General features: G+C 49.4%; 1 protein-coding gene and 1 long non-coding RNA gene across 2 annotated transcripts; one reads left to right on the forward strand and one right to left on the reverse strand.

Annotated features, from left to right (window-relative positions):
* Positions 1-97,095: 97,095 nt before the first annotated feature.
* On the reverse strand, positions 97,096-188,380 carry LOC146829733 (uncharacterized). Its single transcript, XR_014962043.1, has 3 exons — positions 188,307-188,380; positions 107,395-107,501; positions 97,096-97,316 (listed from the first exon to the last, which is right to left on the reverse strand). It is a non-coding gene; the product is annotated as an uncharacterized LOC146829733 (long non-coding RNA).
* An 836-nt stretch (positions 188,381-189,216) lies between these two features.
* Positions 189,217-239,862, forward strand: LOC146829734 (coiled-coil domain-containing protein 127-like). Its single transcript, XM_085608455.1, has 3 exons — positions 189,217-189,378; positions 233,788-233,918; positions 239,414-239,862. Exons 1-3 carry the CDS (start codon positions 189,242-189,244, stop codon positions 239,851-239,853), a joined length of 708 nt encoding a protein of 235 aa, XP_085464581.1. The 5' UTR covers positions 189,217-189,241; the 3' UTR covers positions 239,854-239,862.
* Positions 239,863-243,793: the final 3,931 nt, after the last annotated feature.

Below are 243,793 nucleotides of genomic sequence, written 5' to 3' on the forward strand. Positions count from 1 at the left end.
CAGGTCTTATCAATCCTGAAGGCAGGGTGCTGGGTTTTATGTGAGAGGGTGCCCATGCATGAGCAGAGCCCCTCTGCAGCCTTCGGAACCTCTATTCTGGGTTTGTTTGTGATGCAGCCAACCATATATACTTAAGTGCATTATAACCTGGCGGTAAATGCTAACTTTAAAACGGCTGCATGGAAACATGTCGTGTTTGGTGTCAAACACCTTGGAATCATACCTCCACACCAGTAACTGGTGTGGGAGGTATGATGCCACCCTACTAGAGAGAGAAATATGACAACACCGGTACACCCGGTACCAGCTTTGCAAACCCTGGCATCACAAAATGGATGCTGCCAGCCAAAGACACGAGTCTGACCTCCTGCTGCTGGATGAAACTCTGGCAGGGGACGGCTGGACAATAGGTTTCCTGTCACAGGTAGGTGTGACCACTTCCCAGACAGGCTTCAGTGTATTGGGGCTGCGTGGGTGCACTCTGAGAGTGCCAGGAAATCTGCACTTGGGGAACATTTGGTGTCCCTGTGCATAGTCCAGCTCAGACAAGTTCTGGGAGCCATTGGCTCCTGCTCTGGCGGGAAACTGGACAAAGGACATGGGTGTAGCCACCCCTCTGTCCTGCCCCTCCCCTAGGAGGGTCCCTAGAATCTTTCCAACCCCTTCCCATGGGTATAAAGTGGGTTACCTGGCTATAGGACTTTAGATTTTACCTGAGAAGAAACCAAGTACTTCGACTACCTGCATGACGCTGGGCGACTGAAGAATCTCCCTTGGAGTAAAGGAGTTACTCCCCTGCAAAAGCAGGCACCTAAATGCATCCGACCAGGTTGCTTCTCCCGAGCTCCTGAGGACTCTGAAGATTTCAGCAAAACAGGAGGTGGGTTCCCGAAGGTCCCAGAGATAGATCTGACCTCTCAGCGATTCTGAGATCAGTATCCCTGCAACCTGAACCCCTGTGCACCGCGTACATATGCAATTGCATATGCTTGTTGATGATTCCCTAGCTTATGCATTGGACTCTGTGTAGTTCGGACCCCAAGCAGTAATTGCACAGAAGATAACCGGCCTCCACTCACCGAGTGTCCTGTGGGCTGGTACTTTGCAAACTAGCTTGAGGTCTCCTCGCGATCCCTGGTCCATTGGCCTGTGGGTCCTGGTGAGGGTCACCTTGTTTGTTCTTGGGCTTACCTGGTTGATCCAGACATGCCCTGACTCTCCATTGCTTGGGGAGTCCCCTGGACCTTGCTGGTCCACATCGTAACCTGTGTACTCTAACCGCGTGGGTTGCATTTGCCAATGCTTGTTGGTGCTCCAGCCGGACATCGACCCCTCAGCACTCGACATCCTTCGTGGGACAGCTCACCTTCGGATCCTGGTCATCCTCGACGTCTCCTGGTCCCCATGGCTGCAGAGTCAAACAACCCTTCTTCGCTCCTGAAGCATCCAACATCGGTGGACACTCTTCGCCTTCCTGGCAAAAGTACTTCTTTGCAACTCTCCATTGAAAACGACGAAGGTTTCTGATACCACTTGACCCCTATGCACCCGGCTCCTCTGGGATTGGTAACACAAATTCCTCCGTACTCACTGGTGGGTTAGCCTTAGAACCTCCTATGTTCCAAAGGGTTTCACTCGAAGTCCTCGTAGAAGTGTCCTTAACTTGTAACTTTGCAACAGCGACTTTCCCTTAGAGTTGTACGGAACACGCGGCCGTGTTTCCTCACTGCACCCATCCTCCGTGGGCTCCCTGTGTCACTCCACTAGGTGGTTCCTTTGGGTCCCAGCGATTCTACGTGCTCTAGGTACTGTGTCTAGTCAAGTCGTGATTGTTATACCACTTTTTAGTATATGGTTCGGTCTCCCCCTGGAGCCTGCTGTGTAATTTGCTACTTATGAATGTTCTATTGATTCAGTATTGTGTGCTTTGTGCCCTAGTCTCGTATAGAGACTAGTAGAGAGTGTTATATTAATAAATACATATTTTTATACAACTACTGTGTGGTTCTCCTTTCATTTAGTCATTTAGGAGGTGTTACTCTGGTAAAACAAGCTGCTTTACATTCCTTGAAGATTAAGCCTGAAGGCTGCTCTCCACAGCTACCACTAGGATAGCTTTCTAAAGGTTATCTTTGACCTCATACATCATAAGGGTCGTGTGGACTGGTACAGGGTGTCTACTTTAATTAGTGGACAGCATATACCAGGCCACCTTCTCACAGCATGCATTCACAATTCATCGCGAAACCTCTGCAAAATATCCACGACCAGAGATAGCACTATAATTTTAAACTTAAATTTCTCAACAACTACTGAACGGATTTACACAAATAAGCAAAAGGCACTTCCTTGAACCAACGTCTACCTCCCTGCCAAGCTTGGTGTAAGTCCATTCAGCAGTTCGGGCTGAGGGTGTGGCTAAAGGTTCCTATTGGAATTAACATTACAAACTCAACCTTATTTCGTGCCCCAAATTCTCTGTCCCTACTGCACATATCACCCTCAAACTTCCCATGACAATAGTACCAACTTAGATACTTTTTTGAGGGAAATTTCATGAAGATTGGTCAAACGACGCCAAAGTTATAGCCAAGTCAAAAGATGCTTTTCCTATGGAAACATGGTCCTAACTATAACTACCTACTGGCGACTGCCAGTAGAGAATATATATATATATATATAATATATGTATGCATTTATGTATATATGTGTGTGTGTATTTGGTCTTTTTCTTGACTGTATCAATAAGTCATGATCAGCCGCTGATAAAGCATTGGTTCCGAGGCCTGTTACCCCTGGATTTAGATTCCTTGAGCATTTCATTATAAGCAGGTGCCAGAGATAGTGCTTAACAAATGCAGAACTGTTAGGTGCTCTGATACTTTTATTTAATTGCTAAAAGAAAATATTTAAAGCTTCAAGATTCAGCCAGATGGTGGCTGAAGAGAATAATTGGGACAAGAGGTTGCTAGCAGGGATACCTGGGCAATGAATCTGTCAGTGCGCCTGATGACTGGAGCCTGCCAACGCAAACATTGCCCCACATCGGGCAGCCGGTGGCTCGGTGTGGGAAAGAAAGATGTGGGGCCTCATGTAGGTAAATAAATATTACCGTTTCTTAAATACCGAGCCGTACCGAATCGGTATTTAAGAATCGGTAAGTTACATGTAGGTAAAAATTCGGTAACAGTTACCGAATCGGTAACATTCGGTAATCAAGAATCGGAAATCACCGAATCGGTAAATACCGAGGTGGTATTTACCGAATCGGTAAATACCGAGGTGGTATTTACCGATTCGGTAAATACCGATTCGGTTTTTACGGAATCGGTAAATAAAATCACATGACTTGATGAAATAGCTAATCCTGTGCAACCACACCCCACCCAACCAGGAAGTGGCCACACCCAGGCAGGTGTACATAATTAGCCGACCCTGGAGAGGCTTGGAGTGCAGAGGAGAGGCAGGGAGCCAGTGCCTGTGCGAGCGGAAAAAGAACATCATGTCCAGCCAGAGGACACAGAGAGATGGAGGGGAAAGGAGGAGGAAGCTGAAATTCAGCCCCAAGGAACTCCAGGTGCTGGTGGAGGAGGTGGTGAAGCAGCACCAGAAGCTGTTTGGGAGGCAATCCCTGCAAGTGCCTGAGGCTGAGAAGCGCAACATTTGGCTGGCCATCCAGGCGCAGGTCAATGCTGTGGGAGTGACCCACAGGGACATAGAGGTCCTCAAAAAGCGCTGGTATGACCTGAGGATTGTAACCAAGAGGAAGATGGGTGACATCCAGAAGGAGGCCAGCCAGACTGGAGGTGGAACCAACAGGGCACCTGCCCTCACCGAACTGGAGGAGCTGGTGGAGGCCACAATCGAGCAAGAGAGCGTCGTGGGCCTTGGGGATGCCGACAGCTCTGCCAGAGCCGCCACACAACAAGGTAAGACGAAAGCACAGCAATGTAGCCCCCCCTACCCCTATCCCACATCCCCCATTGTGAAACGAGAATCTCACTCCAGTCCACATGTGTCAGTGCAGACAGGCAATGCATTCTGGGAGATGTAGTCAGGGAAACACCAACCATGAAGTAAATGGCACAGGGCAACAAGGCATGTCACACACATGAGGCACAAGGAGGCAGAGGACAAATTGGAATGTGAAATGATTTATTGTGACGCTTGCAATGCAGCCCTTCGGGGACACTGAGCCAATGTTGTATTTCTGTCCACAGATGTGACATCATGCAGGACAGGGCATGCTGCAGGAGAGAGGGCACACCGGCCACAAATATCACCTCTGGCCAGCACAAGTTCAGCCCAGGGAGCAGGGCCACTGGCAGCCGCACCACCAACACAGGCAGCCTCGCCTCACCCAGAGCCAGCATCACCTCACCCAGAGCCAGCATCACCTCACCCAGAGCCAGCATCGCCACTCATGTTTGAGTCACCGGCCACATCTCCGCTTGCAGGTGTGAGAATGAGGAGGCGTCCAGCAGCCAGGCTACGAGCCTTAGACACCTCGTCTGACGACAGCATGGGCCCTGAAGAACTCACCAGGCCCCAGGAAGGGAGCCATGCCACTGTGCCCTACACCTCACAGGCAGCACAGACGGGAGCAAGAGGGCGCCGCAGGTCGCGTGTCCAGAGTCCACCAGCACCCATTGACAGCCATGGTGTCTTCTCGGGGCTCGAGGGCCAAATGTTGAAGCAACAGCGCCTGCAAACAAAGGCAGTCATGTCAGTCCAGCAGGAGTAGCATCACACCCCCCGTCCCAGAAGCACGCAGGAGCAGCAGGCGGCTTGGGGTTGGCTCTAGTGAGGATGCACAAGCCGTGCCATCCACCACTGCAGCGCGTATGCGCAAACATTGATGCAGCCCTGCTTAGCCACTTCCCAATGGGTGACGTAACCCTGGACTTACTCCTTGTATATATGGTATATTGACAGATTGGCTTGTTCTTGTGTTCATGGCGTGGTGCCGCATTAAAACTACGTCATGACTTATCACAACTGGCTGTGTCCCCTTACTTACTCAGAAATAGTTGCATGTGATCTCTGCCCGTCTCTCTCTCCCATCGATTGCAGTTGGCACTCTAGCTGCGTTGCCCTCTGGCTGGCCTGACTCATCCTCGTTGTCCTCAAAATATGTTAGTTCCACATCTGTACCTTTTTTCGTGGCAAGGTTGTGCAGCATTGCACAAGTGGCAATGATCTTGCAGCAGTTGATGGGTGTGTACTGGCGTGCGCCTCCGCTCTTGTGGAGGCAGCGGAACCTGCTCTTCAGTAGTCCAAACGTGCGCTCCACCACATTGCGTGTTGTTTTATGTGCCACGTTGTATCGTCTCTCACTCTGGGTTGATGGGTGTAGGTAGGGAGTGAGGATGAATGACCGGCAGGCATATGCACTGTCGCCTAGGTGAGTAAAAGGGAAACATCAGTCACATGCCTCTATACACTATGATTTGCAGGTTTCAAGGGGCGTCACTGTTACTTACCTAGCAGGTATCCCTCTCCAAATTCTCCGGCACTCAGTCGTGTGTAGATCCCACTGTTCTGGAAGATGTAAGAGTCGTGGGTGCTCCCAGGAAACTTCGCAACAATATCAGTGATGATGTTCCCTGCATCACAGATCACCTGCACATTGATGGAGTGGGTGGACTTTCTATTCCTGTAGATGTGCTCAGTGTCAGCTGGTGGGCAGATTGGGATGTGTGTGCCATCAATACAGCCAATGACATGGGGGAACTGTGCCATGTGATAAAAGTCTGTTTTGGTTTTCTGCAGTGCAGCCTGTGTGTTTGGGAAGCTGATGTAGTGGTGCATTCTCTGCATCATGGCATCCAGGAACTTCCTGAAGAAACGGGACAGGCAACTCTGGGATACACCACCCACCGCAGCTATCACCACCTGATAACTGCCGGATGCCAGTAGATGTAGGCTGCAGAGCACCTGCACATGTGGTGGTATGGCGTGCGCCCTTCTTGTTGGCTGGTCCAGGAGTGGGTGCAGGTCCCTTATCAGGTCCATGATGGTTTCGGGGTGTAGCCTGTACCTCTCATGTATCTCTGCATCAGTCAGCTGGAAGAGTGTGATGCGCTGTCTGTAGATGCGTTCCTCCCGTCGCCAAATCCTCAGACCTGCTGCCTGTAGACGTAGGCGCCTTGCAATGACATACAGAGCGGCCATGTTGTCCACGCTGTTGCATTTTGGGATTGCTTATATGCACTGTTGATGGTTACCACCTGCTTTCAATCCGTGTTAATTACCGACTCTTATTTACCGATTTTCAAGGATTTCTTAATTACCGAGTGTTCCTACATGTCATTATAATTTTTACCACTTCATATTTACCACTTCATATTTACCGATTCGTTAAATATGTATTCGGTAAATATGAATCGGTATTTTAGGATTCGGTAAATATGATTCGGTATTTACCGCCTCATATTTACCGAAAAGTGGTTTTTGGACTCCTACATCTCACTTGTCTGACTACCGGTCGGTAATGGCATATTTACCGAAAATCGGCCGTTACCGACCGGTATTTGGCTACCTACATGAGGCCCGTGATGTGTATACACCCCCTCTTTAAGTCAAAGCCTACCAGACAGCGCAGCATTCCACTCATTGCTTGCCATTGGCTTTGTAGTTTGTAACTCACATGTGCTTGCTTTCTATTTGCTGGCTTTATTTTTTTTAGGCGGTCCAGTAGGTCATTGTCCCTTCCGTGTAGCATGGCCTTTAACAGATCTTTCACTTTCTCCTTGCATTCCTCCATGAGTGCTCACTTTCTGGGAACTTGTTTTCTTTTTTGTGAGGCACTCCACGAGAGTACATGTGTTTTCGGTGGTCTCCCTTTAGAGCTAGTTCAGGAAGCAGTAAGCGTGCTGTATTTCTTGAAACAAGTTGTTTCCCTTCTATCTTTCTGCTTATGAGATTCTTATCTCTGACTGTTAAAAGGTGGTTCTGACCATCCGAGCCGCCCAGAGTTTTCGCTTTTTGAAAACCTAATTGTTGAGCTTTTGGTGTGGGAGAGCCACATAAGTTGGGACTCACCCACAGTGAACTCATAATGAAAGAGACTGCATGTGGATTTTACCGGTGTCCCCCTAGTGAGAGTAGGCCGCTGCGCTGCAGCCGGAGTAAGGGGCACCAGGCTGGTTACATGCAGACACGTGTGTACATGCGAGTGCCCCCAAGTAGGGGCTGCACAGGGGAGATTCCTGGCGTGCGCAGCCCAGGAGCAGGTACAGATTGAATGGTGTGGCAGGAATTATGCAGAGCTGGGTGGTGTCATGAAATAGGCTTTATGCTATGGTTAGAAACATGTAATGGAAAGTCAGTGTGCTTTACTGTTTTCACTGAAGGACCGCTACTTTATCCTCTTATGAGGATGGGGATCACATGGGATAGTTTCACTTCCCTAGGGCCTACAAATTACAGACACGTACTAAAGTCCACTGTAATTTAAGTGAAAATAAGTATTCTGCTGAGTCCAAAACCATTTATGTACTGCTTGGGTCATCCAGAAATGTCATATTCCTCTGACTCAGCTCATAACCAGAGCCTGGCTTGGTCTGACCCTGCCAGGTTGGATTAATGACCTTCCTACCCACGCTGTAGCATCAGAGGCCTAGAAAGTAAAACCCTAAAGTCCCTAACTAAAAATGTGGATCATGTGTTGCTTTGTAATCTCAGTGGGGTTAAAACAAATAAGTAAATTCACAAAAATGCAGTAATTATAAAATATTAATCTGCCATATAGTGATTAAAGAAAGATCACAGTAACGTGGATGTAGTAGAGACATAAATGCAGAAAACAACGTTTTTCTTAGCAATATACAAATCAATTTTTATTCGTCATATTTAAAAATAAACATACATTTAAAAATATATTAAAAAATCAATCCATTATTGTAATACACTTGTGTTGATCATAAAAACAAGAAAACTACACAATCAGAGGCCTAGCCCTTCACCACAAGCATTCCAAGGACGAAGGTCTCCTCTTCAAAAGGGAGAGAAGATGGGTGGAGCTACACGGTTATCCATCAGCAGCTGTCACCTGGGCCAGGCACCAAGCTGCTTTGGATGGAATGCAGCAAGGGGGGGAAGGGGCTTTCAGAGACCATGTGGCATGAGAACCCTGGACGACGCCATTGTGAACTAACCCAGAGGCCTGGGCAGGAAGGAGGAAGCAGGGGCAGAGAGGTGAGGTGTCGCTGTTTGATAGGGCAAGCAGAGACTTCCTATTTCCAACACAGGGTACAGAGTTCCTCAAGTACAATAAGGAAGAGATAGGAACGAGGTGGAGTTAAGATTCAACCATCAAGTATTATCAGTGGAAGGCCAGGGAGATTCCCTTGGTGGAACTAGAGCTCTCACACACCCAGCAAGCTAGGTGTCATGCTTCATCATATGAGCACTGCCCCTCGTCAAGTAGGCGCTGCAATCCTTGACGGGCTCCCGAAACCGGGGCTCTTGACCAGGGATCTTTTGTTCCTGCCGATATATGCTTGGGGGTGAGGGGCCTAGCGTAAAGAATGTAGCAGAAAGTGGAAATCTAAAAAGGGTCCGTCAGTCCTAATAATGTTTTATTCATAAGGTAGACTACCCTGTTAAAAAATGATGTAGAGTGGCTAAGTCCTAGAAGTAAGGTGTCTGGACGTGAAGCTCTACTCTAAATGATCAACATGTTTCATGCCATATACGTCTGGAGGATCAGGGCAATTCATCAGGATCAAAAGCTGTCTACATAAGGTGGTAATGTGAATTCTACATACCACATCCTAGGTGTTCTGACCTGAAAAAATAAATAAAATAACAACATGATAACTAAAACCAATCTCATCTCTTCGTTATGTATAGACTATGTCAAGGAAGGTGTATATAAAAATCACCGTGTAGAACGTGCATCAAACCGAGTAGTAATTTGTACACTACTTCAAGGGATCGGTGGACGTGAGGGGGGGTGTGATTTAAAATCTAAAGCTAGAGATTAGCTGTACGTGCTCTAAAAAGAACAACAAGGGAGGGAATCACTCACCTAGTATGTTAACTAGTCAAGCTAGCAACGGGGCTGGCGGCTTTAAGGACACCGATTGGGTCCTAAAATAAAAAGGGGTACAGTGACTGTAAAGCATTACAACGACCCACAGAAGTTTGTAGTGATGCCGACAGAAATAATTAAAAGTTAGCGTCTCGCTAGACAGTTACACAATAGTACCATCAAAAACCAAAACAAATCATGACCCAATCTAGAAGAAATCGAGCAGGAGCCGAGGCTCGAGGGTCTAGCGTGGCTCGTAGTAACCAGCTGAACTGATATAGGGGGCACAATGTGAAGGTAGGGGTAACCTTCAAGCCAAAGTAGTATCCAGGTTCTGGATATCGTATGTACTCACCAGCGTTGTAGAACGCGTCTCTGTAAGACCTACCCAAACCGCCAGGGACCGGGGTGGTGAGTAGCGTCTATCGTCTCTGCCAGATATACTCTAAGCGGAAGTCAGCGTGACGTGCTGGTGATGCGCCGTCACGTACCGTCGTTACGTGACGAGGTTGCTAGGTAACGAGCAAGGACTTCGGGGCTTGAGAGGGAGTCCGCCTCCAGCGAAACGTCACAGGTTGCTAGGAAACGTGAACGGAAGCGTCACGTTATTGCATCGTAGTGTGGGGGACCTCATAAGGGATGTAGCTACAATTACGAGTAGTTGTGCACAATGTTATCAAGTGTGAGGTCATATGTGGGCTATACATTCTCTTAGACTGCGTAAGGGGACAAGCTGGATTACGCGGTCGGACCCGATGTGTGAGGAGCCATAGGACCCAATGCGTGTTGGTGGGGTCCTGTAATATGTCAAAGTGGAACCCTGGTGATGTAAAGGGCGGATGTGGTCCTGGTGGTGTAGAGGACTGGTGTGGTATAGTCATTTAAAAGCCAAGTGACTCTCTTGGTAACTGATGTCTAATCGCGGTGTAAACTAAATCCGCTTATTAGAAGACAGAATTACTATCATAGTAGAACTGCAAGGAGGTCTAAACTACTAATAGCCTGGCAATGCTAGTGAGGATAACTGGCCTAGGTGTCTCAGTAATGTGGGATGAACAAGTCAATTGATCACCCCGGGGGAGCATCCACACTAGGGAATGGTACTCCAAGGGATGTCATCATTCAAACCTGCAGTGTCGCATGATAGTCTGTGCACCCATCTTTGTTCAAGCCTAAACAGACAGGTTCTCGAAATCTGAGTGTGGGATTCTAGTATCACCCAATGAAGTGAGTCCTGCCAGCCCCCTCCAAATTCTTTTAAGAGAGCTTGCACAGGAAGAGGAGCTCTCTCTGGGGTGTGGTCGGCTGAGGAAGGCTGGTGCTGGAGCCTGGCGCCATGGGCAGCTGGAAGGAAGAACCCCCAGACTGTCCCAGGACCCTAACTTGCGCCAAAGGGTGAGTCCAGGACCAGAGAGCAGAAGCCTGGGCCTCTGCTCAAGGAGAAGAGAGGACCAGGAGGAGAGTCAGGCGAAAGGCTGGCGCAGGGAGCCAGCGAAGACTGCTCCCTGCTGAATTCACCCTCCTTGAGACCAGGAGGGCAAAGGAAAGTGCTCCCAGTGGCTGGGGTGCGCCACCAGGAGCAAGAAGAGGCCAAATGAGGAAGATCAGTCACCTGGGGGCTGAGATATGCCCCCCAGAAGGTTGGTGATCTTTGACCTCTGAGAAGACCGAAGAAGCATGTGGGGCTCTGCCGCCGGTCTCAAATATGCCCACGGGGTGGGTCAGGTCCAGGGGGCTGTCCCCACAAGAAGTTAAGTCGGGGAGCGCCGTCGCGCTTCCCATGAAGATACTTCAGTGGGGTACCAGGAGCCTACCCTGGCACCGGAAGAAGCGGATGCCGGGGAGCGCAGTCGCGCCCCCCCCCCGAAGTGAGCTCCAGGGGCCCGGGACCCCCAACTCTGGGCCCCGATGGCTGCATAATGGAGGGGGAAAGTGCCGTCGCACTCCCCCGAGGGGGCGAAGCTGAAGCCGGGGACACCGTTGCGCTCCCCGTGAGGACCTCAGAGGTGGACAGGACCCCCAACTCCGGGCCACAGTGATGCCACATGGAGGGGGGAGTGCCGCCGCTCTCCACTGCTGCAGGGGAGTGCCGTTGCACTCCTCCGAGGACCCACAGGTCCGAATGCAGCCGCAGTGTCTGCCCGCCGGAGCGGCAGACCAGAAAAGGAGCACTGGCTCCCGCAGCCGCACACGAGGGTGCGGGCCAGACCGGGAGGCAGCTGGAGCAGCTGGGGGTGGGCTCCCCGGGCTGCGATCACCTCCTATTGCACCAGAGATGCGGGGTGCCCGGGTGGGACCGGGCCCCCGCGAAGAGGAGCAAGAGGCGGTAGGAGCAGCCGGGGTGGGCTCCCCGAGCTGCCATAGCTCACCTGGGGGTCCGGGTGGGACTTGGTCCCCCAACGAGGACCTGAAGCAGCGTGAGGCTGCCCGCCGGGTAGCGTGGCTCTCTCCGGATCAGCGGGGGAACCGCTGCTCAGTTATTCAGGAAAGAGGAGAAAGCGCCCCATAATGCCCTGCAGTGCTCGTTTAGGCCTGCAGAGAAAAGCAGCTTATTCTCTGCTTGTGGTGGCCCCAGGAGGATGGGGTCACCGCCAAATGCCTGCAAAGGTGCAGGGGGAGCTGCAGGAGCAACGCAGACTCCCCCAGCCCAAAGAGGAAACTCCCCCCCTAAGTGTCTGGGGACTCCATAGAAGTAACCTCTCAAGGGCTCAGCTAGCAGTCATAAGCATCCCGGGGCTGGAACTTTTGCTTTACAGCTGGTGGTACATTAGGGACTTCCTCAAGGTATGGATGGCTGTGCTGGGGATGTCTGGAGAAGGGCATCCCCTGGAGGTGAAGAGGTGCAATGGCACGAGAAGTGTATTTACCAATGTTATTTCTATGGTGGGACTGTAAGTCCCATGTGTAATGTGAATTCATAAGCAAAGTGGGGTTATGTTGCTGGACATTCCTGCTAGGGTGTCTGGCTGTATATATTTAATCCTGCGATTATAGGTGTGATGCCTTTTAGGGGCTGTGATTGCAATGCATTATAATTGTTAGTATCTATGATATGTACCTCATGTAAATTGATGCCTCATGTATTCTTGCTGCTGCGTTAGGTGAAGAACAACCCAGACTGTTAGTTCCTAAGACGTAGAGGTGTCCACTGTATGGTCAGTATGAGATGCTCAGTCGGGGTTATCTGTCCCCAGGGCAGGATTACCCATTTTAAAAGCTTGTTGAGATAAAGGGGGTGGGTCCCCACTGGGATGGGGCCAGTGAGCCAGGCCCTCGCTCCTGGTTATGTTCAACCCACTGCATTAGGGGACAAGATGGTATGCATACATGGGAGTGGTGGTACTAGACCTCACCCGCCCTGCGGAAGGGGTGGAAATGTTATGCAGTGTTACAAAGTAATTCCAACAGCTTATGTTTATTTGTAAATTGGTGCATAGTATTGAGTAGTGTGTGTGTTTAATAAATGTACTCTTACTTTTATAAAGCAAAGTACAGTCTGGACAATCAATTATTGAGTGTTATTCCTGCGTACTGGTAAATGGTGATTACTAGCCAACACCACCTCCCTTGAGTAAGCCTCAGACTGCTCTGCAACGCTACCCTCTGAGAGTCAGGCGCTACAATGGGGTGTTTGGTTCCCAGTGAAGGACAAATGTAGTCATGTTATTTGTGCAGGCCTCACTGACACTACCACTTCATCCATCTCACGTACCTGTGAGGAACAGTGTTTTGTCTATAACCTTGTTTAATTGCCATAGGAGCTGGAAGTCGGGCTGTGGAGCCCCCAAAATACCCAGGCTGGAGTTCAGAAGCAACGAGCAATAAAATGGCCTGTAAATGTTGTTCGTATCTTGTCACGTTTGCTGTGGATTCAAAGACAGAGATTAAATGTCAGGCTCTGTGTTCCAAGGGAGCTTGGTGTTTACCTTTCTTTCTACGACTTCAAAGTGAGAGGATTTGTGAGACAATCTTGGTGGGATCTGGGTTTGGGAAAGGCTACAGAATTCTATTTTAAAGCACAAAACAATGTTTAAATGCCAGCAAATAAATTGTACAAATATTTCCGAATATATCACAACTAGGAAACCACAAATAAAGCACATATGTTGGTGATTTTGAAGCGTGGTGGAAACAAATATTTGAATAACAAAAAAAATCAATACACTTTGTGATGCCATTTCGACACATTATCATTTGTGCGCTGGATGGACTCTGAGACTGTTCCTTCTGCCTCACTCCTCCTGGGGATTAAAGCACCTCCTCTTGGTCCTGAGTCAGGCTCCTCAGCAGCACAGCGCTCAGTCTCTGCAGCACTCCAGACTATGGCAGTAATGCTCACAGCAGGTATCTCAGCAGCTAGTGATGGACTCTGAGACTTTTCCTTCTGTCTCACTCCTGCTGATGATTGACGCATCTCCTCTTGGTCCTGAGTCAGGCTCCTCAGCAGCACAGTGCTCAGTCTCTGCAGAACTCCAGACTTTGGCAGTAATGCTCACAGCAGGTATCTCAGCAGCTAAGGATGGACTCTGAGATTGTTTCTTCTGTCTCACTCCTGCTGGGGATTGAAGCACCTCCTCTTGGTCCCGAGTAATGGCAGTAATGCTCACAGCAGGTATCTCAGCAGCTAGGGATGGACTCTGAGACTGTTCCTTCCATCTCACTCCTGCTGATGATTCAAGCATCTCCTCTTGGTCCTGAGTCAGGCTCCTCAGCAGCACAGCGCTCCATCTCTGTAGCACTCCCAGGCTTTGGCAGTAATGCTCACAGCAGGTATCTCAGCGGCTAAGGATGAACTCTGAGACTGTTCCTTCTGTCTCACTCCTGCTCAGGATTGAAGCACCTCCTCGTGGTCCTGAGTCAGGCTACTCAGCAGCACAGGGCTCAGTCTCTGCAGCACTCTCTGCTGGGGATTGAAGCACTGTGGGATGGGTTAAGCCACGCCCTATTTACAACACTAAGTTAGCATAACCGAGGTAATTGTTAGCAAGCCAGCTTGTCGTTTCTGCTGTGCTGCACACGACACTGTTGTTATGTGTTATTCATTTTAGAAATGCTGACTCGACTTTGCCTTACAGGATAACAAACTGTTGTTTCACATTCTTAACAGTGAAATGTGCCCTTGGTCTGTACATCATGCAAAGAACGAGTCTGGGTCACTAGAAGGTACAGAGTGTTGTGATTAGATTGATCGTACCACTTTCTAGACATATCATGCATACAGCTGCCAATATCTGAAGGACAAGCGTCTTTAACCCCTTCGACGCTCATGACGGAGCGGTTCCGTCATGAGCGTCGGTTGCGCTGTGCTCATGACGGAACCGCTCCGTCATGGCCCCGCCCGCGCTCAGAACCTTCAGCACCGCGCGGAAATCCGCGCAGCGCTGAAGGGGTTAATATTGCAGAACAGTTTGGTTTTACATTCATTCGAACAGAAGAGCTGATGCATGAGAGAGCTGATCCTTTGATGTGATTCTACTAAGCTGATCTAAACGGTATGGGGTCCCCCCTGTTAACCTAAGAGACCTTCTACTAGTCTAATAATAATGTATTAGATTCTAGGGAAAGGAGTGTGGCTGTATACCACTGTCATTAATAGTATGATTGCTCCTTTCATTCTATATGGTATTATAACGATGCTTATGGTTCTGATCTGTACTGTTAGTCTGCTAGTGGTAGCCAAAGTACTGCATCTTAGGACGCGAGGTTTATAAAATAAACTCTTTAAACTTTACCGTGTCTGTATTATTCTGTGGTGGACTAACAAATAGATACGAACAGGTATTTCGGATTCCCACCACTCCTGAGAAATATCTAAGTCGCTTGTTCTGGTTTGTCTATACATTGGGACCACCTAGCTAGATCTAGGTTAACGAATGGGATACTAAGCTAGTCGGATAAGGGGTTCTTGGTTCTGAGGGGAGTTTTCTGGTACACCACAATTCTCTGAGGTCCTGTTCTCCTGCGCATAGTTCTCTGCATACGCAGAATCCCTGCAACATGGCACACCTAACGTTTGGTCTTATGATCTGAGGCGCTTTAGTAGTACTTGAGTTTTTAGTCCACAACCACCCTCACTCTCGTTTCCGGAAACAAGAGTGACGGTTTAACCTACCTAGGTTTTGACTAAAGGTTCTATCAAGCTTGAAAATTAAAAAGGTTACAACTTTTGAACCCAAGTGCTACTGTAAATATCGTTGTTACTCTTTAGTGTGTCCTTATGACGGTTAATATTCCCGCTCATAGTAGGGTGCCTCTACGCACTCATTTGAGGGATTATGGGGTCCCTGATGACGGGATGTCCGTGGTCTTTGTGGTCAGTGCTGATGCCACCTACCCTTATGAGTTGTTTTACTCTTGGGTGACCTTTGAGGAGGTGGATACGGACGATAATTTGTTCCACGAATATACAGCCACGCCTGTACCTGCGGTTTATGCCCCATATAGGACGCTAGAGATACCTATTTCTGCATGGCAGCATACAATTTGGTTTAATGGCGCCCTCCCCCATGAGGTCGTACCGGCGAGAATGAGCCCGTTGTCCATTGCAGGGGCCACTTGGCCGGTACTGGCTGGATATACGCCACACCCACGCTACCTGACGGTGGGAGTGGGTGAGTTACGAACACTACACACAGCCCTGATTACGGTCCATAGGGCTTTAGTGCAGTATGTGTCACGCACAGTTCAGGTGGGAGCACCTGCGGTTGCTGGGCACGGGACGGATCACCATCACGCGGTGGTGATTAGCCCTGTTATGGTTAATGCGGTTGTCGGCAAGCGCCCCCTCAGTAAGGATGAATTTCCTTACTGGCTTGCAGAAAAATTTGATCAATTAGAAGCCGTGTTTCCAAACACTACACCTGTGGATAAACACAGGATACTCACCATTACTTTGCCGAAGGACCTGGTCCCTTAACTTGTTGATTGTGACAATTGGGGCAAGGTCTTTGCTGCGACATATTCGAAGTGCTACGGCACTCCGTCTATGGCTGTACTACCCTCCGTCATCAAGAAAGTCCAAGAAAGTCATGGTGCGGAGGCAGCTATTGAGTTAGGATTAAGGCTTGTCGACAGTTTCGATGTGGTTTGTTCCATGGTAAAGGGCAACCTCAATTGAGATGCCATGCAGTTCCAAGTTGGTAATATGCTGGAACTTGTGGCTGATGCTGATAAACCCAGGGAGTTTGCAAAAATTATTGCGAAAGCCTATAGGATGGTTGGCCGTAGTGCCTTAGGCATGAAACCCACCATCAAAATTCCTGATGTAGTGCAGCAAACTAAGGTGAGTTCGTCTACAAAAGACGAAAAGCCCAACTTTCCTAAACAAAGTTGGCGAGCCAAAAAACAAGAGAAGCAGCAGCAGAAACAGGTTTCTCGTCCTGCCTCACCCATACAGTCGTATAGTGAACGCATTTATGATTTGCGCGATCGTACTCGTATTAAGTCACCTGATAGATTTCAGGTTTCTGAACAACGCTCTCCTCGTTCTTCACAGGAAACATCGACTTCACATACTGGTGGTGGAGAGCGTGGGAGAGGACGGGGAACTCAAGGTCGAGACCAGCCCCGCCAGACTGAGGGTAAAGGCAAGCAGGAAGACACCGCCAGACAACGTCCACCGTTTCAGAAAAAGAAAGTTGCTGCTATCTCAGTGAGATATGCCTCAGATGGTCAGGACACAGCTTCGGAACCTGACATGGGCACTAACGCTGCTAGACAGCGCGGCGGAAGTTACAGTAGTGCGGGAAGCTTTGCGTCCATTTCTGGAGGCGACAGCAACTGACATTTATGTGACAGTTGAAACTGCTGATACTCACGTAGCTCCCCCAGAAAGATTATTTGAAATAGTCCTTAATATCGAGGGTGACATACAACGCAAAATTAAAGTGGTTTTTTGGGATAATCTTACGACCACCTATGATATTCTTTTGGCGGAGAAAGATTGGCCTCCGGCTTTCATTTTGGAAGCTCCATGGGGAGAGGAAGTAATTCTTCCTTCCTTTGGGCACGCAGTGTCCACGGATGAGTCTAAAAGGTTAGCCGGGGAGTGGGCACAGGTGCTTGCACCTGCGTTGTATCGTAATCAGGTTGGCTGGGATAAATGTTCTCCCAATCACGAGATTCCATTGCGATCCGATCCCCAGCCTCAACCCCAATACCCCATGCGTCGCGAGGCAAGACCTCACGTCGCGTCCATCCTTGAACAATTGGAATATCAAGGAGTGATTGAGACATGTGTGTCACCCATGAATAATCCTTTATTCACTGTGACGAAGCCTGACGGGTTGTACCGCCTAGTTTTGGATTACCGGCATTTAAACTCGCATTGCCGGACGTGTGCGGTACAAAATACTCATAGTTCGGCTCTCGTCGAAAGTCTTGTGCGAAAACGTTTCAAAACCACGCTCGACTTATCCAATGGCTTTTATTGCCATAACCTGGCCCCTCATAGTTATGAGTGGACGGCATTTACTTCGGGTGGAAAACAAAAAAATTTTAAGAGGCTCCCGATGGGCTATAAGAACAGCCCTGGAGTTTTTTCCGCTCACGTGGTCTCTCTCTTGGAGATGGTAGACCGGAGGCATACTCGTATGTTGATGACATCTATCTGACTGACGACGAGTTGCTTCCACACCTTGCTCGTGTGGATAACATAGTGACTATGTTTGCAGACTTCGGTTACAAGTTTAACTTTAAGAAGTCCCACATTGCTGAGTTTACAGTGTTATTCTTGGGATACGAACTCAATAATGAGGGTCGGGGCTTGGCACCGCAATTCCTTGAGAAATGCGCACGCCTTCGTATCCCTACGACACTAAAAAGACTACAATCCCTACTGGGTTTTCTGAATTTCGGTCGATCCTACATTCCTGATTATGCCCAGCGTATCAAGACGCTTTATGCCTTGATACAACCAACTTTTACCAGATCTTGCTGGCTGCCAGAGCATTCATTAGCATTGTATTCTTTGCAAACTGATCTTCTTACTGCTAAATATTTAAAAACTCGTGACAACCACACCAACCTGGTCATTAGAATTGTTCCAGGCGCGGAGGGTTTCACGTACTTAACGTTCAATGAGGGCGACACAGTCCCCATTGCATATAAATCTCATCTGTACACTTCGGCTGAGCTGCGTTTTTCCACTGTTGAGAAAGTCTTAACGGCAGTTCAGATGGCGATCCTGAAAGAACGAGCGCTATCACAAGGAAAACGCATGCTAGTGGTAACACCGTTTCCTGCACTGGAAGCAGTCACTAAAGCTAGTGTACCGAATTCTAAGGCTTTGCATCCAAGGTGGATACAATGGGCAACCTCCTTAGCTTCGCCTGACGTCGAATACATCTTTGACGCGGCGTTGCAGACTCAGGAGAGTTTGGAGTATGAATTCGTTCATCCTGCTCCTCTGTCACTGCGCCCCATCGAGGAATACCATTGTGTCATATACACAGACGGGTCAGCGCAACCCGCAACTGGATCGAAGCACGCCTATTCAGCGGCTTGCGCAATTGTAGTCGGTACTTTCGTAAATGGAGAGTTCCAATCTGATGCAGTGCATACGCAGTCATTGGGTGATTGTACCGCGCAGTTGGCGGAGCTTCATGCTCTAGTGCTTGCACTTGAGTTTGCTGATCACAGGGTCACTACTCTTATAGTTAGTGATTCTTACTATTGTGTTCAATCTTACAACGACAATTTGCTTTTTTGGATTATGAATGGTTTTCGTGATTCCAAAGGTGGCACAGTGAAGCATAAAACGCTTTGGGCTCGAGTGGCAGAACTTAAAGGTAGTCTGCCACTTGTGAATGTAATTCACACTCTTGGTCACCAACGAGTTGGTGTCCATGCTGTCGGTAACAGTTTGGCTGACGAGGCAGCAAAAACCGCAGTGGCGACATATTTAGTAGCAGCAGTTACAAGATCAAAATCTAAGATTGATGCTGACATCTTGGCAGCTATTGCTGCTTCTGAGACTGGGACAAACTTCCCTAGAGGTTTCCCTTCTCGATACCATTATCACTTAAGTCCTGATAAAGTCCCGTTAGTGAGGATTAACGACGTTGGTGAAAGATTGATTCCCAATGCGGACAGCAGACCAGCTTTGATAACGGCTGCCCACGAAGGTGTTGCGTCTGCGCATGCTGGAGTGTCAGCAACTGTGTCTCTTTTGCAGCAGCGTTACTGGTGGTACGGTTTGTATAAACAAGCGCGGGCTTATGTGCTTCAGTGTGACATTTGCCAGCAGATTAAACCTTCTTCTGTTGCGCGTCCACCTCCAACGCAACTGCATATATCTAATCAACCACTTGCGTGTGTTTATTTAGATCACTGCGGTCCTTTTACCTCTGATACTGCGTACAAGTACATCTTGGTTGCAGTGGATTCGTGCACACGTTTTCTGTGGATGTGGCCACAAAGGAGTGTTGATGCCAGGACTGTCATCAAAGTATTGCGTGTCTTTATAGGGAGTTTTGCATGTGGTACCCTTCACTCTGATAAGGGCCCGGCGTTCGCCTCTAAGGCGTACAAAAAAGCTATGAGAAGTTTGGGGGTCCAAGTCAAATTTTCGTCTCCATACCGGCCTGAGGGCAATAGTGTTGTGGAACGAATGAACCGTGACCTAAAGCAATCGTTGACAGCCAAGGTATTAGGTACAGGCCGGAAATGGCTTGCCCACTTGTATGAAAACCAACGTCCACTTAATAACCTCCCTAGAAGGTCTCTGGGTGGGAGGACCCCGTACATGATGCTCTTTGGAGTGAGAATGTTTGTTCCAGACCTTGATGGTCTAGACATGGCGGCGGCTGCCGCGCCTTTTGACCTAGATGACCACTGTGCTGTATTGCAGAAGCTACAAGAAGCCAGTGACACTCTAGCAAAGGAACACGTGCCCTCTACATCCGAAGAAGCGCTCCTGATTCCGGTAGTTGGCTGGCTACCTCGAGTTGGTGACCTGGTCCGTGAGAAGGTGGAGAACAAGAAGGAGTTTGGCCCCTCTTATCGTGCACCAGTCCCGGTGCTTGGAGTACTGGGTACGCGTACAGTTGTTTTGCCTCCACTTCCTGGTCGCAAGGATAACAGGTACATTTCGATTGAGAATGTAAAGCTACACAGGGTGGCCGATTCTCCATAGTATGACACCTTCGGTTTCCGGCCCTTCGATGCTGAGAAACTCTGTTGTGGTGCCACCCTCTATCATCGTGCCTGAGGTTTCCATTGAGATGTTCACAGTTGCTGATCCGCCTGTGCCACCTACTGCTGGTGGTTTGCCTGATGATCCTGAGTATGCTTATCCTGCAGAGGTCCCTTTGCCCCTATTACAAACCACAGCACTTACCCAGTCCCATTCTTCCTTTGAAACTGAATCATTGACTTCCACTGTCCCTTCTAAAATTTCTATATTTTTTTCCTGGTTCAAGAGACATTTTTTGGTTGCACCTTGGACTTACATCTGGTTGGTGCTGATTTGTATTTTTCTATTCATGACAATTGGCTTTGTGGTAGTGTTTTTTAGACTTATCAATGGACACTACTTGAATGAACGTTCTACAATTCGATTAATTGATGGAACTTTGGCCCCCCATTCCTCATCACACATTATGAAAAGAGACCAGACTTTTGTGAACATCACCTCCTGGCCTGTACGTGATGGGAGTGCTTGGGATGCAGTGAACTTTCAAATTCATGGTCCCACCGAAGTTATTAATGTGCCAACTGTTTTTCGTGTTTCTATGGGTGATGTAGTTAAACAAAACATCCGATCAGATGATTGGGATGTACAAGCAATAGAAGCACTATTTTCTGATTTGAAATATTATGCTGCATTTGATGCTGAAGATCTGTATTTAAATACTGCAAACTACGATGAGCAATTTTGTTTTCAACATTATGGCACACATTTCCTACACAGAGCAAATACTTTTCGAAATTTTGTTAATTTCACTCAGTGGGAACATTGTCCTGTCCCTATGACTGGCAGCTCTGCCACTTTATTGAAAAAATTCACATACTTTTCGGATTTTAGTGTGTCAGACCCTGCTTCTTTTTCTGTGGCTGAGTTGAATTCAGCCGTGTGGCTTATACACGGACTGGTCACTTTACCTTTTAGTCTGTTCAAATTTAGTTCGTGCATGAAGCATTATGCCATTGGCAGATATGAACAACTTGGTGATGCGTTCCTGCACGAAGTTTGGTCACTTGCGTTCACTTACAGATGCGTAAGGGATGGCAAGGAGGTTTATTTGAAAGGTGAAGAATGCGCTTCCGCTCCTGATCATTCTGTGGTTTGTAGACATATACAATTACATGGCGCTTGCAATATACACGCTCCTAATTTAGCTTGTGTCCTAAAGGGGATTCCAATGCCAGTTATAACGTCTTCTTTTAAGCTGCTTGCCAACGGTAGTTATTTGCTTTTAAATAGTGAAGCTTGCTGTGGGATGCTAGTGGGTATTCCTTACATAGTCACTGTTTCGCAAAAAGTAGTTTGCTGTAATAACGTCCTTTTCCCACCCCCGCAAGGCCGACTCGATATATCCATCTGGCCAGCGATTCCAACCTTGAACGCAGAGTTCAATAGGATGAGCAGAATAAGGGCTCTTTTGTCTAAAAAAGAGGTTGCGTTGACTTCGTCCCGTGAAACATTTCTTCTTAATGTGGCGAACACACGCACTGAGATATAAGCTCTTTTAAATACTGACCTCCCCCTCCATTTTGGAACCTTGATTCAAACTATCTTTAATGCTTCGTCTACGACTGGCCTTGTTCATTTTTTTTAAATTGTGGGCTCGGGCCTCGTGACATCTTTCCAGACTGTTTTTGGTGTGATCCCCGCATTTTTACATTCTATTTTTACAAGTGTCTTCGGAGGGTTCCCCTTGCTCCTCGCTTTGGTGGCTGGGATCCTCTTGTTGATCTGCGCACTTCGATATGGCTGCACACCAGGAGTTGCAAGACAGCATGCTCCACCTGCTCCATCTTCATAGCCAGATGCTTGATTACTACGGCACCTTACCTCTGGCGGTCTTAAGCGTCGAGTATGGATTGTCTTTCCGGTTTCCCTTTTTCACGTGTGTGCAACCTGTCTTTCATTGCCTAGATTGTCCCTTCCAATGGGCTCTGGACTTGTGCCTGTCAAACTTGGCGTCACCTGACCCGGATTTTGATGAACTAATGTGTCCCTTAGTGGCTCATGAATTTGATTGTTCTGGTGTCGGGTTTATGGCTTTGGGTGCTGCACACGGAGTCCTTGGTAATTGGGATATCGGAGAGGCGGCTATTGAATTCCTTGAAAGGAGTTATATAGAGGATGCTGACAGTTGTCCTATCATGGGGCTGGATGCTCCGATAATTGATGCACACGTGTGTTCCTTTCCCTTGTTAAATTGGATGGCAGATACTTTTGCGGAACGCTCCAATGATTTTCTCTTGGAAGCTGTTGCAATTTACGGTGCATATACCTTTCTGGATTGACTGATTGACATTGTCGCTCCAGGATGCATCCAGGGCTGTAAATTTTTCATTGAATTTTTTTTTACTTTTTTAACGATTTTTTCCTTTTTTTTCATTCTCGGACTTTACACTTACCTTATATGGACTTATAGTTCATGCCCTTGGTTCCGTTCTATATCACTTGAACTCTGCGTTCTTGATAAGTGTATCCCTATTGGTTCGTGCTCCGATCATGGGGGGGTGTGGGATGGGTTAAGCCACGCCCTATTTACAACACTAAGTTAGCATAACCGAGGTAATTGTTAGCAAGCCAGCTTGTCGTTTCTGCTGCGCTGCACACAACACTGTTGTTATGTGTTATTCATTTTAGAAATGCTGACTCGACTTTGCCTTACAGGATAAAAAACTGTTGTTTCACATTCTTAACAGTGAAATGTGCCCTTGGTCTGTACATCATGCAAAGAACGAGTCTGGGTCACTAGAAGGTACAGAGTGTTGTGTTTAGATTGATCGTACCACTTTCTAGACATATCATGCATACAGCTGCCAATATCTGAAGGACAAGCGTCTTTAATATTGCAGAACAGTTTGGTTTTACATTCATTCGAACAGAAGAGCTGATGCATGAGAGAGCTGATCCTTTGATGTGATTCTACTAAGCTGATCTATACGGTATGGGGTCCCCCCTGTTAACCTAAGAGACCTTCTACTAGTCTAATAATAATGTATTAGATTCTAGGGAAAGGAGTGTGGCTGTATACCACTGTCATTAATAGTATGATTGCTCCTTTCATTTTGTATGGTATTGTAATAATGCTTATGGTTCTGATCTGTACCGTTAGTCTGCTAGTGTTAGCCAAAGTACTGCATCTTAGGACGCGAGGTTTATAAAATAAACTCTTTAAACTTTACCGTGTCTGTATTATTCTGTTGTGGACTAACAAATAGATACGAACAGGTATTTCGGATTCCCACCACACCTGAGAAATATCTAAGTCGCTTGTTTTGGTTTGTCTATACATTGGGACCACCTAGCTAGATCTAGGTTAACGAATGGGATACTAAGCTAGTCGGATAAGTGGTTCTTGGTTCTGAGGGGAGTTTTCTGGTACACCACAATTCTCTGAGGTCCTGTTCTCCTGCGCATAGTTCTGTGCATACGCAGAATCCCTGCAACAGCACCTCCTCTTGGTCCTGAGTTAGGCTCCTCAGCAACACAGTGCTCAGCCTCTGCAGCACTCCAGGTTTTGGCAGTAATGCTCACAGCAGGTATCTCAGCAGCTAGGGCTGGACTCTGAGACTGTTCCTTCTGTCTCACTCCTGCTGGGAATTGAAGCACCTCCTCGTGGGTGAGGGTCAGGCTCCTCAATAGCATAGGGCTCAGTCTCTGCAGCACTCTCTGCTGAGTATTAAAGCACCTCCTCTTGGTCCTGAGTCAGGCTCCTCAGCAGTACAGCGCTCCATCACTGCAGCACTCCGGGCTTTGGCAGTAATGCTCAAAGCAGGTATCTCAGCAGCTAGGGATGGACTTTGAGACTGTTCCTTCTGTCTCACTCCTGCTGGGCATTGAAACACCTCCTCCTGGTCCTGGTTCAGGCTCCTCAGCAACACAGCGCTCAGTCTCTGTAGCACTCCATCCTTTGGCAGTAATGCTCACAACAGGTATCTCAGCAGCTAGGGATGGACTCTGAGCCTGTTCTGTCTCACTCCTGCTGGAGATTGAAGGACTTCCTCCTGGTCCTGGGTCAGGCTCTTCAGCAGCACAGCGCTCAGTCTCTGTTGTACTCCAGGCTTTGGCAGTAATGCTCACAGCAGGTATCTCAGCAGCCAGGGATGGACTTGGATATTGTTCCTTCTGTCTCACTCCTGTTGGGGATTGAAGCACCTCCTCTCGGTCATGGGCCAGGCTCCTCAGCAGCACAGCACTCAGTCTCTGCAGCACTTCAGACTTTGGCAGTAATGCTCACAGCAGGTATCTCAGCAGCTAGGGATGGACCCTGAGTCTGTTCCTTCTGTCTCACTCCTGCTGATGATTCAAGCATCTCCTCTTGGTCTTGAGTCAGGCTTCTCAGCAGCACAGTGCTCAGTCTCTGTAGCACTCCCAGGCTTTGGCAGTAATGCTCACAGCAGGTATCTCAGCAGCTAGGGATGGACTCTGAGACTGCCATGTCCGGTGTTCAAGTATTGCTATGCAATCAAAATGGTTCCCCCCTTTTGGAAGGGGAGTATAATAGTCCCTCTGTTTAAGAAAGGAGACCGAGATGTTCCTCACAACTATCGTCAAATTGCGTTCCTTGACGCAGTGGGTAAAGTTTTTGCTAAATGCCTCTTGACCCAAATTAATGACTGGGTGGATGCGGTTAAAATGTTACTGTTGAAGCAAACCGGGTTTAGGACAAAGCATGGAACAATTGATAACCTAACTGCACTACAGGTAATAAATAAAAAAGATGTTAAAGTTAGAAGAGGAAGAGTGAATACAGCCTTTATAGACTTCTCCACAGCATTCGATAAAGTAGATCGTCTTATGCTGTGGAGAAAACTGTCAGACCTGGGTATGCCGGCCACCCTTTTGGAGTTAGTTTGTGCTCTCCATACAGACACTTGGTGCAGGGTCCTAATGGGAGGGGAAAGAGGTCTCTCCCAAACCACCCCTACTGCAAATGGCCTAAAACAAGGATGTTTACTGATTCCCCTACTTTTCTCCCTATATATATCTGATCTTCCTCACAATTTGGCTCAAAGTGAGGGCATTGCCCTGTCACTGGGGGGAAAACCGATTACATGTTTACTTTATGAGGACGACATAAAAATATTGGATCTAATGCCTAGGGGATTAAATAGTCGTCTGCAGGCACTACATAAATTTGCAGAGCCCACTATTTAGGGATGGACTCTGAGACTGTTCCTTCTGTCTCACTCCTGCTGATGATTCAAGCATCTCCTCTTGGTCTTGAGTCAGGCTTCTCAGCAGCACAGCGCTCAGTCTCTGTAGCACTCCCAGGCTTTGGCAGTAATGCTCACAGCAGGTATCTCAGCAGCTAGGGCTGGACTTGGATATTGTTCCTTCTCTCTCACTCCAGCTGGGGATTGAAGCACCTCCTCCCGGTCATGGGTCAGGCTCCTCAGCAGCACAGCGCTCAGTCTCTGCAGCACTCTCTGCTGGGGATTGAAGCACCTCCTCCCGGTCATGGGTCAGGCTCCTCAGCAGCACAGCGCTCAGTCTCTGCAGCATTCCAGACCTTGGCAGTAATGCTCACAGCAGGTATCTCAGCACCTAGGGATGGACCCTGAGACTGTTCCTTCTGTCTCACTCCTGCTGGGGATTGAAGCACCTGCTCTTGGTCCTGGGTCAAGCTCCTCAGCAGCACAGCGCTCAGTCTCTGCAGCACTCCAGACTTTGGCAGTAATGCTCACAGTAGGTATCTCAGCAGCTAGGGATGGACCCTGAGTCTGTTCCTTCTGTCTCACTCCTGCTGGGGATTGAAGCACCTGCTCTTGGTCCTGAGTCAAGCTCCTCAGCAGCACAGCACTCATTCTCTGCAGCACTCCATCCTTTGGCAGTAATGCTCACAGCAGATATCTCAGCAGCTAGGGATGGACTCTGAGACTGCCATGTCCGGTGTTCAAGTATTGCTATGCAATCAAAATGGTTCCCCCCTTTTGGAAGGGGAGTATAATAGTCCCTCTGTTTAAGAAAGGAGACCGAGATGCTCCGCACAACTATCGTCAAATTGCGTTCCTTGACGCAGTGGGTAAAGTTTTTGCTAAATGCCTCTTGACCCAAATTAATGACTGGGTGGATGCGGTTAAAATGTTACTGTTGAAGCAAACCGGGTTTAGGACAAAGCATGGAACAATTGATAACCTAACTGCACTACAGGTAATAAATGAAAAATATGTTAAAGTTAGAAGAGGAAGCGTGTATACAGCCTTTATAGACTTCTCCACAGCATTCGATAAAGTAGATCGTCTTATGCTGTGGAGAAAACTGTCAGACCTGGGTATGCCGGCCACCCTTTTGGAGTTAGTTTGTGCTCTCCATACAGACACTTGGTGCAGGGTCCTAATGGGAGGGGAAAGAGGTCTCTCCCAAACCACCCCTACTGCAAATGGCCTAAAACAAGGATGTTTACTGATTCCCCTACTTTTCTCCCTATATATATCTGATCTTCCTCACAATTTGGCTCAAAGTGAGGGCATTGCCCTGTCACTGGGGGGAAAACCGATTACATGTTTACTTTATGAGGACGACATAAAAATATTGGATCTAATGCCTAGGGGATTAAATAGTCGTCTGCAGGCACTACATAAATTTGCAGAGGCCCACTATTTAAAGATTAATATATCTAAAAGTAAACTCATGTGTATGCACGGAAGAAAAAAGTTGCAGTATGGGAATTTTGTATGGTCTGTGGGTGGCCAAAAATTGGAACTTGTAAAATCTTACGTTTTCTTGGGAAAAATAGTGTGTGGCAACCTAAGTGACAAAGCCCATATAGAAAATAACATCCGTAAAGCTACTACGCAGGGAAAAAGAATGGCTCCCTCTATAGATCTACTGGAAAAAGACACTTTGCACTTTTATTAGAGGTTTTTCGTGCAAAAATCCTTGCTTCGCTGTTGTATGGTATTCAATTGCTTGTTGTAGAGAAGTGTTTTACAACGGAAGGCCACATTTTAAGAAGCTTAACCTCAGTCAACTCTGCTTGCCCCGTGGCTGCTCTAAAGTTAGAATTTGGTTTAAGAAGTAGTTGGGTACAGAGTCTTGCGGGGATAGTGCGCAAGCCCGGACTGGCCGAAGCAGGCACCGGGCATTTCCCCGGTGGGCCGCCAGGGTAGGGGCCGGTTTTGGGCCCCTGGGGGGGGCGTTTTTGCTACAGGGCCGTTTTTGCAGCATAGCTGCAATATCTTCCCCTGTAACAGAATCGGCTGAAACCGGCCCTGGCAAACAGCTCAGCCACACCCCCAGACTCCCGGGGCGCCGGCCGAGCACTTTGCCAGGGCCGGTTTTGGTTCCTAGTCCGGCCCTGATAGTGCGATGGGTTGTAAGCCTGGTAAAGGTTGATCCTGGCACACTAAGATTTTTAATTCAGAAAGAAATATTAGAAAGTGTAAAGGAGCAGTCATTAATTCTTAAAAATGTTAGGATTGCGGTTGACTTGCTGCAACAGTCTCTGCTCTTCACCCTATCGCCATATCAATTAAGGGGCACGTTGAAACAGGCCACTTTGGAATTAAGTTTCACTAGGGACAGGGAAGCTCGCATTCTAAAGAGGGGTATCCACCGGGACATAGACTCCTGTGTGATAAATAAAGTACAGGCTTATATTTCCTACAACTTGCCCCATGGAGTGCGCCGCTTTTGCCTATTATTGAGGCAGGGTATGCTCCCTTTAAATAATGTACTGCCTAAATGGTATGGTTCTTCCCCGATTTGTAATTTGTGTAATAACTCCATCCAGGACATTAATCATGTGCTATTTATTTGCCCCACTTTATCATTGTGTCAGCGTAAATGGATAAGACCAATTTGTCTACAATTATCTATTCTCTCGGCCTCTTCACCAACTGATTCTATTTATGAGCCACGTAATGAAATGTTTTGTCATAAGTTCTTTAACTTTTTTAAGTGTGTTTTAAATTTATATTAACACTCATTAGATGAACGAAGTAATTATTAACTCTGGTTTTAACCTGATGTTTTCCAGTAATAAGGGCATAAAGGATATTTTGATTATTTCCTATTGTATAGAATATTCTAATGTTTTGTATTTGGAGACTTTTTACTGTCGGCTTTCGCTTATGATTGAAGAAACTATGTTACACAAAATGTTTTATATGCTGCTGGTCTCTCAGTTTATGTGGACCTCTTTGGAGTTCCAAGATCATAAATAAATAAACTTGAAACTTAAACTTGACTGTTCTGTCTCACTCCTGCTGGGGATTGAACCACCTCCTCCTGGTCCTGAGTCACGCTCCTCAGCAGCACAGCGCTCAGTCTCTGCAGCACTCCAGGCTTTGGCAGTAATGCTCACAGCAGGTATCCGAGTAGCCAGGGATGGAATTGGATATTGTTCCTTCTTTCTCACTCCTGCTGGGCATTGGAGCACCTGCTCTTGGTCCTGTGTCAGGCTCCTCAGCAGCACAGCTCTCAGTCTCTGTAGCACTCCATCCTTTGGCAGTTATGCTCACAGCAGGTATCTCAACAGCTAAGGATGAACTCTGAGACTGTTCTGTCTCACTCCTGCTGGGGATTGAAGCACTTCCTCCTGGTCCTGTGTCAGGCTCCTCAGCAGCACAGCTCTCAGTCTCTGTAGCACTCCATCCTTTGGCAGTTATGCTCACAGCAGGTATCTCAATAGCTAGAGATGAACTCTGAGACTGTTCTGTCTCACTCCTGCTGGGGATTGAAGCACTTCCTCCTGGTCCTGTGTCAGGCTCCTCAGCAGCACAGTGCTCAGTCTCTACAGCACTCTCTGCTGGGGATTGAAGCACCTCCTCCTGGTCCTGTTTCAGGCTCCTCAGCAGCACACAGCTCAGTCTCTGCAGCACTCTCTGCTGGGGATTGAAGCACCTCCACCTGGTCCTGTGTCAGGCTCCTCAGCAGCAAAACGCGCTCAGTCTCTGCAGTACACTCTGCTGGGGATTGAAGCACCTCCTCCTGGTCCTGTGTCAGGTTCCTCAGCAGCACAGGGCTCAGTCTCTACAGCACTCTCTGCTGGGGATTGGAGCTCGTCCTCTTGGTCCTGTGTCAGGCTCCTCAGCAGCACAGCGCACAGTCTCTGCAGCACTCTCTGCTGGGGATTGAAGCACCTCCTCCTGGTCTTATGTCAGGCTCCTCAGCAGCACAGCGCTCAGTCTCTGCAGCACTCTCTGCTGGGGAGTGAAGCACCTCCTCCTGATCCTGTGTCAGGTTCCTCAGCAGCACAGCACTCAGTCTCTGCAGCACTCTTTGCTGGGGATTGAAGGACCTCCTCCTGGTCCAGTGTCAGGCTCCTCAGCAGCACAGGGCTCAGTCTCTGCAGCACTCTCTGCTGGGGATTGGAGGTCGTCCTCTTGGTCCTGTGTCAGGCTTCTCAGCAGCACAGCGCTCAGTCTCTGCAGCACTCCAGGCTTTGGCAGTTATGCTCACAGCAGGTATCCGAGCAGCCATGGATGGACTTGGATATTGTTCCTTCTTTCTCACTCCTGCTGGGGATTGAAGCACTTCCTCCTGGTCCTGTGTCAGGCTCCTCAGCAGCACAGCGCTCGGTCTCTGAAGCGCTCTCTGCTGGGGATTGAAGCACCTCCTCCTGGACCTGTGTCAGGCTCCTCAGCAGCTCAGCTCTCAGTCTCTGTAGCACTCCATCCTTTGGCAGTTATGCTCACAGCAGGTATCTCAGCAGCTAGGGATGAACTCTGAGACTGTTCGGTCTCACTCCTGCTGGGTATTGAAGTACTTCCTCCTGGTCCTGTGTCAGGCTCCTCAGCAGCACAGCGCTCAGTCTCTGCAGCACTCTCTGCTGGGGATTGAAGCACCTCCTCCTGGTCCTGTGTCAAGCTCCTCAGCAGCACAGCGCTCAGTCTCTGCAGCACTCTCTGCTGGAGATTGAAGCACCTCCTCCTGATCCTGTGTCAAGCTCTTCAGCAGCACAGGGCTCAGTCTCTGCAGCACTCTCTGCTGGGGATTGGAGCTCGTCCTCTTGGTCCTGTGTCTGGCTCCTCAACAACACAGCGCTCAGTCTCTGCAGCACTCTCTGCTGGGGATTGAAGCACCTCCTCCTGAACCTGTGTCAGGCTCCTCAGCAGCACAGCGCTGAGTCTCTGCAGCACTCTCTGCTGGGGATTGAAGCACTTCCTTCTGATCCTGTGTCAGGCTCCTCAGCAGCACAGCGATCAGTCTCTGCAGTACTCTCTGCTAGGGATTGAAGGACCTCCTCCTGGTCCTGTGTCAGGCTCCTCAGCAGCACAGCTCTCAGTCTCTGCAGCACTCTCTGCTGGGGATTGGAGCTCGTCCTCTTGGTCCTGTGTCAGGCTCCTCAGCAGCACAGCGCTCAGTCTCTGCAGCACTCTCTGCTGGCGATTGGAGCTCGTCCTCTTGGTCCTGTGTCAGGCTCCTCAAAAGCACAACGCTCAGTCTCTGCAGCACTCTCTGCTGGCGATTGGAGCTCGTCCTCTAGGTCCAGTGTCAGGCTCCTCAGCACCACAGCGCTCAGTCTCTGCAGCACTCTCTGCTGGGGACTGGAGCTCGTCCTCTTGGTCCTGTGCCAGGCTCCTCAGCAGCACAGCGATCAGTCTCTGCAGCACTCTCTGCTGGGGATTGGAGCTCGTCCTCTTGGTCCTGTGCCAGGCTCCTCAGCAGCACAGTGCTCAGTCTCTGCAGCACTCTCTGCTGGCGATTGGAGCTCGTCCTCTAGGTCCTGTGTCAGGCTCCTCAGCAGCACAGTGCTCAGTCTCTGCAGCACTCTCTGCTGGGGATTGGAGCTCGTCCTCTTGGTCCTGTGTCAGGCTCCTCAGCAGCACAGCGCTCAGTCTCTGCAGCACTCTGCTGAGGATTGGAGCTGGTCCTCTTGGTCCTGTGTCAGGCTCCTCAGCAGCACAGCGCTCAGTCTCTGCAGCACCCTCTGCTGGGGATTGGAGCTCGTTCTCTTGGTCCTGTGTCAGGCTCCTCAGCAGCACAGCGCTCAGTCTCTGCAGCACTCTCTGCTGGCGATTGGAGCTCGTCCTCTAGGTCCTCTGTCAGGCTCCTCAGCAGCACAGCGCTCAGTCTCTGCAGCACTCTCTGCTGGTGATTGGAGCTCGTCCTCTAGATCCTGTGTCAGGCTCCTCAGCAGCACAGCGCTCAGTCTCTGCAGCACTCTCTGCTGAGGATTGGAGCTCGTCCTCTTGGTCCTGTGTCAGGCTCCTCAGCAGCACAGCGCTCAGTCTCTGCAGCACTCTCTGCTGGGGATTGAAGCACCTCCTCCTGGTCCTGTGTCAGGCTCCTCAGCAGAACAGGGCTCAGTCTCTGCAGCACTCTCTGCTGGGGATTGGAGCTCGTCCTCTTGGTCCTGTGTCAGGCTCCTCAGCAGCACAGCGCTCAGTCTCTGCAGCACTCTCTGCTGGCGATCGGAGCTCGTCCTCTAGGTCCTGTGTCAGGCTCCTCAGCAGCACAGCGCTCAGTCTCTGCAGCACTCTCTGCTGGGGATTGGAGCTCGTCCTCTTGGTCCTGTGTCAGGCTCCTCAGCAGCACAGTGCTCAGTCTCTGCAGCACTCTCTGCTGGCGATTGGAGCTCGTCCTCTAGGTCCTGTGTCAGGCTCCTCAGCAGCACAACGCTCAGTCTCTGCAGCACTCTCTGCTGGCGATTGGAGCTCGTCCTCTAGGTCCAGTGTCAGGCTCCTCAGCAGCACTGCGCTCAGTCTCTGCAGCACTCTCTGCTGGGGACTGGAGCTCGTCCTCTTGGTCCTGTGCCAGGCTCCTCAGCAGCACAGTGCTCAGTCTCTGCAGCACTCTCTGCTGGCGATTGGAGCTCGTCCTCTAGGTCCTGTGTCAGGCTCCTCAGCAGCACAGTGCTCAGTCTCTGCAGCACTCTCTGCTGGGGATTGGAGCTCGTCCTCTTGGTCCTGTGTCAGGCTCCTCAGCAGCACAGCGCTCAGTCTCTGCAGCACTCTGCTGAGGATTGGAGCTGGTCCTCTTGGTCCTGTGTCAGGCTCCTCAGCAGCACAGCGCTCAGTCTCTGCAGCACCCTCTGCTGGGGATTGGAGCTCGTTCTCTTGGTCCTGTGTCAGGCTCCTCAGCAGCACAGCGCTCAGTCTCTGCAGCACTCTCTGCTGGCGATTGGAGCTCGTCCTCTAGGTCCTCTGTCAGGCTCCTCAGCAGCACAGCGCTCAGTCTCTGCAGCACTCTCTGCTGGTGATTGGAGCTCGTCCTCTAGATCCTGTGTCAGGCTCCTCAGCAGCACAGCGCTCAGTCTCTGCAGCACTCTCTGCTGAGGATTGGAGCTCGTCCTCTTGGTCCTGTGTCAGGCTCCTCAGCAGCACAGCGCTCAGTCTCTGCAGCACTCTCTGCTGGGGATTGAAGCACCTCCTCCTGGTCCTGTGTCAGGCTCCTCAGCAGAACAGGGCTCAGTCTCTGCAGCACTCTCTGCTGGGGATTGGAGCTCGTCCTCTTGGTCCTGTGTCAGGCTCCTCAGCAGCACAGCGCTCAGTCTCTGCAGCACTCTCTGCTGGCGATCGGAGCTCGTCCTCTAGGTCCTGTGTCAGGCTCCTCAGCAGCACAGCGCTCAGTCTCTGCAGCACTCTCTGCTGGGGATTGGAGCTCGTCCTCTTGGTCCTGTGTCAGGCTCCTCAGCAGCACAGTGCTCAGTCTCTGCAGCACTCTCTGCTGGCGATTGGAGCTCGTCCTCTAGGTCCTGTGTCAGGCTCCTCAGCAGCACAACGCTCAGTCTCTGCAGCACTCTCTGCTGGCGATTGGAGCTCGTCCTCTAGGTCCAGTGTCAGGCTCCTCAGCAGCACTGCGCTCAGTCTCTGCAGCACTCTCTGCTGGGGACTGGAGCTCGTCCTCTTGGTCCTGTGCCAGGCTCCTCAGCAGCACAGCGATCAGTCTCTGCAGCACTCTCTGCTGGCGATTGGAGCTCGTCCTCTAGGTCCTGTGTCAGGCTCCTCAGCAGCACAGCGCTCAGTCTCTGCAGCACTCTCTGCTGGCGATTGGAGCTCGTCCTCTAGGTCCTCTGTCAGGCTCCTCAGCAGCACAGCGCTCAGTCTCTGCAGCACTCCAGCCTTTGGCACACAGGGTGGCATTTAGGGGGACCCAGCCAGGTGCCCAGGATGTGTGCAGCACTTTAATTTTTGGGGTGATCTAACCAGGGCCAAATGTATTGGATACACAGGATCAAACATCTGAGAATGCTACCATGGTCCAGGTTCCATGGTGATGCCAGACATCCAGTAATATCACCCTATTCACTTGAATTCACCTAGAGGGGCAGCCAGGCCCTTGTGGCCGGGCAATGTCATCTTCTGTGGGCACTCAGGCCATCTCCTTTGTCCAGGGGTCGCGGTGCCTTCGGCAGAGCTCCTTGTTAAGGCGATGCTGTATTCCAGCCCCCAGTTGACCTGTCTCAACTGGTCTGCCCCAGTAGAGCCAGCACCGTGATCTCGCTTCTGTTCCGTGGAGTGTTTTATGACTCCGGACCAGACGGCGGCCGGGAAGGGAGGGTGGTCAGATCAGGGCCGACAGACACCCCGCTTCCTATGTGCTGTATACTGGCAGCCTTCCTTTAAGGCGCTAAACCTGAGGGGGCCCCCAGCATGGGGTGTCTCAGTATTACATGCACACCTCAGCCAGGCTGCACCCTCATCTCTCACTCCAGGAATGTGAAAGGTCTGAGTGATACCTGCGCCCTGCGGGGACCCACTGTCCATCTGTCCTCTATACAGGATAACATACGGGTACATGACATCCGGAGCGGCCCGGGCGCCTGCCTCAGTAACGTTCGACCTAAGAGTGAGACGGGTCTGAGTGAGACAGGGACAGTGATGACAGAGTCTCATGTTTATGTGAAACAAGTTGCAAGAAAAAGACGTGAGGAAGAGAAGGCGGGAGGGGCCTTCCAAGGGACTCCCCCAGAGCCGCTAGTAGACTCCTTACATTGTAAGAACGAAGCCTCCGTCGGTCCCTTCGGGCCACCAGCCAAGACAACTGGACCCTAGCCCACCCCAGGGACAGGGTGCGGGCCCTGGTCGCCTTCCGCGATCCTGAGCCGTCAAAGAGTCCGTGTCAGTGGTTTATCGTCCGCCTGCCTCTGGTTATGAGACGCTTGGACAAGCCTCTCCTGTCCTCTCCTGATAGTGCCACGTCTGTGTTTGGGGACTTCGAAGAGCTCGTTCATTCGTCTGCAGCTCCTGGACTAGCTTAGCGCTGGCCACCTCCACCCTACCGGTGCCCAGAAGAGTCACATCTAAGTCACTCTGTATGATTGAATCAATCAATCAATCTACAAAGCGCGCAGAGCGTCCATGCGCATTCTAGTCACTGGCTGACCAGTAAAAGGACAGAACGCAAGACCCCGAGGCTCTGTCCTATTCTGCCCTCCTGCTGCCAGATCGAGCATCAACTGCCCTTTCATGAACTGTCGCTTCTTCTTTGTCATGATTGGGAGAGATGTAATGTCGTCACGCATCCTGACGCTGCACAGGAAGTGACGTCATGACAGTGGAACAGCAGCACACAGACAGGGGAGGCAGCAAGGGAATGAGAAGGATGTCTCTCCCTCTTGAGCACAACTGTCACTGGGAGTCTAGTCGGACGGGCCCTGCAGCAGGGCCCAAGAGGGGGTGGGGGTTCACTGGTGCAAGGCAGGGGTGCCCTCTTCTTCTTCAGCACCAGGGTGCCTGGGATTCTAGAGGCGTAGAGACGGGTACTGCACCAGGGCCCAAAGGAGGGGGGTACTGGTGCAAGGCAGGTGTGCCCTCTTCAGCACCAGGGTGCCTGGGAGTCTAGGAGTGTAGAGACGGGCACTGCACCAGGGCCCAAAGGAGGGGGACACTGGGGCAAGGCAGGTGCGCCCTCTTCAGCACCAGGGTGCCTGGGAGTCTAGGAGCGTAGAGACGGGCACTGCACCAGGGCCCAAAGGAGGGGGGCACTGGTGCAAGTCAAGTGTGCCCTCTTCAGCACCAGGGTGCCTGGGATTCTAGAGGCGTAGGAACGGGCACTGCACCAGGGCCCAAAGGAGGGGGGCACTGGGGCAAGGCAGGTGTGCCCTCTTCAGCACCAGGGTGCCTGGGAGTCTAGGAGCGTAGGAACGGGCACTGCACCAGGGCCCAAAGGAGGGGGGCACTGGTGCAAGGTGGGTGTGCCCTCTTCAGCACCAGGGTGCCTGGGATTCTAGAGGCGTAGGAACGGGCACTGCACCAGGGCCCAAAGGAGGGGGCACTGGTGCAAGGCAGGTGTGCCCTCTTCAGCACCAGGGTGCCTAGGAGTCTAGGAGCGTAGAGACGGGCACTGCACCAGGGCCCAAGGGGGGGCAAGTGCACGGCAGGCAGGTGTGCCCTCTTCACCTCAGGGTGCCTGGGATTCTAGAGGCGTAGGAACGGGCACTGCAGCAGGGCCCAAAGGAGGGGGAAACTGGTGCAAAGCAGGTGTGCCCTCTTCAGCACCAGGGTGCCTGGGATTCTAGGGGCGTAGGGACGGGCACTGCACCAGGGCTCAAGGGGGGGGGGCACTGGTGCAAGGTGGGTGTGCCCTCTTCAGCACCAGGGTGCCCGGGACTCTAGGGGTGTAGGGACGGGCACTGCACCACGGCCCAAGGGGGGGGGGGGCACTGGTGCAAGGCAGGTGTGCCCTCTTCAGCACCAGGGTGCCTGGGATTCTAGGGGTGTAGGGACGGGCACTGCACCAGGGCCCAAAGGAGAGGGGCACTGGTGCAAGGCAGATGTGCCCTCTTCAGCACCTGGGTACCTGGGAGTCTAGTGGCGTAGGAACGGGCACTGCACCAGGGCCCAAAGGAGGGGGGAGGGGGGCACTGGTGCAAGGCAGGTGTGCCCTCTTCAGCACCAGGGTGCCTGGGATTCTAGGGGCGTAGGGACGGGCCCTGCATCAGGGCCCAAAGAGGGGGGAGGGGGGCACTGGGGCAAGGCAGGTGTGCCCTCTTCTTCTTCAGCACCAGGGTGTCTGGGAGTCTAGGGGTACAGGGACGGGCACTGCACCAGGGCCCACAGGAGGGGGGTACTGGTGCAAGGCAGGTGCACCCTCTTCAGCACCAGGGTGCCAGGGAGTCTAGGGGCGTAGGGACGGGCACTGCACCAGGGCCCAAGGACGGGGGGGGGCACTGGTGCAAGGAAGGTGTGCCCTCTTCAGCACCCACTGTGCCTGGGACTCTGAGTGTGCACTGCACTAGGGCCAAGGAGGGGAGGGGCGCTGGTGTATGACAGGTGTGCCCCTTGGCACCGGAGCCAGGCGCTTCACTGTGGCACACCGTTTCTGCTGGCTCACTAGACTAACTCATCCCTGTCAGGATCCGTGCTTGACTCTATGGTCCCCGCAGGCCCACTCAGCCGTTCATTCTTCTGAGGTAGATACAGTGAGTGCCAATGGGCTGGTAACAATGAACATTTGGTACGTGTGGCGCCAAGTCACCTCCTTGGAGTGAACGTAAGGTCCACAAACCCCCTGCTGGATGCACTGTACAGTGAGCCGCCGGGGCACTAACTCTTCATTTACATCTCCGTCTTCCCCTCCCCCCCTCTCCCGCTGAGGGGGGGGGGCGAGGACTTCCAGAACATTCGCTGAGCCCGGATTCCCGCCCTCACTGCGGTCAGGGCGCGAGCCTTGCACACTATGTCCTGGCCGCCTTCCCTCTTCGTAATTTGCTCCCTTTGAACGTGTATTAAGTAATGCTCTGAAAGCAGCCTGTCTGAGGCCGACCTGCAGCAACACGTCCGGGTCAGCAGGGCTCAGACATGACATGATAACAACACGCCCTGCAGGAGACGGTTCGTGCCAGAGGAAGGGTGACTTCACAGGCCCCGCCCGTCAAATTATATAATCCCATAATTCCAAGATAATGTCGAGTTAGTGCGCTCCAGAGGAAGGGCATGTGGTGTATTGAGGTATAGACGGGATCCGTAAGGGCCTGACTAGGGCTGATTGGCCTAACCATTCCCCCGAGCCCAACCAGCTCTGAGAGGCCAAACCTGCGCTGTAAGGCCACAACCCCTGAGAGGGCGCAACTAGCACCACAGCCCCTGAGAGGGCCCAACCAGCACCAAGACGCTGAACGGCCCTCGCGAGAGCCCAAACACCGCCAAGACGCTGAACCGTCCTTCCGACAGCCCAACCAGCACCAAGACGCTGAACGGCCCTCGCGAGAGCCCAAACACCGCCAAGACGCTGAACCGTCCTTCCAACAGCCCAACCAGCACCAAGACGCTGAACGGCCCTCGCGAGAGCCCAAACACCGCCAAGACGCTGAACCGTCCTTCCGACAGCCCAACCAGCACTAGTATGCTGAACCGTCCTTCCGATAACCTAACCAGCACCAAGACGCTGAACCGTCCTTCCGAGAGCCCAACCAGCACTAAGACGCTCAACCAGCCCCCTGAGTGCCTAACCAGCCCCCTGAGTCCCCAACCAGCACCAAGACGCTCAATCAGCCTGACAAGAGCCGAGCCAGCACCAAGGTCCTCAACCATCCCCAGGAGAGCCCAACCATCACCAAGAGGATTAACCATCCCCACGAGTTCCCCAACTAGCACCAACTCTCTCAATCCTCCCCCTGAGAGCCCAACCAGCACCAAGACGCTCAACCATCCCTGCTAGAGCCTAACCATCACCAAGAGGATCACCCAGCCGAACGAGAGCCCAACCAGCACCAAGACGCTGAACCGTCCTTCCGAGAGCCCAACCAGCACGAAGACGCTCAACCAGGCTGACAAGAGCCCAGCCAGCACCAAGGTGCTCAACCATCCCCAGCAGAGCCCAACCATCAACAAGAGGATTAACCATCCCCACAAGTTCCCCAACCAGCACCAACACTCTCAATCATCCCCGTGAGAGCCCAACCAGCACCAACACGCACAACCATCCCTGCTAGAGCCTAACCATCACCAAGATTATCAAACAGCCGAACGAGAGCCCAACTAGCACCAAGACGCTGAACCACCCTCTCAAGAGCCCAAACACCACCAAGACGCTGAACTGTCCTTCCGACAGCCCAACAAGCACTAAGACGCTGAACAGTCCTTGCAAAAGCCCAACCAGCACCAACATGCTGTACCGTCCTTTCTATAACCCAACCAGCACCAAGACATTGAACCGTCCTTGCAAGAGCCCAACCAGCACCAAGACGCTGAACCACCATCGCTAAAGTCCAAACACCACCAAGACACTGAACTGTCCTTCCGAAAGCCCAACCAGCACCAAGACGCTGAACCGTCCTCGCGAAAGCCTAGCAAGCAGAAAGACGCTCAACCATCCCTGCGAGAGCTTAACCATCACAAAGAGGATGAACCATGCCATGAGACCCCAACCAGCACCAAGATGCTCACCATCCCCCTGAAAGTCCAACCATCATCAAGAGGATTAACAATCTCCTCGAGACCCCAACCAGCACCAACACGCTCAACCATCCCAACGAGAGCCTAACCAACAGCAAGACGATCAACCAGCCCCGCGAAATCCCAACCAGCACCAAGACTCTCAAACATCCCGTGAGAGCCCAACCAGCACCAAGACACTCAACCACCCCCCGAGAGCCCAACCAGCACCAAGACGCTGAACCATACCAGCGAGAGCCCAACCACAGCAAGGCACTCAACCATCCCGCGAGAGCCCAACCAGCAACAAAACACTCAACCATTACAATGAGAGCCCAACCAATAGCAAGACGCTCCACCATCCCTGCGAGAGCCCAACTAGCACCAAGACTCTCAACCTTCCCAGCGAGAGTCCATCCAACAGCAAGATGCTCATCCATCCCTGTGAGAGCCCAATCCGCACCAAGACGCTCAACTTTCCCTCCAAGAGCCCACCCAGCATTAAGACTCTCAACCATACCCGTGAGAGCCCAACTAGCAAAGACACTCAACCATTCCCCCGAGAGCCCGACCAGCACCAAGATGCTCAGCCATCTCAGCGAGAGCCGAACCAACAGCAAGACTCTCATCCATCCCCTGTGAACCCAGCCAGCACCAAGACACTCAACTATACCCCTGAAACCCCAACCAGCACCAAGATACTCAACCATCCTCATGAGGGCCCAACCAGCTCAACCATCCCTGAGAGAGCCCAGCCAGCACCAAGACTCATAGCCATCCCAGCAAGAGCCCAACCAGCACCAAGACTCTCAACCATTCCCCCAAGGGCCCAACCAGCACCAAGACGTTCAACCATCCCAGTGACAGCCCAACCAACATCAAGACACTCAACCATCCCCTCAAGATCCCAAACAGCACCAGGATGCTCAACTATTCCGCTGAAAGCCCAACCAGCACCAAGACTCTCAACCATCCCCGCAAGAGCCCAACTAGCACCAAGACGTTTAACCATACCCGCGACAACGCAACCAGCACCAAGACGCTCAGCCATCCTCATGAAGGCCCAACCACCACCAAGACACTCAACCATCCCAGCGAGAGCCCAACCAACATCAAGACACTCAACCATCCCCACAAGATCTCAAACAGCACCAGGATGCTCAACTATTCCCTTGGAAGCCCAACCAGCACCAAGACTCTCAACCATCCACGCAAGAGCCCATCTAGCACCAAGACGTTTAACCATACCCGCAACAACGCAACCAGCGCCAAGACGCTCAGACATCCTCATGAAGGCCCAAGGAGCAACAACTCCCTCAACCATCTCAGCAATTGCCCAACCAGCACCAAGAGGCACAACCATCCCTGTGAGATCCCGACCAGCAACATGACACTCAACCATCCTAATGAGGGCCCAACCAGCACCAAGACACTCAACCATCCCTGTGAAAGCCCAACAAGCACCAAGAGGCTTAACCATCCCCCTGAGAGCCCAACCAGCCCCAAGACACTCAAATATCCCCCTGAAAGCCCATCCAGCACAAAGACGCTCAACCATCCTCATCAGGGCACCAGGAAGCTCATCCATCCCCAAGAAAGCCCAACCAACAGCAAGACGCTCAACTATCCTCAAGAGGGCCCAACCAGCTCAACCATCCCTGAGAGAGCCCAGCCAGCACCAAGACTCATAGCCATCCTAGCAAGAGCCCAACCAGCACCAAGGCACTCAACCATTCCCCCAAGGGCCCAACCAGCACCAAGACACTCAACCATTCCCCCAAGGGCCCAACCAGCACCAAGACGTTCAACCATCCCAGCGAGAGTCCAACCAGCATCAAGACACTCAACCATTCCCCCAAGGGCCCAACCAGCACCAAGACGTTCAACCATCCCAGCGAGAGCCCAACCAGCATCAAGACACTCAACCATTCCCCCAAGGGCCCAACCTTTCTGTGGGAGGACAGGGTGGTGCGGAGCCTTGGGACAGGCTGTACAGGTCATAGTTAACTTGAGAGTCTGCACTGCAGCATTCCGGAGAGAGAGAGTGTTGGAGGGAGGACCACCGGGGAGTCGGGGGGACTACTCCGGGGCACCTTCCTACCGAAAAGTTATAGCCGAGCGCCACTGAGAAGCCTCCTAGGAGAGTTCCTTCTCCTATGATCGTACTAGGCCCAGTAACACCACCACACAGGACTCCGTATCAGTTGCTTATCTTGGTTCTTTATATAAAAAGGAGCACGGTTCAATATTTACAATGGGATCGAGTGATCCGGTAAGAGTCTCAATGTTCTTGGGGGGATTGGGTAGCGGGACAGTCTTAGTACCAGCCAGGTACGGGAAGGCTCTGCACCAGACCTTGGGTGCTGGTCTCGGAGCGGCTCGGACGTGGAGAGCCGCGACGGCGTCTGCAGGGCTCGGGTGGTAGTTCCGCTTGGGTCGAGCCGCGACACAGTCAGCAGGGCTCCGGTGGTAGGTCCGCTTCGGTCGAGCCGCAACGAGGTCAGCTGGGCTCTGATGGTACGTTTCAACAAGGTCGGGCCGCGACAGCGTCAGCAGGGCCCCAAAGGTTCGTGAAGGTCTTGTAAGCACGATGGAGCCGCGACGTCGTCAGCAGGGCTCAGAGTGTCGGTTCAGGAAGAGTCTTTCTCCGTAGGGTCAGCCGCGATCCGATCAGCAGGGCTCTGGCCTCCGGGATACAACTGTCGTCTTGTTGCCGGGTCGCCCCAGATATAGGTCTGGAGCCCTTTGATGTCCGGACCCTTGCGCCCAGGAGGGCGGAGAGGCCGGGTAGGGTGCGGCCAGACGCCCAGCAGGAGAGGCGCCAGGCCCCTGAGAGCTGTGGGGCGATCGCACCTAGGCGTGGAAGGACGGTTGGGGGTCCCATCGATACTGCCCTCTGCCGGGAGTGGGAAGGGCTCACATGGTATCCCCCGGGCCAGGGGTTGGCGCCTCGATGTCGGGCCTCGCTGGGACCGAGGCCGGGTAGAGCAGGGTCATGTAGGTGGTCACGTGGAGTGACGTGTAATCCAAAATGGAGGCGCACCGAGGTGCATGGGACCTCGTGCGGCTTAGCGAGGGGGAACAGGACCACGCCACGAGGCCGGCTCCAACAGAGAGAGAGTGAGAGAAAAGAGAAAGAGAGAAAGCGAAAGGAGAGAGAGAGAGAGAGAGAGCGGAGAGAGAGAGAGCAGAGAGAGAGAGAGGAGAGAGAGAGAGAGAGAGAGAGAGAGAAAGAGAAAGCAGAGAGAGAGAGAGGGGGAAGAGAGAGAGAAAGAGAGAAGAAAGAGTGAAGAGAGAGAGAAGAGAGAAGAAAAAAGAGAAAACACAAAAGAGAGAAGAGAGAGAGAGACAGAGACAAGAGAGAGAGAGAGAAGAAAGAGAGAGAGAGAGAGAGAGAAGAGAGAGAGAGAGCGGGAAGAGAGAGAGAGAGAGAGAAGAGAGAGAGAGTGAAGAGAGAGAAGAGAGAAGAGAAAAGAGAGAAAAGAGAAGAGAAAAGAGAGAAGAGAAAAGAAAAAAGAGAGAAGAGAAAAGAGAAGAGTGAGAGAGAATGAATATTCCCCTCTGTATTTTCAGTCTCAGTTTCTCTGAGGGTGCTCCTAGCCATATCCTCAATTACATCCTCGTCAATGTCATGACGAATTTGCCCTGGTTGACTTGAGTCCAATCCACACATCTCTGAACGGGGTGGAACCAGCTCAGGAAGTTCTACTGTTGACCACCAGCCTCATATGTCTTGAATCTGCACTGATGATGCAGGCAACATGCAGGATTTGATTTGAGGAGCCCCACAAAGTTTGCACTAAGCACCAGAGCTGGTGGTTCTGATGTAAAATGGAGTCAGTGTTAAGTGTAAGTGGCAGGTGTGAGGGAGAGGTGTCAGTGGTAAGTGTGAGTGGCAGGTATGAGTGAGAAGTGTCAGTGGTAATTGTGAGTGGCAGGTATGAGTGAGAGATGTCAGTATTAAATGTAAGTGGCAGGTATGAGTGAAAGGTGTGAGTGGTAAGTGTAAGTGCAAGGTATGAGTGAGAGGTGTCAGCAGTAAGTGTGAGTGGCAGGTGTGAGTGAGACATCAGTGGTAAGTGTGAGTAACAGGTGTAAATGAGAGGTGTCCGTGGTAAGTGCGAGTGGCAGATATGAGTGGGAGATGTCAGTGGTAAATGTGAGTGGCAAGTCTGAGAGAAAGGTGTCAGTGGTAAGTGTAAGTGCAAGGTATGAGTGAGAGGTGTCAGTGGTAAGTATGAGTGACAGGTATGAGTGAGAGATGTCAGTATTAAATGTGAGTGGCAGATATGAGTGAAAGGTGTATGTGGTAAGTGTAAGGGCAAGGTATGAGTGAGAGGTGTCAGTGGTAAGTGTGAGTGGCAGGTGTGAGTGAGACATAACAGTGTTAAGTGTGAGTGTTAGGCGTGAGTGAGATGTGTCAGTGGTAAGTGTGAGTGGCAGGTGTGAGTGAGACATGTCAGTGTTAAGTGTGAGTGTCAGGTGTGAATAACAGGTGTCAGTTGTAAGTGTGAGTGGCAGGTATGAGTGAAAGGTGTCAGCGGTAAGTGTGAGTGCAAGGTATGAGTGAGAAGTGTCAGTGGTAAGTGTGAGTGCCAGGTGTGAGTGAGACATGTCAGTGTTAAGTGTGAGTGTCAGGTGTGAGGGAGATGTGTCAGTGGTAAGTGTGAGTGTCAGGTATGAGTGAGAGATATCAGTGGTAAATGTGAGTGGCTGGTCTGAGATAAAGGTGTCAGTGGTAAGTGTAAATGCAAAGTATGAGTGAGAGGTGTCAGTGGGAAGTATGAGCGACAGGTATGAGTGAGAGATGTCAGTAATAAATATGAGAGGCAGGTATGAGTGAAAGGTGTCTGTCGTAAGTGTAAGTGCAAGGTATGAGTGAGAAGTGTCAGTGGTAAGTGTGAGTGGCAGGTGTGAGTGAGAGGTGTCAGTGGTAAGTGTGGGTGGCAGGTGTGAGTGAGGCATGTCAGTGTTAAGTGTGAATGTCAGGTGTGAATGAGAGGTGTCAGTGGTAAGTGTGAGTGGCATATATAAGTGAAAGGTGTCAGTGGTAAGTGTGAGTGCAAGGTATGAGTGAGAGGTGTCAGTGGTAAGTGTGAGTGCCAGGTGTGAGGGAGATGTGTCAGTGGTAAGTGTGAGTGGCAGGTATGAGTGAGAGATGTCAGTGCTAAATGTGAGTGGCAGATATGAGTGAAAGGTGTCTGTGGTAAGTGTAAGTGCAATGTATGAGTGAGAGGTGGCAGTTGTAAGTGTGAGTGGCAGGTGTGAGTAAGATGTATCAGTGTTAAGTGTGAGTGTTAGGTGTGAGTGAGGTGTTAGTGGTAAGTATGAGTGGCAGGTGTGAGTGAGAGGTGTCAATGGTAAATGTGAGTGGCAGGTACGACCAAAAGGTGTCAATGGTAAGTGTAAGTGCAAGGTATGAGTGAGAGGTGTCAGTATTACATTTGAGTGGCAGGTATGAGTGAAAGATGTCAATGATAAGTGTAAGTGCAAGGTATGAGTGAGAGTCCAGAACCCAGTCTAGACCCGTCTCTCCCATCCAGCTACAGGCCTATTGCATGCCTTCCTTTTCCGGCCAAAATCTTTGAAAAGATCATGAACCAGCAACTGGCAACATACATCCACAACAACAACTTACTGGATGACACCCAGTTCGGGTTCCGTCAGGGACATGGCACAGAGACAGCTCTCCTGAAGGCGGCGGACGAGATTCGATCCATTATGGACAATGGAGGAGCTGCAATCCTCATACTTTTAGATCTGTCCGCAGCCTTCGACACGGTCGATCATGCCACTCTGATCGACCGTGTCGCGGCCATAGGAGTAAGGGACAAGGCTAAGGAGCTTCTGGCCTCATTCTTGTCAAACCGCCCACAAACGGTGAAGCTGGGACAATACACTTCCCAGACCTTCTCCCTGCCTTGCGGTGTACCACAGGGATCCTCGCTAAGCCCGACACTCTTCAATATATATGTGTCTGACTTAGCGAGGGTCATCAAGTCCCACGGTATCTCTCTCACTACATACGCAGACAACACACAACTGGTGTTGTCCGTATTCGATGATGGCCAAACAGTAGCGTCAAACTTCCAATCTGGCATGGAAGCAATAAGCTCCTGGATGTCATCAAACTGCCTCAAGCTAAATTCTGATAAAACAGAAGTGATGACATTCGGGAGACTACAACCAACCTGGTCTCCTCAATGGTGGCCCCAACAAATGGGACAACCTCCAGTACCAGTGGTCAAGGTACTAAACTTGGGGGTCATCTTCGACAACAAACTGTCCTTCCAGCAGCACGCAAACTCAGTGGTCTCATCTGCCTTCCACACCTTAAAAAAAAATCAAAAAACTCATTCCGTACCTACCATCTTCCGCAGGCAAAACTTTAGTCAGCACGCTAGTCTTTTCCAAGACCGACTATTGTAATGCCTTACTCCTAAATGCACAACGAAAGGTCCTTAATAAATTACAGACTGTACAGAATGCAGCAGCTAGGACCCTGCTACGCATTCCTAAATTTGCATCTGTCTCCCCCTACATCCAACAGCTGCATTGGCTGCCGGTAAGGAGCCGCATCAAATTTAAAGCCTTGTGCATAGCGTACAAAGCCATTCATAACCATGGCCCCGTATTTCTAAAACAAGCCTTTCGCCCACCTGAACAGCAAAGAACATTGCGTTCATCTTCTGCCCATCTGCTAACAGTCCCCCGCACAAGAAGGGCTAACTGGGGAGACAAACGTTTCACCGTTGCCACAGCTAGACTGTGGAACACTCTCCCTCTCCACCTTAAGTGTGCACCTACCCTGCTTAAGTTCAGAAAAAATCTGAAAACATGGCTATTCCATGCCTAGTGTCCTTTCCTACGGAGAGCTCTGTGACACAGCGCCGAGACACCCTCGGGTATTTGCGCGCTTTAAAAATCGCCAAAAAAATAAATAAAATAAAATAAAGAGGTGTCAGTGGTAAGTGTGAGTGGCAGGTATGAATGAGAGGTGTCAGTGGTAAGTGTGAGTGGCAGGTATGAGTGACTGGTGTACATGATAAATGTGAGTCGCAGCTGTAAGTGAGAGGTTTTGATGCTAAGTGTGAGTGGCAGGTGTGAGTGAGAGGTGTCAGTCATAAGTGTGAGTGGCAGGTATAAGTAAGAGGTGTCAGTAGTAAGTGTGAGGGACAGGTATAAGCGAGAGGTGTCAGTGGTAAGTGTGAGGGGCAGGTATAAGTGAAAGGTTTAGGTGGTAAGTGTGAGTGGCATGTATGAGCGAGAGGTATCAATGGTAAGCGTCAGTGGCAGGTGTGAGTGAGAGGTGTCAGTTGTGAGAAGTTGGCCTGATGTATGATGTCACTAGTTATAGTGTACACCTTATATCAGTCCAAATACCCTTATGGTGATTGGTTGTAAAGTCAACCTTATAGACCAGCTATCCTAGTGGTAGCATGGACAAGAGCAGTCTTAGGCTAAACTCTGAATGGCATGTGAAGCCAGCTGTGATACCATATATAATCCCTTGAATACCAAATGAAAGGACACCACAACAGATATATATAAAATAAAGTGTATTTATTCTAAGCAAACCCTCAGCACTCTTTATGAGATTAGAGGTAAGTACAACACAGTCTTATTAATGCATACAGTAAGTCACACAGGTAAGTAATACAGTTAGGCCCTAGGGGCCACGCAAACCATATACTAAGTAAGTGGTATAAGAACCACTGTCACGGAAATAGAATAGGCCTAGGCCTAGGGAATCGCTGGGGCTACACTAGGCTACCAAAGGTTAGGAAGTGGGAGGCCCACGGGATTCGTGTGCAGAGTGGAAACACTCACGCGTAATGCGTAAAAGTCACTAGCAATAGTACAGTTTAGAAATAGATAGATTTAGGACACTTCCGGAGTAGCTAGGAAGTTGAGACTTGAAACTTAGACACTAGGATAGTCACTATCCTGATGAGCACCGGAGTACCCAAGTTACCTAGCCCACAGTCTGCGGGTGCATAGGGTTGAAGTTGCGTCGGGTTTCGTCGTCGACTCCTATGGATGCCTGAAGAAAGATGCTGACAGGCAGTCAGTGAAGAGTGTCCGGTGGATCCCAAGGCTGGGATCAAGAAGAGAAGAGACCTGCAAGCAGAGGGGACAGAGTCAAGGTCACTAGCCAGTGACCACGTGGAACCAGGAAGGAACCAGACGATGTCGTGAAGAGTTGCAGGTGAAGGTGAAGCTTGTCGCTGCAGCCAGGAGGACCAGGAAGCGTCGAGGACGACCAGGACCAGGAGGCGAGCTGTCCCACGAAGGCTCTTGCTGTCGGCGGCGTCAAAGCTGGGCTAGGACTCACCAGGCCTTGGCAAGCGGAACCCACGAAGGACGGAGGACTTGCTTCAGGATCAGACCAGGAAGGTCTGGGGTGCTTCTTCTTTGCAGGGAAGCAGGAGCCAGTCTGGAGGAGCCAAACCAGCACAGAGGATTTCAGGATGCGTCGTCACAAAGGCCACCAGCCAGCGGGCAAGCAACCGGACAGACGTGGCAAGCAGGAAAATGCTGAAGGGCCCCACGCAGGACTCGTGGAGTGTGGGGGGCTGATCTTCGGTGCAGATGGTGCTTGGGGTTGGGGCTTCTCAATCCCCGGTGCACAACTTCGAGGGTACCTCAGAAGCTGCGCTGTAAGTTACTAGCCACTTTTTCCAGGTAGCCGGTCCCACGTCGCTCATCGCCTCCACGGATCTCAGCTCTGCTGCAGATGTGGATGAGGGTCGGAGAAGTCTGAGAGTCAAGGCTCTGGTCGGGCTCTGCAGTCGGTTCCTCGTAGAACGTTCGCAAAGCAAAGGGTAGTCTCTTGATGGTGCCTGTTTGCACAGGGTAGCCACTCCTTGGCCACAAGGGAGATTCTTCAGTCTTCTTCTTTCGTCGAATGTCGAAGGTCCAGAGTTTCTGTTCAAGTTGCAGGTTCAGGATAATCTAAAGTCTTGAGGCCCAACTCCCACTCTTATACTAATCTGGGGGGCTGGGATACCTGCTAGGTCACGCCTTATGGGTGGGACCTGGGAGGGGGCGGTTACACCCACTTCCCTTTGTCCAGTTTCGCGCCAGAGCTGGGGCTGGAGTGCCCCAGCACCGGTTTGAACTGGACTATGCAAGGAACATCTTGTGTGCCCCAGGCATGTCTCATTCCTTTCAGCCCACCCTGCCCCAATACACTAAAGGCTGTCTGGGGAGGTGCTAGCACCTCCCCAAGCAGGAAACCTATTGTCCAGGCCTCCCTGGCTGGGATCACTCCCAGCTGCAGGAGGTCAGACTTGTGTCGTGGCAGCAGCATCCATTTTGTGATGCTGAGGCTTTGGTCAGAGGCTAACAGTGAAGTATGATTTTAACATGTCTTTCCCTCTAGAAGGGGGGAATAATATTCTCATGTCCAGAAAAGGCATGGGGGTATTATTCCACAGTGTTAGACACCTTACACAACATGTTTCGATAAAGCCAAACCATAGTTACCATAACCGTCTAAGATTATAAGGCACTTTAAGAGTATATGGTAGGCTATATCATAGAACAGCTATAAGGACATGGTTCCGAAAGCTGCAGACAGGCTCAGCTCATGCTAGAGCACCATCTCACATGTTACCAAGCACTCTGCCTCCAGGATTGTTAAGGCCTGCCATAGGAGTGACTGATAGGTACACATGTGTCTATATGTAAGTTAGGTATAGGAATACTACACCTAAGCAAGGGGTGATTACACGACCTTGCCCCAGCTGAGTGATCAGCCAGTTGTGTCAAAATGGAAGGCCAGGCCAGGGGTGGCATAATACATGCTGCAGCCCCTGGTAGGCCTAGGGTACACCTATTCCCTGGGTACCTAGGGTACACTGTACAGGGCCCAATAAGGTGATCCTATCCAAATGGGTTATGCACCTAAAGTACATAGTATTAATTTAGAGAGAGAACAGCAGGGCTGTGGGTCTGATCAGCAGGCCCACAGCCACATCTAAGTCGAAAACCAGTAGAGCAAAAGCAAAAAGTGGGGGTGAACATAGAAAGCAGACCCTACTGTCCTACACAACCCCCCCCCCCAAACTTAGGGACATTAAACTAACCTTGACCAGTTGAGTCTTCATGTTCTAAGTGGAAATATCTGGAGAGTCCATCTGCATTGGCATGGTCAGTCCCAGGTCTATGTTCCACTGTGAAGTCCATCCCCTGTAGGGAAATGGACCACCTAAGAAGTTTGGGATGTTCACCCTTCATCTGATTTAGCCACAAGAGGGGCTTATGGTCTGTCTGAATCTTGAAGTGAGTGCCAAACAAGTATGGCCTCAGCTTCTTCAGGGCCCAAACCACAGCAAAGGCCTCCCTCTCAATAGCTGACCAACGTTTCTCTCTAGGGGTCAGCCTTCTACTTATAAAAGCAATGGGCTGGTCTTGACCATCTACATTCAGTTGTGAAAGAACAGCTCCCACACCTAACTCAGAAGCATCTGTCTGGACAATGAACTCTTTGGAGTAGTCTGGACTTTTCAGAATAGGTGCACTGCACATGGCCTGCTTCAGGTCATCAAATGCTTTTTGACAGCTTACTGTCCACTGAACTTTCTTTGGCATCTTCTTGGAGGTCAAGTCATTAAGTGGTGTCACTATGGACCCATAGTTCTTAACAAACTTTCTGTAGTACCCAGTCAGGCCCAAGAAAGCTCTGACCTGAGTCTGGGTAGTTGGAGGAGCCCAGTCCTTTATGGTCTGGATCTTGCTCTCCAGTGGTTGAACCTGACCCCCACCAACTAGGTGGCCCAGGTATACAACCTTGCTCTGCCCTATCTGGCACTTAGTGGCCTTGATAGTGAGGCCTGCCTTTTGCAGGGCCTCTAAAACATTCCTCAGGTGGACCAGGTGATCCTCCCAGGTGGAGCTAAAGACAGCAATATCATCAAGATAAGCTGCACAATAATCATCCAACCCAGTAAGGACTTGATTCACCAACCTTTGGAAAGTGGCAGGTGCATTCTTCAAACCAAAGGGCATTACCACAAATTGATAATGTCCTCCTGGGGTCGAGAAAGCAGTTTTGGCCTTTGCACTCTCAGCTAGTCTGATTTGCCAGTAGCCTGCTGTTAGGTCAAATGTGCTCAAAAACTTAGCAGCTGCCAGTCTGTCAATGAGCTCATCTGCCCTAGGTATTGGGTGGGCATCTGTCCTAGTGACAGCATTGAGACCTCTGTAGTCTACGCAAAACCTCATCTCTCTCTTACCACCCTGGGTGTGAGGTTTTGGCACAAGAACTACAGGACTTGCCCAAGGGCTCTCTGAAGGTTCAATGACTCCCAGCTCCAACATCTTTTGTACCTCAACTTTTATGCAGTCCCTGACATGGTCAGGTTGCCTGTAGATTTTACTCTTCACAGGCAGACTGTCACCAGTGTCCACCTCATGGGTGCACCAGTTTGTCTGACTTGGGGTCAGAGAGAACATATGTCTGTAGGATTGCAGAACCTGTCTGCAGTCCTGTTGCTGATGGACAGTGAGGCTGTCAGAAAAGACCACACCATCAACTGAGCCATCATCAGGGTTCTGAGTCAACAGGTCTGGGAGAGGGTCACTCTCTTCCTCCTGCCCCTCATCTGTAGCCATGAGTAGCCCCATGTCTGCCCTGTCAACATATGCCTTCAATCTGTTGACATGAAGCACCCTGTGGGGGCTTCTGGGAGTCCCAAGGTCCACCAAGTAGGTGACTTCTCCCTTTTTCTCAACAATAGTGTGGGGTCCAGACCATTTGTCTTGGAGTGCTGCTGGGGCCACTGGCTCCACCACCCACACTTTCTGTCCTGGCTGGTAAACAGTCAGTACAGCCTTTTGGTCATGCCAAGCTTTTTGGAGTTCTTGGCTTGCCTCAAGGTTTTTAGAAGCCTTCTTCATATACTCTGCCATCCTGGAGCGGAGACCAAGTACATAATCCACTATGTCTAGTTTGGGTTGTCTGAGAGGTCTCTCCCATCCTTCCTTCACGAAACACAGGGGTCCTCTTACAGGATGCCCAAACAAAAGCTCAAAAGGGCTGTAGCCAACCCCCTTTTGTGGGACCTCTCTGTAAGCAAACAGAAGGCAGGGTAAAAGGATGCCCCATCTTCGCCTAAGCTTATCTGGTAATCCTTTTATCATTCCCTTTAGGGTCTTGTTGAATCTCTCAACAAGCCCATTGCACTGTGGGTGATAGGGTGTGGTGAACTTATAGTTAACACCACACTCCTTCCACATTGCAGTCAAGTATCCTGACATGAAGTTGGCACCTCTGTCAGAAATGACCTCCTTTGGAAAGCCCACTCTGGAGAATACTCCAAGCAGGGCCCTTGCCACAACAGGAGCTGTTGTGGTCCTTAGGGGAATTGCTTCTGGGTACCTGGTGGCATGGTCCACTATCACCAGTATGAATCTGTGCCCAGATGCTGTTTGTGGGTCCATTGGTCCTACAATATCTATGCCCACTCTTTCAAAGGGAACCCCCACCACAGGTAGTGGTATAAGGGGGGCCTTTGTGGTGCCACCTGATTTGCCACTGGCTTGGCAGGTGACACAGGAGCGACAAAACTCCTTGGTATCTTCTGACATATGGGGCCAGTGAAAGTGAGGGACAAGCCTGTCCCAAGTCTTGTTCTGGCCTAAATGTCCTGCAAGGGGAATATCATGGGCCAAGGTGAGAAGGAAGCCTCTGAACTTCAGTGGTATGACCAACCTCCTGGATGCACCAGGCTTGGGGTCTCTAGCCTCTGAGTACAGTAGCCCTTCATCCCAATAGACTCTATGGGTACCTTGAGAATTCCCTGCAGCCTCAGCAGCAGCCAGCTGTCTGAGGGGTTCAAGAGAGGGGCAGTCTAATTGAGCCTGCCTCAGATCTGCCCTTGAAGGTCCCCCTGTCCCAAGAAACTCAACCTGATCAGGTTCAAGTTCTTCTAGGACAGTTCCTTCAGGGCTCTCAGAATCATCCTCCTGGGAGGGCTGATCCACCACCCGAGGCAGGGGGGAAGGCACAGCCTTAACCCTACTGCTCTTTCTCTTGGGTTGTGACTGGTCCATAGTTTCAGGATCCAGCACTTGTTCAGTGTTGCACTTTTTGGCCTGTGACCTGGTCACAGCAAGGACATGTGCATCTATCCCCAGCATTTCTGCATGGGTCCTATACTCCACTTCAGACCAAACTGAAGTTTCAAGATCATTGCCCAGTAAACACTCTACAGGAAGGTCTGAACTAACAACAACTTTCTTGAGGCCAGTTACCCCTCCCCAGGAGAAGTTAACAATAGCCACTCTATGGGAGGTAGTGGCATTGCTAGCGTTGGTCACTAGGTAATTCTCACCTAGTATGATCTGTCCAGGGTCCACAAAAGCAGGTGTCACCATTGTGACACTAGCCCCAGTGTCCCTGTAGGCCTGAGCCATTCTTTGGTTGATAAAAGGAGTCTGTCTGTACTTGCCCAGGTTACTGGGGCCTACAGTAGAGGACAAAGCTAAGTCCCCATCACAGATCACAACAGCCTGAGTAGGTATTCTGACTAGGCCAGAATCCTCCTCAGTTCCCAGGGTTAACCCTACTACACCCTTTTGCTGGGAACCACCACTTACAGCTGAACTAGGGGGTACAGTTGCCTTAGGGGCAATGGTGGCTGGGGGCTTATCCTTTTTGGTGCACTCACTAAACCAATGTGAGTTGGACTTACAATAGTTGCACCATGGTTTCTTTTGGCCTTCTTTCTTTTTATCCTTTTTGGGACCACCCTCCCCCTGAGCCTTTTGGGGGCCTGGTGAAGACTTCTGGTCCTTTTGTTTCTGATCATTACCCTTCTGGTCTGCCTTTTTCTGATCACCGCCCTGGTTCTGGTTTTTCTGCTTAACTCTAGTCCTGACCCATCTATCTGCCTTCTTTCCCAATTCTTGGGGAGAAGTCAGATCAGAATCAATCAGGTGTTGATGCAATAGCTGGTTTTGACAGTTGTTAAGTATTTGTTCTCTCATGATCAAATTATACAATCCTGTATAGTCATTAACCTTACTTCCCATTAGCCAGCCTTCCAGAGCCTTAGTGGCACAATCTACAAAGTCAGTCCAGTCCTGAGTCTGTGTCTTCTGGGTATCCCTGAACAACAACCTGTATTGTTCAGTGGTTAGGCCAAACCCATCAATCAGAGCACTCTTCAGGACAGTGTAATTATCTGCATCCTCATCACTAACTGTGAGGAGCTTGTCTCTTCCTTTCTCAGAGAAGGAGAGCCACAAGATAGCTGCCCACTGACTTTGGGGTACCTGCTGTACTTTGCAAGCTCTCTCCAAAGCAGTTATCCATTTGTGGATGTCATCCCCACACTTGTAGGGAGGGACAATCTTGCTCAGGTTTCTATTATCATAGTGCCTGTCTCTATCTCTAGGAATGTTGCTGCCACCAGTGGGTTCTGACCCACTTAACTTTTGCTCTCTAGCCAGAGCAAGCTTCTCCTTGGCAAGGGCAAGTTCTTCCCTCTGAATCCTCAGATTAGCCTCCCTCATTCTGGCTTCATGCTCCTTTCTCTCAGGTGAAGTCATTCCCCTGTGAGAGGAAGCATTAGAGATGCTAGAGACATGGGAGTGGATGGATTCCCTTGAAGGGGATCTGTCCCTCCTGCTTCTCTGTGAAAGCCTACTTGGGGGTCTGTATGGGGGGACCCCATGCAAACTCCCATGTAAACTTAGGTTAGCCTGGCTAAGTCTCCTTACTTGGCCCTGGCTGCCTACCTCCCCATCTGAAGCCCCATCTGACTCCTCTGTGGTGGGTAGACCCTCCTCTGTACCTAGGGTATCTGCCTGAGAGGCCCTAAGGGTATCATACTCCTCTAGGAGCTGTCTTAACTGAAGGAGGGTAGGGTTTGCACCCTGTTTTATTCCTCTGGAGGTACACAAATGTCTCATCTCCTGGAATGTTAAGGTATCATACCTAGAGGGGGTCTTCTGCAGACCTGCCCCTCCTGAGAGAGCATCTACTTGATCTCCTCCCAGAGGCATGATCTAGTGAGGGTGTGGTGTGTGCACCTACCTACACTAGTTGTTTCTACTAAACCTCTCTAGCAGTTGTAGTCAGGGTGTGTTACTCCCTTCAACCTACAACTACTAAGTCCAGTAGGACTTAAGTATAATAAACTATGTTATATGTACCTAGACAATATCTGTGTGATCTTTCAATTTAGTATCTCAAGATTACAATGGTATTACAACAGCAAGCTCAGATCCCAACCGCTGCTCACCAATGTGAGAAGTTGGCCTGATGTATGATGTCACTAGTTATAGTGTACACCTTATATCAGTCCAAATACCCTTATGGTGATTGGTTGTAAAGTCAACCTTATAGACCAGCTATCCTAGTGGTAGCATGGACAAGAGCAGTCTTAGGCTAAACTCTGAATGGCATGTGAAGCCAGCTGTGATACCATATATAATCCCTTGAATACCAAATGAAAGGACACCACAACAGATATATATACAATAAAGTGTATTTATTCTAAGCAAACCCTCAGCACTCTTTATGAGATTAGAGGTAAGTACAACACAGTCTTATTAATGCATACAGTAAGTCACACAGGTAAGTAATACAGTTAGGCCCTAGGGGCCACGCAAACCATATACTAAGTAAGTGGTATAAGAACCACTGTCACGGAAATAGAATAGGCCTAGGCCTAGGGAATCGCTGGGGCTACACTAGGCTACCAAAGGTTAGGAAGTGGGAGGCCCACGGGATTCGTGTGCAGAGTGGAAACACTCACGCGTAATGCGTAAAAGTCACTAGCAATAGTACAGTTTAGAAATAGATAGATTTAGGACACTTCCGGAGTAGCTAGGAAGTTGAGACTTGAAACTTAGACACTAGGATAGTCACTATCCTGATGAGCACCGGAGTACCCAAGTTACCTAGCCCACAGTCTGCGGGTGCATAGGGTTGAAGTTGCGTCGGGTTTCGTCGTCGACTCCTATGGATGCCTGAAGAAAGATGCTGACAGGCAGTCAGTGAAGAGTGTCCGGTGGATCCCAAGGCTGGGATCAAGAAGAGAAGAGACCTGCAAGCAGAGGGGACAGAGTCAAGGTCACTAGCCAGTGACCACGTGGAACCAGGAAGGAACCAGACGATGTCGTGAAGAGTTGCAGGTGAAGGTGAAGCTTGTCGCTGCAGCCAGGAGGACCAGGAAGCGTCGAGGACGACCAGGACCAGGAGGCGAGCTGTCCCACGAAGGCTCTTGCTGTCGGCGGCGTCGAAGCTGGGCTAGGACTCACCAGGCCTTGGCAAGCGGAACCCACGAAGGACGGAGGACTTGCTTCAGGATCAGACCAGGAAGGTCTGGGGTGCTTCTTCTTTGCAGGGAAGCAGGAGCCAGTCTGGAGGAGCCAAACCAGCGCAGAGGATTTCAGGATGCGTCGTCACAAAGGCCACCAGCCAGCGGGCAAGCAACCGGACAGACGCGGCAAGCAGGAAAATGCTGAAGGGCCCCACGCAGGACTCGTGGAGTGTGGGGGGCTGATCTTCGGTGCAGATGGTGCTTGGGGTTGGGGCTTCTCAATCCCCGGTGCACAACTTCGAAGGTACCTCAGAAGCTGCGCTGTAAGTTACTAGCCACTTTTTCCAGGTAGCCGGTCCCACGTCGCTCGTCGCCTCCACGGATCTCAGCTCTGCTGCAGATGTGGATGAGGGTCGGAGAAGTCTGAGAGTCAAGGCTCTGGTCGGGCTCTGCAGTCGGTTCCTCGTAGAACGTTCGCAAAGCAAAGGGTAGTCTCTTGATGGTGCCTGTTTGCACAGGGTAGCCACTCCTTGGCCACAAGGGAGATTCTTCAGTCTTCTTCTTTCGTCGAATGTCGAAGGTCCAGAGTTTCTGTTCAAGTTGCAGGTTCAGGATAATCTAAAGTCTTGAGGCCCAACTCCCACTCTTATACTAATCTGGGGGGCTGGGATACCTGCTAGGTCACGCCTTATGGGTGGGACCTGGGAGGGGGCGGTTACACCCACTTCCCTTTGTCCAGTTTCGCGCCAGAGCTGGGGCTGGAGTGCCCCAGCACCGGTTTGAACTGGACTATGCAAGGAACACCTTGTGTGCCCCAGGCATGTCTCATTCCTTTCAGCCCACCCTGCCCCAATACACTAAAGGCTGTCTGGGGAGGTGCTAGCACCTCCCCAAGCAGGAAACCTATTGTCCAGGCCTCCCTGGCTGGGATCACTCCCAGCTGCAGGAGGTCAGACTTGTGTCGTGGCAGCAGCATCCATTTTGTGATGCTGAGGCTTTGGTCAGAGGCTAACAGTGAAGTATGATTTTAACATGTCTTTCCCTCTAGAAGGGGGGAATAATATTCTCATGTCCAGAAAAGGCATGGGGGTATTATTTCACAGTGTTAGACACCTTACACGACATGTTTCGATAAAGCCAAACCATAGTTACCATAACCGTCTAAGATTATAAGGCACTTTAAGAGTATATGGTAGGCTATATCATAGAACAGCTATAAGGACATGGTTCCGAAAGCTGCAGACAGGCTCAGCTCATGCTAGAGCACCATCTCACATGTTACCAAGCACTCTGCCTCCAGGATTGTTAAGGCCTGCCATAGGAGTGACTGATAGGTACACATGTGTCTATATGTAAGTTAGGTATAGGAATACTACACCTAAGCAAGGGGTGATTACACGACCTTGCCCCAGCTGAGTGATCAGCCAGTTGTGTCAAAATGGAAGGCCAGGCCAGGGGTGGCATAATACATGCTGCAGCCCCTGGTAGGCCTAGGGTACACCTATGCCCTGGGTACCTAGGGTACACTGTACAGGGCCCAATAAGGTGATCCTATCCAAATGGGTTATGCACCTAAAGTACATAGTATTAATTTAGAGAGAGAACAGCAGGGCTGTGGGTCTGATCAGCAGGCCCACAGCCACATCTAAGTCGAAAACCAGTAGAGCAAAAGCAAAAAGTGGGGGTGAACATAGAAAGCAGACCCTACTCTCCTACATCAGTGGTAAGTGTGAGTGGTAAGTGTGAGTGAAAGGTGTAAGTGGTAGGTGTGAGTGGCAGGTATAAGTAAGAGGTTTAGGTGGTAAGTGTGAGTGCCAGATATAAGTGAGAGGTTTTGATGGGAAGTGTGAGTGGTAGGTGTGTGGGAGAGGTGTCAGTGGCTGGTATGAGTGAGAGATCTCAGTGGTAAATGTGGGTGTAGGTTTGAGATAGAGCTCTCAGTGGTAAGTGTGAGTGGCAGGTATGAGTAAGAGGTGTCAGTTGTAAGCGTGAGTGGCAGGTGTGTGAGAGGTGTAAGAGTTAAGTGTGAGTGGCAGGTGTTGGAGGGAGGACCACCGGGGAGTCGGGGAGACTATTCCGGGGCACCTTCCTACCGCAAAAGTATAGCCGAGCGCCGCTGAGAAGCCCCCTTCGGGGAGGTCCTTCTCCTAGGATCGTACTAGGCCCAGTAACACCACCACACAGGACTCAATATCAGTTGCTTGACTGGTTCTTTATCAGAAGTAGTACGTTCAATATTTACAGTGGGATCGAGGGATCCAGTAAGAGTCTCAATGTCTGTTAGAGGGATAGGGTAGCGGGACAGTCTTAGTACCAACCAGGTACAGGAGGGCTCGGCGCCAGACCTTGAGTGCTGATCTCAGAGCAGCTCGGACGTGGGGAGCCGCGACGGCGTCTGCAGGGCTCGGGTGGTAGTTCCGCTTGGGTCGAGCCGCGACACAGTCAGCAGGGCTCCGGTGGTAGGTCCGCTTCGGTCGAGCCGCGATGAGGTCAGCTGGGCTCTGATGGTAAGGTTCAACAAGGTCGGGCCGCGACAGCGTCAGCAGGGCCCCAAAGGTTCGTGAAGGTCTTTAAGCACGGTGGAGCCGCGATGTCGTCAGCAGGGCTCAGAGTGTGGGTTCAGGATAAGTCTTCTTCCGTAGGGTCAGCCGCGATCCGATCAGCAGGGCTCTTGACTCCGGGATACAACTGTTGTCCTGTTGTCGGGTCGCCCCAGATATAGGACTGGAGCCCTTTGATGTCCGGACCCTTGCGCCCGGAGGGGGCGGAGAGGCCGGGTGGGGAGCGGCCAGACGCCCAGCAGGAGAGGCGCCAGGTCCCAGAAAGCTGTGGGGCGATCGCACCTAGGTGTGGAAGGACGGTTGGGGGTCCCATCGATACTGCCTTCCGCCGGGAGTGGGAAGGGTTCACGTGGTATCCCCCGGGCCAGGGGTTGGCGCCTTGATGTCGAGCCTCGCTGGGACAGAGGCCGGGTGAAGCGGGGTCACGCAGGTGGTCACGTGGAGTGACGTATAATCCAAAATGGAGGAGCCCCGAGGTGCATGGGACCTCGTGCGGCTTAGCGAGGGGGAATAGGACCACGCCACGAGGCCGGCTCCCACACGCGTCCCCCCCAGCTGAAGGCAGGGAGAGTCACCCATCTCCTTGGGGGGTCTCCTCACCGAGGCGGAAGAATCGGGACAGGCCGTCAGCATTGGCGTGGTCGCTGCCGGGCCGGTGTTCCACAGTGAAGTCCATCCCTTGCAGCGAGATGGACCATCGCAACAACTTGGAGTTCTCGCCCTGCATTTGCATGAGCCACCGCAAGGGCCGGTGGTCAGTTTGGACCCTGAAGTGGGTGCCGAAAAGGTAGGGCCGGAGCTTCTTGAGGGCCCACACCACGGCGAAGGCCTCCCGCTCGATGGTGCTCCACCTCTGTTCTTGCGGCAGCAGTCGGCGGCTGATAAAGGCCACAGGTCGGTCGAGGCCCTTGGCGTCCATCTGGGAGAGGACCGCTCCGACCCCGTACTCTGAGGCATCGGTCTGGACTACAAATTCCTTGCTGTAGTCAGGGGCCTGTAGCACAGGGGCCGCGCACATGGCCGCCTTGAGGGCCTCAAAAGCGGTCTGACAGCGGGGCGTCCAGTGCACCGCCTTGGGCTGTTTCTTGGAAGTGAGCTCCGTAAGGGGGCCCACAATGCTGCCATAATCCTTGATGAATCGTCGGTAGTAGCCTGTGAGGCCTAGGAAGGCCCGGACAGCGGTTTGGGTTGCGGGGGGCTCCCACGCCTGGATGGCGTCGACCTTTAACTGGAGGGGTGCCACCTGGCCACTCCCCACCTGGTGGCCCAGATAGGTCACAGATCCTTGACCGATCTGGCATTTACTGGCCTTAATGGTGAGCCCGGCTCTTTGGAGAGCGGCCAGGACTTCCCTGAGGTGTCCTAGGTGCGCGGCCCAGTGGTCGCTGAAGACTGCGATGTCGTCGAGGTAGGCCGCGCTGAAGGCTTCTAGTCCGGCCAGGACCTTGTTCACCAGACTCTGGAAGGTCGCTGGGGCGTTCTTCATACCGAAGGGCATTACCCGAAAGTGGTAGTGCCCATCGGGGGTGGAAAAGGCGGATCGTTCCTGGGTGCCGGGAGTGAGCTTGATCTGCCAGTACCCAGCGGTGAGATTAAAGGTGCTCAGGTAGCGGGCGGCCCCTAGGCGATCGATCAGCTCGTCTGCTCGTGGCAAGGGGTGGGCATCGGTCTTGGTGACTGCGTTCAGGCCCCGGTAGTCGACACAAAATCTGAGTTCCGGGGCAGTGCCGGGGGCGGCGGCCTTCGGCACCAAGACTACCGGGCTGGCCCACGGGCTGTCGGAAGGCTCGATGACTCCGAGGGCGAGCATCTTGGCGACCTCGGTCTGTATGCAGGCTCGGACTCGGTCAGGTACTCTGTAAGCGCGGTGTCGCACAGGGGGGCTGTCACCCGTGTCCACGTCGTGGACGCACCAGGGGGTCACCCCGGGCGTGAGAGAGAAGAGGGCAGCGAAGGGTTGCAGCAGCTTCTGGCAGTCATGGCGCTGTTCTGGTGTCAGGGTGGCGGAGAGGCGGACGCCCTCCAAGGAGCCGTCTTGGCCCGAGGACCCCAGGAGGTCTGGTAGGGGCTCGGAGTCACTTTCGCCCCCATCGTCGGTAGCCAGCAGTAGGCTTAGTTCAGTTCGGGCAAAGTGGGGCTTGAGCCGGTTGGCGTGCAGGACCCGGAGGGGGTTCCTCGGGGACTCCATGTCGACCAGGTATGTGACGGGGCTCTTCCTCTCAACTACCTTGAAGGGCCCGGTCCACTTGTCCTGCAGGGCGCAGGGGTCCACGGGTGACATGACCCAGACTTGCTGGCCCGGCTCGAACTCGATGGCTGAGGCATTTTCGTCATACCAGCGTTTCATGTCTTCTTGGCTGGCTTCGAGGTTGGCTTCTGCCAGGGCCCGGAACTTACGAGTCTGGTTCCGCAGGGTCAGGAGGTACCGGTAGACGTCAGGAGGGGCATCTTGGACTTGCGCCTCCCAGCCCTCCTTGACCAGGCTGAGGGGCCCTCGGACGGGGTGCCCATATAACAATTCGAAGGGGCTGAAGCCCAGGGATTTCTGTGGTACCTCCCGATAGGCGAACCGGAGGCTGGGCAGCAGGACATCCCATCTCCTCCTCAGGGGCTCTTCCAGGCCCTTGATCATCCCCTTCAGGGTTCTGTTGAACCGCTCGACCAGTCCGTTCCCCTGGGGGTGGTAAGGGGTGGTGAATTTGTAGGTGACCCCACATTGTTGCCAGAGGGATCTCATGTACTTCGAAATAAAGTTCGTACCCCTGTCGCTCACCACTTCTCGGGGGAACCCCACCCTGGAGAAGATGCCCATCAGGGCCCGGCCCACTACTGGAGCTGTCACGGTGCGGAGTGGGATGGCCTCGGGGTATCGGGTGGCGTGGTCGACCAGTACCAGGATGAAGCGGTGCCCCAGGGCGGTTCGGGGGTCGAGGGGCCCCACGATGTCGATTCCCACTCGTTCGAACGGGGTGTGTACGGCTGGAAATGGTTGGAGGGGGGCTTTCACTCGCCCCCCAGTCTTCCCGCTAGTTTAGCAGGTCGGGCAGGACCGGCAGTGATGGTCCACGTCTCTTCTCATTCGGGGCCAATAGAAATGGGTCACTAGGCGGCTGTAAGTTTTGTCCCGCCCGAGGTGTCCGGCGAGGGGCACGTCATGTGCCAGGTTCAGGAGGAACTCTCGAAATCGGAGGGGGACCACCAGCACCCGGCCGGCCCCTAGTTCGGCGACTTTCTGCTCGCTATACAATAAGTCATTGTCCCAATAGACCCAGTGGGTTCCCGTGGGGTCCCCCGCAGCCTGTGCGGCCGCTTGCTGTCGGGCCCCCTCGAGGGACGGGCAGGCCTTCTGCTCTTGCTGGAATTGTTCGCGGGTGGGGCCCCCGTCGTGGCGCCACTGGGCCAGCTCGGGGATCTCGCTGAGGGAGGCGGCCTCGTCGGGAGAAAGTTCGGATGGCCCGGCCTCCTCGTCAGGTTCCTCCGTGCCGGAGGAGGGTGATAGTTCGGGGACCGTCGGCTTGTCGGGGGCCGTGGTAGCGGCTGGTTGGGCGGTCATGGACCGGGTGGTGGCGCAGGCCCACTCGGGCAGTCCTAGCATCCCCAGATGCTCTCGGCGTTCCACCTGGGCCCAGGGTGAGCTCTCTAGGTCGTTCCCCAGGAGGCAGTCCACTGGGGCGTCGTCGCGGACAGTTACTTTTAGGGTGCCGGACACTCCTCCCCACTCGAAGGGGATCCTGGCCATCCGGCACATGCTCTCGGTGTTGTCCGCGGTCCGGACAGGGCATAGGACATGCGGCAGGATTTGTTCGGGGGTCACCAGGTGGCAGCGGACAGCGGTCACACTGGCCCCAGTGTCCCGGAGGGCCTCGGCCCGTCGTCCATTGATTGTGACCCACTGTTGGTACTTCTGGGTGTTGCTTGGGATGGCGGCTTGGGGCACCATTTCTCGGGAGCCCAGGCATACAAGCGACATGGCAGCTGGTTCCCACTCGGGGGACCCGTCGTCGTGGTTTTCCTCCTCGTCTTCTCCCTCCCCCAGGGCTGCGGCGGCTATTTGTCGGGGAGGGGGCCCACCGGTCCCGTTCCATCGGTTCACGGGGCAGGCCGGGTCGCTCGCATAGTGGCCGGTCTGCTGACAGCCGAAGCAGGTCACTGTCGGTCGTGGTCCAGGCCGTGCGATAGGGGTCCCTCTTCAGCCCTGGGTCGGGGAAGTGTGGTTGGTGGCTTGGCCTCGTGGTGGGCTTCTGGGCGGCCCGGCCGGGAACTCTCGACTGCGGTGGGACCCCCCTCCTCCGCCTCGCTGGCGGGGAGGTCTCCGTTGGTAGTCCCCCACTGGGTTCCGGGGGACCCGGGTGTTGACCCATCGGTCTGCTTCGGCGGCGAGCTTCCGGGGCTCGGTCAGTTTACTGTCCAGGAGGTGTTGCCTTAGTTCAACAAAGCAGTTGTTGGCGAGGTGCTCCCAGACAATGAGGTCGAACAGTTCATTGTATGAGGTGACCTTGCTTCCTTTTATCCACCCTTCCAACGCTCAGCTGAAGAAGTCCACGTATTCGACCCATGTGGTACCGGGGAGCTTCTTGCAGTCCCGGAAGCGCTGCCGGTACATCTCGGCTGATAGTCCGTAGCGTGTGAGTAGGGCTTCTTTCATGTGGTCGTATGAGGTCATCACCGCGTCGGGGAGTTGCAGCAGGGTATCCCGGCCCTCGCTGAGGAACCTCCCCCATAGGCCGGCACCCCAATCCTTCCGGGGTACCCGATGGGAGGTCATGGCGACTTCGTACGCTCGGAACCATTGCTGGATGTCGTCATTTTTATAGTACTCCTTGACGACATCCTTGGGGATGTGAACCTTTGGCTCGGTCAGGGGCAGAGCGTCCCGGGCTCCGGGGTTGCTGGTCTCCCCCGTTTTAGCTTTTAGTTCAAGTTCCTTAAGGCTCCTCTCGTGCTCGAGGGTTAGCCGTCCCTCCTCTAGTTCCCGATGCCGTTTCTTTTCCTCGATTTCCTCTTGCAGCCGTAGTTGCTCCAAGGCTATCTTCTTCTCCGCCAGTAGGAGCTCACCGTCCAGCTGGAGTCGGGCGAGGTCCATTTCGTGTGTCCGGACCCTCTCCCGTTCTCGCATTTCTTCGGGGGAAAGGCTGGTTTCTGGGACGGTTCGCCCCCCATCTGTCGGGGTTGGGGTCGGCAGGTTTCCGTCCCGGGCCGAGGTCCCTTCGGCTCGGGGTTGAGTGGTCTCGGGTTCTGTCCAGGCTTTCAGGGCTTTCTGCATCTCTTCCTTGGTGCCCAATCCTGTGGTTGGGATCCCTTTGTCCTTGCAGAATTGTTTCAGTTCTTTGTGGGTGTATTCTTCCAACCTTTCCGGCTGGAAGGTTGCGGCCACGGTTGCCTCCTGGCCTTCCATGGTTCCCTTTTCTTTTTCCGTCTGGTTAGGTAGTGGGTGCGTTACTTGCCTGTACGATTGCGTCTGGCTCGGATCCCGTCGCTGGCCACCAAATGTTGGAGGGAGGACCACCGGGGAGTCGGGGAGACTATTCCGGGGCACCTTCCTACCGCAAAAGTATAGCCGAGCGCCGCTGAGAAGCCCCCTTCGGGGAGGTCCTTCTCCTAGGATCGTACTAGGCCCAGTAACACCACCACACAAGACTCAATATCAGTTGCTTGACTGGTTCTTTATCAGAAGTAGTACGTTCAATATTTACAGGGGGATCGAGGGATCCAGTAAGAGTCTCAATGTCTGTTAGAGGGATAGGATAGCGGGACAGTCTTAGTACCAACCAGGTACGGGAGGGCTCGGCGCCAGACCTTGAGTGCTGATCTCAGAGCAGCTCGGACGTGGGGAGCCGCGACGGCGTCAGCAGGGCTCGGGTGGTAGTTCCGCTTGAGTCGAGCCGCGACACAGTCAGCAGGGCTCCGGTGGTAGGTCCGCTTCGGTCGAGCCGCGACGAGGTCAGCTGGGCTCTGATGGTAAGGTTCAACAAGGTCGGGCCGCGACAGCGTCAGCAGGGCCCCAATGGTTCGTGAAGGTCTTTAAGCACGGTGGAGCCGCGACGTCGTCAGCAGGGCTCAGAGTGTGGGTTCAGGATGAGTCTTCTTCCGTAGGGTCAGCCGCGATCCGATCAGCAGGGCTCTTGACTCCGGGATACAACTGTTGTCCTGTTGTCGGGTCGCCCCAGATATAGGACTGGAGCCCTTTGATGTCCGGACCCTTGCGCCCGGAGGGGGCGGAGAGGCCGGGTGGGGAGCAGCCAGACGCCCAGCAGGAGAGGCGCCAGGCCCCAGAGAGCTGTGGGGCGATCGCACCTAGGTGTGGAAGGACGGTTGGGGGTCCCATCGATACTGCCCTTCGCCAGGAGTGGGAAGGGTTCACGTGGTATCCCCCAGGCCAGGGGTTGGCGCCTTGATGTCGACCCTCGCTGGGACAGAGGTCGGGTGAAGCGGGGTCACGCAGGTGGTCACGTGGAGTGACGTATAATCCAAAATGGAGGCGCCCCGAGGTGCATGGGACCACGTGCGGCTTAGTGAGGGGGAATAGGACCACGCCACGAGGCCGGCTCCCACAGCAGGTATGAGTGAGAGGTGTCAGTGGCTGGTGTGCGAGAGGTATGAGTGGTAAATGTGAGTGACAGGTATGACTGAGAGGTGTTGGTGTTACGTGTGAGTAGCAGGTATCTGAGGCAGGTGTGAAATTGATGAGTCAGTGGTAAATGTGAGTGGCAGGTGTGAGTGAGAGGTAAGTGTTAGTGGCAGGCATGAGTGAAAAGTGTCAGTGGTAGGTGTGAGTGGCAGGTATGAGTGAAAGGTGTCAGTGGTAAGTGTGAGAGGCTGGTTTGAGTGACAAGTCTCAGTGGTAAATGTGAGTGGCAGATGTGAGTGAGAGGTTTCGATGGTAAGTGTGAGGGCAAGTGTAAGTGAGAGGTGTCAGTGGTACGTGTGAGTGGCATGTATAAGTTAGAGTTGTCAATGGTATGTGTGAGTGGCAGGTATAAATTAGAGGTTTTGATGGTAAGGAGTAGTGTCAGTTGTGTGTGATAGGTGTCAGTGACAAATGAGAGTGGCAGGTATGAGTGAGGAGATGTCAGTGGTACATGAGAGTTGACTAGGTCAGGTGTGAGGGACAGTAGACTAGTGCAGGTGTGAGTGAGGGTGGACATGGGCCAGTGTGAGTGTGAGGGGAGATGGGCAGGTGTGAGTAAGAGAGGACATGGGCATATGTGAGTGAAAGGACTAGGGCAGGTGTGAGTGAGTGAGAGTGGACATGGGCAGGTGGCAATGAGAGTAGATTAGGACAGGTATGTGTGTGAGTGGACATGGGCAGGTGTGAGTGAGAATACGAGGACATGTGTGAGTGAGGGGGGACTAGGGCTGATGTGAGTGAGAGTGGACATGGGCAGGTGTCAGTGAGAGTACTAGGACAGGTGTGAGTGAGGGAGGGTGGACTGATGTGAGTGAGAGTGGGCTACGGCAAGTGTGAGTGAGAGTGGGTTTGGGTGGGTGTGAGTGAGAGTGGACTTGGGTAGGTGTGAGTGAGAGTGGACTAGGCAGGTGTGAGTGACAGTAGGCTTGGGCAGGTGAGAGCGAAATGGGGCAGGTGTGAGTGAGGGCAGAGTGGGGCAGGTGTGAGTGAGGGTGGACTAGGGCTGATGTGAGTGAGAGTAGACCTGTGCACGTGTGAGTGAGAGTGGGCTTGGGCAGGTGTGAGTTAGAGTAGACTACAGCAAGTGTGAGTGAGAGTGGACTATGGCAGGTATGAGTTAGAGGTCTAGGGCAGGTGTGAGTGAGAGTGGACATGTGCAAAAACAACAGTTGATGGACAGAATGCAGAACAATGTCATACTTTAACCCCTGTACAGAGATCTGGGTCTAAATCCATTGTTTTTTTACTCACCATGCCATTCCAGTTTGAACCCAGCCATATGCAAATCAGTCTTGACCCTGTGCCTCATGGGAACAGTCCAGCCCGAATTGCCAAGCTAGGTCCTCCCTGGACTGGAAACAAGCAACCTAGGACCAGATTCAGGGTTTCACCCCTCTTCAGCCAGGATACCTTGATTCCAGTGGCATGGAGAGCAGGGGACCCACGTCTGGGCATACCCATCCCACTCGGGGTGACAAATGCAAAAACAACAGTTGATGGACAGAATCCAGAACAATGTCATACATTAACCCCAGTACAGAGATCTGGGCCTAGAATAGATCCATCGTTTTTTTGCTCACCATGCCATTCCAGTTTGAACCCAGCCATATGCAAATCAGACTTGACACTGTGCCTCATGGGAACGGTCCAGCCCAAACTGCCAAGCCAGGTCCTCCCTGGACTGGAAACAAGCATCCTAGGACCGGTTTCGGCGTTTCACCCCTCTTCAGCCACGATACCTTGATTCCAGTGGCATGGAGAGCAGGGGACCCACGTCTGGGCATACCCGTCCCACTCGGGGTGACAAATGCAGAAACAACAGTTGATGGCCAAAATTCAGACCAATGTCATACATTCACCCCAGTACAGAGATCTGGGCCTAAATCCATCGTTTTTTTGCTCACCATGCCATTCTAGTTTGAACCCAGCTATATGCAAATCAATCTTGACCCTGTGCCTCATGGGAACAGTCCAGCCCGAACTGCCATGCTAGGTCCTCCCTGGACTGGAAACAAGCATCCTAGGACCGGTTTCGGGGTTTCACCCCTCTTCAGCCAGGATACCTTGATTCCAGTGGCATGGAGAGGAGGGGACCCACGTCTGGGCATACCCGTCCCACTCGCAGTGACAAATGCAAATACAACAATTGATGGACAAAATGCAGAACAATGTCATACATTCACCCCAGTACAGAGATCTGGGCCTAAATCCATCGTTTCTTTGCTCACCATGCCATTCCAGTTTGAACCCAGCCATATGCAAATCGGTCTTGACCCTGTGCCTCATGGGAACAGTCCAGCCCGAGCTGCCAAGTCAGGTCCTCCCTAGACTGGAAACAAGCATCCTAGGACCGGTTTGAGGTTTCACCCCTCTTCAGCCAGGATAGCTTGATTCCAGTGGCATGGAGATCACGGGACCCACGTCTGGGCATACCCGTCCCACTTGGGGTGACAAATGCAAAAACAACAGTTAATGGACAGAATGCAGAACAATGTCATACATTCACCCCAGTACAGAGATCTTGGCCTAGAGCCATCGTTTTTTTGCGCACCATGCCATTCCAGTTTGAACCCAGCCATATGCAAATCAGTCTTGATCCTGTGCCTCATGGGAACAGTCCAGCCCAAACTGCCAAGCCAGGTCCTCCCTGGACTGGAAACAAGCATCCTAGGACTGGTTTCGGAGTTTCACCCCTCTTCTGCCAGGATAGCTTGATTCCAGTGGCATGGAGAGCACGGGACCCACGTCTGGGCATACTCGTCCCACTCGGGGGTGACAAATGCAAAAACAACAGTTAATGGACAGAATGCAGAACAATGTCATACATTCACCCCAGTACAGAGATCTGGGCCTAAATCCATCGTTTTCTGCTCACCATGCCATTCCAGTTTGAACCCAGCCATATGCAAATCAGTCTTGACCCTGTGCCTCATGGGAACAGTCCAGCCCGAACTGCCGAGCCAGGTTCTCTCTGGACTGGAAACAAGCATCCTAGGAACGGTTTCGGGGTTTCACCCCTCTTCAGCCAGGATAGCTTGATTCCAGTGGCATGGAGCGCACGGGACCAACGTCTGGGCATACCCGACTCACTCGGGGTTACAAATGCAGAGTGAGACATGGGCAGGTGTGAGTGAGAGTACTAGGGCAGGTGTGAGTGAGTAGACATGGGCAGGTGTGAGTGAGAGAGCTAGAGCAGGTGTGAATGAGAGTGGACAAGGGAAGGTTTGAGTGACAGTGGACTAGGGCAGTTGTTAGTGAGAGTAGACTGTTGCAGGTGTGAGTGAGAGTGGACTTGGGCAGGTGTGAGTAAGAGTAGACTATTGCAAGTGTTAGTTAGAGCAAACTAGGGCAGGTTTGAGTGAGAGTGGCTAGTGCAGGTATGAGTGAGAGTGGACTAAGGCACGTGTGAGTGAGATGACTAGGGCAGGTGTGAGTGAGAGTGAGAGTGGACATGGGCAGGTGTGAGTGAGAATACTAGGACATATGTGATTGAGTGTGGACTAGGGCAGTTGTGAGTGAAAGTGGACAGGGCAGGTGTGAGTGAGAGTGGCCATGGGCAGGTGTGAGTGAGAGTGGACATGAGCAGGTGTGAGTGAGAATACTAGGATAGGTGTGATTGAGGGTGGACTAGGGCAGGTGTGAGTGAGAGTGGACTAGGGCAGGTGTGAGTGAAAGTGGTCATGGGCAGGTGTGAGTGAGAGTGCTAGGGTAGGTGTGAGTGAGGGTGAATTAGGGCAGGTGTGAGTGAGAGGGAAGATAGGCAAGTGTGACTGACGATAGACTTAGTGAAGGAAGTGGCCAGGGGCACCCGGGTCACTCACCACCACCTCTCAGCCTTCCATACCAAAGGAAGAGTCAGTCAGACAGTAGAGAATACCAACCAATATATTTATTCAGATACACTCGAGCGAAGCCCGGTCTGCCCGTTCTCTTAGGAGTGCTGCAGAGGGACTGACATCAGCAAACATGGAGATACATTATGTACAATGCAGAACCAATAAAGGCACGCCCAGAATGGAATTTTCCAGGCAGATGCAGCTAAACAAAGAAGTACAGGAGATTAGGTTTAGGCTCTGAGGCCGGCCACACACTATCTACTACCCAAGGTCACTCTGTCCATGCCCGCCACTGGTGGGAGAAGGCCTCTATCTGGTGAGAAAGGTATGCGCGAATAAGAACAATGTATTCATTAGCAAAGCACGGCCTTGGAGAAATGAAACACGAGAAACTGTTTTTCAGAGAGACAGACATTAGTTTCAATCATGGTTCAAAATGGCGGCCAAACATAAAATGGTGCCGCGAATGCTAACTTACATAGAATAATGCACAAGCAAAGATAGCGAGAACATTTTCATTACAACAGACCCTGCTTTTAGCATGAGCTAACTATTTTCAGGAAATGATCAAAGAAAATATAAAATTTTCATGGACAAAGGAATATTAGTATTCGGAACAATCCATATACTCAGTGTCAGGAATAGAGGCTGCAAGGTAAGATGTAGTCTCAAAAATACCTTCATCAATCTGCATCAAATCATCAATATCCTTTTCTATCATAATTATGGCATTAGTATCATAAATTGACAATTTCTGTTTGGGGTGAGAATATTGACACAATAGGAGCAGCAAGCTGGGAGACATTGCAGAGGCAGCATGTAAAGAAGATACTAGCAACCACAGCCAAGAAGGTGAGAATCTTCCAACCCCAAGATTTGAGTGTGTTCCAAAACCACCCAGACAGTGTCCAAGTATCTGTTTCCTGGTGTATGTCAGATGAGAGTCGATGTAATGTTTGTATAGCTGCATACACATTGGGAGCGTTATCAGGTATATAAACACAACAGCTGCTGCCAATTACGCGACAGGCCCCTCCTCTATCTACAAGTATGACGCCTAGCACCATCCGGTTCTGCAAAGTGACTAATCTCGTAGCCTGGAGCTCAGTAGTGATATTTCTCATTATCCCAGCTTTTGCATTGCTAACCCCCTCAACAACTCTTGTTAACTGACAAATTTGAAGGCTATTAGCCATGGGGCCCCAAAAAGGTAGTAGGCCCTTTATAGCATCCCCAAACTGCTGTGCAGTAGTGTCTGTTTGATCTATATCCTTTGTGTCAACAACCCTTTTGACTTGAGTCTGTAAGGAACTTCTACGTTGCAGCTGATGATTTTTATGATAATTAGACGGGGCAGCATATAGATGGGGAAGAAGGAAAGAGAGAAAACATGTACCTGACCATTCCCTCAGGGGCCAGACGTGAGCTTGTGACCCACAAACAAAATAGACTTTATGGGGCAGGATCAAAGGCGGACTATTAGTCGTATTGAGCTTGTAGGTGAAATTACATTTATTCTCCCCCACCTTTATCTCCCCAGTCACCTGGACACATAAACTAGCTGTTCCATTGACCACTGACACAGGTATCGGTTTATCTTTGGTAATATTTCGAGCTCGGAAGGATTGAAAGTACTCATATGTGTTAAACCATTGGAAATCATTCATTTCCATTCAAAACCAGGCATTGTTCTTCACTTTACAGTACGTGTTCACACATGACTTTGAGGACAGAGTCCCCAAAGTCCCTTGTCCTGCCGGTCCTATGGGGTAAACCCTTGATAGAAGCATACATATTCATGCCCAGTATGAGAATCAGTGGATGCCATACCCAAAGTAGAAAGGTGAAATTAGAAGTACACTAGCCAAAACAATTGATACCAACCCTCACAGCTGCCCATATACGACAGTGGCATTGACAACAAGTTATCGCTTTTATGAGTGACCGAAGGGAGCAACCCACAAACCCAACAATTAGTTGTATTGGACACATTATGAGCATGATGCAACATTTGCATAAATACATTCTTGGTGTAGGGCAGTCTATGTGCTTCTTTGTGGGGGGCTATAGTAACAAAAATATGTTCAGGGGGAGTGGTAGTAGTACCTACCAAGGAATGTACAGGAGATTTCTCCTCTAGAAACCAATATATTCCAAATATTGTTGCTAGTACAATCATAACAACTAGTAAGCAAACTATTTTACTCTTTGTCGACCAACCCCTCTTTGAACGCAGTGGTGCAAATGGCTGTTCTTCCTTAGCAATAGGCAGACCAAAGGGATGCATGATTAAGCAAGGAGAGAAATGCAATAAAAATGATCGTGAAAGTAAGTGTTCCCAGTGTCCGTCAGAGCCTCACTGGTACAGGCTCCTATTGTTCATCAATACGTTGGTGCTCTTGAGCGCCGATGGTGGAGCTTGCCCTGTCCTAAGGTCTTGATGTATCCCATGTCGATCAGGATAAAGCACCCTAAAGGAATACCTTTTGAGCTATCTTGTCCAATGTTCAACATAGTGCGCAAGTCTCACATCACTCTAACTAATTCCGTTGCTACTATAGCAAAGTACACCTGACTTACGCAGTCGATCCCTATCTAATCTGACTTCTTCTTTTGTGCACCGTTCCTCAGCCAAGGACGCAAATTGTACCTGGCAGCCCCAGGCACCGTTAGATCAATAAACTCTATTAGCTCTTATTTCATGAGGGACCGCTGCAATCAATACTTCATCATTTTCCTCATCTGTTTTGGTCCAGGTCAATCTCGCATCTCTAAAAGGAATGAACTGGGATACCAGCTCGCATTCAGAATCCTTGACTCCCTCCTTTAACCATTTGTCATAGGGCAGAGGAACAGGGACCTTGCAGCAATGGCTGGCATGCACCCAGTTCTTCCGGACAGCTATTTTAACGGCAGTACATGTGGATAAGAGGACCTGTTCGGGTCCCTTCCAGCGCCGCTCCAAACTCTTCTTCCGCTGAAAGTTGCAAATCAGCATAAAGTCTCCAGGCTGGATATTGTGTCCTGGCCCCTCTGGTGTAGTTGGTAGGGACTCCCGGACCTGTTGGTGAATAGAACGAAGACTTTCATTTAACTGAAAAAGATAGTCTATCAACAATGGATACTCAATATCGGAGAACCTACGAGGGCGCGGGACGCCCCAGACATTTGCCGGGCGTCCAAACACGACTTCGTACGTTGACAATTCTGCCCTAGAATGTGACGTTGTTCTTATTGACAAAAGTGCTAATGGTAAATCATCTGGCCACTTTAACTCTGGTCTCCTGAATTTTTTCCAACTTTAGTTTGAGAGTACCATTGTACTTCTCAACCAAACCTGCGGACTGTGGGTGATTAGCAGCATGAAATGTTTGTTTGATACTCAAGCCATCACAAATTATCTGCATTACCTTAGCATTAAAATGACTTCCGTTATCACTCCAGATCAAACGGGGCAAACTGAAACGAGGAAATAACTCCTTCAGGAGTACCTTTGCAGTCATAACAGCTGTATTGTCCTTAGTGGGATAGGCCTTAACCCATTTATTGAAAGCACAGACAACCACCACCACGTACTTCAAATTATTGCACCTTTCTAGTTCTATGTAGTCCATCTGGAGGACCTCAAAGGGGAAAGTAGGTGGTGTAAAATTACCGGGTAGTGTAGGGGTACTTTTTCCAGGATTGTGCATCATGCATACTATGCAGTACTTCACTAAATGTACAGCTGGCTTGGGAATATTGTAAGTTTGCCATACCGGGTCTAGCAACTTGCAAATAACTTTAGCGCTAATATGGGTTGGGCCATGGGCCATCATGAACATAGGAAGAACATATGCATCTGCCAACACCCATCTCTGTTTCCCTTGATTATCAATCCAACATCCCTCATCGTTCAATTGTGCTGTACTTTCTTGCCATATTGCTAATTCTTCTATTGTGGCCTCACTTTGTATCTCCTTCATATTCTAAAGCGTATCTTCAAACATGGTAACATCAGGCACCCACCTAGCGGGGCCTGCTACAAACATTCTCTACATTTTAGTCCCTGCCGTTTTCTTAGCTGTTTGGTCAGCAAAAACATTCCCTCTACTTACGTCGTCAGTAACCTCCATATGGGCGCTACACTTCAATATTGCCAATTTCTTAGGGAGTGTCAAAGCAGACAAAAAGCCTCAATATAAGGTGACCATGTTGGAACTTTGCGCCATGAGAAGTAAGGAACCCTCTCTCAGCCCAAAGTCGCTAACTCAGCTGCTTGGGCTGACTGACAAGGGAGTCGTGATGTCTCTATGACTGTACGCAATGTGGTGATAGCATAAGCAGCAGTTGTAGTGCCATCTGGTAGTTTGAAACAAGGGCCCTCAACATATAGTTCCCCTTGTGAGTCAGATAAGGGAACATCAGTCAAGTCTACCCGTTCTTTCATCTCTTCTTCCGTCCGGAAGATACAATCATGTTTATCAATTTCATTGTTTTCAGAAGGGAGGGGCAGTAACGTGGCTGGATTCAGAGTGGCACATCTTTTGATTGTGATGTGTTTGGCATACAATGTTAGTTCATAACTCGTCAGACGTGTACTGGTGAGGTGCTGTGTCTTAGTCTTATTCAAAAGTGTATCCACAGCATGAGGTACCATGTCTGTGAGATCAGTAACAAGCAGGAGTCTAGCCAATTGTCATATCGAGACAGCCACAGCCGCGACCACTCTTAGACAGCTCGGGAGGGCTCTTGCGACAGGGTCAAGAACAGGAGAGAAATAAGCACACGGCCATTGCTCATCTCCAATTTTTTGTGTTAAAACAGAAAGCGCACAACCAGCCGTCTCTTGGACGTACAACACATAGTTAGGTGTACCAAGCACAGGAGCCGAACAAAGCGCAGCCTTCAATTGCTCAAAAGACTGCTGACATTCAGGTGTCCAAGGTAAAGGCTCATGCACATCTTTAGTGGTTAGTGCCAGCAAGGGTTTGGTTAGTAAGGAGTAGTTAGGTATCCACTGCCGACAGTAGGAAGTGATACCTATAAAAGCGCGCACATCTTTCTGAGTCTGTGGGATGGGCATTTTAACAATCGTACTGATGCCCTCAGGAGTCAATCTCCTACCCTCCTTCCACAGCAAGTGACCTAAATAGGTGACGTCCTGTCGACAATACTGACATTTGTAAAGGGACACTTTATGTCCGTGCTGCGCCAAGTGCAACAACAATTGTACTGTACAATACCTGCAACCTTGTTCAGTGTCAGAAGTGATAAGGAGATCATCAACGTACTGGAGCAATACATTACCTGTAGGAAGGGAAAGGGAATCCAAGTGGGCCTTTAAAGATGGACTATAGATACTTGGACTATCAGTATAGCCCTGAGGAGCTCGACAGAATCTAAAACTTCTGCCAGCTGGTGTAAAACCGAACAAATACCTGCTGTCTGGATGGATAGGAACACTGAAGAATGCATTTTTCAAGTCAATGACAGAAAAGAATGGTAGTGGAAGCAATCATTGTCAAAAGAATAGTAATGTCAGGGACCACAGGAAGCTGGGGTACAACTATTTTATTAACTTCGCGCAAATCAATCTCAAAACAAGAAACATCTTCATGATCATCAGAGGAACCCAAAGGCGTCCTTTTACGAATGGGAAGAACAGGACTATTACAAATACTCACAGTCGTCTCCCCAACCACACCTTTCTCAACCAAATCCTGCACAATTTGCATTAAGGCTTTCTCTGCTGCCTGCGGTATTTTATACTGAGGGATAGAAGGCAAAATAGCATTGTCTTTAACTTGAATCAAAACCAGCGATTTCTGTAACAGTCCCACATCTGTGTTGCCTTTTGCCCACAAAGTGGGTGGCACATCTTTAAATTCAACAGGAAGGGGCGCATCTTTGGACAGACACTGTTTAGCACGTACCACATCCGGACCTATTATTATGTAAATATCTGCCAGGAAGCAATAAATCCCAGCATGCAATTTCTTGAACAAATCCAAACCCATCAAAATTTCTCCACAATTAGAAGTCAACAAGAATGGCGAATCCACAGTGAAAGTACCAATAGTCAATGCAAGAGGTCTTGAAATGGGGCTTACAACCGGTACACCAGAGAAACGTACTGAAACATTATTATGGCCAGACAGAGCCACACCAGGGACCAAAGAACGAGCAATGGAACTGCTTGTTGCACCTGTATCTACCAAATATTCTTTAGCCGAAGCATGCAAATCCTCAGTAACATAAGAACCACGCTGACCTACAGGTATCGGAACTGGTCCCTCACTCTGTCCCTGGCTGTCCTAGCTAGAAGACATTCCTGTCACCTCATCTGTGTCATAATCATCATGATAGTACTGTCCGCCCCAAGGGTCATCGAAGTAATTATTATCAGAACGACCCTGCGAGGCCGCAGCATGTTAAAACATGTCTGGCCCACCAACTTTCCAAAGTCTGCAATTGAGCTGCAACCTCCGGGAGAAAATTGGAAACAAATCTATTAACAAACAACCGGACATCTCCCTTAATCGACAAATCCTGCCTACTATAATCCAGAAACACATCTTCAAACTGTGTCAAAAAATCAGACACACTCTCATCTTTCTTCTGGTGACAAACCTTTAACTTGTCCCAATCAACCTTCCTTGGTGGAATGAGAGAATGCATATAACGTGATAATGCGACCTGGCAAAGCAAGTATCTCTGCCCTAGGCTTTTTACAGGGCTTCCTTTCCTGATTCCATACTTTAATTTGATCCCATGTACCACCCTTTTCTGCAACATGATCTTGTGCGTGCACTTGCCTCCAAATATCAACCGGAACCAATAAACATTTCAATATCTGCAAGTGTCATTACTGCGGAAGAGGCAGCTTCAGTCAATTCTTTATAATATGGAGTAGGATTTTTCCTAGGGTCGCGTAATTGGGTCTTAAGATACAATACTTCACTTTTTTTCCACGGAGTATAAACCCATTGCTCCTGAAACCTGGCCACCACTGCCGCTTGAGTAACATTACCATGACCATCTGTTACTTCGGGTATCTCGGGGTGATATATAGGATGAACCTCTCTCATCGGAAACTGAGATACTGAAGTGGGGCTCTTCTCAAGTAGGTTAAACAAAAACTCTCTGGGAACAACTATTACTAAAGGACATTCCTCACACACATATGCATATATATGAACCCTGAAAAACAATTGTCGAGAAATTCAATAACACATATAGTTTATCTCTAAAGAAATTACTTTTATTTATGATCATAAACAAATCTTTAAAAATTGCAATGCAATCCAATATCACAGGCGCGTTTATGCAAAATAATATCACAAATATAAACAATACATTAAAATCTTTTGAGAGACAAATACCATCTGAAACATTAAAAACATCATAAAAACGGTTATCACAATGAGAATCAATCAAAGAATAAAAGGGTGTCCACTATTCACTAGTTAAGTGGGACCATGAAAGTTCCTATCCTATCAAAATTAGGACTGCCTTGTGGAGGCACCGGCTGAGCTTTTCCAATCGAGCATCTGCAGAACAACAATGACAACAAGAAACCAAGAATCGACTAATTCCAGGCATTTTCAAAAGGGGTCCAAATTCGCTATTTTGCCAGGCAAAGCAATTGCAAGTGCTTTAATCCCAAAGACGGTCCTCGGACCGTATCAAATACAAACCTAAATGGTACAATATCCACAAAGAACCAAAACAATCTCACCCGATATATGCAGGTCAAAAGAATTTCTTCTCCACTGCTGACTCTTCAGACCAAATGGTCAAATCCCAGGGTTTCGCCATTCAGGACTCCAGTGGGGATGACCACTGGGCGAGGCACCGTCCGGCTGGCCAGAATGGGCAGCTGCGAGTACAGGAACTCTCTCATGCAGGGAACGCTGATCCGTTCATCTGACCCGACGATGGCCCGACCTCCCCACCTGTCTGTGGGAGGGGATGGGTCACTCACCCGAAGGAGTCCCTGTTCGGGCACCAACTGAGGGAAGTGGCCCACTTAGGGTCACCCGGGTCACTCACGACCACCTCTCAGCATTCCATACCAAATGATGAGTCGGTCAGACAGTAGAGAATATCAACCAATATATTTATTAAGATACACTTGAGCGGAGCCCGTTCTGCCCAGTCTCTTAGGAGTGCTGCAGAGAAACTGACATCAGCAAACATGGAGATACATAATGTACAATGCAGAACCAATAAAGGCACGCCCATAATGGAATTTTCCAGACAGACGCAGCAAAACAAAGAGGTACAGTAGTATAGGTTTTGACCCTGAGGCCGGGCACACACTATCTCCTACCCAAGGTCACTCTGTCCGTGCCACTAGACTGGTGGGAGAAGGCCTCTATCTCGTGAGGAAGGTATGCGCTAATAAGAACAAAGTATTCATCAGCAAAGCAAGGCCTTGGAGAAATGAAACTCACCAGAAACCGTTTTTCAGAGAGACGGACATTAGTTTCGATCATTGTTCAAAATGGATGCCAAACATAAAATTCATGGCTGTATGGTGAATTGAGTGAACTAGGCAAACTTTTCCAAGAGAGCCAAACAACCAGGCTCCTGCTATTAGCGCTCTGTTGCGTAAGGAAACGGACTACATTTCCCATGATTCAGGACGTTACGCGCCAAGCTAACATGTTAAAGCAGTTACGTTTGGAGGCGAACCCGGAAGCAAATACCCGCGGTGCCCCGCCAATTTGAAACACCACGGAGGACAGAGTGATAAAATCCTTAGTGAAAAAGGTATGTTTCAAAGATCGAAGAAAGAGCAGCGATTAGTTTTCCGACTCGTCACGCTGAGGAATTCTGTTTCACGGGCTCTGTAATTGTCGAGGTGTCATTAAGGGCCCTCCCGGTTTTCTTTTTTCAGAAAGGACACAACTGAACCTTGAGCAAAGTTCCGCTAGGGATACACGGCATGGAACGCTAATTATAAGTAAGTGTATGCTGCTCTTTAATAATTTAATGATTGAGTACACGCATTTGCATGCATACACTTAGACTTCTCCTCTTACCACAGGGTTAACGTTCCGGTCTGGTGCTAGCCGAGTAGGATATATAAGAAAGCTGTCCACCACTGGCTTGAAAGTAAGATACCTTAATAGCTCGCTTTATAAAATAATAAGCCTAGTAAACATTGGGTTATTCATTAGCTGCCATGTTGTTGTTACAGATAAAGAATTATGTTGCCAGCAGAAATTTAGATCGGCTGATCTATCTAGGAAATTGAGGTAAGCCTGTGGCCTCTTGTGGGGGCAGAACAGGAATGAGGGGCCTTTTTGGGTTCATAGATTGATGGTGAGTTTTTGTTTCTTTTTTTTGCAGCTTGTCGGTCCTGAGGAGAACCCCGCTAACTGTGTTTGGGTGTTCGAAACGCGGCGGCCTGTTTTTTAACCTATTGAGTGTATACATTTGTGCGAATTGTCTTCAATTTTTGCATAGTATTTCAAATTAATTCACCTTGGGTCTTTTTGTGTTCTAATAATTTTTGTCATTTGTAGATTGTTTTTTTGTTTCAGTGAGTGCGAGTGTGAGGCTGCTGGAATGAGTGTGGTAAGTTTGTATAACTGCGACAAACTTAAGCAGTGAGTTGAAAAAGTTGTGGTAGGTGGTGTGAGTTATGTTGACATGTGGTGTTTTGAAATATTTTGGTATGTTGATGAATTTTAATGAATTTCAATAATCCATAGAAATGACTATGTGGATAAATACATTTTGATTCATTCAAACAGAGACAAAAGGTCTTGTGGTCACATTGTTTGGTCTCAATGTGGTGCGTATAAAAAGGAAAAGTGTTTATCAGTATTAGCATTCTGTAGTTTTTTGGTTAGTTGAGGCTCAGCCTTACTAATTGAGAGTCCAAACCCTTGTCATTATTCGTAAACATAAAATGGTGCCGTGAATGCTAACTTACATAGAATAATGCACAAGCAAAGATAGCGAGAACATTTTCATTACAACAATAGACCGATGATTGTGAGTGAGAGTAGACTAATGCAGGTGTGAGTGAGAGTACTAGGGCAAGTGTGAGTGAGAGTGGACTAGCCAGGTGTGAGTGAGAGTGGACATGGGCAAATGTGAGTGAGAGTGGACTAGGGCAGGTGTGAGTGAGAGTAACTAGGGCATGTATAAGTGAGAGTGGAATGGGCAAGTGTGAGTGAGAGAGCTTGGGTAGGTGTGAGTGAGAATGGACAAGTGCAGATGTGAGTGAAAATGGACTAGTGCAGATGTGAGTGAGAGTGGACCAGGGCATGTGTTGGTGAGAGTGAACATGGGCTGGTGGGTGTGAAAGTGGACATGGGCTGGTATGAGTGAGTGAGTGAGAGTGGTCATGGCAGGTGTGAATGAGAAGACTAGGGCAGGTGTGAGTGAGAGTGGGCTATGGCAAGTGTGAGTGAGAGTGGACTACGGCAGGTATGAGTGAGAGGACTAGGGCCGGTGCGAGTGAGAGTACTTACTTACTTAATCTTTATTTCGGTTACTAGGACCATAAAAGAATACAACATAAAAACATTTTAAAAGCAGAATAATACAACAACATTTGCAGACAATTGACCAGAATATAAAACAATCATACAATTGATAATAACTTGATACACTGGCTACGACTGTGCCACATTGCAGTTAAAAATTTAGAAACTGCGAAAACGATTGGGGCCGAGAGATCACTTTTTAAAATCCTATAGGCCGGAAGGTAGCCCCTAAAACCCAAGTTTTTAAGGATTGGAACAAGCCAATACTTTCTCGCTCTTCTATATGCTGGACAGAAAAATATTACATGCAGATCACACTCCCTCGGGTGTGCACAAGCTGGGCATTGCGATGAGGTCTCGGGACTTGTCCAGGAAGCAGTGTGTGCTTTAAGAGGGAGGGTGTTGTATCGCCATTGCATGAAGAGCTTCCTAGTGAGCGGGGGGCCAATATTGTCAAATACAAGCTCTTGGAGGTATGAGTCTTTTGACCCCAAAAATTTAACAGTTAGGGGCCTCTCCTGTATGTTATTAATTTGAACATGTAGATAATGTTCATGGTAAACTTTAGAGAGAGACTTCCTCGAGATTCTGGGGCAAGTATTTTCCGGGTCAGACCATAGATTCTGTCTACCTAGAGCCTCGCATATTTGTTTGATGTGTCTGAGCCAAGGAAGCCGAGCAGGATTACAGAGTCTCATGATTTCCTGGAGCTCAGATCTATAGTTGAGCAGTTCTGGTGTAGACCATAATTTCCTCTAATACAATAAGGGTTTTATGCCTAATTCTTCCGTGATTGGTCTAAGTCCCAAATCGAGTCTGAGGGGTAAAAGAGGGGTGCTAGAGGGGAGACCTGTTAGTTGTCTGATGAAGTTATTCTCAGTCACCTGCATAGAGTGTGTCGCAGTGTGCCCCCATAGTTCAGCCCCGTAGGTTATTGCCCCTTTTGCCTGTGTACTATAAATTTGTAGTCGGGGGGAAATCGGCTGATAGGTCAGGCATCGGGACATCCTTGTCAGTCCTCCTATCATTTGAGTTAATTTCAGGTTTGCCCTGGTACAGTGCGAATCCCAGGTCAGAGACTGATTTAGTGTTATCCCGAGGTACTCAAAAGTGTGGACCCTCTCTAGCCTGGATGGCCCAAGTGTAGGATTCGCGCGTGTTCTCGATGGGGGGTTGAAGATCATATACTTTGTTTTAGACGCATTGATCTCCAACCCCCGAGTCACACAGAAGAGTGCGAACCCATCAAGGATCCGTTGGATGCCCATGGGAGACTTGGAGAGCAACAGCGTATCATCCGCAAACAGAATGGCGGGTACTCTTGAGCCTCCAAGCCTCGGAGCGTCGGTATCTTCCAACGCATTCAGATGGCTGATCACCCCGTTGACAAAGAGGCAGAAAAGAGTCGGTGCCAGCACACAACCCTGTCTGACCCCCTTGGCAACGGGGAAGCGATCCGTGAGGGCACCCCCTCTCCCACATCTCACATCTTGCGAGATTTCCCCGATGAAGTCTTATTAAAACGGCAAGTATATCATTTGGGACACCAAGATCACCCAAGACGGCCCACAGTTTTTCCCTCGGGACTAAGTCAAAGGCGGCGCGTAGATCAACAAAGACCGAGTATAGAGTGCCACCCTCTATTAAAACAGTCTTCGAGTGAATCATGTTTAAACGAAAAATCTGGTCAATGGTCGAAATTTTTCTTCTAAAACCCGCCTGGTAAGTGCTCAAAATATTAGATTCCTCAATCCAATCTTGTAGATGGTTGAGAATGATTCTGCCAAATAATTTTTGGGAGACATCAAAAAGACTAATTGGTCTATAATTGGCTGGGAGCAGAGGAGAGCCCTTTTTAAAAATTGGGACAATCTCTGCGCCCAGCCAAGTATCTGGTATTTCCATGCCCTCCAGGATGGAATTAAATAGAAGCATAAAATAAGGTGCCCAAACTTCAGGTTCTTGCTTGAAAAAGTCTCCCGGTAGCCCGTCCAGACCTGGTGCCTTTCCTGACGCAAGACCCATAATAACTTCTCTAACTTCTTTTAAGGAAAAGGAGAGACCCGGCGAAATACTGGGTTCTATCTGGAGAGGGTCAGCTCCAGTCCCCTCAGGAGGCTTATATAGGGACTGGAAGTGATCCCGCCAGGACTTGGCTGAGATGTTGGGTTCCACCACGGAGACCAGCTCCTCTGAGCCTGTATTTGCACAGCGCCAGAATCTCCGGGAGTCCCCATGTGCCAAGAATTTTGTTAGTTTCTCCCATTTATCGTGTTCCCATTCAAGTTTTGCATTCTTGATTAATGATTTGTAAGCTGATCTTCTCTCCCTAATTTCTACCCGGTCTTGGCCTGTCTTGATTATAGACAGAAGATCACTCTTAGCCTTCCTACAGGCAGGATTGTACCAAGAGGGACCGGAGATAGGACCGTTGACCCTTTTGGATTTGCTAGTAAGGATTTGCGCTGTGGAGGTAGTAAGGTCTGCATGTAGCTGCCACAACTTATTAAATGATCCCGGCATGCTTAATTGAAAGTTTAGTACTTGAGCCTTCTCAAGGATCGGAATAAGTAGGGCATATAAATTGGATAGCATCCCTTGTTTGGCTATTAAATTCTCCCATTTTATTCTGCGTCTGTTATTTGAAAGGAGTAACCCAGAATTGGGTGTCTCCCCGTTCTCCTCTCTAGGTTCCAGACCAGAATAATGTAGCTCAAGCTCTAAGGCATTGTGGTCACTGTCTTCTCTTTCTAATACCCGAAAGTCACTTATTTGTGGCCAAAGGACCAGAGGGGCCAGAATATAGTCAAGTCTTGAAGTTTTTCCCTCTCTGTGGTATGTACTTTTTGGGGGAATATCTGATGGCAACCTTCCATTACAGGCCCTAAGCCCGTGTTTAAGAGTGAGAGATGTAATTTGCACCGCCAGAGGAGACCAAGCTCTTGGGGCTGGTAACTGGGACAATGGTATGGACCAAGCGAGGTCTTCCTCCTGAGCCAGGCCGTCCATTGAGCCCATGAGAGGTTCGAAGTGACAATTCAGATCTCCACCTAGTATATAGGGGGTACCCTCAGGAAATGTACTTAGGGCAAGATCGAGTTCAGCAATAGTGAGAGATTCTTGCGAATTACTAACTGGCCTTGAGTAGACATTAATAACCAAGAGACTGTGCAAGCCTGGCCACTGCAATAAGACAGCCAAAATATCCTCCGAGTTTACTGTCAAAGAAGCAGCCCTACAGCCCAAGTGTGAGGCTATCCAGATTACAAGCCCGCCAGAGGGGCGGCCTTTGCCACTCCATCTGGCATTCTTAGAAAACACAGCAAAACCAGTGCGGGTATGGTCCTCCCTCATCCACGTTTCTTGGAAGAGGCATATGTCCTTGTTTTCTATGAAACTATTCCAATCCTGGCAATTTAATTTGTTGGACAAGCCCGCAACATTCCAAGAAAGGATGCTTAGGAGGGGGGCTTGAGGTCTAATAGACTTGGGGAGTAAGGGCGCAGTGCCCATCGAGTCGAACTTCCGGACAGCAGTCACTACATCGTGTACTGGACTTTCTGAGGCTGCGATGGTCGGTGTGATGGAAGCCACCACACAGGATTCCATATTATTTTGTATCTGCTTAAATCCGTCACCCTGCGTAGAGGTGTCTAGCTGTGAGTCATTTAGTAGTGGCCTTGACAGTCCCAAAACATCGCCCAGCCCTTTCTCACTCAGTCAATCCACCCTATCCAGGTAGCTGAACCTATTATATGTTGGGAAGTAATTATCCGAAGTGATTCTAGGGGTAGGGTGCTCTTTGTTTACATTAGGTCTCCACCTACGGTCCCTTCTAGGTACTAATTCCCATCCCTCTCCTTCCTCGCCACGCCCTGCCTGGGGGTAAAAAAAGGACAGAGGGAGGGTGTGGATGGATGACTCGTGCATTTTCCTGGTCCAGCTGAAGATATACTTTACAGTAGCGGGGTCCCTAAAGTTGATCACAACACAGTCACCCTGGATGGTCTTCCTAGTGGAACCTACCCAGGGGACTCTTCTCACCATAATGATCTCACTGTGCATGCCCTCAGGAAGGGGTCTATTGTTTGACAACCAGTGGATGACCTTGTTTTTAAGTGCACCCACAGGTTCTCCAACAGAAGGGTTCAGTTGAGGAATACCAGCAAGAATCACCACATAAGGATTAGACTGTGGTGGAAGATTAATTATTATATCCTGTGGGGCCTTTGGTAATGCCTCGGCTGGGGGAACAGCCGGTGCTTCTTGGGTTTTTAAGTTTGCGCACGTTGCCTTTTGTGGTGGGAAATTCTTTGTTGGGAGTGTCGGAAATACACGTGTTGGAGTGGGCCGAGATGAAGTTAAGCCATTCCTAGAGGGGGGCGGAGATTTATTCTCGCTCTCCTCACTGATCTTGGTGCTGGAGGGCTGCTTCCCCACTACCATGTTGGAAAGGCCCTTGCGAATTTCCAATATGTGTGTTTCTATCCTGGAGATGCGATCCTCCAAAGGGCATAAAATTTCCCTTAGGAGGATACGGATATCCAGTAGGGTGGGGGGCTCATTTACTGGTATTAGGTGGTGACGGGAGGATGGCTCAGATATGTTAGAGATAGGCAATAGCCTGTTATTCCCATTACGGCTCTATGACTTAGTTTTAGAGGTATGGGAACTGAGGTCGTTTTTGGCGTTGCGTTTAGGAACAGATGCCTTGTGCCCTCCATTGGAGCCAGCCTTCGTTTTTCTTTTAGGGATGGCTCCTTCCCTCACCCTCCGTGGAGACTCAGAGTTAGAAGTGGGTTTCTCACTGGTTACATTATCAGTCGGGAGGGTAGTGCTCGGGGGGAGTGAGGGGGGCCTAGCACAGGGGAGGGGCAAAATGCTTGGGTCCGTAATGGCAGTCATATCGCAATCAGTGGTAGTTGCGATAGGGCTGCACAAATCTGCCGAGGCAGGAGTGCCAGTTAGCCCCCCAGATTTGGGTACATCAGTTTGTTTAGGCGTGGTGGCAAGTGCAAATGGGCCTAATGTCGGATCTTCTGACCCAGTCAATCTCTTGGGATATTCGCCTTTCAAGGATGGATATTTCATCAATTAGCAGTGAGCCAGCTTTGGCGAAGTAAGTGTCTAAAGTACCTTTGACCGGTCCTTTGGCTCGCGTAGATCTACTCCTGGTTTCTATGGCCGACATTGTCGATGTTTCTTATGGTGCTGTGGGCCAGAAGTGCTGTGGAGACCAGGGCTCAGCTCTGCCTCGTCTGACCTCGAACGGCCTCAAACGGCCCGCTCTTTGCCCGGTCTTCGCCCCGGGCTTCGTTCCGCGCGCGTTCCGCTAGCGCGAATGGTGTGGGCGGTATATGTTTGGGAGAAGACTACAGGGGGAGTGGCTGGGAAGAGGACCCAGCTGCGGCGATGTTGCTCCGGCCGCTGTGGAAGCTGGTCCTCGCAGTCCCGCCCTCCTCTGGAAGCTGTAGGTGTGGAAGGCGTGGAGGCAGCAAACAACAACAGTCAGGGCACACGAGGTACTGCTGAAGTGGGAGTTTTAAACTCCGAGCGGCACCCGCGCAGCGGGGGCCGCGAGTCGCTGCGTCAATCAGGGGGAGAGGCTGGGAAGAGGACCCAGCTGCGGCGATGTTGCTCCGGCCGCTGTGGAAGCTGGTCCTCGCAGTCCCGCCCTCCTCTGGAAGCTGTAGGTGTGGAAGGCGTGGAGGCAGCAAACAACAAGAGTACTAGGGCAGGTGTGAGTGAGTGGACATGGGCAGGTGTGAATGAGAGTGGACTAGGGCAGGTCTGCTTGAGAGTAGACTAGTGCAGGTGTGAGTGAGAGTGGACATGAGCTGGTGTGAGTTAAAGTGAACTAGCGCAGGTGTGATTGTAAGAGGACATGGGCAGCAGTGAGTGAGAATGGACTAGAGCAGGTGTGAGAGTGGACTAGTGCAGGTGTGAGTGAGGGTGGACTAGGGCAGGTGTGAGTGAGGGTGGAATAGGGCAGGTGTGAGTGAGAGTGAACTAGGGCAGGTGTGAGTGAGAGTACTAGTGCAGATGTGAGTGAGGGTGGACTAGGGCAGGTGCGAGTGAGAGTGGACATGCACAGGTGTGAGTGTGAGTGAGAGTACTAGGGCAGGTGTGCATGAGGGTGGACTAGGGAAGGTGTGAGTGAGAGTACTAGGGCAGGTGTGAGTGAGGGTGGACTAGTGCAGGTGTGAGTGAGAGTGAACATGGGCTGGTGTGAGTGAGAGTGGAGTAGGGCCAGTGTGAGTGAGAGTACTAGGGCAGGTGTGCGTGAGAGCGGACAGGGCAGGTGTGAGTGAGAGTGGACTAGGGCCGGTGTGAGTGAGAGTGGACTAGTGCAGGTGTGACTGAAAGTGGACTAGGGCAGGTGTGAGTGAGAGTACCAGGGCAGGTGTGAGTGAGAGTGGACAGGGCAGGTGTGAGTGAGAATGGACAGGGCAGGTGTGAGTGAGAGTGGACTAGGGCAGGTGTGGCTGAGAGTACTAGTGCAGGTTTGAGTGAGGGTGGACTGGTGCAGGTGTGAGTGAGAGTGGACATGGGCTGGTGTGAGTGAGAGTGGACATGGGCAGCTGTGAGTGAGTGAGTGAGAGTGGGCATGGCAGGTGTGAGTGAGAGATCTAGGGAAGGAGTGAGTGAGATTGGACTACGGCAGGTATGAGTGAGAGGACTAGGGCAGGTGTGAGAGACTGGACATGGGCAGGTGTGCGTGAGAGTGGACATGGGTGGCTCTGAGTATGAGTGGACTGGTGCAGGTGTGAGTGAGAGTGGACTAGGGCAGGTGTGAGTGAGAGTGGACTAATGCAGGTGTGAGTGAGGGTGGACTGGTGCAGGTGTGAGTGAGAGTGGACATGGGCAGGTGTGAGTGAGAGTGGACATGGGCAGGTGTGAGTGAGAGTACTAGGGCAGGTGTGAGGGAGAGTGGACATGGGCAGCTGTGAGTGAGAGTGGACAAGGGATGGTGTGAGTGTGACTGGACTGGTGCAGGTGTGAGTGAGAGTCGGCATGGGCAGGTGTGAGTGACAGCAGAGTGGGCAGGTGTGAATGTTATGTTATGTTATATCATTTTATATAGTACGCGCCTACCCGTGGGTGTCTTGGCTCTTCACTGAAACCTAAGCATACTGAGGCGAAAGCTAGCTAGTTGTTAAATAGCCACGTTTTAAGTTATTTTCTGAAAGGAAGGAGGGTGGGCATGGCCCTTAGATATTGTGGAAGAGAATTCCACAGCCTGGCTGTCTTGCAGGAAAAGCTCCTTCTTTCCCAATTCACTTCCTGATCCTAGTAGTAGTGATCAGACTAGCACTAGCAGACCAAAGTTATGTTTGGGATATGCCAGTTAAACATTTTCCATACAAATTCAGGGCCTTCTCTGCACAAGGCTTCATGCGCCACACAGAGCGCATTGAATTTGATTAGCTGACGAACCGGAAGCCAATGTAGGTCCCGGATTCCTGGAGTTACCGACTGATATTTGGGAATGTCTAAACCAGTCTGGCGGCTGCATTTTGCACCATCTGGAGTTTCCTAAGTAGGTTTTCTTGGAGGCCAATATATAATCTGTTGCCAGAGTCCAACTTAGACAGGACCAACACGGAGACGACAGTTTTCCTGGTGTTTGTTGGAATAAAAGGAAACATTTTCCTTAAGGGTTTAATGGTAAAGAAATACGATGACACTAATTTGGACACCTGGGCCTCGTAGTTAAGCTTTTTAATCCATGATAAAGCCTACGTTTTTAGCTTTAGTCACAGGGTGGGGAGATTACTCCCAACTATCGGGCCACCAGGCAGGGGACCATGCTGGAGAAAGATTGCCAAAAACTATGACCTCGGTTTTACTCGAGTTCAGCTTCAGGCAGTGTTTACTCATCCAACTACTTAGAGCAATCATGCAGTCACGTAGCCTTACGGAGTATTTGACATTATTGTCCACTGCAGATACAACCAATTGGGTGTCATCTGCGTAATATGTTGGTTTTAGGTTAAAACTCTTGATTAGGGAGGCAAGTTCTGCAACATAAATGTTGATTAGCGTTGGGCTTAAGGAAGAGCCCTGGGGAACACCGCACGGCAGTGTGAATGGTGAGGATTTAAACTGTCCAAGGTTCAGGGTTTGCGATCTCTCCAACAAAAAGGATTTTAAAAGGGCAAGAGCCTTACATTTAACTCCTATGGCATTCAGACGGGGGACCAGTATCCTACGGTCCACAGTGTCGAATGCTGCAGACAGGTCACGTAGTATAGGAGCTGCTGAACCTCTGCTATCTAATGCCTTTCTTATTTCCTCTGTGGTTTTTATCAAAGCCGTCTCCGTACCATGGTAGACTTTAAATCCAAATTGACTAGGGTCTAGGATCTGATTATCTAAGATAAGCTCTATGTTGATTATTTTCTCAACAATTTTTGCTGGCAGAGGAAGTCTCGAAATGGGACGATAGTTGACCGGGTCGTTAGAGTCGAGAGAAGGTTTTTTAATGAGCCGGAGTATACAAGCTTGTTACCAAAGGGTAGGAAATACCCCTTGCTCAAACATTTGATTAAACACCATTGACAAATATGATGCAAAAGGGTTGACTTACAAGTTTAGGAATTCTAGGAGGGCATGGGTCATCTGGGGAACCCGAATTAGCAGCAAGAAGGAGAGCACCTATGTGGTTAGGTGAAGTAGGGGTAAAGACTGTAAGTGGGGAATGGCCCCTCACTTCCTGATCGTCATTGTCCATTGCATCATTAGATTTTTCAAAAAGTCAAAGATTTGGTCGACCTTTTTCCTAAACGTCCAGCCCAAAATGTCACAGAACTCTTGACTCTGCGTATTAGAATTGTTCTTGGGCACTGTGGAATGCTTAGTTATAATCTGGAACAATTCCTTACTAGACTATCCAGCACTTTCAATTTGTTGGGTGTAGTAGAGACTTTTTTTATTTATAACCATCTTTTTGTATTTAGCAAGTGCAGATTTATATCTTTGTTTTTCAGATCCCCCTTAATGTTTGCACCAGATCCTCTCGTGTCTCCTACATGCTTGTTTTTCAAGTCTTAGTGCTTCAGAGAACCAAGGGGCCGACGGTCCTTCTCTCCATGCTTAGTCGCTGATGTAATAGGGACTAGTTTTGCGAAGGTGGATTCAAGCCAACAGGAATAGTTAGTGGCTGATGAATTAAAATCCATAAGGATGTCTGGCAAGCAAAGTGCCAAATGATGGGTTAAGACTGTAGGGTCTATTTTATGGCAAGATTTACTAGCAATCCTATTTGCGGAGGTACGACAACGAGTCTGTGGTACACTAGACCAGCCTCTGTGCAATCCTCCAGCAATGAGAGTGACTTGACACAATGCCGAGGTCACCCAACTCTCAGTGTCCGTGGTGGACTACACCAGCCCCTGCAGCAACTCAGCAACCACCCTTTAACCATGAGTGGGACTTCACATAACGCAGAGGTCCCACAACTGTCACAGACCATGCTAGACTAAACCAGCCACTGCAGCGACTTAGTGACCATCTTCCAGCCATGAGTGGGGCCTCACATAATGCTGAGGTATGACAACTCTCACAGTCTGAGGTAGACTAGACCAGCGACCATCCTCCAGCAAGGGGGGGGCTTCACACAATGAGGAGTTCCCACAATTCAGAGAGTCTTTGGTGGACTAGAACACCACTGCAGTGATTCAGCAACCATCCTGCTTCCATGAGGGGGCTTTACACAATGCCGAGGTCCCACAACTCTCAGTGTCCGTGGTGGACTAGAGCACCACTGCAGCAACTCAGCGACCACCCTTCAACCATGAGTGAGACTTCACACAATGCCGAGGTCCCACAACTCTCAGTGTCCGTGGTGGACTAGAGCACCACTGCAGCAACTCAGCGACCACCCTTCAATCATGAGTGAGACTTCACATAACGCCGAGGACCCACAACTCTCAGTGTCCGTGGTGGACTAGAGCACCACTGCAGCAACTCAGCGACCACCCTTCAACCATGAGTGAGACTTCACACAATGCCGAGGTCCCACAACTCTCAGTGTCCGTGGTGGACTAGAGCACCACTGCAGCAACTCAGCGACCACCCTTCAATCATGAGTGAGACTTCACATAACGCCGAGGACCCACAACTCTCAGTGTCCGTGGTGGACTAGAGCACCACTGCAGCAACTCAGCGACCACCCTTCAACCATGAGTGAGACTTCACATAATGCCGAGGATCCACAAGTCTCACAGACCATGTTAGACTAATCCAGCCACTGCAGAGACTCAGTGACCATCCTCCAACCATGAGGGGGGCCACACACAATGGCAAGTTCCCACAATTCTCAGATTCCATGGTAGACAATACCAGCCACTGCAGCAAATCAGCACCCAATCTGTACCCAAGTTGGGGCTTCACACAGCGCTGAGGTCATACAACTCTCAAAGGCCTCGGTAGGCTAGAACAGTCACTGCAGTACTTCAATAACCACCCTCCAACCATGAGGGTGGCTCCACACAACACCGAGGTCCCACAGCTCTCAGTGTCCACGGTAGATTAGAACTGTGACTGCAGCGGCTCAGCACCCTCCCTGCAACCAGGGAACGGCTTCACACAGCACTGAGGTCACACAACTCTCCAAGTCCTTTATAGGCTAGAACATCCACTGCAGTAACTCAAGGACCACCCTGCAACTATGAGGCAAGATGGCCGTGGGTAAGGACGTCTAGAAAAGAGCTCCCGGGCTTAAGGATCACTCATGGTGTAAATCCCGGCCAGCCCACCCTTCGACCACCCGGACACTTACCGCGATCGCAGCCTTGAAGGAGGAAAGAACCGGGAACTTGATTGTGTGCCAACTGCTGGGAGCGTTGAGCCACACTTCACTGTCCCTCGGGCCGGACCCAATGAGGGAGGGAATGGAGGAGGACTGAGGTGCCACCACCACTCAGGGCCGAAACAGCGCTGTGCTGACCCCCTGGAGGGATCGGTTGCCATACCAGGTGTTGGACCCGGCCTCGTGGCGTGGTCCTTAACCCCATGGATTGTGCCCGTTCCCCGCCCCGGCCTTCACGGGCCACCCTTCTGAACTGCACCGAGGCCCTTCATCCAGAGCTGCACGAGGCCGCATACCACTCGTGGCTCCGCCATCTTGTTGGCCTCCACGTGACTCTGTGCACCAGCCAGCGCGACCCCGCGCAACCCGGCCTCGACCCCAGCGAAGCCCCGACATCGAGGCACCACGAACTGGCCAGGGGGTGCCGCAGGAACCATTCATCGCCCCCGGCGGAGGACAGTATCGATGAGACCCCCGACTGTCCTCCCCTCTCTAGGTGTGATCGCCCTGCAACTCTCTTGGGCCTGGCGCCTCTCCTGCTGGGCGTCTGGCCACCTCCACCCGGCCTCTCCGCCCCCCCCGGGTGCCTGGGTCCGGACATCAAAGGGCTCCGGACCTATATCTGGGGCGACCCCGCCACAGATCGGCAGTTGTAACCCGGAGTCGAGAGCCCTGCTGATTGAATCGCGGCTGACCCTACGGAGAAGAACTCTTGTCGGAACCATCACGAGCCCTGCTGACTGCGTCGCGGCTCCTTCTTGTGAACCCTTTTGAAGCCACTTGGAACATCGGAGCCCTGCTGACGCTGTCGCGGCCCAACCTCGCTGAAACCTCCCTCGGAGCCCTGCTGACGACGTCGCGGCTCGAGCTGAGCAGAAACCATCTTGAGAGCCCTGCTGATTTGATCGCGGCTCTCCCCGAACTGTACGCCGGAGCCCTGCTGACGCCGTCGCGGCTCGACCCCTCCGAGATCCGGAGGTCCTCCAGCATGAGGATAAGAACTGGGCCCCAGGTACCCTCGTACCGCACCTCTGCCAAAGACTGTCCCGCTACCCTTACCCTTCCAAAGAGACACTGAGACTTTTGGTGGATCCCTCGATCCCTTCGTGTAAATATTGACCTCGTAACCTTTTTATTGCTGATAAAGAATTGCTTGTCGTGAGACAACCTCCTTGAGTCCTGTGTGGTGGTGTTACTGTGCTAGTACGTGATAGGAGAAGGATCTCTCAGGAGACTTCTCGGCAGCGCTCGGCTACTTCGTACAGTGTGAGGGCCCCCCCTTGGTGGTCTCGCCTACTCCTCGGGGTCCGCCTTCCAACATTTGGTGGCCAGCGACGGGATCCGAGCCGAACGCAGTACGTACCAGCCAGTACCCACTAGCTACCCATCCAAACGAACAGTATCATGAGCAGCCAGGAAAACAACGCGACAATGGAGTTCCAGGCCGAACGGCTGGAGGAATATACGCATAAAGAGTTAAAACAGTTCTGCAAAGACAAAGGCATTGCAACCACCGGCCTAGGTACCAAAGAGGAGATGCAGAAAGCTCTGAGGTCATGGCTAGAGGCCGGGGCAGGCCCCTCCCAGGAAGAAGGTCCCTTGCCACTGACTGAGACCACATCAACCGCACCGACTTCGGCAACCGGAGGAAGAAAGAGCCTCGAAACCGGCCTCTCCGAAGAAGAAATACGAGAGCGGGAGAGGGTCCGGAACCACGAGCTAGAGCTTGCACGACTGCGGCTGGACGGCGAACTCCAGCTGGCAGAGAAGAAACTGGCCCTAGAGCAGCTACGGCTTCAAGAGGAGATAGAGGAGAAGAGACGACACCGGGAGTTGGAGGAAAAGAAACTGACCCTTGAGCCCGAGCGCAGTCTCAAGGAGCTCGAAATCAAGGCCAAGAACGGAGGGACCAACACCCCCAGTACGGGAGACACTCTACCGCCTTCCGAGACCAAGGTACATATCCCGAAAGAGGTCGTCAAGGAGTACTACAAGAATGACGACATCCAACAATGGTTCAAGGCCTACGAGGTGGCCATGACCTCTCATCGGGTGCCCCGAAAAGACTGGGGCGCGGGCCTGTGGGGGCAGTTCCTGAGTGAGGGTCGAGACACGCTGCTCCAGCTGCCGGAGGAGGTGATGACCTCCTACGATCACATGAAGGAGGCCCTGCTCACCCGCTACGGGCTAACCGCGGAAATGTACCGCCAGCGGTTCAGAGACTGCAAGAAAATCCCGGGTACCACATGGGTGGAATATGTGGACTTTTTCAGTCGGGCCCTAGAAGGGTGGATCAAAGGGAGCAAAGTAACCACCTATGGGCAGCTGGTCGACCTCATCGTGTGGGAGCATCTCTCCAACAATTGCTTCGTGGAACTGAGACAGCACCTCCTCGACAGCAAAATGACCGACCCACGGAAACTCACCGTCGAGGCCGATCGATGGGTCAACTCCCGGGTCCCCCGGAACTCAATGGGGGAGTACCAGAGGAACCCCACCGGACCCCCCCGCCAGCGCGGTGGAGGGGGAGGGCCGAACAGGAACCGAGACCCTCCCGCCGGGGCCCCCAGGAGCCCCCCTCAAGGGCCACCGCAGCAACAACTCTCCCCGAACCTAGCCCGAAGGGGGGCGCCCCCGGCCAGACCCGGACCACGGCCACCAGTAACGTGCTACGGCTGCCAACAAACCGGACACTATGCCAGCGATCCGGTCTGCCCCCTGAACCGAAGAAACGGGGCCGGCGGGCCCCCGCCCCGACAGCTGGCGGCCGCCGCCCTGGGAGAAGGAGAAGAGGAAGAGGAGATCCTCGACCGAGGGACCACTGAATGGGAGCCGGCAGCCATGTCCCTGGTCTGCCTGGGTAGCCGAGAAATGGTACCCTGCACCCCCATCCCAAGCAACACCCAGAAGTACCGGCAACAGGTCACGGTCAATGGACAACGGGCCGAAGCCCTTCGTGACACCGGCGCCAGTGTCACCGCTGTCCGCTGCCACCTGGTGACCCCTGAACAGATTCTACCGAATGTGCTGTGCCCCGTCCGGACGGCCGACAACAGTGAAAGCCTGTGCCAGATGGCCCTGGTCCCCTTCGAGTGGGGAGGGGTGACGGGCCTGCTGAAGGTGACGGTACGCGACGACGCCCCTGTCGACTGCCTCCTGGGGAACGACTTGGAGAGTTCCCCCTGGGCTCAAGTAGAGCGACGAGAGCACCTCCGAATGCTGGGACTATCTGACTGGGCCTGCGCCATCACCCGGTCCATGACCGCCCGGGCCCCCCGCTCATCCTCGGCCTCCGGGGCCGCCCAGCTCGAGGGGCTCGCACCTCCTCCCGCCAGCAGCGAGGAGGAGGCGGACACCGGCCCTGGACCTAGCGAATCCTCCCCCGAAGAGATGGCTTCCCCGTGCGCCCTACCAGAGCTGACACAATGGCAACACGAAGGGGGCCCCACCCGGGAGCAGTTCCAACAAGAGCAGCAGTCCTGCCCCACTCTCGAAGGGGTCCGCCAACAAGCATCCGCCCAAACCAACGGGGACCAGACCGGCACCCACTGGGTCTACTGGGCCGAGGGCCTGCTATACAGTGAACAAAAAGTGGCAGAACTCGGGGCCAGCCGAGTGTTGGTGGTCCCCCTCCGCTTCCGGGAGTTCCTGCTCAACCTAGCACATGATGTGCCCCTCGCCGGACACTTGGGGCAAGACAAAACGTACAGCCGTCTGGTGACCCACTTCTACTGGCCCCGGATGCGGAGAGACGTGGACAACCACTGCCGGTCCTGCCAGACCTGCCAAGCCAGCGGGAAGACGGGGGGTTGGGTCAAGGCCCCCCTCCAGCCCTTTCCAGCCGTCAGCACCCCGTTCGAACGGGTCGGAATCGATATCGTGGGGCCCCTGGACCCCCAGACCGCCCTGGGCCACCGCTTCATCCTGGTCCTCGTGGACCATGCCACCAGGTACCCGGAGGCGGTCCCGCTAAGAACTATAACGGCCCCCGTGGTAGGCCGGGCCTTAATGGGGATCTTCTCCCGAGTGGGATTTCCCCGCGAAGTGGTGAGCGAAAGAGGCACGAACTTTATTTCTAGATACATGCGGTCCCTGTGGCAGCAGTGCGGGGTCACATACAAGTTCACGACCCCCTATCACCCTCAGGGGAATGGACTGGTTGAGCGGTTCAACAGAACATTGAAGGGAATGATCCAGGGCCTGGAAGAGCCCCTCAGGCGGAGATGGGATGTCCTGCTGCCGTGCCTCCTGTTTGCCTATCGGGAGGTCCCGCAGAAGTCCCTGGGGTTCAGCCCGTTTGAACTATTGTATGGACACCCGGTCCGCGGACCGCTCAGCCTGGTCAAGGAGGGCTGGGAGATGACGCCCCAAGGCGCCCCTCCTGACGTCTACCGATACCTCCTGACCCTCCGAAACCAGACCCGCAAGTTCCGAGCCATGGCCGAAGCCAACCTCGAGGCCAGCCAGGAGGATATGAAGCGGTGGTACGATCGGAACTCTTCTACCATAGAATTCGAGCCAGGTCAGAAAGTATGGGTCATGGCCCCGGTTGAACCCGGTGCCCTTCAGGACAAGTGGACCGGGCCCTTCAAGGTAGTGGAGAAGAAGAGTCCCGTCACCTACCTGGTCGACCTGGAGTCCCCCCGGAACCCCCTCTGGGTCCTACATGCTAACAGACTAAAACCCCACTTTACCCGGACCGAACTGAGCCTGCTACTGGCGACCGACGAGGGGGGCGAGGACGACTCCGAGCCCCTGCCCGACCTCTTGCAGTCCAACGTCCATGATGGATCGATCGAAGGTGTCCAACTCGCCTCTTCCCTGACTCCGGAACAGCGCAACGACTGCCAGCAACTGCTGCGGGACTACGCAGCCCTCTTCTCCCTCACCCCAGGGGTGACCCACTGGTGCGTCCACGACGTCGACACCGGGGAGAGCCCCCCCGTGCGACACAGAGCCTACCGGGTACCCGACCGAGTGCGGGCTTGCATCCAGGCCGAAGTAACGAAGATGCTGGCCCTAGGGGTCATCGAACCCTCCGACAGCCCGTGGGCCAGCCCTGTCGTCTTGGTGCCAAAGGCCGCAGCTCCCGGCCACCCCCCAGAGTTAAGATTCTGCGTGGACTACCGAGCCCTGAATGCAGTGACCAAGACGGACGCCCACCCTATACACCGGGCCGACGAACTCATCGACCGCCTAGGGGCCGCTCGCTACTTGAGCACGCTGGACCTCACCGCCGGGTACTGGCAAATCCAGCTCACCCCCGGCACCCAAGAAAGATCCGCCTTTTCGACCCCGGATGGGCATTACCACTTTCGGGTGATGCCCTTCGGAATGAAGAACGCCGCGGCCACTTTCCAAAGACTGGTGAACAAGGTTTTGGCCGGGCTTGAGGCCTTCAGCGCGGCCTACCTAGATGACATTGCCGTGTACAGCAACCACTGGGCAGAGCACCTCCTTCACATTAAAGCCGTCCTGGCCGCCCTCCAGCGGGCCGGGCTCACAATCAAGGCCAGCAAATGCCAGATCGGCCACGGATCCGTGACCTACCTGGGCCATCAAGTGGGGAGCGGGCAGGTGGCCCCTCTCCAGCCGAAAATAGATGCCATCCAGGCCTGGGAGCCCCCCGCTACCCAGACCGCTGTCCAGGCCTTCCTGGGTCTCACCGGATACTACCGGCGGTTTATCCAGGACTATAGGAGCATTGTTGGCCCCCTCACAGAGCTGACGTCCAAAAAGCAGCCCAAGAAGGTGCACTGGACACCCCGCTGCCAAGCAGCCTTCGACACCCTAAAGACCGCAATGTGTACTGCCCCGGTGCTGCAGGCCCCTGACTACACTAAGGAGTTCGTGGTGCAGACGGACGCCTCCGAGTATGGGATCGGGGCCGTCCTGTCCCAAGCCGATGAAAAGGGGCTCGACCGACCAGTGGCCTTCATCAACCGACGGCTACTGCCCCGAGAGCAACGATGGAGCACCATTGAGCGGGAGGCCTTCGCTGTAGTGTGGGCCCTCAAGAAGCTCCGGCCCTACCTCTTTGGTACCCACTTCCGGGTCCAGACCGACCACCGGCCCCTGCGGTGGTTAATGCAAATGCGGGGCGAGAACCCCAAGCTGCTGCGGTGGTCCATCTCGCTACAAGGGATGGACTTTGACGTTGAACACCGGCCCGGCAATGACCACGCCAACGCCGACGGCCTGTCCCGCTTCTTCCGCCTTGACGAGGAGAATCCCCAAGGAGATGGGTGACTCTCCATGCCTTCAGCTGGGGGGGGACGCCTGTTGGACCCGGCCTCATGGCGTGGTCCTTAACCCCATGGATTGTGCCCGTTCCCCGCCCCGGCCTTCACGGGCCACCCTTCTGAACTGCACCGAGGCTCTTCATCCAGAGCTGCACGAGGCCGCATACCCCTCGTGGCTCCGCCATCTTGTTGGCCTCCACGTGACTCTGTGCACCAGCCAGCGCGACCCCGCGCAACCCGGCCTCGACCCCAGCGAAGCCCCGACATCGAGGCACCACGAACTGGCCAGGGGGTGCCGCAGGAACCATTCATCGCCCCCGGCGGAGGACAGTATCGATGAGACCCCCGACTGTCCTCCCCTCTCTAGGTGTGATCGCCCTGCAACTCTCTTGGGCCTGGCGCCTCTCCTGCTGGGCGTCTGGCCACCTCCACCCGGCCTCTCCGCCCCCCCCGGGTGCCTGGGTCCGGACATCAAAGGGCTCCGGACCTATATCTGGGGCGACCCCGCCACAGATCGGCAGTTGTATCCCGGAGTCGAGAGCCCTGCTGATTGAATCGCGGCTGACCCTACGGAGAAGAACTCGTCGGAACCATCACGAGCCCTGCTGACTGCGTCGCGGCTCCTTCTTGTGAACCCTTTTGAAGCCACCTGGAACATCGGAGCCCTGCTGACGCTGTCGCGGCCCAACCTCGCTGAAACCTCCCTCGGAGCCCTGTTGACGACGTCGCGGCTCGAGCTGAGCAGAAACCATCTTGAGAGCCCTGCTGATTTGATCGCGGCTCTCCCCGAACTGTACGCCGGAGCCCTGCTGACGCCGTCGCGGCTCGACCCCTCCGAGATCCGGAGGTCCTCCAGCTTGAGGATAAGAACTGGGCCCCAGGTACCCTCGTACCGCACCTCTGCCAAAGACTGTCCCGCTACCCTTACCCTTCCAAAGAGACACTGAGACTTTTGGTGGATCCCTCGATCCCTTCGTGTAAATATTGACCTCGTAACCTTTTTATTGCTGATAAAGAATTGCTTGTCGTGAGACAACCTCCTTGAGTCCTGTGTGGTGGTGTTACTGTGCTAGTACGTGATAGGAGAAGGATCTCTCAGGAGACTTCTCGGCAGCGCTCGGCTACTTCGTACAGTGTGAGGGCCCCCCCTTGGTGGTCTCGCCGACTCCTCGGGGTCCGCCTTCCAACACCAGGGAGCAGAGAACGATGGAGGTTTTCGCTGCAACCCCCCCCCCCCTCTCCTCAGGTGAGCCTGCCGCGCCTAGCTGTCCCCTGGCCTGGACCCGATGCGGGAATGAGCGGAGGAAAACCGAAGCCTCCCCGCCCCTCCACACCAGCTGAGCCTACTTGTAGAGCTGAATGCAGCGAGGCGCTGACCCCCTGGATGGATCAGTCGCCATGCTAGGGAGCGGAAGACAACTGAGTCACCGCACAGCCCCCTCCCCCCTCAGGTGAGCCTGCGTGAGGCCGCTGGAGAGCGGCTGCAAGCCAATCTTGCTCCTTGGATGTGCGGTGCACTGAAACTGACCACAAAAATTACAATTCTGTCAAACTTGGTCCTACTTTAAATTTAAGGAACTTCTGCAGCACCTTTACTATCGTTCATGACCTTTGGATGTAAGGGATTCTCACAAGCGCACTTTCACTTTTCTCTAGTGCTTAATCTCATTTCCAGGGAAGCCGAGTTGAAGAAAATGAGAAATTTCCTAGTTAGCACGAAGGAAGGAAAGTTTCAATTCTAATAAGGAGGCGGAGGCGAGGAGTATGCATTTCTTTCCTCACTTTTTATTAACCAGCATGTTCAAAGAAACAAAAATCATGACAAAGACCACAACTCCCATGAAGCTCGGGAGTAGCCATGGCCACCAACAGTCCAATCATAGGAGATACTGAAGTCCATATACAGTTGCAGCCACCGTAGTCCTTCCTCTTTCTCTGCTGTAGGAAGTTAAGCCCTGTGGGTCCTATTCCGCCTAAGAGTCGGAACCTAGGAGGATATATAGAACATATTGAGGACTGACTATGAAACCGCAACACATACCAAAACCAATCAGAATGTTTATGGTAACAATACAATTCTAAAATCCTGTCAAAGGAATAAGCAGTAAGCATACCATTGCACAAGAATGCAATAACATGATATAGAAACCAAGCATAGAAAAAATATATACACAACAAAGCATTGAACATCACTGAGATGCAATGAGAAGAGTAGACTAAAAAAGTTACTTCCCTGGTACAAAAAAACTCTGAACTCAATCCGTTCTTAGAGCTACTACGAAAGCTTCCCAAGGGTGGGAGGCATAAGAGAAACTTGCCCGGGGGGGATAATCCTCCACCTCCTTATTAGAATTGAAACTTTCCTTCGTGCGGAGGCGAGGGATATGCACGTTCAAAGCCCACTTACCACCAATGCGGCCGCCTCATGGATTGGTTTAAAATAGAACTTTTTAAAAGATGAATCTGAAGACCAATCCACCGCATTCATAATGTCCTCCAATCTACCCCCTACCTGAATGGCCTTGGAAGCCATTGCCCCCCTGGTAGAGTGTGCGCCATATTCACTAGTATCAATACCAGCCTCAGTCATAATCCACCGGACCCATCTTGCAATGGTCGATGAAGACACCGCCTTGAACGGTTTCTTAATGGCAATCAGAAGTTGCCTTTCACCTGGAGGTCATACCTCCAATGTCATACCCTCATAGGCCTTCAGGCACCTAACGACGCACAACTTCGGGGAATCTGAAAAAGCAGGATAAGTTACTGACCTTGTACTCGTTTTGGTTCCCCTCGAGATGTTGAAGGTAACCCCTTCCGGGGTAAAAATCTGTGCGGTAAGATCAAGAGCTCTTACATCTGACACTCTCTTACACGAAATAAGGCATAACAACATTGCCAGTTTCGCCGAGATTTCCTTCCCAGATAGATACTGATTGTCTTGCTAGGATACTAGCAAACGTAGGACCAGATTGACGTCCCAGAGGCACGCATAACGAGGCTCAGGGTGTTGAGAAATCCTAATGCCCTTCAGGAGCTTACACACCCAGGGGTGTTCCCCTACCGGAGCGTTGTCGATCGGAACATGGCCTGCCGAAATGGCTGATCTGAAGGAGTTAATGGTGCAATAAGCCAGCCCTTCTCGAAAAAGCTCAGTTAGAAAGTTGATGACATCCGAAACATTGGAGCCCACGGGACCCAAGTGCTTCTCCATACACCAACGTACCCATCGCCTCCAGGCTGATCTGTATCTCTTGATGGCCCATGCCTGCTGGATGAGGAATTCAGCATCTTGCGAAAGAGATCCATCCGACCAACGTCGCCTGAAATCCTCAACGCCACAAGATGAAGATGGCCCTGGAGCACCAGGGGATGAGGATGGCCCAGGGGGTCCAATAAGACTCTGTCGAAGAACGGTAGATGGATCGGAAGGTCCCAAATCAGCTCTAGGAGAGAAGGGAACCACGCTTGAGAGCACCAAATCGGGGTTATCAGGATTAGGGAGGCCTGTCGACAAACCTGTGCCGCCACCCTTTGAATGAACAAGAATGGTGGGAAGGCGTAAGCCCGCATCGACGACCAGTCTTGGAGAAAAGCATCTACCGCCTCCAGCCCGGGATCCGGTCTCCAGCTGAAGTATCTGGGAAGCTGAGCGTTCCATCTGGAAGCGAAGAGATCCACTTGGCAGGGGCCCCAAGAGGCCATCAACGATCGGAAGACTGCTGCATCCAGCCTCCAATCGCTGGCATCCCGGAAGTGCCTGGAGTTCCAGTCCGCAACCGAGTTCTGAGTTCCCGGGAGGTATTCCGCCGTCACCGAAATCTGGCGTTGAAGGCAGTAATGCCAGAAGTCCTTGGCTAGTTCCGCCAGAGTTCTGGACCGCGTACCCCCCAAGCAGTTGATGTATTGCACCGCCGTCGTGTTGTCCATCCGGAGGAGCACACAGCAAGACACCTTGTCCCTCGTGAAGGACCGAATAGCAAAGGACCCCGCCAGGAGCTCCAGACAGTTGATATGAAGGGAAAGCTCCTCCTCTGTCCACCTGCCCCCTATGGAGGTTGAGCCGCATCAGGCTCCCCAACCGAGGCGACTGGCGTCCGATTCTATCACCAGATCTGGCTGCGACCCAAAGATCGCTCAGATAGATCAACTGAGAATAGGTAAGGCCCCTCCGCAGATGGGACGCTTTCAGCCTCTGTAGTGCACGGTAGTGCAGGCGGCCCGGAAAGATGGCCTGAATCAAGGAAGATAACAAGCCAACTATCCTGGCCAGCTGCCGCAAGGAGATCATGTCCCTCCTGAGGACCTTCCTCAACTCTTTCTTGATTTTGCAAATCTTCTGCTCCGGGAGATTCAGGGTCGCCGCCCTGGAATCTATCCTGAAGCCCAGAAAGGTCATGCTCTGCTGCGGGACTAAGTCCGACTTCTCTCGGTTGATGGTAAACCCCAAGTTCTGAAGGACGGAAATTGTGATCTCTAAGTGGGAGAGCAGTTGTGTTCTGGACTGATCCATTAGCAGAATGTCGTCCAAGTAAATTATCAACCGAATGCCCATAGTCCGGAGGTGCTCCACCACCGCTTGATGAGCTTCGTAAAGCATCACAGGGCCGAGGACAGGCCAAATGGCAGAGTCCGAAACTCGAAAGCCTGTGCTCTCCACTGAAACTGGAGGAACCTGCAGTGTGGGGGAGAAATGGGGACCGAGAGGTAGGCGTCCTTGAGGTCCAGATGCGCCAACCAATCGTCCTGCAACAGAAGGTCTCTGAGGAGATGAATCCCCTCCATTTTGAAGTGGCGATAGACTAGCCACTCGTTGAAGGCCATGAGATTGATAACCGGTCGGTAGCCCTTGTCCTTCTTTTCCACCAAGAAGATGTTGCTTAAGAAACCCGTGGGATGGAGGTCTGAAAGGCATATTGCCCCTTTGGACAAAAGATCGTGAACCTCCTGGTCTATAAGAGACTCGTCCTGAGAAGAAAACACCATCGGCCGGGGTATGACACCTTGAACCGGCATTCCGTAGAACTCTATGTGAAACCCTCTGACCGTTTCCAGCACCCAAGGGTCTGAGGTAATCTCTGCCCACTTGTGAGAAAACAGGGAGATTCTCCCCCCCCCCCCAACCGAACCGGGACTAACAAGGCAAAGCTTACCACTGTATCCACCGGCGTTGTTGTGGACGCCTCCCCGGCCTCGGCTGTTCTTTCCTCTGCTTCCCCGGGAGGGTTAGAAGGTCCCTTGTCGACCGTCTTGCCATCCATTGTTTTGCTTGGCTTGGGCTCTATTAGGGCTTGACTTTGACTCAATTGACGGCCGGAGGTGTGACCCCTGCCTCTTCCGGCCCCACCGAAAACCTTCCCCAGAAAAATCTTCTTCATAGAAGCCTGCGCCTTGTCCAGGGCCGAAAAAGTAGCCACAAACTTCCCTAATTCCTTGACAAACGGATCGCCAAAGAGGGAGCCTTGAGCTATCGGACCCGCTTCAGAGGAAGAGAGCTCCCCCAGCTTGGGATCAATCTTCAACAACAGGGAACGGCGGCGATCGGCCGAGAGAGCGCAATTCGCGTTGCCCAGAAGGCACATGGCACGCTGCGCACAGCCCGCCACCTCGTCCGCAGGAAGGGGCTCACCAGAATCTCGGGACCTCTCAGCTAACTCTATAACCTTAGTCAACGGTCCCACCACATCCAAAAGCTTGTCCTGGCAAGCTCGCCACGATCTATCTATCCCCTTCTTGGGATCCTTCATATACTTTGAGAAGAAAGTACACAATCTGGGGTCAATCTCGGGAGTCAGAGTGACTCCATTAGGAAGGGACGGTCTGGGGCATTCGGACCGAAGTCGGGCCCTAACCTCCTTATTAAGAGGTTGCCTAATCTTGTCAGCTATGTAATCGGCTACCTTCTTGTCTGGGACCCATTCCGTGGACCGGGCCTGTAGATGCATAGGGGATTAAACATATCGGATGAGGGACCTTCCCCTTCCCCCACGGATGAGGTAGAAGACTCAGGGCGCCAAGACCTGTCGTTCTCCTGGTACCCATCCGAGGAATCCCCATCATCCTCACATTCCACCTCCCCATCTCGGGAAACCCCTCTTCAGGGTCAAAATCCGTGGTGCCATCGTCGCCGGTTTCACCGGGCAAACTTCCTCCCGGTAGGGTGCATCACGAAGCGTGCGCGCACTCTTCTGAAAGACTTCCGCCAGATGACTAAAGCCCTCAAGGTGCCCCGCGTCACGCTTATGAGCCTTGCGCGGTGAATAGTAGGCACACCGCTAGGCCCGGCTCCCCCGTCACCCAGTATTCCAGTGCCCTTGAAAACGTGGGCGGACAGACGGTCAACGCTTTCCTGCAAAGAGGCAAGCGCCTGGGCGATGGCCGAAGAGAGGAGCCTGTCCATCTCTGCAGGTCTGCGCGCCTGGGGAAGCCTGTCCTCCTCAGAGGACAAAGATGGGGTGTAGTCATGCTCGCTCTGAGACTGCATAGTAATAGGAGGTGAGGACACCCAGAAAAATGCCCCAAATTAGTTAAGGGGGACCCACCCCCTCGCCGGTGTCCAGAAGCTGCCACACACCGGTGAAAAAACTACCGCGCAGAGAAACCGGTAAATATGCAAATTTTATTAAGGGCTAAGCCCGTCACACTTACCGCTAAAGCGGTGTCAGGCGAGGGGGGAAGGATCCAGGCATGAGCGGGAGACCGCTCTGATCCCTCAGCGGCAGTTGCCTCACAAGCGGTGCTTTACCGGCGCTGAGAACGCAGAGCTGCACTGAAGGCGCGAAACAGCGCCACCTAGCGCACCCGCTCTGTATATAAAAAATAATGCGCTCGGGCCGAAGCCTACCGCGCTACACAATCGGGGAAGATAAATCCGCTAAATATACCGCAATCAAAGCAGAACTAAGCAATACCGTCACAACAATAGCGAACCACAGCTCACCAAGCCAAGACCCCAAACCCACAGTAAGGAGAGAAGGGACTTAACTGACGGGCCAGCAGTGAAGAAAGAGGAAGGACTACGGTGGCTGCAACTGTATATGGACTTCAGTATCTCCTATGATTGGACTGTTGGTGGCCATGGTTACTCCCGAGCTTCATGGGAGTTGTGGTCTTTGTCATGTTTTTTGTTTCTTTGAACATGCTGGTTAATAAAAAGTGAGGAAAGAAATGCATAATCCTCGCTTCCGCTCCTGCTGTAGAATCCCCTCTCCTCCTACACTGAGGAGTCAAGGAAATCAACAAAGGACTAAACCCTGTCCCTCAAGCCAGCCCTATTAGCTGGAGCTGGAATCAGATAACAAAGAAAGGACTAATCCCTCTCCCTCTAGCTAGGTTGAAAATCTAGAAACAGACAAAGGACCCTCCTCCCTCACAGGACAGTAAAACACAAAGGAAACTAATTCTTGCACAGCACCACGTAAGGCTCACCTAACCTGTCTCTCCCCAGCTACTCTTGCAGATTATATAAGAAACCACGCATAAATAAAAATAAAATATAAATATACAAAGAATTTAACAATAACCACTGGGCATACTACCTCACGCCAACACACTAAGCTCTGGGCTAGATCTAGACCACATCCAGGACTCCCACACTCCCAGCCACTAAGGTCTGAGCTAGTCCTAGACCTCCCCCTGCACTCCCCAAAACTGCCCGTCCTACACTAATAGCCAGGGGAGATCCCCTGAGGGTATCCGCCCATCTGTGCACACACGATAGCAGGGCACCCACTGAGACACAATGCTAACTACCACATCAACTTCCCTCCGCCCATCAATGTCGAGATGCACGAAACCCCACGGCCACAACTCCTTCTCCATTTTCTTCCCCCCAATCTCTCACTAAAGGCGGAAAGAAACTTCAAACATAGGCTGATTAGGCAACCCCCTGAAATGCTCATCGCTGATATATACCACCGCTCCTCTAAAGGCCAACAGAAAACAGATCTCATTTTCCACACCCAGCAACATAAGAAATGGATCACCATACTCAGAACCCACCTCCACATATCCAAAACAACTAGCACCCCCCTCAGCTACAAACTGACGATCTCTAACTCGAACTGTCCTACGCGCAGTGGCAACACTTCTGCCACCATATACAGAAACGGAATAGTCTTGATTCAAGCTAACAACGCCAACCTAGACTTATTTGACTCCCTATTCCCTCGCTACAGAACGCCATCACACACTCGCACCTTACCCACTCACACAACTCCCTATCATCCAAACAACCCCCCCTCCAGCGAGATCACAATACAATCACACGACTCACCCCACCAACCTCTATTTCACCCCTCCTCCACCTCCCTCTCTTTCTCCACCTCTACCCCTCACTCGTACCCTAAAAACCTCTTATCCAGAACTATTCTGAGGAACGTTTCTACTAAGACTCCCCAACAACCTGGCAACACCCCACTTCCTTTACCACGACCCTCCTCCCTACAGACGACTCGTGAAGGTGACCTGCAAACAAAGCCTCCCAACTCTCACCCTCCATCAACACTCAAATTGCTGTCTAAAACACGTCAAGAGTTCTCACACATCGCCACGGCTCACTGCAGGAACACCACAGGTGCTACTGACACAGTGAACCACACTCTCACTGACAGATACTCTCCATCTCAAAACCGTTCCTCACAGGACATCTTGAACCTAAAAACACTCATCCCCTCCTCACTGAATATGACTCGGAGACTTTCTCTGCTGCAAAGCCAACTAGAAACTGTAATAAAGGGTATAAACAAAATCCTATTGAACCTTACCACACATCTGGAGCCTTCCTAACGCTTACACCCTTCAACCACAGTAGCTAACAATCAACACCCTTGTCTTTCCAAGGCACAGTTACTCAGCTAGAACTCCACTCCTCCCAGAAATCAACCTCAGAGACCCAAAAGAACTAGAGACGCAATGTCCCTGAGAGAGGCGACTGAGCTTGCCAACTCTTACAACTCATTCAACAACTGTCAACCCCAGCTCCACGATCCAGGTAATCACTGGATTTGGGAGAGACCACATCACACCAAGAATGATGAGGCCACCAGCTAACCACATTAATATCCCCATGGCTCCACCTCCGAAGAAACTCAACAGCAAGGGAACGACCAACTGCATGCTTATAAACTGCATATCTGCAACCAAACACGCAAAAGAACTGGCATAAACCATCCTAAACACTGACATTAATATCACCTTCATCACAGAAACCTGGTTGAATGAATCCTTCGACCCAATCATTGACACGCTTGTGCCCCTGGGTTCTCAATCATCAATAAAGACAGAAAGAACCATCGTGGCGGGGGCATTGCAATCATCCATAAGAGTAGCATTTCCATAACTGAAACTGACTCCTTCACTTACAACACATTCGAATGCCTGAACTCCACCATTAAGACGAAGTACAACGAAACGCTATACTGCCACCTCCTCTACCATCCGCCAGGCAACACACTGTTTCAGGGAACAACTTTCCGACCTGATAACACATTGCTCACTCTTGGACTCCCACAACATAATATTAGGCGACCTCAACCTTCACTGGAACGACGAAAGCAACACTCTGATTCAATCCTTAAACGAACTTCCACTCAATATTACTCTCATCCAACACTGCACAGAGCAAACCCATAACAGAGGCTCGATCTTTGACGCCATTATAGCACATGTAGATACAGTTAATATCGACCACATCCTTCCTGTCGACTGGCCAGGCCACCACATCATTCTATTTCACATCAACCAAATGACTCATCGTCGCAGAGTCCACAGTAGAGTGGAACAACCACTGCAGCGACTCAACACCCACCCATCACCCAAGGAAGGGCTTCACACGGCGCTGAGGTCACACAACTCGCAGAGTCCACAGTAGAGTGGAACAACCACTGCAGCGATTCAACACCCACCCATCACCCAAGGAAGGGCTTCACACGGCGCCGAGGTCACACAACTCGCAGAGTCCTTAATAGGCTAGGACAGCCCCTGCAGTGGCTCGACACCCATTGTGCGCCCATTGGGGGGCTTTACACAAATGGAGGTCCCACAACTGTGGCATTCTAGCACAGCCACCACCAAAGCTAGGCGGCCATTTTGCCCTCTCGAGGGAAGGTAAAGAGGCGGCTGTGAGAACCCCCAGACTGGTCTTTAGTCGGCGGCTTGACACGGCACTTGCTCAAGAAGGCGCGCTTGCTGCATACCCAGGCGTGGGTTTTCGGGTACACCCTGTCCGGCTCAGCACACCCCGAGTCGGTGCCACGGTGTTACCCAACCGTTGACAGACACGTCGAACCCAACAGGCCTCGAGAGAGAGTGGAGCAGGAACACCCAGACAGGTTCTGCCAGCTGCTCCCTCCAGGGCAGGGTTATGGCACCTTCATACCTGCGGAGTTATGAATTATGCCATCCGATACCATAATCCTGTAATATACAGTGATTAATCACCCATTGTGCCGCCTGCTGCTCTTGGGCTGAGAACAAGTTTCAACAAATTAATGCAGAAAGGACTCATTCCTGCTGTCAGTCGCGCTCCAGGAGGACTTTCTATTTTCAAAATCAAATCATAACAGGTGACGAAACCCTGATAAGCCGAGCTGTGCCACGGGTGTGTGGTGATCACAGAGAGGCGTTACTGTCCCCACACACCTCCCGTCCGACGTCAGTGACGCCAGCACGTCCCCGACGCCATGTCTGTGCTCTGCGTGCACCCATGACCCCAACATTAGGAGATTCTTGGAAGTCAGGGCTTCCATCTCTTCTCGGAAAGCACTCTGTGAACTCTGCTCTTCTTCGGTTCAGGGGTGTGGATGCATTGGCGGGGAGGGGAGGGGGGGCAGGAGTGGCCTGGGGGTTTGGCATAGGAGAGGGGGCATGAGTGGCCTGCATTGGCAGAGGGAGAGCCAGGAGTGGCCTGGGGGCTTGGCATAGGAAGGGGGCATGAGTGGCCTGCATTGGCAGAGGGGGGCGGGGCATGCACTCTCCACGCACCCATGACCCCAACATTAGGAGATTCTTGGAAGTCAGGGCTTCCATCTCCTCTCGGAAAGCACTCTGTGAACTCTGCTCTTCTTCGGTTCAGGGTGTGGATGCATTGGAGGAGGGTGAGGGGGGGGGCAGGAGTGGCCTGGGGGCTTGGCATAGGAGAGGGGGCATGAGTGGCCTGCATTGGCGGAGGGTGAGGGGGGGCAGGAGTGGCCTGGGGCCTTGGCATAGAAAGTGGGGCATGAGTGGCCTGCATTGGCAGAGGGAGGGGCCGGAGTGGCCTGGGGGCTTGGCATAGGAGAGGGGTCATGAGTGGCCTGCATTGGCGGAGGGTGAGGGGGGGCAAGAGTGGCCTGGGGGCTTGGCATAGGAAGGGGGCATGAGTGGCCTGCATTGGCAGAGGGAGGGGCCGGAGTGGCCTGGGGGCTTGGCATAGGAGAGGGGTCATGAGTGGCCTGCATTGGCAGAGGGGGGGGGGGCAGGAGTGGCCTGGGGGCTTGGCATAGGAAGGGGACATGAGTGGCCTGCATTGGCAGAGGGGGGACAGGAGTGGCCTGGGGGCTTGGCATAGGAAGGGGGCATGAGTGGCCTGCATTGGCAGAGGGGGGGCAGGAGTGGCCTGGGGGCTTGGCATAGGAAGGGTGTATGAGTGGCCTGCATTGGCAGACGGAAGGGCAGGAGTGGCCTGGGGGCTTGGCATAGGAAGGGGGCATGAGTGGCCTGCTTTGGCAGACGGAGGGGCAGGAGTGGCCTGGGGCTTGGCATAGGAAGGGTGGTTTAGTGCTTGGTGTGTGGTCTTCGTGTTTTTAGGGCTGACTTTGAAAAAAAAAGGGGGGGGGGGAATAAAAGATATCTTACCCTCTCTTGAGTTGGCCTATAAGGGAATTATATATCCTTATCTGTTGAGTATTTGATTATTCTTGTTTTCTTGTTTCTTTTTCAAGAAATAAAACAGAGAAAAGGCCACACTTCCTAGAGGACTATCTTGACTCCATCTGAAACAAACAGTTTTAACAGTGTTTCTATAAGAGATCAAGTAGTGGTAGACACTGAGCGCTACTTATTTTAGATTCCATCTGGGGTCTTACCTAGATGGATAGAGTGCATGATTCCATCGAGGAAAGGCGCAAGAGGCTTCTTCTCTTCTTCCGTGGGGGGTCTCAAATAAGAGGCTTTCAATGCTAACATTTTCATTCTGTAAGAAGGAGATCAAAGTCCTCATCATTTAGGATTAGTGGATTTTAGATAGTGACCATATACATATATCTATTCGATATAATGCATGAATAACAATAGATTGAATTGTCAAAAGGTACTCCAAAATGCGGTGCACATATGACCAATACAACCAGTGTATTAGATTCTCATATGTTGTCACAGATGGCATAATACTGGTGTAGGGTGATCTACAGCATTGAAAAGTATTTCTTTTGGGCGTGAGAAAGATTTTCGTACAGAGGTTATAAGTGAAGGCAGCGTATTTAATGCCTCTAGTTATCAGGTACTTCTTCCAAGATTGAGCCAAGTTAGTGTAAAAAAAAAACGCTCAAATTAGGCAGTGAAAGAACATCTATTTCATATAGGTTAATGTAACACCGATGTTCACAGAGTCAGGCATAGTGATACATACACACTATTGATACGAGTATTAGGGATAATTTTTACCTTAGGTAAAATTTATCCCTAATACTCGTGTCAAGAAAACGGATCAGTCTCTCTTGAATTGGAGAATATCCTACGCTATATTATACATGTATGCAATTTTTATTTTTAATGTCTTTTTCTCTTTTTGACCCTATACATGCTTCACTATTAGAATTTATGGGTGACTCTCACTGAGCACTATAATGAAAGATTGGCTATTCTTATGGCACTTCTCTCTTTAGAGCACATTCGGGCTATTTAAATCTTGGGTACTATCCCTTCTGATTTCTGAAATATTGTTACTAGAAATGACAAAATGGTGCTATCCACTTTTGTTTATGGCTGCAGTAGCTCTAATTTAGTATGAGCTCCAACATAAAGTTATAATCACAATTATTTCGCTAATATTCCCCAATTTTTCTCACATATATATTTTCTACTATTACAGTTAGAGAGAAACCCTGCTTATCGCCGCTCAGACGATAAAGAAATCCCTAATAATGTATTGGTCCTGAAGAAGGAGACGTGTAATCTGTATATAGTCTCCGAAACGTGCGTAGACCGACCAGTGACCACATATCTGGGAGACCCATAGAAGAACTACACGCTAATGCTCTGACTAAAACCCTTCATGACCTTTTCAAGAACTCCATCAAATTTTGGATTACAACTTAAGCAGGGTCTCACACCAGATGTGGTTCTCATTTTAAAAGAAATCTTTCTTCTTTGTGGTATGACTGATAGTATGCAAGAGTAGAATGACAGGTGGGAATGATAGTGTGATGGTATGTTTTTTGGGGGTTTCTCTCCAATGTATCTCTAAAGCTGTTTTTCTAAATTCAAGAATTGAACAAAAAATCCTTTTTGTATCTTTTAATTGTACATATTGGTGTAATCCAATCTAATGTGAAAACATCTTTATGGAAATATCTACATTGTATACAAACTATATGCTAAAAGAAATTATATAAATGATTTGTTATATAAAAAATAAAAAAATAAAAAGTTTAAAGAGTAAGTTGTCTTTGAAATGTAATGTCGCTTTGGGGAACTCTAAATGTATAAATGACTATTATTGAAAATTAAGAAAGGTCAGACAAGAGGTTGTTTTCTCTACATGTCTTTCAGACAGGTAACCAGTGTCTTACAGAGGTATGCATTATGCATACACCCAGGCGCCGTGCACTGCAGGATCCTGGCGTTTCCTCTCCCCTCCATCAGCCTCTTGTGCTTCTTGTGTCTGACGCTCGACGCTCATTTCCAGATCCCGCCTCCTGCTCGCTTTCAGCAGCTTCGCTCTCTCGCTGCACAAGTCTCAATCCTCCTCTTCGGTACGGTTTGCTCTGCTTCACCTTTGAACACAACACCCCACTCAAGCAGCCGGGGCTTGGATTAAGAATGGAGATTTGTCTGCCTTTCTTTATGTTGCCTCATGAGCCACCCACCTGCCTCTCCTTGGGGCTCAGTTTCAAAGGCGTCCACAGGTTTCTCCTGAAGACATGGCAGCGCCCTTCCAGCTCCACTCACGAATGTTCAGTCTACAGAATATAACAAGCATTTGCAATGCAATAGGTCTTGCATTAGGAAAGTTTGAGCTTTTTGTATTGTAAATTGACTAATTTTTTATTTATGTGTTGGTATTGAAAATATTGAAATTACTAGCTTTCTCATGTACAATGTCAATAGTTTTAACTGTTTCAAATGTGACACCCATAGCATTTGTAATGCAATATGTGTTGTATTTACGTGACTTAGATGTATTGATATTACAAATAACAATTGCTTTTAATTTTTGCAAATAATGAATACTTAAACAAAAGTTAATGTAAATTATAATGGCAATCGTTTAAACTTTTGTTAATAACTCTTGTGAAGATTATGTTTAGTGTATTTAATTGCGCCTAAAATCCAAGAACAGAAGTTAAATATTATCATTTTTTTTGTGCCATTTGTAATAAAGCCTAAATATTTAGAAAACATATTAGAGCCAGTTGTTGTTGAATGGTTGTACAGATTAATACTGTGGTGGCAGTGAGTGATGTTGTGGTAGGGTCGAGTGATGTTGTGGTGGTGTCGAGTGATGTTGTGGTGGTGTCGAGTGATGTTGTGGGGGTGTCGAGTGATGTTGTGGTGGTGTCGAGTGATGTTTTGGTGGTGTCGAGTGATGTTGTGGTGGTGTCGAGTGATGTTGTGGTGGTGTCGAGTGATGTTGTGGTGGCGGTGAGTGATGTTGTGGTGGTGTCGAGTGATGCTGTGGCGTTAATTGATGCTGTGGTAGCGCATAGTGATGTAGTGGTGCCCTTGAGTGATGCTGTGGTGGTGCCAAGTGATGCTGTGGTAGATAGATAGAGTGCAATAGTCCGATAGATAGATAGAGTGCAATAGTCCGATAGATAGATAGAGTGCAATAGTCCGATAGATAGATAGATAGATAGATAGATAGAGTGCAATAGTCAGATAGATAGATAGATAGATAGATAGATAGATAGATAGATAGATAGATAGATAGATAGATAGATAGATAGAGTGTAATTATGTAGAATATAATTATGTTGCACTGAGTGGTTTTGTGTGGAGTGTATGTTGATTTTAGTGGTGTGTAATTATGTGGCATTGACTGTTATTTTGAGTGTATCTTGCATTGTTTGCATTGTAATTAATTGGCACTGAGTCTTATTTGGATTGCATGTGGCATTGAGTGTAGTGTAAGTATGTGGTGTGTAATTATGTGGCGCTGAGTGGTATTTGAAGTGTATGTGGCATTGAGCGCTGTGTAATTATGTGGTGTGTAACTATGTGGCATTGATTGGTTTTTGGAGTGTCTGTTGTATTGAGTGCATTGTAGTTATGTGGCATGTAATTATGTGGCTCTGAGTGGCATTCGGACTGTATGTTGCCTTGCCTTGTATTTCTATGGTTCCTTAAACCCTTAGAGGCAATTCTTTTATTTTAACTAAAGGGATGGTAGTTAAATGGTGTTTACGGCAGGATGGTCGTTAAATGGTGGCTACGGAGAAGCTGTGTGCTGAAAGGCAAAGAGAACACGGGCATGAAAGTGAAAGCGAGGATGAAAATGGAATGAGTGTGGCAGGATGGTCGTTAAATGGTGGCTACGGAGAAGCTGTGTGCTGAAAGGCAAAGAGAACACGGGCATGAAAGTGAAAGCGAGGATGAAAATGGAATGAGTGTGGCAGTATGTTAGTTAAATGGTGGTTACGGGGAAGCTGAGTGCTGAAAGGCAAAGAGAACACGGGCCAAAGCTGGAAGAAAACACGAGATGCGAGAGGCATATGTGTGTGGCAAACACTGGTGGGGCTCAGAGCATTCTGTTGCTGTCTTGATGCCTGTGTTTGTGAGCAGTGGGGATGTGTGTGTGAAGTGCCTAAAGTTGCAAAAAAACATATGGTTATTTAAATCCTTAGAAGCAGAATTAATGGAGCTAATGTTATCGACCTTAGAAGGATGAAAAGGGAATGAGCGCGCATTTGTTAACTTTGTAAGCGCAGAAAGCGTGCAGGGCAAACTTATTATTTTGGTTGTTTGAGACTCAGATCTGGGCAAAGCTGCAAGAAAACACAGGGGGGAGGGCGGGCTGTGTGCTGAAAGGCAAAGAGAACACGGGCATGAAAGTGAAATCGATGGATGGCAATGCGTCCGTGAGACTAGCCCTGTGGTGGGGGAGGGACAGTTGTGAAAGGCGCCATGAGGAAACAATCTCTCGGCATGCTGTGGCGGGGGAGCGCATTCCAGGCGGGGGAGCGGACCCTTTGAAGTATGATGCCGAGGCTGTGGCTACACGCGCCAGTGGGCTGAAGCGCTTCCCCAAACGGATTGCATGGCGGCACGATGCATGTGATTGTGCGCGTGCTCGCCATGCAATCCACTTTTGGGAGCTCTTTGAAATGCCCCTCTTACTAGAGTCTCGCATAGCGATTGCGTAAACGCAATAGCTAGGCAAGACCTAAAAACCAGCAAAGAACACACAGAGGGCTATAAAATATCAAACTCAGCCTCCACAAAGCAAGGAAAAATCACCTTTTAGCTAAAAGGGTACCCTAAAAATAAAAGAATTCCATTCCTGACACTTATGAAACATCTACCCCCAGCAGCACCAACACAGCTATCGGGTGGGGAGCTTCTCCTAGAACCTGGCCCTGTGCCAAAGCATCACAAGCTGACATATGGAATAGCAACCCAGAGACCTTCATGACAACCCGTGAGGAGCACACTAGGGATCGGATCGTACTGAGGAAATCAGGAAACTGATAGATTGACAACAAGTACCAGTGGCGAGAACTTGGCTCTCACCGTTCGTCATCGCATTCACAACAGGATTCTGGATTTGTAAGGATGCCTCTTTTTGTATGGTCACCCCCACGTTTTTGGACTGACGCTGCTGGATTTTCGACTGACAGTGCACTGAGGTCTGCTAACCCGCTACCCTTTCTGCCTCCCTGTAACCATCTTCCAGCCCGTGTCTCTGCCTACCTCCGCCTCTGTGCTCACAGCAACGCTCTCGGTGGCAGAACAACCTGAGGGGAAGTGGGAAACCATGAGATGGGATGAATACTCAATCGGACCATCTGCAGGAGCTCCGCGAGAAAACTCTCCAGTTCCACCTCTCATAAAACTATAATCGTGGTGCCTTCTGAAAATTACTTATTACCATTCCACAATGAAAAGTACCAATTTATTACCATCCACCAAGTGTTAAAACCAGCAGCGCTACTAGAGATGATCATAAAACGTTACCACTGGGATCCTGCTCAAAAGCCCAACACTCACTACTGCTGCTGGGAACTGGGAAGATCTGCAGACTTTGGAACTGTCCCTTCCACCCCTCCTCTCTCCACTCCGGTCCTGGGGCAAGCTGGAGGACGAGGCGGACGGCGCTTCTCAGTAACACCGTGAACGGTGCTCTCGATGGAACTTTGACGATGCCCTCTGGGCGGAATACATAACTGTTTGTACTTACCTTGGTGCCCGAGCAACCTTGGCTGATGCCCAGTGGAGCTGTCCTATGCATCTATAAAAGGAGTTTGGCTCTGGTATTTCCCTCAGGCGTCACCTACCCAACCGGACATTGGACATTGTTTTCCTCGTCTCCCAGTTGTGTCTTCCACCCGCATTCCTTACCCCTGTTTACCGTTCCCCCTCTACCTTTCACTCCCCTTAAGATGTGTGTACGCACTTATAACTCATATTATTGTTTAATGTCATGTTTTTCTTCTATGTCTATACTTGGCTATGTAATTTTATAACCTGTAACTCGCTGATCCTCATGTAAAGCACTCTGATACCTCCGGGTCTAGCCAGCGCTATATAAAACTTTGCAAATAAATAAATGAGGTGACATGTTGAATTGGCTTTTACCCAATTAGCTGAGCTTTCTTACCGGTAAGTCCCTAGTAAATGGTACCCAGGGCAGGTGAGTTAGAGCTCTCCCCCCCCCCCCCCCCCCCCCCCAGCAGGGATTGCAGCACTGGTTGTGACACCCTTGGTGGAACACAAGTAAAACGAGACGCCCAGCCCGCCATTTGCGGGCTGGAAGAGCAGTTTTAACTGCTGCCCCAACTTTGCCATTTAGAGCAATGGCAAAGCCTGACCTCTCCCTGGTGTGTGTGTGTGAGTCACACCTACGGCAGGCCTACGGACTCCTAAGACAGGGTGCAACATATTCCATGAGGAGAACATGTCATTTTACATGTTCTGACAGTAAAAATAGAACGTTGGAAAGACTTGGTCACCTGATTGGCGAGTGGAAAGTTACATGCTGACCCCACTCAGTCAGTAAGTAATCCATATTTGTAAAGCACAAACATTTTATTTATTTATGTGGAGTTTTACATAGTGCAAAAAAGACCCTTTCTGGTGACAGAGCACTTTACAAACAGTGTGCAAAGAAAAGGGGATAGACAAAAGAAAAATAACATTATGTACAAATATTGGGGCCGATTCACAGAACTAACTTAAGACAAAATCCTAAACTTACTACTTTTGGTATTCACAGAAGTTAGGATTTTGTCTTAAGACTGACTTAAGACAAACTTAAGACAAACTTAAGACAAACTTAAGGCAGACTTAAGACAGACTTAAGACAGACTTAAGACAAACTTAAGACAAAATCCTAACTTAAGTCTCCCAAAAAAAACTGATAAATGAGAGACGTTAAATTATGAAAATCAGAAGTGCAGGGGTTACAGAAGTAAACTGATATACACAAATATATAAAGATGCGCTCTCTGTAGTGTCACTCAAATGTTTAGCAGTTAAAACATGAAATGATGTATTGTGAAAAAAATTAAGGGAAAGGTGTACATGATGGGAAATCACAAACAAGCCTGAAGGGGGGTGCTGTGGAGCCCCCATCAGCTGGGCTCCTATAGATGCAAAGTGAAACTGAAAGCACCAGTGCTTTCACAGAGCCCAGCTCAGAGAGAGGTTAAAGCTAGCTTTGTGTTCTTCTTAGACAATTCCTTGTGAGCTCAGACCTGAGCCTGGGGAAATTGAGGTTCATGCGTTCCACCTCTTGCTGTCCTTCTCAACCTGAAATAAAGCACAGGTCTGAGGCCTCACATGGAGAATGTGATCTCTCTGCCCACCACCCTGCTTCAGACACCTCCACTGTTCTTTCCACACCATTCGTCTCCTCCCAGAGAGGACCAAAGAGCCCAACTGGCTCTCAGGCACCTCTCAACATCCCTCAGAAGCCATCATCTCACCATCAGAAGCCAGGGTTGCCACCAGCCGTGTGTTCTACCAGCCTCTCCCGTATTTTTAAATCCAGGCCTGTAAAAATATTGAGAAAAGCAGTGAAATCCAGTATTTTCCCTTTAAATATAAACCTTAGACAGAAAAACCATACAGAGGTCAGTTCACAAGTGTCTGAGAGCTGTCTAAATCACTTCAGAATGGTGATTTGAGCAGAGGAATGATTCCCATCTACAAAAGATTGCGGACAATTTTACACAAATTCTTTCTCACCTACCAGCACTTGACTGTTCAGATCAGCAAAATCAAAGAAAATGGCCGGTATTTTTCTCTAAGGAAGGTGGCAACCCTCTCAGAGACCCTCAGCTGTCATTCAGACACACCCAGCGGATCCTTCAACATCCCACGGCCCTTGGACTCACAGACACTTAGCATGTCCTCCAACACCCCCAGAAGGGCATTGATGTACCCCAGCCGTACCCTAGAGACCCTTTGTCTGCCTTCAGAAGCACCTCGCCAATTCTCAAACACCTCCAGTCCACTCTCACACATCCAGACCAAGTGTGAGAGGTTCTCAGTGTGACCCCAGAGTCTCAGCAGCATTCGGACACATGCACTTGTTTGTTAGATGCCTCAGTCAGCCCTCAGTCAACATTCAGCTACCCCAGTGTGAGGGTTTGTGTGTATTATATGGTATGGTTGTTCGCCTGACAGTGTAATACACTTGGGAAAACTGTCTTGAGTCCAGTCAGGCTCATCTGTAAAACCTCTAGCTCAACCCTGGGTAGGTGGCTTCGAGCAGGAAGGCTTAAACAAAGGAACTAGTGTGAAGCAATTAACAGCAACAGACAACGAAATAAGAAAGTCAAACAGCATAAAAGAATTCTGACACCAATTTATACATAGCTTATAATTGTATGAAATTTTGGAGACTTAGAAAAGCAAAATCCACAAGAAGGTTCCGGAGTTATAGATTTTTCAAGAAATCACAAATCTCAGTTCATCCACGAACAAACATAACTGTAAAGTTTGTAAGATTTTGAAAAGTTTGTAAGAGTTTTGTTTGACTACTCTGGCCTGACTGCGCAACCAAATCCAACAGGGAGAAGGTCAGGGGGCATTAAGAAGTATTTGTGCAGTTACCTGGCCCCCAAAGCATTCTCCAGTCCAGTTCTGAACTTTACAGCACAACCGCCATAGACTTTAATGGTGTGGTCCTGATGCTGCAGATGCAGGAGATGAAGGATGCTCAAAGATGCTCTAGGTGCTGTTCAGTCGACAGGGTTGTCCTTGTGGTCCTCAGTCCATGAGTCAGGTGGGGCAACTTTGGTCACAGAAGCTGAGGTTCCTCAAAGTCCGCTTTGAGTCAGTAGAAGGTCAGCTGCTGCTGGGCTACCAATCTCTGTCCACAGAGGGCCCAGCGATATCCTTTGGTGAAGGTTGGTGCCCCTCTAGGGCAACCAGCCTGGACTCAGGTGACTCTCCCGTATCCTGCAGGCTCAGATGCAACTTTTGGCCATCGAGGATCTGCCTCTTGGGGCGCCAAGCAATGCTCAGTGGTGATTCTCCAGAAGTGGCTACTAACTTGCACACTTAGCCTACTTCATCTTTGATGGCCTTGGTGCTGGTTCCAGGGGTCAGCCGACTGACTCTTAGAATCACTTTGTCAGCCTGGGGCTTGGGAGTGACTTTTCCTCAAGCCAGGAGCCAAGGCACAGTCCTATCTTCGCTAGTCCAAGGTATGGCAGGTGCAGTCCAACAGATGGTGTAGCCTCTGATTACCAAGGACAGGGGTCAGCAGGGCAGTCCTTCATCAGTCCTTTGTCCAGTTCCATCATGCTCTGAGGTTCAGGGTGGGGGGAGAGGCATATATAAGCCCAGAAAGTTCCCTGGAGTATAATGCAGTCACTAGCTAATGGGCTACCATCATCCTTCCTACCATGTGACAAATTCAGGCTATGTGTGGCATCTAGCAATCCCAGATGTGTGAACACTTCCTCGGATGTTAGGAGCTTGGTAGCCCACCCTAGAGATGTGGGAAAACTGGTTTGGGAACTGGTCTACCTCCCTGTACCTGCCTCCAGTTTGTCTACCTGGACAAAGGGGCAACCCCTCAGGCGTGTGAGTGTCATTTGCCCACCAAAGAAGGTTTTGCCTTTGAAGCTCGCCTTTTCAGCAAACCCCTAGAGTTGTTTCTTGCATGGTGGAGGTCACACTTCTCCCTGTGGAAGGCTGCTTTTGTTCCTGAGCCAGGGAGTCGTTTACACAACTCCCCAGGAGGATAGATAGCTGTCTATGGTCAGTGACTGTGCGAGGTCGCCGGATAAACAGGGTGACATAGTGGCAACTTTCTAAACATTGTGTTTCCAGAAGTGACATTAAATTTGACTTGGACATCAAGTCGCGTTTAATGCCGTGATTAATTTGATACCTTGAAGTACCCACTTTTTTAACCTCATTCAGAAGTTATCCGGACTAAAAGGTCAACCAGTAACTCTGTATTTGCCAACATGGCTACTAACTTTCCCACAGGAAAGACAACAATTTGGAAGCGTTTGTGTAAGGACAGAATAAAAGTATATGTCCTACTTAATAATATATAGCTCCCTGCCTCAGGGTTTCATAGCCCTTCGTTCGTTAGGCGAGACTTGTATATTGTTATGGAAATGGGGGCTTTGGCAAAGTTGAACCAGCAGTTGAAACCTGCTCTTCCGGGTGCAGTGCCAGGCTGGGAGCCATTTTCCCTCACAGTGTGGCAGAATCAGTGCTGCAGCCCCGGGTGGACACTCTAGGCACCCTGTACTAAGGACTTAAGTCCTAAGTGACTCCATAAAAAGTCAGTCTCTGCTGATTGGGTGTATCCGATTCGACATACACTTTGCAGGGTGTTAGAACGCTGGCACTGAGGTCTGGTCAGCCGGCCTCGGTGCACTCTCAGAGTCTAGAAACCAGAAGCATCAGTCCCAGCCTAGTGGGGGGGGGACATGCAAAAAGAGGCATCTTCTTACACCCAATCTTTAGTCGTACAGCCAGTCATTAGATGCCACTAGACGTCCCTCAGGAACTTTCAGATGATCTTAGTGAGTCTCCAAGGCCCCCAGCTGCATTCTGGCATCTCTAATAATCAATACACAACCCCAATAACCCTCCACCCACCTTTCAATAGACCTTCCTGAGACGATGCAAGAGACCCTCAGACTGCCTTCAAACCCCCCACCTGGTCTTTAGACATCAGTCAGAGACTCGACTCTTGCTCTCCTCTCAGTGGCCCCCAGCAGACTCTCAAGAGATACGTTACTTTCGAAAGTTTCGCCTGGGAGCCGAATGAATAGTATAACATTTGCGCTTGCCATGCCGAGTCTCATGGAGAACCAGTTTACCCTGGGAATCTTTTATAAAATTACAGATAACCCCGGACTGTCCAATCGGAACATTTCTCTAACCCTAAAATGTTGCGTGTTAAAATGAAGTAAGAGGGGAAAAGGGTATAAAATGCCCTCATCCGCCAAAGGGGGGTGGTTCATCGGGTGGATCTTTCATGACGTTGGGTCTGCATTGAGCTGGTGAAGATTTCCATGGTTTACCTTGGGTTTCTTTGATTTTCGGGAAGTTATTTCGTCTGGCGGTTTGATCATTGCTGTGGGTCGGACAGATTATGCCGGATACTATACCAGAGGGCGGATAGCTCCTTGTTTTACTCAGAAAGTTGCCGACACGTACTAATTGGTAATTATTAAATGCGCTTTCAAAATCTATGCTTATTTACCAGATGTTCGATTTCTCTTTGAAATAAACTGAATTTATACTATGACCTGTAGTGCATAAATGCTAATGCAGAAGAAATTATTATTAGATAAACAAAATTTGAATTAATAAGAAAAGAGTTTGTGGTTCTTTAATTGATTACAGAAAATAATCAAATGTTTCCTAGGCTTTAATTGTGTTTTAGCTGGTTCTAATCACCATCAACCAGTCCAACTAATTGGTCCATCGACCAAGTGGTGGAGTTCCTTGATGCTAAGGTCAGGATTCTATAGGTGCACATGTATATAATATATATATTGTAAAGGGTGACTTTTCCTGACCTTTGTTTTTTTTTTTTTTTTTTGAAAACCTTTATTGACATTTCACTCAATTACACATACGGGCCTACAACCCCCGGGGCCGGCCGCTAAACAATCAGAATAACAAAAAAGCAGGTATATCACAGTCAGTACCTCGGGGAGCGAAATCTCGACGCTAACATACTCTCAGTCTCTGAACAGCCCAAGTAGGAAACCAGGATAACAAAGGTTTACATTTTATAATAGAAAAGGATGGAAGGATCAGGTGCCAAACAGTTTCCCAGCAGCGAAAAATGGCAGGCAGAACGATAAGCGTAAACAATACACAGCAGTCTATCTAAGCAATGGCGCTGAAACAGGAAGTTCAGGATGTGGAGGAATGACACGGCCATTTGCGCCTGCAACCCCCTGCCCCAAGACCCAGGAAACTCCACGGAAATTATGGCACTCCGGAAACAGCAGTGATTAACAACAAAGGAGTACTACCATGCTGATCCCAGAAAAGACAAAGAAAACAAGAGAGGAAAAAGAGGCCATAGAAAAAGGAGGTGAAAGACTAAAGGATCCCCCCCCCCAACCCCCCACCCTGCACCTCTGCAGATGAGTACGCCCCCCCCCCCCAGCAGTGTGCCTGTCGCCCCGGAACCAGACCCGAAATATAGAAGAAACAGAGAAAGAAGTGGGAAAAGAGCCCCCACCAGACGGGGGGGTAGAGAGAGTATTAATAAACTGGAGGAGGGCCTACAAAACACGCCCCCGGTTTCTCCCTCCCGCACCACACGGTTTCCCATTAAGCACACAATAATGAACACAAAATCGACCCTGTCAAAGAGGAGTAAGGAGCATTACGCACTTGGTACACTAACAGTTATGCCGTGAGAGCACACAACTCCTGAGCCCGCCCGCCTAGTAGGTGACCACCTCGGAAGGGTCAGCATCATCCTTGGCCACTCTTTGCAAACCCACCCACGCATACCCCTCGTCCCAGTGCCATGTCCAATGTTACCACGAAGAGAAGTGTCCAATAAAACTCAGGAAGCGACACACACAGGTAGGGTAGAGGGCTCTGAAGATCGACACAGTCAGCTCTAGGGAGGATCGTCTTTCCCGATGCCGAGCCAGGATTTACACTGCACACCAGGCCCAGGAAGGCGGAATCAGCCAGGGCAGGCGACCGTTGCTTGGACGTTGCCTGGGTCGTCGGAGACCGCGCACGGGACAAGGCCACCACCCCCCACTCAGGTCCGAAATCTCCGGAACAGACCAAATCCACAGCCAGCTGATCGCACGTTAATATACTGTCCGGAGGGTCCAGGCGTGCACTATTCACAGGGGCGGCCACGACAATGTCCCCCCGTGCGCGGCGTGAGAAGTCCCAGTGTACCTGGGGATAGGCAGGCGGCAACTGTTCCAACGCTGATGTCACTCCATCAAGCTTGCTCCCCAACACCCAGGCTCCGTGAATCAGGGTGGAGTGAAGGGCACCGAGAGCCCTGAGAAGGTCACCGTACCCCAGTACAGCTCCCGGCACTCGCTCCGCTACGATCCTCAGAGTCGCACCCTCCCAATCCTGCTGCAACCCGGTGTACAGGATGGTGGACTCTGGCGTACCAGAATGGCCGCTGGGTAGATCCATCCCAGAGCGGGACCGGGGCTCAGACACCAGCGCCTCGGGTTCCATGGCACCGGTAACTGGGTTCCGAGGGCAGGCAAGCAATGTGTCCGGTGTGGGGTCACGGGCCACAGTCGTCCCCACCACGGACCAGCGCCCGCGAAAATCCGGGAGCAGCCCGCAAGAATCGGGACAGGTTACGGGCGGCGTCCGGGCAGCTCACCGGCGAAGGCTGAAGCAATCACCGGAGAGTCTTGGAGTTGCCACCTCAGGCACGCACTCGTTCAGCTATGCTTAGTGGTAGGAGCGACCACGGCGAAGCGCAGTCCGACATTCGCACCACTCCGGTAGTCCGACCCCACCCAGTCACCAAAGGCCGTTGTTGTTGCACTGCCGCCCGGCCACGGCGTTCACTCGAGGTCCCGGCTCCGGGGCTACGCAGGCCGCAAACTTCAGACGGACATTTCTCCGGCGGTACCGCTGCCAGAAACTTCGGGGTCACACGGCCGGTTGCCGCTCGCGTTCACCAACACGGGTAGATAGCGCAGGCTAAGGATCTCGTGCAGGATATATGTGCGGGCTGCGGAGGTACACGGAGCCGGGAGCCTACGCTGCCGTCCCGGTCGCCATCTTGGCTCCTCCTCTTCCTGACCTTTGTTGAAGCTGTCCCACAGCCTGCCTGCTCCCTGTGTTACGCTGTCTTTTCCACACCGGAGGACGCCCACACCAGAGCACCTTAGCGTTTCCCTGCCGCTGCCGCATCCACCACCCACGCGGCCGCTGTGCGCAGGGAAACTACTGCTCCCAGCAACCCTTGCGGGACGAGCCCGCCCACGTCATCAGAAGCGCGCTTGTAGGCGCATAAAGCCAGCGGGAGCCCCGGCAGAGCGGGGGTGACTTTTCCTGACCTTTGTTGAAGCTGTCCCACAGCCTGCCTGCTCCCTGTGTTACGCTGTCTTTTCCACACCGGAGGACGCCCACACCAGAGCACCTTAGCGTTTCCCTGCCGCTGCCGCATCCACCACCCACGCGGCCGCTGTGCGCAGGGAAACTACTGCTCCCAGCAACCCTTGCGGGACGAGCCCGCCCACGTCATCAGAAGCGCGCTTGTAGGCGCATAAAGCCAGCGGGAGCCCCGGCAGAGCGGGGGTGACTTTTCCTGACCTTTGTTGAAGCTGTCCCACAGCCTGCCTGCTCCCTGTGTTACGCTGCCTTTTCCACACCGGAGGACGCCCACACCAGAGCACCTTAGCGTTTCCCTGCCGCTGCCGCATCCACCACCCACGCGGCCGCTGTGCGCAGGGAAACTACTGCTCCCAGCAACCCTTGCGGGACGAGCCCGCCCACGTCATCAGAAGCGCGCTTGTAGGCGCATAAAGCCAGCGGGAGCCCCGGCAGAGCGGGGGTGACTTTTCCTGACCTTTGTTGAAGCTGTCCCACAGCCTGCCTGCTCCCTGTGTTACGCTGTCTTTTCTACACCGGAGGACGCCCACACCAGAGCACCTTAGCGTTTCCCTGCCGCTGCTGCATCCACCACCCACGCGGCCGCTGTGCGCAGGGAAACTACTGCTCCCAGCAACCCTTGCGGGACGAGCCCGCCCACGTCATCAGAAGCGCGCTTGTAGGCGCATAAAGCCAGCGGGAGCCCCCGCGACGCGGGATCGCGCGCAGGACGGCGCCGGGCTAAGCCCGGGCAAAGGGCGGGCTGTCTGAGGCCGTCCGAGGACGACAGAGGACGGGACGGACCTTTTCTCCCATGAAAGTGACTGAGTGAGTGTTTTACTGATCTCTGCCTTGTTGGGCTCCATTGCTAATTGATCTAACTACAGCTGATATCAAGCGGCAGTGAACCACTAGTATATCTGTCATAGCTGTGTGGTGAAATGCCAAAATCGAAAAAGGCAGCAAGTGTGAACATTATGGACAATTATATGGTGCAGATCGTTAGTAAAATTAATAACGACAGGAGGGCTTCATTGGGGTTAAACTGTTCTCAAAATCCTCCTGAAAATTCTCCTTTGCCAGCACCTTTGTCTGATTCGCTGTTGGCTTCCCCTTTATTGGTTAACACTAGCACCCCAATTGAAATTGATGTGTTAGAGAGTGATATTCTTGAACTAAGTGTCCATCCAACAGTCACCTCACAACCTATTCTTGATGTAGATTTGCACACGGCCACCGAATTAGTTGATTCCGATTCTTCCATCCCTCCCCCCAGAACCAGGCAAGTTAGAGCCTGTAGGAAAATTCAGGCTAAAAGTAATGGTTCCCGCCCAGGGAAAAAAAAGGCTACCTCTGCACCTAAAATTGCGAGGAAAGCTGAGGCACCAGAGTTTCACTTTGCTAAATATTCTGAGAATGAATTGTCCAAGAAAATAGCAAACATGATTGATACTAAAATTGAGAGTGTTATTACTCCTCTGGTAGCCAGAATTGATAAATTAATGACAGAGGTAGTCAGATTAAATTCCTTGCTAAACAGACCTGTAGAAGAAGCACCTAGAGTTGAGCCTTCGGCACCAAGTCGCCGTACTCTGACAGCACTACCTGATAGAGGGGAGGGAAGGGTTACACAAAAAGAGATAGTGAATCCCCCACTCTTGCAACTTACAACTGACGAGAATTCCCAGAAGGCATTCAAACCAGGCCCTCCTATTGACCGACTTGCTCAACGCCCAGTGAATGATCAGTTCCAATGTATTGTTGAGGCTCTTCCTACCACATTGGTTCTTGTCAATGTACCCATTTTATCATCTGATAAAATAGAAACTACATCTTCCCTCATTAGCAAATCATTACACTGGTTAACAAAAAATATGAGAATGTCTCCCTGGGGAGAGAGACAACTAGCTGGCGAAATCATCATGGCAAGAAGGGTCTCATGGTTAGGCCATGATCCTAAAAAGTATGCTGGGGATTGTGTGGTTATCAATTTTTCTAACCCAGCTGTCCTCCCTAATATCCTGCATAATATATTTCCCCCACAACAGAGATATGGCACTATCATTCCCTTAACACTTAAATTTTTCTACTGTAGAAAGAAATGGGAGGTAAATCAAGCGACGGTGAGGAAAGGGCGGACCCCATTGCCTAGTATAGGGGGTGGGAGTGACCTCAATAGGATGTGGAACATCAACATAGAAAACAGATTTGGGGTTCTGTCAGATCTGAACGACTGTGATTGACTTGATGGGAATGCTAGATTTGAGGCTGTTGCATCAACTCTGCACGATACTTTATCTATCCCTATAGGGTCAGCCAGTTGCAAAGACAGTATTGAAATAAGCAACCCCTGCTTTACCCAGTCCATTGTAAAGGAACTTTATAGATCAGCATTACCCATCCATCTAGGATTTGGAGATATTGAACCCCAGGCACCAATAAATGAATCATTAGGTAATCCAAGCAGTAGGGTTGATTATGTGAATAGGATTGGAGATGAGACCCAAAGCTCACCAACGTTAAATGAGTTTACTAGTCCTATTAAACCCAAGCCTCGTCTGTCCGTCTTATCCTGGAATCTTGCAGGAATTGGCAATAAAATGCACTGTCCTGAGTGGCACACCTTTGTCGACCAGTTCGACATAATATTATTTCAAGAGTCATGGTCAACGGACCCGGTTTATTGTTTGGGTTTCCTTAACTTCTACGTACCTGCTACTAAAAAAACTAAAGGTCGTCCCTCAGGAGGCTTGATAATCTGGATTCGCCAATCCCTACGCTGTAAGATTGACCAATATAGTCTTCAATCTAGCGACATCCTGTCATTAAATATCACCTGGCCTAATGACCAGGGATTGGCCATAGCAAATATTTATGCTAGAGGGGCAGTTGGAGGCTCCTCATCAGATGTAATATCTGCCTTAGACCATCACCTTTCTGTATTACCATCGGAGAAGCCCATTGTAGTGGGTGGAGATTTTAACACGACGTTCGAACCTCTTGGCTCGGAGGATCAGTTTCTAGCAGAAGAAGAGGATAGTAGGTGGGGGGTTCCCCAGCTGGATCTACCCCCGGTTAAGAGGTGGACAGCCGCGGCCATTTAATTGAAAGCACTCTGTTTAGAGAGAGGGCTTAGGGCTGCTAATGGACGTACTCGGTCAGATCGCCAGGGCGCAAATACGTTTGACAATGGCAGATCCACTAGTCGCATTGATTATTTTCTAGTGGATATAAGGATTTGGGCTAGATTGAACGATATGACCATAATCGCACGAGAAGATAGTGATCATAACGCCCTGTGCTTGGAACTACAAACCTTCAACGAGCCCATAGAACCTGAAATCAATGGTGGGAAAATCAGCCTGGATGTCGTTGTATCAAACAACATGAGGCATGTTAAATGGGACAGATTCATAGAGAAGCCTGAGGAATTAGAAGATCTTAAAAAAGTGGTAACTAATGAAGTGGCTAAATTGAATACACAAGCGACTGGAAATAAATTTTTATCATCAATGGACGAGGTCCACACCACTTTCTTCCTAAATCTCCCAAAAAATTTTAAAAAGCCCCTAGTGGGTGAGAAATCTAATAAGGACAAACAACTTACGGCGGGATGGTTCAACAAATCTTGTAGAACAGCTCGCCAGAGTTTAAGTTTGGCCCTTAGATCGAAAAATATGGATAATGTGAGATCTGCTAGAAAGCTATATAAGCACACACAGCTAGTGGCAAAGAAGGAATGGGACGAGGATCACTGGCAGGATTTAAAAACTGCTTGTCTGTCCAAGGACCAAAAGAAGTTTTGGGCGATAGTGAAGTGGGATAGAGGCGGGGTTGCACCATCTCCCCAAAATAATGTGGCAATAAACCAATGGGTTGATTTTTTCAAACCACAATATGCTTCAGTCTCGCGAGAAGGTGAGCACTCACCCCCTCCGGCCATTTATTTTCATACGCAGGTGTTCACGATCAAAGATGTAAATCTAGCATTAGATTGTATAACCAGGGGACGTGCCCCCGGGATGGACGGAATACCTGCGGATGTATTTTTAACTGATAGATCATCCTGGTGTCAGTACTTTCAATACTTAGCAAATTCTATAGCTATGGGGGCACCCGTACCCCCCTCATGGAAAGGGGCTGAAATAATCCCAGTTTTTAAAAAAGGGGACAAATCGTTACCCAGTAACTATAGACCTATCAGTCTCATAGATTCTGCCCAGAAACTGATAGGTCGATTAGTACAAAATAAACTACATACCTGGATTGAAGAAAACAACATTTTGTCCCCTTTTCAGGCTGGGTTTAGACCATGTACTAGTTCGGTTGACCAGGTATTTTACTTTCTAGCACTCTATTGGAGGAATGTAAAGCTAACTAATGGGACCCTTTATGCGGTTTTTATAGACTTAAAATCCGCATTTGATTTAGTGCCTCGCACCAAACTATGGAGGGTTCTCGACGAAGCAGGGATAGCTCCAGAACTGCTAACATTACTCGTCCGCTTGCACGAGAACAATTATGCACGAATTAGGTGGGGAACGCAGGGGGAGGTTACTGACACATTCCCTGTAGAGCGTGGTGTTCGGCAGGGATGTGTCTTGGCACCCACGTTGTTCTCCCTGTTTATCAATGGCATTGTAGAATATCTGAGCCGTTCCCCCACAGACGCTCCTGTATTGGCTGGGACCCGCGTGCCTGTCCTCATGTTCGCGGACGACACACTGATAGTCTCACGGACACCTAGTGGCCTGCAGAAGGCGCTAAATGCATTTGGTGATTTTTGTCGAGAACGTGGTCTTGAAATAAACACCTCCAAAACAAAGTTTATGTGCTTAAATAAGAGAAATTTTTTTAGAGGTGTTATTAAATTCAACGACACCCCGCTGGAACAAGTAGAGGCATTCACATACCTAGGGATATCCCTCCAGAACAATATGAAGTGGACAAACCATATTGATATGGCTGCCCTAAAATTTCACCAGTTAGCGGGAGCAATTGTTTCGAAATATAAATTATCCTTGACTAAACCTATCACTCCAGCCTTAGAGATTTACAATATGAAGGCTATTAGTGCTGTATTATATGGATCGGAATTATGGGGCTTTGGCAACCTGAAACAACTAAGTCTAGCTGAAAATAAATTCTTACGTTGCTTAACGGGAGTTCCCCGAAGTACCCCAATGATTCCATTAGCATATGATCTTGGTAGGAAAAGAGTTGAGGATTTGGCACGATTGCGCCCACTCCTTTATTGGCGACGCATCATGGTCACACCGGAACTTGCCCACTATGCTACCGCCCTAAAAGACATTATTAGGGCTGACCATTTTCATTCTATAGCATGGCTTAAAGAAATCAGAGACTTATTAATAAAACTAGACCTGGGGCATCTATGGAATGATCCAAATGGGTTAAAATTTCCTCCAAAGCCTGCACTCAAAAAAATGTACTGGGACATGATTATAACATCTGCTTTTAACACTGGCCAGAATGCCAATCTAACAGGACGATACCTCGACATTAAATGTATTCCATCTTGTGAGGCATTTTGGGATTACATAGAGAGGCCTTCTGATAGAAAACTGTATTTTCAGTTTAGAATTGGGTCTCTCCCTGTTAAAGCATTTACCCAAAATTGGTCACCTAATCATGATAATTGTTGTCCTCACTGTCGAGATTTGATCGAAGATGCTGGCCATCTATTGTTTGTCTGTCCATTGTATGTTATTCCACGTCGTAGGTGGATAAAACCAGTATGTTTAAATTTGGGAATACGTAGATACAAGGATGCCCTAAGGATACTCGAATCTGATTGCACTCCATACTTGGTTATTGCTGTAGCAAAATTCTTGGGGTGGGCCTGGGTAATACGTTCACGCACCCTAAAAATGCTAGAAGATGGATAATGAGTATCTGACACTAAGGTCATTGTTCTACTTTTATTACAAAGGTTTGTTTTAAATTGATGGTATTAATTCATCGGAACTATTCGCCAGCATTATGGTTTAATGTAATTTTAAAAATTGTACATTGTTTTTAAATATAGTATTTATATTTATTGTTAGGATGTAAACATGCTTTTATGACATGCTGTCGAATAAAGCTTTGAAATTTGATTTGTAAAGAAATGTAATCCTGATAGGTAATAAGGTATCCACATGTCCAGCGCTTTTCTCCTGTGTGCGGATTCGAATGAGACGAGTGCGTGTTGGTGTTATGGGCCCCACCAATGAATGAGTGTATGGATGAGTTGTTGTGATTACAAATCTGTGACATAGGGAGAATATGTCAATGTTGCCCCTTGCGCTGCATCAATTCCTTCTGACACCCTGGTTGTTCACTGTCTGAGACCACTGGCCCAGATGTTACCTCAGCGCCATCTTAAATTACAGATGTGTGTAGACAATGTCCAACTCCAGGTCTTGCTGGGCAACCCAGAGGCAAAAAACAGCATTGTGGCCCAATGTAAGTTCACAACTGGACACAAGAGAGCTTCCCATGTATGAACGGTGCAAAGACTGAGAGTGGCGACCCCGCAGACTTTACTCTGGCCTTCTTCTGGGCGCGGAGCAGGGAGCCGCGCCAGCTCTGACTCAGGCAGCAACGGACCCTGGAGTACGGTTCATTGCAAACCACCGACCACTAGTTCCCAAAGGGAGTTAAAAAAATAACCTCCAAATCATGTGCCTTAGAAGAAGCCTCAACCGCCCCCAAAATCCGTGGCAGCGTACACGAGGGTCCCCCACTGAACCCCTGTGTCTCTCTTTACCAGGTTCCCCCACTCCACACAGCAGGAAAACCTGTATGGGGCATGTAATTGTAAGATAACACTTAATTATTTACATCGCAAGTATTCATAATTTATCACGTATGATCAGATGCACTAAGGATGCATTCTGTATGAGGGGTTGTAATTTGCACACAGACTTTTACTGAATGCGTCATATTTTGCAAGCCGCCCTTTGAACTAGTCGGTCATTTCACAAAATACCGAAATGTAGTGATTCACAATTTGACCAACCGCATGAATACAGATGAGGCTGGACGCAAAATGTGACCACAAAGATTCGCTGCCATCACAGGGATGGTGGCCTGCTGGGGTCAGCACAACACCATGTCGGTGATTGCTTTTAAATAAAGCAATTTTGTTTTTTAAATGCAGCTTGTTTTACATAAAGGAAAACAGGATGTGTTTAGAAAAAAAAAAAAAGAAAAGTTCACAATTTTTCTTTTAGGGGTAAGAAGTGGTCCCATTGACCACTGCCTTTGTGTAGTGATTTAAATATTAATGACTTACCATCAGATTTTGGTCGCAAAACATTAATGCATACCATAAGAAAGATGGAGTTGGAAGGGACGACCTCAACACGCCCCTTGCACATATCGACTCTGTATGGTTTCCTAAACCTATTTGATGATTAGGAAACCCTTTACAAATGGTTAAATGGGGTTAGTACATTTGAAAATGGGTTTGCAAACCCTACAGTTTACTGAATAAGAGGGGTTGGAAACGTTAAAACCCTTTGTACATCTGGCCCACTGTGTCAGAGTTATTGTCAATCTCTCCAGGGAGTTCAAACCCAGCCAATGAATTGCCGAGGATCACACAGTTTCCAATGATGTGGGAAGGTTGGGTCAGAGCCGGATCTCCTAGCTCATGTGTCAGATGGTAAATGAGACGGGTAAAGACACAGAAAATCCAAGTAGTACAAAACACTGCTTGAAAGGTCCCATTCAGCAGGACTGTCCTCTGCTAACGGTGATAACAACAGCCAGTGCCAGGGTGATCCCGCCATATCCTGCCCTCCTTTAATTAGAGCTCTTAGCTGGAGGTGTGTGCATGTGATAAGGGGGACAATTAACACTCGTTAAGGCCCAGCAGCGTGTGGGCAATGAGGCTTCACAGCCAGTGCCTGCCACTTTCACTGAGCTCGGAGTGCAGGTAAACAACCGCAGTCTGTGCCAGCCTTCTGGGCCACCTTGGCGCTGCCACCCTCAGCATTCCGCAGAGGGCGCTTCTTTTGTGTGGTTCTCTACCAGGCTGCTTCCTGGTCGGTGATGTATTGTGTTTGTTCTCCATGTATTGTCTGCTCACAGACAGGCGCCAATTTTGTAACCTTTCGATGTCTGTTCGCTGTCGTCATGTCCATGCCAACGGTTGGCACACAGGCGCTCCACTGTGGTGCAGCTTTGTATCTGCATTATTAGCTTGCGGTGGGTGCCCTGGGGCGGGTGCCAGACTGGAGGCGTTCTCTGCCTGTTTTCCAGGGGCAGCCAGACCCGGCAGTGCTTAACTTGTAAAAAACATAAGTGCCAGGGCCCTTGACAGGAGGCCACTTCTGCTTGTAATACCCCTTGCCACTGCCACCTCTTCCAATTACAGAACTGCTAGCCATCTCAAGTGTGACCGTTCGGGTTATTCCAGGCCACCAAAGCTATAAGAGCAGCTTTGTAGGAAGCTATTAGTCATTTTTTATGTATATTTAATTAATAAACAACTGTAGTCAAGCTTGTCTGTAAATTAGACAAACATCGCCACCATGTGGCGAAATGTGATGTGCCGGTGTTGACATTTAAGTGCTGGTGCCGAGCACCTGAAACGACCGGCTAAAATTAAGCACTGGCCACAGGGATTCTTTGGGCCAGATGTGCTAAGGGTTTGTGCTGGTGGCAACGCGAAACTTCACAAGGCGCCACAAACAGCAGCGACAATCAACTCTCATATACAAAAGCTAGGGGTATATTTACAAGGGCTTTATCTCCGCTTTTTTGGCTTACAAAGCCAAAGCGGAGATAAAACCAGCGCCCTTTTTCCCAACGCCTGCCTTTGCCTTTGCGATAATATGCCCCTTAGTTTGCACTGAAAGTTGAACCTTGCACTGCACCTCCCTGTTAAAGTATGCAAGGGGGGTGTTTCTTGGACAGGCCAGGGCAAAAAACGTAGGGGCATATTATCAACGGCCAGCGATAATTATCGCTGGCCGTGCTTAGCGATAATAATATTATCACAGGCTATCTCTGGAATTTATCGCCCTGATAGTGCGTTATTAACAACGCGTTTCTCCAGGGCGATAAAAATTCCAGAGATAGCGAGGTTATCGCCCTTTTGCAGGGAGCATCGCTGTTTTTTTTACACCCACTCCTCTTCCGAATAGTCAACAATAAAAAATGCTAGCAAACTACTCTCTTTATTAGGTAGCAGCGCATAAAATTATCAGTGTGCCTCGGAAAAACGTTGACTTTAAAATCGTTTTAAAAAATAGTTTAAGAGGGGGAATTCTTTTTTTTTAAAGTTAGTATTGGAATTGTTACTTTAAGCAAAAGTCCTAGATGAGTTTATTTATATAAGTTGAACAACTACAAGCGTCAGAAGGCCATGCTTTTCTAGCAAAAGTGTCAATTTTAGGAAATGTTCCAAATTTAGTTGAGTTTTGAGAAATGGAAAAATCTGAATACTTTCCCAGCACACGATGAGCCAATTATAGATTAAATGTCCTGTCTAAAAGATGCAACATCGTTGTTGCTTGCTGCTGCAGAGGACGGTCCCTGTAACACCTCGCAGAGTACGTCGATGGAGCACGGATGATACTCAGAACTGCCAATAGCTGGTGCAGAGGCAGCCGGTGCTGTAGTCGATACCTGAGTGCTAGTGGAAGAGCTGATTCTCAACCCCATTGTAGTAAAAGGCACCTGCGGGTTCTTGAGGAATGCCACCATCAATACAGGAATACGCTGGGGACATTGCCGTGCATGGGACCTCAAGGGTTCCAGCGTGGTATTCAAGACCAAAGGCGTGTCTGATGCAAGTTTCAGACAGAGATCCAAAACGCATTCTTCTCCGCAAAACAGGCATCGAAGAACAGGTAAGATGCAGTCCATCCAGACTGGTCTAAAGGATAGGAACCAAGAGGCGCTCAGTTCCCATAGGCGAGGTGTTCCCAGATGTTGCACCATGCGCTCACTGTATTTCCGCTCCAGGAGCGATTTTGCCATCCCGGTGGTGATTGGTCCGTCCATTGCGTAGCAGAAAAATGATTCCTGCTATTGAGAGCAGGATCAGAGGTAGATGTCCAAAAATGCTTCCCAATACGGAGTGTATAAAATTTGGAATAACTGAGGATTGTCTGAAAGGTGCTTAGAAATCCTGACCCTATGGTCTTAAATAGGTGTACAATACCACTCGTATCGGACATTTGAAAGATACGACCCACCATTTCTGTGAAATGAATGGGACAGTTTGTATGTATAAGTGCCTGTATCTCAGTCAAGGTCCTTGTGATTTGAAGATCAAAGGTTTCTCGGGCGGAGGTTAAGGGTACGGTTTGCTGTAAAAGCAAGCTTTCAGTCTGCTCAAAGTATCAAACTGTATAAAGGAAACCTTCTACGAAAGCCATAACGGCGCCTCCCTGACTGTATTCATTGTGGGAAACAATACTTGAATACAGCAAGTAACCCTGGAGTTCACTGTGACCCGATACGCAATGCCCGTAACCATCCCACAGCAACCTTGATCGTTCAGCATCAAGTAACTCCCATTCGAGAGCAGCTTGAATACCGGAGTAATCACGGCTGCTGGAGTCCCTTTCGTGTGGCAGGACAAGTTCGCTACGGAACCATCACAAGCTCCGTGTAGTGAAATATCCTGGCACATGAGAGAACCACTTAAAAGCGTTCTTGCAGTTTGTACCACTTAGAAACACTGCTCGATCCCCACTGCGGCATCGAAATCTGTATGGTAATTTCCAAGATTGCTTAATGCATTACTTACCCATTTTTTCATATTTGCCCGCCTGCCTTGGCTCAAGGCAATATTGAAACTGAAAAGTAGTGACCGGTAGAGTTATGTGGCCATGGATTAGCCATTCAATTGATGGTGATTCTGCCACTGTAAATGGTAATTTATCCAGTTTTTCAATACGCAGCATTGTATATTTAGCTCCCCTTTTTGCCATTTCTACCTGTTTATCTGTTGGATTGTATTCAGAAAACAGAGACGTACTGTTGATAAAACGCCAAGGCACACAGCATGCACGCAAAGATTGCAGCGTCCAGCTTTATAACATAGTAGAACGTAACTGAGATTGCCCGTGTTGTAATATGGCCAAATCTTGTTCCAGTATGTCTATCGCAGAAGTTACAATGTTGCTTAAGGAATATATCCTGGAGGTCAAAGTTGTTAACTCATTGTCGACCACAGTGAGAGATTTCTCTAGGTTAATACGATCAAGCTCAAGTATTCTTTCTGCTGCCTCTGCCTGTGAAACCTTCCATACACTACAGTCTATTTCCCGTATTCTCTCTGCGGCCTTTTGTTGGGATATTTTCCAAATTTCATTGTAGCCAGCATAAATGCCAGCATATATGAAACGTTTCTGACAGGGTTTCCTTGGACCTAGTAAAAAATCCCTAAGATCCATGTCTTGTGTGATTAAGGATAAGTGCTGGTTTACTTCTATGAGTGTTGAGGTCTTTAGCCAATCAAGGCACAACTTCCCAACACTGTAGGATGTCACTACCCCTGGGTGATCTCTTTGTACATAGCGTGGGTCTGGCCTGTGGATACTAAACCCTTCGGTGATACCCCAGAATCTTTTCTGACATCTGTTCGTGTTTAAGGGCCAAACCAACCATTCTTTCCAATTAGGGTCTGATCTATTGTACTGTAAAATGTCATCTGCTGTTGCCCCTTTCTGTGAAGTTGAATTTTGCCATCCCTCCATCTGTGATGGTGATGGAAACCGAGGTGTGTTAAGGTCCTTGTTCTTGGCTAGTCCAAGACAGGATGTCTGTTGCACAGTGTCATTTAGAAATATCATCTGATGTGGAATGAGGCATGCTTTAAATAGTGCTTCCGTTCCCTGGACTTGCCAGTCCCTAGAACCCCATACCGATTTTAAGCCTACTGTGTCCTTCCATAGGTCGAAACCCTGTTCAGACAATTGGGTGATAAAAGAAGCAGAGTTAATCTGTTTGGTGTTTGTCAACATAATTTTCAGTGCCGATGTTGGTGTAACCTTATAATAATATGAGGTCGGGTCAGTGGTGTTAAACCCTGAAAAATATAAAAATTTCTGTGCAAATGTCTGCGAACTACTTTTAGGTAGTGTAGGGCAATTTTCCTACTGATGGTACACAAAAACATTTCTAGGTGTTATAGATTTGTGCAAGAAATGATGACCATAATGTTGATATCAGTACAAAGTGTCATAGTCTGAAGTACCTTCTAGCATTTCAGTGTTTGGAACTACAGCAGTTTTCTCTAAATCAGACAGCATGCATTAACAGTTTCAGAGTTCCAATCATCAGAAAGTGTACTGGAGGTAATGATATCACTCAATGAAATTTTAAAGACATGATACATTTTTAAAAGTTCAGTAGGACCAAATATATCGAAATCAACATTGTCCCATACTATACCGTCCGGTGTAGGAACTGCTGTAATGTTCACTGATGACAAGTCTCCATCACGATGAGAGGATTGGTGTGGCTTCAGGATCAGGTTTACCTTTTGGGCTCTCGAGCTTTGTTGAAGGTATCATCCATTAATCAGCATGCTAAAAGTTATAACTAAGCCTAGCCAGAAAAGAAAGAACAGTATCCCAGTTATTACCCAGAGTTCTACCCAAGGCAATAACATGTAAGTCTTTTTGAGAAAGTTCAGAAAGTCCTTGACTTGTTGGTTGTGTGCTTCTTGGGCTGGCGTAGTTTCTGATTCACTTGGATCCAAATAAAACGTATCAAAGTTCGTGAAGTAGCCAGAAGCAGTTTGATTAATTGTTGGAATTGCATCGGGATTTGTTGGAATCGTATTTTGCTCTTGTCGAGGCATGTTGACGTAGACATCTGTATTTGGTCTAATTGCAACTTGGTTGTTATTTTGAGATTCATTTTGAAGTTTAACTTCTGGTTCAAGGGAAATGAGTTCCATAGCATTGTTGCATAGTCCTTCATTCCGTATAGGAGGCTCTTCGAACGTGATGAGTCTCTCTGTGTGAACTTCTTGGAGTGTAGCTAGAGGAGGGTGTCTGCTACTGTGGAGTCCACGAGGCCTACTGCTTAGTATCGGCCACATAGTGTGGTTTGATTAGGTCAATTGAGACAAATCTTTTCTCCTTTTTCCCGGCACGAGGCGGCAAAAGCACAGTTCTTGTTCCTTGAATTGCTAGGACAGGTACAGGTTTTCTGTATGATGGTCTAAATTATTTTTTATCTGCTATTTTCTCTCTGACCAGATCCCCGACTTTTGGGATCCAGACAGGCCTTGCCGTGACTGCCTTGACGTCTCCTGTGGCTGTTTGTTTCACCTGCACATTGCTGTGCAAGGCCCTTGCTTCATTTAATTCCTGTAAGATAGCCAAACGGTTATGGATGTCAAAAGGTTTTTCATCTGCCACTGTACCTTCACAATCAAGATCAGGTACCCACATTCTCGTCCCAAATAGGATCCTGTAAGGAGTGACACCCCCTAGAGAACTTCTTGGCTGGTTGTTGAGGGCTCTCTGTACCCCATATAAATGATTGACCCAACTCCCGCCCTTGCCTAATACCCTAGCTGTTAAAGATTGCTTTAGGTCGCACTTTTTCCTTTCCACAACCGAATTTCCCTCAGGATTGTACGGAGAGGAGTAATGCAAAGCTACGCCTATGCTTTCCATGGCCTCTTTGTAAGCCCGAGAGCTAAACGCCGGGCCACGGTCAGAATGTAACGTGCCAACTGCGTATGTCCCTATAAAGACTCACAAATCTTTGATAACAGTTCGAGCGTCAGCCGAGCGCTGAGGCCAAACCCATAGGAATCTTTAGCATGAATCGACTGCCATCAAGATATACTTGTAAGCCCCATCAGATTGTAAGGGGCCGCAGTGATCCAGATACACACAAGCGAGAGGTTTGACTGATTTTAATAATGGTGTCTGTGCAGGCGTGTTATGGTGGAGCCTTCCATCTGCTGGCAGATGTCACATTGTAAGACATAGTCTTTAGTTTGCTTTGTTAGACCTGGCCACCAATAGCGTTGTTTGAATAATGAAGTAGTCGCTGTAACGCCTGTATGCCCAGAGCCCAAACCCTCGTGTGCTGCAATAATCAAACCTGGTCTACGATCCATATTTGGTATTACTCTATCCCCCACTCCAGGAATCTGAGCATATGGAATGTTGTTTGCATCTAACTTGTAGGAGTACTTGAGTGGAAATTTCTTTGGTACTGCTGAGCTGCTCTCACGTGAAGCAATGACAGCAACCATAACATCACCGTCTATCCTCGTTTTTGAATGAGTGATTGTAGCTATAGAAGCTGTGCGTACAGCCCCCTTCGCGGCTTCATCAGCCAATGAATTCCCATCAACGTGAACACCATCACGTTGATGACTCAGTGTATGAATCACTTGAGCCCGCTGTAGTTCATTTTTCAACTCAACTACCGGTTCCCATAGCATTTTATGCTTAATTGTGCCACCTTTCGCGTCTTTGAACCCGTTCTGTTCCCAATGATGTAAATATTCATTGTATGATTGCACACAGTAAAAAAATCACACACTATCAGTGTGGGGAATTCGTGATCCGTATTCACCAGTGCCAGTATCAGTGCTTTTAATTCTGCCAGCTCTGCCATACATTCCCCTAGAGACTGCGTTTTCGTGCAACTCAGATGTAACTTTCCATCCTGCATATGACCTTTAACGATTGCGCATGCCTCACTGTATTGCTGCCTACTCCCGATGGCTGGCTGAGCAGATCCGTCAGTGTAAATGATATATTCATATTGATCTAGAGGCAAGATTTCATTTGGTAGAGGGTATTCTTGTTCGTATTGCAGGAATGCTTTTGTTTTTCGACTTGAATCAAATCAACATCCTTTGCAGTAACAGAATTAGCCCATTGTATCAATTTCGGATGTAAGGCTTTTGCATTTGGAATGATAGCCTTCGCAACAGCCTCTAAGGCTGGAACTGGGGTCACAACAATTATGCGTTTTCCCTGAGTCAGTGCTCTTTCTCTTGCTACAGCGGTTTGAACTGCTGTCAGGATTTTCTCTGTTGAAGTGAAACGCATTTCTGCATTTGTGTACAGGTGTGATTTGTAAGTGACTGGGACTGTTTTGCCTTCATTGAAGGTTAAGTAGGTGTACCTGCATTGACCCACTATAACACGGATCACTAAGTTGCGTACGTTTGCCCGCGTCTGTAAATGCTTTAAAGCTATCATGTCTTCTTGTAGTGAATGTAGGATGTTTGTATGTGCCTGTGTCCATTGCCTAACTGAAAAGTCAGGTTTTATTAAGACGTAGAAAGGTTTTACTCTTTCTGCGTAATCCAAAATGTATGTTCTGCCAAAATTTAGGAACCCCAGTATTGATTTTCTTAATGATTTTGGAGGTTGGAGCAGCGCACACTTTTCTAAAAAGTTAGCTGCCAGACTTTTCCCTTCACTTGACAGCTCATATGCTAGAAACAGAACATTGAGGTGGGCGATTTTTGATTTTTTTAAATTAAGGCCGAAGCCCATAATTATGGTGTTCACCCTGGTCAAGTGTCTTTCTAAGTCGTCGTCTGTTAGATAAATATCATCCACATAGGACAATGCTTCCTCATCAAAATTTTGGAGTAAATCAGTTACCCTTGCTGAAAATACCCCTGGGCTGTTCTTATACCCCTGAGAGAGACAACAAAATTGTCGCTGGGACCCTAAACGCTGAGAATGCGGTCAAATACCTGCTTTCAGGCGCTATATTTTGGCAGAAAAATCCATTTGAGATATCAAGTGTTGTTTTGTATTTTTCCGCACAATGTTATTCATTAATGCGGTACTCTGCATTTTGGACAGCAAATGTCTGTGTGCATGCGTTTAAATGTCTTTAATCTAAAACTAGATGATAAGAGATGTCCAGTTTTGGTATGGGAAACAAAGGACTGTTAATTGGTGAGGTACATGTTTCAATGACCCCTTGATATTCAAGTTGATCTAAGATCTCCCTGACCTGTTTTTTAGCTTCTTGCTTTATTGGATATTGTCTCTGTGCATTTGGTGAGACTTTTAACGCAATCACGTAGTGGGTTGAATCCTCATCCCATCCGGCATGATTTTTGTATAATGCTGGAGCTAGGGCAACTGCCCACTCCTGTGCATATGTGTGTTTAATATGAATGGGAACGAGGTTGGAGAAGGCTGGAAACATTTTATCTTCTCCCCTGGGGCACTCGATAACAAATGCAGGTGGCCTAATAGGATGTCATAACCAGATGACAGGTTCTCCCAAAAGAGACCGTTAACTTTCCTGGGCTTGTCACCCTCCATTTGGAGTGTTATTCCATGTAACTTATGTGGGGCGCTCACCCTCGTATCTGATGTTTCCACTGTGATGTAATCATTCAAGTTTGCTGTCACCAGAAATTCCATCAGGTTCTGGCGAGTTATTGTTACTTCTGCTTCACTGTCTAGCGTCGTCTGAGCCCATTGCCCGTCCAGAAGTTGTGTCCTCAGAATTCTGGGCATGTCTGATCTTCGAGTCTGCAACTTCTTTTTAAACTGAGGTTTTGATTTTGGCTTTTCTTCTTTTTTGGGAGTATAGTCTTGAGCATGTCTCTGGACTTTGTACGCTCTTCTTTGTGTTCTGACCGTCCTTCTCTCTCTGAGTTTTTCATTGAGCCCTGAAAGGAACGAGAGGAACGTGTGTCAGTATCCTGATACCTGTCAGGTTTCCCAATATTATCCCTATTCCTAAGGTTGTACCTCTTTTAGGAGTGCTCCTGTGGAGGAGGTCTACCTCGGGATGGAGATCTGTTTTCTTTAAAGTTTTGTTGTTTTTTATTATCCCACTTCTTTTTATAAGAAGCAGGTGTCTGCTTAGAAGTGTCCTTTTCAGGACTGCCCACCCAAACTGTCTCTGCCTAATTCTGCATATGCAGTTTCAATTATTTTGGGAAGTTCGTGTTGTTGATCTAACGGACTGAACTCCCTTAGGCGTTGGCGGAGTGCCACTGAAGCTGCTTCCCCTTTAATATTAGCTAATATTATAGCTGATACCTGGTCATAATTACCTAGTAACTTCATCCCTAAGTTCAGAGCAGGTTCTACTCCGTAATCATTCTGTATTTGTCTTAAGACATCCGGTATCACCGCTAATGAAGGAATACCATGAGTCTTGGTATAAATGACAGCAAAGACTGTACCCCAAGTGGTACAATCCTCTATTTGCGGTGTAATGCCCATGGGCAAGCAGACTGTTAGCATTCTGTGTTTTTCAAATGGGGTAGTATTCGGGAAAACTGCCTCTAACTATGTTATTTTCTGAGCTACCCAGAATGGCATTTGTTCGTGTTTCGTGGGCATTTTGCCCATTACTGCGTGTAATGTTTGTGGTGTGATTTTAGTCGCTGTACCCTGAGATTGAGTTCTATTTGTTGCAACTATTGCTGGTTGTTTTGTGAGTAGGAATTTCTGCAAATAGCACGACTGAACTACTCAGATTCTACTGTTAAATAAGTACCCAACCAACGTTGGTGGCGCCATGTCATGTACTTCCTATATATTCTTATATAGAATCTGTGTGTTCGGATAACATAAACTGTGGGTCTGGTGGCAGACTGGTTCTGAGCACCCCCACCGAGAATGTTAACCTGTGTATATCAGCTAGCTCACAGTGCCACTAGAAACTCCTCTTATCGGGGAGAGAATAGTTTCTGGCAACCTCAGAACATGACAACCCTGATCCCTCAGAATCGTGGAAACAATGTACTACCTTTCGCTCAGTCTCTCGTGCTCACTTATTCCTCTCAGAGAGTTACACAGAAGAAACAGCCGGGCGTGTTACAATAAGAATTTATCGCACAGTGTTCTTCTAATGTAAAATAGATGTGCTGCAACAACATATTTATGATTAGCAGTACAGTGAATATAAAAGGATAGTACAGTTCTACCATCTTGCAATGATCATGAATGCATACATGAATATAAACTGCATGAAAAAAAGAACACTTACTCCTACGATGCCTACCTATATGTACCTAAGTGTACCTAGCATGTGAGTAGGTGTGAAGCCAAGAATCCCTCTAGGTTTAGTGACCCCATTACCTGAAGTGACAGAGTGTGGGACCTCGTCCTGGTCTCGAGTTGGACCCCCGCGAGGGATGTTCAGACAACTGTCAGCTGGAGCGTCTGCGTGCAGGAGCCTCAGCGTCTCTGATCAGTGTGTCGGCCTGGAAGTCTCGGTTCCCTCTAGCTAACACTAGAAAGAGGTGCTGTATTTATACAGAAAGTATCTAGTGTTTCTTTGTCCCTTGTTGCTTGTATTAGTCATTGTTGGATTTGAGGATGACGTGTGGGATGAAGCGTGTACGTAAATATGGGGAGGAAGGTGGTGTAGCCCCTGCCGGGTTTCCAAGAACCCTGGTGAATATTCATTCATACTGTGTGAGTCTATTGATGAAGCCATAGGGCTCCATTGTTTAGGAGAAACCCTCCTTCTGCACCCAGGACTGGAACTAGGTAAAGGTTCAATCCTAAAAGGCTTGTTACTGTGTAGTGTAGGGGAGGTGATGTAGGTGAAAAGGTATGATAATTCCCGGGACTATATTAGGGTACCTAAATGGAACATAACAGCATTGGGAGTGGTAAGGTGAAGTAAGGCAATTCACAGCTATGAGTGTTTAAGGGCTCAGAGTTATAGGTCCAAAGTGTACAGACTGTGCAGTGCACAAGGCCTCTACGAGAGGCTGTAGGGGCTGGGGCTGGGCCCCCTGCCTGCTGCATCCGGGGGAGCAGCCCGTGCTCTCTCTGGGCATGCCCATGTGTGCCTGTCATCTCCGCCCCCGTTCAGCACCCCCCACCACCCCCAGCCCCACGGCCTCATAACCATTTCCACCTGCTGAGAGGAAGCGGAAAATGCCCATTTCTTGCCTTAATGGTGAACAGCTGCTGGGGTGATGGTGGTCGGGCAGGTGGGGGAGGAGTGGCCACATCTCGTGGATCATTGGTGACTCAGAAGTGTAAGGTGACATCTCCAAACGCATGGCTGTGCCACATGTGTGTCATGTAGTACGTGAAGGGTAAGCCCAATACACCCTTGAGGGCTTAGGCAGATAAATTGAAATAGTGAGATTGCCAACAAGGGATTTTACTTGAGGTTACTTAGTTCTATTTCTTTGTTATTAAGATTGAAAGTGTATTTTAGATCATGTGTGTCATGGCAGTACCAAGTTTGTGTTGTCTATGTACCCCCGCAATGCCCTGCCTGTGCCCTGCTGTGGTCTCGTTTTGTAGTGCCTGTGCCCTGTTTGTACCACAGCTGTGCTGTATCCTGTCCCTCTCAATGCCATGGCTGTTCTGTGCCTGTGCCATGACTGTGCTAATGCCCCCATCGGCTGTGCTAGTGCCCCACTCGCCTGTGCCAGGGCCCCCCGCGGCGCTGTCAGGGCCCCCCGCGGCTGTGCCAGTGCCCCCGCATCTGTGCTGTGCCAGTTTCGCCTCGGCTGTGCCAGTGCCCCCCCACAGCTGTGGTAGTGCCTCCTGCGGCTGTGCCAGGGCCCCCCATGGCTATGCCAGGGCCCCCCACAGCTGTGCCAGGGCCCCCCATGGCAGTGCTGTGCCCCCCATGGCTGTGCCAGTGCCCCCAACAGCTGTGCTGTGCCCCCCATGGCTGTGCCAGTGACCCCTGTGGCTGTGCTGTGCCAGTGTCCCCCGCGGCTGTGCTGTGCCCCCCATGGCTGTGCCAGTGTCCCCCGCGGCTGTGCCAGTGTCCCCTGCGCCTGTGCTGTGCCCCCATGGTGGCTGTGCTGTGCCCCCCCATGGCTGAGCCAGTGCCTCCTCGAATGTGCTGTGCCCCCCCTGCGGCTGTGCCAGTGCCCTCCATGGCTGTGCCATTGCCCTCCTCAGCTGTGCCAGTGACCCCCTCGGTTGTGCCAGTGCCCCCGTGGCTGTGCCCCCCGTGGTGGTGCCAGGGCCCCCGCGGCAGTGCAGTGCCCCCCATGGCTGTGCTGTGCCCCCCATGGCTGTGCCAGTGTCCCTCACGGCTGTGCCAGTGCCCCCCTCGTCTGAGCCAGTGCCCCCTCGGGTGTGCCCCCCCATGGCTGTGCTGTGCCCCCCTGCGGCTGTGACAGTGCCCCCCGCAGCTGTGACAGTGCCCCCGTGGCTGTGCCAGTGCCCCCCTCGGCTGTGACAGTGCCCCCTGCGGCTGTGCTGTGTCTCCGCCCACTGTCAGTGACAGACGCTGACGTCACACATCTGACACTCTGTCCATGTGTGGTCTGCACCTCCAGCGCCAAACACTGCTGGGAAAGGTCAGGGGTCATTGGCTTTGAAGTGATTTGGAATGTACAGGCAGGGTGGGGGCTGTCTGTTGACCCCCCACCCCAATGTCTGGGCGCTGCACCACTTATCTCACCCAGACACTCCTGAACATCTGAGCAGGGGCCGTGGAGATGTCTCCGCGGAGGTCTGGGAACCCCCCCCCCCCCCACCCCCCACGCCTCCTGGTCCCCTACCTCTCTCCACACCCCCCATGTGTCCATGAACACCCTGCCCTGCTCTGGCACTGCATACAGAGAATACAGCACCCCTCCCCCGTTCCTGGCGTGAGCCCCCAGTCCGTAGATGCCCCCACCTCCCCTTACTGTAAGCCTCCAACAGCACCCCCGCTCCTGGCGTGAGCCCCCAGTCCATAGAAGCCTCCAACAGCGCCCCCCACCGACCCCTTGTTCCACACTCAGGGATGGCAGTCTGAGGCCCCCTGCAGTCCAGGAGGGAGGGAGGGAGGGCACCAGATGAAGTGTGGAGCGAGAAGGGCGCAGACTCTTTGATCAGCACCGTGAGAAAGATGCTGAGGTCTCGCATGCAGGCCCGGTTCCGACGGGAGACTCCCGATGTTAACCAAAAACACCTTGTTTTTCGCTATCTCCCACCTGAAATTTCTTTTGTCTCAGTGAAAGTCAACGGGGGAAAAAAAGTCCCCAGATTTAAATCTCCCTCTTTCTCGTTTCAAAATGTTGGCATGTGTGGGTGTGGCGTAATAACTTTTGATTTATTTGAAATTGTACCTGCACTATTCTGAGAGGGGCCTTCAGCCATCCCTCTTCAGCCATTGGCTGTTGTCCTGTCATTCATGCATTTCTTCCGCCCACTCAGCATACAGCATTTGGCTGGCCTCACTGTAAATGTGACCATTCTGCCCTATCAGAAGGGGCACACCTGCACTCACAGCAGCTCCCTCCAGTGCCAGGCAGTGCTCGGCAATGGGTACTTATTGAGGCCCAAAAATAGTTTCAGTTTTAGCCAATGTTATCTTTAGGTTGACGAGGGCCCATCAACTTCACGAACAATGACAAAAACCGTAACATAAAACAAGGATTGGGTAAGTCTAAAGGCTGGCAGCCATGCCAGGCGTGTTGTCTTGGCTAGTCCTTGCTTTTAGGTCTCGCATTAATGTACACCTTTTGGTTTGACTCATATTTTATGTATAATATACTTATCTATAGGGGCTTTCAGCCAACCCTCTCCACCCATTGGTCTGTTGTTTTGTTATTCACCTTCTTCTTCCATCCATACAGCACAGGGCAGTGGGTCAGCCCACTTCAGCCATTGGCTAACTTCACTGAGAGTGACAGCATTCTGCCCTTTCAGACGGAGCCCATCCACACCCAAAGTCGTTCCCATAGGTGCCAGGGGATACTATGGGAATGTGTTCTTTTGTGACCAAAAATATTTTTACTTTTAGCTGATAGATTGATGAGAACCCGACAGCAACCCCAACATAATGTTTTGTAAAAACCATGGCAAAACAAAACAAGCATTAATAAAGACAAAAAACTGACTGAGAACACATGACCTATTGGCTTTGCCAGTGCTTGTTTTAGAAGGGAATCCTCAAGACATGGGAGGTTGTGGCGTTTGAAAATGGCGGTGCTGGCCAGGAAGGACCAGTTGGTCTGCCTGGTAGCCATGAGTGCCAGAGTGAACAGTCTTGTAGAGTAAGCGGGCGGTGTAACAAAGGTCCGGTCACCCAGACGAAGCCAGTTGAACGACAACAAGCCAGCGGTCATGTATTCAAACAGGTGCGCCATGTAACTTTCAACATGCACGATCACACTTGCTTCCAGGGCTGTGAACAAGACATTGAGGTTGAAACGCTTCGGCTGTTTGTTATGATCATAGTGCAAATCAATAAATGTCATTTGGATACAAGCCCTTGGAGCGCCGCAGCTCTGAGGATCTACGACGTACTTGCAACGTGTGGTCTGATCTTTTTGCGAGCACCAGCATGTTTTGAGCACATCCCATACACCATACCGATTTGGAGTAACGATCTATAGATAGATATCAAAACCAAATCAAATTAGGATTTATAGAGCACGGCTAATCACCCGGGAGGGAATCCAGGCACTGAGGGTCTTGCTGCTTCAGGTGGGTTCAGTTGAACAGCCAGGTCTTGAGGCCCTTCTGGAATTCGAGGCGAGAGGTGGAAGTCCGGAGGTGCAGGAGGAGGTCGTTTCAGGATTCAGCAGTGAGGTAGAGGAAGGAGCCTCTTCCACTGTTGGTTCGGTGGATGTGGGGCGTGTGCGCGGGGAAGAGGGAGGCAGAGTGCAGGTGCACCCTGGAGACTACAGAGGGCAGGACACCGCAATAACACCAGCAACACTCAATCTCACTGGCATGTGTTGGACTTAATGACTGCAATCGAAGGGGAAGTCTGCACCAAGATAGGCGCCACTTGTTGCACATTCATGCCAGGGAATGTCGGACACTGGAACGTTGGCACTTGCGATCCAAGCACTGCATAATCTGCAGAGAAGCATGCGTGAAGAAGGAGGTGCCCCTGAGCAGGAGTGGTTCTCAAATTGGTTCTCCTGGCTGCCACGATGGATCTCCGGTCTGTGTAAATCACTGTTGCCAGTTATCGTTGTGTTTCTGTTGGTTTGCGGGGTTGCACAATTGAGGATCGCCTGCTGTAGAGATGCAGCCCTCAAACTAGGTAAAATGCAAGTTATTAGAAAGGTTGTCATGGTCAAAAGGGAGCATAGGGAATAGTAGCACCCAAATAAATAATGGTACAAACACAAGTTAGATAGTGTTGTTGAAGAATCAACTAGAGGGGGGAATATTAATATGGATATCAATGTATTTGTCGACAAAAATGAACTATCATCCTTACTAATAGAATCACCCCTTATGAACTCCACATCTACCTCCACACGCAAGTCCACGGTCAGGCAGGCCCTTTGACCTCGGTCCAGGATTCCTGATTGATGGTCCACAGGTGGGAGGGCTCATAGCTGGCAGGCAAATACACGGGCAGGAAACTATTGATCAATCCGACAGATAGACGCTGCGACATTACAAAGGGCCAAAGGAGATTGCCCCCAATGAAGCACACATGGTCCGAGGGGGTGCGGGCGCTTCTAAAAACACCACACATTCAGATTTCACATGTAGGAGAGTAGGATCTGCTTCACATGGGTACCCCCACTTTTTGCTGGTGTTTCACTGTTTTTCGACCTTAGTCTGGCTGTGGCCCTGCTAATCAGGACCCCAGCCTCGCTGCTTCCTCTCTAAAATGGTTTCCATGTACATTAGGTACATATCTAATTGGATTCTGGAGTGCCTTTTAAGTCCCTAGTATATGGTATACTATGTACCCAGGGCATAGGTACCTCAGAGGCCTACCGGGGGCTGCAGCATGTATTATGCCACCCCTGGGAAGCACTCCAAAATGACACCACAAGTCTGCTTCTGCAGCCTGGATAAGGTGGTGCATGCACCCCTTACTGTGGTATAAGCTACCTATATCACTACCATTGCACACACATATAAAACCTATAAGTCACTCCTATGGCAGGCCTTAACAATCCTGAAGGCAGAGGGCTTGGTTTTTATGTGAGAGGGTGCCCCTGCAGCATTCGGAGTACCTCCTCTGATGCTGTTTGTGGTGCAGCCTGACCATATACTCTTAAGTGCATTATAACCTAGCGGTAAATGCTAACTTTGGACTGGCTAAACGGAAACATGTTGTGTTTGGTGTCAAACACTTTGGAATACTACCCCCACCAGTTCTGGCGGCGGGGTAGCATTCCACCCTTCTAGAGGGAGAGACATGTTCACACTGGCCTATCCGGTAAAGACTTTCTAGAGTCCTGGCATCACAAAATGGATGCTACTGCCACAGACACGTGTCTGGCCTCCTGCTGCTGACCGAAACTCCGGCAGGGGAGGCGTGGACAATAGGTTTCCTGTCCCAGGGAGGTGTAACCACCTCCCCAGACAGGCAGATGTGTATTGGGGCTGGGCGGGAGCACTCTCTGGTGCTTTGAAGTCCTGCACTGGGGGCACACTTGGTGTCCCTGTGCATAGTCCAGTTCAAACCGGTTGCAGGGGCTACCTACCCCTGCTCTGGTGCGAATCTGGACAAAGGAAATGGGTGTAACCACCCCTCTTTCCAAACCCTCCCATAGGTGGGCCCCAGAGTATGTCCAACACTCTATCTTAGTATAAGTATAGGAACCCAGTCCTTGAGACTTTAGATTACCCTGGACGAAACTCTGCAACATATAACCTGGACCTTCGACTTTCTATTTCGACTAGAAGACTGAAGAAATCTCTGTTGGGGTCAAAGAGTGACTCCCCTGCTTAGCAGGCACCAAAGAAGCAACTGTCCGGTCTGCAACTCTGAAGCTCCCGCTGGACGCTGAAGTCTTTCCATCACCAGAGGTGGGTTTCCAGACTTCTCTGAGGCTACACTGAGTCCACAGCAAAGCTGAGGCCCATGGCTATCGTGGGTAACGTGGATCCCTGACCCCTGGACACCCTGAACTTTTGCTGGTACATCATTTTTCTGGTCTTTCTCGAAGTTGTGCTTTGGGCTCCGAGTAGCCCCAGCCTTGGGCACCTATTGCACTGAAGATCTCTGGCCTCCACTCCACGTGTGACCCGTGGGCCAGTTTCCAGTGCGACTGCTGGAGGCTCCTTCACGATGGCTAGCCCGTTGGCTAGTGGGTCCCCACAAAGGCAACTCCTTTTCTGATTGAGCTTTTCTGGTTGCTCCAGACGTGCCCTGACTTACCCTTGCTGGGTGATTCCCCCAGACCTTGCTGGGCTGCACCGACGTCTTTCTTCTATTTCCCCTTGACTTGCCATTGCCAAGGCTTGTTGGGTCCATTCTGGTTTCCGACACCGCAGCACTCGACAAACTTCGTGGGCAGCTGGAATCCAGATCCTGGTCATCGTCGACGCCTCCTGGACCTCGTGGCTGAAGAGTCAAGACACCCGTCAACTCACCTGAAGCACCCACATCTGTGGGCATTGGACTATCGTGCCCTCGGTCACTGGCAAGTGACCCAGACTCTGTCCCCACTGCTTTCAGGTTCCTTCCATCCTCGATCCAGACTTGGATCTCTTCGGACACTTCTCCTCTTCACGGCAGCAGCACTTCTTTGCTAGCTTCGATTGAAAACAACGCCACGACCCGACACCAAAAGACAACTATGCACCCGGCTTCCCTGGGTGAGATAACTCGAATACTCCGGTGCTCCCGTGGGTGTTGGCCCTAGAAACCTCTAAGTCCAAAAGGGTTCGCTCGTAGTCATCCTCTAAGTGTTCTTAACTTGTGATTTTACAACTGCGACTTTCCCCATAGAAGTTAACGGCGATTCGCGCCTGTGTTCTAACACTGCACGTGTCCCCCGTGGGTCCCCTATGTCACTACCTTGGGTAGTTCCTTGGGGTCCAAATGCTTCTAAAGGCTCTAGGCCTTGTGTCTAGTTCATTCGCGGTTCTTATACCACTTTATTGGTATATGGTTTGGTACGCCCCTAGGGCCCAAACGTGTATTTGTGCTATTACTGTTGATTGCTCACTTGTAACTTAAGTACTTCGAACTCCAGTCTCATAAAGAGACTAGAGGGGTGTGTGTTAACCTAAATACATATATTTTGAATATATACCTAGTGTGGTTGTCCTTTCATTTGATCATTCAAGAGATTATAAGGTAAAACAAGCTGCTTTACATTCCTTCAAGACTTAGCCTGAAGGATGCTCTCCACAGCTACCACTAGGACAGCTTTCAATAAAGGTTGTCTTTAACCTATCATCAACAAGGGGTTGTTTGGACTGGTGCAGGGTGCCCACTTTAATTAGTGGACAGCATATACCAGGCCAACTTCTCACACCACATCAGTTAGGAACACATAGCCAATCAGAGTCTAGCACACGTAAAGATCACGCGTTCCCCACGTTCATTGTGTCCATGCAGGTCAAGAGCCACCTGCAGTAACCATTGACCGTACATTTATGACCCCAAAGGCAGCAGCCAACATCCCTCACCATATATGGTCCGCCAAATGCTTATTGCTTGCTGTAATATTGTATATAAAGGGACCACACACTCATGAAAAATTGAGACAGTCCTCAGACCTCGTGCCTGTAACTGTTCTCCCGGCCAAACTGTTTAATTAAACAAACTGTTCCTGTTTTGCCAAATGCCTCGTGTCTTCTGTTTTTTAAGGAAATCCAATTCGAGCAACAAAGGTGCTTTGTTTTAAGCAGAACAAAATGAGTGGCGTCTTTTGTTATTTATAACCTGGCTGGGAGAAGGTGTGGAAAGGGAAGGGACACCAAATATTCTTCAAACCCCCACCTCCATTTCCAAGAATCACACTGTGGGTACTTGTACGTGTTAGTAAGTTCTGACCAGAAAAGTATGTTTCGCCAGCATGCATTTTATTGCATTTTTACAGTAGCGGAACTTAACTGCAAAATGTAAATAAGTCTAGACATATTTAAACAATGCCAATTTATAAGGATATTTGTGAGAAATTCGGAGAGGGGCCGATGATTTTTTTTCCCACTGGTGGAGGGGGGTCTTATTAAACAGTTTAAAGACCACTAAGTTAGAGGGTGGGTACGGGAGTCGTAACAGGGCGGTAGGTTGGCCCTCTTAAACGTGACCCTTGTCCCTCCACAAGCCAGGGGAATACTTTCCATCCCTCTGAGATGAGAATATGTGGCTACAGGGTTACACTAAGTTACCTGCAGCAGGCACAGAAACCCACGGAGCTATCTTACTGATATAGTTAGTGTCCTGGGTCTCCGCAGCCTAGGCACAGACATCTACTGCAGGAGCATTAGGCTACTGAGCTATCTGCCGGGATCGCTCATGAGACTCATGTTCCTGCAGCAGGCACAGAAACCCACGGAGCTATGTCACTGATTTAGTGTCCTGGGACCCGTAGCCTAGGCACGGATCTCATCAGCAGGTGCATTGGCCTACTAAGCTATCTGCCGAGATCGCTCATGAGACTCATGTTCCTGCAGCAGGCACAGAAACCCACAGAGCTATGTCACTGATTTAGTGTCCTGGGACCTGCAGCCTAGGCACGGATCTCAGCTGCAGGTGCATTAGCCTACTAAGCTATCTGCCTGCGCACTCCTGAGACTGGCGTTCCTTTCTACTTCATGACATTGGCCATGCTGTGGCCAGCAGTGACGTCAGAGACCGGGGCACCCTGTACTGTGTTCCTGTTGCTAGTGCCTGGCCCCACGGCAGCCCGTCCCCCTCCACCGTGTGAGCTGAAGACACTTTGCTCTAAGCCCCACGCAGTCTTTCCTGGTCCTTTACCTCCATCTAGCGGCGGATGGTGGTACTTCTCGGCGGGCCACTCCAACAGGAAAGCAGCCACGTCATTTACAATCCAATGCGATGTATAATGCACTGAATTGAAGGTGGTGTACATTAAGACCTTATAATGATGATAAGAATAATAATACGTAAAAGCCGGAATTCATTCTTAGAAAAAACGGTCTCATTGTCTTACTGGAGCCTGGTTGTGACATCACTCCTCGACTGTGATAAGATTATGACATCACGATTCTACAATGATGGTCTCGTGGCTGTGACGTCACAGCGCCTCTGTGAATGGCAGCTTTCTCTACAGAACATGAACCCCAGCCTACACTCCAAGGTTCTGCTTTGAATATGTCTACGGGTTTCTTCCTCTTAAAAGCCTGTGATTGGCTGATGTCTGGGCAGGTGCGCTCATCGATTGGTATGCATGGCCCTCACTCACTGCCATTAGAGTGAATGCCACATTCTAAATATGAAATTACACTGCTGTGACGTAGCAATGGTGGGTACCGGATCTCATAACTCACATCATGATGGGATTCAACTCAGCTGCTCTGGGCTCCTTGAGAGCCTGTCCGAGCAGTGCTGGAGTGCAGGAGCACGGCCTCTGAGGGAGAGGGGAGGCCCAGAGAGGCGGCCTCTGAGGGGAGGGAAGGCAGAGAGATGTGGCCTCTGAGGGAGAGGGGAGGGAAGGCAGAAAGATGTGGCCTCTGAGGTAGAGGGGAGGGAAGGCAGAGAGATGTGGCCTCTGAGGGAGAGGGGAGGGAAGGCAGAGAGATGTGGCCTCTGAGGGAGAGAGGAGGGAAGGCAGAGAGATGTGGCCTCTGAGAGAGAGGGGAGGGAAGGCAGAGAGATGTGGCCTCTGAGGGGGAAAGGAGGGAAGGCAGAGAGGTGTGGCCTCTGAGGGAGAGGGGAGGGAAGGCCCAGAGATGTGGCCTCTGAGGGAGAGGGGAGGGAAGGCCCAGAGATGTGGCCTCTGAGGGAGAGGGGAGGGAAGGCCCAGAGATGCGGCCTCTGAGGGGGAGAGGAGGGAAGGCAGAGAGAGGTGGCCTCTGAGGGAGAGGGAAGGGAAGGCAGAGAGATGCGGCCTCTGAGGGGGAGAGGAGGGAAGGCAGAGAGAGGTGGCCTCTGAGGGAGAGGGGAGGGAAGGCAGAGAGATGTGGCCTCTGAGGGAGAGGGGAGGGAAGGCAGAGAGATGTGGCCTCTGAGGGAGAGGGGAGGGAAGGCAGAGAGATGTGGCCTCTGAGGGAGTGAGAAGGGAAGGCCCAGAGATGTGGCCTCTGAGGGGGAGAGGAGGGAAGGCAGAGAGATGTGGCCTCTGAGGGAGAGGGGAGGGAAGGCAGAGAGATGTGGCCTCTGAGGGGGAGAGGAGGGAAGGCCCAGAGATGTGGCCTCTGAGGGGGAGGGGAGGGAAGGCAGAGAGATGTGGCCTCTGAGGGAGAGGGGAGGGAAGGCCCAGAGAGGTGGCCTCTGAGGTAGAGGGGAGGGAAGGCAGAGAGATGTGGCCTCTGAGGGAGAGAGGAGGGAAGGCAGAGAGATGTGGCCTCTGAGGTAGAGGGGAGGGAAGGCAGAGAGAGGTGGCCTCTGAGGGAGAGGGGAGGGAAGGCAGAGAGATGTGGCCTCTGATGTAGAGGGGAGGGAAAGCCCAGAGATGTGGCCTCTGAGGGAGAGGGGAGGGAAGGCAGAGAGATGTGGCCTCTGAGGGAGAGAGGAGGGAAGGCAGAGAGATGTGGCCTCTGAGGGAGAGGGGAGGGAAGGCTGAGAGATGTGGCCTCTGAGGGAGAGGGGAGGGAAGGCAGAGAGATGCGGCCTCTGAGGGAGAAGGGAGGGAAGGCAGAGAGATGTGGCCTCTGAGGGAGAGAGGAAGGTAGGCAGAGAGACGTGGCCTCTGAGGGAGAGGGGAGGGAAGGCAGAGAGACGTGGCCTCTGAGGGAGAGAGGAGGGAAGGCAGAGAGATGTGGCCTCTGAGGGAGAGGGGAGGGAAGGCAGAGAGATGTGGCCTCTGAGGGAGAGGGGAGGGAAGGCAGAGAGATGTGGCCTCTGAGGGAGAGAGGAGGGAAGGCCCAGAGATGTGGCCTCTGAGGGGGAGAGGAGGGAAGGCAGAGAGATGTGGCCTCTGAGGGGGAGGGGAGGGAAGGCAGAGAGATGTGGCCTCTGAGGGGGAGGGGAGGGAAGGCAGAGAGATGTGGCCTCTGAGGGAGAGGGGAGGGAAGGCAGAGAGATGTGGCCTCTGAGGGAGAGGGGAGGGAAGGCAGAGAGATGTGGCCTCTGAGGGAGAGAGGAGGGAAGGCAGAGAGATGTGGCCTCTGAGGGAGAGGGGAGGGAAGGCAGAGAGATGTGGCCTCTGAGGGAGAGAGGAGGGAAGGCAGAGAGATGTGGCCTCTGAGGGAGAGAGGAGGGAAAGCCCAGAGATGTGGCCTCTGAGGGAGAGAGGAGGGAAGGCCCAGAGATGTGGCCTCTGAGGGAGAGAGGAGGGAAGGCAGAGAGATGTGGCCTCTGAGGGAGAGAGGAGGGAAGGCCCAGAGATGTGGCCTCTGAGGGAGAGAGGAGGGAAGGCCCAGAGATGTGGCCTCTGAGGGGGAGAGGAGGGAAGGCAGAGAGATGTGGCCTCTGAGGGAGAGAGGAGGGAAGGCAGAGAGATGTGGCCTCTGAGGGAGAGAGGAGGGAAGGCCCAGAGATGTGAACTCTGAGGGGGAGAGGAGGGAAGGCAGAGAGATGTGGCCTCTGAGGGAGAGGGGAGGGAAGGCCCAGAGATGTGGCCTCTGAGGGTGAGAGGAGGGAAGGCAGAGAGATGTGGCCTCTGAGGGAGAGAGGAGGGAAGGCAGAGAGATGTGGCCTCTGAGGGAGAGGGAATGGAAGGCCCAGAGATGTGGCCTCTGAGGGTGAGAGGAGGGAAGGCAGAGAGATGTGGCCTCTGAGGGGGAGAGGAGGGAAGGCAGAGAGATGTGGCCTTTGAGGGAGAGGAGAGGGGAGGGAAGGCTGAGAGATGTGGCCTCTGAGGGAGAGAGGAGGGAAGGCAGAGAGATGTGGCCTCTGAGGGGGAGAGGAGGGAAGGCAGAGAGATGTGGCCTCTGAGGGGGAGAGGAGGGAAAGCAGAGAGATGTGGCCTCTGAGGGAGAGAGGAGGGAAGGCAGAGAGATGTGGCCTCTGAGGGAGAGAAGAGGGAAGGCAGAGAGATGTGGCCTCTGAGGGAGAAGGGAGGGAAGGCTGAGAGATGCGGTCTCTGAGGGAGAGGGGAGGGAAGGCAGAGAGATGCGGCCTCTGAGGGAGAGGGGAGGGAAGGCAGAGAGATGTGGCCTCTGAGGGAGAGAGGAAGGTAGGCAGAGAGACGTGGCCTCTGAGGGAGAGGGGAGGGAAGGCAGAGAGACGTGGCCTCTGAGGGAGAGAGGAGGGAAGGCAGAGATGTGGCCTCTGAGGGAGAGAGGAGGGAAGGCAGAGAGATGTGGCCTCTGAGGGGGAGAGGAGGGAAGGCAGAGAGATGTGGCCTCTGAGGGAGAGGGGAGGGAAGGCAGAGAGATGTGGCCTCTGAGGGGGAGAGGAGGGAAGGCAGAGAGATGTGGCCTCTGAGGGAGAGGGGAGGGAAGGCAGAGAGATGTGGCCTCTGAGGGGGAGAGGAGGGAAGGCAGAGAGATGTGGCCTCTGAGGGGGAGAGGAGGGAATGCAGAGAGGTGTGGCCTCTGAGGGAGAGGGGAGGGAGGGCCCAGAGATGTGGCCTCTGAGGGAGAGGGGAGGGAAGGCCCAGAGATGTGGCCTCTGAGGGAGAGGGGAGGGAAGGCCCAGAGATGCGGCCTCGGAGGGGGAGAGGAGGGAAGGCAGAGAGAGGTGGCCTCTTAAGGGAGAGGGAAGGGAAGGCAGAGAGATGCGGCCTCTGAGGGGGAGAGGAGGGAAGGCAGAGAGAGGTGGCCTCTGAGGGAGAGGGGAGGGAAGGCAGAGAGATGTGGCCTCTGAGGGAGAGGGGAGGGAAGGCAGAGAGATGTGGCCTCTGAGGGAGAGGGGAGGGAAGGCAGAGAGATGTGGCCTCTGAGGGAGTGAGGAGGGAAGGCCCAGAGATGTGGCCTCTGAGGGGGAGAGGAGGGAAGGCAGAGAGATGTGGCCTCTGAGGGAGAGGGGAGGGAAGGCAGAGAGATGTGGCCTCTGAGGGGGAGAGGAGGGAAGGCCCAGAGATGTGGCCTCTGAGGGGGAGGGGAGGGAAGGCAGAGAGATGTGGCCTCTGAGGGAGAGGGGAGGGAAGGCCCAGAGAGGTGGCCTCTGAGGTAGAGGGGAGGGAAGGCAGAGAGATGTGGCCTCTGAGGGAGAGAGGAGGGAAGGCAGAGAGATGTGGCCTCTGAGGTAGAGGGGAGGGAAGGCAGAGAGAGGTGGCCTCTGAGGGAGAGGGGAGGGAAGGCAGAGAGATGTGGCCTCTGATGTAGAGGGGAGGGAAAGCCCAGAGATGTGGCCTCTGAGGGAGAGGGGAGGGAAGGCAAAGAGATGTGGCCTCTGAGGGAGAGAGGAGGGAAGGCAGAGAGATGTGGCCTCTGAGGGAGAGGGGAGGGAAGGCTGAGAGATGTGGCCTCTGAGGGAGAGGGGAGGGAAGGCAGAGAGATGCGGCCTCTGAGGGAGAAGGGTGGGAAGGCAGAGAGATGTGGCCTCTGAGGGAGAGAGGAAGGTAGGCAGAGAGACGTGGCCTCTGAGGGAGAGGGGAGGGAAGGCAGAGAGACGTGGCCTCTGAGGGAGAGAGGAGGGAAGGCAGAGAGATGTGGCCTCTGAGGGAGAGAGGAGGGAAGGCAGAGAGATGTGGCCTCTGAGGGAGAGAGGAGGGAAGGCCCAGAGATGTGGCCTCTGAGGGGGAGAGGAGGGAAGGCAGAGAGATGTGGCCTCTGAGGGGGAGGGGAGGGAAGGCAGAGAGATGTGGCCTCTGAGGGGGAGGGGAGGGAAGGCAGAGAGATGTGGCCTCTGAGGGAGAGGGGAGGGAAGGCAGAGAGATGTGGCCTCTGAGGGAGAGGGGAGGGAAGGCAGAGAGATGTGGCCTCTGAGGGAGAGGGGAGGGAAGGCAGAGAGATGTGGCCTCTTAGGGAGAGAAGAGGGAAGGCAGAGAGATGTGGCCTCTGAGGGAGAGAGGAGGGAAGGCAGAGAGATGCGGCCTCTGAGGGAGAGGGGAGGGAAGGCAGAGAGATGCGGCCTCTGAGGGAGAGGGGAGGGAAGGCAGAGAGATGTGGCCTCTGAGGGAGAGAGGAAGGTAGGCAGAGAGACGTGGCCTCTGAGGGAGAGGGGAGGGAAGGCAGAGAGACGTGGCCTCTGAGGGAGAGAGGAGGGAAGGCAGAGAGATGTGGCCTCTGAGGGAGAGAGGAGGGAAGGCAGAGAGATGTGGCCTCTGAGGGGGAGAGGAGGGAAGGCAGAGAGATGTGGCCTCTGAGGGAGAGGGGAGGGAAGGCAGAGAGATGTGGCCTCTGAGGGGGAGAGGAGGGAAGGCAGAGAGATGTGGCCTCTGAGGGAGAGGGGAGGGAAGGCAGAGAGATGTGGCCTCTGAGGGGGAGAGGAGGGAAGGCAGAGAGATGTGGCCTCTGAGGGGGAGAGGAGGGAAGGCAGAGAGGTGTGGCCTCTGAGGGAGAGGGGAGGGAGGGCCCAGAGATGTGGCCTCTGAGGGAGAGGGGAGGGAAGGCCCAGAGATGTGGCCTCTGAGGGAGAGGGGAGGGAAGGCCCAGAGATGCGGCCTCGGAGGGGGAGAGGAGGGAAGGCAGAGAGAGGTGGCCTCTTAAGGGAGAGGGAAGGGAAGGCAGAGAGATGCGGCCTCTGAGGGGGAGAGGAGGGAAGGCAGAGAGAGGTGGCCTCTGAGGGAGAGGGGAGGGAAGGCAGAGAGATGTGGCCTCTGAGGGAGAGGGGAGGGAAGGCAGAGAGATGTGGCCTCTTAGGGAGAGAAGAGGGAAGGCAGAGAGATGTGGCCTCTGAGGGAGAGAGGAGGGAAGGCAGAGAGATGCGGCCTCTGAGGGAGAGGGGAGGGAAGGCAGAGAGATGCGGCCTCTGAGGGAGAGGGGAGGGAAGGCAGAGAGATGTGGCCTCTGAGGGAGAGAGGAAGGTAGGCAGAGAGACGTGGCCTCTGAGGGAGAGGGGAGGGAAGGCAGAGAGACGTGGCCTCTGAGGGAGAGAGGAGGGAAGGCAGAGAGATGTGGCCTCTGAGGGAGAGAGGAGGGAAGGCAGAGAGATGTGGCCTCTGAGGGGGAGAGGAGGGAAGGCAGAGAGATGTGGCCTCTGAGGGAGAGGGGAGGGAAGGCAGAGAGATGTGGCCTCTGAGGGGGAGAGGAGGGAAGGCAGAGAGATGTGGCCTCTGAGGGAGAGGGGAGGGAAGGCAGAGAGATGTGGCCTCTGAGGGGGAGAGGAGGGAAGGCAGAGAGATGTGGCCTCTGAGGGAGAGAGGAGGGAAGGCAGAGAGATGTGGCCTCTGAGGGAGAGGGGAGGGAAGGCTGAGAGATGTGGTCTCTGAGGGAGAGGGGAGGGAAGGCAGAGAGATGCGGCCTCTGAGGGAGAGGGGAGGGAAGGCAGAGAGATGTGGCCTCTGAGGGAGAGAGGAAGGTAGGCAGAGAGACGTGGCCTCTGAGGGAGAGGGGAGGGAAGGCAGAGAGACGTGGCCTCTGAGGGAGAGAGGAGGGAAGGCAGAGAGATGTGGCCTCTGAGGGAGAGAGGAGGGAAGGCAGAGAGATGTGGCCTCTGAGGGAGAGAGGAGGGAAGGCAGAGAGATGTGGCCTCTGAGGGAGAGAGGAGGGAAGGCAGAGAGATGTGGCCTCTGAGGGAGAGGGGAGGGAAGGCAGAGAGATGTGGCCTCTGAGGGGGAGAGGAGGGAAGGCAGAGAGATGTGGCCTCTGAGGGAGAGGGGAGGGAAGGCAGAGAGATGTGGCCTCTGAGGGGGAGAGGAGGGAAGGCAGAGAGATGTGGCCTCTGAGGGGGAGAGGAGGGAAGGCAGAGAGATGTGGCCTCTGAGGGAGAGGGGCGGGAAGACTGAGAGATGTGGCCTCTGAGGGAGAGAGGAGGGAGGGCAGAGAGATGTGGCCTCTGAGGGAGAGAGGAGGGAAGGCAGAGAGATGTGCCCTCTGAGGGAGAGAGGAGGGAAGGCAGAGAGATGTGGCCTCTGAGGGAGAGAGGAAGGAAGGCAGAGATATGTGACCTCTGAGGGAGAGAGGAAGGAAGGCAGAGATATGTGACCTCTGAGGGAGAGGGGAGGGAAGGCAGAGAGATATGACCTCTGAGGGAGAGAGGAGGGAAGGCAGAGAGATGTGGCCTCTGAGGGAGAGGGGAGGGAAGGCCCAGAGATGTGGCCTCTGAGGGAGAGGGGAGGGAAGGCAGAGAGATGTGGCCTCTGAGGGAGAGGGGAGGGAAGGCAGAGAGATGTGGCCTCTGAGGGGGAGAGGAGGGAAGGCAGAGAGATGTGGCCTCTGAGGGAGAGGGGAGGGAAAGCAGAGAGATGTGGCCTCTGAGGGGGAGAGGAGGGAAGGCAGAGAGATGTGGCCTCTGAGGGAGAGGGGAGGGAAGGCAGAGAGATGTGGCCTCTAAGGGGGAGAGGAGGGAAGGCAGAGAGATGTGGCCTCTGAGGGGGAGAGGAGGGAAGGCAGAGAGATGTGGCCTCTGAGGGAGAGGGGCGGGAAGGCTGAGAGATGTGGCCTCTGAGGGAGAGAGGAGGGAAGGCAGAGCGATGTGGCCACTGAGGGAGAGAGGAGGGAAGGCAGAGAGATGTGGCCTCTGAGGGAGAGAGGAGGGAAGGCAGAGAGATATGGCCTCTGAGGGAGAGAGGAGAGAAGGCAGAGAGATGTGGCCTCTGAGGGAGAGGGGAGGGAAGGCAGAGAGATGTGGCCTCTGAGGGGGAGAGGAGGGAAGGCAGAGAGATGTGGCCTCTGAGGGAGAGGGGAGGGAAGGCAGAGAGATGTGGCCTCTGAGGGAGAGAGGAGGGAAGGCAGAGAGATGTGGCCTCTGAGGGGGAGAGGAGGGAAGGCAGAGAGATGTGTCCTCTGAGGGAGAAGGGAGGGAAGGCAGAGAGATGTGGCCTCTGAGGTAGAGAGGAGGGAAGGCAGAGAGATGTGGCCTCTGAGGGGGAGGGGAGGGAAGGCCCAGAGATGTGGCCTCTGAGGGAGAGGGGAGGGAAGGCAGAGAGATGTGGCCTCTGAGGGAGAGGGGAGGGAAGGCAGAGAGATGTGGCCTCTGAGGGAGAGGGGAGGGAAGGCAGAGAGATGTGGCCTCTGAGGGAGAGTGAAAGGAAGGCAGAGAGATGTGGCCTCTGAGGGAGAGGGGAGGGAAGGCCCAGAGATGTGGCCTCTGAGGGAGAGGGGAGGGAAGGCAGAGAGATGTGGCCTCTGAGGGAGAGGGGAGGGAAGGCACAGAGATGTGGCCTCTGAGGGAGAGGGGAGGGAAGGCCCAGAGATGTGGCCTCTGAGGGAGAGAGGAGGGAAAGCAGAGAGATGTGGCCTCTGAGGGGGAGAGGAGGGAAGGCAGATAGATGTGGCCTCTGAGGGAGAGGGGAGGGAAGGCTGAGAGATGTGGCCTCTGAGGGAGAGGGGAGGGAAGGCAGAGAGATGTGGCCTCTGAGGGGGAGAGGAGGGAAGGCAGAGAGATGTGGCCTCTGAGGGAGAGGGGAGGGAAGGCCCAGAGATGTGGCCTCTGAGGGAGAGGGGCGGGAAGGCAGAGAGATGTGGCCTCTGAGGGAGAGGGGCGGGAAGGCAGAGAGGTGTGGCCTCTGAGGGGGAGAGGAGGGAAGGCAGAGAGATGTGGCCTCTGAGGGAGAGAGGAGGGAAGGCAGAGAGAGGTGGCCTCTGAGGGGGGGAGGAGGGAAGGCAGAGAGATGTGGCCTCTGAGGGAGAGGGGAGGGAAGGCAGAGAGATGTGGCCTCTGAGGTGGAGAGGAGGGAAGGCAGAGAGATGTGGCCTCTGAGGTGGAGAGGAGGGAAGGCAGAGAGATTTGGCCTCTGAGGGGGAGAGGAAGGAAGGCAGAGAGATGTGGCCTCTGAGGGAGAGGGGAGGGAAGGCAGAGAGATGTGGCCTCTGAGGGAGAGGGGAGGGAAGGCAGAGAGATGTGGCCTCTGAGGGAGAGGAGAGGGAAGGCAGAGAGATGTGGGGTGGGCGACAGGAGGGCGGGTGTTTCTTTTAATTTAACACAGAGCATAGGGGCTGGGTCGTATAGGGCTCCCCCATACAACCGGGGCCGGGCTGGGAACTGAAAGCAGCCCTGGCAAATGTAGCCAGACCTGCCCCCATCTGGCGCGTAGCGAGCGAGCGTAGCGAGCCCGACCACTATTAGGGGGGTTTGGGGTCAGAGGCGTAGCTAGAGCTTGTGGCGCCCGGGGCTATCCCTCAGATTGCTGCCCCTGGGGGAGGGGGTTTGCTGGGGAAAAAAGACGGCAAGCACTTGAAAGAGGACCAAGAGACAGGTAGTCGCCGCTAATAGTTACCTCGATCATGCAAGTTACATGCACATACATGACACGGTCTAAGGCTACACAGTTGAATACACCGGTGACTGGCAGTACAAAAGAGAACACACAGACTGCATGATCTATCTGGGGACTCAGAAAAAACGCTTGTGACATCCATCAGAGAGCTGCGTGAACAATTACCTGGTAATCCCCTAAGCACAATGCAAACATGCACATACATGACACTGTTCAGGGATCCATCATCTACAGCTGACATTAAATGATCATTCATCATGGTCCCCCCATTAAAGCAGTGCACTTTGTGATCTGCATGGTACATGTTCTTTGCAGCAGGCACATCAACCCTCTGTGCTACCTTTCCAGGAGTCAACCCTTCCCCTAGACAAAACTCAGATCTCTCTCTAGGAAGAACATTAATCACCGAAGTTATCATGACATTTTTATTGTTTCTGAAAATTGCTGGAGGCCAGGAAGGAGGCAGCAAGTTTTTTTAAACCATAATATACTTGCAAACACTCCGCACCCACCCGAAATAGGTACCCAGTGCGGTCACACCTTTCACACCGCCCTAACCTGCTCAAAGTTCATGTGACTTCAGTGACAGAGTCACAGCGACTGGATCACTGTTGCTCTGGGGTGTGCTGCTTCGTAGGCCTGCCCGCAAGACTGGAGATGAACTTCAGTATGGATTGTGGTGGACAGGCCTTCAAGGTTAACCCACAATTGACACCACTAGGGTACACCTGCTTGTGCTAAGACATCAAGCCTTCTAAGGTCTAGTGTGGCCTTCTAAGGTCTAGCATGGGAATGTGCTCCCTCAGTAGAGTGGTCTGGTGGACTGGTCATGAAGGCTGAACCTGGTTCCCCAATTCCAAATTCGACAGCTCTGGCCATAGTGCCACATCCTCTCCCCCAATGAACACCACACTTCCCCACTGAGAGAAACTCGCACTGCCTTCAGCTATAACCTAATTGTGCCCGCTATAAACACTTGGATGTGGCTCAATTCAAATTATGCACTTGATAAGAGTAATACGCTGCCTAAAAAAAAAAAAAACAACCACTCATAGGGAATGCAAGATTAAGTAAAGCATGTGAAATGTAAGCAGAAACAACATGGTTACCTTAACGATCTCTCACTACCTATTCAGAAATCAGCGAGTGGTTTTACCTGAAAAGTTAAGGACATGACTAGAGGGCCCTGAAGGGAACAGTTTCAATGTCCATTGCTTATACCCTTACAAAACGTAAGCAGTATGGTTTAAAAAGACCACATCCATAAACACAGAGCCATGGTACACATTTTGTTTACCAATCCACCCATCAACCAGGTACTGCAGTACCTCCAGGAATGGTGCACTTCCCCACCTGGGGACAACAACGCTGTTCAAAGAAAGACGAGAAAACAAAAGTAGCGCTTCACTGCAAACTCTGTAAAGTGAGGCTGGTGTGTTTGGATGTAAATAAAACCAATCTGGCCACTGTGCAACCACTCTGTCTTGCTTTATTTAGTTATGTATTTATTTTTCATATTTAAAACCTTCTATTTCTCTCCATCCCGCTGCACTTTGGAATAGAAAAATGTCAGAAAAAGGGCATTTGCCGCAAGAGTGTTTTTCTTTTTTGGATCCATTTCACAGGGAAGCAACTAAATGAAAGAAGGAAAGAGAGGTTGTGAACCGTTTCTTCAAGTCACGGTTTTCAGTAAGTGAGGAGCAAGACAGAAAGAGAGGGAATAATAGGAAGAGGGGGGGGGGCAGCTGCCAGCACAAAAAAGAAGAGGACATTGCCCGAGTCCTATTCCTTCTCTACCCGTCCCCGAACGTCCACGAAAGCAAGCGGAGCCTTATCTGAATGCCTTTATCCGCCCCCAAAATAATGCCGCCTGGGGCGGACCGCCCCCACCGCCCCCCCCCCCCCTCCCCCCCTTAGCTACGCCACTGTTTGGGGTGTTCTCCCCTCGTGAAAGTTTTGGAAAAAGTAAGACCAAAACGGAGCATTTTACAGCACATTTTTCATTACATATTTATTTGTATCAACTTTCATTTTTTTTTTTTTAAATAATTTTTTATTTACCCACATGAGAAAATTTATACACAATAAATAGTAATGACAATGACAAAGCATAGCATCTTTCAGAGAAGAAAAGGGAATTGGATTATGAAACAAAAGAGCATCTTACTTATACGAAAATATTCCATAAATTTCAAAACAATGATCCCCAAATTTTCTTGAATTTACATAATGAACGGGTCTCCCTCATTTTAGCTAGTGCTAATTCCATGTCGTACGTCTCTCTAACCAAGCCCCACCATTCCATAGCTGATGGAGCACCCTGTGAGATCCAAACCCGGGCAATTATCAGCCTAGCACATACTAATAAGATGGTAATTAGATGATTCTGGCTAGATTTCATATTTTGCCCGCTCATCATCACATCTATTATTGAAAGCGTTATAGGTCTCCCTAGTTTCTGGGACAGTATTTGAGCAACCTTCTGCCAGTATTCTGTTAGCTCAGGGCATAAAAAGAACATATGTTTTAAGTCGGCTGCCTGTAGATTGCATTTTGGACACTTTGTCCGATCGCTAGCTGGACTATTACATGACCATTTCGATATTCTTTCATGTGTGTAGTATAGTAAGCATATAGTTTTATGCTGCTGCAGCCTCAAGTTAGATGAGTACACAGACCTGCTGATACTGCTAAGAGCAAGCGAGATAGTATTGGCAGAGATCATTGTCCCCATACTTTGGCTCCAGTGTTCAGCTAGTCTAGTGCAGTCATCCTCTTTATCAGTGTTAAAGCTTTTATACCCTATACTAATCAGCGATTTATCATTTACTGCATAGAGGCAATTCCATATATCAGAATCCATAACATTTGTCAGCTCCAGATTACGTATAAAATAATCTCGAATCTGATAATATTTGAACAGCATACTTTCTGGAAGTTTATATAAGTTTTTTAATCTTTCAAATGTGATGAACCCGTTGTAATCATACAAATCCCCTAGATATTTAATGCCAGAACTAGCCCATCGCTTTCCCACCTCATCGTGGAAAATTTCTGGGAGGCCGGGGTTATCCCACAAGGGAAGTTTAACATGATAGAACATTGTATTGCATTTAGAGAGAATTGCCCGCCAGATGGTTACAATATCACGTGCAGTCTTGAATTTGACCCTTTTGTAGTAATTTGGATCATTGATTCTAAAAAGAAACATATTATAGTCCTCCCCTAGCATAAATTTGTGAAAGAAGATGTTCATGGGATTTATTAAACTGCGAAGACGGCCCAGAAAAGCTGCCCAGAAGTATAGTTTAAAATCAGGAAGATCGAGCCCCCCCTGATTGAATGGGAGCTTTAGTAAATCAATTGCTCGACGAGCCTTCTTGTAGCCCCAGATAAAGCTGCTAAGAATCCCATCTAAGCGTTTAAAGAAAGTATTATTCACGCGTAAGGGCATAGACCGGAACAGATAGAGGAATTTCGGCAAGATCTTCATTTTCACTATATTTATTCGCCCGATGATACCCATAGGCAATTTATGCCACTTTTTAAGTGATGTATTTACTTCTTTCAGGAGCACCTCGTAATTTAATGCAACTATCTTGTCTATTTTGTCAGACACTCTAACCCCTAAGTAGGTAACCACACTGCATGCTCCTAACACTGGAGCTGCGGATTTATAGTTCAGCAGAACTTGAGTTTTATTAGTATTTAGTCTGTACTCGGAAATAGCCCCGAACCTCTTTGCCTCCTCAATTATCCCCTTCAGTGCTTCTTCGATGTCTACTGAGTACACTGCGATGTCATCTGCATACGCCGTGACTTTGAGAGTATTCTTTCCAAATGTGAAAGGCTTTATTCGAGACTGGTTTTGCAAAGCCAGGATTAATGGCTCTATCGACAGTGCAAACAGTAACGGGTGCCACGTGAGATTAAAAAAGTGGAAGATTGTAAACCAGCATATATAATTTTGGCACTAGGATGATCATATAAAGCCTGGACCCATTGCAAAAATTTACCTTTGATACCGAATGCTAATAGTGTAGCCCAGAGAAAGTCCCACCCCACTCGGTCGAAAGCTTTTTCAGCATCTAATAGAATCATACTGAGCGGGGTTGACTTTGTCTTTGCAACATCAGATGCGGTTATAGCCATATTTACATGAGCCGTTGTATCCCTTTGAGAGATGAACCCATGTTGTTGGGGAGAAACCAAGCCAGGCATTAACGGATTGAGACGGGTCGCCAAGATTTTAGCAAAAATGTTTGCGTCGGTATTTATAAGCGATATTGGTCTATATGACCCACATTCTTCCGCTGATTTTTTTTTTTTAAGAAGAAAGCAATCTGTGTAATATTCCATGAATCAGGGACCTTTCCTCCTGCTCCGATAGATCCAATTACTTGGCTATAAAGTGGGAGTAATTCGTCCATACAAATCTTATATAATTCGAGGGGTATAGAGTCTTCTCCTGATGCGTTGCCAGACGGCAAAGCAGCGATTGCCAATTTAATTTCCATCATCGTAATATCAGCTGTTAATGAATCTGATAATTCCTCCCCCATATTTCTCATTGAATTAGTTTGTAAATAGCTGCATATATCGTCAAATTCTGGTCGATTCTCCGGAGTGTACAGTTCTTTATAATACTTAGCAAATTGTTCTAATATCTGGTTTGGGTGCTCATAAACAGCATTGTTAGACCCTCTAATCGACTTTATGAGAGTCTTAGCCTTATCGTCTGCCACCTTATATGCCAGGATCTTCCCTATTTTCCCCCCACTCTCATATTGGGATAACCGGTATTTATTTAAGTTAACTATATTTTTTCCCTTAATGTCTTTTTCAATGCAGATTTTAGATCAATTAAACTATATCCCAGGTCCTCTGCCTTTGGGAGACCCCTTAAAAGTGCCTCTGCTAGTTGATTCTCTACTTTAAGAATATTTGCAATAGTCTTTTCTGTTTCTTTCTTGCGCTCACTGTTCTGTGTCCAGATAAATTGCTGAGAGAATCGTCTTATACTGGCCTTGCACGCATCCCAAACTACAGTAGGCGAGGCTGAGTCGATGTTTACTTCGAGGAATTCCTTCAAATATCTCCTAATCTGGAATATGAAATCCTTGTCTAACAATAGATATCTAGGAAAAGAGAAAGGCCTAGTTCTTCTTCTCTCCCCTGACAATTTAAAGGACAGAAGAATGGGGTTGTGATCAGAAGTGACCCTTGGGCAGATCTCCATTGTACTTGATTCTAAGATTTTATCAGAGACCAAGGCCATGTCTATTGGAGAACATAATTGATGTGCGGCCGAGTAATAAGTATAGCCTGCCACGTTTGGGTGTATTACTCACCACGCATCCCTTATAGCATATAATAGGCCTAATTCTTTGATTGCGGCACGAGTCTTCCGCATCCTCTGAAAAGCCCTTCGTCTAGTAGTATCAATCTCATAGTTCATGATGCAGTTAAAATCCCCCATTACCACTCGTTCCCCTTCCCAGTTTAGCAGCTCTATGTTTACCCGGTCTATAACTAGAGGGTCATCTACATTTGGGCCATACAATACGCAAAAAACATATTTACAGCCTTCTATCCCTATCTGTGCTATCGCCCATCTGCCCGCTTTATCTGTGAGGGTTTTACCAACATCAGCTCTGAATTGCTTATGTTTTAAAATAGCGACTCCACGTATTGAGGAGCTTTGATTAGAGCTGCCGACTACCTCATATCCTAGTTGCTTTAGTAAGTCTCTGTCTTTGTAGGAAATATGTGTTTCTGATAGCAACACGATCTGTGGGCTATACATCTTGAGTTCTTCCGAGACTAGCCATCTCTTATTCCTACTATTCAGACCTGCCACATTCCAGGCTATACATTTCATGCATTCCATCTCGCTAATGATCCTCTACTTTCTTTCCTAAAATCTGTAGCCATCCTGACCTTTATCCCCTTATTTTGTGATATTCTCATGTTGTTTTTTTATTTTTTTCCCCCCACCTCCCGTCTCCCCCCTGACTCATTCTCTTCCCTCCCATCCCTCCCTCTCCCCCAATCTCTACTAGAGATTGAACCTTCCCCGTCCCCCAGCATCTAGAAGGAGGAATTATGCCCTTTCTCAGAGCTGCCGTTGACTTTGGCAGCCCACTAAGAGACCAGGTCACAGAGGTTCCAAAGGTTTCTAGTCTCCATGTTATTCAACACGAGAAAAATCAAGTCATGAGACAGAGGAAAGCATAAGTGAAATATTTCTGTCATATACCACAATAAATCCCTTCCTTACAGAGACCAAAATGAATAAAAATACATTGATGTAGTACCTTCTGCTGCTGACCACTAATAAATTCTACTCTCGCATAAATAAGGGAGCAAGAATTTTACTTTAGAGAGATATACCTTTTCACGTTTTTAACCTGTCCCCTCTTTCTGCCATCCACATAGCGCCTTTTTTGCCTCTGTTTCTGAAAAAAACATATAAGATTGACCCCCACAGATTACTTTTAGTCGAGCTGGCTCTTGCAGATATGCCTGCACTCCAGCAGCTTTCATTGGATCTATCAATTGCCTAAGCTGCCATCTTCTGTCCATTGTTACCTTACAGTAATCAGAACGAAAGAAAATTGAGTTACCATCAGTAGACATCGGCGACCTTGGGCCAGCTTTTAAATAAACAGCCTGTCTCAATAAAAAATTACCAAAATAAATCAAAAAAGGTCTAGGATACCGGCTGGCTTGTTTCTTTTGGACCATTGGCACCCTATGAGCCCTTTGGATCTGGCAATCCCAATCCCAGTCACTGAGGTCCGGACACAGTTTCTGCAGTGTTTGCACTATAAATGTTCTGGGGTCTGTGCCCTCTTGTCCTTCTGGAATACCAAACATGTTCAAATTCTGTCTCCGCTGCCTGTTCTCCAAATCTTCTAGCTTAAATTGCATCGTAGCCAAGACATGATCGTGCTTCTCAGTTATGCTAGCTGTTTTCGTAGCTGTTTCTTCCGTGTCTGCCACTCGCTGTTGGAGTTCAGCAATCTCACCGGCCAGTGATCCTACTTTAGTAGTAACTTCTTTTAGAGACTGCTGAATGCCCTGGGTGTCCAATCGGACCTGGGCGAAGAGCTCTCTAGTCTCTTCTCTTTGGTCTTTGAGATTCTGGAGAATCAGCGAGAGCATCTTAGCTTCGATTCGTTGCTCCTCTTTACTTTCCAGATCGCCAGATAGTTGCAGCATGCTCGTTTCTCCCGGCGACATCGTCAAAGCTGACCACGGGCCAGATCTTAGGTTCCTGGGGCCTTCAGCCACCAGCCCCGTTCCTCCGCTAGCTTCATCAATCATGTCAGCCTCTGATAGTCTTGATACCGTGTTTTTGACTCCACCTTTTGCTTGTACCCATCGCCATATTGAGTTATCCGCTGTAGCTTCCTTTTTCTGTTGTTTTGGCATCTCGTCTCCTATTGCCTGATCTAGACCCCCAAAAGCTTTTTTCAGCTCCTTCACGGCTTTCAGTTTTTGATTCTGCCTTTGATGTTTCTTTTTAACAATTACAGATGCTGGAGTTTTCTTTTGCTGGACAGCTATGACTTCATGCTGCGACACGAAGTGGGTCTTGGTCTGGCTCTGTTCTTGTGCTTGGTCAGTGTCGATAAAAGATGCCGAAGACGAGATACTCAGATCGCGCAATGTCAGTTCATTAGGCAGAATCGCAGTTACAGGACTTCTAGGGTTTTTAGATGTCGCAATTCGACCCAGATTTCCAAGGCTAACAATCGTCTCAGAATTGCTCTGACCAGGCTTATGTATTCTAGGCTCCATTGCTGTCTCATCCTCTCCGCGGTTGACAAGCTTGGACACCCCCGGTGTTCTCGGAGGATCCTGAGCAGTCGCTGATTCAGCAGGGCTGATGAGAGGGCTCCCCTGCTCAGCCCCCACTTCAATCAAGCCCTTATCCAAATCCGGGACCCTCTCATTATCTGAGACTTCCTTAGGCTGAGGTTGAGACTGAGACTGAGGAAGTATCTGAGGCGATGCCTGCAAGTTACTTGAAACAGTGTGCCCTGAAAAAATAGAAGTCATGTTGCTGTGTTGCACCCCGATTGCCTGATTCACCATATCTACTAGTATTTTGCCATTGTTAAGAGTATCCGCTTCCGCCACAACTTCGGGAGAGAACAAATCCCTTGACTTCTTTGATTGCAAGAATTGCAGCACAGGTTTTCCGACCTTCCCCAGTCCAAAAGCCGAGCTGGGAGAGTCCGCCCTCTGTATTTCCACACCTTCGGTGTCCATGTTACTACCCCGAGTCGCTGTTGTACTCACCAGTGCTCTATTAATAGAGCGAGTACTCCTGGCAGTCGCTTTCGGTGGGGCCATATCCCGTTGAAGTAAATACAATTTAACCGCCGAGTGAGCGTGATGACTAACTCGCCGGCTCTCTTGAACTCGTCGTTGGGGAGCCAAACACTCGGCTACCCTAGTGTACGGCAAGCGCCGAAAGCCAGTCCTTACTGTCGCCTGCATTCAATTATATTCAGCTGCACTCAGCTTGCTCTCAGCTGCTCTCACCAGCTCCGCAGCTCCCCAGCGCCACCTCCAACTTCACAGACCGCCAGAGCCAAAGCCAGAGCACCATCCAACACCAGCGGCAGACAGTGCTGCCAGGCAAAAGATATATCTGGCAGTGGTTCCTGCCCAGTAATCCACATCCACATCCACTTCGGGTTTGCCTCCGGCCGTTTTTACCGATGCTTTTGCCGATTTCGGCGTTTCTCTGGGAGCGTCCCTCCAAGCAAAAACACAGAGAGCCAAGATTACGAGGTTATTTTCATCAGTTTTCTTTAGCAGCAGTCGCAGAGACCGCCAGAACACCGGCAAGTACCAACACGCATATATCCGCTCAGTAATCCCGTCACCCTATCCCACTTCCATTTCGGGTTTTCGGGTTTGCCATATGCCGTTTTTTCGTGTGCTTTTTTTTTTTTTTAGATTGCTGATCTCCTTACCTAGTTCGGCGCTTCAGCCTCTACATTCTGTATTTTGCGGTATTTCCTATTATCCTATCCTGCTGCTCGTGCTTTCATGCCCCTCCATCAGCAGATCTTGAGTCTCCCAAGCCTCCGTGACCCGACTCTCCTAGACGGCGTCAGTCCGCCATCTTGCTCCTTTGTATCAACTTTCAAAGCACAGTAAATAGTAGACGATTGACCCAGGTTTCCCTGTCATATGCACCCTTAGACATTCTTACAGAGAGCACCAAAAATAGACACAGGAGTCAGTGGCGGTTGGTGACATTTGAAAGAGGTGAGGCGTAAAAGCTAGGTATGAATCTTACATCGTGCGCTTGCGAAGCATGCAAGCATGGCCAACAGAAAGGAAGCTTGGGGTTTGCCCCCCAGAGAAAATTGTGAGGAATACAGTGGCAAATGGTGCACTTCAAAGCAAATTTGAGAAAGGAAGGAGGTTTATAAAGCAATTGTGAACGTGCAGTCTTGCGCTATTTAAACACATTAAAAACTGCCCCATATATGACTGCATTTAATATGTTCGACAGTTACTGTAGCGTGCAAATTGTACAGTACACTTAAAGTATGGAAATGTCGCACATAAACAATTGGAAAACATACAGAAGGCAAATTCAATTGCTTCAAATATAAACATTGCCATCAACGCTGAACATAACTGTCAAATTAACAAATAAAAAAACACAGAAGGCAAATTCAATTGGTTCCAATGTGAATGTCACTGTCTACAACTCTGACCAGCTTTCCCTACTTCAGGACTGTGTGGCATTATTTGTGGTTTCTTTCGCTCTACACATTCCAACAAAACATTTCAGCTAAAAATGTATGTCTCCCAACAATAAAGCAAGTAACTTAACAGCCAATCCAAGCACTGACAGCGAGGCTGGGACAGGCATGTTAGAGTTTACTTTGAGCTCTGGGCCCTTATAATGTGATCTCTAATAATTAACTAGTAAATGCTAAAATTGTAATACTTGTTTGATATGCGTCACTACTTGTGTCTGATCAGATAAAGTGCTCCTCAAGCGCAAGTCATCATAGCGCCCCTTAGATCATTAAATAATGAAGCTCTCTCCACTGGGAGATATTAGCCGGGCCACACACAGTCTTAAAGTGTGCCCTGCAAACGTCCTGTAGGATTAAAAGTGCACACTCGAGTCCAATCCAAGCACTCAGTAGCGGCCGGCATGACGGGGTCGTGGCGGTAGGGGGGGGAAAGGATGGGGGAGGCGGGAGGGGTTCGTTTAATTAAAAAAAAAAAAAAACTAACTTACCGTCCCGCGCCGCTGCCACCTCAGCTTCAGGAAGTTCTGGATGGGTCCGACTCCCGACTCCCGCCGTCCTGCCTTGCCCTTTTCCAATTCCTGCATCATCATGGCAGCCTCCCTCCTCTGCCAATCACAACGCTGCAATGGCAGCGTTGTGATTGGTGAGGCGCATCAGAGAGCGCCCCACCCGGGCCATTTTCTCTGTGTAGGCTGCTGCATGCAGCAGCCTATATAGAGAAAAAGGAGAGTGGGCGGTCCTGCTCAAGGGCAGGGGGGTGGGGGGGAGTGGCTTGCCCACTGTTGTGCATTGTCTTTTCAACCAAGAGTGTTATGAGTTTTAGGCTTTTTTTAAGACTGTCTCAATGCCATAACTATAGTACAAGAACTACATTCTGATAATATTTTTTGTATTTTCAATAAATTGTCACTCACATTGTCACACATTAAGCACTGAAATGTCACACATGAGCACCCAGGCCAGTAACCATGGAAATGTCACACATAGGCACCCAGGCCACTGAGGCCAGAAACTGTGGAAATGTCACACATAAGCACCCAGGCCACTGAGGCCAGAAACTATGGAAACGTCACACCAGGCCAGAAAGGATGGAAAAGTCACACATAAGCACCCAGGCCACTGAGGCCAGAAACTATGGAAACGTCACACATAAGCACCCAGGCCACTGAGGCCAGAAACTATGGAAACGTCACACATAAGCACCCAGGCCACTGAGGCCAGAAACTATGCAAACGTCACACCAGGCCAGAAAGGATGGAAAAGTCACACATAAGCACCCAGGCCACTGAGGCCAGAAACTATGGAAACGTCACACATAAGCACCCAGGCCACTGAGGCCAGAAACTATGGAAACGTCACACATAAGCACCCAGGCCACTGAGGCCAGAAACTATGCAAACGTCACACCAGGCCAGAAAGGATGGAAAAGTCACACATAAGCACCCAGGCCACTGAGGCCAGAAACTATGGAAACGTCACACATAAGCACCCAGGCCACTGAGGCCAGAAACTATGGAAACGTCACACATAAGCACCCAGGCCACTGAGGCCAGAAACTATGCAAACGTCACACCAGGCCAGAAAGGATGGAAAAGTCACACATAAGCACCCAGGCCACTGAGGCCAGAAACTATGGAAACGTCACACATAAGCACCCAGGCCACTGAGGCCAGAAACTATGGAAACGTCACACATAAGCACCCAGGCCACTGAGGCCAGAAACTATGCAAACGTCACACCAGGCCAGAAAGGATGGAAAAGTCACACATAAGCACCCAGGCCACTGAGGCCAGAAACTATGGAAACGTCACACATAAGCACCCAGGCCACTGAGGCCAGAAACTATGGAAACGTCACACATAAGCACCCAGGCCACTGAGGCCAGAAACTATGCAAACGTCACACCAGGCCAGAAAGGATGGAAAAGTCACACATAAGCACCCAGGCCACTGAGGCCAGAAACTATGGAAACGTCACACATAAGCACCCAGGCCACTGAGGCCAGAAACTATGGAAACGTCACACATAAGCACCCAGGCCACTGAGGCCAGAAACTATGCAAACGTCACACCAGGCCAGAAAGGATGGAAAAGTCACACATAAGCACCCAGGCCACTGAGGCCAGAAACTATGGAAACGTCACACATAAGCACCCAGGCCACTGAGGCCAGAAACTATGGAAACGTCACACATAAGCACCCAGGCCACTGAGGCCAGAAACTATGCAAACGTCACACCAGGCCAGAAAGGATGGAAAAGTCACACATAAGCACCCAGGCCACTGAGGCCAGAAACTATGGAAACGTCACACATAAGCACCCAGGCCACTGAGGCCAGAAACTATGCAAACGTCACACCAGGCCAGAAAGGATGGAAAAGTCACACATAAGCACCCAGGCCACTGAGGCCAGAAACTGTGGAAATGTCACACATAAGCACCCAGGCCAGAAAGCACGGAAATGTCACACATAAGCACTCAGGAAGCCAGAAAGCATGGAAATGTCACACAGGGCACACAGGCCAGAAAGCATGAACATTTCACACAAAGGCACCCAGGCCAGTGGCACTGGAACAATTTTCAGAGTGTGGGTGCTGCCATCAGTGTTACATCACTAAAGTCATGAGATTGTGAAAAAATCAAGAATCACACAAAGAACAAGGGTAGCAAATGAGTCTCGCCTATTCCAGCGGAGGTGGTGAGGGTGTGGTTCAGAGTCGAAAAGGTCAAAATTTCATCTCAGCACATGACACACCATCAGAACCGGTCAAATACTGTGGCAGATTCTCCATCTGTGGGTTGTCAAGGAAGGTGAAGACCCTTCTTTAGCAGATCTGAGCATTCCCACACACCCCCATTCAACACCATTAAAAGCGAGATTACATCATTTATCAAACGACACTATAGATGCCACGCTACCCCACAGACAAATGTACATATAGCAAGCACAGCACATGCGGTCTGAGTAAGACTAAGGACCAGAAACTGCAAGAATGACAACCAGAAGACAGGCCGTCCGCATCATGCATTTTAGTTTATACAACACTCTTTTGAATACCTGCCATTTATGTTTCTGCCTTCTCACTCTGCAGCAGTGCCAAAACTGAAGCATTTTCAATATAATATACAATAAAGCAGTAGTTGCTGTGTTTAGGTCTCGCCTTCGCAGCACGCATGCGCTCCATAGGAGGAGACCTCTTGGATTCGATTTGCTTTTTCGCCCAAAAACGTGCACGCTTTGCATTGCTTACAATGGCAACGTGTGCACGTTTGGTGATTCCCTTGCGGAAGCGAGCTTTAGCGACATCTCTTTGTAATTATCTTGCAAACAGATGATGCACCCCGTGCTTGCTCCCGCAAGGGAAACGCTGTGTGTGCTCTCGGCCGCACTCTCCCCACCCCTCTCACTTGTTAACCGGCAACCAAATTTTATAGGGGAATGGAAATTGGGATTGGAATTTAAACAAAAGGGTTTAGAGGCAAGGATTGTTTTTAAACTATGATGTAGTTGAGTAGTTCGCTCTTTAAAACGCGGTTTGCTGTAGGTTGGTGTTTTACTGCCTCGAGCTCTATTGGCGCCTTTTTGTTGTACGAAACGCACTGTAAATTGTGAGTGTACTAACACACGAAATGTAAGAGCCGAGTGAGCGGTGACCCCAGGCGCTAGCGAGGCGAGTGCTCCTTTGAAAGAATAGTTTGTGTCACGGTGATACATTTACATGTTTTTGCCATAAAAACTTGGTTATCTCTGTCCCAGCAGCTAAAATCGTGTATGTGGCCACCGCACGCAACCTTTCCCAGAATCCTTCTCACGTGCACAGGCTCATTAAAGTCTCCTTGTGTAACGTAACTAGAGCTTATGTAAAGCGCTATAAAACCTTCGGGTCGAGTTTGCGCTATATAAATCTGTCCAAAAAAAAAGTTAAATGACTTGTCCCTGTTCCAATACAGGGAGAGGCACACTGTAAATAGCGCTGCAGGTGAGGCATGCAGCTTCGTGGCGCTTTAAAGCAGAGCCCTGTGAATGCAGCACATCTAATGCTCTAAGCACAGCCCTGTGAATGCAGCACACCTAATGCTCCAAGCACAGCCCTGTGACCGCAGCGCACGTAATGCTCCGAGGTCCGTGCAGCGCGTGCACCAGGTAAAGTTTGTAAAGGTGGGGGTGGGGAGTGCGGTGTTGTTGCAAGGGCAGTTTCATAATGGGGGCAGAAGAGCCTAACTATAGTAGAGAGGGGAAAAGCGCAGGTGTACAGCGGATCAACGGCTGTGCGACGTAAAACACATTGACAAAGCCAATCCATTTGGCGTAGGTGAAACCTTCTGGCTTTGTCACTCGTACTATTTTGGAGCTTTTTTGCAGAAACTTTCCAGATTCTAATTGCTTTCAAATAAAGTCTTTGCATCGCCATACAGAAAGACAACACACTACTAACAAAACAATGTATTGGATTTTAAAAAACTTTAAAAAACACATTAACCGCATCACACTACGCACATAATTAATATCATTATAATTGTTTTTTGGGGACGGGGGTAAACTTACAAATACCACCAACATACACACCAGCAAAAAACACTACACACATATACCAACAACACACATCATATCACAACTCACCACAACATTCCACAGCATGCCACTGCCCTAACCGTCACTACACTAAGCACAACTTGCACACAAACTTTACAGTATTAAACACAGCAACATACCTTAAAAACATTGCCAATATCTCTGGCTAAACACTTCTAAGGTCCCGAAGGCGAGACCTATTGGTTATGCCAATGCTTGTTTTCTTATGCAACTAACAACCATTGACAAAGCCAATAGCCTGGCTTGTTGTTGTAGGTATAATGTTATGTGTTACACTATATAGCTAGATACAATGACAGAAACAGCAGAATACCAGTTGGGCGGCACACTATGCTTAGCAAAGATTTTTAGCGTTTGTGTTTTTAAGCCACGCCCCTAATTACATCGGCCACGCCCCTTCGAGAGACCCCTTTTTCCATCCCACTTAAAGCCCTGCCTGACAGACATCATAACTATGACTGTTTGCTTGTCCCTTGAGCAGAGAGTGGCAGGAGATATTTTCTCCTGGAACCAGTCCCTCTAGCCAATATCTTATACTTTTAAATGCAGTTATGTATTTTTGGACCTATGTAATACTAAAAAAATCCGATTTCTAACGTCAGAAGCACTTTCCATATTTGCATCATATATGTCTAAAAATCAGTACCTCTCATATGACCCACCCTTCCAACTAGCACGATGCAACCCATGCAGCGTGGGTGCTCTCTGAGAAAATACACTTTTAACCACCGATGGAAAGGAGTTTGTGGTACCGCCATTTGTGGCAACATCCTATATTTTCAAGATCTGCTGGGGGCATGCACTGACGTCATGCACTCAGCCTTACAGCAAAATGCTTTCCAATGACTCCCATTTTCGTTTTCCACTCCAGAAAAGACAGCCTCAGGCCGGACTGAAAGAAACTAAAAGGCAAATCCCTGCCAGCTCAGGGGTCATGTCCCCTCTAGTGAAATGTCTGGGTGTTGTATTCCGAGTCCAAGACATGTTAGCCAAACATACTGAAAAACACGCGTGTGGCCTCGTAATGCCCTTAGCTTGTGGTCAGCATGCAGGCCTGTACCATGCGGCCATGGGACTCCACTCCTGGGGATACATTTCAGGGGCAGCCGTCCAACAAACCCAAAGACAGCTCGTTTTTGAACCCAGAACCGCTCAGGGTGGTTTCTGATTGATTATAGGCTGCGTAAGTATGAAGGACAAACATTTCACTCTCACGTTTCAGAACATTGAAAAGAGTCTGAAACTCGTGCAGGGGCAGTGGGTAGAATAAGCTGCAATTGAAGGTATATATTGAGACCTGGCACATAAATATATGTTTTATTATGATGTATTTTCTTTAAAAAGGAACACTGCGTTCACACATGTGACAGCAGCCTGGCTGCCTGCGTAGGGGAGGCAAGAAAATGATCCCTGTACGTAAAGTGGTGCCTCTGCCTGCAGCACCTTGAGCAGAATTTGAAACTGGAGGAAAATGGGTGAATAAATACTCTGCCTTCTTCGCATCCCATGCTCCGACCAAGCTTGCTCTTGGTAAGACAGCAGCATGGCGCCTGCCAGCATGTATCCAAATATTGTGAAGGAAACACCATGCCAGGACCCGGCGGCGCTGAGGGATGGAGGGCACCCACTCACTTAGAAAAGACTGGAATTATGAAAAGACGAAGTAGTCGCGTTGCTGGAGCTCCCTCAAGACAGGACCCGATCTTAGAGAACACAGAGCAGGTGCTCACTGGCTCTAAAAGCCAAAGAGCAGGCTGTTGACTTTAGGGGCCCGATTCACAGAACTAACTTTAGACAAAATCCTAAACTTACTACTTTTGGTATTCACAGAAGGCATTTAGTAGTAGTAAAGTTAGGATTATATCTTAAATCTGTCTTAAGTTTGTCTTAAATTTGTCTTAAGTTTGTCTTAAGTTTGTCTTAAGTTTGTCTTAAGTTTGTCTTAAGTTTGTCTTAAGTTTCCCTTAAGTTTGTCTTAAGTTTGTCTTGGGTGGCATCAATCCGTCAGACCATCTTCAGGACAGTGATTATTGCACATAAAAGTACGAGCGTTTCTTGCTGTTGCAGATTTTCTTTAAATTTTCTGACAGCAGAAACATATAGAGGGCAGAGTCCTTCCTCCTTTGACTTCATCATCTATTTTCATAATATCTGTTATATACAGCTGATTATTTTCTCAAGAAAGAGACATATCTCTGTCTAAATGTATTGGAATAGATGTTTTCTCTCATGAAATGTGGATTTGATTTGACCCTTCTTTCATGATCTATTGCTCAACCAATGGTTTTCCTGTACTCCTTTTAACTTGATTTATACATAAAAACATTTTGTGTTTATTTCACAAAAAAAGATTTCCCGTGTGTTTTGCTCTTTATATTTAATGATTGAATCAGTTGATTGATATCTTTGATTGGTGTTAATTTTGAAATACACCTTCCAATTAATTTCTGCTGAACCATTTAATTAGATAGTGTATTAGAAACAAAATCCCTTGTTGGCACCTTTACCTTTCAAAATTGTCTGCCCAAGCCCTCAAGGGTATATTGGGTCTTCCCCTTCTTTCTGCATATATCTCTCTCATGGCGCTATCAGAGGTTATTATTATATGATCCAGAAGTCTATCAAGGAAATGGCTATAGAGAAATGGAAATTAGGCATAACTAACAGTAAACATGTGTCCCAGCTCACATACTGTGTTAGAATTTACAAATCAAAACTAATAACCATTCAAGGGTCATTAAAAAGATGGTTAATACCTCATCACTGTACCCCATGGGATATTATCGTTGAGGCCATGAATATTTGTGGCCAATCGATAAATCCACCGCTGTTCCTTTACAAACAGGAGGTGCGTAGATCGGTTGTTTGATTTGATCTGCTCAATAACGGTCCACTGTATGTCATTAGGTGTGTGGTTAAATTTCAAAAATTGCCCAGTCAGTTTTGTTGTGTTTTTCTTGCAATGGACATTACTCCGATGTTCGCAAATTCGTTGTTTCATTTTGCGAGAGGTCATGCCCACGTATCTTAAAGCACAAGGGCATGTTATCAAATAAACCATGTTCATTGTGTTGCAATTCGTATGTGATCGTTGAGTCCATATTTTACCAGTCTCTAACGCCAACGTTTTTGTAGACGTGGTTAAATGGCAAACACTACATGATTCACAAGGGAAATGCCCTGTGATACGGGGCAAACCCCAGTGAGTCAGAACTGAAGGATCCTCGGCAGAAGTTGTCTTCCTTGGTCTAGTATGTACCAGAGCATCCCTGATACTTCTAGCTCTCTTAAAAGAAAAAAGGGGTTTCTCCCATTTTATATTGTTATTCTCGAGGATGCGTCAATGTTTCTTGATCAAATTTGAAACGGCATTCGATGCTACACTGTACATCGTAACACAAGTCAGAGGGATCTCCTCAATTGGTTTTTGCATATCCTCTAAAAGAGCCTCTCTCGGTTGATTTCTGGCTCTTTTACAGCTTCTTTTAAGGATCGTTTCAGGGTAGCCTCTGTTCCTCAATTTTTCAGTCAAATCCTTTGATTGTGTACGGAAATCCTCAACCTTACTACAATTGCGCCGTATTCACAAAAATTGTCCGTAAGGGAGATTCTCTCTTAGAGGTCTCAGATGGAAACATCGAGGAATACCATCTCATATTTATTGAAAGCGTGAGTAAAAGTCAAATTTGGATCGCAAGTATTGATCCACATGAAGAACTCTAGAAGAGTATGTTCAGAGCCCTGCCAGATGACAAAAACGTCGTCTATGTACCTCTTCCAAAAAATTATATTGGATGCATACGGATTTGTTGGCACCAATTTATTTTTACATTCAAAATCATAAACGTACAGACCAGCCACACTAGGGGCAAAGGTACTGCCCATCGATGTATCGGTGGACTGGAGATATAAGGCACCTTTATATTCGAAGAAATATATTTTGAGTGCCAGTGTTGCACATTCAATGATGAACTGTTTTGGGGTCTGAAAATCCCAGGATGATGCCTCCAAAGCTTCACCAAGAACCTTCATAGTGTCATCCTGGGGGATGCTCACATACAAGCTCTCAATATCAAGAGATTCCAGGATGGTTGATTCCATGTCCACCCTTAGATCTTGTAAAAGAGCCCAAAAACTTTTGGTGTCTTTTAAGTATGTTGAAGTTTTTTGAATGAGGGGTTTGAGGAAAAAAATCACAATATTTTGACAAAGGCTCCAACTGTGATCCGAAGCCCGAAACTATTGGTCGTCCCGGTGGTGGTGTCTTATACTTATGGATCTTTGGTAAGGTATAAAAATAGGGGATCACACCTTCTCTTTTTGTCAAAAAGTCGGCCTCATGTTGAGTGATAAAACCTGCGGACTCTGCATGGTCAACCCGGCTAGCAATGGTTGTTTTTAATTGTGGAGATGGATCAACAGGGTATAGTTCCTAAGGTCGCTCAGCAAACGTCTGCACTCATTGTCATAATCTATCACATCCTGAATCACAATGCCACCCCCCTTGTCTGCTGGTTTATGACAATGGAGGAGTTTGACTGTAAGGATTGTAATGCCTGAAATTCCACTGCACTCATGTTTTTTAACACATTGTCTTCCTGAAATGATTCTACATCATTAAAAACTGCCTGTTCAAAAGTCGCAATTTCTGGCGGAATCATATGTGGAGGAGGTGTAAAGGTAGATTTAGCACGAAAACCTGTGTCACTAGAAATTAACGATGGATCATCAGTCTTCTGTTTTTCAAAAAAGAACTTTAACTTCAGTTTTCTAAAAAAAATCTGCTAGTTCGCAATGAAGACGAAAACGATCCAAACGAGCAGTAGGGACAAAACCTAATCCCTTTTCTAGGACTATATGTTCTGTCTCTGTCAAAATCACAGATGAAAGATTCGTGATTAGACTCTCTGATTGCTTGTTCCTGCCTTGCTGCGTGTGTTGTTCCACACTGTCTCCTCCTGTTCCCAATGGACCTGGTTGTTCCCTCTTTTCTTGCCCCGACCTCTACGACCTCTGTCTAAAAAAGGCGGGCGAAATGTATTTTATGGAAAAGGGGGCATAGGCATAAAATTAGGATTCCAGCCCATCATTGGAAACTGATGTTGTTGAAAAGAATTCTGAAAACCACCACCCCCTGGGTTAGGATAAGATGGCCAATTCTGTTGGTAATGGTATGGTCTATTTCTGCCTCTTCCGCGTTGTCTAGATCTGTAACTTTCGCCACTAGACCCACTTGTAGTAGACCCATCCTCATCTGATGTTTCTATCTGATCAGTGTTCTTAAATGGAGGAATATAATCAGGATGGGCATAAGGATATACCTTGGTAAAAGCAAAACGTTTTAGATCTTTCTGGAATTTCTGAGCTTTTGATTGTGTAAGATTTTCTTTATATTCATTGACCTCTTTGTTAAGTTCTTCTAGTCTCTTCTTGTAAACCAGTCAAAGTTGTTCTAAAATGTGTCTCGGTGAGTTGAATCTCCACCATTAATGCTTCAGAAAGTCTAAGGGCTGTTTTAATGATCAACACTATCCAGACGCGTGTACAGTGCTACGCGATCTGGGCCCATTCCTTTCTGAAAAATGGATCATCCAGAAAAATACGGGGAGCATTTGTAACTAAAAGTCCCTTAGGTGCAATGTTGTTCCGTAAGTATTCAGTCAGTATTGTACCATGTAAAATGGTACGAATACGGTTACGCTTTTGTTCAGTAAGTTCAGTGCTTAATTTGTGCCGGTGTTTTCCGGTGCTCAGCACCGGCACTTATTTTACAGGGCCGGGTCTATACAATCATTGCCAGAGTCCTGGCCCGGTAAATATTAAAAATAAATTCCTGCACTGCTCTCCTTTTGCGGCTGCCTGGTATGTCCTCCAAAGTCCCACCCTGGTCCCAGCATATTGAAGGAGCGTCGTCATCACGTTAGTGATGTCACGTCGCACCTGATTTTCACTGAACATTGGTTTATTTCCGGCCGGTGGGAGAATGGCGGAGAGCGGGCTTTGGCTGAGCTGGGGCAGCAAGGCAGGCTGGAAGTATGCATGGATTCATGTACGAGCGCCCACTATCAATACAGGTATAATTTATTTTTCATCATTGAGTTTACTTGCTTAAAAAAAACAAGAGCGGAGCCGCTCCAACAATAAATATCCGGCATGGAAGGCACGTTCTTTTAATCTCCTGTCTCCAGTGGTCGAAGTGGGCGGGATCGGCAGAGCACGGCGTGCCCCTACTTCTTCAATTCCAAGGATTCTGTTCCCCTACATTTTTATTTTAAAAATGCGTCCCAGCCTCCAGGACGCAAGAAATCACCATTGCCTGTAAATAAAGCTCGGCGTTCATTGGAGGACGGAAGGCAGAGAAGTAACAGAACTCTGTCTTTTTCTTCTTGCCCAGAGAAGAAAAATACAGTGTGCACTTCTGCTCTGCAGCTTCAGCTGCCTTCCCCCAACCCCCTACTCTTTCCTTCTTCCCTCTCTTTCTGTCTAGCAGTTCTTCTCTTTCTGAAAACCGTGACTTCAAGACGAGGTTCTCACTCTGTTTCCTCTCCTTTCTTTTATTTGCTCCCCTGTGAAATGGATCCAAAAAAGAAAACGTCGTATTTTAATTCCAAAGAGCAGCATCTGGAATAAAAGGTTACAAATATGAAAAATAACTAAATAAAGTAAGACAGGGTGGTAGCAAACTGGCCAGATTGATTTTATTCACACCCAAACACATTAACGCCACTTTTACAGAGTTTGCGAGTGAAGCGCTATTTTTGTTTTCTTGTCTTTGTTTTCCCTGGGCTTGCAACTAGTGCACCAATCCTGGAGGTACTGCAAAGTGTGGATTGGAAAACAAAATGTGTACTGCGGCTCCGCGTCCAGGGATGTGGTCTTTTGACCATACTGCTTACGTTTTGTAAGGATATAAGCAATGGACATTGAAATGGCTCCATTCAGAGCCCTGTAGTCTTGCCCTTAACTTTTCAGGCAAAAGCACTCACTGATTTCTGAACATTGAGTGTAAAAGCGTTAAGGTAACCATGTTGTTCCTGCTTACATTTCACATGGTTTGCTAAATTTTGCATTCCCTATGAGTGTTTGCTTTTTCCAGGATGCTGTTACTGTTTTTTTGTAGGCCGCATATTGCTCTTATCTAGTGCGTCATTTAAATTGAGCCGCATCCAGGTGTTTATAGCCGGCAGCAATTGGGTTGTAGTTGAAGACGGTGTGAGTTTTTCTCAGTGGGGGAGAGGATATGGCACTATGGCCAGAGCTGCTGAATTTGGGAACCAGGTTCAGCCTAAATAACCAATCCACCAGACCACTCTCATGAGAGAGCACAATCCCATGCTACACTTTAGAAGGCTTCGCAAGAGCTTAGAAGCCCTGGTGTCTTAGCACCAGCAGGTGGACCCTAGCAGTGGCAAGTGTGGGTTAACCTTCAAGGCTTGTCCACCACAATCCATACTGAAGTTCACCTCCAGTCTTGCGGGCAGGCCTATGAAGCAGCACAGCCTAGAACAACAATGACTCTGTCACTGTGGTCACAGGACTCTTGAGAAGGGCCAGCTCTAGGGCAGTACAACTGGTGTGACCGCACCGGGTGCTGACTTTGGGTGGAGGAAATATGTTTACAAGTATATTAAGGTTTTAAAAGCGCCTGCTGCCTCCTTCCTGGCCTCCAGCAATTTTCGGCAACAATAAAAATGCCATGATGACTCCGGTGTTTAATGTTCTTCCTAGAGAGAAATCATTTTGTCTAGTGGACGTTTTGATTCATGGAAAGGTAGCTCAGAGGGTTAATGTGCCTGCTGCAAAGAACATGTACCATGAAGTTCACAAAGTGCACATAATGTAAATAGATCAGTGGGCTACTGCTTTTGTCAGAGAGATCCTTTTGTTACTTGCAATTTATAAGTTAGAATCCTAACCTAGAACAGTGAGCTAATAACTGTCAGCTAAGAGCTGCATACAAACCGCAAGTTATAAATTAGAGCGTTATGTTTTCCCCCCAGTCTTTGATTATCCTAATGTTATAAAAAGTGTTCTTTTGGACAGAAATCAATTCTGATTATTAAAGAGAACGCCCAACCATGGTATTACGTTTTAAATTCTGAGTTTGTGTTTCTTCAGACCAATCACTATTAAACTATACGGCCTACTAGTATGGTTGTCATGTGACTCCTACACCTTGTAGTCCTTAGTCTTATGTAACATTTTCTATACAGTGATTTACACACATATTGATTTGTCTCTAAGTAATGTGTGTGATGTAAAGTGCTCTGACACCCTACACTGGTATGAGTTGTGCTGTAAATCAAATTAAATGCATCTGAGAGTGTGGTTATGGAGACTTGAGGGGCACTGTTAAAGGGTGGTAGTGAGGGAATCCATGGCAGAGGTGGTCATTGGGGGGCAATAACAAACATTGATGCACAGGGCACCATCAGTGGTAAGGCCGGCCCTGCCGTTGAGGCCAGTCTGCCTCGCCCGTAGGTACCTCCATTGGCCTTGTTTCAGCAGTAGTAGCTGCAACTCACCAGGGAATGGCAATGCAGAATTTGCATGCACACCAAACTAAGTTCGCAAACTTCACAATCTCTCTGCTTCATTCACAAGCACTTTTACCATGTGATGCTTGCTGTGGGTCCACTGGAATTAATTATGCAGCAAAGGAGGACAAAATTATGCCACAGTGTTGACTAAATTATGCATTAAAAAATGGCTGCAGTACGTCTATCTTTTATGCCAATGTGATATGTTGTGTCTTGGTCTTGCCTTTTAAGATGTATTCCTAAATGGTGCTGTGTTCTTTGTTGCAACCGAAAATCAATAAAAATTGGTTATCAAAAAAAATGGCTGCAGCGAAATGCAGTATATTTTCTGATATTTTATTATTTTGACACGTGTACACATGCTAAGAGTCTCTGGAAAGATTTTGCCTTATTAGTACCAGTGTAACATACAAATGCAGCCGTGAGAAAGGTGATCAGTCAACCTTTGCAATAGGCCATCCACTCTGCAGCAAAACAAGTCACATTTATTATTAACTTTTGAAACGTTTGAGCTATAAACAATTTATTAGTTTAAATGGTCAGATCATGCAGCAGATCTTGCATTCTGAGGCAAATATGGCAGAGCCAGAGTTATATAGAAAACATTTGCAAACTAGGATATTTTGCCATTCATGTTTGAACTGCTGTTGTGGAAAAAGGGAGAAGTGCTGATGGCAAACTCCATGGCTCGGCGACAAATGGCTTGTGCTTCCACATTTTATCGTATTTGGGGACATTCTGTGATTAGAAGCATATCCCACTTTGTGAATGTGTTTTAATGTCAATAACTCATTACAACCATGGGTATCCATTGGTTGATTAAACTGGGCAGTGAAGTGCCAAACAAATACTAAAAGTTGTGATGTTTGCGCATTCTGGCCACACCTGTGGCTCCGCCCACTGATCCCATCCTTGGGTTATTCCCGCCCTCTGATTCTCCGCCCAGAGTTCCCCTACTGTTTCTCCCCCACTTCGACGACTGCCTGTCTCCCGTGCTAACTGAGGGCCTGCGCTTCAGAGTTAGGGCCTTGTAAAATCCGGAGGATGGTTGCCAGAGGCTGCTTTGCTTGAGTTTCATTTTAGTTTGGGTTTGCTAGCATTTAGCAGGATTCCATGAAAAAGGAAATCTTTCATAGATTTAATTTGCTGCCCTGCCTTTCCGAAATTAAAAAAGGGCGCGTAGCATGCTGCATTTTTATCAGCACTGACCTGGAGCTGCCTGTAATGGTGCATTCGAAGTGCTCATGATGGCTCACCACTATGGTGTGCACTTGCTGCTCTGCACTCATTAGCCTAAGTCAGTTTTTGTTGGTCGGTGCTTAAAATGTTTTTTTTGGGTGGCTTACGAATGTTGAAAGCTTATTTCTATGCCTTTAGGCTATGTCTATTCAAACAAAGATGATCGAATGCACATTGCACACCATTCTAATTCATTTATTCTATGTTGCTTGAAACTAATTTGACTCTTGTGTGCAGCCTGGGCTTGCATGCTCTGCCGTGTAACAAGCATGTATGATATCAACAAAACTGGAATGTTTGGATAGTTAATTATAGCTGCCTCGTCGATCGTTGCACCCAGGAGGTTTAAGCAGAATAAACATGTCACATGTAAGGTGATTTGGTAACATGACGGCCACAAGTGTTAGTCCATAACTCTAAACGTGAATTAACAGACTGTCATTACAGATCATCATTGCCTGTATAAAAATGCTTTGTCATCAACAAATGATCAATGCTATGTAGAACATCTAAATTCTTAAAATGTTATGGTGTATATCAAAAAATGTGGAAATCGTAGCTATTAGCCAGTTGTTGGAAGGATGGGCCAGAGGATTTGATGGGGCCGGTATTTTTGAATACACGGGTTCTTGTGTAGTTAGAAGCCAGGGGTTAATTAGTAGGTGTAGGTAGGTTCACAGAGGGATAGGATGTAGTGATTTATGGGACTTGTCTTTTTCTTGAGAGCACGTGGACCTGAACGGGCAGGAAGAAGCATTTGGTTAATCAGCAGGGTAATAGTAGGGTGTGGTCATGCTGCATGAGCTACAAAGGGGAGGATCACGTGATAGATTCAAATTGAGCACCTTCACGCAGAAGATGTGGAAAGCGGTTGGAGTGAATGCACTGCGAAATGGAGAATGCAGGTACACAAGAAAGCTCAGTTCATTTCGGTTGTGGCTATGTCTGTTATTACTATAGAGTTAGTTTTTAATCAGTTGATTGTGAACACAATGGGTTTGATCTCACGGCCCAAGCACGTAGTCAGGGTGCATGTGAACATGGATGTGGAAGATAGAAGGAGGGCACTCTTTGAGAGAGTTTCAAAATATGTTTTTACGGGCACATTTTGGATGAGTTTAAACACGTTCTTGAGAGGGACAATGTAGATCAATGAAAGGGTGTTGTCTAAAATATGGTAGGAGTTTACACGTAGCGTAATAGCGTAATAAGTTTAAAAGTAATTTCGGCGCATATTGGTCTGAACAAAAAACGAATGGCAATTTTTTAAATTTATAGTTACCCCTGAAGAAGGGCTATTGGAGCCCGAAATGCATTGGGCAGAACGTGATAAAACTGCCAAGAATGAACTGTGTATTTCTGCATATCCTGGAGAAAGGCCTGGATAGGCATATCTGTTGCACGAGAAGAAATGGGAAAACATGAATGAAGTGAGCAATGAATGGAAATAAAACACTGGATAAAATGGAATAAAACTGTTAAAAATGTACAAGCCTATGGTATCTTTGTGAACATTCACGGATTACGCTGTGCGTCTGGCATAGGAGCATAATCATGTTCCAGTTTTGTTGATTTAGGCTATGTTTGGCACATAAGCATATAGTAATGGGCTCACTTTTAGCCTTTTTTATTTTTAAAACATTAAGGATGCGAACACGGGTCTGCAATGCCGGGAGAATGTTAAATACTTTTGTGCTTTTGCTGTGACAGGAGATAGCTACGCTATAAAAGAGCACATTAGCATAGCTGTTTAGATCGCTATCGGAGCTAACACTGGCATATGTGATTTCTTGGCAGGTAAACATTGTGTGACCATTGTCTCTGCAAGTGTGTCCTTTCATTTAATTTACCCTTAATTCAATTACTAGATGAATGAACACAACAGCTGAAACTGATTGACGCAAACATACATGCCTGTTGATTAAAGTGTCCAGACGCAAAATGAGCAATAGTATGCTGCGGAAACCATTGTCCGTCGCCTATATTAAATCCACTTATGGTAAAATGCCACCCCTAACCCGCTACACTGTATGTACTTGGCTTATTATAGGATGGAAAGGGTTAACTGTTTTGAAAAAAGAATTATCATTTAGGAGCTAAATTGAAAGAGTCTTAAATGACTTTTTCCTTCTGCCACTATTGCTGCCTCTTGAGGACTGAGGAGTCATTCATGTTGTGCAAAGAATTCGGTGCACACTTGTTAAAAGGTAGAATGTTTAGGATACACTACACAGACAGACCTATGCAAACACGCCTGAAGTAGACAAATTGTAAAGGGAAGCCGTCATTTAAAAATATGACATTGTTTCTATCTTCACATGGCGTTAGTTAATCTGTGATGTGTTTTTCTATTCTCAAGTCAATGTGAGTGGTTAAATGAATGAGTTTCTAAGTAAACGTGTTGGCAGCGCCTGCTGTAGCGCTCCTTGCATCGTATGCAAAAATCACTTTTGGCGGCGCATGCACCAAGCTCGAGGAGGTGGGAGGGAGCGCCATGTTCACATGAAAGAACTAGGCCGAAGAACTAACAGTGGCGCGAGCTTTCACAGCGCATGCTCAAATGGCCGGCCCCCAAGCTTGCCACTCAGCGATATGATGTCCTAAATCGCTATTGTGTGTCTTGGACAGCACAGCTGAGCATTGATGAGACAGGCCAAGAATGATGCAGCCCTGTCACCCCTCAACTATACATAATTGATTACTCAATATTTAATAAAGCAGTGGTGAACTCTTTTCTTGCTCTTCCCTAGTATCTGCTTTTCTTCCTCCCCTTCACCCTTCTCTCCATTCTTCTTTCTCTTTCTGCCCTACGGCCACATTTCCTCTTAATCGCTACCTCCCCTCATTAATCGTTTATTTTTCACCTTCTCATCTTTTCCTTCCACTTTCTTTTCACTCACTCCCCGCTGTATGCACTTCTTCGTCTTTCCTTTTTTCATTCTCATCATGGTCCACTACAGTCTTGCACTCCCTATCTCTGCTTTCCTCACTTCTCTTCACATTCCTTTTCTACCGTATCTATCTTTGCCTTCAGACCTCTCCTCCTTCCTAATCAAAACTCACTCTCCCTTTTTATGTTTTCCCTTCTTGCGCATTTCTTTATATCCACTCCAGGAATCCGTGTTTGTTCTCTGGATCATAAATTTGAATCTTGGTGTCGCAGCTCAGTCTTTCATGTATCTGAGGTTGGTAAAGTGTGCGCCAGTGAGCTTGATAGCAACATTTTAAATTCAGTGTTAAGGCCCCCTCTGGTGAATATGCTTTACAAACATACATGGTATGCTAAGGACACAAATGCATTTCAATCTTTTGTTTTTCGATTTTTATGCAATATTACACCAACATTATTCTCTATGTCCCTCCTTGACTCAGTACCTCTCATACTCGTATTCATTCCCCTGACCTCCTTTCTTTCCTTCGTCCCATCGTCTTCTTTTCCCTTTTTCTCTTCCTCAGCACCTCCAGCCATGCCTCCTTTCCCCTCTTGCTTCTTGCACCCTCATTCCATTCTTGCTTCCTTACACCCTCATTCATTCCCCATACTTCCACCCTGGGTGCATTTAATCCTTCTTCCTCCATTCTTCCTTACTTTTTTCCTGCTCCTTCCTTCACCTCTTCTTCACTTTCTTTCTTTCTTATCAACAACCATTCTTTACACTTATCTTGCTCCTTTCATTTTTTCTTTCTTTTCATTCATCACAAATCATTCACTTCCTTTCTCCCTCTATTCCTTCATTTATTCCTTTCACATTCCTTTGTTATTCCCTCCTACTTTCATCCATTGCTCAAATATATAATCACTCCAGTACTCCCCTTCCTGCCTGCATTGGTTGCTGCCTTCTTTAATGTATTTCTTCCTTCACCCCTTCCTTTCTTTTAAACTGCACAGTACAAGCACATTCTCTTTAATTTGCAAAGCTGCCTCAAAGTCCTGTAATGACCGTTCCCGAAGCTGCATTTTGAGATTTACACACATTCTCTCATTTGAGTTCACTTTCAAGTTGTTATAGGCTTCCCATATGTTACATTATGTTAAGTTATATTGATTTGTAGAAAAACTAATCACCCAAGAGGGTATCCAGGCCCTTGGGCAGGTGTGTAGGTGGGAGGTCCCCGAGGTGCTTATGTGAAGAGCCAGGGCTTCAGCTTCTTGCGAAACTCAAGCTGTAAGGAGGGGGCTATGATGTATTGAGGCTTGTGGATGTGGGTGGAACCAATGAAGGAAGTGGGTGGAGCATCTGGAGGAAGTGGGCGGAGCCAGTAAAGTGGGTGTGGCCTCCTAAAAAATGTGAGCACCTGCACTTAATATTTTACAAATTAAACACTGGGCAGAGCCAAATCCGAGGAGCCTCATGGGAGGGTCCTGGAAGCCGTGTCGGCGCCCCGCTAGTCCTTCGGGCGGTTGTGGGCCTGAACAACTGGGGGTTTGCTATGCGACGCTCCGCCCCGGGAAGGGGCGTGAGTAGAAGTTACCAACGGTCGCGTGATCCTGTAAGAGGATCCCTTGGACGGCAGCAAAGGCGGGGTTCGCCCCAGTGCTGCCTGGCTCAGCAGGCGGCCCAGTTGGTTGCCTGCCCTTGGATCGCCCGTAAGATAACCCACCTATTATATAACGGTGTATGTAATAAACCTGCAGCATTTTGTACACAACAGTCCATGTTGTGTGATTATTATTGGATAATGTATTTTGGTTGGAGGGGGGACTGAGGGGTGCCAATGGCGATACTATGCCGCTGACCGCGGCCCCCGCAGGGGGCCACTAGAGCGGTCGGCGCCCTAGTGTTGCCTGGGCACCGGTCACCCCTCCCCGCCCCCCCCCTTCCTGGGGGCAGGGACTCCGGTCGGTGTCCCCCTCCTCTTCCTGCCCAGAAGTGACGCGAGGGGCGTCACTTCCAGGGCTTCTTTGTGCGGGGGGGAGGCTATATAGCCCTCCCCCACCATGCTGGCGACCTCTTGATCGCTTCGCACGCCGCATCCCTCCCAACCGCTTACCCGGCGTGGTGATGGCAGGTGGGGGTGAGAATACTGTAATGTTTTCTTTTTTCGTTGCAGGCGGAGTTACAGGGCGATCTGGAAGCAGGCCGGTACCAGGGGTACCTCTGCGCTGCACCATAGGGGGTGCCAGAGCCAAATCCGAGGAGCATCATGGGAGGTTCCTGGAAGCCGTGTCGGCGCCCCGCTAGTCCTTCAGGCGGTTGTGGGCCTGAACAATCGGGGGTTTGCTATGCGACGCTCCGCCCCGGGAAGGGGCGTGAGTAGCAGTTGTCAATGGTCACGTGATCCTGTAAGAGAATCACTTGGACGGCAGCAAAGGTGGGGTTCACCCCAGTGCTGCCTGGCTCAGCAGTCGGCCCAGTTGGTTGCCTGCCCTTGGATCGCCCGTAAGATAACCCACCTATTACATAACGGTGTATGTAATAAACCTGCAGCATTTTGTACCCAATCAAACAGTCCGTGTTGTGTGATTATTATTGGATAATGTATTTTGGTTGGAGGGGGGACTGAGGGGTGCCAATGGCGATACTATGTTGTAGGTGATTCAGTCCCACGCCCATACCCCCGCCCCTTCCGTCCGCGGGCCTCAGTAATGTTTAATTCACAGGTTCTCAGCATCCGAATTGAAACAATGTCAGTGCTATTCACAACAAAAGCAATGCTGCTCATGTATCTAAGCAGCTAACAACCGTTGGCAAAGCCAATAGTCTTGGCAGGTTTTAGGTGTGTGTCACTTCTTGAGTTATAAAACTGGATGCAATAACAGATAGCTCGAAGAGAAAACAAAATAAATGTATACCCTCGTCTCTTCCCTCTTCAAGCCCTTCGGGAAGCTGCTAACTTCTTTACCTCTAATTGGCGGCCATGGCCATGTTCATTCTGTCTCCATCCGGAGACCGTCTCCTCTGTAAGCAGGGGTGGGGGGAGGGGTATGGCATGCCCAGGGTGGTCAAACTAAAGTCAATCGAGGGAAGTACTTGTTTTATGGGAGGGGGAGGTGGGAGAGGTCCATGCGTGACTTGTAAGTTCAGGCCTGGATTTTTCCTTAGAGTTCTGGGACTTGTAGTTTTTTTACCCGGTATGAAAGCAGGACTACCAGTCCCAGAAGGATGCATGAACTTGGGAAAAGTGGCAGTTGTGTGGGGCGTCAGAAGGGATGCCGGGCCGGAGACCCCATTGAAGCTCGGGGAAGGGAGAGTGAACGTCACTGAAAGGCACGGGGCGCCCCCAAATGATGATGCTTGAAACAAAAGTCGTGCATGGTAGTCAGTGGGTGAGCCCCCAGATGCGGAGAGGCGCAAATATACGACTGACTGACGCAGCCCCCGTGAAAACGCACCCACTTTTCTCCCTTGGACATCATTTTGTGTCTTCCAAGAGTTTCACCAATATCCCATACTGGCACTTACAAAGTTGCACACTAGACTACAAGTCCCTGCATGCATCAGTGTGCTCGCTAATAACCCAGGATTGGCTATAGGACACAGGACCCCTCCCATGTGTCACACCGCCCTTTGCACCGACAGTGACGCGCTGGCTGCACGTGTACCGGAAACTTTAACACACGCCTTGCCTGGGCGCGCTGCCCGCAGGGATGGACTAACCCCTGGCACTGCACACACCTGGCACAGAAAAGGGTTACAGAAAGCTGCGTTTTCCTTCCAGGGCTCTGGTGAGACCCGCCCCTTCCTGGTTCCGCCAGAGGAGGGTGGCGCGGGCTGCAGGAGTGCCCGGTACTGACCCGCACCGGTGCCAGGGACCCCCCAGGTAAGGCTGCTTGGTGGATGGCAGGGCCGCAAGGAGAAATACAACAGTCCCCTCAGGATGGGCTGCTGGTGCCAGGTGGCATGGGTGGGTGGTATGAAGTCCCCTGCCACTATCACCCGTTCACTATCTGCACCCAGGGCTCAGATTCCCCCAGGTAAGGCTGCTGGTGGGTGGCATGAAGAAACACCCCAGGGCCCAGACCCCCCAGGATGGCTTGCTCGTGGGCATGGGTGGCTGGTGGGTATGAAGCCTCCTGCCAGGATCCTGCCGTCCACTCCGGCGGCTCTCAGGGCTGTGATACCCCCAGGTAAGTGGTGCTCTGGGGTGATTCTATTGGCGGGGGTGGCATGAACAGCCCTCCACTCCCTGCTGGAGTCTCACTCCGCCCCTGCACACAGGGCTCACAGGACCTTCGGTAAAGGCTGCGGAACCCTAGGGGATGCCTGGCTGGCAAAAGCCAATTAACTTCCCAGTTTAGTGCCAAGGGCCCTTTCAATTCAGTCCTCTGCAGGCAGTGCCCACAGGCGGACCCACTCCCTGACCCCGGGGATCTTAACTGCTGCACAGAGGGGTCGGGTATGGTGTGCCCACCCCATCTCTCTCTTCTCTGCTGCCCTGTGTGTTGCCCCAGCACGGCTGTGCCCACACCAGGGCTCTCCTCTCTGCCGCCTTGGGTAATGCCCCAGCCCTGCTGTGCCCACCCTTGGGCTATCCTCTCTGCCGCCTTGGGTAATGCCCCAGCCGTGCCCACCCCAGGGCTCCTATCTCTGGCGCTCTGGGTAATGCCCCAGCCCAGCTGTGCCCACCCCAGGGCTCTCCTCTCTGCCGCTGTGGGTAACGCCCTGCCGTGCCCACCGTAGGGCTCTACTCCCTGCTGCCTTGGGTAATGGCCGAGCCATGCTGTGCCCACCCCAGGGCTCTCTTCATTGCTGCCCCCATGGTGTTCCCACCCCGGGGCTTTTATCTCTGCTGCCCTGGGTAATGCCCCAGCCCTGCTGTGCCCCCACCCCCGGCTCTCCTCTCTGCCGCTCTGGGTAATGCCCCAGCCCTGCTGTGCCCACCCCCAGGCTCTCCTCTCTGCCGTCTTGGATAATGCCCCAGCCCTGATGTGCCCACCCCAGGCTCATCTCTCTGCCGCCTTGGGAAATGCCCCAGCCATGCTGTGCCCACCCCCAGGCTCTCCTCTCTGCCGCCTTGGGTAATGCCCCAGCCATGCTGTGCCCACCCCAGGGCTCTCATTTCTGCTGCCTTGCGTAATGCTGCTCCCCTCCCCCGGGTGCAGAGTGCAGCTCTGCACGTGGCTGGCACTGCAGTCTCTCCCCAGGGCTGCGCCCTCTCTCTTCTTTGGGCACAAGGGCGCTCTGCTGCCTCTCTGCCCTTTCACTTTCGGTTCAGGCCTGCGGCTGATCCACGCAGGTGCCATTCACCTCCTCACCTGCTCACGTTTCCACCCGCCTGTACCTACCGTAAGCCTTTTGTTTACATGCTTTTAAAAAGTTACCGGTTTGAGCTTTGATTGACCAGATGGTCAGAAACTTGGGGACCTGTAAAATGTGAGGTGAAGTTCAGGATGTGTGAGCTGATGTTTGGAGAAAAACGCTGAATGTCCAAAATGTAATTAAAGCTGATTTCTGAGGGATAACTCGTGTAGTGATGGGGAGACGTGTTACTAATATTGTTACCATGGTGACAGCGGCATTGCAGTGATGGTGGTTGTGCACTAACCATGTACAGGCACTGCATACAACACCAAGCACGGAGCGTATATTTGGCAGGGGGAAGAGCAATAGATTGGAGAGAGCTGGAAAACACATGCAATCTCATAGAGTCCCTAACCAAAAAGAAAAAAGTCGTTCCCTGTAGGTGAGCAGTGGAAGGATATAATAGAGGTCTGGACAACACACAAGTGCACGCAAGCAAATGAGTGACAAGAAAGCCAACCACTGGTATGCAAGGGGAGGGCTGTAAGTCCAGCACAAGTTCTAGGTACGCTTGCAATAGGCCTTTTACAACCAAATAGCTTGCACTCTCTGGTAATGAGATCTAACAAGCTTTTGCAATGCAATAGGTCTCGCAATTGCGAGATTTTGAGCTATTGGCATTGTAAATGACAATGCCTTTTATTTATGTGTTTAAAAGACCTGCAATAATAAAAGGCATTGTCAGTTACAATACCAATAGGTCAAAGTTTCTCAACTGCGAGACCTATTGCATTGCAAATGCTTGTTGTTTACAAGGGCCCCATGCTGCGCTTTCACGTTAATAGAGGCCACACCCCTTTCTTTAGACAAGCCGTGTCTAAAGAAAGGAGCGTGGCCACCATTACAGTGAAAGTGTGGTATTGGACGCTTTTACCAGTAAAAGCATTTGTTTGTCAAATTGACAAACAAATGTTTTTTTGTAAAAGCGCCCGGTGAAAGCGCGCATGGCGCGCTGAATGTTGCAGGAAAGCATGTCGTCCCTGCAGTAGGAGAAACTCATTAAAGAAAATAGTGCTTACAGGCTACAGAAAAGAAGCAAAAAACACTAGTAGGCCTGTTTACCCAGGTGAGACCGGGCAAAGATTTGTAACAACGTCTCAACTGGAAATCAGTAAAGCAGAACAATTTTAAATATAGTGATATAAATCACATAGGGAGGGGGAAGAAGAAAGGGAGACCCCAAAGGGGCAGGGGTTCAGAAGAAAATTTAGATTTTTCACAGCATGCTGGGCAGAAAATCTGGATTTTATTAAGGACACTGTGGTAAATAATTTAATTACCGGGACTTAATTTGATACGGAAACATAATAAAACAGCTCAGTAAATAAGAGGCAGAATCCGTGGTATTAGAGGTTCGGAATGGGCTTTATTCCAATGATCGATTATAATCGGTTGCTCCAAGTTCCGTCACCACGAAGGTTCAGGAAGTGAAGTACATACATTATTGACAAGAAATGACTTTTATAGAACATACATTACAATGAAGCGAATGCGGTAGGCGTAACAATTGATAAGGAAGATGACGATTCACATGCGTAACCGAAAATGGGCGTAATGAGGAGTAAAAAGGAACATAATTGGTTATGATGTCATATATAGGTGGATCTATAAGATTATACTTGGCATAGATGCGTGCGCAGCAGCATGACGTGTGATTGACGTGCAACTAGGGGGTGAAGGGGACTTGACATTTAGCTCTACATGTGGAGACAAGAAGTCTGGGGGGTCAAGTCAACCTAATCCCAAATCATATCTAACATCCTATGTTTAAAGAACTATGTTATCCACAAAGGGAGGACTCTTGGACAAAATCTATTCTATACTGACTGTGTGTGCGTGCACAAGCGTCTAAGTGTCTAAGTGTCTATATGAGATGCAAGGGGCAGAAACCTTCCATGGTAACAGGGCTATGAATTACTTGCATGAGGACAGAGAGGCCGGGCCCTTTGCTCGGTAGCTGAAGGAGATGTTTACCTAAACTACTAGACAGGAATGCATCGGCTGAGGAGCGAAGCAGATAACTCGAAGGTGAAATACAGTTTTTGGCAGGCAGGCAAACCGGCCGAGGCAGGCACCGTTAGCCGCACAGGGAGTAGGACAAAGTTCATGGATACAGATGCGAGCTTAAACTGAAGCTGTCAGAGGCAGAGAGCAGAGAAAAGCTTGATGGCAGAATCGGGCCTACTCGCCTGAACTGCAAAATGGAGTAACTGAGCCATATAAAGTCGGTGGCCTTTCGTACTTAGGAATCGAATATCCAGCCTATTCATGGCGGATCTGACAGAGGACATGTTGACGGTGGACGCACATGTGTTTGCGTCTTCAGAACTAGAACTGGAGGGAACATACATGTACTTGTGATTCATACATGGAACCGTTGGGGTCCAAGATAGGGGACATAACTGATCAGAAAAATCCATATTTCCACATTCCCTCCTTGTCCCCTACTTGCCCGTTAAGAGATATCAATCTTCATCAATCCATTGATCTGTTCATATAGCATCATTTGTTCTTCTTTCTTCTTCCGTGATGAATGAAATCCTGGTGGTGGAATACACGATGTGGCACACAGACCACAGATCGCTGGTCCACATTGTAGACATAGACAGCAACTGAATAGTATGAGAAGGCCAATACCTAGGAAAGATAGGACCTTCCATCCAAAGGTAGATAGTACACTCCAAAACCAACCGGACCAAGTCCAGGTGCCTGGGTTCTGGTGTATCTGGCTTATAATCTTATGAAGGCGAGTTATGGCCTTATATACAGATGGCGAATTTTCTGGTATGAAAATGCAACAGCTTGATCCTATGACCCTACAAGCTCCGCCCCTATCAGCCAGGATGACGTCAAGGACAAGACGATTTTGAAGCACAACAATCCGCATAGCAGACTGCTCTTCTGTTAAATTGCCTAAAGCGGAAATAGTTTCATTCACTACTGCTTCAAGGGTTCTAGTTAATCTACGTATCAGCTTACTATTAGTAACAGTACCTATATAGGGAAAGAGACCTTTATTGAAATCTGTGTATTTTTCCCATGCTGTTTCAGTGTAATCGACTATTGGGAGATCTCTCCTTACTCTATTATTTACTAAATGAGTGTTTCTGTGATAATCAGGGGGAGCTAGAAAAACAGGTGGCAAAAGGAATCCAATATAGCAAGTACCATCCCAATCTAGAGGCAAACGTACATATGCCGTCTGACCACATATGAAATAAGAATGGCGAGAAGCTCTAAATGTAGACTTGCCTTGATCACTAAACTCTACTACAGTCGTGCATTTACTATGGCCCATATGTATGGAACCATTTTTCCTTATACATAGTTCACCCTTTACTGGAAATATTGCCATAGCGGGCAAAATTGGAGTAGCTTCGGATTCGACATTTAGGATCATAAGATTAAGCGTGAAATTACCTAATCCATACACTTCATTTTCTAGATCAGTTCCTGTTCTCTGGGGAAGTCCCTCCTTGTTGGGGTAGCAGACCTTAAGCAAAATTAAGTTCAAATTTCCCCATACCCAGTTATCTTGATAAACTGCAGAATTCGAATCTAGAGAATTAATTAAACTAAACCATGCTCCACAGGAGCCGTTGTGTGTGAACGGGTATGGAAAGAGAGGTAAAATTCCTTTATAATTCTGATAGGGAGGGAGTCGGCCATATATCCAACAATTTGTAGCATTGCTAACCTGATGGGAATGATGTAACATACTAATAAAAGTGTTATTGCGCAGCGCAAATCTATAAGACAGCTCAAGCGGAGGTAATTCACTAAAAGAATGTTCAGCAGTAACATTGTAAACATGTCTAGAAATAGGATAATATATGTGCAACAATATACTTGCAGTAATTATTAAAAGACTCAAGAAAAACAAAATTAATAACGTCATTATGCAATGGCTACGCAGTGATTTACAGTACGCCTGTCGTTTCAACATTTTTCGGGTGCTTTCTCTATTTAGGTCCAAGGGATACATGTCAGAGACAATTCAACCGCTTCACCTTGGAGAGGACTTAAACAATCAAATTGCTTGACTGGTTGGACCTAAGCTTTAGTTTATAAAGTTCAGGACTACTTTTTTCAACAAAAGGAAGTTTTGAGTCAATGGGTGAAGTCACACGAGGTGGGCTATTTACATCTGAAGGAAGTCCATGAAATTTCTTGATATGACTTGAATGCACCCATCCTTTTCTGCCTTCAATCTTCACGGCTGTCCTTGTGGTGAGCAGGACCAATTTGGGTGATTTCCACCTGGGCTCCAGCTGAGTCTTTCGGTCAAAATTCCTCACAAGAACGAGGTCTCCCGGAACTACGTCATGGGGTTTCACCTCAGTGTTGTCAGGAAAAGCTGCAGCTACCTGTGAACGACAAGATTGTAGTGCAGACATCAAGGAAGCCAAGTAATCTGTCAGCATATTACAGTCAATATCAGTTATTTTGCGTGGTATAGGCGTCCCCCACATATTTGGTGGTCTACCGAAGATCACTTCATACGGGGATAGCCCTGTTCGAGAGTGTGCTACCATTCTCGTGTAAAAGAGTGCAACTGGTAGTGCTACTACCCAGTCGACCCCTTTCTCCCTGCATATTTTGGACAATCTAATTTTCAGGGTCTGATTATGTCTTTCTACGAGACCTGCTGCCTCAGGGTGTCGGACACAGTGGAATTTCCACTGATAACCTAACAAAAGTGAAACATGTTTCATTAATTCGGATGAGAACGGCTGGCCGTTATCTGAGTGAACAACACGTGGTAAACCGTATCGTGGGAAGAATTCTCGAACCAACTGTTTGGCAGTAGTCGGGGCAGTGTAATCTGAAACCGGGTATGCCTCCGTCCAACGGGAAAGAGCACAAACAACTACAAGAACATATTTGAATCCTCGACATCGTTCCATCTGGATATAATCCATCTGGAGGACTTCAAAAGGGTGATCAGGAGGATGAAATCCACCCTGTTCTACGGGAACGCTTTTTCCTGGGTTGAACTGGCAACAGATCATACAGGTACGGACCTTTTGTTTGGCTGCTGCTCGTAAATGTTTATTGAACCAAATGTGTTGAATGCTATCTAGCATAGCTTTTTCTCCTAGATGTGCTGGACTATGTATAGTGTTAATTATAACTTGGACCATTGAATCAGGAAGGAACCACACAGACTTTTCCTTCATCATCCATCCTTGATCCGTTTGGATCCCTCCTAATTCGGTCCATTTCTTTATTTCATCTGGTGTAGCATGTGTCTGGATGTCAATTACGTCAAAAGTAGGATCTTTAACTGTCATACAATGTGTCGGCGTCGGGACTATTGTCTTTGTCATGTCGGATGTTTGTGTTTGAGCAGTCTGTTTAGCTGTTCTGTCGGCTAGATCATTGCCTTGAGAAATGATATCAGTGACTTTCGTATGAGCTTTACATTTCATAATTGATATTGCAGTCGGTAGATGTATCGCATCTAATAAGGCATGAATGAGGGGTCCGTGCTGAATGTGGGCACCGTGGGAAGTTAAATAACCTCTCTCTCGCCACAGCACGCCGAAGTCATGTACAACTCCGAATGCATAACGTGAATCAGTGTATATGTTGACTTTTTTATTTGTGGCTTGAATACAGGCTTGTGTCAGAGCGATGAGCTCTGCGGCTTGAGCTGACAAAGTATTTATACGATTTGTTTCAATGACTTCAGTATCTGTTGTGACTGCGTAAGCAGCCACTAACTCTCCTGTATTTGTTCTCATACATGAACCATCTACATACAATGTCAGGTCTGGATCTGACAATGGGACATCGGTTAAGTCTTGTCTAGGTTTCGTCGTTATTGTAATAACTTCAATACAGTCATGGGCTAGTGGGTCTGTTCCGATTACAGGTAAAAGTGTGGCAGGATTCAATGTGTTACAGCGTCTGATTTCTATATGTGGCTGGAACAATGTAAGTTCGTACCCTGTAAGTCGCGCTATAGTCAAGTGTTGTGTTTGCGTTCTATTTACAAGAACCTCTACTGCGTGTGGTACTTGAACTGTCAATGGATGTCCTAACACTATGGCATCGCTTTGTCTGATTGCTAAAGCTGTCGCTGCCACTGATTTTAGGCATGCAGGCAAAGCCTGAGCTACGGGATCTAATGTACTAGAAAAATAAGCACATGGTTTGTGTGCTCCTGCTTGTTCCTGTGTGAGTACTGACAAGGCAGTACCTTCGCGTTCTGTAACAAAGAGTGTAAACTGTTTACTGTAACATGGTGTTGCTAAAACAGGTGCTTGGCATAAAGCTTTCTTTAGGCTTTCAAAAGCTTGTGTATGTTCCTGAGTCCAAGGGAGAACAGTCGATGTGGCTGCCTCCTGTGTTGTCAACTGAATGAGCGATTTTGCTAGAAATGCATACTGAGGGATCCACTGCCTACAGTATGAAGTGAGGCCTATGAAGGCTCGTACTTCCTTTTGTGTCTTGGGTATTGGCATGTTAGCTATTAACTGAATGCGGTCGGGTGTAAGCTGCCTTCCCTCCTTGGACAGCGAGTGTCCAAGATAAACAACTCGCTGGACACAGAATTGCAGCTTAGAAGGGGACACCTTGTGTCCCTTTTCAGCTAGAAATTGTAAAACTGTCAGTGATGCTTTCTCACATTCGGGTTCGCTTCTAGCGGTGATCAACAGATCATCGACATATTGAAGCAAGGCAGTGTTAACTGGCATGTGGATACTGTCAAGTTCTCGTTTCAGTGCTTGGCTATAGATGCTGGGGCTTTCTGTAAATCCTTGAGGTGCGCGTGAGAATTTAAAGCTACGTCCATTTAAACTAAATCCGAACAAACATTGGCTTTCCGGATCTATTGGGACGCTGAAAAAGGCATTTTTAAGATCAATTACAGTAAAGAATGTTGCTTCGGAATCAATGGCTGTCAATAATGACGAGATATCAGGGACCACAGGGAATTGTGGCACAATGCACTTGTTTAATTCGCGCAGATACTGTAAATCACTGTACTTTCCGGGACTGTCAACCCAATGGACAGCTGACCTGGCTAATTCTTGTTCATCCATAGAATCGAGAAAATGATAACCCCTTCGTTCTCGGAGTAATTTGTCAGCGGCTTGGAACGAATGCTCGTTAGACCTTATATGGACTATGGGTGTTGGGAAACTCCTGTTATTATCTGGACATATCGGACGTATCGGGTCAATAAGACATCTATTACTATTACAAGATCTTCCTCTACCTACATAGGCTATGGTGTCTGACTGTCCTGTGGGCAGTCCTGATCCTTCTTCTTCGTTTTGTTCGAACTGGTCTACCGCTAATCTTTCTTCGTGTAGGCGTTCTATTTCTTTTCGGATCTTTCGGCACATGGCTATTATACAATTCTGCTTATCATGTCTTCCTTCTGATATATTCTGACTCCATCTGGTAAGAATTTGCATTGCTTCCGGGTCTACCCCTGGTCGGTCTTGATTTCTGATCACACAATTTATGAGGAAACGTAACAGTTCCCCCTGTATCTCCACTTTCTGATATTCCATAGCACTGTTAATACATTCAGAATCTCGCCCTGTTTGAACAAAATGATATATATTATCTAGATGCGCAGTCATTCCTGGTAACTTCCCTAAATACACCGCGGCTCGTCTGATGCGCAATGATGCCATGATCATTTCGTCCTCTTTGCCGGGCACAGGGTCATATCTACAATCTACAAGAAGTTCCTTAAGCGTACGGGCATTTATGAGTTTGGGGGTACGTGAATGTGCTGACTCTTGAAAGGTAAGTTTATTTATTCTGGGTGGCGTAGAAAAAATGTTGCTAGTACCTCCCGTAGCCCCATCTGGGGTGTCGGGTGTGAAAGGATTCGTTGAACGCGACACAGCAACTATAGGTGTGGACACAGCTATAGAAGTAGCTGTAGGAACAGATGTGCTTGCCGGAATTTGTTGCTGTAGAGATACCGGTACTGGGTCTTGGCGTTGAACCTCCCTGGCAGGCGGTCTATGTGGGGCGGAATTAGCATACTCGGGAGCTGCGTCATCTAAATATGAGGAAAGAAAAACATCTTCTGCGGTTCTAGGATGCCCCTTAGGATGTACCTTTATTGGAAACAATGGGGGTGGCAAGTCTTTTGGTATCTCTGGAGTAGCCTTAGGTAATCCTTCGGCCAGAAGGGGATACATACCATTCATAAGGGCATTTCTTTGTCTGTCTACTTGTTCTGATTTCACTCGGATACCTTCTTCAATTAATAGATTTTCTCGAACTTTATTTGAATTCTCTTTATTCTTCTCTTCCTGTCGGAGTGCTTTTTCTGTACGTCTATGAGATTCTTTACGCCATAACTCAACGGCGTCTTTCTGTGACTGTCTGACTTTCCTTTTCCATAACTCTTCCTCTACTTTCATGATGCACTCTGCATCCCAGGTCCCCGCTGTGGGCCACCTCTGACTTTCTGGTAATTCCTTGGTGTAGTCTACCCATAAATCAAGAAATAATATAGCGTCTAAGCCATGTTTATGATACATGAAGTACCCTGGAGTGTCCCTAGGAGGAATAGGAACGGCTTCTTCGAGTACCCCTTTTCTTGTTGTGATCTGTCTTAGTTTCGAAAAGAGCGGCATATTGAGAACTGATCTGATACTTGATTTTGAACAAACTTAATACAGTAAACACGATAATGAACAGTCATTCATACCACAATATGCAGAACGTACTTAAAACATTTAACATTTAACATTTACCTGAACAGTCAATAATGATGATGGTCTAAAGAAAACTTAATCACTAAAACATAATACTCGACTTTAACTGAATTATTCTGAATTTATATACTTGATATACTAGATATACTGCTAAACAGTACAGATACACTGCTGAAACAGTGCAGACCGGATTTGTGTACCCAAACCCGTCTTGACCGGCACAAACTATGTGCACGTCAGAAAGCCTCCCCAGTAATGGTACTCACCGGGTAGCTCGGAAACGGAAGGCCTCGGAAACCGGACTGGACTCGACTCGACTCGAACACTTCGGAAACTGGACTCGACTTCGGACTTCGGGAACTGGTGGGCCTCTGTGTACCTCGGATCTTGCTCTCTCAGCTAGGCTCTGGTCGGGATACTTCGCACTTCTCACCGCCTCGTCTGGGTGTTGATCGCAGCCTCAGTCGCCCCCGCTTGACCGGAGGGAGATACAGGAAATCCTGCTGGTACGCGTAATTGTCCGTCCAGCTGTGGCAGGAGACTGGGCCTGCAACTCACCGCCGGCGCGTGAGATGAGAAAGTGTCCCTATTCGGGCGCCATTATGTGGTAAATAATTTAATTACCGGGACTTAATTTGATACGGAAACATAATAAAACAGCTCAGTAAATAAGAGGCAGAATCCGTGGTATTAGAGGTTCGGAATGGGCTTTATTCCAATGATCGATTATAATCGGTTGCTCCAAGTTCCGTCACCACGAAGGTTCAGGAAGTGAAGTACATACATTATTGACAAGAAATGACTTTTATAGAACATACATTACAATGAAGCGAATGCGGTAGGCGTAACAATTGATAAGGAAGATGACGATTCACATGCGTAACCGAAAATGGGCGTAATGAGGAGTAAAAAGGAACATAATTGGTTATGATGTCATATATAGGTGGATCTATAAGATTATACTTGGCATAGATGCGTGCGCAGCAGCATGACGTGTGATTGACGTGCAACTAGGGGGTGAAGGGGACTTGACATTTAGCTCTACATGTGGAGACAAGAAGTCTGGGGGGTCAAGTCAACCTAATCCCAAATCATATCTAACATCCTATGTTTAAAGAACTATGTTATCCACAAAGGGAGGACTCTTGGACAAAATCTATTCTATACTGACTGTGTGTGCGTGCACAAGCGTCTAAGTGTCTAAGTGTCTATATGAGATGCAAGGGGCAGAAACCTTCCATGGTAACAGGGCTATGAATTACTTGCATGAGGACAGAGAGGCCGGGCCCTTTGCTCGGTAGCTGAAGGAGATGTTTACCTAAACTACTAGACAGGAATGCATCGGCTGAGGAGCGAAGCAGATAACTCGAAGGTGAAATACAGTTTTTGGCAGGCAGGCAAACCGGCCGAGGCAGGCACCGTTAGCCGCACAGGGAGTAGGACAAAGTTCATGGATACAGATGCGAGCTTAAACTGAAGCTGTCAGAGGCAGAGAGCAGAGAAAAGCTTGATGGCAGAATCGGGCCTACTCGCCTGAACTGCAAAATGGAGTAACTGAGCCATATAAAGTCGGTGGCCTTTCGTACTTAGGAATCGAATATCCAGCCTATTCATGGCGGATCTGACAGAGGACATGTTGACGGTGGACGCACATGTGTTTGCGTCTTCAGAACTAGAACTGGAGGGAACATACATGTACTTGTGATTCATACATGGAACCGTTGGGGTCCAAGATAGGGGACATAACTGATCAGAAAAATCCATATTTCCACAACACGGAGGCTAAGATTATGCAAATCTCCTTTATTGCCAGAGCTCAGCAGTAACAATGAAGAGAATACAGAACTCAAACAACATTCCAGTATAGTAAATAGGGCATGAGCACAGATCCATCTCCCTTCTTTGTCTTCGACCAGTGCTGGGAACAAGGAACATAACTTTGAAATAACGTGAAGAATTTTCTTAAAACAATCGAAATCCAAAGGTGACTTATTCTGAAAGAAAAAGAGACACAATAGGTCAAAAAGAATCAACCCAGGGAGGGTTAATAAGAGGTGCGATAATCTTAGCCTTCGTGTCCTTAATAAAATCCAGATTTTCTGCCCATCGGGCTGTGAAAAATCTAAATTTTATGGCCTGACACGGAGGCCAACATTATGCAAGTTTAAAGTGAATTAATCACATTACTGATTGGTCTAAAATAACATTTTTTTAAAAATACTTTCATTTGACCAGTCAGCGGCTCTAAGAATATCTTGGAGCCCTCCACTTAACATAAAGGCTTTAGAAGCCGATGCGCCTCTGAGGGAGTGTGCACCGAAGATAGACACATCCACACCACTCTCGCTCATTACTTCTTTCACCCATCTTGCAAGCGTGGGAGATGAGATGGCTTTATGAGGGGATGTATGAGAGATCAGTAGTTGAGTTTCAATACCTCTCAAAGAGGCAGTCCTATTTTCATACTCTTTTAGGCACTTGACAGCACATAGACTTTCATTCAAAGAGAAGGACGGGTAGGAGATTGAAGATGACATCGTTTTTGCCCTTTTTTAAAGATAAAAACAAACTCCTTCAGGTTGATAAGCTCTGCTAGTAACGTCTAAAGCCTTAACATCAGACGTTCGTCTAAAGGAAACTAAACGAAGTAAGACGGTAAGCTTATAAGAGATACATTTAAGAGAAAGGTTAACATTGTCACCCCAAGAGGATAAAAGTTGTAAAAGATTACTTACGTCCCATAAGGCCGTATATTTAGGAGTTGGAGGATTAAGAACCGTCACACTTCTCCTAATTTTCTTTGTCAGAAGGTTTTGTCCCACCGAGGCACCATCAACTAAGGAATGACCCGCAGCTATTGCTGGTCTATAGACATTAACTGTTCTGTAAGATAGGCCAGAAGCGAAGAGCTCTGGTAGAAAATTAACTACATGAACTAGATCAGTTGAAACGCGATCGTAGTGTTGTAGAATACACCAGCGAACCCATTTACTCCACGCCAGTCGATATGCCTTTCTTGTTCCAGATGCCCAAGACTCAGATATGAGCTTGAAAGCCTCTTGCGAAAGTCCTGGGATTTTCCATTGTCGCCTGAAATCTTCCATGCCGTTAAAACCAATAGGCCTTGGTCTATGAGAGGATGAGATTCGCCCTCTGGACCCAGAAGAAGTTCCCTTAAAGGCGGTATGAGAATTGGGAAGTCTACAGACATCTGTAGAATGAGTGGGAACCATGCCTGCGACCTCCAAAGAGGGGTTATCACTAACATGTTCTGCATGTAACGACGGGCATGTAAGAGAAGGCGTGGAAGCATGACAAACAGCGGGAAGGCATATGGCTTTAAACCCCGCCAGTCCTGGAGGAAGGCATCCACCCCCGATGCTTGAGGATCCGGCTTCCAGCTGAAGAAGCTCTTCAACTGAGTGTTCAACCAAGTCCGCGAAAAGATCTGTCCCGAATGGACCCCATCTGTCTTGAATTACTAAAAATGGTCTTCTGTCTAGTTTCCAGTTGCTGGAATCCTTGAAATTCCTTGAGAACCAATCCGCTACGCCATTGTTCAAACCAGGAATGTGCTCTGCTTTAACAGAGTTCCTTGTTCAAACAATAGCTCCAGACCCCTTTCACTATTTCCGTAAGACCCTTCGAGTGTGGTCCCCCCATCTTGTTGACGTATTTCACTGCAGAAACATTGTCCATGCGCAGCATAATGCAGCATTTCACGGAATTCTGAGTGAAGCTTTGAACCGCAAAAGAATCCGCCAGGAGTTCCAAGCAGTTGATATGAAGATCCTTCTCGAGTTGTGTCCAACAACCCCCTATTGATGTGTTGCCACATGTGGCACCCCATCCATCTAGGCTCGCATCTGATTCTATTACTAACTCTGGGGCTCTGCCATTCCAGGCTTCCGGTTTCTTGAGCCACCAAGACAGTTCCTTCTTTGAGTCCTGATCTAGGCAAATCAATTGTGAGTAGGGGAGGTTGGACCTGAGAGCTTTCGCTTTCAGTCTCTAAAGAGCCCTGTAATGTAGAGGTCCAGGAAAAATTGCCTGGATGGTTGAAGAAAGAAGACCCAGGATTCTTGCCAAAAGTTTCAAGGGAAAAAAAAATTCCATTGATAGCATCTTTCTGAGCTCTCTCCGAAGTTTCTTTATCTTTTCCCTTGGTAATTTCAATTCCGCATTCAGAGTGTTGACCATGAAGCCCAGAAATTGTGTTTCCTGGCTTGGTATTATTCAAGATTTCTTTGTGTTTATTACGAAGCCTAAATGTTGAAGTAGTGGATAGTAAGATCCGTGTGACGAGCTACCGTTGATTTGGACTGACCCATTATAAGGATATCGCCCAGATAAATCATTAACCTTACGCCCCTTTCCCTTAGCCATGCTACTACCGGATGAAGTACCTTGGTGAAACACCAAGGGGCTGAAGAAAGCCCAAAGGGGAGGATGCACAGTTCCCAAAGTTTTCCTTCCTATGTGAATTGGAGGAATTTCCTGTGTGGCTGCCAAATCGGGATGGTCAGGTAGGCGTCCTTTAAATCTAGCCAGTCTCCCTTTCTCAAAACATCCCTTAGGAGGTGTATTCCCTCCATTTTGAAGTGGTGGTATGTTACCCATTCGTTTAAGCTTTTCAGATTTATGACGGGTCTCTGTCCTTTGTCTTTCTTTTCTACCAGGAATATATTGATTACAAAGCCTCTTTGCGAGCTCTCTTTTATTGCCCCTTTGGATAACCGTTCTTTCACTTCCTGGGAGACTAATTTCCTCTGTTCCTGCGAAAAGGTTATTTCTCAAGGTTTTCTGCTTTGGATGGGGGTATCTACAAACTCTATTTTGTGACCCTTGACTGTATCTAGAACCCATGGATCTTGAGTTATCATAGTCCAATTCCCAGAGAAAAGGGCTAGTCTCCCTCCCACCTTTATAGGGGTATCTAAAGGGTTTTTCAAGATTCTTACCTGTGGAGAAACCTCTGTTTCTTCTCTCTCCCCGGAATGGTCTTGTACGGTTTCTCTGTCTTTGCGGGAAGAAAGATTGGCCTCCATAAAAGGATGGCTGCTGAAATTTAGAGGCTCGTCCCAGAAAGGGTCTTGAGGATGATTGTCCGCGGCCGGGAGCCGGCCCCACATTCGCCCGGCCCTTCCAAAAATGTTGTCTTGAAAAAATACTTTCTTTATGTCGCGTTGCGACTTCTGTATAGAGCTGAAGGCCCCGACGTATTTAGCCATATCCCCAATAAAATCCTCTCCAAAGAGGAGTCTTTGAGAAGAGGGGCCTCCATCTTTATTCGCTAGCTCAATTAGTTTTTGGTCAATTTTTAGGAGAATTCCTTTTCTCCTTTCATTAGAAATAGCAGTATTAGCGTTGCCAATCAGGCAGCTGGTCCTCTGGACCCATTGGCGTAACTCTTTCGGGTCGACAGATGTCCCACCAACGTAGGCATTTTCTGCTAGTTCAAAAATGTTGGTTAATGGGCCAATTGTGTCCAAGAGGCAATCTTGACACGATCTTAAACTTTTGTCAATCCCTTTCCTAGGGTCTTTGGCACCCTTGGCTATAAAGGCCACAACCTTAAGGTCAAGTTCAGGGGTCATAGCGATTTTATCAGGAAGGGATGGGCGCGGGCACTCAGACCTCAGTCTTGATCTAACTTCTTTGGGGATTTCTCTTCTCAACCAGAAGCTGATCTAGTCTGCTACATGTTGGGAAGGGGACCATTCTAGGGATAAAGGGTGTTTGATAAGCAAGGGGTCAAACATATTCTCCCCGAAGGGGTCAGTAAAGCCCATTTTTGATCCTGAGGCCTTACTTGCCTCTTCAGAACTTCCCAATGCTTTGTCTCCTAGATTTTCACCGTCTGAATCAAAGTTTGATGAACAGGAGAGATCAATTTCTGCTTCATCATTCTCATCACTGTCAATGTGAATAGGGGGTTCAGAGTTAGTCTGCCGCCCTGCTGTGATGCCAGAGGCATCGATCTCGTCACCGGCTAAGAAGCGTGAATCATGTGTTCTCCCACTTTTTTTTAGACTTTTTAGTGGCATCTGCAGGAAGTTCTGTTGCAGTTCTTTTCTTTGGGGCCTTAACTGCCCCTTCTTTTGCACCCACAGAATGCGCAGTACTGGTAGAGGGCCATGCCCTTCTCAGCATTTCAAACTTTTTATTGATTGTCTCGTTAAAAGAGTCCATAGCTTTGTCCATGGCCTTAGAGACCATTGATTCAAGCTTACCTTCAAGGTTGAAGTCTGGGTTAAGAGACATTGTAGGGGAATAAAAGATAAGTATGGTAATCAAATAAAAATAATCTACCTTATTTCTATATTTATCCTTTTTTTTTTTTTTTTTTTTTTTTTTTTTTTAAATAAGGGCTCAAAGGATTAGGTAGATAACACTTTTCTTTTTTTTGTTAGTAAATCGTTTTGGATTCGTTAAGGAGGAGAAGCCCGTCGCGTTGAATCAACAGCAGCAACTGCCAAGTGTTGTCTGCTGTTGATATGACAACCACGCACGTCCTCTGTGTGCATGGTTGCTCCTTACAGCCTTTCCTTTAATCTGTCTCCCCCCGCGATGCGCGATTGACATGCTATGAGAAGCGGGGAGATGAGGGAAGTGTTCTAAGGCCGCCGCGGCCGGAAGAAACAAAACAGCAAGACTGCAAAGGTTCAAGGCAGCGGAGAAACAGACGCGTTACAGCCTGCAGGCCTGGCTCGCGCTCAGAGCGCTGCCAGGCAACAGTAAGCGATTGCGTCTTTCAAAGGACGCGTGTGGGAAAGAAAGTTAATTTGAGAAACATGGGAATGGAAATGAATAAGTTAAGCGTCTGGAGCAGTTATGAGAGCCGCGTAAGGCAAATAAAGCACAGTTGGGGAAGGTTAGAGGAAAGGTGAAATACAGACAGTCCAAGTTTTAAAATAAAACGTCATGCAAAGAAAAACATATTTTAGAGAGGAGATATCACATAGTAGGATCAATAGCACCCAGTTATCTGAAAAAAGAGTACAGGCAGTTAAGGAAATAAACTGTATAACACGAATGTAATGCGGTTACTCGTCTTGTTGGGCAGCAGCAACAAAGAAGGGAGATGGATGTGGCTCATGCGCTATATACTATATTGGAATGTTGTTTGAGTTCTGTGGTCTCTTCATGGTTACTGCTGAGCTCTGGCATTAAAGGAGATTTGCATAATGGTGGCCTCCGTGTCATGCCATAAAATTGTATTTGTAAGTAGTTCTAACAGCACTACAGTACAAATCAAAGTACACGTGACCATTACACTCCAGTGAGACCAGATTCCTTCCATTCGCCCGGGACTTGGACTATTTACAGTGCCTGTCTGACCCCTGCCGAATCGGCACTCAATCTACTTTCCACGCCGGTTCCTCCCCACTGAGTAGGATCGATCATGCGCGGACCTGACGCTGCGCCTCATCTCCCCTACATTAACCCTTGATCTCCTCTTGCCTGGACTTTTTGATCTACTCTATGCTATGTTCAGCCCTTTTTGGAAACTTGTGACCATTGTCCTGATGATGACCTGGAATCAATCCGGTTGGAACTCCGTTGACTCCCCAGTATTGGTGACCTGGCACCTTGGCGTGAGTTTCCCTTCCACTTTTTGATGATGTGCCTCGATGTTTTGCTGGTGTTGTCTGCTCAGGGCACTGCGCCACGGCTAATCCGTGCCGCAGTGCAAGTGCTCCCTGGGTAAAGTGTACCTGTAATTGATGCTCATGATTGGTTTATTGGATTTACTGTCAGTCCCCAGTAAAGTGCACCAGGGGTGCCAGGGCTTGTGAATGCCAATGCTGCTGGTGGGCTTGCAGCGCTGGTTGCGCCACCCACAGAAAGCGGCCTTGAAAAATGTGTCTAGGGTCTGCCACCGCAGACCCTGCGTGCAGTCTGGGACTGTCGCGCTGACTGCGCAAGTGCCCCCACTTGCCAGCCCCTAAACCTTCCCTTACCTACATATTAGCCACCCCTCTGGTAGGCCCAAGGGCAGGGTGCATTGTAGGCATAAGGTAGGACATGCCCTGATGTGTGTGGCATGTCTTAGTAGTGAATTACAGCCCTTTTCGTTTTTCACTATTGAAGGCTACCTGCTCTCCATAGGCCAGAATGGGCTGCTGGAGTCACTACACGCTGTGACCCCAGTGGACTCAGAGAGCATGGTAGAAAGTCAAGTTTAGTATGCCTGAACTCGGGATAATAAAATACTTCTTGTAGTCAAGTTTATTTTAATATCCTGGGTTTGTAAATACTACTTTTAGAAAGTTAGTATTTACTGACCTGGCCATTTCAGTCCGCCTCTGCTGTGTGTGTGTGTTCTGCCTAGCAACAGTAAGGAGCAGGGTTGGGGAATCCCCAGAGACAGGCTGGCTGCCAGGTGGTGGGTAGAGAGATTACACCAGGATGGGTGGGAGGAGTACACCTTGACTCTTGAATAGACCTGTGCTCTGCCACCACAAAGCCGGCGCCGCCCCCTGCGGAGCGGCTGATGTCTCTGCCCTGCTGCTGAAAGGAAAGAGCAGAGTCACCATAACAAAGTGCTCCAGAACTGGACTGAGCCAGGCCCAGGCCCCCTGGCGCTAAAGAACAAAAGAATTACTGTATAAAAGTAGGAGCCTGGCTCCTAAGAAATCAGAATCCTGTTTTACCACAAAGAACCTCTGCCCGACTAGAAGGAGAAGAAGACGCTGGAGGAGCTGGCCTGCTGCTTGCCTTGCTGAGAAAGGAGAGGAAGAGACTTACTGAAAAGACTTTGCTGCTTTGTGCTTTAAACATTCTCCAAGGGCTTGATCTGAGCTTGCCCCCTGAACAGAACCCCAGGACCAGTGGGTTCTTTGTGCCTTTGCTCGTCCTGAAACTCGAGCCGTGTGTGTATCCCGCTTGAGGAAGACTGCGCCCCTCATCGCCCCTCCTAGGGCTGTGACACTCGGGAGCCTGCCTGCCTTTGCCCCCCTTGAGAGCCTCGCTCCGACCGAAGTCGCTCTCTACCCCGGGCTAGGCCGCCGGCACCTCTGCCACCGCCTGCTATTGGAGCGCGCTGAGGCGCTATCACCCCTCCCGCCGGAATTCTTGTCCGACGATCGTGATCCCCGCCGGGTCCCCAGCTGCACGGACCGTGCCCTGTGACCCCGCTTCGCGATCTCGCCCTGAGATCAGGCCGCGCCGCCCCCGCTGAGGAGACCCCCGCACTGCCGTGCTGAGGGTCGTGGGCCGAGCCTGCCTGACTACACGCACCTGCTCAAGAGGATCCAAAGGTGCCCCATCACTGCTGAGTCGCACCCTCCCGTGCCGACTCCCAAAAGCAACTACACGTTCTTAAGAATTCCAGTATCAACGCCTTATTTCCCCGTTCGCAGGAGCCGATCTCTGTAAGTACTGGAACCACAAGTAACATTTGCGAGAGACTACAAAGTATCCATTTGAAACTACGAACAAAGAACAATTGCCTGCTTTACAACCTGGTGGCATAGCGACAACGTTATTGGTCTTGTGATAAGTCTGCTGAGATATATATACCTATTTTTACATAAAGAAGCGTATTTTTCTACATATCCAAGTCTGGTGTCCGTTTCTTGGGGGATTGATGTATTTACTGTGTGTGCGATTGTAAGTGCTTAACCAACAACGCCTGAGGAATCGCCTTGGCTGCTCACGCCACACACCTGAGCAAGGGTCATTCACAAGGGGTAATCCTGCGCCCTGACATAGAGGAGAGGGTTCCTGCTTGACACAAGGACAACCTTGCGCCAACCAGAGACCCCCAAGTCTAACATTGTTGGCAGCGGCTGGGATTTCGGATTTGCATTTGTAATTTGCATACAGTGAATTATTAATCACCAGATAGTGAGAGCAGACCAAGTAACGCAGCCGCCGGTTTTCATTTTTGAACTGTTGAGACATCAACCATTGCTTCAGCCATGCCTGGCTCACTCCCTGCTGGAAGAGCACTCTCTGTGATTTCTGGAATAGAAGAGGTGGATTGGGAGGGACTGGAGGGATACACAGTAGAGCAATTGAAAGGCTACAGTGTAAAACTCCGAGTTCCCCATGCTGGATTCAAGAGGAAGGTCCAGTACACCAAGGCGTTGAGAGCCTGGAAGGAGTCAAGAGACCCACGGAATGCGGGGGACATCGTTCCACCCGACAACCTTGGGGAGCCCAGCAGAGTCCTGTCGCCAGAGGAGCTGGCAGACTGGGCAGCAGACAGGGCGCATGCAATGGAGATGGCAAAGTTGGCAGGACAAATGGAAATGGAAAAGCAGAAGTTGGCCTTGGAGGCACAACAACGCCAAATGGATCATGATATAAGATTGAAGGAGTTGGAGCTGAAGGCAAAAAGTTTGGACACCGCTCCTTCTGGTGGCAGCACTCCACCGGTGCAGGTAGAGTCCAAGGTGTACATCCCCAAAGATGTAGTAAAGGAGTATTTTAGAAAGGATGACATAGGGCAGTGGTTTAGAGCCTATGATGTGGCCATGTCTTCACACCGGGTCCCTGAGAAAGACTGGGGAGCGGGGTTGTGGGGAAGGTTCCTTGCTGAAGGGCGTGACACACTGTTAGATTTGCCCCTAGAAGTCCAGACCTCATACCCCCATATGAGGGAAGCTTTAATGACCAGGTATGGGTTAACTCCTGAGCTATATAGACAGAGGTTCAGGGAGACTAAGAAGATCCCTGAGAGTACGTATGTGGAGTATGTAACTTTTTTCTGCAGAGCACTGGATGGTTGGGTGAAGGGTAGCAAAGTGAATGATTATCAAGGGCTGCTTGATTTAATTGCATGGGAGCACTTGTCCAGTCAATGTTTTCCTGAGCTACGCCAGCACCTGATTGATAGCAAGCTGTCCAACCCGAGGAAGCTTGCTGAGGAGGCGGACCGCTGGCTCAGCACCAGGGTCCGCAAGGGTCAAGTGGGAGACTCCGCCAAAGGTGGGCAGGGTCCCCAGCAGAAGAGTGGGGGGGACAAGGGTAAACAGAAGGGGTTCCAAAAAGGCCCCCAAAGTAATTCCCAAGGGAACCAGCAGAAGGGTTCTCAGCCTCCCCCACCCCCGCATCAGAACGGGGCCCCGACAGGTAGGCCTGTTCCAAAGGGGCCCTTCAATTGTTACAGGTGTGGTGACCCGGGTCACATTGCCTCTGATCCTAAGTGTCGCCTGTTTGGTAAGACAGCACCCACTGGTGCTCCACCCCGGCAAGTAGCTAATGTTAATTTTGGGGAGGAGGTAGCAGTCCAGGAGGGTGGGGGTCCTGCGCATATGACCCTAGTCTCGCTAGGAGACAGTGAGATGGTCCCTGAAACCTACTTACCCTCTAACACTAAGAAATATGGGCAAGTAGTGACCATCAATGGAAAGAAGGTTGAGGCTCTTAGAGATACAGGAGCCAGCGTGACCTCGGTGAGGCAACACCTGGTGTCTCAAGAGCAGATTGTACCCAATGCCTACTGTAGGGTTGTCAATGCTGACAACATAGAGAGTCGTTGTCCAATGGCTCAAGTTCCCTTTGAGTGGGGGGAGGTCTCTGGTACTCTACAAGTCGCTGTGAGAACTGACATGCCTGTAGACTGTCTGCTAGGGAACGACCTGGAGAGCTCCCCTTGGGAAAAGGTGGAGAAGACCACGCATCTGAGGATGGTGGGTCTGCCCGATTAAGCGTGCGTGACCACCCGGTCCATGGCAGCCAGTAGGGGTGTTGAGAGGGTCCTGGAGCCTGAGGGAGAGGTCCAGGAACCGGCCTTAGGGAGAAGGCGCAGGAGGCGCGGGAAACCGGCCCCCGAAGTTCCCACGGCCCAGGAGGAAGCAGACCCTGAGGGGGATGCTCTGGAGCCTACCGGGGAACAGATTGCCGAACTGGAGACCTGCCTGAGCTGACCCATTGGCAGCAAGAAGGAGGTCCCTCCAGGGAGGAATTCTGCAGGGAGCAGAAAGAATGCCCTTCTCTCGTGGGTATGCGGCAGCAGGCTGCAGACCAGGCCAATGGTGTTCAGGCCAAGACACACTACGTGTACTGGGAGAGTGACCTCCTGTATTCCGAGCCTAAGGCTGCTGAACCTGGGTCAGCCCGTGTGCTGGTGGTACCCCAGAAGTTCAGAACCTTCCTACTGGGGCTGGCTCATGATGTGCCTTTACCAGGACATTTGGGGATGGACAAGACCTATGACAGGCTTGTCACCCACTTTTACTGGCCCCAAATGCACAAGAATTCATATTCCTACTGCAGAACCTGTCAGACTTGCCAGGCAAGTGGTAAGAGCGGAGGGAAGCACAAGGCTCCTCTGCAGCCCTTCCCCGTGGTCGGTACGCCATTCCAGCGAGTGGGTATTGATATTGTGGGGCCTCTGGACCCCAAGACAGCCCTGGGCAACAGGTTCATCCTGGTCTTGGTGGACCATGCCACCCGGTACCCTGAAGCCATCCCTCTGAGGACAGTGACGGCCCCCGTGGTGGGACGAGCACTGATGGGAATTTTCTCCCGAGTGGGATTCCCTCTAGAGGTGGTGAGCGACAGGGGGACCAATTTCATATCCACATATATGAAATCCCTGTGGAAGGAGTGTGGGGTAACTTACAAGTTCACCACTCCTTACCACCCCCAAGGAAATGGGTTGGTTGAGAGATTCAACCGAACCCTCAAAGGCATGATCATGGGCCTAGACGGTCCAATGAGGCGTAAGTGGGACGTCCTCTTGCCATGCCTGCTCTTCGCTTACCGAGAGGTGCCACAGAAGTCTCTAGGGTTCAGCCCCTTTGAGCTTCTGTATGGTCACCCGGTAAGAGGACCTCTGAGTTTGGTAAAGGAAGGCTGGGAGCAATCTCCCAGGAAACCTCCCCAGAATGTGTACAGTTACATGCTGGCCTTCCGAAACCAGACTAGGCGTTTCAGGCAACTTGCTGAGGCAAATCTGGAAGCCAGCCAGGAGGAGATGAGGCAGTGGTACGACCGGAATGCCACTCTGGTAGAGCTTCAACCTGGACAAAAGGTGTGGGTCTTGGCCCCAGTGGAGCCTTGTGCACTTCAGGATAAGTGGACAGGTCCATTTGAGGTTGTGGAGCGCAAAAGTCCTATCACCTACTTGGTGGACATGCAGTCTCCCAGGAACCCTTTGAGGGTCCTACATGTTAACCGCCTTAAGCCCCAATTAGAGAGGACCGAAGTGGGCATGCTGCTGGCCACTGATGATGGAATGGAAGAGGAGACCGAGCCTCTTCCTGACCTCTTAGTAGCCTCTGAGAAAGATGGGTCAGTGGATGGAGTTAACCTCTCACCCACCCTGACGCCCGAACAACAGGAAGATTGCCGCCACTTGCTGGGGCAGTTTCCAGATAGGTTCTCCCTGGTTCCTGGTGTCACAGATTGGTGCGTCCATGATGTGGACACAGGAGACAGCTTACCTGTGAAGCACAAGGCTTACAGGGTAACTGACAGGGTCAGAGCTTGCATCAAGGAGGAGGTCTCCAAAATGCTTGCGCTAGGGGTGGTTGAGTCCTCCAGCAGTCCTTGGTCCAGCCCCGTGGTCTTGGTCCCCAAAGCTGCTGCGCCGGGAGCCACACCTGAACTACGGTTCTGTGTGGACTACAGAGGACTCAATTCAGTAACTAAGACTGACGCGCACCCCATCCCCAGAGCTGATGAGCTCATTGATCGGCTGGGAGCTGCCCGGTTCCTCAGCACGTTTGATTTAACGCCTGGGTACTGGCAGATCGCCTTGACCGATGGGGCCAAAGAGAGGTCAGCATTCCCTACACCAGATGGGCACTTCCAGTTCCGGGTCATGCCATTTGGAATGAAGAATGCCCCTGCCACCTTTCAGAGGTTGGTCAACCAGGTACTGGTTGGGCTGGATGCGTTCAGTGCCGCCTACCTGGATGACATCGCGGTGTTCAGTGCCACCTGGCCCGACCACCTGCGCCACCTCTGGGAAGTGTTGATGGCTCTGCGCCGAGCAGGCCTCACGATCAAGGCGAGCAAGTGCCAGATCGGGCAGGGTTCCGTGGTGTACTTGGGACACCAAGTGGGGAGTGGCAAGGTGGCACCCTTGCAACCCAAAATTGAGACCATCCTGGCTTGGGAACCCCCCAAGACGCAGACCGCAGTGAGGGCCTTCCTGGGGCTCACTGGGTACTACAGGAGGTTTGTCAAGGGCTATGGAACGATTGTTGCCCCCTTGACAGAGCTGACTTCCAAGAAGCAGCCCAGGAACGTGATCTGGACTGACACCTGTCAGAAAGCTTTCGACACCCTGAAGACTGCCATGTGCACGGCGCCCGTGCTCTTGGCCCCTGACTTCTCCAAGGAATTCCTAGTGCAGACAGACGCTTCAGAGCATGGTGTAGGGGCTGTTCTCTCACAGATGACTGAGGAGGGCTGGGACCAACCCGTAGCCTTCATCAGTAGGAGGTTACTTCCACAGGAAAGTAGGTGGAGTGCAATTGAGCGAGAAGCATTTGCTGTGGTCTGGGCGCTGAAGAAGCTAAGACCCTACTTGTTTGGGTCTCACTTCCGGGTTCAGACGGACCACAGGCCCCTCAGATGGTTGATGCAAATGAGGGGTGAGAACCCGAAGCTGTTGAGGTGGTCCATCTCCCTACAGGGTATGGATTTCACGGTGGAACACCGTCCTGGTACAGATCACGCCAACGCTGACGGTCTGTCCAGGTATTTCCACCTTAGTGACGAGGAACCCCCTGGGCAAGGGTAGTTCTCCCCACATTTCAGCTAGATGGGACACGTGTTAGACCTGGCACCTTGGCGTGAGTTTCCCTTCCACTTTTTTGATGATGTGCCTCGATGTTTTGCTGGTGTTGTCCGCTCAGGGCACTGCGCCACGGCTAATCCGTGCCGCAGTGCAAGTGCTCCCTAGGTAAAGTGTACCTGTAATTGATGCTCATGATTGGTTTATTGGATTTACTGTCAGTCCCCAGTAAAGTGCACCAGGGGTGCCAGGGCTTGTGAATGCCAATGCTGCTGGTGGGCTTGCAGCGCTGGTTGCGCCACCCACAGAAAGCGGCCTTGAAAAATGTGTCTAGGGTCTGCCACCGCAGACCCTGCGTGCAGTCTGGGACTGTCGCGCTGACTGCACAAGTGCCCCCACTTGCCAGTCCCTAAACCTTCCCTTACCTACATATTAGCCACCCCTCTGGTAGGCCCAAGGGCAGGGTGCATTGTAGGCATAAGGTAGGACATAGGTAGGACATGCCCTGAGGTGTGTGGCATGTCTTAGTAGTGAATTACAGCCATTTTCGTTTTTCACTATTGAAGGCTACCTGCTCTCCATAGGCCAGAATGGGCTGCTGGAGTCCCTACACGCTGTGACCCCAGTGGACTCATAGAGCATGGTAGAATGTCAAGTTTAGTATGCCTGAACTCAGAATAATAAAATACTTCTTTTAGTAAAGTTTATTTTAATATCCTGGGTTTGTAAATACTACTTTTAGAAAGTTAGTATTTACTGACCTGGCCATTTCAGTCCGCCTCTGCTGTGTGTGTGTGTTCTGCCTGGCAACAGTAAGGAGCAGGGTTGGGGAATCCCCAGAGACAGGTTGGCTGCCAGGTGGTGGGTAGAGAGATGACACCAGGATGGGTGGGAGGAGTACACCTTGACTCTTGAATAGACCTGGGCTCTGCCACCACAAAGCCGGCTCCGCCCCCTGTGGAGCGGCTGATGTCTCTGCCCTGCTGCTGAAAGGAAAGAGCAGAGTCACCATAACAAAGTGCTCCAGAACTGGACTGAGCCAGGCCCAGACCCCCTGGCGCTAAAGAACAAAAGAATCACTGTATAAAAGTAGGAGCCTGACTCCTAAGAAATCAGAATCCTGTTTTACCACAAAGAACCTCTGCCCGACTAGAAGGAGAAGAAGACGCTGGAGGAGCTGGCCTGCTGCTTGCCTTACTGAGAAAGGAGAGGAAGAGACTTACTGAAAACACTTTGCTGCTTTGTGCTTTAAACATTCTCCAAGGGCTTGATCTGAGCTTGCCCCCTGAACAGAACCCCAGGACCAGTGGGTTCTTTGTGCCTTTGCTCGTCCTGAAACTCGAGCCGTGTGTGTATCCCGCTTGAGGAAGACTGCGCCCCTCATCGCCCCTCCTAGGGCTGTGACACTCGGGAGCCTGCCTGCCTTTGCCCCCCTTGAGAGCCTCGCTCCGACCGAAGTCGCTCTCTACCCCGGGCTAGGCCGCCGGCACCTCTGCCACCGCCTGCTATTGGAGCGCGCTGAGGCGCTATCACCCCTCCCGCCGGAATTCTTGTCCGACGATCGTGATCCCCGCCGGGTCCCCAGCTGCACGGACCGTGCCCTGTGACCCCGCTTCGCGATCTCGCCCTGAGATCAGGCCGCGCTGCCCCCGCTGAGGAGACCCCCGCACTGCCGTGCTGAGGGACATGGGCCGCGCCTGCCTGACTACACGCACCTGCTCAAGAGGATCCAAAGGTGCCCCATCACTGCTGAGTCGCACCCTCCCGTGCCGACTCCCAAAAGCAACTACACGTTCTTAAGAATTCCAGTATCGGGCTCGGGGCCCGCAACGCCTTATTTCCCCGTTCGCAGGAGCCGATCTCTGTAAGTACTGGAACCACAAGTAACATTTGCGAGAGACTACAAAGTATCCATTTGAAACTACGAACAAAGAACAATTGCCTGCTTTACAACCTGGTGGCATAGCGAAAACGTTATTGGTCTTGTGATAAGTCTGCTGAGATATATATACCTATTTTTACATAAAGAAGCGTATTTTTCTACATATCCAAGTCTGGTGTCCGTTTCTGGGGGGATTGATGTATTTACTGTGTGTGCGATTGTAAGTGCTTAACCAACAACGCCTGAGGAATCGCCTTGGCTGCTCACGCCACGCACCTAGAGGGTGAGCAAGGGTCATTCACGAGGGGTTATCCTGCGCCCTGACATAGAGGAGAGGGTTCCTGCTTGACACAAGGACAACCTTGCGCCAACCAGAGACCCCCCAAGTCTAACAATCGTCACCTTCATAGTACTTTCGCCGTTCACGCTGTTTTTCACCCTTGTGTCACTGCTCCGTTCACTAGCACGCCCAGTGCTCACTTGAGTGTAATGGTCACTTGTTCTTTATTTGTACTGTAGTGCTGTTATAACTACTTACAAATACAATTTTCTTTGGAACCCCTGCCCTTTTGTGGTCTCCCTTTCTCCTTCCCCCTCCCTATGTGATTCATGTCACTATATTTAAATTTGCTCTGTTTTATTTAATGATTTCCAGTTGAGACATTGTTGTTTGTTACAGACTAAAGAAGACATACCGTGTAACAACCATAGTAAAAGGGCTAGGTGCCATGGGAGGTGACAAATAAAGACAAGGCAGTACTAAGAAGGGACTAACAAGCCTATTAACGAATCAGAAGCCAGCATTTATGAAGGACAATGACACAAGCCAATGACAAATATGAGTGGAGAGTGGGCGGGGCTTCAAGTCCATACTCGAACACAGCATGTCTTGCACAGCAGCGAATGCGCTGCCCAGGCTCGACCTAAAAACCGGTGAAGGTGACACAGTGCATTCTGGGAGATCCAGTTACTTGAGGTCTCATGATGGCAATCTTACAACAGAGGACTGTAGCACAGCGTATGCGGGCAGATACTAGGCACCAGGATACCCTCCAGCGTGATGGTGCGCTCTACAAATCCACATAAGATGACGTGCCCGATCTCAGCCCTTACTCCTTATCTACGCCTTCTACTGATGCCAGATCCATAAGTTCTTGAAGCAAATTACCCTCTGCAACAGCCAAGGTATGGAATCGGACTGAGTACATAAGGAAAAATACCAACACAATAAAGGGACCTGTGGAATCAGTTAGAGATGCTAACGTTTCTAAAACTATAAAAATGCGTATCCATCTTTCACAAGCCCGCTTTCATCACCCCACCAAACGCTGCATCCATAACACGATAACCGTACCTGTGGTCATGACGTACAACATGGAAACACTTTGCCATAGGCTGAAAGCAAGACTAGAACACTTCAACAACACAATGTAGCGTGCTATAGTGTGCACGAGGTCTTAGGCTCCCACACAGTGCTAGTAAATGCCTACGAAAGCGTTATCGACTGGGGGGGGGGTGATCTCTCGGCTATCTTCAGGCCTCGTTGCTTTTAAGTCTCGCCTGACCCAGCGCATGCGCTGGTCTGGCGAGACTTATTGACAGGGCTCCAAAAAGTGCTACCAGGCCAGCCTAGAGCTACAATGCATGTGCGCGGGCACGCGCGCCGCGTTTTACCGCGATTACTTTCACTTTTGCGGCCACACGGCCGCTTTGCATAGCCAATAGGTCTCGCTTTTGGGACCTTATAAGTATTTAGTTATGCAACTGTTGCATGGCTAAACACTTATAAGGTCCCAAATGCGAGACCTATTGGCTATGCCAATGCTTGTTACTCTAGTGTTCGAGAATACAGCCTCAGCCAATGGGACGGCTGTGCCAGTCGAAGATATACAATGTAGCTAAAGTGCCACGAGGCATCTGACCCATCGTGTAGGATGGCTCAGTGAGCTATTGTCTCAGCTGCAGAGTTTTCAGTAAAGATGGTCCAAAAATCTTACAATCCAAAACCTCAATGCCAAACAAGTGTCTCTGATACAACCCCAAATTGTATTATAGTTCCTACATGCTAAGCGCTAGACTTTCTGTATTCTTGAATTGGCGCTACAGGAATTTTCCGTTGTCTCTGGCACATAACATTCTTATTTGGATGATTGGGAAGGGAAGGGAAGGGAAGGGAAGGGTGGACCGAACAGGGGACTGTATCATTCTCCATTTCAGGAACCCAGATATTGTACAAAGATTGTTGTTTGACGATGTGTACAAGAAGGAAGGGAACTCAAATATTGTTCTTTTACCTCTAGGCCACTTCTATAAACCCAGGTTTATTGGCAACAAGGGTCGCTACAATTTCCAGCCCAAGTGCCCATCAAATATCGTACCATTTTATAATGGCCAACACAGTTCTAACATGAATGTCACTATCCCGGTTTCAAATAGAATTGACACTCCAGAGATGGTCGATGGACGGAGAGATCCCACAGTCTACCACTTTCTCTGGAGGAGAGGGTACAGGATTAGAATCTGAAGGGACAACCCCCTTCTTGGAGGCGGAGATCCAATAGCATTCACTCTCCAGACGAATGCAGACCCGGCCCAAGGGCATCTACGTGGCGAGCCAGCCAGGAGTTCTCCGGATCGATCCTATATACCCACCCAACCAGCAACTTCTCACGTGAGCATTCTCTTGACCATATGAGGAACATTGCAACTCTCAAGAATGGGGTGGTGGAGAACAACCGGGGACCAAACAGATCGAGTAGAGATTACCTGGCTGGGAGGCTCGAGGGCAGGGTCTCTCGGGCGGCTAGCTCGCATGAGGGAGAGTTATTCATGAGGGAGGAACAGAGACTTTTGGGAAAGAGGTTCAAACGAAATGTCCATGGAGGGTACTTTCATGGAATGTTGCTGGCCTAGGCTTGAAACGGGACTGCACGGATTGGGGCCAATTTACCGGATGCTATGACATATGTCTGCTACAAGAAACCTGGCTGACCACGAAAATCCAAGCAGCTGGTTCGCCTCCTATAGCAAAGAGGCCCACGTGAGAGGGAGGGAAGGGGCAGACCCTCAGGAGGTTGGACCACCTGGGTAGGAGCACACCCTGGGGGCACAGCGAAACTGGTAGACAAACCCTCTAATGGCATTCGCTATGTTTCCCTCTCATTCCCACAAACACTAGATGTACAAGTCTATATTATTTATCCAAGACCCATGGGAAACGGGCATGAAACGCCGACACATGGCAGCTCTGCCAGGGGAGCTTTTAAACTGGTGGGAGGCGATTTCAATGACCAGTTTGAACCATTTGACGCCAACTCCATCGATGCTATGTCGCTGCAGGATACAATATGGGCAGTCCCAGAGCTGGTGGTACCACCCATCAAAGACTCATCCCCTCGCACTCCAAATGAATGCCTTAACTTTAAACCAAAGCATCCGTGCCTGTAATGGCAGGACCCCATCTGACAGGCTGGAAGGCACAGCTTCGACCGCATTGGGTCTTCCAGCTTAGGGAAGAGTTGTGGTGCAGCGGCCAGGGCACCTGGCTCCGATGCAAGGGGGTTCATGGTTCGATCCCCGGCGCCGGAGGTAGATCAGCCCAGCACCATGTGACTCTGGACAATAGCTCGCTTAATCTTACCGACGGCCCCCAGCGCCTTGACGCTTTACAAATACTGGACATTTACATTTACAATAGACTGTACACTAGCAGACGTTCGACTTGGGCCTTACATCAATGGCATGATAATAGTTGACTTATGATAGCTATCACAATGCGCTATCCCTAGAACTCATCCTACCTGCACACATCCAACAGGCAATAGGCCCGACCACTTTGACAATAGGCACCCGTTGACCACAAATCGACGGAGAATCAAATGGAGTACAATCGAGCGGACTAGGGATACAGTAAAAACCATCCATCAAATGGGGGGAAGGGCCCAGGGTGAGTTACGCAACCTAGACCGGACCCAGGGACTGGTTGCTCCAATGGTAAAGATCGCTGAGAGCCACATAACACTGCCGGATGGTCTTAAAGGTATATTTTATACAGAGTCCAGACATGGGGGTGCAGGGAGGAGTCCTCCATCATGGTGTAATAACACTGGCATAGAAGCAAAAAGTGCCCTTATTAATGCAAAGGAATCCCTCTGAAACATCACAGCCACAAGGAGTAGGGAAGGCGTTGCCGCCATGGAACATGATATCAATGCAGATCCTAGGATGGAGCCTTCTCGACAGTGTCCACCGGATGCAGCCCCAGCCCCACTCCAATCCTGACGGTGACGCCATCCACGGTAGACAAAGAGGGATTCGTCGATAAAGGGGGACGCTCAGCCATCACCAGTCAGGAAATCACCTTTGTCATTAAAACAACCTCAGCTAACAAAGCTCCAGGCATCGATGGAACCCCTGGAGACTCCTAGCTGTCAAATACTGACGTTTGGGGGCCTCGTTTCATGGCACCTTTCAATGCCCTCATGGAGGGAATGCCCATCCCCACTCTCGGGCGGGGGCCGAGATAATACCATCTTCAAAAAGGGTTTCCCCCGTCCCCACCCAACTGCAGACCCATCAGTCTTATTAATACAGGGCACCAGATATTTTGTAGAATAACCCTGGGAAGACCGCGAGAATGGATGGACGAAAGGGAGATTCTAGGCCCCCTACAGGCTGGATTCCGTGGCCGCACTTCTACCATCGATCCGGTTTTTAGGCTAAAACTTCTTTACTGGACAACTGTCACCCTGGATAAATGCAGACTTTATATGGTGTTTGTTGATTTGAAATCAGCTCTCGACTTGGTCCCAAGAACAATCCTATGGCAAGTCCTGGCTGAGATGGGGGCGCCACCCTACCTCTGTGCAATCCTAAAAAGACCCCATGAGTAGAGCTCTGCCAGGTTCGTAGTGGCTGAGGGGAGTAAACAATCCTGTTCCTGTAACCAGATGAGTGAGGGGAGGTGCGTGCCAGTCCTGGCTGAGATGGGGGTGCCACCCTACCTCTGTGCTATCCTAAAACGACCCCATGGGCAGAGCTTTGCCGGGGTTCGTAGTGGCTGAGGGAAGTAACCAATCCTGTTCCTGTAACCAGAGGTGTGAGGGGTGGGTGCGTGCCAGCACCAACGTTTTTAAAATGTTTATCGATGATCTTGTTGCTTATTTCAATCAGTGGGGCAATGACGCGCCTTAATGTTTGCAGACGACACCTTGCTTATTTCCAAGCCTCCCATGGGCCTCCAGGAGAGGCTGAAACAATGCAGTTGCGACTGCACCCTGACTGCACAGAGACTGCACAGAGTCCGCACACTGACTGCACACTGACTGCAGACAGAGGGGGTTGGAAATATACATTGATAAGACGAAGTACATGGTGTTTAACCCCGGCCACTCTATACAATCTAATCGGGCCCCCTAGAGCAGGCTCATACATTTTGAGTATTTGGGGATCACCCTGAGTGAGAGTATGGATTTGTTAGCAGACCTTTCCAAACGTAGGCTCACCTTAGAGCGACACACTGGTGGGTTATTGAATTATTTCGGGGGTCCTTTCACAAACCCATCCCTCCAGTATTGGGCGCTAGGCTCCACCTTATATGGTGCTGAGCTTTGGGGGACATAAGACAGTTAATGCCCTGGCAGTGGCAGATAATAGGATCTTGAGGCAGCTATGAAACCTACCCCCTAGCCCGCTGCTGTTCCCGTTGAGGCTAGACCTGGGGTCAGGCCTGTTACAGAAGGGCATGCTGTTAATCCCATAGTATACTGGAGAAGGATGTGGACCACCCTGGAGCTGCACAGGTATGGACGAGGGCTCAAAGAGGCCATGGGAATGCAGGGCGGATGGCCTACCCTGGTTCAAGCAGATCAGAGGTACGGTGCGCAGAAAGGGGAAAGACAGGTTATGGGGCAATCCGGAGAGAACATGCACACACATTACTAAAAGGATCGAAAGGAAAGCTTTAAACATCTGAAGCTAGGGAGTTTACCAGCAAGCCCATACCTGGGTGTATGGACTGAGGGGTTCTTACAGCACAAGGCCCTGTATGAGGCTGAAACATTCATGGGTGGGGGGAGCCCAACCTTGCCAGGAAGCTTTATGTACAGTTTAGACCTGGGTCCCGACCCTGTGCGCTTTCACCCAGAAAGGGGTATGTTCCACCAGAGGGGTTGAACCGTCTACGCGACGAGTGGCAGGACAAGTGAACCCGCGACCATGTCATGTTCACCTGCCCAGTGTACAGACTGGCAAGGTGCCAATGGATTATACCTACTTGTAAGACCCTCTGGTCCGCCCGGCACATGGAGGTTCCGTGAATACTCCAAGCGGACACGTGCCAACATATTGTGCTTGCAGCGGCAACATATTTTTTTGCAATGTGGTGCATAAGGCGGAAGTACATTGTTCCGGCTCCAGCCATAATAACAACTAGAACCACGAACGATATTACTAGCAAACCTGGCGCGTGCATTCTTAGTCACAAGATTAAGAGGATGGTCCGAGTATTTGATTATTAATGTTTATTACAAATATCATTTACAATGCTCGTCAGGGTATGCACTTTATAAATTGCCCATATATTATCAACTGTACAGGTTGATAACTTTCATGCTAAACTGTGTCAATATTCAAGGCTTATGTAAAGCTTTTATTTTGGTACAGAGTCTGTGAAAAATCACATGAGTTGACATATGAATTCGATTTGAGACCCAAAAAGGTGGACACCATTTTTAGGTCTCGCTAGCGTAGGCTGCACACATGCTGGCGAGATTTAATGTTTTGGGAATTTTCAGTAAAGGGCTTTAAGCCACGCCCCTCTTTCCCTTTGGCCAGCGTCACCGTTTATGCTAAACGGCGGCCAGCCATTGGGAAAGAGCTGTTGGTGACGTTTTTGCTCGGCTTTTTCTGCCGTTCCACTTGGACGGCCTCGCCTGCTTTCCTTCTGAAGTAAAAGGTTTCTTATCTTTATGGGGCCAAACACATGGCCCCATAAAGATCAGAAGGAAAGCAGGCCGTCCAAGTGAGACTGCAGAAAAAGCGAAAAGTCGACGTCAGCCGCGGCTGCCTGGCGAGCGCTTACAAACTTGTTTACTTTACTCAACAAGCATTTACAATGCAATGGTCTCGGCATTGGTAAAGTTAGAGCTATTGGCATTGCTTATGACATTATTTTTGTTTATGTTTGTGTTTTTAAAACATTTAAAGAAACTGCATTGTCATGAGCAATGCCAATAGCTCTAACTTTAACAATGCCGAGACCGTTGCATTGTAAATGCTTGTTTTGTAAAGTAACACGTGTAGTAAACCCTGCATGTAGCCCTTCGCGTTACATATCTAACAGACTGGACTATTTTGAGGGAACGCTTACGAGGAGATGTTATCTTCCTTTGCATTCTCTTTAATTATTACAATTCTTTCAGTAGCACTGTATGCGCCGTCCGAGTGCTAAGGAAAATGTGTTTTTGTTGGGGGAGGTGCTGAATGGCGCGGGTGGTCTGCAGAATTGTTGTTTTTGGGGAACACGATAAAGTTGCCTCCGCTGTCAGGCATTAAGTGGGATGAAAACACTGGGGGGGGGGGGGGCTCTCAGAGGGGCGTGGCCGATGTAATTAAAGGCGTAGCTTAAAACACGTAAACTGAAAATCTGTGTTCAGCATAATGTGCCACTGGACCGGAAATTTGCCAGGACAAGCCAGGACTATTGGCTTTGTCAATGGTTGTTAGTTGCATAAGACGAATAAGCAACAACTATGGCTTTGTTGTATAGAATATTGAAACGGCGTCAGTTCTGAAATTATGAGCCCGAAACAACTAAAACGAGTCTCTTTGAAGTTACATCTAAGGCAGGCACTGCTGAAGAATTAAGATTTATTTTTGTCGGTGAGGGCGAAGCGAAAACGGAGATCCCGATAGGGACTCGTCTGGGCACCCACTTTTTAGACACCGGCAGGACCTGGCCCACTTAAACTCCTGCCCTTTGGCACTTAAATATGTATCCACTTCAGGGCTTCGCTGGGGCCATGCCCTCACCATCTCGTTACGCTGCTCTCCGTGTTCTTTCTCCGGCCCTCCCAATCTGCACTCGCCCCATGCTGCCCCCCCCCCCCCGTCATACATCTGCCACTTGCTCATTCTCTAGCCCCGGCGCTGTGAAGGACAACAAAAAGGCGCGCTCAAATACAGTGCGTCGCCGTTTCAGATTGATGCGCAGAGCCCCAAGAGACCAGCAGAAAGTACAGATGCCCCCCCCCTCTGCTAGTTCCCTAGGCGTGTGATCTGACGGCTATAGTATCTTAAAAGCGGAGGCCCTTTGTGGTGAAGCTTTCCATCTGTCCATGCCCCTTAAGGGGTCACTGATGACAGCTGGTGTTGCGGCGCACGGGGTCAAACCAACCCTTTCGGCCTTCAAAGGTCGACATACTGAGTACTAAGACACTGGGTAGTAATAACAGTGCTTAGAAGCAGCGAAGGAATTGACCGCTACACACAATCGGCATGATGCTGAAACTAGTCAAGTCGCACATAAATTACAAATAATATTTAATATTCACATATTACGATAGGACTGAAAGAGCACCGTCCTCCCCCCTCCCCCCCCCAATATATTATGTGATGCTGGACAGATCACTTTATTTTCTGTGCCTAGTTTCCTTATCTGGCAAAACTGTTAGCGCTTAGATATTGCAAAATGCCGCCATTGGGCGCTGCACATTAATTGCACATTTACTAAAAGGGGAGCGGGACATTTCACTGTTTAGGAAAACAGGCACCACTTTGCTATATAACGAAACAGACTCCGTTTGCTATCAGCAGCCATTGTCAGGGTTGTAGTAATTATGCGGTAATGTAAATGCGGCGTTCTCTACATCATTATGGATTTGCCATACCTGCGACATAATTCACATTCTGCTGTACAATCAGCAGTTTCGATAAACATGGTTTCTACCTCAATCGATTTAAAAGTTACTGAAACCCAAGATGCCACTTACAAGGTTAACTGGTCACCTCCTAGTAGCTGATTGGCAAAACTATGAGCCGAATGTATAGCAATGAGGTGAAACTTCTGCCTAGACAATACTACAGTTTGTCACAAAGACAACAAAGCGAGATTATATTGACACAGAATGTGCCGCCTTCGGCTATATAATGCCGACAAGATTGATGCGGCAAATCCACTTTATATCAATGGCCCCGGCTAGAAATCTGAAACACATATACCACAAACGGTACTCTTATAAAAAAATATACTCCTAGAATGCGTCTAAAAGGAATCACTCTTACAGACTACCGTGCATTGACACGAAAGCACAGAGACAGACACGTGACCTATCCCGATCTCGGGCTGTTGCCACATTACAGCCTCATAAACAATAGGACACCTCGCTCCAGTCCTGCAATCCTCGCCAGGTCTTCCAGAGTCCACGCTCCTTGAACACGCACAATTGTTTGCTTGCTCAAAGTTCGATAGAAACTTTAATCAGCTGATCACGCCTCTTCTGTTTAAATATCTCATATTGCAAAAGAAACCTTTGACACACCACACCTGGCTCGTCAATATTCAAAACAAGAAAATATTTATGAGGAAATCGCGAACGTGCCTATTTTTTATCGTCAAATGCCTTCAATTTTTTTGAGGATAATGAGAGATTTCAGTCAGCGCGTCGAAGCCTCTACTGGTGTGCACCGTCCTAGACATTTCCCTGATTGGAGTTGTTACATGTTGGCAAGACAACAATAATGTGCGTCCTCTTTGTGCCACGAAGCAGCAACTCAACTAATTGGGCAAACGGGCATTATTCACGAGGGCGCTCCTTTTAGAATACCGTAGTGATGCAATGATGTTCATTTCGCAAATCCTGCCGTGTACATTAGATAAATTAGAACCGCACCAGAGGTGAGCAGGGTTGCACGCAGGGTCCGACGTGTGGCAGCACATGGATTGCCCGAGAGCAGGGGGAGAGGACGAGCACACCACTGTCTTTCTCCGAGGCGAAGCAGAAATGCCTCGGAGAAACGCAGTGGCGTTTTTGGATTCGGGGGCGTGTTCTCCTCTTGCCATTGGCTGGAGGAGATAATCAGAAAAGTAGAAAAAAACACGCCCCCGAATCCGAAAAGGACGGGGCCTGTTCGGAGTGACAAAGCCTCTTCTCCAATGGCTGGCCTGCATTCAAGAGGCCAGCCAATGGAGAAGAGAGGAGAAGAGGGGCGGGTTCAAGCCCCTCTTCTCCGAAACATTAAATCTCCGACTTCCGGTTCTGCCTTCGGCAGACCGGACTGTCCTCGACCTAAAAAGGGCAGCTTCTATTCGCAGAACGCAGCATGGCAACAGAAATCTCAAGGCACAATGCGTGGTGTTTATACAATTCAATCCTTAGCGGCTTTTACTGTCTAAGCTAGATGAAAAAGTACGCACAGCTGCAGTCCATTTTGTAAGAGAACCTGCGAGCATTCGTGGCACATAATAAAGGGCAGAAAAAAAACAAGCCAAGCATGTGGCGCAATGGTCAGAGCTGCCGACCTTGCAGTTGGGGAACCAGGTTCGAATCTCAGCTTCGCTCTTAACATGCTGTGATTTTGGGCAAATCGTTTAATCTCCGCGTGCATACCAAAAATGAACGTGTCCTTGTGTAATGTAACTGGTGCTCATCTAAAGCGCTCCAATACCTCCGGGACGAGTTTGCGCCATATTAAATTAAAGTGCAAACCAAAAAAAATGCTGCAATTAGTCCTGGCGGGTACGTGGCGGGCACTTACTCGTGGCAATGCACATGGTTGTGCACAACGTTTTGCAACCACACCCACTGCCACAAAGCATGGCATGGATTCACATTGTGAAGGCAGGGGGTAACTGCGGAGCTCGCTCTCTCTCTCTGCCTGTACCGACTTGGAGGGAGCTGACAGCGGTCCTACCGACTGATTTATTCTGCCCCCCACCTCCCATTCATAATGTGTAATTCTTTGTTGTGGCTGCTTACTATAAGGGGCATTACCTGCTCTGTTTCTTTAAGGAACAGGGATCTCAGTGCGGACACACTGCAAATTCAGATGCTGAGAGGAACGTCTGCTGTCGCAGGCGAGTCACTGTCCCGTCATTGACTTTAGTGCGCCATTACTGCCCCATTCATAGCATGGGGGTGGGGGGTACGTCACTGCTCACAGCCCCACTCCGCTGTGAAGAATTAGTGAATCTTTTGCTACACAAATGCAGCTCGCAGCAGAACGGAAAGTTCTGCACAGCAAGCTCCCATGATCCCTCCTGCTGACATCACTCATCTGAACAATGCATGTGTTTAAATCTTTATTTATATTCTTCAGATATTTGAATATCTCTATCAAGGGGTGTTCTGGAAGTTTCCCCAAGGGAAAACAAGCATTAAAAATGCAATAGGTCTCGCCTTTCATTAAGTTAAAGCCATTTGCTTTGATATACAATACCATTAGCAAAGCAAATGGCTTTCACTTAATCAAAGGCGAGACCTATTGCATTTTCAATGCTTGTTATGTTTCGAAAAGTTTGTATTCTTCTATTGCTATTAAGGAAAAGAAGGATAACGCGTTAGTATAGGATAATACTTTTTTATTATTCATTGCACAGTTTATATGTTTTTAATCTGTTTGTTGGTCTTTTATGCCGTAATGCCGAAATACAGGTAACTGACTTGACTTGCCGTACAGGAGTTTCGTACATTCGTTTTACAGGACACGCATCCTGTACAGGAGTTTCATACATTCATATTACAGAACCCAGATCCTGTACAATATCTCACTCCATACAGGAGTTTCATACATTCGCATTACAGGACACGCATCCTGTACAATATCTCTCTCCATACAGGAGTTTCATAAATTCGCCATACAGGACACGCATCTTGTACAATACCTCTCTATATAGGAGTTTCATACATTCGCATTACAGGACACGCATCTTGTACATTCTCTCACTCTATACAGGAGTTTCATACTTTCGCATTACAGAACACGCATCCTGTACAATATCTCACTCTATACAGGAGTTTCATACTTTCGCATTACAGAACACGCATCCTGTACAATAACTCACTCTATACAGGAGTTTCATACATTCGCATTACAGGACACGCATCCTGTACAATATCTCACTCTATACAGGAGTTTCATACATTCGCATTACAGGACACGCTTCCTGTACAATATCTCATTCTATACAGGAGTTTCGTACATTCGCATTACAGGACACACATTCTGTACAGGAATTTCATACATTCATATTACAGAACCCAGATCCTGTACAATATCTCACTCCATACAGGAGTTTCATACATTCGCATTCAGGACACACATCCTGTACAGGAGTTTCATACATTACATTCATATTACAGAACCCAGATCCTGTACAATATCTCACTCATTCAGGAGTTTCATACATTCACATTACAGGACACGCAGCCTGTACAATATCTCACTCTATACAGGAGTTACATTCATTCGCATTACAGGACACGCATCCTGTACAGGAGTTTCATACATTCATATTACAGGGCCTGAATCCTGTATAATATCTCACGCCATACAGGAGTTTCATACACTACAGGGGCAGAGGGAAGAAGAGAAGGAGAGAGGCTTGGAAAAATTAGAGATCTTGAGGCGAAGCGAGAAGGCAGGTGCAGACATGGACGAAGAGAGGGGAAAGGAGATGGAGAGAGGGGAGGAATATGGGGTACCGGGGAAGAGGAAAGGGGGAGACAGATGAGGAAAAAGTTGGCAGAGACAGAGCGGAAATTAGAAGGATCATGATAGGGACAGGAACTTGAACATAATGTAGGGTCAGAAAGAGAAAGAAAGGGAGAAATAGAGGGGCAGAGGGGGAAAGAGATATGCCTAGAGGAGAAGAGCGGGAGAAAGAGATAGGGTCAGAGGAGAAAAGAGAGGGAGAAATAGCTAGGGGCAGAGGAGAAAAGAGAGGGAGAAAGAGCTAGGGGCAGAGGAGAAAAGAGAGGGAGAAAGAGCTAGGGGCAGAGGAGAAAAGAGAGGGCGAAATAGACAAGTGAGAAACTAGAGGGAGGGCAGGAGAAAAGAGAGGAAGAAAGAGATAGGGGCAGAGAAGAAAAGAGGGAGAAAGATGGGGTAAGAAGAGAAAAATGAGAGAGACAACAAGGCAGGTGAGGAATTTGATGGAGAACAAGATGGAGACGGAGGAGAAGAGAAAGAGACCGGAAAAGAGGAGAAAATGAGAGGGAGAAAGAGAGACAGATAGGCGAGAAACTAGAGAGGGAGAACGAGATAGGGTCAGAGGGGAATAAGAGAGGTAAACAGGTATGGGTAGAGTGAAAAAGAGCTAGAGAGTGAAAAGTATTCAAATAGATAAGGAGAGAGGAGGCGAGAAAGGAAGAGGGGCAAAGAAAATGAGAGAGACAGATAGGAAAATATGTGAAGGGATGAGAGAGATACGAAGAAGAGAGGAAAAGGTAGATGTGGAACGCTGGGAACGAAGAAGAGGAAAGAGTTTGATACAAAGAGGAAAAGAGAGGAAAGAAAGAGCTAAAGGCAGGGAAAATGAGAAGAACAATGATGGGGACAGACAGGAAAAAAAGGGAAAGATACAGAGGAGAAAAGTTCCAGAGGAGACCGAAGCAGAGGAGACCGGCTCCCACAGTGCGGTAGATGCCCGTCTCCTCCCCTGTACCTTCAGTCGGCAGTAGACTCCTGACCGATATTTTGGGCTCTTACTCCAAATGATTTCAACAACAGTGGTCCCCAGAAAGTGAAATGGAAACCAAAGGAATGAATATAGACTCAATTGTAGCTATATTTAGTGGATTTGTCCAGCCGGATAGAGGTCTGATATTTACTTGTAGGTTTAGGATATAATCATACAAAACAATACATAAACTCGGAATCACAACCGGAAGAATCCTGCTATTCAGCAACTTCCCTGCAACATACTGGCGACTGAGCCGTTGGAGTACGCGAAGGCGACTTCCCCCGTATCCGAGCTGAAATTCATCATATCTGGAGCCGCCATTATAGCAGCCCTTGTCTCCTCGCCCAAGTTCCCCCATTCTGGAATTGCGGCTATTGAGGCTCTATTTAACAGGCATGTTATTTAAGTCCTGATGATGATCCGCTCATCCTTCAAACGGATCGAAACGCCGTCGACACCCTAAAACACCTTATACGCAAAAAACCTTTTGTTCATTCCGCTGTAAAGGTGTTTTGTAATGATTTGTTCTTGTAAGACTGTATATTCTCCTTGTGTAACAAATCGGAAAAGCTTTGCCTGAACCCCCTGTTGTTAGTTTTCTTCCTTGTTTATGTACTCTACTGGCTAAGAAGGACACAGGAGTGTGTCCCATTTTATGTATTGTTTTGTATGACTATATCCTAAACCTACAAGTAAATATTAGACCTCTGTCCGGCTGGACAAGTCCACTAAATATAGCTACGATTGAGTCTATATCCATTCCTTTGGTTTCCATTTCATTTTCTGGGGACTACTGTTGTTGAAAACAATTGTCTCCCAAGGTCCCTGGTCGACTTCTCTTGGGTTCCCTTGTTGTTGCAGAATATACTTACTGCAAATGAGGCACTGCATTCAAGTCCATTATGTGGGACATGATACCTGAGGTTTGAACAGATGTGGCCTTTTGAATGCATAAGTACTTTAAAAGAAGCATCGGCGATGCAGTAGGTCTCGCTTTTGCGAGAGTTGAAGCTATTGGCGTTGTAAATGACAATGTGATTTATTTATCTGTTTTGACAATTAACACACAAATAAAAGGCGCATTGTACTTTACAATGCCTATAGCGCAAACTCTTGTAAATGCGAGACCTATTGCATTTTAAACAAGCGGCCGCCATTGTCCCGGGCTGCTTGGAAAGTGAAACCATGCATGGCACACTGGATGTTGAATGTTGCAGTAGAGCATGTTGTGCCTGCAGTTGGAGAAACTCATTAAAGAAAATACAGACTAAATAAGACATACCGTGTAACAACAGAAGTAAAAGGGCCAGCCCTCATGGGAGGTTACAAATGTAGACAAGGTGGGACTATGGAGGGACTAACAAGCCTATGTACGAATCAGAAGCCAGTATTTATAAAGGACAGTGACACAAGCCAATGGCAAATGTGGGCGGAGACTAGGCAGTGCTTCAAGTCCATACTCCAATAAAGCATGCCTTTCAGAACAGCGCATGCGCTACAGGCTCGACCTAAAAAGAATGCACTCACACACACTTGAAAAGGAAAATTTTAAAGTGCGTTTTACTTTTTCTAAATCGTTTATATGTTTTCCTCCTATAAATGTGTAACTGTATCTGGTCTTTGTTTGGCCAAGAGCTTTTGATTTTACTGAAACTGTGCAGACTGTGCTTGCGTGTAAGCGCTTTCAGCACGCCATTGTCCTCTATTGGTCTGTTGGAGTGTGGGTCACATTTTTCTTCGACTCCCTACAGCATGAGGCCATTGACTAACTTAACTGTGAGTGACGGCGTTCTTCCCTTTCACAAGGACTACGCCCCCACACAAAGCAACGGGGCGACCTCCAAGCAGCAGCATCCAACGCATGGAAACCATGACGTGTGAAGTGTCTGTAAAGTGTGTGTGCTGGTGGCCGGCCCAGCTTGGCCCTCTGCCAAAGCCAGCGTGTGAAGCCAAAAAGTTGGGAGTTATCTGCGACACACAATTATCTTTTGAAGGAAAAACTAATTACATCACTTCCTTCTTCATCCTCAAAATCTGGAGGACAGTACTCCCTTCAAATTATGGATCTTAGAAATGCCGGGGTATCCGCACTCATATCATCCAGATTGGATTACCGCAATGCCCTTTTTACCAGCGCCTCAAAACGCCGTATCCAAAAGCTACGCATTGCACAAAATGCAGCCGCAAGAGTGCTCCTAGGACCCCCAGATTCGATTCTGCTTCCAAGGCCCCGTCCCAACTGCACTGGCTGCCGGTGGCAAAACGGATCCCGTTTAAATCGCTCTGCATAGCTTTTAAAGCTCTGAACAAACTTGGGCCAGAGCAGTTGGCAAGTTTTCTTAAGCCATACACTCCAGCAAGATCCCTTAGGTCAGCTGAGCACAGAAACCTTGTTGTCCCTAGAGTAAGCAGGGCCAAGTGGGGTGGCAGGAGTTTCTCCGTTACTACAACCGAACTCTGGAATTCTCAGCCAACCTCACTAAAAAAAGAAACCAATCTGCTGAAATTTAGAAAGGGCCTAAAAACCTGCCTTTTTGAAGTGAGTCCTAATCTATTCCATCCAGATCTGTATGTTTGAGGGCGGCGCCTAGACACCTCCGGGTATTAGTCACGCTTTATACATTTATCATCATCCTCATCTCTGCCTGGCTGCCATCAGCCTCCATGAAGCAGTAACCAGAGACAGACAAGAGGGCAGGCCCTGCCTAGAATATATCCTCACTTTGAACAAAAGACACTATAGCTGAGAGTGGAGTGTCTGCTTTTACTTGACGGGACCAGTCAGCTCCCGCCAAGCAAAAGCAAACAGCTGTGTCCTGGGTTCGGGCACCCCGGGACATAGCAGGAGCCGACCTTTAGTTTATTTTTGTAAATTTTCACTGGAGCCGCGGAGAAATATTTTTACAAAAATGCTTTTTTGCCCTGTCGGGGTCTTTGTGGGACCCCTGGACCACAGTTTCCCTCACCCTCTTTTTTTTTATTTAAACATTTTTTTCAGGGACTTGGCTGACGCAGAGTCCTGAGATGACTGCCAGTACTTCTTGGGCGAAGTGTTGGCAGCCAATCCAATTTCAGCACAGGATCAGGAGGGTTTGCGGAGCCTTCGCATCCCTAGATATCCAAATTTGTTTTTTCTTTAATATCTTCCAAAATACTGAAAGGATTTAGACCAGTTTTACAAAAAGGTCGCTTACTGGACCAACAGCTACCTTTCTGTCAAATTCAGTGTAATTCCGTTCTGTGGTTCGGGCTGTAGTCGTGTCTAAAATACTTATGAGAATTAACATGGGACACGCACGTTTTATGACACCCGCCCTATGTTTTCTCGGCCCCCGCTTGACAGATCACTCCGAGTCTTTCCAAGCACAACAATCACTGGCACTTTTTTGGGGGATAATTTCGTGAAGATTCATCAAATGGCGACAGTTATAGGCAAGTCAAAAAATGCTTTTCCTATGGAACCTAGGCCCAGACTATGACTGTCCTGTGACCCAAGGAACCAGATTTCATATCCTCGACCAATGGAATCCTACGAAGGAACCGCATCTTGTACAGCCATGCACTGGTTGCACGAGTGGACGCCTCCATTTCCTCCAGGTAGTGGAGCATGCACACACTAGACCCATGTGCCATACATGATAACAGGCAAGGGACCCTAGGTATGGGGGACTGTACAGGGCTTTACCAGATAGGAGATGATGGCTTGGACACTAGACATACCTTTACCAGACAGACCTCAATAGGCAACCTCCTGGCAGGGGCACAGGTGGTATAATTCTTCTGCTAGCATCATTATTCACATCATAGCCTACAGTAGCTGCCCACTGACAGAATGATGGAACAATGTAGGTGTTCTCCATGTAAGTACTGCATTGCGGAAGAAATGAAAGTGCGGGCATGTGGAGACCTCCAGTGAACTAACAGATTGTTGAGTTCAATTGGGGTAAAAACCTAGACCTAGCTAGAAAAAAACAAACCGAGCAGGACGACACAGCTTTAAGATGACTTTTGTCTGTACATGCAGTGATGCAGATGTTCATATGCTTTGTGTTCTGTATCTTGAGAAAATTCTGCCTTTGTATTGTTTGCTCCTAATGGCTTGTTGTGTTGGTTTATTCCTAGGTGGATCACCATGAATAATTTAAATGACCCTCCCCAGTGGAATATCGATCCCAACCCCAGGGGTGACCAAGGCGATGGCAGCAGATGGAATTATGCACTCCTGGTGCCCATGCTGAGCCTGGCTGTGTTTCGTAAGTTTCTTTATTTTAAACATGTGCTTAAACATGACACTTCCTATGTAGTAGCATGTGCCATGTATGAACTTCAGACCATCTGAAATCAGATCACAAATCCAAGATGAGAAAAAGAAATTCTTTAGTGGGATTCAATGGTCCAGATGGTGAGTGAAGGCTGTGATCTGCTGGTGACTTGTTTGTGTGGCTGGAGAGTAAACGGTCTGATCTGCTGGTGACCTGATGGTCCAGATGGAGAGTGAGCGCTGTGATCTTCTGGTGATCTGATGGTGTGGAGCGAGCATGAAGGCTGTAGTTTGCTGGTAACTTGTTTGTGTGGCTAGAGAGTGAAGGCTGTTATCTGCTGGTGACCCGATGGTGTGGAGGGAAGGTGAAGGCTGTGATCTGCTGGTGACTTAATGGTGAGGCAGGAGAGTGAACGCCATGATCTGCTGGTGATCTGATGGTGCAAATGGAGAGTGAGCGCTGCGACATGATGGTGTGAAGGGAAGATGATGACTGTGATCTGCTGGTGACCTGATTGTGTGACTGGAGAGTGAACAGTGTGATCTGTTGGTGACCTGATGGGGTGGAGTGAGCATGAAGGCTGTGATCTGCGGGTGCCCTGATGGTGTGGAGGGCAGTTGAAGGTTGTGATCTGCTGGTGACCTGATGGTGTGGAGGGCAGGTGAAGGATAGCATCAGCTGGTGACCTGATGGTGTAGAGTGAGCATGAAGGCTGTGATCTGCTGGTGCCCTGATGGTGTGGAGGGCAGTTGAAGGTTGGAATCTGCTGGTGACCTGATTGTGTGGAGGGACGATGATGGTTGTGATCTGCTAGTGACCTGATGGTGTGGAGGGCAGGTGAAGGATAGCATCAGCTGGTGACCTGATGGTGTAGAGTGAGCATGAAGGCTGTGATCTGCTGGTGCCCTGATGGTGTGGAGGGCAGTTGAAGGTTGTGATCTGCTGGTGAACTGATTGTGTGGAGGGACGATGATGGTTGTGATCTGTTGGTGACCTGATGGTGTAGAGTGAGCATGAAGGCTGTGATCTGCTGGTGCCCTGATGGTGTGGAGGGCAGGTGAAGGATAGCATCAGCTGGTGACCTGATGGTGTAGAGTGAGCATGAAGGCTGAGATCTGCTGGTGCCCCGATGGTGTGGAGGGCAGTTGAAGGTGTTATCTGCTGGTGATCTGATGGTGTGGAGGGCAGGTGAAGGATAGGATCAGCTGGTGACCTGATGGTGTGGAGGGAGGATGAGTACTACTGATTCCATCAGCTTTGACTGCTTTTACCAGAAACACGCCAGCCTCAGAGACCTTCGCGACCAGTCAATGGATCACAGGGCATACTGTCATGCAGCAGTGCATGTGGTGTCACAGCTCAAAGCACCTAAAAGAAAACCTTCTCAAGAAGAAATAACTTGGAGGTTGTTTTACAATGTTGAGAGTACTTCAGAAGATATTGTCACCATTTTACACCTGCCTGACCCTCAAGGATCTTCGAGTGATCAGATCGTGGTGAGAACTCTGGCACACTGGAGGTGATGCCAACCCTCTAATGTTGGTGAATGCCTCCCACTAGAACTAGTTATCAAGTTGCGGTGGGAACTCTGGCTCACAGGAGGTGACGGCAACCCTCTAATTTTGGTGAACGCTTCCCACTAGGGCTGGTATTGCAGACTGAAAGGTCTCTTTACAGTCGAGTCGGAGCACTGATCGTTTCTCTGGATTTTCTTACACAACAAAAGACTTTAGTTAGTAATGTGGCCAAATGTACATGAGAAAACCTTAAATTATTTCTGAATACCTGCAGCCTATGTTCAGAGCACTTCAAGATGTGGATGACTGGCATCTGCCAGTCAAAGTAGACTTAGAGCTGTCCTCAACACTGAAGGGACTTTTAAAGTGTTTCATACTTGCTCTTGCCTTCTTCCTCTGAAAACTGTCCAGTGTTGAGTCGGCAGAGTGCACACCCAGTCACTATCAAGGAAGGATCATTGTGGCAGTTTGAGATCCATTTTCCAAAGTAAAGTTAGGAAGTTAGGCTTTCACTCACAAACTCTTTACTCAACACATAAGACAGAACACTACTGTAAAAAAATGGGGTTACTGGTGGAGGGTGAGTGAAACCCTACTCAAGCAGCAGCCGCCACAATTTTTGTAGAGGTGATTCACAAGCAAACCCCAAATTAACCTGTGCTCAACCCTCTGGTAGCTTGGCACAGATCAAGATTTCATTGACTATAGCTCCAAAAAGCACAAAGCGCCCACTGTGGATATCTGGTTGCACCAGACCTGGTCAAACTCACAAGTCCAAGCCTACCACAATGGAGTGCGGGCCGTCTACAGGGACCCAGTTAGACCCCCTCAACAAGAGTACCTTAAGTCCTGGTTGATGAGTATTGTGAGGTCCCAAATCAAAGATGCGTCGGTTCCGAAGAGCTGCGATGCACGGTCCTGGGTCGTCGTTGAGGATCCTGTGGATGAGGGCTAGCGATGCGAAGTCCGGCGTCGAGGCTGCGTCCTGGATCCGAGGCACATGATGTGTCCATTCCGAAGAGCTGCAAGGCTGCGATGCAAGAACCTGTATTGTCGACGAGAGATTTGCAATGCGGGGGCCTGCATCGGTGAAGCTTTGCACAGTGACCGTTCCAATGCAGGCTGAGAGAGGTCAATGAAGAGTCCTTGCTCTGGGAGAATCCTTGCAGCAGAGGCGATGCATCAATTCTACCCGGGATTTCGCCAGGCAGGAGAGGTGACGGCTAGCAGATCATCTTCCAGCCCACTTCTAAGGGTCCAGGACTGGGGTGGCACCACTTGGCAGGGTAGGACTCACAGATGGCAGAGTACAGGTGCTGGGTTCAAAGTTGTTGGAGCCTTCTGACTCTGAGGCTCTAGTCAGGATGCCAGCCAACTAGAACTTTGAGTCATGCTGGGCTCCTAGTTTCAACAGATGCCGGTCTAGTCCTTCTCACCCAGGCAAGAGGGCAGCAAGTCATGGCAGCAGTCCAGCAGACTGGCAGTCCTTTAAGCAGCACAGCAGTCCTTCTTCCTGACAGAGTCTCTATGGATCCAGAAGTGTAGTGAAGAGTTGGTGTCTGGGGTCCAGTATTTATACCTGGGCCTCCCTTTGAAGTGGGAGAAGCCTCAAGAGGTTTCCCTTTGAAGTCCACAGGCATCCTGCCTTCCCTGTCCTGGCTCTAGACTAATTACAGGGGGGTATGCAGCCCTTTGTGTGCAGGCAGGACACAGACTATTCAAGTGTAAGTAGGGCTGTGTCCTGCTCCGTCCTCCCATCCTGCCAGTGATGTCCCATCCAGGAACCTTTAAGCTCTCTATTGTGTGTAGCTGTCTAAGAGAAATACACAAAGCCCAGCTGTTAACTACACCCAGTCATGTGACTTAGACAGGCTGAGTAAGGATTTTTCATTACAATTCCAAATACACGAAACATAAACTCGTACCTGCTCCCACTTGGAAATTACCACTTATTAAATGTAATAATGTAACTCCATTGCTATCCTATGGGACAGGTAGGACTTGCAGTAGTGAAAAACTAATTTCAGAGTTTGTAACTTTTTAAATATACTGCACCCTACCCTCTAGGTTATCCAGAGCCTACCCTAGGGGTAACTTACATGTATTAAAAAGAAAGGTTTTGGCCTGACAAAAGTTTATTTTGCCAAGTTAAATTGGCACTTTAAAACTGTACACACAGGCTGCAATGGCATACCTGAGACTTGCTTGAAAGGGCAACTTAAGTAGGTAATACTATCGATACTGTAGGCCCACTAGTCGTATTTAACTGACAGACACTGGTTATGTGTGATACAACTTTACTAGGGACTTATAAGTAAATTAGATATGCCAGTTGGGTGTAAGCCAATGCTACCATGTTTTAAGCAGAGAGCGCAAGCACTTTAGCACTGGTTAACAGTGCTAAAGTGCACAGAGTCCTAAAGTCATCAAAAACGGAGTCAGCCAAACAGGAGGGTTGAAGGCAAAAGGTTAGGCTGCAAACCAGACTAAGGATGCCAAGTCTGGCAACTATACACATACAACCAGCACAGTAAAAGTGCACCATAAATCCCCAATTACTATTCTGCCGCATAGAGGTGCAGATGTGTTGTTTAGCTTGTTGTAAAATCATCAACAGTAGCCTCTCTGAATAACTTAACGACCACTAACTTCTCCAAAGCACTCAGTATGTTTTCAGACCCAAAAGAAAATTGCTCTCATCACTGCCACGGATTACATACTCATGACTCTGGACAAAGGAGACCCTGCAGCTCTCTGGAACTCTCTGCAGCATTTGATATGGTCTCTCACGACATCTGAATCCAAGGACACGCTCTCCGATGATCTGCTTTTTAATGACTAGAAGGACCTAGTCAGTCACCGAGGTGTACGGTGCCAGCTAGGAATGCCCGCGACCTCTTTTGCAGAGTTCCACAAGGATCCTCACTGAGCCCGACTCTCTTCAACACACATGATTCCTCCAGTCAGCCTCATCTGCTCTCATGACATCAAAGTCCTCTCCTGCGCCGATGGCAGAGCACATTCTCGTCCTCACAGATAAGACGCATAGTACCCGGATCAAGTTCAGTACCTGCATGACTGAAGTCACCCACTGGATGAACTGTCTTAAGCTGAACCCACATAAGAAAAAAATTGCGATTTTTGGGAAGAGCACTTCAGCGTGGGACTCCACCCGGTGGAAAACAGAGCTAGGACCGACACCCAAAACCCATGCCAAGAACCTCGGGATCGTCATTGACCGCACTCAACGGGACTGCCCATGTTAACGGCGTCACTGCTTCATGCCTCCGTACCCTTAGGACACGGAGGAAGGTTTTAAAATGGCTCCCGATCAACACCCGAAAAACTGTCGCACATGCCCTAGTCACAAGCAAATTAGACTACAAGAACACCCTGAATGTCGGGATCCACAAAAAACTCACGGACTGCTGCAGATTATTCAGAACTCTGCAGCCAGAACCTCCCAGGCCATGCTTGCATCACACCACACCTGAAGGAGCTCCCCTGGCTCCCTATACACAAACAAGCACAATTCAAACTCCTTACCCACACTTTCAAGGCACTATATAACACTGGCCCAGCAAAGGCATCTGCTTTCACAAACCTTCCACACACCTCTGTTCATCTGGACTCCACTTGTACACAACCGTCGCGCACGGAAAACCAAATCTTGCGGTCAAGCCTTCTCCTACATCACTCCTAAGGTGTGGATCGACTGCCACTACACATAAGAGCCTCCTCCTGACTTCTTGAGTTCGGCAAGAAGTTGAAGACCTGGCTTTTCTGTGCACCTAGACTCACACCTGCTCAGCGCCAGGATACCCTCCCGTGTGATGGTGCACTCTACAATTCTGTACATTTGCCTGTCCCAGGGTGCTCTGGCTATAGCTGAGACATGGAAGATATATATTTTGGTTGTTTTAGTCATCCGTTTTGTTGAAGTTTGTTTCTTTTGTTTTGTTTTTATAGGTTATATCTGGGCCCGGGATACACATAAAGAAGTGGAGAAGGCAAAAGCAGAATCAGGTCGGGAAACCTACCGTGCATGTCTGGCGAAGGAACAGAAATGGCAAAGAAGGGCTACAAATTTACTCTCAGATGTTGAGGAAGCACTGATGGAACGGCAGAACATCTTCTGCAGTGTAAGACTTCCCAAAGGAAGGAGATTAGGAATTGAGGAAAACCTGCTGCACCAAGCAGACACGGATCCGATCGCACGAGAATTACAGCTGAAAGCGGGTCTGATGGACATCTTTCGGAATGACGCACATTGTGCTGACCTGATGAACAAAGACCTGCGAAAGAACGGCAAGCTGATGTGGCTGTACTTGAAATATTGGGAAATGTCTGTGCAGAATCAGAAATTTAAAAAGATTGAGAATGGGATATTAGGGAAAAATAAATTTTAGGTGCAAGAATGTTCAGTTTGATATTGTTCAGGATTTTATGTGCATTCTCACTCACGAGTATAAAGAAAGTATGTATTCATTGGCCAGCGTCTTATGAGCCTGTACAAGAAAGTGTCTCAGCTCACACTCGTTTCACGTTGTATTGATCCACCCAGGAAGAGGACTGTGAGAAGGTAACTGTAGAGATGAATGTTTTAAGGAGTAGTTCTAAGGCATGAAGCTGCAGCACCTGGGGCACCACCAGCAGGAAGGCCCAGGTTGGCCCCGTCTGGTCTTGAGGAGCTGGCTTGAGAGTAGTAAGGGGAGAAGAATGTGAAACCAGCCACCCGGCACTGCATGATCTGAAGTAGGCCCGAGGAGCTGGATGTCGTGAATAGACGCGTGTCCTGACAATATGTCGAGCAGAACAGGTGAGACTTCTTCATCTTTGGAGCTTCAGGAGTTCCCACGTGAGGTGGATATTCCAGATTGTAAGACTTTGAGTGTGTGTTGATCTTACACTGAATGCTCCAGACATGGCTGTGTGTATAGTGAGTAGATTGAGGGTGCACGACCTTGAGCGCGTGGGTTGGTGCCATGGTGGGACATCGTGAACCGATATCTAAGAGTGTCAAGTTGAATAAGACCAGTGTCTTGAATCTTGGTTTCTCTTTTATCTAGTGTTGGTGTAGAGCTATCCGGGCACATGTGATGTGGTTGACCCATCTCAGACCAAACATTATGGTCTCTCCACAAGAGCCGAAACAATGAGCCCCATGGGGAAGCTGCAGCAAGCGGTCCGTCTCGTTGAACAAGAAAAGCCATTTTTTCCTTCAGCTGAATTCATTGTACCTCTCACTTTCATATTCTAACAGGAACTTGTGGTTAACATTCTCTAATGAGCATAACGCGGCTCTTGCCCCATGAGATCAACTCCACCCTGGCCCTCAGCAAGGAACTTGGGTGCACACTTTTAATCTTACATTAAACTGACCTCTTTCTAACTCCTAACTGAAGTGCTTCCACCTCCTCAGCACATGGAGAATCCAGCAGCCCCTCTTCTGCCAAACATCCGAGACCTCTGACAACTCGTTAATTCTTAACTAACTTTAGTACTAGAACCCCCTCCACCTCAGTCTTCACAGTGCGCTTTTGAAGCCTCAAGATAAATTCATAAAATTTCCCTTGTGTACAATTTACAAACTACTGTGATCACCACCAGCTCCTTGACATCTCTCAATCTGGCTTCAGACCAAACCGCAGCACGGAGACAGCCTTCGTAATCACAGACAACATCCGTATGATCTTGGACAGAGGAGACCCCTCATCCTTCTGGGCCTCTCCGCTGCATTCGACACCTTATCCCACCCCATCTGAAATCCTAGGGCCCGATGTCCGGTAGGACACAGTTTAGCTTGGACCCCTACTCTTCGGATGCCACAGACTTGGTGTACCACAAGGATCCTCACTGAGCCCCACCCCCTTCAACACTTTCATGATCCCACTAACAATGACCAACTGTCTCAAACTTCACACCGAGAAGTCATGATCTTCAGGAAGAACACATCTCCATGGGACCCCACCTAGTTGCTGGGTGAACTTTAACCCACACCCGCCCGTACCTCCCACACCAAGAACCTCTGGATTGTCATCAATAGCAAACTCAACCGGACCGCCCAAGTCAAATAAGCCCCAGATTCCTGCTACCACACTCTGAAGATGCTGAAAACAATCTTCAAATGGCTCCTAACGAGTCCCTCAAAACCATCACCCACACCCTCATCACAATCAAGCTGGACCACAGGAACACCCTCTATGCCGGACTCAACCAAAAACTCATCCAACGACTTCAAACCATTTAGAACCTGGAAACCAGGATCACAGACAACCTTCCACGCTACACAAACGAGCCCAGTTCAAGCTCCTCAGGCGCACCTTCAAAGCACTCCACAACATTGGCCCAATCTACCTCCATAAATGAATCTCTTTTTACAAACCCACAATACACCTCTGCTGGGTCATTTACTGGCACACATCCCGCGCATACGCAGATCAATAAGAGGAGGTTGGCCTTTCTTCTGCATCGTGCATAAAGCCTGGAACGATCTGCTGCTGCTATGCATCAGAGCCGCTTCCTCTACCCTGGAGTTCTACAAGAAGCTGAAGACCTGGCTCTTCGACCAGGTCCCCTCCCAAGCTCTAGGTCAGGCTATTATTGCACCTACTACAGCACCAGGACACCCTCTCAGCTGATAGGGTTCTTTAATCTAGGCTTGCCATGTTCAAGCATCAGACCCTGGACTTTGCATTCGTCCAGAATCTGGCATCCCTCTCCCTCCTAAACATCAGCACTTCAGCCACCGTCCTGCTCTCTACGTCCTGCACCTCCATGCTGCTGCTAAACTTTCACACTCTCCTCCGAACCCGTATTTAGGAAGGCCCTCCAAGGTCATCTCATGCTCCTGGGAGAGCTCGCACAAACTACTACCTGAACTCCCCCTAACTCGTTGCACTGTTTGACCCATCTATCCCTTTACAGCTCAGTAGCAGTGTTCAACCAGTCAGTCTTAGGGTGGCCTTCCCCAAAACGTTTCTCCCCTCCTGTTTTGCTGAATTTGCTTTTGTTGGCCTTAGGACTGCTAGACACTTCTAAAGTGCTTGTGCTCACCCCCTGAAACATGGTTTAATTGGCTTACCCCTGATTGGCATATTTAATTTAGTCATAAGTCCCTAGTAAAGTGGCATACCATATACCCATGGGCAATACATTAAATGCTACTAGTGGGCCAGCAACTCTTATTGTGCCACCCACTTAAATAGCCCTTTTAAACATATCTCAAGCCTGCCATTGCAGCCTTGTACAGTTTAAAGCTGCTAACTTGATGAAGCAAAATAAACGTTTTGCCAAGCCTAAAACTCCCTTTTTGATACATGCCACTCCTACGGGGAGCCCCAAACAGCTCATAGGGTGGGTTGCACTGCATTAAAAAAGTTAGACATGTACTTTTAAGTTTTACATTACCTGGTAGTGAAAAACTCAAAAATGTGTTCTTTCAATACTATGAGGCCTACTTCTCCCAAAAGATAACATTGGGTTGCCTTATTACATTTAATAAGAGATACCTTTTGTTTGAAAATTGGTAGAAATATCATGTTTGATGTCTGAGGAATTGTAATTTAAAATCCTCTTTAATGATAGCCTGATTTTTAGTCACAATTCTTAAAATGCCACTTTTAGAAAGCTGCCATTTTCTAGTCCTAGCCATTTGGTACCTGTATCCTGGGTCACAAGACTGTAGTTGGCAGTTGGCCTTCGTGTATTCCTCTCAAACAGTAACACAAAGGTAGACTGGGTATTGGAAGGATGGGAGCGGTGGAGCTGTGCACAGTCCCACTTGCCTTTACACCTGAGAACGCACACAAAGCACTTCACACTAGCCTTTTTTGTCTCCAGACATTCTTTGTCCAGATCGGGGAGGCAGGACATTTGTGAACTATCTGTGTGTGGGGAAGGGGGGAGTGGTAAACCCCTGACATTTCTTCCACTTGATAGCTGACACCACGTATTAAAAAAATAGACCTCTTAAACCCACTGTTCAGTTTACTTCTGGACCTGTAAAGGACTCTCGGAGAACAGCCCTGCTGTTTGAGGCCTGCTATGTACTTCAGAGGACTACCTTACTGCTTCAAGAGGACTGCCTTGCTGCCTGAAGCTGACCCTCTGCCCTCAGAGGACAGCCCTGCTACTCGAGACCTGCTTTTCTGATTGAACCCCAGACCACCAGAGTGACTTCAAGGGTTATTTGGCTGACCTCCTCTTCAGAGCCACAGGAACAGAAAAGCCTCCAACCAACTTGAACCAGCATCTGGACCCAGCCTTAGTGAGTCCTGACTCCTCAAGTGGTATGCCTCCTGTCCTGGACCATGAAAGTATTGCCAAAGATGCCCAGATAGCCCAAAA

Source organism: Triturus cristatus, chromosome 5_2 (genome assembly GCF_964204655.1).
Source record: "Triturus cristatus chromosome 5_2, aTriCri1.1, whole genome shotgun sequence".
Classification (NCBI taxonomy): Eukaryota; Metazoa; Chordata; class Amphibia; order Caudata; family Salamandridae; genus Triturus; species Triturus cristatus.

Bases quoted from the DNA above. Each gene is read 5' to 3' on its own strand.
- LOC146829734 (XM_085608455.1), top strand. From the start codon at position 189,242: ATGGCAGGGCCGCAAGGAGAAATACAACAGTCCCCTCAGGATGGGCTG. The intron at 189,379-233,787 runs GTAAGGCTGCTG...GTTTATTCCTAG, and splicing joins CAGGGCTCAGATTCCCCCAG to GTGGATCACCATGAATAATT. The intron at 233,919-239,413 runs GTAAGTTTCTTT...TTGTTTTTATAG, and splicing joins GCTGAGCCTGGCTGTGTTTC to GTTATATCTGGGCCCGGGAT.